The sequence below is a fragment of the Mytilus trossulus genome, chromosome 4 (assembly GCF_036588685.1).
Source record: "Mytilus trossulus isolate FHL-02 chromosome 4, PNRI_Mtr1.1.1.hap1, whole genome shotgun sequence".
NCBI classification, from domain to species: Eukaryota; Metazoa; Mollusca; class Bivalvia; order Mytilida; family Mytilidae; genus Mytilus; species Mytilus trossulus.
The window spans coordinates 47522540-47775573 of NC_086376.1; the positions used below are offsets into that span (position 1 = coordinate 47522540).

Consider the following 253034-nt stretch of genomic DNA (forward strand, 5'->3'; position numbering starts at 1 on the left):
TTGTTAACTTTGTTGAAATAAATATGCAAATCCAGTACGAATGGTTATTCAACGACGAGCAGACAATTTTTAAATTGATCTTTGTGAATTAATGATCAGAAGTTACTGACTGTATCAGCCGTCGTGTAAATCTCTAAAATCACGGATAGATCAGGTTAACAATCCGATTGAACACTTTCAATGCACGGTATTTTTAACGCCATGTAAAATCAGAAACAGAAACAAAGGCAATTTTGCAATGTTGGAACCCCCTTTTTTTTTGGACGATCAATGCATTTGAAAGGGAGCATATAGTTGCCCCCCTTTTTAACATGGCTGCATCCGCCACTGCTAAGGCACATTATCTCTAAGCGTGAACTATTCAAAGAAGGCAAATATATGTATTTATTCGGTAAATTAACTTTCAAATCCTGTTCTAGATACGGAGAGCAAAAGCAAACAAATTTTACAAATACTTTTGACGACAAACAAGTTTGTCGAGATGTATTTCTGTTACTTATAGTATTGGAGAGTCCTGATTAAAATATGTAATTAAACACATCAACAGTAATAAAAATACCAAGAAAATATAAAAAAAAAAATTATAGACCTCCGAATATTACATTTTCATTTGAGGGGATTTCAAATATGGTACAGTATAATATTAAAAAGAAATATGCTAGTCTGCATGGTTTACCACAAACAATCTCTCCTAACAGACATGACTCTGAACCTCAGATTGTGTCATCTTCTTGTTAGTTTAAACATATTTATTTATAGTGGATTGGGAAACAAGTTTTACAACTTATATTAATCCCTTTCCACTTTGCGGGTGCGAGTCCTGCCTTGTAGCGGCATTAGCCTACTCTTTTTCGAAATCTACAAAGGTGTCTTTAACGTGCAAGAGATATGGCTCTCTCTTAACACGGATCAGCCATTTATCGTCCCCTTCCGACGGACTATCATCGTTTCCTCTTCTTGTTAATGAAAACAGTCGGGTTTGGATACATATGTATCAGTATTTCAGACAAATGGAACTGGATATATATATATATATATATATATAAGAAGATGTGATATAAGTGCCAATGAATCAACTCTCCACCTAAATCACAATTTAAAAAAGGAAACCTTATAGATTAAAGTACGGTCTTCAACACGGAGCCTTTGTGAACTATATGTGTCCACTTCACAGAATCCACTTAACATATATGGACAAATGTCTGGTCGGCTTGATGTCCGTACATAATATTCAATAAATTTTAACAAGCATTTATTTTATTTTAGCAGGTCTTTCACAAAATGATTGATTAATCATTCCTGTATCAAGAGTGTGAACAAACAATGGTATCAAAATTTAAATAAAATGTCAGCTTTTGTTATTGCAAAACCTATCTCATCTCAAGTTTCAAATCAACTCATTAATATTTTCATTACTAAACAAGTGTGGATAGTATGTTTGAATGTTTGGCAGTGTCATATGCCAAACGGGAGTTATATGTTTTCCTATATGGTATTAGTATTAAAGTGTGTTGCATGGACCATAACAAACAATCTGAGCGTTAGGAGTGTTATTTATTTAATATTTAGTTTTTATGTTCAAGACGGCCATATGGAATAGTCAGAAATTACATTAGTTACCAAATGATTATGATAGAATATGTTCCACATCTTTGATTTTGGATACATTTTGTATATAGGAGAGCAACACATTATAGGTTCATTTTTACATGTGTTTTTTTCTAAATGGGGGATGATATATAGGTTTGATAACATGATATAAGGAGCCTGTAATTCAGTTGTTGTCGTTTGTTTGTGTGTTACTTATTCACTTTCCGTTTATTTTTTGTACAAAAAAAAAGGCCGTTAGTTTTCTCGTTTGAATTGTTTTACATTGTCATTTCGGGGCCTTTTATGGGTTTTTGGCTTTGCTCATTTTTGATGGCCATATGGTGACCTGTATTTGTTAATTCCTGCGTCATTTTGGTCTCTTGTGGAGAATTGTCTCATTGGCAATCATAACACATCTTTTTATATATGTACGTATTTGCTTACTATTTGTATGGTTCTATTTATATTATTTTATGGTGGATCATCAGTATCATTAGTAAAAATGATTGTTAAAATGTTCCTCAGATTAGAATACATTTATTGGTTTTTAGAAATGACAATGCCTGACATGATGCTTTGTGCTAGATGATCTAGGATGTAAACCTTTATGCTGATTTTTATCAATTCTTTGATAATGTCTCCTCCAAATCTGGTCGAAGCAAAGAAATTTTTGGACCAATATGACAATGATTTCACTAAAAGAACCTTTGTGAGCATGCTTCTCATAACTGCTCCAAGAGTAATCTGATAGAATTTCAAGCATGTCTAGTGGATATTATCTACAGCTACTTACTTAGTAATTAGTCTTAATATGTCTAAATATCTAAAATGTAATAGTATTCAAAAGGTTTTATACGGATACAAATATAAGCGATACATGTACTAGTATAGTATTTTTGTGGTATAAAAGTGTAGTAATTAACATTTACTGTAACAATGTTAATTCACATAAATTAAGAAATAAACAAATGAATTAAAACTGTTGAACATGTACAATGAAATATAGTTTTATAAATCGATTAGACCAAATAGGCCTTATAATTTTCTTTTAAACATAATTGAAGGACCATTTACACTCAGGACCGAGTCATCATGCAGTAGGCAGTACAGATGTATTAAAACAACCTAGCATCATATTGCTAGTGGCGGGAGTAGCATTGTCGGGTAAATTTGGTCTTTTTTTTAATTTGGTCAATGGGCATATAATGTTTGGTTCAAATCGAAATAAAATGGTTTTATCTCCCTATTACTAGTACTTACATTGTACATAGAGGTGATACTTCTTTGACAAATCCTTGACATGAGAGTTGTCTGTCAAATCTTTATTTCACAAAGAATGAATTGCATAACAATGAACTGAGCTCAAAGCACAGTACTATAATAATACACTTAGACAAAGAGCTAAATCCAGTGATATACTTTGTACTACAGGTTCTTCATGAACATCCTTCCACCAAAACCCTATCTCAATAACATTCCATACTACATAGTTGGATCAGAAGTCCTGAAAAAGACATGATTTTTTTATCGTATTTTAAGTATATATGCACAGGTTAAAACTTTCTTGTGGTTTGCTTCATGCACAAATTGATATAGGTTGGGTGTCCCTCTGTTGGAAATAAGAACACACCTCCACCTAATTTTAATCAACTGATGAACAAACATTCAAAACTATAAAATATCATCTAAGACTTGTCAGTGTCTATTTACCATTGCCACTGTATCCGTGATATGTGTACACATAATTATGAACATGTAAGAATAAAATTTTAAAGTACATATATAAGATTAAAACTGACATTCGGTCTTAATGACAACTTCATTCCCCAAGTTATATTCAAATCTGACTTCATGATAAAAAAAGATTCTATATCTACATGTACAACCAATGGAAATCAAATATCCCTCTAATAGACTAGCATTGAAATCCCAGTTTTCTAAAACGGTAGCTAGGTGGAACATAAAACTAAAAAAAAATGAAACAATATATCTTAAATATTTCAAATGCATGTACATGTAATAATATAAATTCTCCAAAATTCGCTATATTTTTCTTTTTCTTTTGTCTTCTTTGAATTTCGAAACTGCATATTGACCTCTAGATGTCTTTCAATTACATTTAGTTTGGTTTGGGTTTATGTTTGATTGTTGTACATATCACAACCAGATGCTCCGCATGGTGCAGCTTTATACGACCGCAGCGGTCGAACACGGAACAGCTGGGGAACCCAAAGAATTCAATATTTGAAGAAATTTAATACAGTTCAGTTTTGAACCCTTTAGACCTTAATGACGTAGACCAATTAAAAAAAGTATCAGGATTCTAAATACACGGTTATATTCAGCATTTCAAGGAACTCAAATAATTCAATGTTTGATGAAATCAAACAAACAAAAAAGTTTAGTTTTGAACAATTCACTTGGAAACTCAACATATACCCTCACGAAACTTACCAAAGAAGAAATCCTGGATAGTCATAGGTCTGTTCTTTGTTCCTTTGGTATTCCAACCAAAGATGAAGAACTGGATCTTCCATCACTGTATTTGATACCTAAACTACATAAGTGTCCTTTCAAACAACGGTATATTGCTGGGTCTTCCAAGTGCTCCACGAAACCCCTTTCTAAATTATTAACATCTATTTTATCAGCAATCAAAGACGGGCTTCAAAGTTATTGTGAAACTGCCTATTTTAGAGATGGCGTGAATCAGATGTGGATACTTAAAAATTCCAAAGATCTTTTAGAGTACATACAATCTAACTCTCTTTCATCTTGTAACAGTATTAAAACATTTGACTTTTCTTCTCTTTACACAAGTATTCCACATTCCAAACTAAAAGACAAATTAAAAGAGTTGGTTTTACTTTGCTTTATAAAAAAGAATGGCCAACGTAGATACAAGTATCTTGTCTTAGGGAGGGATAAATCCTACTTTGTAAAGAATCACTCTAATTCAAACAAAAAATTCTCTGAAACCGATATTATCAAGATGCTTGATTTCTTGATTGACAACATATTTGTTACGTTCGGAGGACGTGTTTTTCAAAAGACTGTCGGCATCCCAATGGGAACAAACTGTGCTCCTCTACTTGCTGACTTTTTTCTTTATTATTATGAGGCTGACTTCATGCAGGAACTTCTTAGGAAGAAAGATAAGAAGTTAGCAATATCCTTAACTCTACTTTCCGCTATATAGATGGCGTTCTTTCACTAAACAATTCAAAATTTGGTGACTATGTGGAACGCATCTATCCCATAGAATTGGAGATAAAGGATACTACAGATACAGTTAAGTCGGCTTCACATCTTGACTTACATTTAGAAATTGACAATGAAGGTCGGTTGAAGACAAAACTTTACGACAAAAGAGATGATTTCAGCTTTCCAATTGTGAACTTTCCATTTCTAAGTAGCAACATTCCAGCAGCACCTACATACGGGGTATATATCTCCCAATTGATGCGATATTCCCGTCCAATTACAATTAACAATTATGATATGGCATTACAGTACACATATGATGGTAATTTTATTTGTATATAGATTTGTATTAACTTTTAAATTCTGATACTGTACCGTGTATTTGAATTTTTGATTGAATTAGGAAAAGCATTCCACACTTTTGGTCAAGTGTACGAGAAACTAGACTTATACAACGATGTATTTAGTTTTGGAATAAAGTTATCTGAGGATGAAAATCTCGTATTATTTTTTTTGGTTTGCATAAGCTGAGACTGGACATATATTCTAGAGCTAATCCATGTTTTGCCTTATACATTAGTGATGATTTGTGATAAAAAGTATTCTTTCTGTGATTGGCACAATGTTACATTCGTGAAATAATTCTCTTGAAGGTTTGGTGTAATCAGAGACATATATACACATGTGTATATATGTCTCTGGTGTAATCATGTTAGTCTCAGTAAAATTATTCTTGCTGCCCTTTTTTCAGTATTAGTAAACTAATACAAAGTTATTACAGTTTTTCCATATTGAACAACAATAATCTAAGTGAGATAAAACGTAAGCGTTACAGTACATTTGTCTAGCTTTGTGATTTAGATATTTCTTTATCCCTTTCAGTAAAGCTAAGGAAGATTTTATAATCGATATGTGGTGTTGGAGAGCAGTATTGAAGGCTATAATGTGTTATAGTAGTCGCGGACCGTGTAGGCCTTTAGTTTTCTCGTTTGAATTGTTCACGTAACCATATTATCGCAGTGCCATAAAAAATACTGTTAGAATTATCCCTTTTTTCCTTTAACAATTACTCAATGGAATTAACTGCTTCCAACTGTGACCTCCTCTCCCCCCTCCCCTCTCTCCTCCCACGTTAATTTCCGCTACACTAAATATTTTAGAGCAAAGTTGGCACCTACAATTATCTACAAATATAGAACAGTAAACATTAAGTATGTAAATAGTTTCAACCATATGTCCTGATAGGATTTATTTATTTTTTGCTGGTATTATTCTTTTTGTGAATATTTTTTTTTATTAATTTTTATCCCACGGTACGCATGCGCAGTAATTAGTAAACACCAACCAATCTGATGGATAACTGGATACCACAAAAAGAAGAAGAACGAAATTTAAGTATATTTAGGGACTTTAACCTGCATTTTGCTAAGCAGACTTTTCATATCCCTTCTTTTTATGGCTAGATTAATGTCTTTTATTGTTACCTTCGATCCACCATATTCATTTCAAGTCCAAATTTCTCATGCCAACAAAAGTTAACAAATTCAAATGAGTCGAATAGACCGGTAAATACTACGATTAAAGTTAACCGATTAATATAAAATTAAAAAAAACGGTACCCTCAATCCACTCTATTGTCAATTTTTTGTTTAATTATTAACATTATTAAAAAGACAGTTTAAGATGTTGCACAATTTTATTTATTAATAAATGAATGACATGAATGAAAAGATCTGAAATATAGGCCTACGAGGCATGTATATGTATCATATGACAAAGCTACATTAAATTTATTTTTTTTGGGGGGAGAGGGGTGGTCTAATTTGAGCACCAAACCATGGTAGTATAATCAGTTGGTTGATAATCGCTATTAACTGACAGAAGCAGAAGAAGCAATAGGAAACAAGGTTCATCTTTCATCAATTATGAGATGACAAAAAGATAGTTAATCACTTAGGCATTTAAATTCAACTAATAGATTGTTTTCAATAGAAGTGAACATAATTCAGTTCTGGTCAGTAAACTTGGAGCATGTAGCTTGATCAATGATTTCTAAATAAAGGATTTGCATTTTTTAGTTCTTCAGTTAATCATGCATTGTTGTTCCTGAAATGCTTCAAGTATTTACAAATACTACTGATATGTAGTTGAAAATGCTCATAGGTAAATTTCATACCATAAATATTAATAGGAAAAGGAAGTCCCTGTATAAATTTTCTTAAGGCGAAGTGTACGTAATTAAACTTCACAATGGATTTTTTTATATTTCACATACGAATTCTGCTTGTAAAATTACACAAGAAAATGAAATAAAGCAAGGGGGTAACCGTTTTCGTTTTTGAGATACGAGCCGTTGAAATTAACTACATGATACACCAAAATTACAAAGGATATATAGGGAAAATCATCAAAATTAGCAGATATTTTTACGTTATCAAGATTTTCTATTTTGTTGGACAATGGATTTTTTTCTAAAATTGATATACGATTTAAAAATGAAAGGCGAATCCATCGGTGCAAATAAAGTCCTTAGCAACCGTATTAGTTTTTACGCTACTCTCTGTTGAAGTTTTTTGGCCGGAACATTGAAAGTATCTGGCGACGTCATTGTCTGTAGTAACGTCGCCACAACTTCTACGTCGAAACGTCCGAACAATGTCATAGCAATGGCGTTCGTGTGTATTACCCATCTTCCTATGTATTACAAATGATCTAATGCTATAATTTGATAAGGAAATAAACTAACTAATTTTAAAGAATATTCTGTCGCAAAAGAAAATGCAAGTTTGTAAATTAATTTACCGCAAATGAAATTTACAGTATACTCTTAATTTCATCTTTTCTATATTAGAGTGATTTCCGAACCTTTTCCAATGATGGCATGGATTGTTTAATTCTTTTATGAATCAAATGTCGAGTTTGAATTTGTCCTGGTTAACACAGCGCTATCAGAATGAATGGATCGGCTTTAATGCTAAGAACTGATATACACCTCGTTTTCAATCTTACTTCTGCATGTTTGTATTTAAAAAAATTAGACCTATTTTCTGCATATTTTCATGTTCGTCATTTCTGCATGTTGTTAATCTGAGGATTTGCACACAATATAGTCTACATCATAAACCTATTTCATTAGTCATGCTAACACACATGCTAAAGACGCATCTCTGCCAAAACATATTTTATTTTACAAAATTTCCAATCTCGATCACTTTCCCTTTTCTTTAACTAACTAAATGACAGAATGATGTAATGTTTGCTGAATGAAGTTTCAGTAACATAAGAAAATATTTGTTTGTTCCTTGCATTATTTGTTAAAAATCCACATTTAAGGATTTAAATTGATTGATTGATTGTTGGTAGCTTAACATCCAGTGGCAAATATGTCATGCATGTTCAGGACGAGAACAAGTTAATAATAAATGCAATAGGAAGTTTTGTTCATAACAGAGGCCATCCGGGATGATGGTCTGGGAAATTTGGAGTGCCACTAGAAAATGAGGTTATATTGGATAGGGACAGAAATGTTGCCGCGTGCAACATTCCACATATTCAACCCTTAAATTATAGTTGTTGCAATGGTTTTTAACGGGCATAGAGTGTGGCACTCTCTTTACACGAGGCATCGGATTTAGCGTTCCCATTTTGACCGGACGTGACTGCGAGCTTAATAAATTCTGCACAGCCAAACGGACGCCCCTCTTCGGCAAATGTTTTACTGCCGGTCAGGAGAAGACCAAGCGACCATATTTTGTTTTCCAAGTCACCCTTGGGGTAACACGGATTTAAACAATAAGCATAATGCATACTATGGTTCTTCAACTATTTTAGTTCTTATACATCCGTGGCTTTAAAATGCTCTGCCTTTAGTGTCCCTTATCTAGGTTAATCCAGAAAAGCGCTTCATTTCATTTTATCTTCAGATTTTTTTTAGACCGCAATGAGGTTAAAAAGAAGGACTCGCTTATACATGTATATACATTTTTTATTTTTTTAGAAAAGATCGGAGTATTTGGTATAACTACCAGTCGCAGATATTTCATACATGCATATTCAAAATGAAAACCTTACACCTCATATGATCCTTTTGAGATCGACGTACCTAGTCAGTGCAATAACGACCGTAACATACCCATGCAGTGTTATGAAATAAAATTTGTGTAGGGGAATGGTTTAAATAGCGATGAATATAGAGTAATGCTTTAAATTAACTGGTGTAAAATTAATTATATAAGATTGGACCTTATGAGAATTATCATGTTCGATGCTTTAAAAATTTACCTAATAAAGTGTTACAAGAATGTACTCAGTGTAATGCACGGAGATTATTCATACTGTATTGATACACGGGTTTACCTAGCAAAGTGCCGTACGACTATAGCCTCTGCATAATGCAAACGCATGGCTTTCCTATATATATTTCATATAAAACAATAAGGAGATGTGGTATGACATCCAATGAGTCAACTACCCGCCACTGGTTAAATGAAGTCGATGTAAGCAATAACTATTAACAACCAAACTCTTTTCAACAATTAAAGGGACAAAAACATAACGTATATGCCACAAAAACACCGATATAAAAAATGCTAAAAAATTCCAACGAAAAAATCAACAGCCTAATTCATGAAAAAAATGGTTACGAAAAACAAATACCATGTTGTGAAGTAAAAGACTTGAACCAAAGTGAATAACAACCAGTAAACTATTAGTCCAATAATACAAATCTTTGGAGTTTGAAATGATTTATATTCAACGATTTTTATCGGATACATTTTTTTATTTGGGGGGGGGGGGGGGGGGGGGGGGGGTCAATGTTGATAATAAAAAAAGTAATATCCTATAAAAAAAACAAAAAAACCCGTTGAATGTAAATGATATGAAACTCCAAATTCTTACACTATTGGACAAGTAATTGGCAGATTCTTACCGGAGTTGGACCCCCTTTTTGGGCCGATCAATGCATTTGAATGGCGACATATAGTTGGAACCCCCCTTTGTCCTGGGTTGAGGTCTCCCTTTTTTAATTGCTGGATCCGCCCCTGCTAGTACACCACGGGCTTCTCAATTCTTGTATTATGATCTATTATCGTGAACTAAGTGAAAGCATAGAGCTGACCGAGTGCGAGATCTTCCTGGGTAATCATTGAGGTCGTTTATATGCATCCCTTGCAGTAGACTTCCGTTAAATTAAAAAAAATTCTTTAAAATGCTAGCGAAATTATTAAAAGTCTGAACTTATTTCACCTCTCATTCCACTAAACATTAAATTACAGTTACAAGTGCCACAAAACTTTCCTGACCTCTTTTCTTTAACCGTAATGATATTTTCTACTCATTCATAATCTTGAATTGAGACCTATTAGGAATAACACGTTACTCAGTCAAAATTACATTTTTTCTCTAATTTGAAATGATGCTCACAGACACAATAAAAGAAAACAAATTTTGCTATCTCTTTGAAATTGGAATTTGAAAAAGAAGAAATGACGTGTTATATTTTAATCATACATGAATCATGTGTATTTGTACTTTCAATTTCAATTTGGTTCTAAATTTAGATTCAGTTTTCCCATAAATTTCGTACGGAATAGAAGACACCTGTTTATTTTCTGCACATGTATAAAAAGTTGAAAACTGGAAGTTGAATGACATAGTTTTTACTTATTCTGAGATAAATGTTTAGAGTGATCACTTTTTAGTTTACTATGAGTATAATTTTTGGGCCTAATTTGTTAACTTTCGTCTTTGTTCTTCCGACTTGTATAAGTGTTGCCTAGACTAGTGGTCAAATTATATTCTCTTGGTATCGTCTTATTTTCTAAATTGATATACATTTGTAAAACATATCCTAGAATTTTCATTTAAACAAAATACGAACATATCAACGTTTTTTTAATCTAATAATTAATTTCACATGTCATTCATCAATTGTTCGGTAACCTAAAACTTTATGTTGAGTACTGTGTGTTTTTGTTCAAAACTATGGCTTTTAAAACAATATTGTTGGGTCAATTCAGGTTTAATTTTAATTAATTTGAAATCAATAGAAGTAGAATCGTCACATGTTTATTTTTTTTATAATTCTGTTGTGAGGCGTTTTTACAATCTGTTGATATCATAAGTTTTTACATGAAATGCCTTAATGTCCAATTCGTCTAAAAAAAAAAATCAACTAGTATTAAAGTCAGGCTGCACGAAACAATAGAATGTTTTGATTTCTAAATGGAGTAATTCAGATAATATCTCATGGTTAGGTTTTTTAAGACAGCACGGGCGTGCTTGTTGGATTTATGATAGACCGCACGAAGTATTTTCTCTTTCGTTTGTCCTTTCTTGGAGTAAGGGAGATAACTTGCGTAACTAACTTCGAACGTTATTAATCCCGTATTCCGCTAGGGGCGTGCAATTACGTACACTTCGCCTTAACACTGGTACACTCTTAAACAGGGAATACCCCACTTTTTATTGGCACGTCAAAATTTGGCATGACATATAATGGTATACAAATGTCTGGTTTCCCTCTGTCTGTCTGTCCATTAACATATGACCTTTTTTGTCTGTCTGGGATCCACATGTTGCACTGTAACTAAACTTGAGAACCGCTTGTCCAATAAAAGTTGAATTCATGGAGTTTTTAGATTTTTTAAAATTTTACCCTTTTTCCAAAATTGTCATATTTATGTGGAACTAATATGCATTTTTTTTATGCAGGTACAGACAGAAGAACTGATGCGGAGGGATTCCAGACATCCAGGGCATTAGCCCCACAGTGCAAGAGTTAAGTATACTTTAATGTTAATGGACCCTTTTTCCAAAATTGTCGTATTAATAAGGAACTAATATGCATTTTTTTTTTTGCAGGTACAGACGGAAGAACTGATGCGGAGGGATTCCAGACATCCAGGGCATTAGCCCCACAGTTCAAGAGTTAAGTATACTTTAATGTTAATGGACCCTTTTTCCAAAATTGTCGTATTAATGTGAAAGTAATGGACACTTTGTTTTCTCTTGCAGGTACACACTCTGAAGACCGGGGATCCAGACAGCGCAGGGGATTACAGCCTCAAAAAAAGTTAAGTTATATCTTTATGTTAATGGACCCTTTTCCAAAATTGTCGTATTAATGTGAAAGTAATAGACACTTTTGTTTTCTCTTGCAGGTACACACTCTGAAGACCGGGGATCCAGACAGCGCAGGGGATTACAGCCTCAAAAAAAGTTAAGTTATATCTTTATGTTAATGGACCCTTTTCCAAAATTGTCGTATTAATGTGAAAGTAATAGACACTTTTGTTTTCTCTTGCAGGTACACACTCTGAAGACCGGGGATCCAGACAGCGCAGGGGATTACAGCCTCAAAAAAGGTTAAGTTATATCTTTATGTTAATGGACCCTTTTCCAAAATTGTCGTATTAATGTGAAAGTAATAGACACTTTTGTTTTCTCTTGCAGGTACACACTCTGAAGACCGGGGATCCAGACAGCGCAGGGGATTACAGCCTCAAAAAAAGTTAAGTTATATCTTTATGTTAATGGACCCTTTTCCAAAATTGTCGTATTAATGTGAAAGTAATAGACACTTTTGTTTTCTCTTGCAGGTACACACTCTGAAGACCGGGGATCCAGACAGCGCAGGGGATTACAGCCTCAAAAAAGGTTAAGTTATATCTTTATGTTAATGGACCCTTTTCCAAAATTGTCGTATTAATGTGAAAGTAATAGACACTTTTGTTTTCTCTTGCAGGTACACACTCTGAAGACCGGGGATCCAGACAGCGCAGGGGATTACAGCCTCAAAAAAAGTTAAGTTATATCTTTATGTTAATGGACCCTTTTCCAAAATTGTCGTATTAATGTGAAAGTAATAGACACTTTTGTTTTCTCTTGCAGGTACACACTCTGAAGACCGGGGATCCAGACAGCGCAGGGGATTACAGCCTCAAAAAAGGTTAAGTTATATCTTTATGTTAATGGACCCTTTTCCAAAATTGTCGTATTAATGTGAAAGTAATAGACACTTTTGTTTTCTCTTGCAGGTACACACTCTGAAGACCGGGGATCCAGACAGCGCAGGGGATTACAGCCTCAAAAAAAGTTAAGTTATATCTTTATGTTAATGGACCCTTTTCCAAAATTGTCGTATTAATGTGAAAGTAATAGACACTTTTGTTTTCTCTTGCAGGTACACACTCTGAAGACCGGGGATCCAGACAGCGCAGGGGATTACAGCCTCAAAAAAAGTTAAGTTATATCTTTATGTTAATGGACCCTTTTCCAAAATTGTCGTATTAATGTGAAAGTAATAGACACTTTTGTTTTCTCTTGCAGGTACACACTCTGAAGACCGGGGATCCAGACAGCGCAGGGGATTACAGCCTCAAAAAAGGTTAAGTTATATCTTTATGTTAATGGACCCTTTTCCAAAATTGTCGTATTAATGTGAAAGTAATAGACACTTTTGTTTTCTCTTGCAGGTACACACTCTGAAGACCGGGGATCCAGACAGCGCAGGGGATTACAGCCTCAAAAAAAGTTAAGTTATATCTTTATGTTAATGGACCCTTTTCCAAAATTGTCGTATTAATGTGAAAGTAATAGACACTTTTGTTTTCTCTTGCAGGTACACACTCTGAAGACCGGGGATCCAGACAGCGCAGGGGATTACAGCCTCAAAAAAAGTTAAGTTATATCTTTATGTTAATGGACCCTTTTCCAAAATTGTCGTATTAATGTGAAAGTAATAGACACTTTTGTTTTCTCTTGCAGGTACACACTCTGAAGACCGGGGATCCAGACAGCGCAGGGGATTACAGCCTCAAAAAAAGTTAAGTTATATCTTTATGTTAATGGACCCTTTTCCAAAATTGTCGTATTAATGTGAAAGTAATAGACACTTTTGTTTTCTCTTGCAGGTACACACTCTGAAGACCGGGGATCCAGACAGCGCAGGGGATTACAGCCTCAAAAAAAGTTAAGTTATATCTTTATGTTAATGGACCCTTTTCCAAAATTGTCGTATTAATGTGAAAGTAATAGACACTTTTGTTTTCTCTTGCAGGTACACACTCTGAAGACCGGGGATCCAGACAGCGCAGGGGATTACAGCCTCAAAAAAAGTTAAGTTATATCTTTATGTTAATGGACCCTTTTCCAAAATTGTCGTATTAATGTGAAAGTAATAGACACTTTTGTTTTCTCTTGCAGGTACACACTCTGAAGACCGGGGATCCAGACAGCGCAGGGGATTACAGCCTCAAAAAAAGTTAAGTTATATCTTTATGTTAATGGACCCTTTTCCAAAATTGTCGTATTAATGTGAAAGTAATAGACACTTTTGTTTTCTCTTGCAGGTACACACTCTGAAGACCGGGGATCCAGACAGCGCAGGGGATTACAGCCTCAAAAAAAGTTAAGTTATATCTTTATGTTAATGGACCCTTTTCCAAAATTGTCGTATTAATGTGAAAGTAATAGACACTTTTGTTTTCTCTTGCAGGTACACACTCTGAAGACCGGGGATCCAGACAGCGCAGGGGATTACAGCCTCAAAAAAAGTTAAGTTATATCTTTATGTTAATGGACCCTTTTCCAAAATTGTCGTATTAATGTGAAAGTAATAGACACTTTTGTTTTCTCTTGCAGGTACACACTCTGAAGACCGGGGATCCAGACAGCGCAGGGGATTACAGCCTCAAAAAAGGTTAAGTTATATCTTTATGTTAATGGACCCTTTTCCAAAATTGTCGTATTAATGTGAAAGTAATAGACACTTTTGTTTTCTCTTGCAGGTACACACTCTGAAGACCGGGGATCCAGACAGCGCAGGGGATTACAGCCTCAAAAAAAGTTAAGTTATATCTTTATGTTAATGGACCCTTTTCCAAAATTGTCGTATTAATGTGAAAGTAATAGACACTTTTGTTTTCTCTTGCAGGTACACACTCTGAAGACCGGGGATCCAGACAGCGCAGGGGATTACAGCCTCAAAAAAAGTTAAGTTATATCTTTATGTTAATGGACCCTTTTCCAAAATTGTCGTATTAATGTGAAAGTAATAGACACTTTTGTTTTCTCTTGCAGGTACACACTCTGAAGACCGGGGATCCAGACAGCGCAGGGGATTACAGCCTCAAAAAAAGTTAAGTTATATCTTTATGTTAATGGACCCTTTTCCAAAATTGTCGTATTAATGTGAAAGTAATAGACACTTTTGTTTTCTCTTGCAGGTACACACTCTGAAGACCGGGGATCCAGACAGCGCAGGGGATTACAGCCTCAAAAAAAGTTAAGTTATATCTTTATGTTAATGGACCCTTTTCCAAAATTGTCGTATTAATGTGAAAGTAATAGACACTTTTGTTTTCTCTTGCAGGTACACACTCTGAAGACCGGGGATCCAGACAGCGCAGGGGATTACAGCCTCAAAAAAAGTTAAGTTATATCTTTATGTTAATGGACCCTTTTCCAAAATTGTCGTATTAATGTGAAAGTAATAGACACTTTTGTTTTCTCTTGCAGGTACACACTCTGAAGACCGGGGATCCAGACAGCGCAGGGGATTACAGCCTCAAAAAAAGTTAAGTTATATCTTTATGTTAATGGACCCTTTTCCAAAATTGTCGTATTAATGTGAAAGTAATAGACACTTTTGTTTTCTCTTGCAGGTACACACTCTGAAGACCGGGGATCCAGACAGCGCAGGGGATTACAGCCTCAAAAAAAGTTAAGTTATATCTTTATGTTAATGGACCCTTTTCCAAAATTGTCGTATTAATGTGAAAGTAATAGACACTTTTGTTTTCTCTTGCAGGTACACACTCTGAAGACCGGGATCCAGACAGCGCAGGGGATTACAGCCTCAAAAAAAGTTAAGTTATATCTTTATGTTAATGGACCCTTTTCCAAAATTGTCGTATTAATGTGAAAGTAATAGACACTTTTGTTTTCTCTTGCAGGTACACACTCTGAAGACCGGGGATCCAGACAGCGCAGGGGATTACAGCCTCAAAAAAAGTTAAGTTATATCTTTATGTTAATGGACCCTTTTCCAAAATTGTCGTATTAATGTGAAAGTAATAGACACTTTTGTTTTCTCTTGCAGGTACACACTCTGAAGACCGGGGATCCAGACAGCGCAGGGGATTACAGCCTCAAAAAAAGTTAAGTTATATCTTTATGTTAATGGACCCTTTTCCAAAATTGTCGTATTAATGTGAAAGTAATAGACACTTTTGTTTTCTCTTGCAGGTACACACTCTGAAGACCGGGGATCCAGACAGCGCAGGGGATTACAGCCTCAAAAAAAGTTAAGTTATATCTTTATGTTAATGGACCCTTTTCCAAAATTGTCGTATTAATGTGAAAGTAATAGACACTTTTGTTTTCTCTTGCAGGTACACACTCTGAAGACCGGGGATCCAGACAGCGCAGGGGATTACAGCCTCAAAAAAAGTTAAGTTATATCTTTATGTTAATGGACCCTTTTCCAAAATTGTCGTATTAATGTGAAAGTAATAGACACTTTTGTTTTCTCTTGCAGGTACACACTCTGAAGACCGGGGATCCAGACAGCGCAGGGGATTACAGCCTCAAAAAAAGTTAAGTTATATCTTTATGTTAATGGACCCTTTTCCAAAATTGTCGTATTAATGTGAAAGTAATAGACACTTTTGTTTTCTCTTGCAGGTACACACTCTGAAGACCGGGGATCCAGACAGCGCAGGGGATTACAGCCTCAAAAAAAGTTAAGTTATATCTTTATGTTAATGGACCCTTTTCCAAAATTGTCGTATTAATGTGAAAGTAATAGACACTTTTGTTTTCTCTTGCAGGTACACACTCTGAAGACCGGGGATCCAGACAGCGCAGGGGATTACAGCCTCAAAAAAAGTTAAGTTATATCTTTATGTTAATGGACCCTTTTCCAAAATTGTCGTATTAATGTGAAAGTAATAGACACTTTTGTTTTCTCTTGCAGGTACACACTCTGAAGACCGGGGATCCAGACAGCGCAGGGGATTACAGCCTCAAAAAAAGTTAAGTTATATCTTTATGTTAATGGACCCTTTTCCAAAATTGTCGTATTAATGTGAAAGTAATAGACACTTTTGTTTTCTCTTGCAGGTACACACTCTGAAGACCGGGGATCCAGACAGCGCAGGGGATTACAGCCTCAAAAAAAGTTAAGTTATATCTTTATGTTAATGGACCCTTTTCCAAAATTGTCGTATTAATGTGAAAGTAATAGACACTTTTGTTTTCTCTTGCAGGTACACACTCTGAAGACCGGGGATCCAGACAGCGCAGGGGATTACAGCCTCAAAAAAAGTTAAGTTATATCTTTATGTTAATGGACCCTTTTCCAAAATTGTCGTATTAATGTGAAAGTAATAGACACTTTTGTTTTCTCTTGCAGGTACACACTCTGAAGACCGGGGATCCAGACAGCGCAGGGGATTACAGCCTCAAAAAAAGTTAAGTTATATCTTTATGTTAATGGACCCTTTTCCAAAATTGTCGTATTAATGTGAAAGTAATAGACACTTTTGTTTTCTCTTGCAGGTACACACTCTGAAGACCGGGGATCCAGACAGCGCAGGGGATTACAGCCTCAAAAAAAGTTAAGTTATATCTTTATGTTAATGGACCCTTTTCCAAAATTGTCGTATTAATGTGAAAGTAATAGACACTTTTGTTTTCTCTTGCAGGTACACACTCTGAAGACCGGGGATCCAGACAGCGCAGGGGATTACAGCCTCAAAAAAAGTTAAGTTATATCTTTATGTTAATGGACCCTTTTCCAAAATTGTCGTATTAATGTGAAAGTAATAGACACTTTTGTTTTCTCTTGCAGGTACACACTCTGAAGACCGGGGATCCAGACAGCGCAGGGGATTACAGCCTCAAAAAAAGTTAAGTTATATCTTTATGTTAATGGACCCTTTTCCAAAATTGTCGTATTAATGTGAAAGTAATAGACACTTTTGTTTTCTCTTGCAGGTACACACTCTGAAGACCGGGGATCCAGACAGCGCAGGGGATTACAGCCTCAAAAAAAGTTAAGTTATATCTTTATGTTAATGGACCCTTTTCCAAAATTGTCGTATTAATGTGAAAGTAATAGACACTTTTGTTTTCTCTTGCAGGTACACACTCTGAAGACCGGGGATCCAGACAGCGCAGGGGATTACAGCCTCAAAAAAAGTTAAGTTATATCTTTATGTTAATGGACCCTTTTCCAAAATTGTCGTATTAATGTGAAAGTAATAGACACTTTTGTTTTCTCTTGCAGGTACACACTCTGAAGACCGGGGATCCAGACAGCGCAGGGGATTACAGCCTCAAAAAAAGTTAAGTTATATCTTTATGTTAATGGACCCTTTTCCAAAATTGTCGTATTAATGTGAAAGTAATAGACACTTTTGTTTTCTCTTGCAGGTACACACTCTGAAGACCGGGGATCCAGACAGCGCAGGGGATTACAGCCTCAAAAAAAGTTAAGTTATATCTTTATGTTAATGGACCCTTTTCCAAAATTGTCGTATTAATGTGAAAGTAATAGACACTTTTGTTTTCTCTTGCAGGTACACACTCTGAAGACCGGGGATCCAGACAGCGCAGGGGATTACAGCCTCAAAAAAAGTTAAGTTATATCTTTATGTTAATGGACCCTTTTCCAAAATTGTCGTATTAATGTGAAAGTAATAGACACTTTTGTTTTCTCTTGCAGGTACACACTCTGAAGACCGGGGATCCAGACAGCGCAGGGGATTACAGCCTCAAAAAAAGTTAAGTTATATCTTTATGTTAATGGACCCTTTTCCAAAATTGTCGTATTAATGTGAAAGTAATAGACACTTTTGTTTTCTCTTGCAGGTACACACTCTGAAGACCGGGGATCCAGACAGCGCAGGGGATTACAGCCTCAAAAAAAGTTAAGTTATATCTTTATGTTAATGGACCCTTTTCCAAAATTGTCGTATTAATGTGAAAGTAATAGACACTTTTGTTTTCTCTTGCAGGTACACACTCTGAAGACCGGGGATCCAGACAGCGCAGGGGATTACAGCCTCAAAAAAAGTTAAGTTATATCTTTATGTTAATGGACCCTTTTCCAAAATTGTCGTATTAATGTGAAAGTAATAGACACTTTTGTTTTCTCTTGCAGGTACACACTCTGAAGACCGGGGATCCAGACAGCGCAGGGGATTACAGCCTCAAAAAAAGTTAAGTTATATCTTTATGTTAATGGACCCTTTTCCAAAATTGTCGTATTAATGTGAAAGTAATAGACACTTTTGTTTTCTCTTGCAGGTACACACTCTGAAGACCGGGGATCCAGACAGCGCAGGGGATTACAGCCTCAAAAAAAGTTAAGTTATATCTTTATGTTAATGGACCCTTTTCCAAAATTGTCGTATTAATGTGAAAGTAATAGACACTTTTGTTTTCTCTTGCAGGTACACACTCTGAAGACCGGGGATCCAGACAGCGCAGGGGATTACAGCCTCAAAAAAAGTTAAGTTATATCTTTATGTTAATGGACCCTTTTCCAAAATTGTCGTATTAATGTGAAAGTAATAGACACTTTTGTTTTCTCTTGCAGGTACACACTCTGAAGACCGGGGATCCAGACAGCGCAGGGGATTACAGCCTCAAAAAAAGTTAAGTTATATCTTTATGTTAATGGACCCTTTTCCAAAATTGTCGTATTAATGTGAAAGTAATAGACACTTTTGTTTTCTCTTGCAGGTACACACTCTGAAGACCGGGGATCCAGACAGCGCAGGGGATTACAGCCTCAAAAAAAGTTAAGTTATATCTTTATGTTAATGGACCCTTTTCCAAAATTGTCGTATTAATGTGAAAGTAATAGACACTTTTGTTTTCTCTTGCAGGTACACACTCTGAAGACCAGGGATCCAGACAGCGCAGGGGATTACAGCCTCAAAAAAAGTTAAGTTATATCTTTATGTTAATGGACCCTTTTCCAAAATTGTCGTATTAATGTGAAAGTAATAGACACTTTTGTTTTCTCTTGCAGGTACACACTCTGAAGACCGGGGATCCAGACAGCGCAGGGGATTACAGCCTCAAAAAAAGTTAAGTTATATCTTTATGTTAATGGACCCTTTTCCAAAATTGTCGTATTAATGTGAAAGTAATAGACACTTTTGTTTTCTCTTGCAGGTACACACTCTGAAGACCGGGGATCCAGACAGCGCAGGGGATTACAGCCTCAAAAAAAGTTAAGTTATATCTTTATGTTAATGGACCCTTTTCCAAAATTGTCGTATTAATGTGAAAGTAATAGACACTTTTGTTTTCTCTTGCAGGTACACACTCTGAAGACCGGGGATCCAGACAGCGCAGGGGATTACAGCCTCAAAAAAAGTTAAGTTATATCTTTATGTTAATGGACCCTTTTCCAAAATTGTCGTATTAATGTGAAAGTAATAGACACTTTTGTTTTCTCTTGCAGGTACACACTCTGAAGACCGGGGATCCAGACAGCGCAGGGGATTACAGCCTCAAAAAAAGTTAAGTTATATCTTTATGTTAATGGACCCTTTTCCAAAATTGTCGTATTAATGTGAAAGTAATAGACACTTTTGTTTTCTCTTGCAGGTACACACTCTGAAGACCGGGGATCCAGACAGCGCAGGGGATTACAGCCTCAAAAAAAGTTAAGTTATATCTTTATGTTAATGGACCCTTTTCCAAAATTGTCGTATTAATGTGAAAGTAATAGACACTTTTGTTTTCTCTTGCAGGTACACACTCTGAAGACCGGGGATCCAGACAGCGCAGGGGATTACAGCCTCAAAAAAAGTTAAGTTATATCTTTATGTTAATGGACCCTTTTCCAAAATTGTCGTATTAATGTGAAAGTAATAGACACTTTTGTTTTCTCTTGCAGGTACACACTCTGAAGACCGGGGATCCAGACAGCGCAGGGGATTACAGCCTCAAAAAAAGTTAAGTTATATCTTTATGTTAATGGACCCTTTTCCAAAATTGTCGTATTAATGTGAAAGTAATAGACACTTTTGTTTTCTCTTGCAGGTACACACTCTGAAGACCGGGGATCCAGACAGCGCAGGGGATTACAGCCTCAAAAAAAGTTAAGTTATATCTTTATGTTAATGGACCCTTTTCCAAAATTGTCGTATTAATGTGAAAGTAATAGACACTTTTGTTTTCTCTTGCAGGTACACACTCTGAAGACCAGGGATCCAGACAGCGCAGGGGATTACAGCCTCAAAAAAAGTTAAGTTATATCTTTATGTTAATGGACCCTTTTCCAAAATTGTCGTATTAATGTGAAAGTAATAGACACTTTTGTTTTCTCTTGCAGGTACACACTCTGAAGACCAGGGATCCAGACAGCGCAGGGGATTACAGCCTCAAAAAAAGTTAAGTTATATCTTTATGTTAATGGACCCTTTTCCAAAATTGTCGTATTAATGTGAAAGTAATAGACACTTTTGTTTTCTCTTGCAGGTACACACTCTGAAGACCGGGGATCCAGACAGCGCAGGGGATTACAGCCTCAAAAAAAGTTAAGTTATATCTTTATGTTAATGGACCCTTTTCCAAAATTGTCGTATTAATGTGAAAGTAATAGACACTTTTGTTTTCTCTTGCAGGTACACACTCTGAAGACCGGGGATCCAGACAGCGCAGGGGATTACAGCCTCAAAAAAAGTTAAGTAATCCAAGCAATTACAGATGAGTTTATTTTATCAACTGTATATCCAAATTATTTAGTAGTATCTTAAAACAAAGAATGATTAAAACTATGGAAAAAAAAATAATGCCCTGTTTGGATTTAGAGTTAATCATAGAACTGCAGACAGTGTATTTATCCTTAAAACTTTGATTAATAAATATATTCATAAAAATAAAAAAGAAAACTTTATGCCTGTTTTGTAGATCTTAAAAAGGCTTTTGATTCCCTTTGGAGAATTGGAATGCTTTATAAATTAGCAAAAATGGGTATAGGGAAACATATGTTTGAAATGATAAAACAACAGTTTATTCATACTGAAGCATCTTTAAAATATAAGGATAAACATTCTAGATCTTTCCCATTGACAGAGGAGTAAAACAAGCGGGCAGTATTATTCCCACACTCTTCAATTTATTTATAAATGACATAGTTGAAAATTTTGACCATAAAGGTTCAAACCCATTGAGAATATTAAATTCTGTTATAGGAAGTCTTTTGTTTACAATGACCTTATAATTTTATCCAAAAGTACAGAAGGTCTTCAAAATAACTTAAATGACTTATCAAATTACTGTGAAAAATGGCAGTTATGTCTAAATACTAAAAAAACAAAAACAAAGATCATTGAACAAAAACCTACAAAACTGGAACCATACATTGTAAGGTTCAATGATGAAAAAAATGATAACATTACTGAGTATAAATTTCTGGGCACTCTGATAAAAAATAATGGAAATCTATAAAATGCAAGTTTAACAGATTAGCCAAAATAGCTAGGAAAGCTCTGTTTACATTAAAAACTCGTGCAGCCTTTTTTGGAAATTTCCCTTTTAATGTATCCTGTAATCTTTTTGATTCTTTTATAAAACCAATTTTAACATATAATGCTGTATCAATCTTATTATAGAGCAAAAGGCAGATTATATAGATAATTTCCAATATTTGGATAAGACTCCCTTCGAAAAGGTTCATGTCAATTTCCTTATAATTGTATGCAAATCAGGTTGCTCAACGTGTGCAGTTTGGTAGTTCATATGTGCCCACAAAAATCTAACATAATGCTCATATGTGCAATTCAAACCTCATGTGAGCTTTTACCATGTTAGTTTTGTACTTTGAAAGTTTGTCCATTCTTCTAATCATTCACCTTGTAAGAAATAAAACTTAAAAGACAAGAAACTAATAGCCGAGGACTGCATTTTAAAATATAATATTTATAAAACTTACCATTATTAGCTGCTATAACAATATCATCTTTGTAATCCACAATGAAATCCAATATATCTGAACACACATTTGATTTTAATCCACAATGAAATAGAATATATCTGAACACACATTTGATTTTAATTCACAATGAAATCGAATATAGCTGAACACACATTTGATTTTAATCCACAATGAAATCTAATATATATCTGAACTCATATTTGATTTTAATCCACAATGAATCGAATATGATAGCTGAACACACATTTGATTTTAATCCACAATGAAATTGATTATAGCTGAACACACATTTGATTTTAATCCACAATGAAATTGAATATATCTGAACACACATTTGATTTTAATCCACAATGAAATAGAATATATCTGAACACACATTTGATTTTAATCCACAATGAATCGAATATAGCTGAACACACATTTGATTTTAATCCACAATGAAATCGAATATATTGGAACACACATTTGATTTTAATCCACAATGAAATCGAATGTAGCTGAACACACATTTGATTTTAATCCACAATGAAATTGAATATATCTGAACACACATTTGATTTTAATCCACAATGAAATAGAATATATCTGAACACACATTTGATTTTAATCCACAATGAATCGAATATAGCTGAACACACATTTGATTTTAATCCACAATGAAATCGAATATATTGGAACACACATTTGATTTTAATCCACAATGAAATCGAATGTAGCTGAACACAAATTTGATTTTAATCCACAATGAAATTGAATATATCGGAACACACATTTGATTTTAATCCACATTAGTTTGAAGCGTTACCCAATCACTAATAACCGCATCACTTTCTTCGTTTCTTTTGGCACAAAGCATATACTTCCATTAATTGTCTTTATCCATTTTGAAACACAAAACGCATGTAAAGGTATTTACTGAAAATATTGAGGAGAATAGTCCGCAGGCTGATATATACATACACAATTAAAAATGGCTGGTAAAAGTAGAAATTTTCTTTAGCAAAACATAATACTAGTATTGGTCAGGTGATCAATTGTGATCAGTCTCGTCTCACTTTGGGCCTGTCGGTCCGGTCGATCTGTCAACTCTTAACCAAGTTAATGGCAGGGCTGGTGTAATGGAGTGTTAAAGTAATTCTAAAGTAAGGCAGTTCAAATTCACATTATTGAAATCATGTACAATTGACTGAGACATATAAGCGATGTGCAAAACAAATTATTTATTTTAATGTGGTGTTCTTGTATTTCTTTATGTCACAACTACCAGTACCATGTCTTTCAAGGTTTTAGTTAAAGGGGTACTAGCTACGAGATATATAAATAATCTAAAGTAAGATTTTTTTGGTACATTAAATCAATAATGAAAGTGAAATAGTGAAATAATAATTCGCTTTTAGCAGCCAAAATAGTTCAATTTTGTCAAATTTAGCAAAGAAACATTGATATTTGCTAATTCACTTGCAAGTGTATCAGTCAACCTCATTAAATCCGTATTCATGTGAACTTCATAGCCTTTATAGCTTGTTGTTCGGTGTGAGCCAAGGCTCCGTGTTGAAGGCCGTACTTTAACCTATAATGGTTTACCTTTTAAATTGTTATTTGGATGAAGAGTTGTCTCATTGGCACTCACACCACATCTTCCTATATCTATTACGTTTTATCCCAAGCTAGAGATTGACAATGCACTTGTCCTGATTATTTTTAAAGAAAAGGAATGTCAACAATGAAAGTGAAACTACGGTAAACCATTTGATTACTTATTCGATCCATATGAAAGCATTCTTATACGGTTGAAAACAATGAGAAACATATTTTGAATCTATAAAATAAAATCTATAAAAATCCAATTGCACATGTTGGTTTAATCTATTCATATCTTTATGTATGTTTACATCGCTTATATGGTCATCTGAGTTCAAATCGATAGTTAATAAGATGGCTCTGTACTAAAATTCACACTAATCAAACCTTCATATTATCTACCCCATGCGCTATAAACTGTTTCTTTTGGACTTTTGGTAGTTTGGATAAATGTTTTACATTGTTATAAATCAAATATGAGAATTTGAGTCAAATCGGTGACCATGAATTTGACAGCTAGTGCCCCTTTAAGTTATTACCTGATATTGTGATACTGATAATTTTACAACAAAAGCTTGTGTCTTGATTGTAGATTGGTTTGCACAGGAACACAGAATCTAAATAAAATGTCTACAAGATCTTCAGCTTCTGTTTGTGGGGCTGCAGCTTTATAAACTCACTCATATATGCAATATGTATCCTTTAGTGCGTAGGTTAGGAGATTGTTGTAGATTTGTAGGAATTCTTGCCATCATAACTCGGGGTTCCCGCAGAACAGGTGTAACATAAAATATTGTCTTCCATGAAATATTGTCTTGTCGAAATTTCTTTTAAATATTTCAGACAATATTTCATTATAAAATAATGTCTGTGGACAATATTTTATATGAAAATTTCATGGAGAAGGACACTATTTCATAATGAAATATTGTCCCAAGACAATTTTACCTCCAATTTTTTGTTTAGCCTTGCCATGCTCGGTGTATATATACTTTGTGCTCCCTGACTAACTATAAGTGATCATATGTACAGCTTTCAACAATGAGCAAAACTGAAACAGCATTATAATTGAGCTATAAAATGTCCTGAAACAGGGTTGGTAATTCAAAAACCTGGGTTTTATAAGTATTGCAATGCCTAGCCCATTGGGAAAGTACTAGTAAAAAAACCTAGGTCTGGGTTTTACTAGATTTAATCACTACAAAATCAACAATTGATCATGTCAGAGTTCGAGCTTAAAATACAATACAGTTTTCTCTGAATTATAAATTTGGTAAATCATTGGAGATTAATTTGATGTAATCTTTTTTGTGTGAACCTTGACTACAGAAACAAACATTACATGTAGATTTTATTATATTACAGGAACTGTAGGAAGTTTTCCAAGAGTCTGATTGCTTAAAGTATGCATTACAGGATTTTATCAATGGAGCAACATCTTAGGAGGACAAACTTGTGCAAATGTATGAAGGAATCCTTGAGTACAAATAGCAATTATATGCAGAAGAGGACTCTTAAACATTATAAACAGACGTGAAGTAATAGTAGTGGTGTATTCAAGAAGTGTAACTAAACCACCTGGAATAAACTTTTGTATATATTTTTATTTTTCAACCACAAATACTTTCAGAATATAATACAATTCAAATTCAGATTATTGTGTCAACAGACAAGTTATGTTAAAAAAAATGAAAATGCATGTTGTTTTAAAATTTGTATATAAAAAAAATTGAATAACATTTTTTTTAGCTTATTGTGCAGCCAAAATTTGAGATCCTTTAATGGTATTATGCTTGTTGTTTTGTCAACATTTTCCCTAAATTTTAAGGTCAGTGTTAAAATGAGAAAAACTATTTTTGCATATATGAAACAAGAAGTAAATGGTTGTAAATTACAGAGATACTTTCAATTTGGTACATTTGTAAATCATCTTATTTCACAGAACTTTCTATTTTAGTGTATTTAAAGTACAATGAGATACGAGGTATACACCAATCAGACAGCAATAAAACACCTGAAAGGCATAATTTTTGATGACGCCAAAGTCCAATTGTTCTTATTTTTATGTCAAATTAGCGTTTTGACCTCAATTTTACGGTCCACTGAACAAAGAAAATGATAGTGCAAGTTATCTATTGTAAATCCCCCCTTTATATAAGCTATCAAGGCTACAATTTCTTTTTTCCATTTTTACAACAGCAAATTAAGGGATATCCCTCATTTAGGGGATGGGGTCCCCCAAGCTGTTATTTATTTGTAAATCAGGCCATTACCTTTCTCGATTGAATTGTTACATACTTTTCATGTCAGCGGGCTGTTTACAGCCAAGAAGGCTTTTCCTCATTTTTGAAGTCTGTATGGTTTCCTAAAATTGCTTCCATCCATATACTTAATTATACCCCCACTTTAAAAAAAGGGGAATACTGTTTTACCTCTGTCTGTCCTTCCGTCAGTCCGTCCGTCCGTTCGTAACACTTTAGTGTCCACTCTATATCGTGAGAACCGTTTTGATTTCAAAGTTTATACTTGACATCCATTTTAACCAACACCAGAGGGTGTGTCATGATGTATGTACAACTTCCTAGGTCAAAGGTCATGGTCAAAAACTTTGGTTTCAGTTGACAACTCTGTGTCCTTTGGCGAAGGTCGTGTCCGCTCCATATCTAGATAACCATTATGATTTTATATTTAATACTTAACAAGATTATTAACCAACACCAGAGGGTGTGTCATGATGTATGTACAACTTCCTAGGTCAAAGGTCAAGGTCAAAAACTTTGGTTTCAGTTGACAACCCTGTGTCCTGTGGTGAAGATCGTGTCCGCTCCATATCTAGATAACCCTTATGATTTCAAAGTTTATACTTGACATCCATTTTAACCACCACCAGAGGGCGTGTCATGATATATGTACAACTTCCTAGGTCAAAGGTCAACGTAAAAAAACTTTGGTTTCAGTTGACAACCCCGTGTCCTGTTGTGAAGATTGTGTCTGCTCTATATCTTGAGAACTGTTATGATTTTAAATATACTTGACATCCATTTTAACCAACACCAGAGGGTGTGTCATGATGTATGTACCACTTCCTAGGTCAAAGGTCTGTCTGTCTGTCTGTCTGTCTGTTGGTCTGTCCATCCCTAACAAATTTGATCCACACTATATTTTGAGAGGACAGCTGTTATTATTTCATACTTTATACCTGACAAACATTTTCAACTTAGCATATATATAAACCAACACCAGAGAATGTGTCATAATGTATGCATCCTAGGTCAAAGATCAGTCCGTCGGTCTGTCCATCTGTTTGTTGTTTTTAACAAATTGTGTCTATGTAATAACTTCAAATAATGCTTCATATCAGATTATCCATACAACTTATTTACCCCACGTTATTGACAGCGGGGCCCACAGAGATGGCTCCCATCTCAATGATATCTAGTTAAATTTTGAGTCCCTTTATAGTTTGCTTCTCAGTGTGAGCCTAGACTGCTTGTTGGAGGCTGTACCTTGACCTTAAATGGTTTACTTTTATTAATTGTGACTTGGATGGAGAGTTGTCTCATTGAAACTCTTATCTCATCTTCCTATATCTTCTAATGTTTTCCTCTCCATGCTATTCAAAATAATAGATGTACATAATTTATCATAATCAATAGACCACTTTCGAGTTCATCCGTCACCGGAAAAAACTCGTCAATTATACGCGCCTTTATCACCGTCATTTGTGCGTTTAGGGGCGTCGTCACTTCCTTCCAATGTTGAGCAAGTGGTTGGAAAACTATAATTCTATATTGTACGAATTATTCGGCAAATTGAATTTTCAAAATTGACAATCAACACTGCTGTCATTAGGGAATTGTCAGTAAGTACCTACAGAGCAACCATTATTTCTAGTTTATCCTGCACAAAGAAGATCACTAAGACGCTTGATGAACGAAAATAGTGCAGGGATACAGGCGAGCCCCTCTATCTGGTAAATGACGTCATAAAGGCGTGCATAATTGACGAGTTTTTGCCTGTGACGGATGAACTCGAAAGGGATTGACTGATTGATGGTTGCTTCCAGTGGCAAATATTTCATGCATGTTCAGGACGAGAACAAATTAACAACACAAAAAATAGGTAGGTCTTGTCATAATAGAGGCCATTCGAGATTATGGTCGGGTAAATTTGGACTGCCACTGGAAAATGAGGGTAAACTGGATAGGGACAGAAATTTTCCCTTGCAACAGGCCGCCTACGGACCTCCCAAAGAGATTTTGCAAGGGTTCTTCACGTGCAAAGAGTGTGACACTCTCTAAAGACGGTTAAATAAAGAACCCTATGGGAAAAACAGAACTCCTTTTGTCAGATTAAATTGACGAACATCAAAATATACTATCCACACTGATCTGTGTCCACACTTGTATTGAAAAAAACAAAAAATCATGCAGAAATGAACCTTGTTTTCCTCCGCATGCTATTCAAAGTCAAAGATGTGGAACATAATTTATCATAATCAAATAATGCAACTATGTCTTCTCTGTGGCAATCTTGAAATAAACTAAATATTGAATAAACAATACTTCTTATGGTTAACGTTTGGTTAAGGTTAGCTGTTAAGAAGCACAGTTTAATATGGAACCCTTTGGGCAAAAACAGAACTTCTTTTGTCAGTAAACACGGTCAAACATACTTCCACATTGATCTGTGTCCGCACTTGTATTGAAAAAACAAAAATCATGCAGAAATTATTTTTTTTTATATAGATTAGACCGTTGTGTTTCCAGTTGAAATGGTTTAACACTATTAATTTTGAGGGCCTTTAAAGTTTGCTGTTCGGTGTGAGTCTAGGCTCCTTGTTGAAAGTCATACTTTGACCTTTAATTGTTTACTTTTATAAATTGTGAATATGATGGAGAGTTGTCTCATTGGCACTCTTAACACATCTTTCCTTTATCTTCTTTATGCTATTCAAAATCAAAGATGTGGTTCATAATTTATCATAATCAATTGATTGATTGATGGTTGCTTAACGTCCAGTGGCAAATATTTCATGCATGTTCAGGACGAGAACAAATTAATAACACAAAAAATAGGTAGGTCTTGTCATAATAGAGGCCATTCGAGATTATGGTCGGGTAAATTTGGACTGCCACTGGAAAATGAGGGTAAACTGGATAGGGACAGAAATTTTCCCTTGCAACAGGCCGCCTACGGACCTATCAAAGAGTTTTTGCAAGGGTTCTTCACGTGCAAAGAGCGTGACACTCTCTAAAGACGGTTAAATAAAGAACCCTATGGGAAAAACAGAACTCCTTTTGTCAGATTAAATTGACGAACATCAAAATATACTATCCACACTGATCTGTGTCCACACTTGTATTGAAAAAAACAAAAAATCATGCAGAAATGAACCTTGTTTTCCTCCGCATGCTATTCAAAGTCAAAGACGTGGAACATAATTTATCATAATCAAATAAATGCAATTATGTCTCCTCTGTGGCAATCTTGAAATAAACTAAATATTTAATAAACAATACTTCTTATGGTTAACGTTTGGTTAAGGTTAGCTGTTAAGAAGCACAGTTTAATATGGAACCCTTTGGGCAAAAACAGAACTTCTTTTGTCAGTAAACACGGTCAAACATACTTCCACATTGATCTGTGTCCGCACTTGTATTGAAAAAAACAAAAATCATGCAGAAATGATTTTTTTATATAGATTAGACCGTTGTGTTTCCAGTTGGAATGGTTTAACACCATTAATTTTGAGGGCCTTTAAAATTTGCTGTTCGGTGTGAGTCTAGGCTCCTTGTTGAAGGTCATACTTTGACCTTTAATTGTTTACTTTTATAAATTGTGAATATGATGGAGAGTTGTCTCATTGGCACTCTTAACACACCTTTCCTTTATCTTCTTTGTGCTATTCAAAATCAAAGATGTGGTACATAATTTATCATAATCAATTGATTGATTGATGGTTGCTTAACGTCCAGTGGCAAATATTTCATGCATGTTCAGGACGAGAACAAATTAACAACACAAAAAAATAGGTAGGTCTTGTCATAATAGAGGCCATTCGAGATTATGGTCGGGTAAATTTGGACTGCCACTGGAAAATGAGGGTAAACTGGATAGGGACAGAAATTTTCCCTTGCAACAGGCCGCCTACGGACCTCTCAAAGAGTTTTTGCATGGGTTCTTCACATGCAAAGAGCGTGACACTCTCTGAAGACGGTTAAATAAAGAACCCTATGGGAAAAACAGAACTCCTTTTGTCAGATTAAATTGACGAACATCAAAATATACTATCCACACTGATCTGTGTCCACACTTGTATTGAAAAAAAAACAAAAAATCATGCAGAAATGAACCTTGTTTTCCTCTGCATGCTATTCAAAGTCAAAGATGTGGAACATTATTTATCATAATCAAATAAATGCAATTATGTCTCCTCTGTGGCAATCTTGAAATAAACTAAATATTGAATAAACAATACTTCTTATGGTTAATGTTTGGTTAAGGTTAGCTAATAAGAAGCACAGTTTAATATGGAACCCTTTGGGCAAAAACAGAACTTCTTTTGTAAGTAAACACGGTCAAACATACTTCCACATTGATCTGTGTCCGCACTTGTATTGAAAAAACAAAAATCATGCAGAAATGATTTTTTTATATAGATTAGACCGTTGTGTTTCCAGTTGAAATGGTTTAACACTATTAATTTCGAGGGCCTCTAAAGTTTGCTGTTCGGTGTGAGTCTAGGCTCCTTGTTGAAGGTCATACTTTGACCTTTAATTGTTTACTTTTATAAATTGTGAATATGATGGAGAGTTGTCTCATTGGCACTCTTAACACATCTTTCCTTTATCTTCTTTATGCTATTCAAAATCAAAGATGTGGTACATAATTTATCATAATCAACTGATTGATTGATGGTTGCTTAACGTCCAGTGGCAAGTATTTCATGCATGTTCAGGACGAGAACAAATTAACAATACAAACAATAGGTAGGTCTTGTCATAATAGAGGCCATTCGGGATTATGGTCGGGGAAATTTGGACTGCCACTGGAAAATGAGGGTATACTGGATAGGGACAGAAATTTTGCCTTGCAACAGGCCGCCTACGAACCCCTCAAAGAGTTTCTGTTTTTGTTTCCCCAGTCGCCCTTGGGGGTTATATTAATCAATAAATGCAATTTATTTATCCTTCATTACACTCTTGAAAAGAAACTAAATATTGAATAAACAATACTGCTATACAGTATCGAGACGTGTATTATACATAATTGAACTAACAATAAAATCATCAGTTTTCCCATAAAAGTAAAGTTTTCTTGTGTTGACATCGAAGATTTATCATGTTTATCTAACTTTTTAAAGTTCTGACAATTGCTAGAAATATGCTGAAAGAGTTCATCCCTCAAATTATTATGTAATAAGAAGTCGATTGAAAAATGACGCTCTTCCTCAACTTTATGAGCTGTACAATACGATTTTTGGAGTATCTGGCATTTTCAATTCCTAATGTAATGGGCGAGCACGCCACCGATACTTTTCTTAAAATCAATGATATCTAAATATTTTTCTTCTTGAAAACAATCTCTAAATTAAAAGTCAAGTTTGCCTCAAAATACATAATCCTAAGTTTTTACAATAAGATGATTTAACAAAGACACAAGCGGGACAAGAATGTCACACATTATCTAAGATTTTGTTACTATAGTATACTGCACTCGTTCTATTTGAGCAGTTAAGTGCGTTCACTGTGTATTTCTATGTCATATACAGTCACTGGCCCGATATCACTTTCCCCCATGAATATTTAAATAGAAGTTGCCGAAATGTTCATGTCCGTCATATTTGTTTTTGGTAAGAGCACATATTTCGTCCTATTAATTTGTCCTCTTATTTTAGGATCTGGGTATGTGTTTGTCTCTTTGTTTTTCTCATTTTGACGCTAAATTAGTCCCTTATTTCTGCGACAAAATCAATTTAAATAAAACTCAGATGAGTGACACAAGGGGTAGAACGTGTTCCGACCAAAGAGGGCGGGTAGTGTTACACAACTCCGATATATTCATATATGTAGTTTATAGTGGCGAAACCTCACAGGACATCCCCCGGATACGCGAAAGGGGGGACCAAAAAATCAAAGTGAAAGAATGTAGATCAAGACACCAACAAATAACGAATTAGAACAGCACAGACTGACATTGGATACACAAACGATGAAATATAAAGACAAATAAAATACCCACACTAAAACGAAAGAGGGACGAGGGAAAGGACTGAGCAGTTGCAATAAGCATGTGTATCAACTCTAATATACTGAGACAAATATATCGCATGGAAAGAATAATTGGAATCAAACCGGACAACCACAAATATTAAAGAGTATGGATTTGGTCTTTTAAGAGAAAATAAGTTGCCAATAAACATAAGATATATGCTTAGCCGGAATAATGTGCTGTCGGAGTAATGGGTTATCGGAATAGTGGGCTGTCCGGAGTAATGGGCTGTCGGGAGTAATGGGCTGTCGGGAGTAATGGGCTGTCGGAGTAATGGGTTGTCGGAGTAATGGGCTGTCGGAGTAATGGGTTGTCGGAGTAGTGGACTGTCGGAGTAATGGGCTGTCGGAGTAATGGGTTGTCGGAATAGTGGGTTGTCGGGAGTAATGGGCTGTCGGAGTAATGGGTTGTCAGAATAGTGGGCTGTCGAAGTAATGGGCTGTCGGAGTAAAGGGCTGTCGGAATAGTGGCCTGTCGGAATAATGGTTGTCGGAATAATGGTTGTCGGACTAATGGTATCACCGTTCATGCAGCATACAGGGTTATATAATGACCAGTGTAAAACAATTCAAAAGAGAAAGACTACGACTTGATATATATAAATGAAACAAACAAGAAAGTAATAGAAACCCAGCTATAAAAGTCATAAAAGAAAACCATTGCCTGAACCATGTATATATATATATATCCGCGTTACGCCATCGGAAGTTAGCGTGTCATATCATCGGACTTGAAAAGTAAAAACCATCGCACTTTCAGGGGCAGATCCAGCCATTTTAAAAAAGGGGATCCTAAGGCAGCAACCATTTGATGATTTTTTTGGGGGGGGGGCTATGGATTTTTTTTCTGGACAAACCTTCTTTTTTTCGGCGAAACACAATCTATTTTTTTGGCGACAAATCGAAAACTATTTTTTTCTTTCAATTTTAGCATTATTACATATAGTGGCAGTTGACGCTGAAACAAACATTTTTTTTTTTCTCAGGGTCAAAAACAAAGTATTTTTTTCTCAAAAAAATGTAAACCAACTTTGTTTTCCAAAAAAGTCCATAGCCCCTCCCCTGAAAATCAAATGGTTGCTGCCTAACACATGATAAAGGGGAGGGGTGTTACAACCACATGTTCTCATTCAAATGCATTGATCGTCCAAAAAAGTGGGTACCAAGCCCCGGACCCCCTTTTTCCTGGATCCGCCAATGCCTTTAGTGTCTGACACCATCGCACTTTAGCGTAGTCGTAGACCATCTTACTAAGCGAACACATCGCACTTTAGAGTACGTTCGCACTTAGAGTCCTACATATATTATTTTGTTTAAAAAAAATGAAAATGTCTTATCTCTCCGAAAGACCTCCGTATGTAATAACTTATATGGTTCTAAAGATTTTTATATTGTATATGATGATGTATTATATATGGTTATGACACTATAATAAACTACCGATTTACTAACTAACCTTTCTGTAAATGCGAAACACATCCAACGATGGCGGTAACTAGAAAGCATGCAGGTAAAACGGTGTGCTCGATTTTGAATAAGGCATGCGTCCGTCATTAGTGTGATATGATGATGAATAATAATATAACATATGAAAAATACGTGTAAAGCATAGAAAAACATGAATCACACATATATGACCAATTTACTATTTTCTTTATAACGTCCAAAGAGTGAGACGTTGTTCTTCAGAAGTTATTTTTATTTTTTTTGCACGGCGGGCTTTGAGCAGAATTGTCTTCCTTTTTTCAAGTCAGTCTCAGTCTATGGAAGGTGCGATACGGTAAAAACTTTTCTTATATCAATGCGCGATATTGTCTTATATTATTAATTCGTATATTTTAACAAATTTGATTCGTTTAGGGATAGTCACATGTTAAACTATATTCTCTAAGGTAGAGAGAAAACGGCGGATAGCAAAATGCATATTGACCGGCAAATAGCATATCGCACGGGTATTTTTTATAATATCTAAAAACCGATATACTTTGTGACGTCATGTAATGAATTTCAGGATATTGTTTAACGTTTTTAAACACATGATATCTGTGATCAATTATTTGACGAAAATAAATCTTCAAATACATAAGATGTTAAAAATACTGGAAAAGTTAATGAAATAACAACTAGCATGTTGTTATTGTCTAGGAGACAATGTAATAGCTATGAAATTCCAACAAACCTAAATGACGATTTTGAAACAAATATGGTCGGAAATTAATAATATAACAAATATAGCCTTTGTATGAGGTCGATACAAGGATATATTGACCTGAAAGAAGTATATTGCATGAGGACGAAGTCCGAGGTCGATATACTTCTTTGGGTTGATATATCCTGTATCGACCTCATACAAAGGCTATATGTAGGTCCGAGACCACAATTGTCGTCCATTGATATAGTCCCTAGTGTTAACAGTGGGTTACTTGCCAATAATTTTTATACCCCTTCCAAATTTATTTCTCCATGTTTAATGCCTCAAATTGTAAGTAGGGGGTAAAATTACACTGTAAAAAATTGGGTCCAGAATTTTACAGGAAAGAAGTGATTTGTTTGGTCCAGCTGAAAAAGGTTAAAAATTAGCACTTCGGAAGTTGTCAAAAGATTTCAAGACACCTAAACACAAAATTGTCCATATTTTGAGTTAGAGGCGATGAAGTTTTCTATAATTTTGATATAATTTGTCCCAAAAGTAGTACAACACACTGTAAAAATTTCATTGAGAAAGCGCAGGTGGGATTTTTTTAATTTTCCTTTTTGTTCTAAAAGAAATTCACTACGAATTAATTGTGTTCTCGGACTAATAAGAAGTTGTATAATATCAACGAGTTGCATTGTGGGAAATCTCAGACGAATGTTTACATTTTTATAAAAGAACGAAGATTTCTTAAAACAGGCTGACATTTAACAAGACTGCTGTATAATTTTCATGAATTATTTTAAGTTATACCAAGCAAGGTGTATTTAAACGAGAAAATTGAATTGTTGAATGAATGAGATAAAAAAAAATATATAAGATATCTTATAAACTATATAAGATATCTGATAAACTATATAAGATATCTGATAAACTATATAATATATCTTATAAACTATATAAGATATCTTATAAACTATATAAGATATCTTATAAACTTTAGGAGATATCTTATAATCTTTATAAGATATCTCGTATAATATATAAGATATCTCCTATAATATATAAGATATCTTATATAATTTCATTTTTATGAGATATCTTATATATTATATAAGATATCTCCTAAAATTTATAAGATATCTTATATACTTTATAAGATATCTTCTAAAGTTTATAAGATATCTTATAAAGTATATGAGATATCTTATAAAGAATTTTTATCTAAGATATCTTATATAGTTTATAAGATATCTGATATAGTTTATAAGATATCTTATATAGTTTATGAGATATCTTATAAAGACAATTATATAAGATATATGATAAATTATATGAGATATCTTATAAACTATATAATATACCTTATAAACTATATAGGATATCTTATACAAACTACAAGCTATAATTTCGGATATTGCTAGTCACAGACTTTTCAAGCCAGTTCGCATTGGAAAAGATGAAAAAGAGAAAAGATCTTTTCTAAATCTTTCCTTTGCCAACAAAGGTCTCGATGGCGTCAACCTAGGCAATATCCTTCATCATAAATTAGTTCAATCGAAAATACCTCCTTATTTCAAAGACCAGTCTGTACCAATAATTTCTTATACCTATACCAAACCTATTGCAACTAAAATTTTCAATTACAAACGCGTTTTGCAGGATCTCGATATTGACGACTTCAAGTCTAAACCTCCTGATTGCACTTGTGCTAGTTCCCAATTCACATATAATCCTGCTGGCCACGTTATTACCGGTGACCTTAACATTGTTAATAACACTTCTCTACGAAACGTGTTATCGAAAGGTCCGAAATATCGTGAGCCTAAAACCATCAATTGGAAACACAACTTTAAAATTTTGATGGATTCAGTCGAGGATTATGCCAGGCAATGGGCTAAGCGCGAGAAGGAAGACGTAGACACTCTATCCGAATGGATTAAGGCAGTGAGGTCGTTAATACAAATCAGAATTAAGAAACTGAATGGGTCCATCAATGCCCATGCTACGTCAATCTTCAAAGATCCAAATGTTGCTAAACACCTATCTGACCTCCATGATGAATATGTTGTTGTCCCCGCAGACAAAGCCCCAAATAACATCGTTTTTATCTGTAAAAGTCAATACATTAATTACTTGATAAACGAATTAGGTATAGACAATTCACTTGGAAACCCAACATATACCCTCACGACACTTACCAAAGAGGAAATCCTGGATAATCATAGGTCTGTTCTTTGTTCCTTTGGTATTTCAACCAAAGATGAAGAACTGGATCTTCCATCACTATATTGGATACCTAAACTACATAAGTGTCCTTACAAACAACGGTATATTGCTGGGTCTTCCAAGTGCTCCACGACACCCCTTTCTAAATTATTAACATCCATTTTATCAGCAATCAAAGACGGGCTTCAAAGTTATTGTGAAACTGCCTATTCTAGAGGTTGGGTGAATCAGATGTGGATACTTAAAAATTCCAAAGATCTTTTAGAGTACATACAATCTAACTCTCTTTCATCTTGTAACAGTATAAAAACATTTGACTTTTCTACTCTTTACACAAGTATTCCACATTCCAAACTAAAAGACAAATTAAAAGAGTTGGTATTACTTTGCTTCATAAAAAAGAATGGCCAACGTAGATACAAGTATCTTGTCTTAGGGAGGGATAAATCATACTTTGTAAAGAATCATTCTGATTCAAACAAAAAATTCTCTGAAACCGATATTATCAAGATGCTTGATTTCTTGATTGACAACATATTTGTTACGTTCGGAGGACGTGTTTTTCAACAGACTGTCGGCATCCCAATGGGAACAAATGTGCCCCTCTACTTGCTGACTTGTTTCTTTATTATTATGAGGCTGAATTCATGCAGGAACTTCTTAGAAAGAAAGATAAGAAGTTAGCAATATCCTTTAACCCTACTTTCCGCTATATAGATGACGTGCTTTCACTAAACAATTCAAAATTTGGTGACTATGTGGATCGCATCTATCCCATCGAATTGGAGATAAAGGATACTACAGATACAGTTAAGTCGGCTTCATATCTTGACTTACATATAGAAATTGACAATGAGGGTCGGTTGAAAACAAAACTTTACGACAAAAGAGATGATTTCAGCTTTCCAATTGTGAACTTTCCATTTCTAAGTAGCAACATTCCAGCAGCACCTGCATACGGGGTATATATCTCCCAATTGATACGATATTCCCGTGCTTGCATTTCCTATCATGATTTTCTTGATAGAGGGTTACTGCTCACAAGGAAGCTATTAAACCAAGAGTTCCAAATGGTGAAGTTGAAATCATCCCTTCGTAAATTTTACGGACGCCATCACGAGTTGGTTGACCGTTATGGAATAACCGTTTCACAAATGATATCGGATATGTTCCTTACGTCGTAACTACAATCCCCTTCCCTTTCATGAATTTGACCTACCGAATTAGACTATTTACCGGATTTGTAATCACATAAGCAACACGACGGGTGCCGCATGTGGAGCAGGATCTGCTTACCCTTCCGGAGCACCTGAGATCACCCCTAGTTTTTGGTGGGGCTCGTGTTGTTTATTCTTTAGTTTTCTATGTTGTGTCATGTGTACTTTTGTTTTTCTGTTTGTCTTTTTCATTTTTAGCCATGGCGTTGTCAGTTTGTTTTAGATTTACGAGTTTGACTGTCCCTTTGGTATCTTTCGTCCCTCTTTTATAAACTATATAAGATATCTTATAAACTATATAAAATATCTTATAAACTATATGAGATATCTTATAAACTATATAAGATATCTTATAAAGTTTATGAGTTATCTTGAAGTAAGAATAAATAGCAAAACGGCTTGCCATAGTTTTCTAACATAAAATTAATACGATGACACGTCACAATGCATAATGTTTGAGGATCAATATCACTAAAATTTCGTATCTGTAACAAAATTAACCAGTCTATGGAAGGTGCGATACGATAAAAACTTTTCTTATATCAATGAGCGATATTGTCTTATATCAACGAGTTGCATTGTGGGAAATCTCAGACGAATGTTTACATTTTTATGAAGGAACGAAGATTTCTCGGTATAAAGTAATGATTCTTTTCTTAAAACAGGCTGACATTTAACAAGACATACGTCTGCTGTATAATTTCCATGAATTATATTAAAGTTATACCAAGCAAGATGTATTTAAACGAGAAAATTGAATTGTTGAATAAATGAGACATAAATGCACGATTTATCATTTGTAGATGTACAAATTCAATTAATGTCATGTAGCAAATTATGTGGAATGCAATCGAGATGAATTAAATTGTTGGATAAGCCAAAATCGCCTATAAGTCAAAAATACTGCTATATTTTAAAATATCAATGCGATGTTTGTCTTATGTCATAGCGATATTTTTTTAATATCAAAAATTTATGAATGCGATACTTTTCTAATATAACTGCTATAGTTTTCTAATATATAATTAATACGATGACACGTCACAATGCATGCCAAAAGAACCGCAAACATAATTCACAAACTTATTTCATGACCGGCTTAATGTTTGATGATCAATACCACTAAAATTTCGTTTCTGTAACAAAATTAACGCTTAAACGATCTTATCATTTTTAAAATGTTGCTTGACCCTATTGATATTTGAAAGTGTTAACAACCTGTTCAGTCTATTGTTTTGCAATCACATACTTTAACCGACAAATTCTATTTGAAGTGATGATGCAATCAAAAATCTTGTGAAACAGAAACTGTATTTATTATCACCATGTACGATTATTTACAAATTTAGCTATATATTTTGGACCTTGGATTATAGCTCTCCCTCTTTTATATAAGCTTTGGATTTCAAATATTTTGGCAACGAGCATCACTTCAAAGACACTGTATTGTCGAAATGCGCATCTAGTGCATGAAAATTGGGACCGTTAATGTTATTACTTCCACTGGGTCGATGTCTTTGCTGTCAAGGGGGTATCACCAGCCTAGTAGCCAGTACCTTGGTACTGGTACTGGCATGTAAATACGGATTTTTTGTGTTATTTAAATTTTCTGTAGAAAATTTTTAGAAATTATTATAAATTATGGAATGTATCTCCCTCATGCAAAGCTCTGATTCCTTTCACGGATTTGGCTATACTTTTTGAACCTTTTGGATTATAGCTCTTCATCTTTTATATAAGCTTTGGATTTCAAATATTTTGGCTACGAGCATCGCTGAAGAGACGTGTATTGTCGAAATGCGCATCTGGTGCAGGAAAATAGGTACCGTTAATGTTTTTACATCGCGACAACCGCGAGGACATTCGCTGTATTGTTACCAGAGATTTGACCTTAGTTTTTGACTAGTAACCGATCGTATAAATACGCTTACATTTCTTAGTGCAAAATAACAATCCGTATCGCTTGTTATAAATTCATTTCTACAATGAATGCTAAAAAAAAATGTTTAGAAAACAAATAGATAAGATGTAAACGCCAAACGCGCGTTTCGTCTACAAAAGACTCATCAGTGACGCTCGAATCCAAATGTGTATACGTATTTTCTATATTTTAGAAATAATTCAGGAAAGCCATAGATTGTTGGAAATTTACACATGGATGGGGCCGTGATTTTCGAATTTTATCATATTGATTTCTCCGAGCTCTTACAAGTAAAATTGAGAATGGAAATGGGGAATGTGTCAAAGAGACAACAACCCGACCATTTAAAAAAAAACAACAGCAGAAGGTCACCAACAGGTCTTCAATGTAGCGAGAAATTCCCGCACCCGGAGGCGTCCTTCAGCTGGCCCCTAAACAAATATACATACTAGTTTAGAGATAATGAACGCCATACTAATTTCCAAATTGTACACAAGAAACTAAAATTAAAATAATACAAGACTAACAAAGGCCAGAGGCTCCTGACTTGGGACAGGCGCAAAAATGCGGCGGGGTTAAACATGTTTGTGAGATCTCAACCCTCCCCCTATACCTCTAACCAATGTAGAAAAGTAAACGCGTAACAATACGCACATTAAAATTCAGTTCAAGAGAAGTCCGAGTCTGCATTACTTCTTTTTATTATGCATTACTTCTTTTTATTATGCATTACTTCTTTTTATTATGCATCCAAATAAGAATAATAGTTAATTTTTTTTTTAATTGCACTTTTTAAAACAATAAAATCGGCAAAGGGTCTGGTCTGCAAATACGTTCCAATGCATGTATATTTACGCGGAAAGTATATTGTACATACCAGCAATTATTATGTATACCTCTGAGTCTGCGCTAAGTTTAGATCTATCGAGAATTTTGTCACAGTGTTGTTCACAAATCGACGTCATACTAGCATTATAAATTTTGATCTTTCAGTGCTGTTTACATTGTATTTGATATTTTTATTGACGTAATCGTTCTTGTACCATCATAACTGTCGTTACCGTTAAAGCTTAAGAAGTGTACTAGTTTATATTGCACTGCACAAAAGATTCAGCACCCAAATGACGTTTTTGGAGGTCTAGAGAGCAGTTATTTATAAAGGGATATTTTAAAGATTTATAGATATAAGAAGATGGTGCATGAGTTCGAATGAGACAACTTTCCACAAAGTATAATGATTTGTTTCAAGTAAACCATTATAGATCAAAGTAGGGCCTTAAACACGGAGCCTTGGCTCACAACAAGCACCACGCTATATAGGAACAAAAAAAAATACTAGTGTTAAACCATTCAAACAGGAAAACCAACGGTCTAATTTGTATAAAAAAGGAGATTCAAAAGTACAGGTCAGATTTTGTCGAATCAATCTGAACGAGAACAGTATGATTCATCTTTATCACAAGTTAGTTTCATTTTTATCAATAAAGAAAGTCTTACATGCATGCATTGCGAGCATATCAGATATATATTATTTCGATCCGTTCATTATAAAATTGCTAAAAAATAATGTTATATCGTATGTGAACAATAATTTGATAGCTATTTGATTACGACATTGTTTATTAAACCACATCGGTACTGGCATTTTTACATTTTGAAAATGGTGGATTGAACCTGGTTTTATAGCGCTTAACCTCTCACGTGTATGACAGTCTCATCAAATTCTGTCATATTTATAACGTTGCGTGAACAAAACAGACATAATGGGTAAAATTGTAAAAATATGGGTACAGCAGTCAAATATTGATACTAATAAGTGCTAATATTGATATAACAAAAACACCGCTATGATATTTTAAAAGTATCGCATTGATATTTTAAAAGTATCGCATTGCTTATTTATGTATATAAGAAAAACACAGCACTTCAAATTTTACACGGACATAAACGTTAGCGTTTAGCTAACTTCTGAATGTATATTTAGACTCAATTGTTGTTTATATTTGAACAATAAGTTTAAAAGTTAGTATTTACTTAATTTTTCGTTGCCAAAAACAACATTTTCCGCATGAAATGTCTGCATGTATAAAATTGATATTAGACAATATCGCTCATTGATATAAGAAAAGTTTTTATCGATACGCTTCTTCCATAGACTGTTAACGCTTACACGATCTTATCATTTTAAAAATGTTGCTTGACCCTATTGATATTTGAAAGTGTAAACAACCTGTTCAGTCTATTGTTTTCAATCACATGGTTTAACCGACTGATTATGTTTGAAGTGATGATGCAATCGAGGATAAATAAAAAAAAAAGGTGGAATTTAAATGCGGTTGCAAATAGACTACCAACCTATTAGATTGTAATATAGGTCCAGTGGCCGATCAACGCATTTGAATTGGGACATATGGTTGGACCCCACCCCCTTGGCTTATCCTAGGTTTGGAACCCCCTTTTGAAAACGACTGGATCTGCCCTTGGGGTCATACTGCTATAGCCTATCCACACTGCTATAGCCTATCGCAACAGACACAAACTAGATGTAGATATGTCAAAGCAACACGAATTGTCCCGTCTTAAAATGTTGAAAAATCTGCAATTTCAATAACAAACTGTGGACACAAACATGATGGTAGTCTCACATGTCAAAAATCAGCTCAAAATCTCGCGTATAGAAAAAGAGTCAGTATAACTGTGATTTTCAACAATTTTCGAAGTTGTTAACCCTGGCCAAAATTAGCAGAGCAAAACAATTCTAAATTTCATCTGCAAATCATCATAATTAGCTCACATACAAAAAAAACAGTCCAATTTCTGAAAGCATTTAGAAAAAAAGTCTCTGTATAACTGAGATTTTCAACAATTTATCAAAGTCCATAGCCCGTAATTTCGGCAAAAATTAGCCAAGCAGAACAAAACTTAAACTTCATCTGTTACTCATCATGGTTAACTCACATAACAAAAATCAGCCCAATATCTGAAGGCCGTTAAAAAAAAACTCGGTATAATTGTTTTGTTACGGAATGACGGAATTTCAGAATGACGGAATTTCGAAAGTACGGATTTTCGGATTTACGGAATTTCGAACACGGGTAAAGCTATATGGCACCGACAACTTCGTTGCGGACCATACATACCATTACTTAAAAAAAAATTCTTTCAAACAGTCCAATCCAATACAGCTCCAAATAACAATAAATATTCAAATGGTAAAATAAATATTCCAAACAAATTAAAATGTACAAATGCTGATGTCCCGAACTTTGAAGATACCAAATGAGTAGCCTCAGACTATAACAACTTCAGATACAACGAAAATCAAAAATCTTGTCAAACAGAAAATGTATTTATTATAAACATAGAAAAAATATTGTGAAGGAAAACAGTTCTTTTTTTATAACAAAGACTTTCCCCGTTGGTAAATCGATATCACTATGAACATAATTAGCTCGCCGCCGGGACGCTCTTTTACATCGCGATGACCGTGATGGCATTCCGTTGCTTAGTTACCACAGAAATTTGACTTGCGTTTTTGACTAGTAATCAATCGATCGTATAAATAACAATCCGTATCGCATGTTCATTTCTTCAATGATACTAAACAAAATGTTTAGAAACAAATGAATAAGATGTAAATGTCTATTGACGTTATATTTATATTTTTTCTATATTTATACATTTAGATCGTTCAGTGCTGTTGGTTTTTTTTTGTATTTTTATTGACGTAATCGTTCTTGTACCATCATAACTGTCGTTTCCTTTAAAAGCTTTAGAAGTGTGTTTGTTCATATTGCACTTAACAAAAGATTCAGCACCCAAATGACGTTTTGAAGGACAGGAAAGCAGTTATTTATAAGGGGTTTATCTGATATAAGATTTATAGATATATTAAGAAGATGGTGCATGAGTTCGAATGAGAGAACTTTCCATCAAAGCAATGGTTTGTTTTAAGTAAACCATTATAGATCAAAGTAGGGCCTTAAACACGGAGCCTTGACTCTCAGCGAACACCACGCTATATAGGAACCAAAAAATTACTAGTGATAAACCACTCACACAGGTAAACCAACAGTCTAATTTGTATAAAAAAAGGAGATTCAAAAATGCACAGGCCAAATTTTGTCGAATCAATCTGAACGAGGACAGTTTGATTCATCTTTGTCAAAAGTAAGTTTTGTTGTTTTCAATAAAGAAAGTCTTCCATGCATGGTTGCGAGCATATCTGATATATATTATTTCGGTGCGTTCATTATAAATTTGCTAAATGTTATATATATGAGAACAATGATTTTGATACTTAGCTATTTGATTACGACATTGTTTAAATTATTAAACCCCATCGGTACTGGCATATTCAATTTGAAAATGGTGGATAGAACCTTGTTATATTGCGCTAAACCTGTCACATGTATGACAGTATCATCAAATTCTGTCATATTTACAACGATGCATGAACAAAACACCCTTAATAGGTAAAATTGTCAAAATATGGATACAGCAGTCAAATATTGATACTAATAATTACTAATATCTATATTACAAAAACACCGCTATGATATTTTAAAAGTATCGCATTGATATTTTAAAAGTATCGCATTGTTTATTTATGTATATACTGAGAAAAACACAGCACTTCAAATTTTACACGAACATAAACGTTAGCTTCTAACAAACTTCTGAAAGTATATTTAGACTCAATTGTTGTTTATATTCGAACAATAAGCTTTAAAGTTAGTATTTCCTTAATTTTTCGTTGCCGAAAACAACATTTTCCGCATGGAATGTCTGCATATTTACAATTGATATTAGACAATATCGCTCATTGATATAAGAAAAGTTTTTATCGATACGCTTCTTCCATAGACTGAGTCTGGTATTTTAAAAGCATTCAAATCATAAACTAGTTATCAGAGGTTTTTTTAATTAAATTTTAGGTTTCGAGCTTCACTTTAGAAACACACACAGGAGACATAACGTCTGGAGTGCTAAATATTGCACGCATTATTTGAATCAAGAATGAATACTGTAGATATGTTACTTGTATCGTACTACGGAAATGATGGATTGGACCTATTTTACGTTTATTAACGGGACTACCACTAGTTGGAGTTTCAATCTAAAAAAAAATAGAGCTCGTAAAGACCGATTTTTTTTATATGACTTCAGTAAGAACTTCTACAATCTCCATTATTTGTTTTATGTAATAGGACCGTTTTAAATAAAAGTCGTTGAAATTTTAAAAATATGTTGCCTTCCGAAATACAATGGCACCATGCAGGGCCGTATTTACATTGAGGCAAATGAGGCAAATACCTCATGTTGGAAATTTAAAAAAAACAACAACCCTCCAACAAAAGATCGTCTTCATATCAAATTGTTTTCACGGAAAGTGTCTTGTGCAAGAAGCAAGTTTTCCTTACTCTCTGATGTTAACGCCTTGCTCGGGAATTAGATTAGCTAACAATGCATGTTTTTCGTTATCCATGTTTCTTTTCTACTTTTGTTTTCCAGAGTTGATGGTTTATTGTTTGTACTTCTGTGTCCCGGGTTTATCTTTTGTTCATTTAATGTCCTACTTTATGACTATAGTCTGAGCATTGATTTTCATTTGTAAACGTGTGCACATGATGTTGCATGTCCACCGATATCCAGACATAATCATTGTGCGGGGAAATATTTGACTGAGAATATACGATGCTGCTAGACACCAGAAGAAATGGTCGTTTGTGCATGGAGATAGAATGGAGATCGAATAGAACTTGATATCAAAGAATATAAAACTATACCTTTTTGTATATTAAACCACAGGCGCTTTGGTATATGATAAAGCTATTTTTGTCGATTAAAATATTCAATTTTCTATATTTATAATACATATCTATCACGCCTGTGTATGTCTCACCTAGTTTCGAGTGATTTAAATGACTCAGAGAAAATACTAATTTTTTCTTAGTATGGATTGTGCCAAGCGCCTGTGGATAAAACTAGATAGCTGACATGGTTCAAATTAAAGTAAGACCACATATTTTCCGGCATCAAATCATTTGAAAAAAAAAGAATGTTGGTTTAACTTGCATTAAGTCGTGTTCAGACCATTTAATAGAAAATAAAGGAATATGGAGTAAACGTGCATGGGACCTAATCGCATTGTGACACACAGAGTCAATGCATATATAGAACAAATACAAATGATAAATGGTCAAAGTATTTATTCCTGTTCTTCATCTTGATAGTTGCATGACGGTCTGCAATAACAAAAGGATCATTAATACCACAAAACAAGGTCAAGATGTTCCCTAGTGTCGATCTAAGCAGTACTAGTACTTAAAGTATAATACTGCACTGTCACTATATTAAAACCTACCGGTAGTCATAAATAATCACCAAAGTCAGTACATGACTTAATGCAAGTTTAACCCTTCAATGTAAAATGCCATATGGCAATACATTTGTTTTTTTTCAATATCAGAAAGAGAGCGAGAACCTTTCAGAATGCACGATTTTGCGTTATGTTTCTCAGAGCTTCTTGTGGCCTTCATCGGCCCCAAGACCCCTCGCCAAAACAGATTTCGCCTCACTATTAACAGAGACTAGTTACGGCCCTGCCATGGAAGAGTGAAATACATGTACTACAAAGGTTTTAATGTGCAGAGAATGGGACATTCTTCCTAAACGAGGTATCTGGTTTAACATCTACAATTTTAATAGCTGAGCTTGACTGCTTACATTAACATCCAGCATAGCCCCAACTTTTAATATTAAAGCTCCTGTATTATAGAAGGGAACGTCCGCCATAATTATTCAATTCTTGATTTGTGAAATGTAAATTCTTGAAGTGTAAACACAATTTTTTAATTTGTTCACGTATATCTTTCATTCGTTGCATGAATTTCTATTTTTTAAATTGTGAAATGTAGTTAATTTGAAAAACTACAAGTTAGAACACCCTCTTTTTTTTAGAAGTGACTGATTGACTCAATCCAGCTTGAAAACTATAATATAAGATTATTGATTGTCCTTGATTATGCTTTTCTTGTTTATTAAAGAGTTTCTTCACTTCAATCAATTTCATGCTAGACATCATGTGGCAAAATTTACAGCTGTACAACCAACCAACCCCCCACCCTTTTGGGGGAAAAAATGGATGATTATATAGGGAATCACTGAATTTTCATCATGACCCCCCTCTAAATGAAAAGTTTGTGATCCGCCACTGGACCGTACTTTTTTCAACTGACATTGCTTATTCTCATTTTTGAAGTCCGTACAGTTTCGACTGATATGGGTCGAGGGATGATACCCATGCAGGCTGATATGGAAAAGTCCATGTATTAATCGCTTTATCATATACTTCCGACAATAATAGTTTTATGTAAGGCAAATAAACAAATGCAATAACTAGAACAGTCAAAAACTTTATAAAGAAGTTAAATTATGACTCAAATATATATAATTGTCCAACAACAGCATTACTACCCTCATATATATTTATGGTAACATTTCCTAAAGACGCATTTTAAAACATTGACAACTTTTGGAAGAGTTTTAGATCATTAATTTACTCCATGTTTGTTGTGCTATAAAATGATTCATAATTGTCAATGGCATTTGTTAGCAAGTACTTATCCTGGCTCCTGGTACTACGCTCCATGTATTACTAGTAGCTAGTAGCCATACTCTCTCACGAGTTTTTGAGCTATAAGCAATTAATCAATTTTTTTATGAATATTCTTCATCATTCTAATATGTTACCTCCTTCTTTCTTTATAGTACAGGCCTCCCTGGGGAGTATTATCGTACTGTTTTATGTGCATGTTCGATGTGAGAACAACAAATGTGCAGTAAGTGCGGATTATCTACAGTGAAAACGGTGATTTTTTTTTAAATTACGATAAAAACAAGGTTGTACATCTATCGAAGCTTGATCACTTGCACACACCTTTTGAATGATTCAAAGGTTGTGCAGCTTACTAAGTATGTGTTGTGGCAGTCCATTCCAGATTCTGATGGTATCTGGGAAAAAAGAGTGACGATATACTTGAGTCCTGGCATAAAGAACGAGGAATCGTTCATTGTGTCCTCTTACTGTTGATATTACTGGCTGTAAATTTGTTGTTGGTACTGCAATCAGTTCATGTACTACTCTGTAGAACATGATGACCTTACACTGAGCTCTTCTTTCCTGTAGTGTCTTCCAGTTTAGTGCCTGTAACATTGATGATACGCTACTTGTTCTTCTGTAGTCATTAAGAACAAATCTAATCAAATACCTATTCTTTAAAATAAAGTTCTAATATAAAAATGATAGCTTGAAAACTACAGCAGGTATAGAATTTGATCGGAAATTATCTGGTCAATTCAGGTAAAAGATTTTAATTGGCAGTGGCTGTTTTGCCGGCTCTGATTAAATTGATTCAAACCGGCAAAATGCCTTATTTCTCAAAAAATGTCTGTCTTTTTCTACCAGCAATATAGTTAATTTGTTATTTTTGTAGGTTCTTTGTAAAGAGTGGAATTTAATGATTGACTTTTGGGACGTACTATGAAAGTGTGCACTGTCAAAATTAAAGAATTAAATAATTTATTGTTTCAAAACATTTATCATATAATCATAAACAAATATGAATTAGTATTAGGATCCGGATTTTTTTTTCTTTTTCGGATTCGGGATGTCGGGATTTACTTTATTTAAATATCGGGACCTCGGGATTTCGTGTTTTAAAGCCTGGGATTTCGGAATCAGGACTCCTCCTTCCCCATCCCCCATACATATACATGATGAGGGGGTCTTTATCCCGAAATCAAGGGCTTAAAAACATGAAATAGCGAAGAAATTTAAATCCCGACATCCCAAAATTCGAAATAGAATGCCAGGATCCCGAAAGGATCAATCCATAAATCCCAAACTGAAAAACATTCGACCCCGAAGTAAATAAAATCTCAGATTTATTAATTGTGTTAAAAAAAAAAAGAGTTAAAAATCTCATTGCATCATAAATTTGATAAATCATTATACAATAGAAGAAAGTCAATCTCATATCTTCAAAAAAAAATTTTAAATTAAACTTTCTTTTGAAATACTAGTCAATTATTGTAAATACTTTTTAGTTGGTCTTCTGCTTACCTCATGCTAACAAAATAAACATATAAATCATTTTCCTTTTTTTCAGAAGCAGAAACACATTTTCTATATATAGCTGCTGCCGATGAAATAGCCATTTCTAGAGATAATTTAATAGACAGAGCCGCGTTAACAGTAACTGACAATATTGTTTGAACATCATTTCTTTTTAAATTATTACTTATATAGAACTTTTTGTTTACTTAGAAAAAAAAATACATTGAAAAATAAATATTGAAGTTTGAATAAGTATAATTAGTTATGATTTTATGATAACACTCTCGAGAGATTGATCTCATAATTCATTATGTGAGGGGCGTCTGCTGGGACGCCAAAATTAAAAAGCTCGCCAATAGACGACGTTTGGTTTAGAAATACCTCCGATTTTGTAAGTTAGTTCAATGTAACGTTCAAGCTCGTCCCGGTCGTTATATTGGCATATGTGTAACATACTTAATATTGCGATTGTGATCCAGTCTAGCAAGTACTTAACTATCCCCACAAAAAAAAATTTTGACCTCTATGGCGCGGAATCAGGGTCATAACTATCGATTTTAGTATATCCTAAAATGATTTCAGTATATACTAAATTACATTTTAGCATACCCTAAATTGATTTTAGGGTATCCTAAAATGATTTTCATATACTAGTATGCCAAAATTATTTAAGGGTATTCTAAAGTCAATTCAGTATATACTTATACTAAAACGATGTTAGTATATAGATATATACTAAAATCATTTTAGTATATACTGAATTGACTTTAGAATACCTTTTAGGATTTACTAAAATTTATAGTTATGATCACATGTGTCGAGGTAAATAAATCACACAACTTGAGGTTTCTTCTAATGACCGTATTTGCTCTTTATTCTAGTTGTTGTCTCTTATGCACATGACATTCTCTTTTGTATTTTATTTTTTATCGCGATTCAATCTCTCTCTCTCTCTCTCTCTCTCTCTCTCTCTCTCTCTCATTATTATAAACGACCTAATATTTCTTATAAGCCTATCCTAGACTGGCTTGTCATGGTAGGACTTGTCCCAAATTCCCATATATATGCATAAATTGATATTTTGTGACTATTTTGACTTTTCTCAAAGTTTATATCGTAAATGCCATTGATTAGCTTATTACTTTATGTAATGTCTTTTTTACATTGATTCGGGAAATTTCACTTCCAATAGTTGCAGCGATAAGTGGAGGAATTCTAATTAGTCGAATCAATATAACTAATAGTAACTGAATGTTCTTCAATTGTTGACATTTCCACATTAAACAAACTATCATACCTGTGTTCATAGTTCGTATCTAGTTATTGATTCAAAGTTCAGTTTAGAAATGCTGTCATCGGAGTAACTTAAAATCAGGATAAAGGTGCTAATTTGTAGCATGGAGAAATGACCACCCCGACGAAAGTACAAATTGAAAATATCAGTTTCACTTAATGTTGGATCCAGAAATTTCAGCAGAGATGAGCAAGAGCAGTTTGGACGATCTTATGATGGACAGAAGAGGGTATCTACCGCCATTGAGAGCACCATACGATACTGATTTCAACTATAACAACAACAGAAGTAGCTTTCAAGCAGTCGGAAACCAGCAATTTTTGGCTACAAATCCACCCGATAGAATAAATAGAAATTCAGGAGAGCGTCTGTCTTCGGAATACGTTCAAACTAGCAACGATAAATTGTTTTTTGAGGAACTTTTGAGAAGACAGCAGAGATGGGTTATGGGAATCATGGAAAGTTCTTTCAGGCGAATAACAGATGACATTATGGTACGTATATCGTTTGAAAATCGACACTTTCCATGAGAAAAAGAAGAGCTCGTGGCTTTAAGTTCATGTGTGTAAACTCTGCAGATTATGATTGATTGATTATAGGCAAAACTAAAAGGTAGTTTGTGCTTGAGGCGAATGTAAAGGACAGTTAATGAATCGGTAAGCAGGGTACTACGACATATACATGTATGTTATTGAGAATTAGTTCAACTTGTTGCTGAAAAAAGGTAGGAAAGCCAAGCCTTTTCTTTTCATAATTTCAGATTAAATTATATATCAATTTTATACATATGATATCAGAAGTCTCACTAGGGCTCTTGTAATGCACTTCTGATAATACATAATAAATAATTGTATAATATATTTCTCTTTCAATTTAGTAAAATAGTGTAGTTTTAAAATGACCTTTGAAAGTTAATATCATTAAGATACTCTATGCATTAACATGTGTGGGTAAACGTTTAAGTGAAGTATTCTTTTATATGCCCCACCTAGGCTACGATAGTAGAGGGGAATTATCAGTGGCGGATCCAGAGGGGGGGTTCCGGGGGTGCGCACCCCCCCTTTATTTTTGCCGATCAATGCATTTGTATCGGGACATATGTTTTGCACCCCCCCCCCTTTTGCCCTGGGTTAGCACCCCCCTTTCGAAAATTCCTGCATCCGCCCCTGATTATCTGGTCCGTTCGTGTCCCGCTTCAGGTTAAAGTTTTCAGTCAAAACGTTTTGCATTTGCGCCGATCTGCACTTCATTTGCGCCGAATTTTTCTTTCATTTGCGCCGATTTTTTACAGGTAAATTACAGGTGAATAGATATAAGAAAGATGTGATATGAGTGATATGATGTGAGAGAACTCTCCATCCAAGTCATGTTATTTTTCATTTAACATTATAGACCTCTTCCATTAGCCACTTGTACAAATTTATGAATTGTCAATCATAGCATGTATATAACTGTTTTCCCCTGCTCACAGTGGGGAGGTGGAAAAAGGCCTACAAGATACATCTCAAGACCTTTTCCCTGACCGTAACCGTAGTTCCTTAGCCTCTGTCTTTCGGACATCTGCCACATATTTATGCTCGATCTGTGTTTTGACAATTAAAATCCGTGGTGACTATGGCTTTACACAGTTTATGGTACATTAATTAGTAAGATATGTTGTTATATTTCAGGACACTTATCTTCCGATATGTATGGCCCTTGATGATTAAGAAATTGTCTCCTCGGCTCGTTTCAGTGGGCAATATGCCCATCATGTTACAATGAAGTTGCAGAAAAATATGAATCAAAATTATCTTAAACATGAATGAAAAACATTTAGAACAAAAGTTTACCAATGGTATAGTACATGTACAAGTATTAATTTACCTGTAAATCTAATTAGGAGCAAATAAAAAATCGGCGCAAATGAAAGAATGAACATTTTCAAAATCGGCGCAAATGTCATACGCCCGATAGTTTAAATCCCAATTTCAAGGTCCACTGAACATAGAAAATGAAAGTGTGAGTGTGGCATCCGTGACTATGGACATATTCTTGTTTTAAAGTCTTAAGAAACCTCAAATTAAAAAAAAATAATCCATATTTTTTTTATAACTCAATGGATAGTTTTCATTATAAAACTTATATAGATATAGGAAGATGTGGTGTGAGTGCCAATGAGACAACTCTCCATCCAAATAACAATTTAAAATACATATATATATATATATACTTTTTTATGAAGAAAATTCTTTAATTTATTCATATTTAGGAGAAGTTTACTTTATTTTAATTGGTTCCTTCCAGGAAGCAATTCCCCTGACATATTTTCCGCATGCAAAGTGACCTCAGTGTGACCTATCTCGTAAAAACCCGGTGGTCGCAATACGCATGGATGTCCTTAAAATAAACTATTATCTGAATTTACATGTTAAACACGTGCTCAATTTCCATGCTTTATCATTGACAATCGTTAAACTTCGGCTTAAAAACACGAACTTCAATTACCTGCCATATCTTCACAACAACACTGACCGATTGAAAAAAAATGATGATTATACGAAATTTACACGAAAAAAATGAAAAAATCGTGCACAGAAGACTAAGTTTATGATGTTTGTATGTATTGGTTCAAGAATTGGAAGAACATTATTTTTCACCGGTCACTCGTTTCTTATGACTTTAACCTGTTTCTAACTATATCATTTGTTGCGTGAATTTAATTTGTATATTTCTTGTGCTAGTAGCTCTCTCCTAAAAACAAGACATGATATCGAAATCTATCCTCAAGAATACCCCATAGTTGGGCACATAATAGGATGACAAATTTTGTCCTGCATTTTTTGTCCTGCCTTTTCATTTTTCACTCTGTTCGGTCCTGCCTTTTTTTTTTTTTTTTTTTAGTTTATCCTGACTTTTTTTTACCTAAATTGTCGTCCTGACTTTTTTTTTAACTCAAAACTCCTGTCCTGCCTATTTTTTTCAAATTTCATCCTAGCCCCCCCCTTCCTAAAAATCAAATGGTAGCTCCCTAAGTATAACATTCAGAGTCCAAATGACGTGGATTTAAGCAACTATCTATAATACTAAAATAACGAGGTCCAATTTGTCAGCTGTCATCACGTAAAAACGATGAATCAAATAATTCAACTTTCATGATATATAACTAATATAGTAAAATGGTGTCGATTAAAATTTACACCACTCCAGTCCCCTTTATTTCCACGTAATTTATATTGCCAATAATTAAGTTCCGGATCGAGTCCGACACCGATACCAATAGGATATACATATACATGTTACCTATTATCTGTACGTTCCGCACCTGACCGGCGCACTACCAAACGAATGTAGGAAAAAAAGTCACCGGAAAAAAAGTCACGGGAAAAAAGTCACGGAAAAAAAGTCACAGGAAAAAGGGTCACAGGAAAAAAAGTCACAGGAAAAAAAGTCACAATATATTTATTGTATGAAATAATCATATGATCTGCACATATATGTACTATTTACAGGAGAAACATTCCCAATTTGTATTTTTTAGGGAAATGGTCATAAGGCCGCACATATATATGGATTATTATTGGGAATATATTGGGAAATATTCCCAATAGATATTTTGTTTGGAAATAGACATTTTCTAATTCATTTTATACGACTAGCTTTGGAAATTTAGATATAAATCGCAAAACATTTAAATTGAACATGTACATGCTGGTGTGTCGGAAAATACGCGAAGTACTAACATTACGTTATTGGTAACGTTGTTACCATAACGCTATACTGTGTGACGTTATATTATATGCATTAGCTATCACAACGATTAAACGTATAGAAAACACAACGCATGATTTACTTAGATTATTCAACATTTAATGGTGCCGTAACCTTTGGATATATATGGATTCAAAACTGAAGTCAGTTCGTGCTGGACACAAAGGAGCCGTCACGAAGCTACTGGTGAAATTCGACGAGTTAAAGTCAAAAACAGACACAGAAGTTGACGAAGTGAAAGCCCTTGATGATGCCGTCACGCAGAAACAGAAAACATTAATTGACCTGAATAACAGACTTTTGGAACAGACATCGGAGGAAAATCTGGAGCAGGAAATCACCGACTCAGATGAGTATATGTACGAACTTGATTGTAAAATTAGACAAATTCGGAAATTTATTAAGTCCCTTGAAACAAGTACTATAATTTCGCATGATATTGTTGGTCCTTCAACGAGCAGACTTAACCCAGACGCATATAATTTCACACCCGAAGCTAGAGTTGATATGAACACATGTGCAATAGATTCTATCAACCAACAGTATTCAATGCACGCCCCTGCAGTTCATACCCGTCCGTCAGAGAATGTCATGTTTCAAGTCCCGTCAGAACCGAGATCTTCAAAATCTAATTACCATAGGCTTCCAAAGTTAGACTTATCCTATTTTAATGGAGATATTATCAAGTGGCAGACATTTTGGGATTGTTTCGAGTCATCGATACACGACAACGACACATTAACGCCAATCCAAAAGTTTAATTATCTGAAAGCCCAGCTGGAGGGAAGCGCCGCGCAAACAGTAGAGGGATTCGCTTTGACAAATGGTAACTACGAAACCGCAGTCAACCTTCTCAGAGATCGGTTCGGACAGCCTAGCAAACTGATACATGCTTACATGAAAGCACTCATGAATTTACCCGCACCGACAAATGATGCTTTTAGTTTGAGGTCTTACGGAGACAGATTAGAATCATACGTACGAGGATTAAAGTCACTTGGTCAAACACCAGAGATGTATGGTTCACTTTTGGTACCTGTAGTTTTGGACAAGTTACCGATTGACATAAGAAAGAATATTGCAAGAGAACACGGAAGAGATAATTTGATATTAGATAATTTACGCAAATCTATAACTAAAGAGATCGACATACTCGAAGCTGGAGAAGGAGTCACAGATTCAGACAGATTGTACGCTACTGCATTTTTCATGGGTACGCAATCACATTCATACAAGAGCAAATTCACAGACACACATCAGAAGACAAATACACGTACATGTATTTTCTGTTCAGGTGAGCACTATCCGACGGAGTGCTCTGAAGTAACAGACGCAAACGCTAGAAATCAAATCGTAAAACAGAAACAGTTATGCTTTAACTGTTTAGGGTCACACCGAGTGGCCGCATGCAAGTCTACTAAACGATGTAAAAAGTGTAACGGAATGCATCATACTAGCATATGTAGAGTCAAAGAGGTAATTCCAGGTACGACACCGGAGCATACAACACAACAGTCATCAGTAAACAAAGTTGAAACACCAAACGAGACTAGAGTAATGTATTCATCACAACAGAATCACAACATTCTCCTGAAAACAGCAATTGCACCAGTTGTATATAACGACCAAGAAGTAGAATGTAACATCTTATTTGACGAGGGAGCACAGTGTTCTTTTATAACTCAGAAACTAGCTGATCAATTAGAAATAAAACCCACAGAAAAAGTAAGCATTCAACTGTCTGCGTTCGGAGATTTATCTCAGAAAGTTCGTAACTTAGACACTGCAACAATACAACTACAGACCGACACAGGAGAAAAGGTGCATATTAATACACTCATTGTTCCAGAAATTGCCGTCCCAATTAAGAACAATATTTCCCTGACTACAAGGAGCTTGCCACACTTAAGAGAACTTAAACTTGCACATTCTATGTAGCTTCTTGACTCCACCAGCAAAGTACAGAACGTTTCGTAATTGACTTTCTCATAGGCGCCGACCACTATTGGGACATTCTCGAGGACAAAGTAATTAGAGGAAACGGACCCACCGCTGTTCAGTCAAAGATCGGATATCTATTATCAGGACCGATCAATAGAAACATCAACCAGCCATCAACAGTTCTTGTAAACGTCATCGCACACAAGAACACAACTATTGATAACGAGAAAGGCAATTCCACAGAAGAGTTGTCTCAGAAACATAACCATCAAGATGATGTACCTTCAGGTATGATCGTTACCAAAAGAAGACCCTTTGAGGAAAACATCCAAGGAAGTGACTATCTACCAAGACCGCCCGAACGAACACACCCTCAACTGAGCCACATAGATACAGGACAGAAACTTATAATGAAAGAAATTTACAACTGAGCCTGAAATTACCGTGTCTGCTAGAAGGAACATCCATGAATGGACTAAAAGATAAACTGTAATTGTGTTCAGTCAAGGTTAAGGAACTAGATTATTTTATTTGAGATGGACATTAATTTTAAATTATTTATCTGTATTGTGAATTTTACATTTGTTTAATTGTCGTTACATATTTCACTTTTGTCGGCCCCCAGAATGTCGGAAAATACGCGAAGTACTAACATTACGTTATTGGTAACGTTGTTACCATAACGCTATACTGTGTGACGTTATATTATATGCATTAGCTATCACAACGATTAAACGTATAGAAAACACAACGCATGATTTACTTAGATTATTCAACATGGTGTACTATTGATACATGCTTTCAAGGATTTGTTGTAATTATTTTTGTTTTATATCTCTAATGAAAGAGAGGTGAGTTTAACAGCACAATTTCCTTCAATTTTAGTACAAGTTAAAAGTTCAGTATATAACTTGACCACATGTTTTTTTGATTTTTATAAAGATAAGTATTTTGTAAGTAGTGTTAAACAAACAACTCATTGCCAATAATAATATTAAAGTATTTATATATATTTATATTATATATATATATATAGAAACTGCTGATATTGATGTGTGGCCTCTTGTGGCACCTTCCCCGGGCGCCCTTCCCCCTTTGTAGACCTTTCATTTCCTGTCTTCGTAGGAAGCCATATCAATGAAATACAACTTATGCTCAAGATCAAATAAAAGGACACAATTAGTTTTCCCTGTTTGTTAAAAAGTCTGCATTATTTATTCCAATACATTTTTATAAGTATATATATAATTCCTTTATAGTTTTACTGTAACATAACTTAAATAAGTACCCTTACAGAATCCAATACAAATATATTATGACTTTTTTCAATGCATTCAAAAACTCCAGTTATTTATTTATTGCATACATTTACATAGTGACCTTTCCCATGCATTCCAACATATTTCTGACAAATTAGTTTACCTAAACAAATTGTGACTTTTTTTCTCGTGACTTTTTTTCCTGTGACTTTTTTTCCTAGGGATATTGTGACTTTTTATCCTATGACTTTTTTCCGTTTACCTACCAAACGGTGTATTTAGAATTTTGCTGTATACTGTTGAGTAAAAAATACTCCATTTCAGACTATTTGTTTTCCAAATTATTAATATTACAAATAATTGATAGGTTCTAGGTCGATGGGTTCAAACAGAAAGATTTTGAAAGCAGAGAAAACTGTGCATCTTATAATCGGCATGACTTTATCAGATGACAATACCAATACTAAAATAAGGCATACGCATAGTTATATACTTTAATTCAGTCACGGACCCGCGATATCACGGGTGTGTTCTATAATATAAGTGACCGACAAAAAATAACATAATTTAAAACCATAGATGTAATACCGGTATTACATCTATGGTAAAACTATACAGATTTTACAACGGTTGTACACAATTATTTATTAGGTCAGTTTACATCTAAGAACTTGGTATGAATATTTGTGAAGTTTAACTGAAAAACCCAGGAATATGCTGAGGTTGGATGAATTGGTTTTCAAACATGCACATTTTTGTGCAACTTAATGTTAGGATGGCAGACCCTGTTATAATGTTTGCTTAGTTTTTACCAAAAACATCATTTGGTGTTAAATCTGGTTTTACAACTTTCACTGCGACCCGTGACATTTGCACAAAAATTCTTAAAAATTAAAACTTTTTCTGATAGAACATTTAATTTTTGAAAAGATGTGCTTTTGCTAAAACTAAGAACACAGATTTATTTAGAACTGATGCAAGAAGAAAAAAATGCCCACTGAAATCATGACTGTGTGAGTACATGCTTCTGTAGATTCACTGGGACTGCTAATCAAAGACACAAACTTTTCCTTTACTGGAGTAAACCTTCTTCTAGTATACCATCTTTACAGAGTTTGAGTGTTTTTTGCACGATATTGTCTTTTTATGTCGTGTGTCTCAATGATATAGTTTTTCTACAAATTACCTAAGTATTACACTGATATGAAATGTTCTTATTTGAATTAGGAAATGGATTAATATTTTCTAGATCCAATTAATTATTCACTTGTATTATTATGTAAATGCCTATTGGTGTGCATTACTTTACCTGAATTTAATGAATAAAATATGTTTACAAACTACCTAAAACTGAACAAGCAATTCGTTGAATTTAGTTAAATTTTTGCAGTCATTTTACAAAAAGACTTATTATTAGTTATTCTATATAATTGCTGTTAGGGTAAGGCATTTTATAATTTGCCCAGGTCTATTGCAATACTTGTACAATTGAGGCATTTTATTTGCCTAATACTACTGCAATCCTTGTACACGACATTTTATTTGCCTAATACCGTATTTCAATCCTTGCACAATACATTGTATTTGCCTAATACTAAGTACTGCAATCCTTGTACAAGACATTGTATTTGCCTAATACTATTTCAATCCTTGCACAATATTTGCCTAATACTACTGCAATCCTTGTATGTTAGACATTTTATCTGCTTAATACCATTGCAATCCTTGTACAAGGCATTGTATTTGCCTAATACTACTGCAATCCTAGTACAAGACATTTTATTTGCCTAATACTACTGCAATCCTTGTACAAGACATTGTATTTGCCTAATACTATTTCAATCCTTGCACAAGACATTGTATTTGCCTAATACTACTGCAATCCTTGTATGTTAGACATTTTATCTGCTTAATACCATTGCAATCCTTGTACAAGGCATTGTATTTGCCTAATACTACTGCAATCCTAGTACAAGACATTTTATTTGCCTAATACTACTGCAATCCTTGTACAAGACATTGTATTTGCCTAATACTATTTCAATCCTTGCACAAGACATTGTATTTGCCTAATACTACTGCAATCCTTGTATGTTAGACATTTTATCTGCTTAATACCATTGCAATCCTTGTACAAGGCATTTTATCTGCTTAATACTACTGTAATCCTAGTACAAGACATTTTATCTGCTTAATACTACTGTAATCCTAGTACAAGACATTTTATCTGCTTAATACTACTGTAATCCTTGTACAAGACATTTTATCTGCTTAATACTACTGTAATCCTTGTACAAGACATTTTATTTGACGAATACTACTGTAATCTACTACTGTAATCCTTGTATGTTAGACATTTTATCTGCTTAATACTACTGCAATCCTTGTACAAGACATTCATTTTTTTACGTAAATAAGGCCGTTAGTTTTCTCGTTTTTATTGTTTTACAAGTTTGTCTTATCGGGGCCTTTTATAGCTGACTATGCGGTATGGGCTTTGCTCATTGTTGAAGGCCGTACGGTTACCTATAATTGTTAATGTTTGTGTCATTTTGGTCTTTTGTGGATAGTTGTCTCATTCGCAATAATACCACATCTTCTTTTTAGTATTGTATTTGCCTAATACTATTGCAATCCTTGTACACACAATATTTTTTGATAAACAATTAATAACGTTGTAGAGTTTGTGCATCCTTTCACGGCTATATTTATGTATATTTTCAGAGAACATCAAACGTCGTCAGGAGACACGATTCAGTTATCCACGACTTGAACTCCTCGTACACAAAATTGGACAAATATTATGGAGCTGTGGTCCAAGATCTTACAACTCGAAGCAACAATTGCGACAAACGTATCAAAGAAATCAACGAAGATATCAAACAAAACAAAGATACAATTGAAAAATTAGTTCAACAAGCAAGCCATGATAAAAAGGAAATAGAAGATCACATACTTAAAAATAATGCAGAGGTAGATATCCATATCATTTATTTATTCGTTTCTAAACAGCCAGGGGATATGTTTGCATACACCCGTGACCAAAACCCTTGAAAACTAATCACATTTTTAATACGCCTCACAGTCAGGATTCTACTTTGTCAAAACTATCTCCCCATTACACCAGTTCATTTTCACAATCGTAGAAATGGAAGCCATTGTAGGGATAACGCGCTACCAATTTTGCTCTTGGAAACCGATAAATGTATCTACATTGCACCATTACGATCCTTATATTGTCGCTGGGCTTCTAAAATGTTGTATACTACAATTTTTCAAGAAAAAAATCTCTCACAAACAGGCTTTGAAAATTTTGGCAAAATGCATGCTTCCAAAATGTCGTACTAGTATGTTAACTTGAACATTTTTGTAAATAGCAGTGAAATAAAAACTTTGACATTTCTGGATTATCCAAGAACTTAAATTATTTTCACAGAAATAAAGAAATGTACAATTATTTTTTTCCCAAAGCCATTCTACAACGATTTTCAAGTTTTCATACAACATTTTGGAAGCAAACTTTACAAATTGGCAAATTTGTAAAACGTCTTATTTCACACACTTTGATTGGTCTAACTGTATGCTATTTTGTAAAACCAAAGATTTTCTCCCGCCCAGACCATTGGTGTCAAAATGTTTTCTTAGCCAAAAAAGTCATATACGACATTTTAGAAGCCCAGCGACGATATGTCAGTTGTATTTTAAAAGACAAATGTATCAACTAGCTAATGAGCATCATTTAATGATCTTGTCTGCAATGATTCAACTTAAAACTATTTTCTGATCAGTTGTCGGGTGGAATTTTCGAAAATTCATAAACATTTAAAAAAATAAATTCAAATTTCGTGGAAGGGCAGACTAGATTTTTTTAGTGTATAAAGACTATAAACCCTTGTTTTCACACACAAAAAAAAAAAAAAATTCAAAGATATGCATTTTCATCATCCAACTTGAAAGATGGTCGTCAAGTATTTTCAGTAAAAAAATAGCTATTCGAACTAACCTTCTCTGTTTTTGTGACTCATTAGATAGGTATTTCACTTGACCCATATATTACATCTTTTAGTACTGTTATTTTTTTTTTGTGTTATAAAGTCAATCTGTAGCTTTGATATATATATAAAAATGATAGAATCTGAAGCGAGACGATGTATGAAATATTCTTACTTTGTACGATATCAAGACAAAATATTCCACTCAAACACGCCCTAACATAAAAAGGTGCACTCGATTTTCTCTTTTCGATACAATTGTTAACCGTTTTTTGGAATTTTTTCTTGAGTCACGTAATGGGAGGGCAGACACGAAATTTTTTGAACTAATAGATTGGTATGTTTTCCGTCCGTGGTAAAAAAAAAAAAAAAAAATCGGAGGCCAAGTTATGCATTTTCTTCATCCAATTTGAAAGATACCCATATCGTCGACTTGAAATCTAATTGTTCTGCTTAACTATGTACTAGATAAATTGAAAACTAATGCAAATGGTGTTTATAAAATAAGCAAAGAGCTTCGATTCTTTTGTTCTATTTCAACCGGGTTTCCGACTGCTCAACAATATGTCATGATCCCTGGTCGCTCAATTTTCGATTTACAATGATATAATCCGTCTGCTCCACCCACCTTTAAGTGTTCACATAATTACTTTATTAAATGATTCTACTGGATAAATGCATGAAATATTAAGCAATCATTAATCAATTTAGCAGGAAGAGTAGGAACATTTACATATTCAAATGTAACCCCTCCCCCTCGAACTTATCTAAGTTTTCGCGTAACGATTTAAACAGCAATGAATGTTATATTAGGAATGCTTAAATTACAATATAAACATTCCGAGAAAAAAATCTATTGTTTAAACACATCGCAAAAAAAAATCTATTGTAAACACATCGCCAAAAAAAATCTATTGTCAACAGATGGCAAATAACGTATTTTTTTTGTATTTACGGTGTGCATTTTTTTTTTTTTTTTATATAGAAACCTAAATATGTATGGCTATGCAGTCATGAACTGTTTCTGCCCTATAAGACAGGTTTCTGTAATTCAGTGGTTGTCATTGTGTTTGTCGCTTTATTTGCTCTCTTTCATTTTTTTAGCGTTAATCAGGATGTTGGAATTCTCTTTTGAATGGTTTTTTTATTTGTCACTATTGTGCCTCTTCAAATTACTTTTATGTTATAAGAAGATTCTGATCTCTTTCTTTTTTTAACCTTGTATGAATTTAAAATTTAGTTTCTTTTATATATTTCGAAGTTTCATATGACGTCCATTATCATTGAACTAGTACACATTTTTGTTTAGGGGCTAACTGAAGCATGCCTCCTGGTGCGGGAATTTTCTCGCTGTGTTGATGATCTTTGGTCGGGTTGTTGTCTCTGTTACATTCCCCATTTCCATTCTCAATTTTATTGCTGATGTTGAAGAAGAAACAGTGCCCTGCAATAATTAGTAGAATACGTCCTCGTCGTCCTTTACTCTTCACGAAGAGACAATCTTAGTGACCTCGTCAACCAAATCATGAGAAATTTTAAATATCATGCAGTGGCTAACTTAACTGTTCATGCACTTCTTGGTCTTTTCCTTTAGAAAACCCAAGCTATTTGATTGTTCTCATTCTTTTCCATTTTTCACTAAGGTTTTTTTTGTGTCTTTTTTTGTTGTTGTTGCAGTGAACAAGAATATAAAGTGTGTTTACACGTTAATTTCTTTGTCAAAACCTCATAGAATTTTGTGAATCTTTGTAAAGCTTTTTAATGTTTAAGAGCTAATTAACTTTTGAAACTTGGACAGCAGCAATTCTGTAAGATCATGAAAAATCATCATGAATTTCTGTTAAAAAATTTTATACTGATAAATGGTCTCAATTTTCACAGTAAACATTACTTTTACACTGAAACCAGCAATCATGAACAGGCGAGATATGTGCAGTATCCGTTACTAATTTATATATATTATTTTCACACACCAGCACTTTTTGAGGCTCGTGTAAGTCTGTAATGTAACTTGTATATATATTCTGTCGAACTTCATCCACTATATATGAATTGGAATAGTATTTTCAATGTCAACGTTTTCTCGAATCTCTAAAAGCAAGTAATTTATTAATAGCAAAGGATTTTTTTTACTTATCCTTCAAATAAATTCATAGTCAATCAAGCTGAATGAGCTTTTGACTACCAGTAGCATGTCTGAGGTATATCTACATTATTATCCTTCATTTTACAGTACATTTTAGAACTGAGTAAAGTTAGGGCTGAAATAGAAGGATTAAGAACCAGTTACAAAAAAGACATCACGGTATCAGATGAACGACGAAGAATTGAAATGGATGATGCTAGGTCCAGAATTTCGGCATTGGATTCGTACACAAAAAATGCATTGCATACATTGAAGAACGCTGTTCAAGAGGCGCTCGGAAGAACAGAAAACAAGATAACAGATGGTATTAAGGAGGAGAGAATGGTTTGGCGTCAAAATATGGTAAACATATATTATAACAAAGGACTGAGCCAGTTTCCCGTGTATTTGTTTCACCCATTAGTAAAACTGATCAGAAAGTTGTCACCAACCCTTCTCAATATAAAGATGTTTGGTATAACATTTTAGATAAATTTCCGTAGTAGCTAAATGATTTACAGTGAGAGATACATATTGCTTTTTGAAGACAATATTGTAAAGTTTTCATGTTTTGGTAAAATTTCGCCTCGAAAGAAATCGTTAAACAAACTGGATTAATTTGTGTCTGAGAGACCTAATATAAAATTACTTTCCCATTTAGTTGTTTGTTGAGACTGCGACATTTAGGTACAGTCTAGTCAAAGTTTAGTTTTTCTCAGACATCAACAACTTTGCAAAACCGTCATAGAACTTTATAAAATTTATACAGAAGCTTTTTATAACTAAAATTCAGTATATCTAAGGCAAAACTTGGAAATTTTCAGTTTTCCGTATTTGAAAAAAAATATTTCACAGTTAACATGTACATGCAGCTGAAGGTAAATTTTCTTCAGTCACTAATAACTTTGTCATACCTTAGTGTAATTTAACGGCCAACAAATAGTATATATTATGATTTGACTCGAAAATATACTTTGCATCTACATTACTGACAGAAGCAACACCATGCGTGACACATGGTTCCGCGGAACCCTTTACATCTTATTTTTATAATTACCAAAATTTTGCATATTTCTAACAAATTGCTGTGCATCCTTATAAGATCTGTGAAAAAGAAATGCAAAAGACATTAACTTTACCTCTAAAAAGATCGTCTGGTAGTTATTCAGATATTGATCTTCATATTATTACTTTTCATTTGCTCCTTCTTTTCATTTACTCAATGTTATTTGTTGGAATTGTTCGATGCATTTTGCCATTTTCCCGCTTACTTTCATACGAAATTTGATTGAAGGATTCTGTGCAAAAGCACTCCAAAGAACAGATGGAGAGACTAGACCAAAGTATAAGTATAATCGAAGACGAGGCTAAACGACTTATCGATGCTGTAGTGAAGAAGTTAGAAAGTGTTCAGGATATTGTAACTACGGAGAAGAGTACAAATGAAGAATTTAGAAAGGTAGACGTATCAATAGCAGTATATACCGACTTGCAATAGTTTTTTAACTATAGGAAAATTTAAAACATCCCATGATATTTCATCGTATCCACTTGCTGATGTTATAACTATAAATTTTATTTCATGTATTGGTGTGTTAACATTCAAAAGATTATTTGACATATACAAGGGGTCTTCCGTATTTGCCTCTAATAAGTTTTTGATTACTTTTGCTCGAAAGTAGGGATTCAAATCAAATTCATCACTCTACATACCCGATTGTATAAATTTCAAAATCAAAACGCCATCTTTCAAAGACTTTTTGTTTAGATCTAGTTTTATTTCCGTTATCATAAACGACTTCCCATGGTATCAATTTTCCCCTAAAATCAGTTGGATTTTTCTACTCCTGGAATACTTGATATACGATTTTTACATGCCCGCATCTTGCTCTAAAGTTTGGTTACAGAAATGTTCCAATAAAGCTCCTGTGTAAATGTTCGAAAACGCTTCTTCGAGTTAATTCACAATATTGTAGGATTTTGTCGGTCATTTCAACGATTACAGCCAATGATTGACGCAGAGGCGGATTTAAGGGATATTCTGTGGGGCCACCTTTTATGTATTCTGTAAGTCATGCACTTTTTATGTATTCTGTGGATCACCTTTTATGTATTCTGTGGGGTCACCTTTTATGTATTATGTGGAGTCACATTTTATCTATTTTGTGGGTCACCACACATGAAAACCTCTGAATCCGCCATTACGATGTAAAGTTTATCGTCTCGACAGCATGATACGGGTTTCTTACTTATGGCGTTATTATACGCCCGTTTTTTAGACGGGACGTATTATGGTATACCGTTGTCCGTCCGTCTGTCCCTCCGTCCGTCGTCCACACTTCGGACAATAACTCAAAAACACTTTCACCAATTTCCATGAAACTTAAGTGAATTGTTTATATCTATTGACGTAAGCTCCCTTTCGTTTTTTTTTTAATTTCAGATTTTAAGTTTTCAGGATTTATGGGGCTTTATTCATAAAAAAGGGGGTCCGTCGTCCACACTTCGGACAACAACTCAAAAAGGCTTTCACCAATGTCCATGAAATTTTGGTGAATTGTTTAATCTATTGATGTAAGCTCCCTTTCAATTTTCATAAATTACAGATTTTAGGTTTTGGATTTATGGGGCTTTATTCATAAAAAAAGGAGGATTTTTAACACTTCGGACAATAACTCAAAAAGGCCTTCACCAATGTCCATGAAACTTTGGTGAATTGTTTATATCTATTGATGTAAGCACCCTTTCAATTTTTATAAATTTCAGATTTTACATTTCCGTGTTATGCATTTTTATGCTTAAAAAAGGGGGGATTTTGCAATTTTGGGACAATAACTAAAACTTTCACAAAATTTTATGCAACTTTGATAAATTGTTTATATCTATTGACATAAGCTCAATTTTATGCAACTTTGATAAATTATTTATATCTATTGACATAAATTAAGACAACAAACTTAGTTAAATGAGGTAGCCTTAATAGTGCCAATTTTTTTGTGCATTTTTATTTATTATTTAGGGGGGGTATTTGACAGGGCTCACACTATTTCTAGTTTATCATATAAATTCATTTAAAGCATAAAAGACAAGTTAAAAGAGCAACGGGCGTATCATGCGCTAAAGCGCAGCCCTTTATTCGTACTTGAGCAAATAGATGTAAATTGACTCTTAATATTTCCAATGTCTTTGTCAGGTAAATTACAGAGTCATTTGATTACATAAGGGACGACATCAAAAGATCAATGTAAGATAAAAAAAAAAAAAAAGACAAACTTAATTCAAATAGTTGGGGGTGGGGTGGGGGTGGGGGTTGAACTGCTGCGAGATGTGGTTATCCGACATTGATTTTTACATATAACTGTATGAGTCATTCAATTTTTCCCAAATTAAGTAAAGAGGGGGTGGGGTGGGGGTCAATGAAAAAACTATGTGAATTAAGTTTCTTTTATCCTTCATTGAACTTTTGATGTCGTCCCTAAGTCATCCAGAATGTTAACCTAAGTTTCTTTGACCTCATTTTCATAGCAAATTAGTCAATGTTAAGTTTTTGTGTTTCGGTCTGTTTTTCAAAACTAATAGCAATAGGGTAGCTATATTTGGTGTATGGAATAACTGAATAACCGTAAGGAGTATATTCCGAACTTTGGAGTTTATTCTGACCTTGACCTCACTTGATTGGTTTTGCCTCATAGGTGTGGTGTTACTTCAGTTTTATTTAGAACCTTCCTTCACGACATGTGACCGTGTGTGACTGTTTATCTGGAAAGTATTTTACATAGTTCATATTTCTATCTGGACAATAGAGATGATACCATTAGTTAGTTACATGTATAGTGTGCTCTCCCCAGTGAACTGTTTTTTTCCCAGTCATGTGTGATTGTAGCAAGATAAGCTAATATGTAGTTCTGGTTACCGGAATAATCACTTTTTTTCAACTTAGAATACAGGATACCACAGCTAATGTTAGAACTGTCTCTAGAATCTGACAATGACTGAGGGTCGATTAAGTACAAATATATAATGGAGAAAAGATGATTTCAGCTTCCAACTTTCCATTTCTATGTAGCAACATCCCATTAGCATCCGTAACGGAAGGGATTGTGCTTGATCTGTCATAATTTTTCATTTCATACTAGTACATTTTATGAAGGTATGATACTAAATCCCTACCGGGAGAGATTGTACTAGATTTTCATATGACATAATCAGTTTAATGCTGGTCTGGATATGTGTAAGGGTTAGTTGAAGCCCGCCTTCGGGTGTGGGTTTTTGTCGCTGTGTTGACCCATTTGTGGCATTTGGCGGTTTTCTGCTCTTTGGTCGTCGAGTTGTTGTCTCTTTTACACTCTGCATTTACACTCTTTACTTTTATTTTCTTCAATTCTATACAGTATCCAGCGCTTGTATTCCCTACAATGAGTTCCTTGAAAAACGGTGCTGGTTTAAATTCGTAAAATTTAAATCGTACCTTTTAAAATTTTAAAGACGCTATCACGAGCTATTTCATTGTTATAAAATATCTGTTTCACAGATGCTTTTTCAAATTATTGTAACCACAATTTAGTCCGCCTTTCATCGATTATGACCTCACCGGATGGAACTTCCCATTGAATTTGTTTTACATAAGGTAGCACTCCACAGTTAGAAAATAAAGTTGTAAATGAGCCACAAAATGTTTTATCATCTCCTATTCCTGGATTTCTAATACATTAACCTAATAGTTTGTGTTGTACATGTGCATATGTATGTAATCAGTATATTCCATAGATTTAATTTTCAAAAGTTAAAAGAGTGAAAATTAATTCCTTTTATGTGTATCCATGGCAACATTCTGCATTTATTTACCATAAAATATTGCAAAAAGGGGGGTGAACATGTCACATATACCCCCAAAATTTGGATCAAACTAGAATTTCAATGCCTTTGAGTGATACCTTTTTAGAAACTGTTTTCATAATCTTCCTAATGATCAAATAAAAAATGGGTGTCTTTCGCCTCATTTTTTCGTAAAATCCAATCACAAAGTTCGTGCGATCAAAAGTTGGAAAAAAACATTACAATAATTGCCGGACCAATGTATGGTAGGGACATGCAAATACGGACTGTCATACAGAAAACAGCCTATATTACATACATTATACAATCTTGATGTTCATATAAACCCAATACAAAGGCTATTTTAATACTCAGCTATCCAAAAATGAATTTTATTGCACACTAGCTCTCATATTTGAAAATTCCAAAGGGGCCAAAATGCGAAACTACACACCTAACTGTGGAGTGCTACCTAAGCAACATGGTGGATGCCGCATGTAGATCAGGATCAGCCTAACTTCCGAAGCTTCAACAACCATTTCCGTATTTCTAGCTCACCTGGCCCGAACTTGGCGTCCGTCGTCGTCTGTCGTTCGCTTTTACAAAAATCTTCTCCTCTGAAACTATCGGGCCAAATTTTACAAAACTTGGCCACAATCATCACTGTGGTATCTAGTTTAAAAATGTGTGGCGTGACCCGGTCAACCAACCAAGATGGTCGCCATTGCTAAACATAGAACATAGGGGTAAAATGTAGATTTTAGCTTATTTTCAACTCTGAAACCAAAGTATTTAGAACAAATCTGACACATGGTAAAAATGCCCATTAGGTCAAGATCTATCTGCCCTGAAATTTTCAGACAATCAGACAACCCATTGTTGGGTTGCTGCCACCAAATTAGTAATTTTAAGGAAAATTTTGCAGTTTTTGGTTATTATCTTGAATATAATTATGGATAGAGATAAACTGTAAACAGCAATAATGTTCAGCAAAGTACGATCTACTGAAAAGTTAACAAGACCAAACTTGTCAGTTGACCCCTTAAGGAGTAATTGCCCTCTAAAGTCAATTTTTAATCATTTAAATAAAAAAAAATAAGTATTCTTTTAAAAAGATCATCTCCTCTGAAACTACTGGGCCAAATTTTACCAAACTTGGCCACAATCATTATTGGGGTATGTAGTCCAAAAAATGTTTGGCGTTACCTAGCCAACCAACCAAGATGGCCACCATGGCTAAAAATAGAACATAGGGGTAAAATGTAGATTTTGGCTTATATCAAGCATTTAGACCAAATCTGACAAGGGATTTAATTGGTTATCAGATGAAGATCTATCTGCCCTGAAATTTCCAGACAAATCAGACAACCACTTGTTGGGTTTCTGCCCCCAAATTAGTAATTTAAATAAAATTTTGCAGTTTTTGGTTATTATCTTGAATATTGTTATAGATAGAGATAAACTGTAAACAGCAATAATGTTCAGTAAAGAAAGATCTTCAATTTAGTCTACATGACAAAAATTTTCAAATGACCCCTTAAGGAGTTATTGCCCTTTATAGTCAATTTTTAACAATTTCCATAAATTTTTGTAAATTTTTAGAAAATATTTTCCACTGTAATTACTGGGCCAAGTTCATTATAGATATAGATAATTGTAGAAACAAGAATGTTCAGTAAAGTAAGATCTACAAACACATCACCATCACAAAAAGCACAATTTGTCATGTATATATCTGTGTCCATTGTTTAATATGCACATAGACAAAGGTGAGCGACACACGCTCTTGATAGCCTCTAGTTTATGGTTCATGTTGCCTAGTTTTTAATTGTGCTTATCAGACTGGTGTTTGTCTTTCTGTCGTTTTTTTCGTTTTTGATATTTTTACTATAAAAACACACTCGTTATACATTTTTTTTCAGGTTGTTAAAAATTATATGGACACTAGCAAAGTCCTGTCTGAACGGCTCACTGTGGAAGTCAACTCGTTAAAGGAAGAGTCGGGCAATAAAGTACAAGGACTAGAAACTAATATTGAATCTCTTAGATCTGTCGTTGAAGGTAGATATAGTATTGTGATGGAACAAGTAAAGAAGGAAAACGAAAGACTCGATAAACAAATACAGCAGCTGTCAAGACAAGTGCAGACATTACAACAGCAAGTTGTTGGTGGTGTGGGGACGTCTGGGACCGGATAGATTGATTTCCTACTAATATACAACATGAAGTTACGTGTTTCAAGGACACATAACGTATAAGAGCATGATTACAATAATTGAACAGTATTAGATTCATGTGTAGTATTAATCGATACTTTTACTTTAAATGTTCATTTGAAAGTATTTTTTGTCTCGCATTGACGGAGTCAAAAAGCGAAACATAGGTATGATGACGTTTCTGGCGGTGGCAACAATGTATTAGTTTGTGACTTGATCAGTTTACGTGGAACTACAAGTGATTGATCAATTATATTTGGTATGGAGTTATATGAGCATTTGCACATCTCATTTCCATAAACTATACCCATACCCCCAAACTATTAACAGTCAATAACACACATCGACGTTATTTTATTTTCCGGAAAAAAATATACTATGGGACATAATCATTATAGCCCATTTGAGCACTAGATAATCACTTCGTCTGTACGTCCAATAGTCAGCAAATCAATTTCCGAGTTGAATATAATGCCATGGCGTATAATTGATGTCCTTTTATGTTTTCACCGGATTGCATTTATACTTGTTTAAAATTGGAATGTTCTGGTCCTCAATGCTCTTCAACTATGGATTCTAATTGGTCTTCTATTTTTTTTTGTATCGAGCATCACTGGTGAGTCTTTTGATGACAAAATGCGCGGTTGGTGTACAAATTTATAAGCCTAGCATCTTCGATGAATTTTTTTGGTAGAATATGCACCTCAGTTCTTATACTTGTCCTTTCTTTAAATTCTTCTTCTTAATTTTTAATTTTAGCGCAAATGTTCTTTTTAAAAAGGGCAAATGTTTCATATAAAAAATACAAATAATACACGATGTGAATTTGATACTGAAAGGTCTTGGTATCTTCCAATGAACTTTTTTTAGAAAAAGGACGCGACGTTCTTTGGCATACCCCTGGTTCATCAACATTCTTCTTAGACACTAAAGACGTATTACAAAGTCTTAAGAGCAGCTGCAATCCTCGTGAATACGGATGATAAGTTGAGAAATAGATATCCTACATGTAGGCGAAGTATGTATATTGCTACTAAGGTCGGGGGTATAATTTCCAAATTAAAATCGTCTAATTGTAGCAGGTACGGGGCGCCGAATGGGACTCTTGTGGTTTTGTACAAAATTCAATTCTGTCATAACAAAATCATTTTTGTCTTACAAAACTATGTGCTACAGAATTGTTTTGTGAGAACTTCAATTTTGTGATGACAAAATTCATTTGTGTAGACAAAATTCATTTTTGTCATGACAAAATTCATTTTTGTAGACAAAATTCATTTTTGTCATGACAAAAGTCAATTTTGTCTTAAAGGTATGCAAATATAAACATATTTGCATACAAAATTGACTTTTGTTACCTGATATGGAAATTAAATCACAAAAGTCAATTGTGTACGGTAAGATTCAATTTTGTTAGACAAAATTGACTTTTGTGAAACAAAATTAACTTTTGTGAGACAAAATTAACTTTTGTGAGACAAAATTGACTTTTGTGAGACAAAAAAACTTTTGTGAGACAAAATTGACTTTTGTGAGACAAAATTCAATTTTGTCATTTTTGTTGAGACAAAATTCAATTTTGTCATTTTTGTTGAGACAAAAGTCAATTTTGTTAATTTTGTTGAGACAAAAGTAAATTTTGTAAATTTTGTTGAGACAAAAGTCAATTTTGTTAATTTTGTTGAGACAAAAGTCAATTTTGTCAATTTTGTTGAGACAAAAGTCAATTTTGTTAATTTTGTTGAGACAAAAGTCAATTTTGTGACGACAAAATTCATTTTTGTGATGACAAAATTCAATTTTGTAACAACAAAATTGACTTTTATGAGACAAAATTGACTTTCGTGAGACAAAATTGACTTTCGTGAGACAAAAATCAATTTTGTTGAGACAAAATTCAATTTTGTTAATTTTGTTGAGACAAAATTCAATTTTGTCAATTTTGTTGAGACAAAATTCAATTTTGTCAATTTTGTTGAGACAAAATTCAATTTTGTTAATTTTGTTGAGACAAAATTCAATTTTGTCAATTTTGTTGAGACAAAATTCAATTTTGTCAATTTTGTTGAGACAAAAGTCAATTTTGTCAATTTTGTTGAGACAAAAGTCAATTTTGTGTAACAAAAGTCAATTTTGTGTAACAAAAGTCAATTTTGTGTAACAAAAGTCAATTTTGTGTAACAAAAGTAATTTTTGTGTAACAAAAGTAATTTTTGTGTAACAATAGTCAATTTTGTGTAACAAAAGTCGATTTTGTATGCAAATTAGTTCACAGAAACCAAACTAAACTAATTTAAATACAAAATTGACTTTTGTCGCTCAATTTTCAAATTAGGTAACAAAAGTCAAGTCTGTGTAACAAAAATGAATTTTGTCATGACAAAAGTGACTTTTGTCCGCTGATAGATAATTTTGTATGACAAAATTTCAAATTTGTAGTATGATACAAATTTTGTTAAACTGAACTCATTTTTGTTGAACAAAAGTCACTTTTGTCCGTACAAAATTGAATTTTGAGTACAAAACCACAAGAGTCCCATTCGGCGCCCCGTAGCAGGTCTATTCAGTACTTACAAGATAACTTAACGTGAAACATTTCTTACCGCAATTGTCATAATATATGAATGTGCATGGTAGAGGGAATCCCAGTATGAGCGATTACTAGAATATAGAATCAAAGATGGAACCGTGACGTATTTGTAATATTTTAGTTCAGTAATGGACAGTTTGAATTAGGTCATTGGTTTTATTAGTCGAGGTTTTCAGACGTTTTGTTTTGCCTTTTCAGAATTTTACATTTATCATTTAACTATTATATGTTGCATATATTAAGTGAAAAGACAATTGATTTCCTTTTGCAAGTATAATGAAATATTGTAATATTCCCAAAATGGATATTAAATCTTGCGCTAAAACGTCAGATTTGATATTCTCACAAACAATTGTAACCACTTTTTATGTTCAACATCCTTTTTCTGTTCGTGTATTATTCTTATGAGTAGTTTGAATTGTTATCAAAGTTGTACATATAAAAGTATTTTTTTACATGAACCCCCTGAGGGGTTCATGCTTATATATAGGTTAGTTTTGGATGTGTCTATGGGCCACTCGGTATCTCTCGGCCGGAAGTCAGAATAAAATTTTCGGAACGTCTCGAAAGTTTTCTGTCATTTAAACAGGTCTAAACAGGTTGTTATCAACGGCTTTGGTATGGTCCCTTGATGGCCCTTGAGTGACGACGCAATTATATCTGTTTTAAAACGACTACTGTATACTGTGTGTATCTGTGTCAATTATAAAGTTGTCTCGATAACATGTAAACTAATTATGTTTGAAGATTTAACCACGGGACACTGACTGTGTATTTCATTTTATACTGCACTCGTTCTGTTTGAGCAGTCAAAATGCGTTGACTGTATATTTCTATGTCATATACAGTCACTGACCCGATATCACTTTTCCTCATGAATATTTAGATAGAAAATGCCGAAATAATATTTAATTATTCATACGACCTCTTCAACCTGTTCTTGTTTCCAATGCATACAACGAAGCGTGGATCGACTCAACCTTGTTTCTTTTGCAATTATTGGAAAAACATATTTCATTTGTTTATACTTTTTGTTTGTAACCTATACAACATTATGCTTCATGCTTATGGTTGATATTTAAGTCCATACTCAAACGCGAGCATGATATGAGGCCTTTGGAAAGGGGATTTTCCCCAATATTTAAATCAAATAAATCAATTAAATAACCTTAACGCATTAAACAACCATTGAAAATGTTGTTTTAGATTGCAGTATAAAGACAATAATAGTGCATTGACCTGACATATCAACGATATAAGGATTCGGCCCGAAACGGGGAAATAGCTCGGCACAGCCTCGCATTCCCCCGTTTCTAAGCCTCATCCTTGTAGTGTTGATATGTCAAGACAATGCACTATTATTGTCTATATAGACTTACGTGGAGAACATACTGGTTAAACTATTAATATTAGATCGGAAAACAGAAAGATAATATTCTTATCAAACGTATTTAATTCAATCGGAATGAAAGAAATATATATATACTTCGGCTTCGGCTCAGTCATTTTAAGGCTATCTTAGTCAATACCACTGTCCCGTGGCCAGTCCATATATCACGATAATGACCATTTTTATAAGAACTATTATGTTTATTTCATTGAGAAACCATGTTTTGGAAAATTCTCATAAATTCAAAACGCCTAAAGCGAACTCTAGTAGTTGTACGATTTCTATAGCAAAGAGTGAAGACCAATCGTATAGTAATACTTTCATTCATTTTAGTGCAACTTTTCAGTATATATATTCTTAATTAAGTTCTCTTTAATTTTACAATTAACGGAAAAATATAATAAACAATTCAACAACTAAAATATTATATCAAAAACAGGAACATGTTATATAAAAGATACATTTTTCTAAGCAGAGAAACCACGCCCCACCGGTCATTATCAAACGGAAACCACGCCCCAACGGTCATTATCAGACGTAAATCACGCCCCACCGGTCCATATCATGTAAAAGTTCATTAACGACCGGTTTTCTGGTCCGTTTTGTTCTGTTAATGACCGATGGAATTTATTACTGAAGATAATGAATGTCATGTGACCCCTTTTTATCCAATAAGAGAATCTTATTCTCAACCGATATGAAATAAATATATAATATAAACTGTATTTATGTTTCTGAAGAAACTAACAACTTTTGACTAATACTTCATTGCACAATGAGTATTTCGAACTTCTATTGGAGGCATAGAAATGGCTGTTAAAATGACTGACATGCTACACTGAACTGATCTATATCAAAATGCAGACCAAATATAAATTCACTGCTTTCCATTGACGCAAAGAAAATTTGAAAGTTGTATATCCCACCCTGATTTTATGGACCTGAAGAAAAAAGTAAAATAACAAAAATAGCGAATTCCGAGGAAAATTCTAAACGGAAGGTCCCTAATCAAAATGACAAACACGTCAAGACAACCAAATGGTTTACAACTGTCATACTTGACTTGGTACATGCATTTTCTTATGTAAAATGTCTTACGGACTGAGTGGTTTCACCGTTGGCGACACACACATGATTATATAACCCAAGATATGCATGTAAGATATACACTAATTTTGGTTTAATGTAAAACACAATACAAACATAATGAGACTTTTGCCAGGTACATTACACACATGGAATGATTTGCACTTTATACCGCATTCCAACAAGGCCACGGTTGTGGTGAGATATTCATGATCGTGATAAGGCAGCAAAATATTTCCACACACAAAATATAGCTGATCTATTGCATATAGTATTACAAAATAAGACCAAAACTCAAAAACTTAACTTTGACCACTGAACCATGAAAATGAGGTCAAGGTCAGATGACACCTGCCAGCATGTGCACCTAACAATTATTCCATACACCAATATAGTAGACCTATTGCATACAGTATAAGCAAAACAGACAAAAACTTTAAACTATAACCACTGAACCATGAAAATGAGGTCAAGGTCAGTTGACACCTGCCAGTTCGACATGTACACCTTACTTCCATTCACCGAATATACAAGACCTATTGCTTATAGTATCTGAGATATAGATTTGACCACCAAAACTTAACCTTGTTCACTGATCCATGAACTGAGGTCGAGGTCAAGTGAAAACTGTCTGACAGACATGAGGCCCTTGCAAGGTACGCACATACCAAATATATTTATCCTATTACTTATAAGAGAGAATTTAACATTACAAACAAACTTTTGAAATTGGTGTCAACACTCTAATTTGGCATTGAAATTAAAAAAGATTATATCATAAGGAGCATAGGTACTAAGTTTCAAGTTGATTTAACTTCAACTTCATAAAAAATTACCTTGACTGAAAAATCGGTGATGTAGTGTATGGAACGCCACACATGTCTTGTTATTACCATTTTCATTATATGGTGTGCATTTACAGGCGGAAACCCGGTGGAAATAGAACAAAAGAATCGAAGGGCAGATAGAAAATTACTGAATTAATAATTGATATGTTATCTGTCCGTGGTAAAAAAAATATTTAAACCGGAGGTTATGCATTTTCTACATCCAACATGATAGATACCCATGTCGTCGACTTGATATCTTTTGTTCTGCTTAACTTTGTAATTATAGATAAATTGAAAACTTATGCAAATAGTGTTTTTAAAATAAAACACTTCGTAATTGAGAAGAAAACTGCCATTTTATTTGTTTCTATTAACTTTTAAATTTTTTGTAACTATAGCAAATGTTACAGTAAGCAATTATCGCTTCTCTTTCACCTATAAAAACAAACTGATAGATTATAAGTCTTTTAGATATGAACAGAACTGACGGACAAAAGGATTAAAAAAATATACGTGCTAACGTTATATTTATTCAAAATTCTCAGAAATGATCCTGAATATGTTTAATTGTCATTTGTTCCCTTTTTGCATTGTATTCTGATTTTTGTAAATATTTTTTAGGGTAAATTTATTTCTGTTTGATGTGATGTATTTATCTTATGATAATTGTCTGTTGTTCATTTTGTATCTTTTCTTTGGTAATCTGTTATGTAATAGGGATATATAATATCATAAGAGAATTGCGACTTTTGTCTGTGAATTTTTGTCTGTGACATTTTGTCCTGTGACTTTCTATCCTACATTCTTCTGTTCTCTCCAGTATAAATAATGCAAAGATCAGACAAGTCAGGAACTACTTCTATTCGATCAAAACTACCTATATGACCGCAGAGTCGAATCCTGAACAGTTGGGGCAAGTATGGACACAACATTCAAGCTTGATATAGCTTTGAATTTGGATAGTGATAAAAAATTTAACATAATAATAGGTTTATGACACAAAAACAAATGTCAACATCTTACAAATCTAAATACTGTGCAATTAAAGATTTCTTCTTGAAACTTATCAAAAATTTGAAATTTGAGAGAAATAAAATTGAACCCTTTTAAAACAAGAGTGCACATGCTGAAATATCTCGCCTTCTTTACTGATTGATAGTCCCTAAATATAAAGCTTTATTACAACGGTCACATAAACTTAACATTATCCAAGAAAACTAATACCGCATCTTCTTTTTTATATAAACATTGACCAATGAACCATGCCAAGGTCAAATGAACCATACCTGACAGACATTTACAGCTAACAATTCTTCCACACAACAAAATAAATATAGTTGACCTATCGCTTCTAGTTTGAGAAAAACAGACCAAAACACAATAAAACTTAATACTGAGCAATGAACGGTGAAAATGAGGTGAAGGTCAATTAAAACCCGTTCAACAGACATATAGATCATAAAATATTTCCACACACAAAATATAGCTGATCTATTGCATATAGTATTACAAAATAAGACCAAAACTCAAAATCTTAACTTTGACCACTGAACCATGAAAATGAGGTCAAGCCCGGTCAGATGACACCTGCCAGTTAAACATGTACACCTTACAATCATACCATACACCGAATATAGTAGACATATTGCATACAGTATGAGAAATACAGACCAAAACACAAAATAAATTAGCTATAGCCACTGAACCATGACAATGAGGTCAAGGTGAGTGCCAGTTAAGATTCAAATTTCCCCCGACATCAAGTTCTCTCCAGGCGGAGGGCCTATATAAAAGACCATACCCGTTGTATTTGTTGTTAATTATATCGCTAGGGGCAAAAGCATTAGGAATTGTAAATACTCGTTGCTTGGGTCTTTGAATTGAAAATGCCTGATACTCGCCTTTTTTACTCTCTGCTCGGATCTTTGAATTGAAAATGCCTGATACTCGTCTTTTTTACTCGTTGCTCGGGTCTTTGAATTGAAAATGTCTGATACTCGTCTTTTTACTCGTTGGTCGGGTTGTTGTCTCTTTGACACATTCCCCATTTCTATTCTCTTTTTTATTACATTTATCTCCAACTTGCCTCTATGATGCCCAGAAATTGAATGTCGAATGAACAGCCCTAAAGCTGAGTTGGTTGATTAAGAAACTACTATCTCGACTTCTGCCACACCTCAAAGGACTTTGATGGACAGTCTTCTGCCACACCTCAAAGGACTTTGATGGACAGTCTTCTGCCACACCTCAAAGGACTTTGATGGACAGTCTTCTTCCACACCTCAAAGGACTTTGATGGACATTCTTCTGCCACACCTCAAAGGACTTTGATGGACAGTCTTCTGCCACACCTCAAAGGACTTTGGTGGACAGTCTTCTGCCACACCTCAAAGGACTTTGATGGACAGTCTGAGATATATCATAAGACAGTCTTAGGGCTGTCCTATAATTCGTCCGAAAATATATCTTTAGACAAATCTTAAAACACTTTCGATGACACGGCACCAGCCCCAATTTCTCAGTCCCAGTTTAACTACATATTATGTTTCAATACTAAATATTGTGATTATTACTGAAATAGTTTTTCCTTCATCAATAGCTAATAGTATGCAAATTTATTAAATCGAGCAAAAGGGTTAAAAATCCACCCCTTCCCAGTACAACATAAGAACGAACTATAACAATCAGCTGAAAAAGGCTTAACTCATCAGATGGAGAAAAATACATGTATTATTCATAATTAACAAATATTTTGAAAATCGCGTATGTTTTCGAATATCATAAATATAGTTGTGAAAATGAATAATCAGTCCCTTACTTTAATGAAAATAAAAAGTCTTGCTTCAAAAGTGCAGAAAATGAATAATCTGTCCTTTGAGTTTACAAAAATAAATAACCGATCAAAAACAAATCCTCCTGCCCCCCCCCCCCCCCAGAATATCAAATGGTCGTCCCCTTATAGAATGTTTGAATGTAAAATTTTAGCATGTTACATTGAATAGCTGCTATGGAAACAAACATACTAGAATGTCAATCTTTTTTTTAAAATTTTTAAATTCAATTCAATTCAAATATTTATTGTCATATAAACTCTGAACAATAAGTTTGTGACAAATGAAATAAACATACACAAAATACATTTAACAAACAACACCATGAAAACAAAAAAACAAACAAAAAAGCAAAACAATCTATCTATATGGTATATAAATATATTTTATAAATAAATCTAGAGTCCCCTGTCCTCAGTTCTTATGCCTGTTTAAAATAGGATCATAAACTTTCTACTTTTTTTTAGGTATATGGACAAAGAAGATATTTTTTTATCATTTTCTTGCCAGGACATAAAATCTGGCATATGTTTAATTGCATTTCCTATAAAGTTATCTCTTAGTTTAGCATTTTTTTTTGCAGTATAAATAAAATGGGCTTCATCCTCCATTGTATTACAGAATGCGCATAGTCTTTTTTCTCTAGATATTTTTAAATGTCTTCCTTTTTCTATCATTAAATTATGATCGCTAATTCTCATTTTTGTTATGTTACTTCTCTTTTCAAAAGATTTACAGCTTAAGTAGTTTTCCATTTCTAAATTTTGCTTTAAACTTTTATATAAATACAATTTACTTTTTTCATCTACTTTTTCAAATTTTTGTTCAAATATATTTTTGTAGAAATTTAAGAATTGATGTTTTAAGGTTTTTTTTAACAACTTTGAGAAATTTTTTCTTTTGTTTCCCTCAAGAATGGATACGTCCATGTTTACCTCTTTCAAAAACATATTTAACATATGTAAACCAGGTATAGCAAACTCAATTGTCTAAAGTTTTAGAAAGTAAAAAGGATTCATACAAAATTGGATTAATTTCAGAATTTAGTAATCTTGATAAGTAAAAGTATACTTTGAGTTTTTATATGCATCTCTATTGGGTATCTCCCTAGCTTTGTTCTCCCAGCTATGTTTGATGAAGATTTTCTTGTTCCGAGGATATATTTACAGAAAGACAAATGTATTTTTTCTAAATTTGATTTATCAGTAAAATCAAGAGGGTCTTTATTTGGTTTGGAGATATTTGCACGTTTTCTGCTCTAAATTTTGAAACAAAAGTATCCATATAAGTAATTTCTGAATTATAAGTGGCTATTGGTTTAACTATAAAATCAAAAAGAATGCAAGCTGCTTTAACTGTCAGATTATTTAAGGAACCAGTATAAGTTGTAATGGCAAACATCACTGTCCTTGCTTTATTTACAAGCTCTTCAGAGCTATGCAATAAGTTTCCATTTGATTTCACAAGAATTCGAAGAAATGAATACTCAGAGACATTTGATAATTTTTTTATATTTTGTAAAAGATTAAAAATTTTGTTTAATTACTGATAGTGAAGTGATTGATTCACTATATATTTTAACTTTTCCTTTTTCAATTTTTAAAGACATGTGATAAATTACTCTCTGCATGATTCTTAAAAGACCAACTAAAATGCATTGGTCAATATTACATGTATATATGCTCTATGGTCGGGTTATTGTAGCTTCGACACATTCCCCCTTTCCTTTCTCAATTTTATTTATAGTTTACAAGAGTTTAATGCAGGTTCTCGGGGCCTCGTGATTGTAGGTTTACGGCTGTCTTACATGTAGATTAAAACTTTTACTTTAGGGGCATGCTTTAATATCCGAACCAAAGTCTGTTACATAATTTAACCAAATTCTGTTACATAATTTGGTGAAATACCTTTGTCAGGTAAAATCGTTTTTGTACACAGTCAGAGTTACTCAAGTGTGAAGTGAGTAAATGTGAGTGAACAGTTTTATTCTGGCGTATAAAATTGTAATCCTGGTACTTTTGATAACTATTTACACCACTGGGTCGATGCCACTGCTGGTGGACGTTTCGTCCCCGAGGGTATCACCAGCCCAGTAGTCAGCACTTCGGTGTTGGCATGAATATCAATTATATGGTCATTTTTATAAATTTTCTGTTTACAAAACTTAAAATTTTTCGAAAAACTAAGGATTTTCTTACCCCAGGAGTAGATTACCTTAGCCGTATTTGGCACAACTTTTTGGAATTTTGGGTCCTCAATGCTCTTCAACTTTGTATTTATTTGGCTTTTTAACTATTTTGATATGAGCGTCACTGATGAGTCTTATGTAGACGAAACGCGCGTCTGGCGTATAAAATTGTAATCCTGGTACTTTTGATAACTATTTACACCACTGGGTCGATGCCACTGCTGGTGGACGTTTCGTCCCCGAGGGTATCACCAGCCCAGTAGTCAGCACTTCGGTGTTGGCATGAATATCAATTATATGGTCATTTTTATAAATTTTCTGTTTACAAAACTTAAAATTTTTCGAAAAACTAAGGATTTTCTTACCCCAGGAGTAGATTACCTTAGCCGTATTTGGCACAACTTTTTGGAATTTTGGGTCCTCAATGCTCTTCAACTTTGTATTTATTTGGCTTTTTAACTATTTTGATATGAGCGTCACTGATGAGTCTTATGTAGACGAAACGCGCGTCTGGCGTATAAAATTGTAATCCTGGTACTTTTGATAACTATTATTACTATTTGATCATGTGATCGAAAGGCTCCATTTTAGTTTGATCTTTACTTGGACAATATCTGAGATATGCATTTCATATTAAGAGTTTTTGGAGAGTTAAAGGTAGTTACAATGTTATATGCTTAATGAATGGCTTCAAGTTAACTGTTAAGAATTTTAAACTGTTTAGTTTGAAAAAAAAATGCTTTTGAAGAAACAAAATATTTCACAGTTTGACTTGCCCCCATTATGAAACTACATTTATGGTTAATGTTAACTTTTTGACAGTTCTACTACAATTTTTCCTTGTTTTGGTAGTGGTTAAGAAAAAAATAGTTTGGCCTTTTTTAATATTGAACACAGTGGCGGATCCAGGGGGAGGGTTCAGGGGGTTGGAACCCCCCTTTTTTGGACGATCAATGCATTTGAATGGGGACATATAGTTCGATCCCCCCTTTGTCCTGGTTGGGAAGCCCCTTCTTAAATATTTCATGGCCGGATCAACCCCTGAAACAATTCTGTAAAGGATATAAGCCTATACCAGTCTTTTCTGTAAAAAAAATGTTTTAAAAAAAAACTTTCTATATCGCATATGTTGGCCCCTTTAAACACAGTAGCTCGTCTCAAACAAATTCAATACACAAAAAAGGTACAGCTGAAAATGAACAACACGAATATTAAGGATAAACGCCTAATGCTATGTTACATATAGGTAGATATCCGAACACACCCTAAGACACAATGTATATTTATATATCTGCGTGCGCATAGGACCTTAATATTTTCAGTGAATACCTTTACTGTTTACATGCGTTTTATGTTTTAGAATGGATATATAGACAATGGAATTATATTCTAAGTGCAAAAAACGAACAAAGTGATGTCGTTATTAGTGATTGTGTTGCTTCAAACTGTGAATTATAATCAAATGTGTGTTCAGAAATATATTCGATTTCATTGTGGATTACAAAACGGATATAGTTCTAGCAGCTAAAAATGGTAAGTTTTATAAATATTATATTTTAAAATGCAGTCCTCTGATAATATTTTCTTGTCTACTCGGGTTTTATTTCTTTCAAGGTATATGAGTGACCAAAAAAAAATGTGCATACATGTTCACGATTAAACCATATCGAGTGCACCGCATTTAAAAAAAAATCAAATTAATTATGAACAAACGAAGAGATAACAAGTTTCAATCTATTTGAATTATTTTGCTGTTCATTGTAATTTTCGACAGAATGTTATTGTTTTCCAAAACAGATGCACCTCAATATACCCCCCTTTTTTTTTTTTAGCTCACCCTCACCTGTCCCGCATCCGTCTGTCGTCCGTAAACTGTAACAAAAATTGACATCATTTTTTTCTAGGTTGTGAGGCCTAGGCTGGGCCGTACCAGGTATATATCTGTGTATGTTATTGTTAAGGTCGTTGTGAATGCTCATGTGTCCCTTTTTTCCCCACATTTTCTTCTAGGTTGTGAGGCCAAGGCGGTGCCTTACCAAAGTGTATATTTATGTTATTGTTAAAGTTGTTCTGTATGCCTTATGTCCTCTTTGCCCCTACCTTTTTCCTTTAGGTTTGCAGCCCAGGACTTGGCCATACAGGTATATATGTTATTGTTAAGGTATTTGTGTATGCTTCATGTCCTCTTTGCCCCCATTTTTTGCCCTTTAGGGTTGTGCGGCCACAGACTTGGCCATATCAGGTACATATGTTATTGTTAAGGTCTCTGTGTATGCCTCATGTCTTTTTTGCCTCTAATTTTTTTCCTTAAGGTTGTGCGGCCCAGGACTTGGCCGTACCAGATATATATGTTATTGTTAAGGTCTTTTTGTATGCCTCATGTCCTCTTTGCCTCCATTTTTTTTCTTTAGGTTATGCACCCAAGACTTGGCATACCAGGTATATATGCTATTGTTTAGGTCTTTCTTTATGCCTCATCTTTTTTTGCCTCTTTTTTCCTTTATGTTGTGTGGCCCAGGACTTGGCCATACCAGGAATATACATGTTATTGCTAAGGTCTATGTGTATGCCCCATGTCCTCTTTGCCTCTATTTTTTTCCTTTAGGTTGTGCGACCCAGGACTTGGCCATACCAGGTATATATGTTATTGTTAAGGTCTTTGTGTATGCCTCATGTCCTCTTTGCCTCTATTTTTTTCCTTTAGGTTGTGCAGCCCAGGACTATACCAGGTATATATGTGATTGTTAAAGTCTTTGTGTGTGCTTCATGTACTCTTTGCCTCCATTTTGTTTTCTTTAGGTTGTGCGGTCCAGGACTTGGCCATACTAGGTATATATGTTATTGATGAGGTCTTGTGTATGCCTCATGTCCTCTTTGCCTCTATTTTTTTTCCTTTAGGTTGTGTGGCCCAGGACTTGGCCATACTAGGTATATATATGTTATTGTTTAGGTCTTTGTGTATGCATCATGTACTCTTTGCCCCCATTTTTTCCCTTTAGGTTACATGGATCAGGACTTGGCCATACCAGGTATATGTGTTATTGTTAAGGTCTTTGTGTATGCCTCATGTCCTCTTTGCCTCATTTTTTTTCGTTTAGGTTGTGCGGCCCATGACTTTGCCATACTAGGTATATATGTTATTGTTAAGGTCTTTGTGTATGCTTCATGTACTCCTTGCCCCCATTTTTTTCCCTTTAGGTGTTGTGGATCAGGACTTGGCCATAACAGGTATATATGTTATTGTTAAGGTCTTTGTATATGCCTCATGTACTCTTTGCCTCTATTCTGTTTTCTTTAGGTTGTGCGGTCCAGGACTTGGCCATACTAGGTATATATGTTATTGATGAGGTCTTGTGTATGCCTCATGTCCTCTTTGCCTCTATTTTTTTTCCTTTAGGTTGTGTGGCCCAGGACTTGGCCATACTAGTTAAATATATATGTTATTGTTTAGGTCTTTGTGTATGCATCATGTACTCTTTGCCCCCATTTTTTCCCTTTAGGTTACGTGGATCAGGACTTGGCCATACCAGGTATATATGTTATTGTTAAGGTTTTTGTGTATGCCTCATGTCCTCTTTGCCTCATTTTTTTTCCTTTAGGTTGTGCGGCCCATGACTTTGCCATACTAGGTATATATGTTATTGTTAAGGTCTTTGTGTATGCCTCATGTCCTTTTTGCTTCTATTTTTTTTCCTTTAGGTTGTGCGGCCCAGGACCTGGCCATACCAGGTATATGTGTTATTGTTAAGGTCTTTGTGTATGCCTCATGTCCTCTTTGCCTCATTTTTTTCCCTTTAGGTTGTATGGTCCAGGACTTGGCCATACTAGGTATATATGTTATTGTTAAGGTCTTTGTGTATGCTTCATGTACTCCTTGCCCCCATTTTTTTCCCTTTAGGTGTTGTGGATCAGGACTTGGCCATAACAGGTATATATGTTATTGTTAAGGTCTTTGTATATGCCTCATGTACTCTTTGCCTCTATTTTGTTTTCTTTAGGTTGTGTGGTCCAGGACTTGGCCATACTAGGTATATATGTTATTGATGAGGTCATGTGTATGCCTCCTGTTCTTTTTGCCTCTATTTTTTTTCCTTTAGGTTGTACGGTCCAGGACTTGGCCATACCAGGTATATATGTTATTGTTAAGGTCTTTGTGTATGCCTCATGTCCTCTTTGCCTCTATTTTTTTCCTTTAGGTTGTGTCTATGACTTGGCCATACTAGGTATATATGTTTTTGTTAAAGTATTTGTGTATGCTTCATGTACTCTTTGCCTCTATTTTTTTTCTTTAGGTTGTGCGGTCCAGGACTTGGCCATACTAGGTATATATGTTATTGATGAGGTCTTGTGTATGCCTCATGTCCTCTTTGCCTTTATTGTATTTCCTTTAGGTTGTGTGGCCCAGGACTTGACCATACTAGGTATATATGTTATTGTTAAGGTCTTTGTGTATGCCTCATGTCCTCTTTGCCTCTATTTTATTTCCTTTAGGTTATGTGGATCAGGACTTGGCCATACTAGGTATATATGTTATTGTTAAGGTCTTTGTGTATACCTCATGTCCTCTTTGCCTCTATTTTATTTCCTTTAGGTTATGTGGATCAGGACTTGGCCATACCAGGTATATATATTATTGTTAAGGTCTTTGTGTATGCCTCATGTCCTTTTTGCCTTTATTTTTTTCCCTTTAGGTTGTGTGGCCCAGGACTTGGCCATACTAGGTATATATGTTATTGTTAAGGTCTTTGTGTATGCCTCATGTCCTCTTTGCCTCTATTTTATTTCCTTTAGGTTATGTGGATCAGAACTTGGCCATACTAGGTATATATATTATTGTTAAGGTCTTTGTGTATGCCTCATGTCCTCTTTGCCTCTATTTTTTCCCCTTAAGGTTGTACATCCCATGACTTGGCCATACAAGGTATATATGTTATTGTTAAGGTCTTTGGGTATGCCTCATGTCCTTTTTGTCTTTTTTGATTTCTTTAGGTTGTGTGGTCCAGGTCTTGGCCATACTAGGTATATATGTTATTGTTAATGTCTTTGTGTATGCCTCATGTCCTCTTTGCCTCTATTTTTTTCCTTCAGGTTGTGCGGCCCAGGACTTGGCCATACTAGGTATATATGTTATTGTTTAGGTCTTTGTGTATGCCTCATGTCCTTTTTGCTTCTATTTTTTTTCCTTTAGGTTGTTTGGCCCAGGACTTGGCCATACCAGGTATATATGTTATTGTTAAGGTCTTTGTGTATGCCTCATGTCCTCTTTGCCTCTATTTTGTTTTCTTTAGTTTGTGCCGTCCAGGACTTTGCCATACCAGGTATATATGTTATTGTTAAGGTTTTTGTGTATACCTCATGTCCTCTTTGCCTCTTTTTTTTTTCCTTTAGGTTGTTTGGCCCAGGACTTGACCATACTAGGTATATATGTTATTGTTAAGGTCTTTGTGTATGCCTCATGTCCTCTTTGCCTCTATTTTATTTCCTTTAGGTTATGTGGATCAGGACTTGGCCATACCAGGTATATATATTATTGTTAAGGTCTTTGTGTATGCCTCATGTCCTCTTTGCCTCTATTTTTTTCCCTTTAGGTTGTACGGCGCAGGACTTGGCCATACCAGGTATATTTGCTATTGTTAAGGTCTTTGTGTGTTTCTCCTGTCCTTTTTGTCTCTTTTGTTTTCTTCAGGTTGTGCAGTCCAGGACTTGGCCATACCAGGTATATATGTTATTGTTAAGGTTTTTGTGTATGCCTCATGTCCTCTTTGCCTTTATTTTTTTCCCTTTAGGTTGTGCGGCCCAGGACTTGGCCCTACCAGGTATATATATAATTGTTAAGGTCTTTGTGTATGCCTCATGTCCTTTTTGTCTCTTTTGTTTCTTTAGTTTGTGTGGTCCAGGTCTTGGCCATACCAGGTATATATGTTATTGTTAAGGTCTTTGTGTATGCCTCATGTACTCTTTGCCTCTATTTTTTTTCCTTTAGGTGTTGTGGATCAGGACTTGGCCATTCCAGGTATATATGTTATTGTTAAGGTCTTTTTGTATGCCTCATGTCCTCTTTGCCTCTATTTTGTTTTCTTTAGGTTGTGCAGTCCATGACTTGGCCATACTAGATATATATGTTATTGTTAAAAGTCTTTGTGTATGCTTCATGTACTCTTTGCCTCTATTTTTTTTCTTTAGGTTGTGCTGTCTAGGACTTTGCCATACTAGGTATATATGTTATTGATGAGGTCTTGTGTATGCCTCATGTCCTCTTTGCCTTTATTTTTTTTCCTTTAGGTTTTGTGGCCCAGGACTTGACCATACTAGGTATATATGTTATTGTTAAGGTCTTTGTGTATGCCTCATGTCCTCTTTGCCTCTATTTTATTTCCTTTAGGTTATGTAAATCAGGACTTGGCCATACCAGGTATATATATTATTGTTAAGGTCTTTGTGTATGCCTCCTGTCCTCTTTGCCTCTATTTTGTTTCCTTTATGTTGTGCGGTCCATGACTTGGCCATACTAGGTATATATGTTATTGTTAAAGTCTTTGTGTATGCTTCATGTACTCTTTGCCTCTATTTTTTTTCTTTAGGTTGTGCGGTCTAGGACTTTGCCATACTAGGTATATATGTTATTGATGAGGTCTTGTGTATGCCTCATGTCCTCTTTGCCTTTATTTTTTTTCCTTTAGGTTTTGTGGCCCAGGACTTGGCCATACCAGGTATATATGTTTTTGTTAAGGTCCATGTGTATGCCTCATGTCCTATTTTCCCCCATTTTTGTTCTTTTAGGTTGTGTGGCCCAAGACTTGGCCATACCAGATATATTTGTTATTGTTAATGTCATTGTGTATGCCTCATGACCTATTTGCCCCCCATTTTTTTCTTTTAGGTTGTGAGGCCAAGGACTTGGCAATACCACGTTTATATGTTATTGTTAAGGTCTTAGTTTATGCCTCATGTCCTCTTTGCCCCCATTTTTTTCCGTTTAGGTTGTGCAGCCTAGGACTTGGGGATAAAATCAGCAACAATTGGGTAGTGTCAAGTCCCATCATCATATATGTTTCTGAATCAACCTAGAGTACTTACCACTGAAGATTTTTAATGTTATAACTGTATATAATTTTAAAGGAGGTATCAAGATAATTAGGATTCATTATCTTTGTTATTTTTATGTAGTCATCTTAATTTGTTCCCTTATATATAGAAATTAGGAGGTATGGTATGATTGCATTTGACATTTATCAAGCAGAGACCAAATGGCAAGGAAGTTAGCAACTAAAGATCACACAGTCTTCTACAGTGGGCAAAATCTATATGGTATAGAAAGCTGGGTAAGTCCCCAACATGACAAAATATGAAACAATTTATGCCAAACTCCAATTGCTTGAGATATGATCAAATGAAAACCATAACAAATATGATAAACACTGACAAACAATGACTTTTTCCAACTTTTTGTGCCAACAAAGACTGGTAGTTTAAAAGATATGTCAACATGTCACTTAAAGCATTTAGTAAAGAAATGTTAAATTGTATATTTACTCAGTTTATTATTCTTTTGCATTAAATATTGTTTCAATTATTTTTCATATAGATTTTCCATGTGGCAACCAGCAAAGCAATTGAAGATTGTTAAAGAAATCTTCAACCAAGTCAGAAATTACTCTACAGCTTTACCTAGAAAATATGAGAGGCAAGTTTATTTAAGCCTTACAATTTCTATACATGTACCAGGTATATCAACAAGAATTACTATTAAAATTATAAAAAGTAAGCCTGCAGATTGGAATATTACATCCAAAGGGAGACAATTTCAACCAAGATTTGTTAATTTAGAATAAGAGATAAATCAGTAAAATATTGAGATTTTTGTGCAGTTGAAATTCAAGTCATGCATTATTCTTTAATTCTTTTTTGAAGCATACATCGTTATATGAATTTTACAAACATCAGTGTTGATATTAGACTGTTCTGATTCAAAACAAAATTTAGTAAACATTATGTTGACAATTGAAATGGATTTGTAAAATATTTTATTTAATTTTTAGGGTCGTTCAGTAAAATGTTTTCATGGTGTTGGCCATAAACTTGGTAGTCTTATACAGCTTATACAAAGGTATGTACCAGTTTGTTATTTTGTTAAAAAAACCAAATATAGAGTTGGTCAGAAGTCTACTCTCATTTATCAGTTCCATTGTATGAGTAAATAAAAGGATATCTTCTACATGTTCTAATTGCATAGATAATTTCTGTTTTGCTGGATAGCTGTCTTATCCATATATTCTCACCATTTATATACTCAAAATCAATTTTTGATGATGAAGCATTTAATTTATATTTTAGGTTAGCACTACAGCACGTTCATAAGGATTGAGGTTGGCAAAAGCAGTTGGAGCTGACCAGAAGTTTATGGTGAGAATCGGTAGACAAATTATAAACTGTTTATCTAATAGCACGTCAATGTTGATTTTACCACTTTTTTACAATAAAATTAAGAGATGCAGTGTGATTGCCGATGCAATGAGTCAATTGACACATATGACAAGGGTTTTAGCAACTACTATCACTTTACCACCTTCAACAATGAAAAAAACCTCTACTGTATAGTTTTAAAACTATAAAAGTCCAAAACATGAAAAAATGTGAAGCATTCAAGAGTAAAACTAATGGCCTGATGAATGATAAATCAATTATAAAAAAAAACATTACATTTAATGTCAGACATCAAATGACTTGTTGTTCATCCTAATTTGCTAATAAAGACTGGTGTTTTTAAAGATAATACTGCTACCAAATCATTTAAAAAGAAAGTAAATGATGTGAAGTTATGTGTAAATATATTATTTTTATTGTTATGTCCAGATAATTATTCTCTTTAATTAGTGTTTCAATTATATAGTTTTGTCAGAGTTATGTTTAAGATTCTATATTTCTTTTTCAGGTTACTTCTACTGTGGCTGCATGAAATGTTTGTGTCGGATAACTATAACAAAATACAATGTAAATCAGACAATTTTTGTGTATGCACAACCTCAACAGACTTCATGGAGAAAACGACAACTCTGACCCATAGCCAAAGCAGAACTAATAGGTAAATTGATTCCACCGGTAGAATCCCGCACTTAACAGGAAATTTAGAATTGTAGCAGCACCATCTAAATACCCAGCCTCAACTCCAGTTAACACACAAAAGACACCAGAAAAATCAACCAAAGATGTACTGACAGAGAATACTTACACCTCAGCAATCCTGAAGATTAAGATGACAATGTAATATGTGTTAAAACCACTGATCAGGATCACAGAAATACAGTACAAACCACTACTGCTATTTAGTGGAAGAAGAACAAAAATACCAGACTACCAATAGTTATAAAACATACAAGGGACCAGTTCAAAGCTCAAGCCAGCAACAATATGCAGAGATAACTCTCAGAGGATAATCGAATGACACAAGTAACAGTATGAGGAATATATAACATCTTCACCAGTGGAAAACAGTGGACAATAACATTTTAATTTCTAAATTATTTTATTTTGAAAACTTTGCAACTTTATTAACATATTCTTTTAACTGAATACATTCATTCCATAAGTAACCCATAATAACAGAGGCAATAGATAGAACATTATGATGTAAAAAACTTTATACCATTTTTATAGCTTTAGATTTTATAATAGACATTTTTACATTTTGTTTTTTATGCATAATATGTTTGTCATTTTATTACACATGTTACTGTACATATGTTTATTTCATATCTTTTTTTCAATTCGTCCCTTTATTTGTAAGTAAACAAACTAGCATCTTTTCTTATATTAATTTAATATAATTTCATCAAATTATTTCTCACAATATCTTTTTTTTTGCTTTAAATCAAGCACCAATTGCTTTAATTCGTTTTAAATTATTCCACATTTAGTAACTGTTCCGCAAAAAAGTAATAGTTTGCAAAAAAATTGTTTTTGATAAAAATGAACATATACCATCAAGCTTCAGTTTCCACAGAACTTCCTTAAAATTTTATCTCTGTACCATTTATTACATCTCTATTTTTGGCATCATGTCAGCATCAATTAAAATCACTTCCCCTAAAAAATAACTTACTGTCCATCATGCCGTATAAACTGACTACCAACAATCTAACACATAGGGCAATCCTATCAATTAATAATTAGAAATACATTGCACTAGGAACAACCTTATTTTATCAAACATTACAAACTATAACCATACAAAATCAGAACCTTTATCATATTTATAGAGTCTATTATCTTTTGATCAGTTAGCAGTATTATTCCTTCAAAGAAAATTTTAAATATTCTAATCATATAATTCATTCATTTTGTTTCACATAAACTCTTATTAAATCATCCACAAGCACAGCTACAATCCACTATTCAACCATATTTTATGTAAAAAAAACATGATTTAGTTAAACTAAAAACGTAACTAAATGAGCCATCAATACATGTCTTATCTATAAAAATATTCAAATGTAACTTGAAAAGATGTACTAAAGGGACGAAACTCACAAGGCCATACCGACACATTAAATTGATTTTTTCATTTGAATATTATGTTCATTATAAATGAAATTTGTGTTTATCAAATATTCAAAATTATCACTAAAACAACTTTTCACAGTTTAGACTTAGTCAACCTGGCCTTGGGGGTATAGGCAGTACTAACTTTTCGAAGTTTGCGATCAAATTTTTATTTGAGCAGTCACCAGAAACTCATTCTCTGGATTGCAACCAATTGAGTTTCATTTTGTTGTTAATAATATTGATGTGTGAAACACCTACTGATGAGTCCTATTCACACATCCATATAACTATATAAATAACACATAGCTGAGAGGGTGATAGAGAAAACATTGTCAACCGTGGCAAAGCCAAGGTTGACAATGCCTTTTCGAGGGGTAACAGTTTGCTCTATCACCCTCTCAGCTATGCGTTATTTAATTTATTATACTGAATGTTCTGTTATAACTGTCGATTTAAATTTTAAATTCAAAGTAATAAACTACAATGTGACGTAATATATATCGTATTAGGTCACTAGCACACTATGTATTACTAATCTTATTATTTTAATAATTGTATTTTCGTGGTTCCATTCATAAAGTAAAGCATGAAATATTGTATTGTTGTAACATTTTCATAAATATTCATATATTAAAGGCATGACAAAATTGACCAATCAGGTTGTCGAATTTTGTGTTATCATATATTGGTGTTTTTAAATTACTTCACTTTCTAGTCAAAGTCCAACATATAGTCATCATATATAAGGGCCTTTTTATAACTGCTGATTGCAATAAAAGTTGTTTTTCTAATTATATATTTATATGCCTTTTTCTCATTAAAGATGTGGTCCAACACTTATATCCTGGGAGAGATCTGTTTGCGCCAAAAAATGTGTCTCTTTGCACCACAACTATTTTTGTCCAATGATAAGTTTGTGCCAACTTTTTGAAATTACATGGTATCATTTGTGCCAAAAATTTAACATACGATTGCATGTGCTATCTAGAAGAAAAATTACTTCCCTCCTGCTTTATTCGGACTTGGAACCGGCATTTTACACAACAAATATTCACTTTTCTGAAACATACTTTATTCTTACTGCTACTGCATGGGTACTTCCTAATTTAATGTATGTAGTAGCTTATAACTTCATTTTATTGTTCAAAAAGACCCCAAAAATATGAAGGATGAAATGCACTTGTAAGACAGTTCATAATAATTCTCCATGGAATGCTCCATTTCTTGTACATCTTGCGATAGATAGAGTTTTAGTCCATACGGATGGTGAGAACAAAGCACAGTGTCATCAACAAATGTTGCTAAAACATGATCAGCAAAAGCTTTTGTTTTTCTTCTCTTTTGGCATATCTTGTAGTAAATATTCAGCAAAGCAATAAGTTTTAGTCTATCTCTGTACATGGACTGTCTACTGCATTTCAATTAATTTCTCTCAAGATGCTCATCTTCATGGTGAAATATCTCCGATGTGATACTTTTTAAGCCAAAAATATGAATAAAAAGTAATCATTAATATTTATGATAGATATGACTGGTCAGATGACACCTGCCAGTTGGACATGGACACCTTAGTCCTTCAATACACTGAATATACTAGACCTATTGCTTATAGTATCTGAGATATAGACTTGACCACCAAAACTTAACCTTGTTTACTGATCCATAAAAAGAAAACTTGCAAGGTACCCACATACCAAATATAGTAATCTTATTACTTATAATAAGAGAGAATTTAACATCACAAAAAATCTTAACCTTTTTTCAAGTAGTCACTGAACCATGAAAATGAGGTCAAGGACATTGAACATGTGACTGACAGAAACTTTGTAACATGAGGCATCTATATACAAAGTATTTTTGTTTGTTTTCTTTGGCAGGTTTCTTCTGACATCAGACTCAGACTTCTCTTGAACTTAATGTGTGTATTGTTATGCGTTTACTTTTCAGCATTGGCTAGAGGTATAGGGGGAGGGTTCAGATCTCATAAACATGTTTAACCCCGTGCATTTTTGCGCCTGTCCCAAGTCAGGGGCCTCTGGCCATTGTTAGTCTGGTATTATTTTAATGTTTAGTTTCTTGTGTACAATTTGGAGTTTAGTATGGCGTTCTTTATCACTGAACTAGTATATATATTTAGGGGCCAGCTGAAGGACAACTCTGGGTGAGGGAATTTCTCTCCGCATTGAAGACCCATTGGTGACCTTCTGCTGTTGTCTGCTCTATGGTCGGGTTGTTGTCTCTTTGACACATTCCCCATTTCCATTCTCAATTTTAGACCTATTGCCTATAGATATTAAATAGTATCCCAGAGATGGACTTGACCATGAAAACGTAACCATGTTAACTGATCTATGAAAAAGGTTGAAGTAAAGTGTCAACTATCTGACAAACATGAGTACCACATAAGGTACACACACACCAAATGTAGTTATCCTTCTACTCATAAAAGAGAAATAAACATAAAAAAATAATTTGCAAGTTGTCTTTTAAACATGAAAATGAGTTCAAAAACAATGGACATGACAGACAGAATCTTCATATTAAATGGCTTTCAAAAACATTGCTTTCATATGATAACTGCACTTGAATACAAGAGTGCACACACTGAAATATCTCGCCTTCTTTACTAATCATTGATATTATGTTGATAGCCCTATAAGTATATCGCTTTATTACAACTGTTAGATAAATGTTACATTAACCAAGATAACTAAACAGAGACCAATGAACCATGAAAATGGGGTCAAGGTCAGATGAACCATGCCAGGCTGACATCTACAGCTAACAATGCTTCCATAATACAAATATAGTTGACCCGAATACTTATAGTTTAAAAAAAAAAGACCATAACAAAAAAACTTAACACTGAGCAATGAACTGTGAAAATGAGGTCAAGGTCAAATAAAACCTGCGCGACTAATATATAGATCATAAAATATTTCCATACACTTAATATAGTTGACCTATGGTGTATAGTATTTGATAAAAAGACCAAAACTGAAAAAATTAACTTTTACCACTGAACCATGAAAATGAGGTCAAGGTCAGATGACATCTGTCCGCTAGACATGTTCACCTTACAATCATTCCATACAACAAATATAGTAGACCTATTGCTTAAAGTATGAGAAAAACAGACCAAAACACAAAAACTTAACTATAACCACGTGCACTGAACCATGCAAATGAGGTCAAGGCCAGATGACAACTGCCAGTTGGACATGTACACCTTCCAGTCCTTCCATACACCGAATATACTAGCCCTATTGCTTATAGTATCTGAGATATGGACTTGACCACCAAAACTTAACCTTGTTCACTGAGCCATGAAATGAGGTCAAGGTCAAGTAAATACTGTCTGACGGGAATGAGGACCTTGCAAGGTACGCACATACCAAATAGAGTTTTCCTATTACTTATAATTAGAGAGAATTCAACATTACAAAAAATCTTAACTTTTTTTTCAAGTGGTCACTGAACCATGAAAATGAGGTCAAGGACATTGGACATGTGACTGACGGAAACTTCGTAACATGAGGCATCTATATTCAAAGTATGAAGCATTCAAGTTTTCCACCTTCTAAAATATAAAGCTTTTATGAAGTGAGCTGACACCGCTGCCGCCGCCGGATCACTATCTTTATGTCGAGCTTTCTGCAACAAAAGTTGCAGGCTCGACAAAAATTGGAATTGCCCAAATTTTTTGAATCCCCCCTTAGAGCAATTACCCCAAAACTTAATCCCAGCCTTTCCATCGTTGTATATGGGACCTTGCAGTACTCTTTCAGAGAAATCCAAACATGTACAGTATTTGTCTTTTGTTTATGTACTTAATATGTGTTTCTAATTTCTTGTTTTTGATATAGATTAGACTGTTGGTTTTCCTGTTTGAATGGTTTTACACTAGTAATTTTGGGGCTCTTAATAGCTTGTTGTTTTATGTGAGCCAAGGCTCCGTGTTGAAGACTGTTCATTGACCTATAATGGTTTACTTTTATTAATTGTTATTTGGATGGAGAGTTGTCTCATTGGAACTCACGCCACATCTTCCTATATCTACTTAAACACAAGTTATTGTTCGGAAACTAGAAAATGCTTGTTTTAAGCCCTTTTTTTTTGCCCCTTATTCCTGCATGAATGTGGTAGTAACCCCTTAACTCAATCCAAGCCTTCGTTTTATGATTTGGAACTTTGTGGTACAATGTCAGAGAAATCCATACACTAAAAACACAAGTTATTGTACAGAAACTACAGATTGAAATGCTTGTTTTTGGCACCTTTTGGACCCTTAATTTCTAAACTGTTGGCACTATAACCCCAAAAATGAATCCAATCCATCTGCTTTTGGTAATAAACATTGTGGCACAAATTTAGAGCGATTGATATACTTACACACAAGTAATTATTCTGAAAGTAGAAAAAAAATGCTTGTTCTGGCCCCTTTGGGCCTCTAACTCCTAAACAGTAGGGACCATCATCCGCAAAATCAATTCCGACCTTCCTTTAGGGAAAATTAACCTTTTAATAAATTTCAAAGATATTCGTTCACGTAAACTAAAGTTATTGTCCAGACACCAAATGCATCTTCATACGACGCAGACGACGACAGCATACGACCCAATAAATTTTTTGCTGTCATATAAAAAGGCAATCATGCCTGATGACATCACACATAAAGAACACGACTTTCTACAAATCTTTGAACAGGAAGGATAAAAATCATAAAAAAACATATTCCACCACTATAACTTATGTATTACAATATTTCTCCACTGGCGACAGTTAAATTTTAATTATTCAAAAAGTTTATTTAAATTTAACTTTTTTGAGCTTAGAAATATTGTAATGCACTTTTTTGCAGTGGTGAATTCTTTATACCTCTATCTTGTATTCAAATTTTATGCATTTGATGCATGGCTATGAGTATTTAGATTTAACTATATCATACCAATAAATATAAATAATTACGATTTCTTCATGTTCTTTATTAAACCAATATAGCATTAATGCGCTTGTAACATTTTATCAATTGTTTTGATTTTGGACATAAAATCTACTACATAAAATGAATTTGAAAAACAATGAGCAATGCATACCTTCTCTTATATATATTTATTAATGGGGATGTCTGATCATACAAATAAAAACCATTTATTTTCAGTTTTTTTTTAAGAACCAACAAAGCTGAATGACTATCTGTGTGTGATAAATTAAAAACAATGAAAGAAGTAGATTCATTTTTTTTTTAGCCCCAAAATAAAGCAGTTTTACAAAATTGTTAAAATGTTAACTTTTAGTTATTTGTTGGAAAGAAGAATGCTTCTGCTATATATTAAATATGGGCTTTTTTTGACAATACAATACATATATATCGGGTACTAACTGAATTCTTAGCATTTTAGTAAAATTTTAGACAGTTTCCCTCTCAAATGAAAGACGCATTTGTGTTCATTCACAATTTTGAAATGTAAGTTGTATTTGGTGATAATGCATAACATATATAAAGGTTAAGGATGAACACGGATGCGACAACTTTCGTTTTTGACAAAAAATAACCACCAAAACTGGAAAAAAAAACACATTAAAAGATATTATTTCAAGTTAAAATCAGTTTGTCAAATTTCAGAGTATATATATAGTGATCATCATCATGATCAGGTTCTACAATTTTCACAAAAAAAGCCCATAACTGCAAAAAATGGAAAAATTGGGAAAAAAATACAAAATGAGAAAACAGGTTGATGGATTTTAATTTTTTTTAATGCAGAAACATCTTGTTGTGCTGATCATTACAGCAATTTTACTCTATTGACATAGCGCTTATAATCATGAAGATATTAGAAGCTGTAAAAATGGTTTGTGCAAATTTTATTAATGATGCTATTCCGTTTGAAGGCAGTTATTCATCATGTTTATAGGCATAACCAAATCGAAAAGCCTGAAATTTGAATTCACCTGTGCACAATTCAGCAATAAACAATTAAATCTGATTTTTGGTAAATTTATGCAATTGCCATAAACACTTTTTTGAAATGTGTACTTTAGTTGTAGTCATTTCTTAAAAACAAAATACAGTTATAATCTCTTTTGCCTTAAATATGTAACTTTTCATATTTTTGGTATGTGTTTTGCAGTACAACTGCACACTTATTCAGAAAATATACAAAGATTATTGTTTTTCACCTGAATTTTATAATGCTTTCATAAATTAATGATATTAACACAAGTATTAAAAACAAAACAATGGAAGACATAAACTCTTTATTATTTCTGAGACAAACATGTCATAATAATATCTATCACAAAAGTTTTACTATTTCAAGTTATACAAGCTTTTCACTTGTTCCTTGCATGATCATAAGTGAATTTTTTCAGTAGTATTTAAGCACTTGTAATAAGAAAAAAATAGACTTCCACTTTAGACATCATTATAGATAAAACATTTGACTATATGAAAGCTATTCTGTTCTTTCATCTTATTTTTTGGGGGTTTAAAGAAAACTTAAAAAAGTAAATTGGGAAATCCAAAGTCGTTCAATATTATTCTAAATAATTTTCAAAAGCGTTTGTCTGACAATAGTAACAAATTGAGTAGAAAAATCCTAAATTGTTTATAAATTCAGATTATATTTTATCACATATTAGCTGCAGCAGATAAAAATTTACTATATGCAAGTGCATGAACATAAATTTTAATTCGTTTTGGGACGTTTAAAGGATACAACAGATACAGTTAAGTCGCCCCCATATTTTGACTTACATTTAGATATTGAAAATGAGAGTCAGTTGAAAACAAAACTTTACGAAAAAAGAGATGATTTCAGCTTTCCAATTGTGAACTTTCCATTTCTAAGTAGCAACATTCCAGCAGCACCTGCATATGGGGTATATATCCCCCAATTGATACAATATTCCCTTGCTTGCATTTCCTATCATGATTTTCTTGATAGAGGGTTGCTGCTCACAGGGAAGCTATCAAACCAAGAGTCATATCACAATTTAAAAAAAAAAATTTAATGGTTATCATATATCCACAAAATCCACGAAAAATGGTATCCAAGGATAATTATTGAATCCACATTATATAAAAGTATTACCCTATTATATTTACAATGATCATACATGACATACAAGTTATTACATTCTTGTAACAGCAACCTGATCACTTGTCCACAACTAACATTTGGCACATAACAAATAGGTTTAAACACAGCCATTCATTAAATAACAAATAAATATATTTATAGAAACAAATTCATGAGATTATATATTATGAGATTATTTTATATATTGAGACAAGGTAGATGTATAAAAACTACTTCTTCTGATATATATAAGTATTAAAATCCGTTTCATCAAATCATAATATATGTCATAAAAGACAACAATAAATATGCAAAAATAGTGAGTTAAACATAACTGTACAAAAAACAATACATACGATAATATTAAAACTAATACAAACAAGGCAGAGAGATTTAGTAATACTCATATGATAGATGACAGTGCAAGACCCTGATAAGAAGTCAAGGTAGCTAAAAGCCCACCCTCATGTCGTATAAAATTACATAGATCTGGATTTGTGTCACAGGGCGTCTATATGAAGGTATATACATATGTGCTGTTGGAATTGGTCCCTTTTTATATTTATCAAATATATAATATATAATAATAGTGTGTAATTTAACCAAGGAAAAATATCAATGGGTCAAAAAAAAAATCAGTTTGTTGTGCAACAATCCTCACCCAATTTCCCAATTTCTTTGTCATATAAATTGCTACATCTGCTGAAACTTATTGACACAAGTTTTGTTATTAATCAAATTTTATTACACTGTTACAATAAATAATCTTTACCCACTAGACTAATAGTTAAAAAAAAGGTCGCATATCGAACCTTTTGCACTTATCATGTAACAAATCGATCATATAGGAATGGGTAATGATTTTGCTGTCAACTACGAGGTTATTCTGACGTCCAACGGCTGTTTTCCCAGATGTCAGAGTAATCTCTGACTAACAATATATGAATATGGCTGTTTTTTAAATCCAAGTCATACAACTGTAAAATCTCCTGTTGTGACCCTCTCTGTGACTTGTGTGCTAGCTATGGAAGCCCAATAGATGCTACAATACTAACACACTCAGTTTAAATCTGAAGACAAACTGGTGTGTGATATACTGATCCAAATGGGTAAGAACCGTTTTTTAAAAACAATGTATTAAAGTGGTTAAAAAATATATAAAAAACAAAAATTTATTTTTAAAGTTTACTGTAATGCATAAAGTAAATTTGACCTTGAAATGTAATCAGGTGAAACTCAGCAAAGTATAATGATACCGGTAATTAGAATGTAAGGTAGACAATGAGATTCAAATGTCATTAATTGATGATTCATAATGTTAATGGTTGTGTTGAACTATCGCTGTTTAACTTTTTTCTAAAATATATGCTTCACAGAAATCAACAAAAAAAGACAGATGTAAAAATACTAGATGAGAAGTGGAAATCTATTAGACTTATGACCTAATTTTATTTGTTCTAGAGCATATAATTTGCTCCTTCAATAAATTCAAATGAAGCTGGACAAGTCATTTGTAAATATATGAACAAACAGGGACAGGGCTGTTGATAGGTTTGTGTAGAGAGTGCTTCAAACAGTGATACTATGATCTTTGATGAGGCTTAAACCAAAACCACCATTTTTCTGATCTGACTTATTTCTTTACGAAGCTGATCCTCCAGTATTTTTCTTTTTCCTTCCATAACTGTTTTCATATTACTTATACTCTCATGCACTGTAGCAAACCCTTCACGAACTTCACGTTTTAATTTTGAAAATTCTTCTTGTTGATTACGTATACTGAAGTCCAATTTAGCCATCAACTTATTTTCAATATCCTGAAATGAAAGAAAAAAGTTATTAATCATGAAATTATATTGCCTTTGTATTTATCAAAATTAGGTTTGCCTGATTAACCTAGCTTACTGTAAAATTAAAAATGAAAGCATTTTTTATCAAAAGCTGGCTGAAATGCAAAAGTCTTAGATTTGTCATCTAAACCTTACGCTCATAAAATTCTGTATATCTGGACTTTTCACAGATTCTTGAAAATGTATCTCCTGTGTATTACAATGTGATATGAAAATACATGTTTTCGTAAAGACAGAAAAGACATTCATAAATAGGGAGAGGGGGTTAGCTTGTTTTTGTGAGTATTTTAAAACTACAAAGTTTTCAAAATACAAGATAAAACAATAAATAGTTGAAGATGTTGACCAACCATTTTAACCCTGCACATGTGCTTATCATATTCTTGCAATTGTGAAAGAAATATAATTATATACATAAATATCTAGAAATTGGTTGCTGTGTGTACATGGGAGAAAAATACCCTTATATCTAATCAGTTGGGGCTGCATTTCCTTTTTATGCAGCTGAAAACACCATATCTGTTTAAAGGGGAATAATCCTTACAGAAATTGATTGTCTCCCATTTAACTTTCTCTTCCATGTGCATGCAATAACTGTTCAGTGTTCTATTGTCATGTATTTCATTTTATCATTTCATTGTTATAACACAAATCATTGTAATCACTGCATGAAATTTAAAACCGGCAAGGGTCCATAATTGGATTAATAAAGTATTCTCATTCTTATAGCAAACAGCTTTAACTACTACAATAACCGATAAGAATCCACAACTATAACACCCTTATAAAAGAACACTGAGACTATTGTTGGATAATACAAGTATATTATAACATCAGTGCACACACTGAAATGCTAGCCTGCTTTTACTATTCATGATTTATTTTATTTTGGTAGTCCTAAAAATAAAATTTTACTACCAGTACCACATAAACTTTACATTATCAATGATTCATTGAATAGAGGCTAAGGTCATATAAACTTAGCCAGACAGACATGAACATCTAACAATTATTGCATACACCAAATATAGTTGACCCATTGCTTTGATTATACAAGACACAACCAAACCATGGCATATGCATGAAAGCTTATATTAACCATGAAAATAAGGTCAGATGATACCTGCCAGACCTACAATTATTCACTAAATCCAATATATTTGTTGCTAGTATCTCATTCTGTGAAATAAACTTTACCAGGTAAACTTAAATTAGACTTAAAATACCAGGTAAACTTAAATTAGACCTTTTAAGCATGAGAATGAGGTCATGGGACAGAATCGACAGATGGTACTGGCCAGACAGTACAGACAGACAGTTACAGTTGAAAATCATTTCATAAATCAAATATCATTGACCTGTTGCTAAAAGTATTTGAAAAACAGACCAAAACACAAAAACTTATCATTTATCAATAAATGACAATAATTCCAAACACCACGTATAGCTTACCTATTGCTTATAGTATTTCAGAAACAGACCTCATTACGTAACTTTAACCTTGATCACCGATCAATGAAATGAGGTTCAGGGGTCAGGTGAACTTTGCTACCTGATAGAAATGTAGATGTTATAGGCAACCCATAAACCAATTTAATATAAAAAAGAAGATGTGGTATGATTGCCAATAACACAACTCTCCACAAGAGATCAAAATAACTTGGAAATTAACAATTATATTTACTGTATGGCCTTCAACAATGAGCAATGCCCATACGACATAGTCAGCCATAAAAGGCCCTGAAATGACAATGTTAAACATTTCAGTCGAGAAAACAAATGACCTTTAAATATTTTTTTTATCTGATTACTCATTATAAGCAAGAAATTCACAAGTCAAAAAAACTATACTTTTTTCCAGCAGTCGATTAACCATGAAAATAACATCAAGCACAATGAACAGAGATAGACAGAAACTTTGTGACAAAAGACATCTGTATACAAAGTATGAAGCCTTTGGCTTTTATAAACATCTGAAATGTAAAGTTTTACAAATAATAAATGTTGCTGCAGTGGGACTGAGATCCTTATGTCTCACATTCTGTGACTTTTGTTGAATGCCAGACAAGAATGAGTTTTTTACTCACATGTTGTAATTCACTAATTCTTGCTCTTTCTTCCATGATAGCTTCTTCAACTTTCTGTAGTCTAGCATCTGTCACATAGTGATTCTCATCCATTTTTCTCTCCAATTTTTCCTACAAAAGCAAATACACAAATCAGGTCAATAAATATACAAAGGATCCAAGATCCATTAAGCTTATATCTGATTATAACATTTACAATAATCTTTGGGGCTGACATATACTTGTGCTTGTGGTAAGAGAAAATGGACTAATATATAATATGTTTTCACTGTCAAAAATGATTGTCACTTATTTTAAATTTTAACACGTTGGCAAAAATTATCATAATGACTAATTTCAAATATGATTTTTTGAATTGCCAAAAAAAAAAAAAATATACAAAAAGTCATATTTTCTTATAAAAGCTAGATCAGTACAAGTTTTAATCTGTTTTTGTAATTATCATACTTTTTTCGATAACCATATGTACCGGGTACATACGTTATAGATTAAAAGACTTGTATTAGAATAGCCAACATTATATCTTAAACCCTAAATAAAATTGGAGTTGCATGCTAAATGCAATCTTATTTTTTATCACTTAATAAAATACAAAAAATTGATAAAAAAAAGATAAAAAATTTAAGACAAAAATCCTCCCTTCTTTGTCTACAAAGGAATGATGATATAAACACTATGGCAAAATGAAATACTTCATGAAGTTCATTCTAATTATCAACAATTTTAAACAGCTAGAAACACTCGACTATTAGTTTATTACATATATGGGTTGCATTGCTGATCTTTTTTGTCCTACATTTTCTACCTCTCAATAAGGGCACAGGATTTGCGCTTTTTCACCTGTAAAGAGATAGGACATTTGCAATTCAGATCCTATGGACATTTGTGCTTTCGGTTTTAATTCACCTGTATTAAAGGGATTGAACATTTGCACTTTTTACCTATGTATAAGTGAATCTATTTATTCCAAATTTGCAGACTACCTGGCAGAAAATTATTTGACAATTGAATCACAATTTCCATCCATCACACAAGTAAGCGTACCACAACTTCCATGCCCACTATAATGAAGTTTTACTTGACTCATCCTGCTTTTTTTCTTTTTTCTTTTTGGAGAGTACCATTGAACAAAATTCGGTGAATTACATTAAGATTCATTATATTGATAAACAGACACCAAGCAGATATCAAGCGAAAACTTACCATTGATGACTGTATGTGTTTTATGTCTTTAGAATGATTCCTTTTAGCTGTATGTTAACTTTTAAACATATCAATGTGCTACGATGACCTGAATGTGCTATGAAATGTACTATGAACAGATTTAAAACATTTAACCATATAGAAAAATATGACTTTTACTCTGCCAGGTCCAACCTGCCGGTCCCAAAAGTAAAAAGGAGGAGGGAAGTCATAAAAACCAAATATAGCAAAAGCGCAAATGTCCTATGTAAAAAGTGCAAATGTCCTTTTTAAAAAGCGCAAATGTCCTATGATTTGAAGGGCAAGTTTCCAAAATAAAAAGTGCAAATGTCCTCTGAAAAAGCGCAAACGTCCCGCGCCGCTCAATTAAAAGTTTCAATAGGATGGCAAAACTCCAAACTAGTCAAAAATCTTTGTTTAAGGAGTCATATGATAATGTAAATGGCAATAGGAATAAAGTAATCTTAACACTTTCTATCCTTTTTTTGCTCTTTTTAAATTTTTATTATCTTCTATGGTTTTCAAGATATAACATATTTAATACATTTTATCCTTAAGTGCCATTTCTAGCCATATAGATAATGTAAAATTAAATAAATGAAAAACACAAGCTGTATGTATACTTAATAGTATATATCCTAGGATCATTTATCCTGAGTGGAATTAAAACATGGTTCAGTAGTTCAAGGAGGCACCCAACACTTTGGCGAAATAGATTTGGCTCATTTAATTTTCATAAAATTCAGAAATTATTGCAAGGTGGTTATTATAGCCAAAAATGTGAAAGAGTTGTAAATGCAATAATTTAAACCCACATTTTGAAATTAAAACAGGATTTTGCTCAAAATTGTAAATAAAAATCACATTCAAGTCTAACATGACAAAATCGCAATTATAAATACACGCAATAAGTTCTGAATTTACAGTACTGGGAAACACTAGTTTTGTTCATTAAAAAGCTTGATTTCTCCTTACTAATAGTATGTAATTAAAATGCTCAGCTGATTTTTAAGAGTTAATACTCCCATAGGTATTCTGTAACCCCTTAAGAGGAAAAAATTAATGAAAAACAACATATGCATGCCAAGTGACAACAATAGCTCTCATGCCAAATGAGTTATAAGTGAGGGTAGGTGCACAAAGCTATCTATAGTGCTTTGAAAACTTACGTGCATATTATGTTTGCACCTGTCCTAAGTCAGGAATCTGATGTACAGTACTTGTCGTTTGTTTATGTGATTTATATGAGTTTCTTGTTTCTTGTTTTTTTTTAAAGATTAGACTTGTTTTTCCCGTTTGAATGGTTTTACACTTATAATTTTTGGGGCCCTTTATAGCTTGTTGTTCAGTGTGAGCTAAGGCTCTGTGTTGAAGGCTGTACCTTGACCTATCATGGTTTATTTTAATAAATTGTTATTTGGATAGAGAGTTGTCTCATTGGCATTCATACAACATCTTCCAATATCTATATAATACAGTTACAGGGGAGTTAATGACATTACTGTCTTTTTATTTCAGCTGTTTTAGATATAACAGAGAGGTTTTCAATGATTGATACAGAACAAAAGAATTTGGTGGCCTAAAAAATGTTTTGTATTAATAAATAAATAGAGAATGTGTTCACAAAAGAATGACTCACTTGCATATAACTTTATAAAGGGACATAACTCAAGAATGATAAAAGTGATGCAACCCAAATTAAAACTAATTTTGAATGTATTGATTGACAGGAGGATGTATGGACTGATGGACAAGGATAACACTTAATGCCCACGACAGGGGTTTAAAAGAAATTTTAGGTAAATTGACATTATTTTTTAAAGAAATATCTGTAGACAAGGTAATTTAATTTAGGCTAATGATTATTTTTTTTTGCAATAAACATGTGCATCCTAAAATTATATACATTGGCACTTCTTTCTAATGAAAATTCACTTCATTTTATCTTAAAAAATAAAATGCTCAGCCTAACTGAAATTGAGCACTATACTACAAATAAGCTAAAACATGAACAGTCATTTATGAATTTCAATTACCTATATCACAATGGTGACATTTAAAAAATAATACAACATTGAAAAAGGATTATAAGAAAATAATATAAAACAGTTGGGTTTTTTTTCAGGATAAATATAAAAGACAAAATGCACACCTATATACTATTAAAGTCACAACATGTAAAAGATGAGATCATACCTGAGATGGACACACACATAAAAGTTACCTGGCCATGCTGATTATGTGTGCTAACTGGAAAGGTGGGCATCAAGGTGGGCTACATGCATGTAAAAATTACAACTCAATAGTAAGGATGGTTAAATGTGTTGATGGTGAGTACATAAGAGACAGGAGTGACAGCGACATCCACAAAAAATATATTTTGAAGCCAACTTTGTTCTAATTGTCATTTATATCAATTATCAATTTAAAATATTCTGATGGTAAGTATATAATTCTAATATGACATGCTTCTTTTGCTTTGTAAATAATCCTATGCTCTCAATCAATCCAATAAAATTTGTTTGCTCATGTGTATATTGACTACTGCAGAATATTCTGATATTCAGGGAGGCTGTTTTGTACAAACCTGTATGGCATTCCATTTGTTTAATCTATTCGCCAATATGGGCCTTTATTCATTTTGTTTAACTTGCTAAATTGCACAATCTTAGATTAGCACCAATTTTTTTTTTTTTACAAATGACAGGTAGACTTTTGATCTAATATCTTACAATTAATGTGTCTTTAGCTGCTGACATTTTCTCAATATGTCCAAACAGTCGAGATTCCAATTTTTCCCTCTCTCCTTCCTGGTGGGCTTGAAACTGGTTTATCATATTCTTCATATCATCTGTTACACTTCGTGTCTTACTGTCTAATATGGACATCTGCTGACCAGTGTCCCCCTCCAGATGCTGTAACTTCATCTTCTGCTCACTTGTGTTACGATCTAACAAGTTGTTTACTTGTACAATCTATAATATTCAATCACTTAAATACAGATGCACCTCAATAAGCAGGATTAAATAACAAAATGGTTCATATATAAAGAAATTACACTTAATATAAAGCATGTAAACATGGTCTATCAATAGCATTTGAGATATTAATAGTTTTGTTGCTTATAATAAATTTTAATAATTTAAGTCTTGAACTTATTTCTATTACAGTACAGAATTTTCTCAATACTCTTTGAATGGTTTTTTTTTGCTATGTTTAAAAGGTTTTAGGAAGGTCTTCATGAACTTGATGTAAAGTGGAAGAATGTTCTCAATACTGATAACATTACTGTAATTTTAAATGCAGAACTCAGAATCTCATAAATTGCAACAACACAGTACCAGTAAATAAAAATACACCAAGAGTCAAATATAGCAATTTACCAAAAATCATTAGTTCTTAATTGCAAACTCATTTCAACAGAAAATGGACAAGAATGTATTAACAGTACACAGATTCCTCACTCACACTTTCATTTTCTGTAATCAGTGGATCTTGAAATTGGGGTAAAAACTACTGTGAAAGTACTTTGATTCGTGGGTATCAATTTTCGTGGTTTGAGCAATTTTTACATGCTCGTGGGTTTTTAAATTCGTGCATTGACCTTGTAAATCGCAGTGAAAAAAACACTAATAAACCCAAGATAAAGTGATCAATAGATTAAGGTCAACACCTCTGATGGTCCTAAGGACAAACAGATGCAGAGATACAAAAACCCATAAAGCCCATAATTGGGGTATGAAAAACTTAAAAGTTAAATTATAAGATTATGTGTTACCTTTGATTCTAAGTTATGTATTCTATCCAATAATCTGTTTTGATTATCCTGTTGTGTGCCACCTATTTGCTTTAAAGAATCTGTGCAGTTGCGTAGTTCTGAAGAAAGTTTAGAAATTGATGTGTCACATCTGACAATCCTTCCACGTAAATCTGTTAAAGATGCCACATGATGAACTTCCAGGTTCTTTACTGCAGAATTTGTGCCGACTGCTGCATTATCTCTTACTCTTAACTGATCATCAAGTGACTGAAAAGAAAGGCTATATTTTAGAATCATTTCATTATTCAAAACTTTTTTTTATCATATACTGAAAAAATAATATAAACAGCAAACTTGAACAAATCTCCAAAATATCTTCATATGATGTGGATTCATTTATTTTCATGGGTACCAATTTTCGTGGATTATAGAAATTTTACATATTCGTGGATATTTAATTTCTTGGTTTTGCAAAAATCTGCATACAATCTATAGACAATTTGTGATTGGTTAAATGTTAAGTTTAGTGGTTCACCTTTACCCATGAAATCCACTAAAATTGGTATCCAACGAAAAATACTGAATCCACAGTAAATGATTTTGGGAGTTGTCATTGATAAGATAATTTCTGTATCATTGCTAAAATTTATATTTCTGTCATGGCTGCTGTTCCTATTAGGTTTTCTTTATGGCTGCTGGTTTATTTGTCATAGCGGTTGTTCTCAATTAAAAAAAAATGCTTTAAATTAAGATGAATGTAACATTTGTCAAAGATGACTGCATGACTCAAACCAATTGAAATTTTCTGAAAAATAAAAAATAAATGAAAATGGATCAGAGCCTGTTGTTGTGAGAAATTTACCTGAAAGTTTGGGGAATCAACCATGATTATAACATTGACTACAATTTCTATCATTATCATACAACATATATCTGCATACAAGGGGGTTGGGGAGGGGAGTACCTTTATCAGGCCTCACAGTCATAAAACTTTCGAGCATGATTTTTGTACTCAGACTTGAAAATCAACCAATCAATTTGCTGGATTTCATGTTTCGAGCATGATTTTTGTGCTCTGAGCACTGAGCAAAGTTTAATGGCTTCAGGATTGGGTGTTTCTAAACTCAGGATTTCAGGATTGGTCGTCTTGGGATCCAGGAATTCTTTTTTGCAATTTTGGGATGTCAGGATTTAAATTTCTTTAAATTCGGGACCTCAGGATTTCATGTTTTTAAGCCCAGGATTTTGGATCAGAACCTCTCCTACCTCCCCTCATACAACATGTCTGAATTTTGAATATGCTATAAATGTCTCCAACCTGTCCTACCTATGCTTAAGGTCATATACTATACAGTTACAGGGGAAGTAATGACGTTGCTTACGTAAAATATTATTTTTGCGACCTCAAACAGTGATATATCAGGAAAAGATGCATTTTTTGACTGATTTTTATCATTCAAGCTTATTAAACTTGAAAACAAGTTTATGGACCCCTTTTTTTAAAATGTCATTTGGTTTGATTATGTATGAAGATTATTTGTACCAAACTTAATGAAAAAGTCAACAATGCAAGTTTTTTTTCAAATTTGATAAATATACAGCAAAAAATAATGGTTTTTTTTCTAAATTTATGAAGGTTTGATGAATATGAGTTACTTTAAAAAAAAAAGATACATAAATTTGTAGGATGCTTATAATATAGAATAGAAATTACAAATAATTTTACCCAAAAAAAAAATATTTGTGTTTATCTTTTAAAACTAAAAAGTTATGTATTTCTGTCAAAAGGAAAAATATGTTCACAAATAAAAATAGCTGACTATGTGGTATGGGCTTTGCTCATTGTTGAAGGCCATACAGTGACCTATAGTTGTTAATGTCTGTGTCATTTTGGTCTTTTGTGGATAGTTGTCTCATTGGCAATCATACCACATCTTCTTTTTTATATAGTCTTAAACTCTTAGAACAAAAATTATATTCAAATGTAAAACTTACTGCTATATCATTGTTTAGTTTATTAACTATAGCAGTAATTGTACGTATATGTTCTTGTAACATAGATCTTGCATGTTTCTCATCTTGCCAAGTTCCATGTGTGAAATTCAAACTGTCAATCACATCTTCCTTGATTTTAAAAGCTCTATCCATAACTGTTGCTGTATTTCTCTCTTGCTGACCTAATCTCTCTTCCAAAAGGTCCAACCTTGATGGACCACGACTGTGATAGTCCCGTTGAGTTTGACCACCATTATTCTGTTGAAAAGAAACTATCTGATTTTGCTCTTGGCTTTGGGGACTTCTTCGGAAACGATTATTTGCATATTCTGGTTCCTCTGATGTGTCATATGGTGCTCGTAAAGCTGGTAATGTTCCTCTGTGAGTCATTCTGCTCTGGGCAAATTATATCTTATTCTGAAAAAAAATGGATATCATTAGGTTTCACGATATATTTAATAAAGCAATCAAATATAGTCATTGGGTACAAATCAAATATAGTCATTGGGTACAAATCAAATATAGTCATTGGGTACAAATCAAATATAGTCATTGGGTACAAATCAAAATTTGAAATTTTTTTAAAACAAGAGTTACTGAAATGCCTTCAATGGTCAGGTAAACAGGTTCTTATGTAAAAGTAAGGAGATATGGTATGATTACCAATGCAACAAATATCCACTGAAGTTTTAAAGAAAGTGGATGTAAGCAATTATAGGTAACTGTACAGCATTCAACAATGAAAAATACCTGTATCATATAGTCAGCTATGAAAGGCTCATCAATAAAAAAAAAATATGAAACAACTCAATTGAGAAAAATTTCCAGCCAAATGACTAACAAAACATAAAGATAAACAAATATGACAGACATGAACCAACAACAACCACTGAATTACAGGATCCTGACTTGGCACAAGAAGGAACCAGTGGGGTTAAACATGTATGGAAGTGCTCAACCTTCTGATAACCTGTTCATATGAATTGGCAAACAGTTCAATTCAACTATCATCAAATTATCAATGATGTAACCAGGTTTTAGTTTGTAGCTCATGAACATGTGCATTTGCATCATGTCTACATTTTAAAATATGTGTTCATTTCATGATAAAAACAGATTACTGTGGATTAATTTTTATTCGTTGGCTACCAATTTTTGTGGATTTCGTGGGTACAATTGCATAACAAAATTAACTGATCAACTTATTGAAAATTTTCAATTAGGATTTATGCAGACTTTGGCAAAACCCTGAATCAAATATCAATGAAAATGCTAATTTTCCTCTGTCCACAAAAAAATGGTACCCACAAATATAAATTAAAATATTTTACAAAGAATTGATGTCTGTCAGCTACAGCTTTCTTTATATCATTAACATATAATATTATTTGTCATGCACTTTATTGAGCAGGAAAAACTACTACATTTTACCCCCCTTAATTACATATTGTGTTCTCTTTACAAAAAGATTTCTTGTTACTAAGATATTTTGAGAGCTTCAAATGCCCTTGTAAAATATGAAACATTTATACATTTTGTATTACAAAAGACCCACAAAATGTTATGATGAAGAATATAAATATACCAATGATCATATTTTCTCAGGCCTACAGAATTTTATAAATAAGTGTTATTTCTTTTTAATCAATTATTTCTATCTATTTACTTGATTACAAAATCTGAAATAAACTTACAATTTCTTTTCTAAACTATTCATAGCCTTTGCATATAAAAATTATGACTTACGGTAAACTTAATTCTTTGAATATGAAATTTTAAAAAGAAGAAACATTAAGATTTCCAATAATAAATTTCAGTGCATCAGGGGTTCGTGATTAGAGGCTGAAATGGGTATTGTCAAGTGTCTGCTTACTCCTTGAATGTTTAAATAAATGTATACAATTAGCAATGTACTAGAATTTTAGTTAAATATGCTTTGCTTTAAGCATCTGGAAGATAAAAAAGAATTATTCTGTACACAAACACATTTGTTGATATCTTTGATAAAATATCTATGAAGAAATTAATATTTGGTGGTATGTTTTACATAAATTTTTATATATTGAATGACAAAAAAAATATTGAATTTCTCAAAAATACATGAAAACTCAAGTATTTAGTATATATTTACAAAGAAAATTAAAATCCATTGTCAAAAGGAAAGTAATTACAATAATTTAATTGCACTCCAATATACAATTTAAAATTAAACTCCATGTAGCCCCCATCTATAGTATCTTTGATTTCTATGACATTAAACTTTTCTATGGACTTTTGTTAGCTGTATATAAACATATACAACTGAATATACCATAGTGTATTCAAATGATCATTTCATTATTTGCCTCATTTCAATGCTATTATTGAAAGTCATATACTACCAAACAGTATTTAATACCAACTCCTATTCATCCTGTTCTTTACATCTTTTAATGATTTTCTTCATTAAGGAGATTTGTTTGAAAATTTTATGTTTTTACTATGGATGGACATTTCTAAAATTGATTAATTATAAAAATATGATGAAAAGATAATATAAAAAGGAACTGTAAATCTCAAATCAGTTGGTAAAATATTTCCCTTTTAGCATGTTTAGTTAATTCCGTAACCCTTGAAGTTCCTCAATTTTTACCAATGAGAAATATTCCTATATTATGGGTACTGCCTTGATCTGCATAATATATGTAGTACAGTAGAAAAAAATAGTTTCTAAGGATGTCACTACTTATACTTTAGATAATACCAACTCTTAATATGACATATGGAGCTTTCAATGTAAAGTGAAAAAGTAAGTTCTGATTTCTTTTTCATAATCTTATATGAAATTATTTCAATTATATACTTCTTTTCTAGAAAATGTATGTTTATTAGAAAATTTTAATTTACCTTAATGTCTCTCAAGAGATAAGAAAATAACTTTTCTGACTTTTGTTATTTTCTTTTTCCAAGGAAATGTATACATATTTTATTTCTTTGAATAAAAATTCAAGTTTTGATGACTTCTGATCTACACAGCTACTTTTGCATAGGTACTATTTCTGTGGTACTGGAAATCTACTTTTAATATTCAGTACTATTTTGTTACTTTAAATTATTGTAATATTTAGGTACCTGTATTTTACAGTACTTTTAAATATGTACTTGAAATTAAGGTACTACAGTTTTTTGGTTACTACTGTTACATTTTCAGCATTTTGAAAGTTTTTCTATTTCCAATCTCTTAAAATCCTGAATTTTAAAAATGGAATATTGTATTATTCCTGTACCAAAATATTTAGTACAAATCAAGTACTGTAAAATAAAAGTACCTAAATATTACAATAGTTTTAAAGTAAAGAAATAGTACTAAATATCAAAAGTAAATTTCCAGTACTACATATTTTAAGTACAGAAATAGTACCTATGCAAAAGTAGCTGTGTAGTCCTATACATATGTTGAGTAAAACTTATAAAATGAATGAAATAGAACCACATTTTCTTTATTTACAGTACTACTGCTCATTTAATCATTTAACTGAAATCATTGTCATGGTGTTGCTTTGTTTCATTGCTTAACATTGTATTCACTCAATCTTTTCGAGTCAAAATTTAAAGAATAAAAAAATACCCCCAAATATAAAAGTTTGACCAGGAAGAGGCTAAGATAATAATTTACATCTCTTCCTTCCCTTAACTTTTCATGTGATATTGAACTACCATATCCATCTGATTCTCAATGAATGGTGCATAGCTAGGGAACATGTTGCAAAGTAAAATTTCTTTCTTGATCCGAAATACTTATCTTTATTTCAATGTCATTTCAATGAAACCACATCTTTCACCCTCTATCCTGGTCAACCCACTTAATCAAAACTCTTCAAACTGGTTAACTAGACGCTGCCTTAAACTTGCATTGAGGTGAGAGTTTTGTTGCTCTGTGTTGTGTTGAAGGCCTTACTGTGATGAAAAAAGCAATTCCTTTGCTTTTTGGGTGTTTTTTTTTGCTGTACATACATGTACTGATTTGGTGTCATGAATGGATACCCCATATCCTTTGTTTTTCTATCAAAACATTAAAATTGTCCTCTCAATACATGACTTATTTGCCAAAATAGATTTTTGGACTGGTGAGTGATCAGGCAATAATACTAGCAATTTCTTTTAATACTATTTAAAGATTTCTGGTCTTCGGACATTTTTAAACAGATTTTTGTCATCAAGGGTAAATTAAATAATACAGGGTCAGATCCAGCCATTTTAAAAGGGGGTTCCAAAGATATGTCCCTATTCAAATGTATTGATTGTGAAAAAAACCACCCTTGATCCACCACTGTAATATACCTGTATATATGCACTTGACTTAATATTAAAAATTGTAAAAAAAATACTTCTAAAATTCCAAAATCATGCTCACTCTTATGAGATATAAAGACTTCATTCTGAGATGAAGAACTAGAGGCTCAAAGCCTGTGTCACTGACCTGATATTATAATTGATGCATGAAATAATTCAACCTATATACTTTTGCTCAAGTTTCAGTGATTAAAGCCAAAATCTACATTTGACCCCTATGTTCTTTTCTTATCCATGTTTGCCATGGTGGTTGGCAGATAGGGTCGTTGGACACATTTTTAAACTAGATACCCTAATGATGATTGTGAATAAATTGGTTAAATTTGTCTTGGTAGTTATAATAATATTCAAGATAAAAACCAAAACTACAAAATTAAGTTATAATTACCAATTTCAGGGGCAGCAACTCAACAACAGATTGTCTGATTTGTCTAATATTTTTGGGCAGATTTTTAGGGTCACCGAAACTATGATGATTGTGGCCAAGTTTGGTTAAGTTTTGCCTAAAGTTCCAGAGGATTTTTTGTAAAAGTTAACAGACAATGGCGGACGCCAACTGATATAAAAGCTTACTTGGCTTTTTGGGCCAGGTTTGGGCTAGAATTACTTATTCATCTAATTACTTTAATGAAATCAATGTCATAGAATATACCATAAAAGATTTAAATTACACCTTTTTCTGATTGTAGATATGATCAGGTATAATTAAAGGAATGTATTCAAATGAAATTATCATATTTCTGAATGCAAATAGCAAATGGAAAGGAAAGTTTAATTTTTCAATAATATTAATTTTAAAGGCTTCATTGATTTTTAATTACCAATCATAGAGTATATATTCTATCTTCATTGCATGTCTAAACTTGCCAACAGAGATAACTCATTATAATTCAACTATAACATTAAAAATGAAAATTCTTGGGTGCTTAGATATGGATTATTTGGATCTGATTTTTTTTCTCTCAGAGTTTATAAAATATTGATCCTAAGACATTGTTAGAAGGAGAACATTTTGTTCTCCCCTATTTTTTTTCTTTATCTTTATTCCCAATATAGTCCCTTCTCTATCAGAACATTATTGCTGGTTTCAGCAATCATCTTACACAAGTCAGAATATCTTCTTGTTTCAATAACCATTTGAGATCAGTCAGAATAAAAAAAAACTATCTATTGTAAAACATATTGCAATGTCATTTATGTTATGATATATGGCTTTGTGACGTTAAATAAATAAATCACATTATTTATAATGTTCAACTGCTCACAATACAGCAAAGAATCTTTAAAATGTATTTTTAAATGACTTCATTAGAATCATGATTACCTGAACAAATGGTAAATCATGTAAGTAAAGTGGTGTATACACCAATGACATAGCAAAAAATAACACAAAATATTTCTAGCACTATAGTGACATTAAAATTTTGTTTTCGGTTATCAAAATCGTTAATTGCTGCAGCGTCTGAACTATTTATATCAGTGTTTGGACTGAAACCTAAAATTTTAATCTACATACAAAAATCTATGATATAAATTGTGTTTTCAGTATAATGAGCATAATCTGTAGATCTACATATCTGTTTATGAATTCTTTTTATAAACCAAAATTCTTAAATATTGATCTAATTTTTTTTTTTTAATTCAAAATCTTCAAAACTTTGCATAGGACAAAATTTTGTGATACAATGTAGTAATTTTGTTGTGCTTCATACATCTTCCTATATCTACATGTATGTAGCTTTACATACATTTTTATAGCCCCTGCTTGACAGAGGAGGGATTTATAAGATTCTTCCTGTTTGACCACTCAAAATCCAAATTTTGTGGTTTCTAGCTATGATAAATAGAATACCCCTTATTGAAATCAAATGCAATTTACAATGAATGTTTTTGACAGTTTATTTTTTTTTCTTTTTTTGTTCCAGAGTTATGGTAAAAGTATGTTGGAAAAAAAATCAAAATGTTGTGGTTTCCAGATGATAAATAAAGATGTTTTTGAGCATAAAAGACAGATTAAATTAAACTTTGGTCTTTTTTCACTCTAACCCTTTTAGAGTGATGGTTGTCAGAAAAATAAAAAAAAAACTTATTCTCCAAATCATAAATGGAGAACTATGCTAACATATAATCAGAGTTGTCTATTTCCATTTTAGAAAAAATTATATGACATGGCCAAAACAAATGTTGTCCTACCTAGAATTCGTGGTGCTAGACCACATGAAAGATCTTTCGACTTGGTTGAACAAGAATATAATGCCATACAAGTGGGTCCAGCTCGTAGAATTACAGTAGAGGACAATGATCGCTTAATTGTAAATCAAGGAGATGACAGCGTACATCCACGACTCCATGCTTTGGAAGACAAAGTTACACAAGCCATAATTGCCCAAAATGTTGTTTTGAAAGAACAACAGAAGGTAACTGAAGCTATCAACCATCAGCAGCAAATGACACAAGCATTAATTGACAAGGCTTTCCAAAATCGTGAGGAGTTTCTTCATAATCTTAGTGAAATTCAAGGGGAGAGACTGGAAGATAGTACAAGACATTTACTCCAAGACCACATACGTTACATCACATCTATCGTCAAACGTTTGAATCAGGATATCGAGGTAGAGTACACATGACTATAACAAATTTGTACTTTGTAGTTAACATATACCTACAAAATTTAATGAAATTGTTTCCCTTCAAATAATAATGAATAAAAAAAAAATCAGTTATCAAGGGATACAAAGGTAGTTTAATCAAATCCTTAACCTAGCTACTATGATTGTGATCTCAAGATACTTTTAAAATAATCTGTTTGTAAACCATTCCTTTATAAAAATGACAGACAACAACACTTGGGTCTATCACAGCTTTAAATGTATCAAATGCTGGAGCTCAGTTATTATGTAACAAAACTTATGAATGGAAAGATGAACAAACAGACAAATGACAGACAGACAAAAGGACAAATGACAGACAGACAAAAGGACAAATGACAGACAGACAAAAGGACAAATGACAGACAGACAAAAGGACAAATGACAGACAGACAAACACAAAAGGTTGTTGCTGTAAACAATTTAAAGTCTGAATTTAATAATAATCTATGTTTTACCATTTTTAGCCAGTTTGGGGAGAATTTGACAAATAACTTCAAATGATTACATGTGAAGACCCTTTCCTTATTGCAATATTGCCTTAACCTTAAAAAGTTTTCTTTTTAGTGGTATTTCCATCTTGGCACATTCACACTTGATGCTTAGTTCTAAAACTGTCTAATATTTCTTCAAATTTATTTATATGGTTAGTGTTTCTAACAATTGAGCATGGAGGTAAAAAAGTACAGTCTTTAGATATAGCATCAAGTTGAAATCAGAAATATATATATATCAATCTGAATGTGCATGTTACCTCTCCCTAACTATTTTCAGGGTCTTGAAGCAGAGATAAGAGCAAGAGATCATGGAATCTTAGGAACTAATGCTGCTGTTGGAAAATTAGAAGTTCATAACGTTACATCATTACAAGACTTACGGGGTCGTATTGTCAGATGTGATGCTAGTATTGCCAAGCATTCATCAGATATCAGGACATGTTTTGGTGACATTCAGCGTGTGATAAATGATCAATACAAGGCACACACTGCAGTTCAAGAAGTCGTACATAAAATGGAATCACAAGTAAGTAACCCAAATCTAACAGAGGGGAAAACTTTCATTTGGCAGCAATAGCCGCAGCATACAATTTTCTAAGTTTTCATTTTATAAGCATAACATTTATAACTTGTCTTTTTGTCTTATAAAGAATTGAACTAAAAATTTACTTCTAGTTTTACAGAATATTTATAATTGCAGAGCAAAGAAATCTTATCTATATATTTAAATGAATGCCATTAATACAAATTGTACAATAAACTGCATAGGCGGATCCAGGGTGCCAGAGACCACTTTCTTAGGGAAAATTTGGTTGATTATATAGGAAATCACTGAAGCGAGACTGAGATGTGCCAATTTATGGCTCATACAACTACATTCTCAATAACATTGACCTAGCGCTAGTGTTTCCTCATAAACTGGCCTTTTAACAAATTGATATATCATTGGTTGCAGCTGCTGTCGCTGCTGGAATGCCAGTGCTTTTTGTCTAAGGAGTTGCATTCAAGGACATCAACTCTTGTAACAAAAATGAAAAATCGATAATGATTTAAAAAAAAATATAATACTGTAAATTTAGATAATATTGTTTGCATTTATCATTGGTTTATTATTGGTTGCAGCTACATGTACTACCATCCATATAACCATATTCCCTTCCATTCCCATGGGCAACAAACTTTCAGGATAAAATTATCAGTACCATATTAAGATACATCTAAAAATTTGGATAGTGTTTAGAATTGAGCATTTTGTCCTAAACTTAAGAAGGGTTCTGGGAAGAATGATGCAACTTTCATTTTTTTCTTTTGTCAAATAGCTAATTTAATTTTTTTAAAAGTAGTCTTTTACATAATATTTTTTTCCTCAGATTTTAGCACTAGGTGGTGAACTAGAGAAATTGGCAGGTATAAGTTCATCAGATTTATTATATATGAAAAAAGATGCTAGACGTGACCTAGATTTATCAACAGAGAGAAATGAAAATTCTCTTCGAGATATAAAAAACGCCTTGACTCTGTACAAATCTAGTATGAGTGGAGATATAGACAGAATAGAAAGTAGATTGGCTTCCATGGTGGAAAAGGCAACAAGTACTTGGACACAAATGTTGGTAAGAGTAAACTAGTATGTAAAAGTTTAATAGAATTGCAAAAGAAAGCCTAAAGTAAAAGTTCACAGAGGTAAAACCTTAAGAAATGATAAATATAATAACCATATACTTAACATCAAACTTAAGTGTAATTTTGGAGAAAAATTTATCCAAGGAAAGCTTTATATTTTCAACTCTTAGCTTTTAAATGGGTATAGACAGGAACATCTATATTCAATTGATCAGCATTTAAATCAGCACAGTATTTAATTATCTCAATGTCTACTTTCATTCCATACACAATAAAACTATATACTGGAGTGGTATATTGCAGACATGCAGCAAAAAGTAGCCATTCAGATCTCTATTCAAGTTTAAAATAACAAGTACCTGTCTGAACAGATATATACAGTGTATGACCATAGTGCATGTAGTGGATGATACAATTTAATTTACAGTATAGTGTGCATGTATATATTGAATAATAGGTAGTTTCGTTTTTGATACTGACTATTTCATGTGGAATATCTAGATGAGCCCATTTATAGTGCCAGTTATGACATTCCACATGATATAGTCAGTATCAAAAACAAAACTACCTATTATTCTGTTTATCAGTAATTATGACGTCACACAATGTATTGCCTAATATTTTCAGTGATACAGCCAGTAGATTGATACTCAAAAATATTAGGCAGTAACATCAAAGGGAAAATATATGAATTATCGATAAATACATGTACCAACTATTATTGATTCAATTATTCATTTATACATCGATTCATATTGATAATACAAATGTACCACCATCAATTATTCATAAATTAATCTATGAAAATCCAAAGTTTATAATTCCACAATACAATAATTCTTTAAGAAAACTGGACAATATACATGATACATATGAAAATTAATAAATACAAAGCTATTTGATTTGCTTATTGAAGACATTGTCATCTAACATTAAAAGTGGTTAAGATTGTAAACATTTTAAGCTCTGTAAAAACAATGGATTACAATGGTATCGATTTATTTATCCTAGAATGTCCTGACAAACATAACAGAATCTATTTAATGTAATTTTTACTGGGGAGCTAAAATCAAAATGAAACTTCTAGAAATGTATTTTTGGCATAAGAAATCAACAGAAATCAAAAGTGCTTTTGTCTAGCAACCAGGAAATACAAGACAAAATAAAAAGATAAACTAAAGCTCACAAAGATCTATCACTGTGTATTTTCAACAAATAAAATTTCAGATAAACAAATATAAATTATAAGGCAGGCATGTTTTCATACCTTCTAGATCATAACCATTGGCGGATCCAGAGGGTTCCAGGGGTTGAAACCCCCCTTTTTTTTTGGCCAATCAATGTATCTGAATGGGGACATATAGTTGGAACCTCCCTTTTTAAAATGGTTGGATCCGCCCCTGATGACAAGGACATGTTTGTCATATGATTTTAATTATACTCTTTATTTTTTTAATTTCTTATAGACTTACATAATGAGCCAATGTGCGTGGGCTAGCTCATGAAAAAGGAATTTCCACAGAAAGAGATACTACTATTACTCCTATAAGTTGGGTTCCTAAAAGTAGCTGCATTAACTACCAATAATGAAGTCCTTCATTTGAAACAGAGAGAATAAAACCATGTTATTTTAGCAAATCTAAGAGAATGCAATAATTTAAAAGGAATACATTTTATTTCAAAATTGGCTTTTACAAATCCTTCATTGTCTACATTTACCAGTATATAATAATTTTACAATGATACATACTTTTTTTTCAAAGGGAAAATTAGAAAGTCGGTTGGAAGACAATGTTTTCTCCATACAGGGTAGACTAAGCAGGGTAGAATCAGCTGTAGCAAGAGACAGACAAATTATCAATAATTTACATGCGGTAAGTACATGACAATAATAATTTCCTATATTTAACACCATTTACATGTATATACAAAAATAAAGAATTTGATATGGGGTAGATGGTCATAAGAAAACATCAAATAAAATACTCATGAATAAATGGGGAATGTGTCCCAGATGATGCCTCAGTTTGTATATCATACATTGTACATGTATAAAGTTATATATATTATATAAATGGACAAAACTGAAGAACATTAATCAAAGTGCTTGTAAGCACCAAAGGGTAACGATTGTTTAAATTTTTCAGTGAACATTGCATTATTATTTGATTTTGCCATGTGATTATGGAATTTCTCAATTGATTTTTTTATGGAAAAAGAAAGATAACTCCAATTTCAAAAATTACTTTTAACAATTACATCATTGATATTTTTTTAACAGATATTAGATTTCTATTTTTCCATTTATAAAGGACCATTGATAACTCTAGAACGGACGAAGTGACACCACCAAAATTCAAATGATCTGTTTTTTTTTATAGTAAAAAGCATTGAGTATAAGTTTAATAACATTTTGTTGATGCAAGCTAAAGTTACAGAATGGAAACAAACAAAAAAAACAGCATTTTTTTGTTTGTTTATAAAGTGGCATTTAACTCTAGAAGAAAAAAAGTGACGCAACTAAATTTCAATTTGGATCAGTGTTTTGTGGTTATTGGCATTGTGTACAAGTATCATAACGTTTGGTTGAAGCAAACTTAAGTTAGAGAACAGGAACCAACTTTGAAACCTAGTTACGGACGTACAGGCAGACTAGGGTAAAACTAAATGCTCCCTCCCCTATGACAGGGGTATACAAATTATTTGTATTTAACAGGCTATTATTTGAACTTGGAATTATTTTAAATTATAGAATTTGCATAATTTCTTGTGCTTGAAATCTTAAATAAATTTCATGTTTATTTGATAACACTTTCCATAAAATGTATTTTTTATAGATAGTGTTGTGCGCGGGACAGTGCATTCAATAGAAAATGTGCTATCTTATTTGTAATTGAAAGTGTTGTGCGCAGCACAGAACATTAAAGTACAGAATAAACATGGAATTTATTAAAAAATCTCAAGTACAAGAAATTATGCAAATTTCATAATGAAAAATTATTCCATGTTCAAATAATAGCCTGTTATTTATAGATCCAATTTTATCCCAAATCAAACACTCTACTTAATTTGGGTTATCTATAGACTTTTCACCGTCTATGAAATAGATAACTATATTTTAAATATACTGTCTTTCTATGTGTCCAGATATATGTAAGTTTGTTACTGATTGTTTTTCGCTTCATATATTAAAGGTTATTGAGAACACTGTTTTATCTAAATTAGAGGACTACAGCAGATATCATCAGGCAGAACTACAGACAGCTAAGAATGAGTTCCGAGAGGGATTTACATCAGTACATGACAGTATCAGTAATGCTAAACGGGTTGTTGAAGGCAAACTTAAACTGCAAGAGGATAAACTCAAAAAGGATGTGAACCAAGTTAGAAAACTAGTTGTACTCCACTGATGACTGTTTAGAAAAATTCTCAATTTAGGACAGAAGAAAATCGTTGGAATTGTGAAAGCTTTCAGAAACTTTTTTTTCATTTCCTGAATAAACACAACATTCAAATGTTAGAAAATGTTATGCATTGTCAATATTGGATAACTAACAGTGTAAAATATATATTTATTTTTATTTTTTTATACATGTACATGTATGTTTTTTAGTGTTTATTTGAATTACAGTACTGATTTTGTTTGGGGTGATTGAGTTATCATGCATGAAAAATTCAAGTTAAACGGAATTTTTTTCATTTTTTATTTGAATTGATGATCTTAAATTTACTCCATTATTGACCATTTATTGTTTATAAATGATGTATTTCTTAGTATATCTCAGGAAGCATTATTGTATATCATGTATTGTTATTTGGATGGAGAGTTGTCTCATTGGCACTCACACCACATCTTCCTATATCTATATACATTTATCGTCCTTCCCTATGCCAATATCACCCTGCTTTGTTGCTTCGTAATTCTCGTATCAAGACTTCAAAACAAGACCAGGCATTAGGGGCTTACAAGTCAAAGAAATGTCAAACTTAAGTTGCATAGGAATATTTATAGAGGCAATATTTAAAATATACATGTAGCTGTCTAACAAAATATATAAATTCATCACATTGATGGCTTTTTGGCAATTTGAGTCTTAAAATGTAAAGTTCACACATTGACATTTCGCGAATTGTTACAACCTTAAACTACCTTAAACATTTACTGTTTGTAGTCTTAGACTCTTGATATGGTTATTTTCTACTAAAATACCTTTCAAAGATGGATAGAATAAGATATGGTGCTAAGATGGAATACAATGCCCTTAATTAGTTTAAAATCTTTTGGTAAAAAGTCCTGCACCCAAAAAAAGAGAGTGGGTATTTTGGTCATGTTGCCTTATTTGTAGATCTTACTTTGCTGAACTTTATTGCTGTTTACAGTTTATCTCTATCTATAATAATATTTAAGATACATGTGCATTGTAATAGCAAAAACGGCAAAATTTCCAAGGCAGGATCCCAACCCTCCCCCTAACCTAGGACAGTGGTTTAACAGTACCAGATATGAATGCACTATAAAAATCAGTTGAAAAAGGCTTATAACTCATCAGATGGATAAACATAAAAATACAAATGTACTCCAAAAACAAGTGGACATGGCCATGTACATGTACTTGTACATCACAACAACAACAAAAACAACACTAGGTACAGTTACTGACAGCTGGGAACAGTATATCTAACGGGAAATGAATCTGATAGGCTTTTGAGTATAAAATTGATGAAATCTCGTACTCCCCGAGACTTATAGATTTTGGTAGCGTCGGACTGAAAAAATATCGGAACTTCTCAGTAAATTAACCACATAACTCTAATCATAAATAAAAACAAGTTTTATCACAAAGTAAATATATTTTGTCATATAAAATTACCAAAATAAGTTTGATTTATTTAATGTTAATTGACTTATAATTGTTTGGAAATTTGAGAATCATCGTGGCAATCGCCGTCATTTTTTCATTATCCTGTTTACATTCTGTATCATTCTGTGCTGAAATGAATGCAATTTTAACAAATTTGAAGTGACGGAATAAAGATTTATACTCTTGCATCACTATAAAACTAGTTTGAATGACATTTTATTGATATTATCAGAAATTATTAGGATAATAGCAAGTCCGTATTTTTACACATGTCCGTTTCCGTATCGAATCTTTATTACCTATGACCCGACGATAAAATCAACTACAATTAGTTAGTGTCAAGTCCCGTCAATATATATGTTCCTGCTGACAGCTAGTTCAAAGCCACTAACAATTAATAAAATAATCATGACTAAATGCCTATTTCCATTCTATCAGGACCAGAACTTCTGAATGGCAAAATTGAAATCATTGATATCAAAACTTGACCACCATTTTGTCATCAGTTAAACAAAAAAATTTAAGAATATGTACCCTTCTGTTGATTCAATGCTATTAGTACATCTAGTCAAGTTGTACAATGTACAATGACTGTGATCTTGTTACAGTGAGGGAGTTGCATTTTTTTTTAGGAATTACATGCCGCAAATTTGTTCCCATTTGGCTAGGCAGTTTGCAGTCATTTAGTATGATACATTCTTGCTGATTTTTGGTTGTTCGGAAAAATAAAGTCATCTTTTTTGCCTTTTTTTTATAGAAAGGAATAACATTTGTCTGTCTCCAGTCTGCTTTGAAAATAGATGTTTTAAAAAAGAAATTGAGTTGTGGTGCAAATTCTGATGGGGATTGTTTTAGTATGCATGATTGTTTTTTTTTTATCTATCAGTAGCTTTAGATGGATCAAGATTATTTTTTAAGAGTTTTTCTATACTATTTGATGTAAGTCACATGTATTTCTCACATAGTATAAAATTGGGAATGGAAATGGGAAATGTGTCAAAGAGACAACAAGTTTGAACAATCTGACAGGGTGAAAGAGTAGATTACAGCCAAAGGCCACCAAATGGCAGTGCCCAAATTACTGTTTTTCAGGGGTATCATTTGTGCCAAATTTATATGTTTTCCAAATGTATCAATTGCGCCAATATTTGGAATTAATTTGTACCAATTTACCTGTACATATATCTATTATAAATATTATTGATTAATATTTATTCAAATTTTTGGCTTAAAAAGTATCAAATATTGGAAGATATTTCACCAAGAAGATGAGCATCTGGAGAGAAATGACTTGAAATGCATTAGATTTAATGCAAATTTAAAAGTTATGGCGCAAAAGGACGCATTTTTGGCGCAAACAGATCTCTCCCCACCAATTGGTCTTCAATGCATGCCTCAGCTGGCCCCTAAAATCTTTTTTGTATCATCTATCAACATGTCCTCAGATCATGATGATCCTTACCAAATCAGGTTCCATTTGCCCAAAAAAATTTTCACCTCTTTTCCTTTCGCACCTTTTTTTATTGTTTTTAATAATTCTATAATCATATTTTGGTAAGTGTACGTATTGCTAAAAATGTTTGTTTAGTTATTGTTTCAAAATAACTTTTAATAAGATTTAAAAATTCAACATTAAATCAATTTAATAAATTGAGAGTATCGTCAGTGCTAAACTAGAGTTAGCTTTTCTTCAATTTTGATGGACTAAATAAAGCGTCTTTTGTTAACTTGCATTTTCCATAAGTGGTTTTCCCGCTTTTATTTGGTATAAAATTGCATGCTTTCTGTGATTTGTTTATTGCATGATTTGAACTCTGAAGGAACACAAAAACCCACCCAATCTCACCCTTTAGAATATTTTTCTGCTGTTTGTTGTATATTTTAAGATATTGTCAATTTTTAGGAAGCGTCATGAATTGGACAGAATGTTACCTGAATACATAGTTTTACTGAAGGGCTGAATTTATCACAGTTGGCGTCTGGTAGCCCAGTTGCCATTTGGAGAAAACATATGATGGTTGCCCTTCAATGTTTTTTTCTTGGACATTAATGAGAAATTGTCGATGAATGCAAATTCGTTGGCCGGTTGATACATAGTTGAACTGTCCTAATAAATCCATGACAAAAAATTGCCAAAATTCAAACTTGTTTTTTATTATGATCATATATTAGTTCGTCTTACAATTTGTTTACATTTGTATAACGAAGGTAATCTGGAGTCGTTGGAAATATTACGGGGGATTTCAACGAATTTTGGTTATCTTTTATCTGGTATATCGTATTCCTAAATTGACTTTTGTTGGTTTCTTTCGAATATTTAATAAAGTGACATTCTGAAAATGTTTGTTTTTTTAGTTGAATAAATATCTAATCATATTAAGTTCGTGAATTGCTATAAATATTTCCTCCAACTGTTTCAAAATAAAGTGAAATTCCCACAACATTGTTGTTGTTAAATAAAGGCACTGTCTGTGCATAGCCCCATGCTGGTACGAATAATCAAATTGCCATTTGTTTAAAACATGTATCCACATCAGGTTTTATAATAAAATGCCATTGGATCGTGAAATGTACACAGAAATTATCAATAATATGGGGGTTTTTAATTAGTGTAGAAAGAATGAAAAGTGAAAATAATATTTTCAAATTGTATTTATTAGATAACAAATTAACAATACATAATAAACATTGAAAATCTAATGTACACTGATGGAAAATTAAACTGTACTGAAAAAGAAACTTGATAAAAATGAATACTATTATAAAATGTAAATTTTGCAAATTTAAAGAATTAAATTTTACTGAATTTGAAAAATACCTATATGAGATTTTGAAAAATGATCTTTTTTTAGAAAAATGTAAAACAGAAACTGAAATTCTAAAATATCTTTTGATGTGCTAAAGTTAAGTTACATTTTTGTCAAATATTCTGTTATTTATCAGTGTTTCAGCTAGGATTTCAAAAGGGCAGGGTGCCAATCCTGAAAAAGGGCATTTAACGCGTGATATGATAAAATGAAAAGGGCATGTTTTAATAAAGATATTAATCAAACATTATGTTTATTCGTTGAATCACAGGTTATACAAGAACAACATCATCTTTTTAGGCTGAAAAACTTGTCAAGCAGCTTGTCACACAAGTTTTTAGATCATTGCTTGGCACAGTTGAGCTTTATATGCAGTATCATGAGTATGTTTTGAAAGGTGACCTGTTTCATTCTGTTTCTATGGTCTGGCACATTTTACCAGCTTCACCTTTCTACCCCTGCTGTGCTTAATGGCAATACAGCACAAAACAGCTGTGCTCAGTAAATGCACAATGTTAGGATATATAGCAACAGTGAAAAATTGTGACCAAGGCACCCTACCAACACTGCTACTAAGACCCTCTTTAACTTTTCCCATAACTCAAAATACCTAAACATATATATTCTAAAGCAAGAAGTATGTAGGTCTACACATTTTAGAATATGTAAATGGGTGCATCAATGCTAGGAAAAACCCAGATTGGGTTATCTTTCTTTATTCGGGTGTGCTCCTTCTTTGGAGGATTATTAACAGTACATAAATATGATGTAAATAGGATCATAATAGGGAGGCCGATTTTGTTATTTTCGTATCAAAAATGAGAACAGTCAATGATGAATATGTCTGAATTTTCTGTTTATTTCACAGAAAACAAGTATAACAATGTCTTCAACAAGTTTATTATGGTTTTGAACTTTCTGTCATTACATTTCCTCCATGAAACTACGGTAAACATTGTGCCCAAGTTGTCGTATGCACATTTCTCCAAAAATAATAATTGCCGACTGACCAATTCTATTTGAATGAATTAATGTTGATGATCATTAATGACCCATCCGATAAACAGATTACCTATAACAACAGATTATGACACCAGTTGTAACTGTTGATTAGCTTGGGATCGTAAACATAGTCATAAACTTTTCCCCAGGTAAAATTTAGTAATAAGCGTATCATATCAATACGAACAAATTCCTCAAAAAAAGGCAGGGCGCCCTGGAAACTGTAAAAAGGGCACAGGGCGGCACCTGGGAAAGGGTAGGCGCAGAGCCCTCTGAAAATGGCCTAGCTCAGGCTCAGGAACACTGTTTATTGTATCAAGTGTGCCATTTTCATCCCTCAGAATCCATGATAGATTCACTGAAAAAAAGTACATTTTCACTGTCTTTGGGGGTTATAATATAACTGCAAATTGAATCAGGGAATTAAAAATAACAGTAGAATAAATTAATAGACTCTGTGTTTCTTTTATAATACAGTTGAGTTAAATGAATCCACTGATAATTTTGTCCTCCCAACATGTATATTGCACTCTTCCATTTTAAGAATACTTGTGAAAAAATGTAAACTAATTATAGTAATACCTACATGACCTATATATAAATATTAATGAAACTTCTGAGTAGTTTTAATCAATTTATTAACTAATGCGACAGTTACGTATATATTTTCCGCTTCATTCCCGATCTGATAGCATTTTATTATAAAACAATATGTGGGTACGCATTACTAGCCTATGAACAGCACTTATGTATATGAATAAACAACTAACATGAGAGGTGTAAACTCTACGGCGCAAAGTTTATTGTGAGCCAAAAAGAACCATGCAGATATAATCCTAATTACATTACAAGACATTTTTATTTTACCAGTAATATTTAGGGATAGTAGATCTTTACATAGATAGAAAACAAGTGCCTGTTACGAGTAATATATATATAGGAATAGTAGATCTTTCCCTGGATAGAAAACAAGTGCCTGTTATACAGGGAGTAGTAGATCTTGCCATGGATAGAAAACAAGTGCCTGTGATAAATTTCTTTTACTTTTTAGTTTTACTTGGCAACGCACCAACCAGTGCTTTATTTTACACTTTAGAGATCTATAAATTAATTGATGTGTGAATGTAATTTCTTGTTGTTAATTAATGTTTCTGAGATCAACATTTGTCTTGTCTTTAACAATGCCAACGATGTTATTTACCTGTTGCAAATACTTAAGAATCAATACACAGTCGCCATGTGTAAACAAATCGAAACTGCTGCCACCTGTTGTGAAATTCCTACAACTAGGTCAAATGAGGTCAAGAATCACCCATAATTCCCGCGAAAATTTACGTCCCGCCTTCATTTAACTACAGGAACAGGAAAACGTTATTAAATGTTCTTTCATTTTCTAATTATAATGGATATGTATATGTGATTTAATGCCTTGTAGTGAAATTATATTGGAATACGTTCGAAAAACTATTCGCGTGGAAATTTAATGAGATTTTACAGGGAAATAGCATTTATAAATATTGATCGCATTGTGAATTTTGTTGTTTACAAATTTTACACGACTTGAAAAGTTACAGGAAGTTCGAAAATATATACAATAACTTTATGACAAATTAAAATATGTCAGCAGAAGCGGAAGATGGGGGACCTGCGTCCCCCCGTGCTAAATATGGATGTAAGTCAAGTACTAATCGTACTAAACATTAAATTTTGAACTATTTGATTAATGAAATTTGCAAAATTTAAATATTCTGTCTTTTCACAAGTGTATATCACTCCATATAAAATTGTGTATTGTCAACACCAAATAATAGGGTCATAATATTTTCAGTCAAATATGAAATACAAACAGAATATACCTTCACATGAAACATGTACATGTATATTGCCACTGGTTTTATTTAGTTACTTTTTTAGTTACTTTTTGTTTGTGAATGTGAAGTTATTATCCCAGGAGAGCTCCCCAGGACAGGTTTTGATTTTCTAGGCGTCCCAGAAAAAAATTAAAATAGCCTTGCCAGACGTCATAATTATTTGGACTAGCAATATACATGATATATATAGACTTCAACAAAATTGAATTATAAATAATATTATACATGTTTAAGAGAAAAATCAAATCAAATCATTTGAGTGGTGGTTCCAATTTGGTGGTGTGGGGGGGGGGGGGGGGTGGTAGGGGGTTGGAACCCCTTTGGATGATTGACAATTGTTTTCTTGTTTTGGAATCCCTCCCTTTTAAAATACAAAATGTAGTGTGGATCTGCCCTGGATGAATTTCATGTTTACATGTATATTGTACAAAATGTAATCTGACTATGTACAATGTAGTATGATTGCACATTTCTGAAGGCTGTATAGGCACACCCTTGGGTCATGAATAATCTGTATTTGTTTGAATTTAGTTTTGGATTTTTTTTTAACTTTTTACAAATTATTATATCTTCATAATCATGATAATCATTGAAAAAATGAATAAAATATAAATTGAATGCAAAATTATATTTATATATGAATTTAACCTCAAAACTTTCTTTGAACATACAATGAACATAAAAGGTATATATATTCCTAATTATTTTTAAAAATTATACTATTATTAATGCACTGACACATTATGATATTGATAAGAACTCCCTACAATAACATGCATAGAAGAATACTTCAATTTCTATATATGGCAGTGGTGTCAAATTCAATTATAACCTCAGTATACATGTACTTGTCAAGGTCATTGCAGACAAATTTAATGTCGGGAGTAAGATTAGTTAAATAATTCACTATTAATGCATGGTTACATGTATCTCATTACAGTCAAAACTGCACCATACAGCAGGATCACATTGTTCACTTGGTTTTGAAATTCAATTGAACTGTTTATATGATGACACTACAATGTCAATGATTTAATTTTAGCTATAACATCTTATCAATGATTGAATGTAAAGTCAGCCATGTAGTTGAGAGGAAAAATAAAGAACTGAAGAAGGCCATTGGCCGAAACGTCTTAAAAAATTGGTTTATTTAAACAATTAAAAAAATGATTTAATTTTAGTTCCAAAGAATTGAGTTTAAGGCTATGAACTAATTTTAATTTTGATTTGACAAATGTTAAAGTTCTGCATTAACATTTTATCTAAGTTAAAAGGAACAAGAAGAAGTAATGGTATAAATAGTAAAACTATCATGAAAAAGTTGATAAAAATGTCTATAAAAATCTCCAGTACTGAGGTCCAAATTATAATGGTATAAATAGTAAAACAATCATGAAAAAGTTGATAAAAATGTCTATAAAAATCTCCAGTACTGAGGCCCAAATTATAATGGTATAAATAGTAAAACAATCATGAAAAAGTTGATAAAAATGTCTATAAAAATCTCCAGTACTGATCAGACCCAAATTACAGCTGAATATTGTTAGCAAAATTGTTAATTTTTGTCCATCCACAACCGGGATTTGAATTGATGCAACTGAGATATTGTAGTATCAAATTGTGTTGCACTGTGCCTGACACGCTAGACCACTTGACCACCTAGGCAATTTACATGAACATGTTGTTAAGAATAACTTTTCAATAACTTTCAATTACATGTACATGTTTATCATGTTTATTGTACATTGGAATATTATTGCTGGTAATAAATTTAATACATTTCCTGTTTAATTTATCACTATTAAAGTTCAAATTTCATGTACATGTTCATTGATATTGTACATTTGTACATTAATGTATATGTACATGTACATTGATAAACAAAGGCAAATATTAATTATGTTGAAGCTTAAAAAACTACAAAAAATGCACATATGTAATACACATAGTATTATTGGCAAACAATGAACATTGTTTACATGTATACCCCTTCATTTACCATTTAATTCATTTATTTAATTTTTATTACCTTTCAAAACAATAAAAATTAAGTTTGTGAATAGCCTTTTTTTAACCTTTCATAATAATATTAACATATATATAAAGCCATATCCTTTCAAATCTAAAGAAAAAACGAAAAACTATGTAATATATACATGTACATGTATAAATATCATAACAAGAACATCAATGTCCAATATGTCAACTATATTTGTGTATGGAAAGATAGTAGGATACACTTGTCTGACTTGCAGGTTTCATTTGGCATTGGCCTTTTAAATACTTTATAGGACATATATACAATGTACATTTATTTTTGTAGCTTATGTTCTGTGTGAGCCAAAGCTCCGTGTTGAAGGCTGTACCTTGACCAATAATGGGTTACTTTTAAATATTGTTATTTGGATGGAAAGTTGTCTAATTGGTATTCATGATCATACCACATCTTCCTATATCTATATATTAACTTTTTGTGATTAAGTCTATTTTTTTTCAAAATATTGTATAAAAATGTACATGAACAAATGTAGCAGCAATTTGGTCACCATATTTGTTTCATGGAATGATTGTAAGGTTGCATTGGTGTCCATTTCTTGTCTAGGAGATTTGATACATGTATGATCTTGACATCAATGTCATGATTCATTGGTCAATGTTGAGTTTTCATGATTATTTATGTATCTCAGATACTGTATGCAATTGGTAAACTGTTTTTGGTGTATATGGAATGCAGGGTTCAACATGAAAGATGTCTGATGTTTAAAAACATTGAAAAATCACTGAATCTAGTCTTATTGATTTAAATCATATCAATTAGCCCTGACAGTATAGACAAATTATAATTTTTCCTATTATGAAAGGGTTTTTTTTTTGTTTTTTGTTTTTTAAAGTTTACAATATTTTTCAGCAATTGATACTGGGGGAGCTCACATGTCAGCTGATGAAATGGACGAGCTTAGAAAAAAGAATGTAGCATATGAATATTTATGCCATTTAGAAGAAGCAAAAGTGTAAGTACACCATGCAGTATTACAATTTGTAAGATACTTCAAAATATGTTAAATAGTCAGATGTCCTATTGACAATATTGTATATCAGTGTGCAGACACAATGCCAAACTTACATGTACCATTAAGCCAATAAGCTTTAGATAATGAATAAAATTGATAATGGAAATGGAGAATATGTCAACCATGATAACAATAATGAAGCATTCATTGTGCACATTCAAGTTTGATAGAACTTTTGAAGATAGATGTTGGAATTACACATATTGAAAAAAACATGTACATGTACTTATACAGCTTAAAAAAAGTAAAATCAAAAAAATATTGAACTCTGAGGAAAATTACATGTAATAGTATTAGTATTACTTTTACAGCTTAATTACATACATTTAGACAATATACCTATAGTGTCTTGAAATATGAAATTTATTTGTATGAGGCTTAGAAACGGGAAAATGCGAGGTTCTACCGAGCATTTTCCTGTTTCGTGCCGAATACAAATAAATTTCATATTTCAAGACACTATAAGTATATTGTCTTTATACTGAAATCGAAAACAAATATTTAAAAATGAAAAAAGTATGTAACATTAATTGTTAAAAAAAAGTGTTTGGAATTTCCCTCTTCGGGTACCATTTTGGGGTATTTCCCTATGAGCGTAGTCCAGGCGGTAAAACATTGACGTATTAAGGAATTAGAAAGGGAAAATGAACTAGCTTTATCTGTATAGTAAAATAGCTGATTGCAGTATAATTGTACATATACTGTTTACAGCTTAATTATATACATTTGTACATATGGACCATAATTTGCTATTGGGCTCCGTTTCCTATAACTATAGAAAAGTGATAAAATGTGAATTACTGTAAGAAAAGTTGCAACTACATCTAAAGATACCGTTATTTTTATCAACATACAAGTGTATGCTACTCTTCCCTAGAAAAAAAATTAAAATATACGAATTTCAAAGATTCTACAACCGTATTTATGTGTCGTTTCTCGCGTTACTTATTGCTTCCGAAGAGCATAACGCTGACTGATTTATAGATAATCGCCACCGGCAAATTCGTAACTTTTGCTTTCAAATAACAAAGAACATCGACCAATAAGAATAGTGAGAAGAAAACGCCGAGAACTATAAGTATTTATGTAGCAGATGTAAGAACAGTGGCGTGATTTTTGAGTCCGATTTCGTAACGCAATTTTTATACGACCGCAAATTTTGAAAAAATTTTCGTCGTATATTGCTATCACGTTGGCGTCGTCGTCGTCGTCGTCGTCCGAATACTTTTAGTTTTCGCACTCTAACTTTAGTAAAAGTGAATAGAAATCTATGAAATTTTAACACAAGGTTTATGACCATAAAAGGAAGGCTGGTATTGACTTTAGTAAAAGTGAATAGAAATCTATGAAATTTTAACACAAGGTTTATGACCATAAAAGGAAGGCTGGTATTGACTTTAGTAAAAGTGAATAGAAATCTATGAAATTTTAACACAAGGTTTATGACCATAAAAGGAAGGCTGGTATTGATTTTGGGAGTTTTGGTCCCAACATTTTAGGAATTAGGGGCCAAAAAGGGCCCAAATAAGCATTTTCTTGGTTTTCGCACTATAACTTTAGTTTAAGTTAATAGAAATCTATGAAATTTTTACACAAGGTTTATAACCACAAAATAAAGGTTGAGATTGATTTTGGGAGTTTTATTTTCAACAGTTTAGGAATTAGGGGCCAAAAAAGGGCCCAAATAAGCATTATTCTTGGTTTTCGCACAATAACTTTAGTTAAAGTAAAAAGAAATCAATGAAATTTAAACACAATGTTTATGACCACAAAAGGAAAGTTGGTATTGATTTTGGGAGTTTCGGTCCCAACAGTTTGGGAATTAGGGGCCAAAAAGGGACCCAAATAAGCATTTTACTTGGTTTTCGCACCATAGCGTTAGTAGAAGTAAATAGAAATCTATGAAATTTAAACACAAGGTTTATGACTATAAAAGGAAGGTTGGTATTGATTTTGGAAGTTTTGGTCCCAACAGTTAAGGAAAAAGGGGCCCAAAGGGTCCAAAATTAAACTTTGTTTGATTTCATCAAAATTGAATAATTGGGGTTCTTTAATATGCTGAATCTAACTGTGTATGTAGATTCTTAATTTTTGGTCCCGTTTTCAAATTGGTCTACATTAAGGTCCAAAGGGTCCAAAATTAAACTTAGTTTGATTTTAACAAAAATTGAAACCTTGGGGTTCTTTGATATGCTGAATCTAAAAATGTACTTAGATTTTTGATTATTGGCCCAGTTTTCATCAAAATTGAATAATTGGGGTTCTTTAATATGCTGAATCTAACTGTGTATGTAGATTCTTAATTTTTGGTCCCGTTTTCAAATTGGTCTACATTAAGGTCCAAAGGGTCCAAAATTAAACTTAGTTTGATTTCATCAAAAATTGAATAATTGGGGTTCTTTGATATGCCAAATCTAACTGTGTATGTAGATTCTTAATTTTTGGTCCAGTTTTAAAATTGGTCTAAATTAAAGTGTAAAGGGTCCAAAATTAAACTAAGTTTGATTTTAACAAAAATTAAATTCTTGGGCCTCTTTGATATGCTGAATCTAAACATGTACTTAGATTTTTGATTATGGGCCCAGTTTTCAAGTTGGTCCAAATCAGGATCTAAAATTATTATATTAAGTATTGTGCAATAGCAAGTCTTTTCAATTGCACTGTATTGTGCAATGGCAAGAAATATCTAATTTCACAATATTGTGAAATAGCAAATTTTTTTTTAATTAAGAGTTATCTTTCTTTGTCCAGTATAATAAGCAAGAAATATCTGCAAGAATTTTTTTAATTGGAGTTATCTTTCTTTGTCCAGAATCAACTTAAATCTTTGTTATATACAATATACAATGTATATTCACTTTTTACTACCAACTGATAAATTTAAATAATCTTTACCATTCATTAATAACAAGCAGTTTTTTTACATCATGTATTTAAATGAGTAGTAATTGTTGCAAACTCCATTAGAATATTTTAATTGAAATTAGTTTTGGAATAAGGGAAAGGGGGATGTGAATAAAAAATTTGATTAAATTTTTCTCATTTGAAATTTCATAAATAAAAAGAAAATTTCTTCAAACATTTTTTTGAGAGGATTAATATTCAACAGCATAGTGAATTGCTCTAAGAGAAAACAAAAATTTTAAGTTCATTTGAATACATTCATTCTGTGTCAGAAACCTATGCTGTGTCAACTATTTAATCACAATCCAAATTTAGAGCGGAATCCAGCTTGAATGTTGTGTCCATACTTGCCCCAACCGTTCAGGGTTCAACCTCTGCGGTCGTATAAAGCTACGCCCTGCGGAGCATCTGGTTAGATGATGTAATCTGCTTTGTTGTAATAGAATTCTTAAAAACAATATGCAAATATGAACTCTCGCGAGATGTTCAAACAGGTAAATCCGAGATGATTTACATTCTTGTTTTGATCTTCGTAATAATTAAGTAAGAAAATTACGTTGTCGTTATGCGTTACATTTCACACGAAACAGAAGTCCAGTTATTTATTAAAATTGTTTTTGTCCTCAAGTTCTAACCATTTCCGGTCATACGTGAAACATGTGACTAACAAATGATAACGCCATTACGGCCGGATGTACGAAATACTAGGTCTAAACATTGTTTTTGTTTCCAACGGTATGTTAGCAAACATAATCTGTAGACTTGTTTCGTCTTGTTTAAAAGAGGAAAATACAATTGTCAAAGAGATGGCGCCGGTGGTCTGTTATTTTTCCTATGTGCATAATGTTACATACGATCCTGTGTGAAAATAAATGCCCAATGACTTGACAAAATCGATTTCATATTTGACAGACGTTAGAACACACTTCGTTTCCCGATAATGACGTGAAGAGTCCTTGGAAAAATCAATCGAAATTACGTCTCTTATCATTGTACCAATGCTCGTTGGATTGATTTAACTTCAGCAGTAAATATTACTGGATATTTTAGGTGAATAAATATAATTTAATAACAAATACATGTTAATATACCGTTACACTTAGAATGTACAAAGTTGGAATCCTGTCACAGTTTTTAATTAATATTTTTTATTCATGTTCTGCAAACACTTATCAGAAACGCAATAAACTTGTCAAAGGAGAAGTAAACTTTCACCATGCATGACTTGAAAGGAAGTACTTTATTGATTTTAGCCCACTAAAGTAGGTTAAAATGTGGAAACCATGTAGATGGTGTACAGGTCACAAGTATCACATTGTGCCTATTTTAAAGATTTTAATTCCAAGTTAAAAGTTTTTTTCTTTACTGGATTTGAAGAATGTTACATTGCCAATGATTTGGAATAAATTGTATATAACTGGAATATCAAAACCAAATATAAATACATTTTTTTTGCTTAAACATCAAGATACAACGATTATGGTATCCTGTATCAATGGAGAAAATATGGAAAATTCTGAATAAATTGTACTAATTGTTTTCAAAACAAGCACATATTTAGGAGTTTTATAATACTGTTACATTTAAGATGGATTTTAAGAAAAAGTATACTGTTCAGATTATTATAAGCAGATTTTGCAATAAAATAAAACTAAAAAAATGCTTTTGGTTTCTTATGGTTTCCTGTCAGGTTTAAAAAAAACTTTGAATATAACATTGAAAATAGATTTTAAATATTAACATGAAGCAAGTAACACTAGTAATGGTGTTTATTTATGCCTTTTGAATTATATTGTGCAAAATAAAGAAAATAAAGATTGGTTTCCTGTTTGGTTTCATGTCACGTAAACGGTGAATCAAAATGTATTAATTTTTTCTCGAAAAACTCAATTGTTCCATTCATACTATTCTAACACCAACACAACCAACAAAATAAAAGTTAAAATTTTAGAACTTATAAAAAAGGATACAAAAAGAAACCAAAGGCCGAATACCAAATTATGGTCCATATACTGTTTACAGCTTTACATATTTGTGTTACAACAGGATTTGATTTGCCTAGACACAAGTTACTATCTGTATAAGTTGTAATTGTAAGCAAAGGTACTTTTGATTTCATTGTCAGGTAGCAAAAATCTTACATATAAATACTTGTACTTAAATTTGTGTAATACATGTATTAGTGACCTTTGCAAAATATTTTTTGTTTGTATGATTTATAAGAAGCTTTAGCTTTTTGTGTAAAGATCTGATATTGCTCCTTTTCATAGTTTATCTGGCCAAAAGGCCAAAGTGAGCTATTCTCATTACTAAAGCATTCAGAGTCCCTTATTGTTGTGTTGATTTGAGAAAAGTTTTTACATTTTAAAAAGTTCAGATATATCATGATGGGACGTGGGAAATCTATTTATTGTTTACTGGATTTCATGGAAGTTTCTCAGTTGTGAATTGCATACAATGTATATGCATATGTTCATTTAAAAGAAATTGGGAAACAAAAAAAATAGTGTGAGGATTTAAGTGTTGATACTGTTTTTGTTGCAAGTTTCCTCTCTTCAATAGCTTTCTTCCTGTAGTGACTAAATTTAATAATGTAATATTAAAGTAAAAACTTAAAGGAAGTTGGCCAGCCTTTTATAAAATTATGTTGTTGTAATCTTGTCAGCTTGCATGATAATTAGATATTTATGTTTTATCTTTACTCTGGGATATTGTTTAAAGATTTTTGCTCAAGTCATTTAGTTGATCATGATCCAGAAATTTAGATATAGAAATATACATTGTATATACAGTTATATAATCACATCAAAACAGGATTGTAGATTTTAGGAGAATTTAGGATTAAATTTGTATGGACACATTTTATAATTGGGAGAGATCCGTTTGCACCAACAATGCATCCTTTTGTGCCACAACTTTTTTTCTCCAATGCTGCGTTTTTGGACACCTGCTTTAAAATTACTTGGTATCATTTGCGCCAAAAATAAATCGTACAATTGCGCCAGTAAGAAGAAATATGACTTCCCTTCTCCTTTATTCGGACTTGAAACCAGTAGTTTACAAGGAAAATGTTGCTGCATGGGTACAATGTACATTTTGTACTTCCTAATTTAATCTTTGTTGTTGCTTGTAACTTCACTTTATTGTAAAAAAAAAAACAATATTGAAGGATGAACTGCATAAAACAGTTCAGAATAATTCCTGTAGAAGTGCTTCTGCTTCATTACTGGTACGTCTTGTGGTAGATAGAGTTTCAGCCCATACGGATGGTGGGAGCAAAGCATGGTGTCATGACAACATATGTGGCTAAAACATGATCAGCAAAAGCTTCTGTTTTCTTCACTTTTGGCATATTTTGTATTAAATATTCAGCAAAGCAATAAGTTTTCTACTCTCTCTCTCATGCATTTCAAGTCATTTCTCTCCAGATGCTCATCTTCATGTTGAAATTTTTCCAAACATAATAATGATACTTTTCAGCCCAAAAAATAAAAATAAATATTGTATATGTGTACAGGTAAATTGAGTTCCAAATGTTGGCTCAATTGATACATTTTGAAAACAAAAGTTGGTGCAAATGATACCCGTGAAAAACAGTAATTGGCGCAAAGGGACTGCTGCCTTACATAATCAAATACTTAACTTGTAAATGAAAAAGAACCAATAAACAATAGTAACCAATTTATTAATTACAAAAATGAAAATTTATAGTGTGAATTAAAACTGAAAATATTGCAACAGATGTAGTTGATTCAGGAGATCTGTAGGTTTTACTGTTTATGTTCATTTAAGAAATAAGGAAATATTGAAAAAAAAATCAAACATGATTGAACTCAGTGTATGTATCTCTATGAAATAATACATTTGGATTGATATCACAGGTTATTGTCCTAGGGGTTAAAACAAGTAGTTTTCTTGTTTTCGAACAACGGATAGTGTATAAGTGTATAGATCTCCAGTACTTCAGTGGAAGGTCAGGATTGATTTTAGGGGTTATTTTTTGGGACCAGTTATTAAAATTGGTTTGCATTAAGGTCCAAATGGTCCAAAATTAAACTGTGTTTGATGTCAACAAAAATATTTGGTTTATTTATATGCTGAACTAACTGTTTAAAAGTCTTATGTTGGACCAAAATCCCAATTTCACGGTCCACTGAACATAGAAAATGATAGTGTGTGGGGCATCAGTGCACTTGTACTTAGTTCTACATATATTGTATGATTTTTGTATCATCCGCTTATGATGGATCATACCATTTGAGTAAAGATAAGGCCAATGGAGAAGACATTTTGATGTTAGTTTATTAAGAACTCATCCCATCTCAATCAGCAAAGACTCACCACTGCTAAAAGTGATGAGCCTCTATGACAATACCGGAAAAATATCCCAGCAAAATTCTAATATACATATATACATTTGTAAGTGTCATTTTGAGTTACCATATCCTTCTATTCTACATGTTCTAACAATTGCAATTTTTTCTCACACTTTCACCGATAGACATGTTTTTTATTGACAGCTCTGATATTTTTCTCACATAATTATAATTCACTCTGAGTCATAACCTGTATATAAGTCAAAGAAAGTTAAGTGAAATTATATTTTGCATTGGAAAAAAAGGTTGTTTTCAACAAGTTGATCCTCATATTGTTGTATAATATAGTTGTTAAATAAGCTGTATCAAATCTCAGATCATTGAATGAATGTTTTATGTAGTAAAAGTTTTTTCTAATGTATAAATTTTGTTTTCCTCGAATGTATAATTAGTATTTACATGTACATTTAACATACACATCCATCAGTAAAACAAAGTTGACATTTTATTGCATCATCGTCTGTAGATTATTCATTGACTCCCTGAAATTACATTAAATGATATAAACAGGGAAATCTTTTCACATTCTTAAATCTATGTGAAAGGGCAAGCCAGGTAGTGGTTATTTTTGTCAACATTTGAGTCATCAAATCGGTGAAGTGTTCTGTAGTATCATTAAAGTCTGACAGATAAAGTCGCATAAAATAACTTTATTTCAATTACACGTATATCTCACATATTTAAAAAGAAGATTGATTGATGATTTGTTGTTTTCATTAAAGTTTTTTTTTATTACTTTTTCAATAATCTATTAAAAATGTACACATTTAAGAAATGTTATTCCTACTGTTTGTTCTAATTAGCTATATTGATACTTTGTGATATTTTTGTCCCACTAAGCAACACATTGTCGTTAGGGCTCTCACATTTACAACTTTTGCCAATATTTATTATTAACTTATATTATAGTTTTATTTCAGCAATGTCTATGACAAGTTTAAAAATCAGTACTGCTTCAAAATCTTTTTGATTTTGGACCCCATAATTAATTTGTTCCTCATTGAGGTCTAAGGGGTTCAAATGATTGAGAACTACAGATTGATCATTGGTGTTGGAGCCTAATTCTTTGTAAAGGGACACATAGAGGGGAAACATTGCTCTTCAAGTGAAACAGATTGCTTCAATTGACTTGATGTTTGATTCCACTTGACCAAGCTTTGGTTTCAGTAACTGGTATTGTTTGAAACAGTTCCTAATGAAATGAAAATAAATTTGACCTTTTGGAAAATAATTAATTATCACCTATATGAATTCATTTGTAAATAAGTAATATGTATATATATAATTTTAGATGGATCCAAGCATGCATTAATGAAGAGTTACCTCCTACAACAGAACTAGAAGAAGGTTTGAGAAATGGTGTTTATCTTGCCAAACTTGGTCATTTCTTGGCTCCCAAGTTTGTACCAGTCAAAAGGATTTATGACAGAGAACAAACTAGATTTCAGGTACATATTTGTTAGGTTTTTTTCTATTTATGAAAATGTTGTGACTTGTATGTATTTCCTAGCTAATCTGCCATTATAGTCAATGGCACATGATATACCACTTGTATTTAACGGTTGAGAAATCTTCCTAAATATGATATAGAAGATGTGGGTGATCGTCAATATGAAATTAACAGCTATAGGTCACTGTTATTGCATAGTCAGTTATAAACGGCCAAATAATTACAAATGTAAAACAATTCAAACAAGAAAACTAATGCCGTAATTAATGTATCAAAAAATGAATCAAAAACAAATAAGTAACTCATCATTAAATGACAACCACTGAATTACAGGCTCCTTACTTGGGACAGGCACATACATTCATAATGTGGTGGGGTTAAACATATGCATATTAGCAGGATCCCAACCCTCCCATAACTTTGGTGGTGTTGGAGTACACTATAACTTTAAGAATCAGTTGAAAAAGGCTTGCAACTCATCAGATGGATACAAAAATTAAATACATAAAACAAAAACACAGAGAAGACGTGACTGGATACTTGTACATCCCCACAACAAAAAGACACTGATGACATTAATTTCAAAGCCAATTACAACTAATAATTACATCTAATACTAAATTATCAATCAGTACACATCCAACATCCAATGGATTTAGTTTTAAAAAGTAACAAACAGTCAGAGAAAAACATGACCTTTGTGCAATGTCAAGATACAGGAGTCGAAAGGTTTGAGATCCATGAAATTGCATGTGTATACAATAATATTAAGTTTGCTTTTAATTTAATGATAACACAATCAATATTAATACCAATAAAAACAATATTCAAATATCTTATGACAGTGTTGAATTGGTAACCTTTCAAAATAAGTTTATTTAAGAGAATAAGTTCACCAGTATTGTTTCTAAATTTTCGGGCACAGTAAACAACGTCTGTAAAAATGAGGTCGTGCTATCCTGTTTGAAGTAAGTTTTCTACAGGTACAATTGAACTTCAAAATCAAATCTTTATATCCAAGTAAGAATGAAGTAAAAGAATTAAGTAATTTATGGTAATGAAATTCCCGACTCAATAGTATGTTGGTTGTGAAATAAAAAGATTTTAAATTAAAGGGTTGCATAACTTTCAGTTTAAAGTAAGCCACTAAGGAGATGTGGTATGATAACCAATGTGTCAACTACAAACTATAAAGAATAAGGCAAGGATGTGAGAAAAAACAGGCTTCGGGAATGAGCAAAAATTTTATTACCTACAACACATGTCCTAACTATAAAAGACAGGGATAACAAAAATTGAAACTAAAAAAGACAACATGAATCACCAAAACTATTAAACAGAACCACCTACAAACACCCAACTCTTGTGACTTGGTAAAGGCACACCCTATTGCATGTATTTTGTGATCATTCAGTTAATGTATACAACCTTGCACACAATTTGGAAAACAAAGTAAAAATATGCTTGTGACTACAGAAACAAACTTAAAGAGATTAGAAAGGTACCAAGTGAACATTCAAAACTTATGATTCAAAAAGAATCTGACAACACCAAGGCAAACAAAACCCCAAAAAATCAAAAGAAGGCGTAAAAGACAATTGTGTACAAAAACTTCATAACAATTTTTAAAATACTAATTAAGCAACATGAATATTACCAAAAGTTATGGTAGTCATAGCTGTTGTTCATGTTGTTTAATTAATGCTTCGTCAGGAAATAAAACAATCAGAAAAATCACTCTTAATATGTAATATGTTTCTCAATGAGAGGTGTTGACACTTGAAATCTCAATTCAAAACTTGATACCTCAAAAAAGGCATTCATAGAAGTTATAAATACTTTAAACACATATTTACTCATTCAAAACCAGAGAATATTAGATTAAAACATTTAGATCATTGGTTTCCTCTTGTCCTTCAATTCTTACATGAAGATTTTGAAAAGTTGCATGTCTGCAAAATGTTTTGATGATTATTCTTATGTTTTGTATTGTCAAACTAGTGTTATATATTCTATGTTATAGTTCATTGGGTAGGAAATAGATGTTTTTGTACCTGCTGTTTTACAGTTTATGAGGACCAAAATGGATGTTTAAAACTATTTTAACATTTACCATATATGATGATATCCATACAGGTTCTTTGGTGTGTTCAGTATCAACAGAAATAATCCTCAAATAGGTTTTTAACAAATTAGTTATACTTGCTTAAAAGTCTTAACAGATTTTAAGTTTATCATACATTTTTTCTTTTATAGGCTCGAGGATTACATTTCAGACACACAGACAACATCAACCATTTCTTTATTGCAATGGAAAAAGTTGGTCTTCCTAAGGTATGAAAATGACTCTTTTTCTATAGTTGCCAGTATGTGTATTTGATGTCTGTATTCTGTATTTTAGTATCAGTTTCTTTAGTAGCATTACTTCAATACAATATTTGTCTCTTCACTGCACTTAGCTGAGATATTTCCATTATCAAGTACCGGTATAGTGAAATAGAAAAAAAACTAATGTGAGTAGAAAAATACTCAAATAAAAAAAACTTGGATCTTTCATTATCAAATAAATCAATTAAATTAGAAATTTTCAAAATTGAATAGTACCCAGCCATGTCCACACTGTGTAGTATTTCTATTTGTATCCATCTGATGAGTTGAGCCTTTTTCAACTGATTTATTTATATAGTTTTTTCTTATGTTGTTCTGTTACACCTTTGTCCCTGGTAAGGGGGAGGGTCGGGATCATGCTAACATGTAAACCCAGTCACATTTTGTATGTGTGTGCCAGTCTCAAGTCAGGAGCCTGTAATTCAGTGGTTGTGGTTTGTTGATGTGGTACAAAAATTAGACTGTTAGTTGTCTCATTTGAATTTTTTTACTTTTGTCATTTTGGGGCCTTTAAAAGCCTTTAAAGCTGACTATGCGGTATGGGCTTTGCTCATTGTTGATGGCCTTACATTGTCCTATAGTTGTTAATTTCTGTGTCATTTAGTCTCTTGATGAGAGTTGTCTCATTGGCAATTATACCACTTATTAGTATGAACCAACTAACCACCCTGTTTGCTCCTAAATTGGGTTAGTTTCACCATTCATTTTTCATCATTTTCTAGAATCCAAAATAAATCCAGATTCAAATAATTCTTTTTTTACATGACAAGGGTTATCAAATATGTATTAGCTTAAAGACAGAAGTTTACTTATATAGCTAATAGAACACTGACATGTTATAAAACACTACACCTATATGTTAATTATTCATGTTAGTGTGGTAAACTGTCAATAAATATTCATTGACCAAAAATGTAAAAATATAACTTCATTGATTAATTAATATAAAGCAATGCTACTGTCTATCAGATTGTCTTTTTCTGAATTTAATGCTGACAGGCTAGATATTTCTCTGTGTCAACAATTTATTCATATATATGCAGATAAAAGGTCAATGAGTTGAGTACTGCAGATAAAAGGTCAATGAGTTGAGTACTGTAAATAAGATTTTACCACACTGTTAAGGGAAATGTCCAGTAAAGGAATATATGACATAACAGAATTGTTAGTGAAGTTGTATAATTCTTGCATTAATCGTTTAACTTTACACACCATACATTTTATTATTGACATAAAGAAAGATAGACCTAGAGCTATATGTTAATGGTTCACGGAGAGATAAATAGTTTTGACAAATACCTGATGCATAAATTTACAACACATCTTAATTAATTTCTAACAGCTGATAAGATTTAGATATCATGCTGGTTTAATAAAAACACCTAATTTAATCTAAATTTCTTTTTATTATCTTATTTTTAATGAAACTTTATGACAGACAACAGGACTATAAACGAACAGAACATACTATAGATTGCTCATAAGGGAACATGTTATTAATAAACATTTCTTACCCAAAACTAGTAGGGTTTTCTTTTCAGGGGCATAATTATTTTAAAACCTTGCCCTTGATTACCTAACATTTCAGATCCTTCTAATTGATGTATTGTTAGGTACATTCCCGAAAATTGGATTCATTTAGTTGTCATTAGTTGCTATACGTAGAACATATTTGTTTTCCTTTCATTATTTTGTAGATGAATTAGGCTTGTTAGTTTTCTTGTTTAAATTGTTTTTCATTTGTCATTTTGAAGTCTTTTATAGATGACTATGCTGTATGGGCTTTACTCGTTGTTGAAGGCCATATGGTGACCTATAATTGTTAATTTCAGTGGCATTTGGTCTCTTTCGAAGAGTTGTCTTATTGGCAATCATGCCATATTTTCTTATTTTTTTATGCCCCACCTACGATAGTAGAGGGGCATTATGTTTTCTGGTCTGTGCCTCCGTTCGTCTGTTCGTCCATTCGTCCGTTTGTTCGTCCTGCTTCAGGTTAAAATTTTTGGTCAAGGTAGTTTTTGATGAAGTTGAAGTCCAATCAACTGAAAACTTATTACACATGTTCCCCATGATATGATCTTTCTAATTTTAATGCCAAATTATAGTTTTGACCCCAATTTCATGGTCCACTGAACATAGAAAATAATAGTGCAAAAGTGCAGGTTAAAGTTTTTGGTCAAGGTAGTTTTTGATGAAGTTGAAGTCCAATCAACTTGAAACTTATTACACATGTTCCTCATGATATTATCTTTCTAATTTTAATGCCAAATTATAGTTTTGACCCCAATTTCATGGTCCACTGAACATAGAAAAAAATAGTGCAAAAGTTCAGGTTAAAGTTTTTGGTCAAGGTAGTTTTTGATGAAGTTAAAGTCACATCAACTTGAAACTTAGTACACATGTTCCCTATGATATGATCTTTCTACTTATAATTCCACATCAAAGTTTTGACCCCAATTTCACGGTCCACTGAACATGGAAAGTTATAGTGCGAGTGGGGCATCCGTGTACTATGGACACATTCTTGTTTTATAAACAATTGCCCCTTGATCAGATTATGCAAATCAAAAATAATAAATTAATCATGGAATTTTACACCTAAATGTGATTAAACTTCCTGCCAAATTTGAATTTTTACCCAGATTTTATAGTTACCTCAACATTGAAATGTTTTGATACAACAGTCTGCACGGTTAGCCACTAGTCCGATGCCCCAGACTAGTAAAATTTGATTCGGACTAGTGAGTTTTTGCAAAATTTTGTTTGGACCAATAAGAAAAATGTCAGAATATTTGTCTTCGGACTAGTAGTTGAAAAAGGTTTTGGTGCAGACTGTACAAGCTTGGGGAATATGGTATCTTTTTTTGTGGTGAGATTGTAAAAGTGTGTATCAACCTTATCAAAATTAAAAGATTTGGTGAAGGAATTTTAAACAGAGGTTATTGAATGCACCAAGATTTAAAATAATGCTATTAAATTTTCTAAACAGTCATTTTGAAGTTTTATCATTCTTCATTGTAAACAAGCTATAAGTATGTACAATATACTATTTTATATGTAGATGTAAAATATATAATCAATTAATGCTCTTTATTGTATGGTGAATAATTCTATGAATAGTTACCAAAAATCTGGTTGTATATGTATGAAATGTTTATAGTTAAGTTCACTTTATAATTTGCCATCTATATCTCAAGTTTGACCTCTTTTATAAAGCTTAGATTGACAAATTACATTAAATAATTGACAGTTAATAACCGTTACTTGTCAAACATGTAACTTGGCTTCAAATAGGACTTTCCTTATTAAATATATCAATAATAGGATTATTATTAGGTTTACATTTATATTTTGTTATTGATAAAATCTGTATGTACAATTAGTGAATGATCAGATTATTGGACATTTTTGATAATAATAGAAATCGTTTGAATGTCAATATATATATATATATCTTTATTCTCAATAAACCATATACATAGGTATAGAAATATTGATTGAAATGACAGATATTGTAGACAATTAAATAAAGTAACTGACTTACTAAGGGTGTATTGAAATTATCTAAACTAAAATGGTTACTTTTTTTGTATGTCATGTATGTGAGCTTTTCTTATCTTTTCATACATCTTTCTTCTGATATCCATGATAAGATTTTAAAAAAAAAGTAATCTTCTTAAACCAATCAAAAAGATTTTTTTATGAAAATGTAATGCATCTGCTCTAATTTGTTGTGGAAATTCATGCACAAAGAAATTGAGGCTAAAAATATATTTCTCATTCAGAAAATTTTCATTCTTGTAAAGTTTGCTTGTTTTGGTAAATAGCAACATTATTAGTAATATTGTATGTCAGAGTAGGGTTACTTTTACATATGTCCTAAATGTAAGTGGCTGAATTGTTGGTGTGACCTAAATAGCTATCACAGTTTACTAGTTCTAAAAAAGCTATCACAGTTTACTAGTTCTTGAATAGCTATCACAGTTTACTAGTTCTAAAATAGCTATCACAGTTTACTAGTTCTAAAATAGCTATCTCAGTTTACTAGTTCTTAAATAGCTATCACAGTTTACTAGAATTTCTAAAATAGCTATCACAGTTTACTAGAATTTCTAAAATAGCTATCACAGTTTACTAGTTCTAAAATAGCTATCACTGTTAACTAGTTCTAAGTTGTGTTTTGCTTTAATTTTTCTTCTTAATCAATGTGTTATAAGTAAATCATATGTGCATTTCATTAATAGATATTTATTATTTTTTTTATAGATATTTTACCCAGAAACAACAGATATTTATGACAGGAAGAACATGCCGAGAAGTATCTACTGTATACATGCCCTCAGGTAATCTTTTCCTTCCTCACCTTACCAAACTTGCACCGACATGTGTGTAATTTTATTTCATGGTGTTTTTTGTTGGTTTATCCTTCTGTAACCATCTCTCATCAATATTTCATCATTTACTGAAGAAAATGGTAGTTAAAATATTGTTTATAGATGTTGTAATAGCTGTTATGCCCCCACTGCTTCTTATACCCCCACCTAGCCAAAGGGGCATTAAGTTTTATCCTTGTTTGTATGTCTGTATGTCTGTGAATCTCAAAATTGAGTTACAGATGAAATCTCACCACAAAGAAAACAGTGTTCGGGGAGAAAACTCTTACAATAAAAAGTCCTCGACTAGACAGGTGCAGTCTCAAAAGCGCCATAACTGTTCAATATGGAATGCAAAAATCTAAGCGAAATCTTGTGAAACCACAAATCAGGGCACGTAACAAATTTGGCAGAAGAACAATAAAAATAATTAGAACAAATACAATAGGTCTTTCCACAGAATAATGGATGGAAAGACCTTATTAAAATTAGCATCAAAGCAATATAGAAATATTGAAGCCAAGTTAATGGATTTTGTGTAAACTATAGCCCAGTAATAAAAACTCTACAAGGGGACAATCTGTTATGACTCCTTCAGGAGTTACACTTTTCAGAACATACATTTTCTTCCACTGCAACCAGGTAAACGTGTCGTCCCACTTGGAAATGTAAATTATTGTAAAAATTACTTTCTGCTGGATAAGTCTTATATTGATATAAAGTTATCTTTGATGATATATTGTGTTGCAGGCTATAGTCATTCTTTTTACTTTTTCAGTTTGTTCTGCTTCAAATTAGGAATTGCTCCACAGATACAAGATCTTTATGGAAAAGTACAGTTTACAGGTGAGGAAAACATTTGGTTTACACTATTTTTTTAATATCCGTAGAATAAAGCTCTTTGGAATTCTTCATTGAAGCCTTATCTTGATTTACCAGCTATTTAGTTAAATACATATTTTCAAACCCTTTCAAATCAATCTGATACTAAGTCTAATATCAAGATACCCTAGGCCTACATCTACTATTTCTTTGTATAGACATTTGAAAGGAATACTAATACTTGTACAGCTGAAATTTATTGTATATTTTTTTTTTTTTTTTCAAAAGCATCTTGATAGAATTTATTACTATGTATGAATTTTGATGAACATCAAGTGTTATTAGATGTTGGAAACAATAATAGAGAACCGGTTAACAACAAACGTGACTAACAAATTATAATTTAAATATGATATAATTACTTAGAGGGTCAATTTGTTTTCCCGGGAGTGATTGTTTATTTATTATAAAACTTTTTAGAGTAAATACTTATCTGGCCTATTTTTGCTTGATGAGCAATTTACAGATTTTTAATGAAATTAAGACAATAAACTGTAATAGTGTTTAGCATTAGCATCAGAGTCCCCGAAAATCAGACTGATTTAGTTTATAATTTTACATTTTAAAACTTTCAGAAGAGGAAATAAGTGCCATGAGATCAGAGTTGGAAAAATATGGAATTCAAATGCCGGCTTTTAGCAAAATTGGTGGAATACTTGCAAATGAGGTAAAAATCATTTTCTATTTATAGCGAACCCAATTGAACCTTTCTATAGATTTACCTGCAAGTTACCTGTCCATTTAAACTTTTGGCAGTTCTATTGTCCCATTGAACAAATACAACAGGTATTGTGCTCTGTATAGTTTATTCACCAGGACCTTTAAATTTCTTCTAAGAGAAATCTATCACTCATTGATTAATCTACCAGAGTAAAAAGTTTATCTGCTAAATTGATAGAAATTACATGTTTCACATAAAAAAAAATGCCTGTGATTTCGTGTTTATTAAACATTTATAATACTTTTTTCAATCTGTTCAAAAGACTTAATAATTTAATCATAAAAAGTTTGTTTTTAAAAAAAAAAGTATTGTTCTTATGAAAATTTGCATCTTTCAGTTTTTGTTAAGTTATAGAATACTTTTAAGAAGGCCTTAATATATAAACATCAACATTTTTAGGGGTTTTATATCAATTTTTTTTTTAGAAATAGGAATAATGTTGATTTTTTTCAGAAATCAACTTTTATTAATGTTTGAATTAGTGTTTACATTCAACAGATTGTTAATATAATACATTCAAAATCATACACAGATTTTTATGCATAGTAAAAGTGTTATTTCTATCAATTTAGCAGATACATTTTTTACTCAGGTAGATTAATCAATGAGTGATAGATTTCTCTTAGAAGAAATTTAAAGGTCTGAGTGAATAAACTAAACAGAGAACAATACCTGTTGTATTTGTTAGATGGGACAATAGAACTTACAAAAGTTTAAATGGACAGGTAACTTGCAGGTGAATCTATAGAAAGGTTCAATTGGGTTCGCAATAAAAAACAAAATAAATTTTAATGAGGCACTTGTCTTTTTTGGCTTACAATATATCTGCTTTATTGTAAAGTATATAATGTTACATTGGCACTTCATATATATATACAACTCTTCTAAACATCAACCCAACAATGTTAGATCTGTAAATTTGCTTTCGCAAATTTTTTGTTCTTCCACACAGGGATTTGAACAGATGCTACTGAGATATCGTGACACCAAATCGCCTGCACTGTAACTGTCCCGTTAGACCACACGACCACCTAGGCTTCATAAAAATTAAGCTTTCGGTGGCCGGGTGTTACCTTTCCACATCACTTTTAATATAGCGTCGTACTACAGTACATAATATGTATATATATGTATGCCTCATTAAAAAGATGATTATGATGGGTGACAAACTATATGTGTATACATTGCATGCAGTGACATAGGTCCAGACCTGGTATTGGTCTTGTCATTGGCAGAAAAACTATTAGGTCAACAATTTGAACATTAGTATAAACATCACAAACATTTCTGAATATTTTTTTTCAGATGACAGTTGACGATGCTGCATGTAAGTTTATCTTTTTTTATACTCCCGCTTTAAAAAAGGGGGGTATACTGTTTTACCTCTGTCTGTCAGTCTGTCCGTCAGTCCGTCCCATGAAACTTTCGTCAGAGCTCCAGATAAGAATTCACAAATTGGGGTTTTTACCCACCATTTTCTTATATAATTGGGTGATAAAGTTTTGTAATTGCATTATCAATTTCAATTCACCCGTCAGGTTAATATCAAATTGGGTTTTTCACCACCGAGCTCCTTAATGTATTGGGTTTTTTCATCGACACAATATTGAAATATTTAGGCAATATCAACCCCTTTTTTCCCCATCTATATGTTTCTTTCTTTTTTTAACTGTTTTATTTGGTTTAGAGTTATGGTGAGGGTTATTTGCTAGCTGTTTTATTTGGTTTATTCACTGAGGAGCAATTGTAAGTTTAAATTGTGTCCCGTTTCAAACCTTTTGCCAGTTTTGTATTTTCTCACAAAAACAGATATGTGTATTCACAGGCACTCGTCTTATACCTTAAAGTTTATATAATAAATTCTGAGACCAGTGCCTGTGTGCATGGTTTGTATATTCATCAATTCTAACCGTAAAATGAATAAAAAATAGTATATAAACTCTTACACTTGCATGATTTTGTTTTATTCAATTTACATAAATCTGGGTTTAGTTGACTTGTATTTAGAACTTTTGGTTTCTGATGCTTTATCATTTCGTAATTGATTTGGCCTTTCACTTTTTCCAACTGATTTCGTTTTTGATGAAACTCTGTGTTTATTAGCGATGTTCTCGTTTTGGTACGCACACATGCCCGTGCGTTCCATGGAAAAGAAGCCGAAAACATGCTTCTATTCAATATTTTTTCCGGACATTCACTTTCGTTTTATTTCAATGTATGTTATGATAAATCCCGAGCAATGCGAAAATAATATGACACACGCTAATTGGATGAACGCCGAGAAGATCGAAATGTTTTCAAAAACACGTGTACCTATTGAGCAACGGAAAACTCAAACAGGGACCCATTTCAGTTACTTGATGCAGGGATCTATTTTTAGAACGACAGGAAATTTCCAATTATAAATATAAAAATAGTTTACGCGACGACTGTAAGCAGATAAGGGTAAATAACGCAAATGGTAGCCAATAAAAGGGTTGAGAACTCATGGTTTTGGCATATTATTGGGTTTTCCGTTGAATTAATTGGGTTGTTGAACCCTTCAATGGACAATTGCATTGGGTTTTCTATTATTTGTATTGCGTGATCACGCAAATACGCAGCTTATCTGGAGCTCTGTTTCGTCACATTTTTCTCAGGAACTGAACATCCACCCTTTCTGTTATTTGGTATCAACATTTCTATATGTCAGCCATACCGTGTGATGCGTTTTTAGATTCATCACTTGACAACTTCCTGTTTACCGAACACTTGTATGATTTTTCACATGATAGCCAAGTTGAAAATTTTCATCACGTTTTTCTCAGGAACTACAATACAAGGATTTCTGAAATTTGGTTTTAGGATTTATATAAGTCAGCTTTACCGTGTGATGCATTTTCAGATTCATCACACGACAACTTCCTGTTTACCGAACACTTGTATGATTTTACACATGATGGCCAAGTTGAAAATTTTTGTCACATATTTCTCAGGAACAGCAATACAAGGATTTCTGAAATTTGGTTTCAGGATTTATATAAGTCAGCTATACCGTGTGATGTGTTTTCAGATTCATCACTCGACAGCTTCCTGTTTACCGAACACTTGCAAATTTTTACACTATTAATATTATCGACTTGTGGCAGGGGTATCATCAGTGAGCAGTAGCTCGCAGTTTCACTTGTTTTACCTTTTTGGATTGTTGTTTTGCAGTTAACTCTTTATTTTATTCAATTTTATTCAATTCAATATTTTATTGGAACGAGCACAATAAAGGCGTGATCAAAATACAGACAATTAAGATATTAAAACAACACATAAATGAAACAAAGATGGATGTAACAACAAGTCATAAGTAAATTCTATGGATACCATAACATTCTAATAATAAGATAGAGAATGGAAATGGGGAATGTGTCAAAGAGACAACACCCCGACCATAGAACAGACAACAGCAGAAGGTCACAATATCTGCATGTTTCATTGAAATATAACATTCAATGTAACAGTAAGTATATTCTATGAATACCATTACATTCTAAACTCATATTGATACCATAAACTTATACATCAGTATTATTCTAAATTTTCATAATTTTACTTAAAGCACACAATCACCTATATAAGATATATGTGTATATGCAGGAACTACTATAAAAGATTATTATCTGACGAAACAATATGGTGGTCTTTGAAATCAAGAGCATCTTCATTACACATACAAATAGATTTTAGTTCTTTTCAGACATAAAAAGTAATGAACTTTTATTCCTTTAAAAGATTTTAGGAAAAGATTTTAATAGTCATAGCCAGAGCAATGAGGGTTATCCTACAATCATTGTACAAATATTGTACAAAAACATGAACACAAATAAATTTTTGCTTTATTTGTATTTTTCCAAGTGATAAAATCTTCTGTTACTCAGCTTCCATGTTGAACAAACAGTTTGATTTTAAATTGAAGGATACTTATATCGTTTTTGGTCTTTGCAGACCTGTAGCATTCCTTTAATAATATGTAAATTAGTTAGTATAATAACATTATTGAAGTTCCATTTATGGAAAAACGTTTTGTACACATACCCATTCTTGTACCAGAATATATATTGACGTCAATGAGTGGTTGTCTCAACTTGACACCTTTGTTATTTGCAATATGGTATTCTTTTCTACATTGGTTATCACTGTAAATAATTATCCATTGTGAGCTATTTTTAAAATGTTCCCAAAAATATATAAAAATTTCATAGTCATTAGTGGCCAGATTTCAATGAAACTTGATATTTTTGTGCACTAAACATATTCTAAATTAATTCCTGTTTGCGAATTTTTTTGTTTCTCTACATCGCATAGAAATGGGCAAAATGCCAAACAGGACTCAGTTTTCTATACTGTAAACCTACCTATTTTCGCCAATACTTTATTTCCGGTTCAGTTCTTTTTAGGGCATGTCGTTGTGATTTAATTTTGCAATTCTCAAATAAACTTGATGTAGATATATAGCCAGATATAGTAGAGAAGAAAAATAAATTACATATTCATAACAATATAGGTTCTTGTTATTTTTTATTCACAAAGTAGCGAAAATAAATAGCTTGTAAAAGTTAATTGGCTTTCAGTATATCGAGGATCTTATGGTTGTTTTATATTTCATTGATGTTTCCCCAACATGTCTCTTCATTAATATTGTTCTTTTCAGTGCATGCTGCCATTATTGCAATAAATGAGGCAATAGACAACGACAATGCAGAGGAAACCATGACAGCGCTTCAGAACCCCTCAGCGTTGTTAAATCAATTACATGGTGAAAGTGCAGAAAAATATCAAACTTTATTGTTTGCAGCAAAGGAAACTAAAGCAGAAGCAGCAAGGAACAGGGTTTGTAGACAATATAGATAATCTAGCATGGTTGAGGATAAATATCTTATTCTATATATGGTCGAATTGTTGTGAATATGGTCATTGGGCTTCATGATTTTTATACCATAAAAAATATTTTGTATTCGTATAATGCTATGATGTTGTCATCATTGTGTGTTGTTGTTATCGTCTGAAGACAAATTTGGTTTCCAGACAATCACTTTAGTTTAAGTTAATGGATCTCTTTATAATTTTACAAGAAGGTTCAATACAACAAAAGTGTGATAGTACCATCAGGTTAGGAGTTACAGGTAGTGGGGGGATGCCCAATTGTAAAGGGGTTTATATATTTATGGACATTATGTTTCTGGTGTGTGCGTCCATTTGTCAATCAGGACGTTCATCTGTCTGTCCCACTTCAGGTTAAAGTTTTTGGTCAAGGTAGTTTTTGATGAATTTGAAGTACAATCAACTTGATACTTAGTAAACATGTTCCCTATGATATGATCTTTCTAATTTTAATGCCAAATTAGAGTTTTTTCTCCATTTTCACAGTCCATTGAACATAGAAAATGATAGTGTGGATAGGCCATCCGTGTACTAGGTACACATTCTTGTTTGCAAAGTTTAAAGAAGAACTCTTGAATTGCACAGCATTGTGCAAAAGATTTTTAAGATCTTTGACCACATTTATTTTGTGTCAGAAACCTATATTATGTAAATATTTTATCACAATCCAAATTCAGACAATGTATAGCTTGAATTATTTCGTCAAAATTTGCCCCAACTTTACAGGGTTTGAGCTGTGTGGTCGTATAAGGCTACACTTTACAAAAAAATTTATTTGTAGCTTATTCCCCTTTGGCTGAAAAGTTCCCCTTACCTTTCACAGTGATTGTGTCAGACTGGTTCAGTCATTTCCAATTTATTAAAAACATTTGGGAGGATCTGAAAGTGACCATCAGAAGCAGGTGATAACTAAAATAAAATGACTTTTAAGGCAGGTTTGACTTATTTGAATGGTTTATGTAATTTTGAATTTTATTTTTTTACAGAGTTTGGACAAGAATTTAGAGCATGATGTTTATGATGAGTATTTAACCCAAGCTGAAATTCAAGGAAATGTTAACAAAATTAACAGTAAGGAACAATTAATAATTATGCATTATTTAAAATCTTTAAGCACATATGCAAAGCTTTATAGAAAGAACTGAAAATCAAATGTCTAAGTTGGCAGTTTTATATTTATTGTCAATTTCTGCTAAATTAAAATACTTTGCAGTTTTATATTTATTGACAATGGCTGCTATTAAATAAAAAAGTCTTTGATTGTGCACCTGCTGGTACACAAAAAAAGTTATATAATATTTGTTTTGTCGAACTTATTTTGTTATTATGATTATTTCTTTTAGCTGTTGAGGCTTTAGTGAGAGTTGATGATGCTTTATCCAGAAAAGACAAAGATTTATTACTACAGCTGCTAAAATCACATGATCTTGGTATTCATAATGTCAAAGATGAAAATATAGACTTTTATATCATACATCTGGATGAGGCTAGGGATAATAAAATGGTAAATAATTTTTAAAAAATCACATTAAAATACTAATCTATTAAACCAAAAAGAGACACCAAGAGCATATACATATAGTAAGATAGCAAAATGTCAGCAAGATTTTTTTTTATAATTTTAAAAGACTTCAACCTAACCGCTAACTAAGTTCATAAGTACTTGAAGTCTCCCAAACAGTGTTTGAGCAATTACCTGAAAATAATATGATGAAATCTTTTTAAATTTAGTTATGTTATATCCTGTGAAAAAATGAAAGTCCAGTCCGATTTTCCCTATTTCCACATATATCATTAGGACCAGTGGGGAGAATATAATTCATTTTTTACATAAATAAGGCCGTTAGTTTTCTGGCTTGAATTGTTTTACATTGTCTTATCGAGGCATTTTATAGCTGACTATATGCGGTATGGGTTTTGCTCATTGTTGAAGGCCGAACGGTGACCTATAATTGTTAATGTTTGTGTCATTTTGGTCTTTTGTGGATAGTTGTCTCATTGGCAATCATACCACATCTTTTTTTTTATATTAACATATAAAAAAAGAAGTAATATTGTTGAAATTAAATTTTTATATTTCCATTGCTTATTAAGAAATAATTCCTTCATGTTATGCTCTATGCTCATTTCAACATGGGTAGGCATTATATTTGTCGATATTTTACACTGAGCATTAGAGAGGTGTAAAATATGGTACAAAATAATGCACAGATTTGTAAGATCATGACATTAAATTTGTGTCAGAAACCTATACTTTGTCAAAATTTTTATCACAATCCAAATTCAGACAGAATCAGGCTTGAATATTGTGTCCAAATTTGCCACAACTGTTCAGGGTTCAACCTCTGCCGTCGTATCAGGCTGCACATTGATTTTAATTTATACATTTATCATATTTTTACAATGATTTAATTTACACATTTACTTTATTTTTACAATGATTTGAAATTATAATTAACAGAATAATAACACTGATAAAGATTCTGTTTTGGGAAAAGAAGAAATCCAGGAGGCAGTCAATCAAGGCAACTTAGATGCTGATGTAGAATATCAAAGTGAGTATTTTGGACTTGGTGCATTGAAATATTAAGCTGGAGTATGCTTAAAACAACAGTGTTGCATTTTCTTGTTCTTCTCGTTACTGTGAAAGTACTTCGTGGGTATCAATTTTCGTGGTTTGAGCAATATTTACAAGTTCATGGTTTTCATATAAAAAATAAATAAAAATTAAAGCCTTTAGAAACAAAGGTTACAAATAGTCTTGATTGAAGGAAATTGCAAAGTAAACATTGACCCGCGTAAATCGTAGTGATAACACTAATTAACCAATGATAAAGTGATCAACAGATTAAAGACCATCAAAGGTGTTAATTAGGCCATAAACATGTCACCTTAAGAAAACAGTAACATAAACAAATGTTATAAACATATTTTGAATTGTCAAATAATTGTTATCATCAAAATCAGGAACATATACTGTTCCCAGTCAATATCAAGCCCAGCATGAAATAATAAACTATGAGTTATAAAATGAACACTTTATCATACTAGTATATCAATACCGGAAATATGACTTTCATCCATCAAAAATATTTGATATGAGAATTAAATGATCAAAAGTTGGATATAATTCTGTAAGCGGTTGTAGTTCTGTGACTTCTAATAAGTATTCTATGATTTGGCGTTATTCAATATATTCTCTAGATCATATAAGAGTCAAACCTACCGATGGGGATCTTTCCATGTCTTGATTTGGACAATGGTTGTTTTATTTCGTTGGACACTTAAATTCGTGGATAACCATCCACGAAAACCACGAAAATTGGTACCCCGCGAATAAAAGTACTTTCACAGTAGTTTGGCAAAAACATTTGTGAATTATGTGTGGTTGATTAATCTGATCCAAATTATATTATTATACTCTATTCTAGGAGTGGGGCCATATTGCAGTCACCTTGTTCATGTGTCATTCTGTTTGTTCTTTAAACTAAAATGTCTGTCAATTTTTAATCTGAAGTTACTGGACACAATTACTTTATATTTAAATAGCAGTTAGCAAGTGTTCAAGTTCGTGCATGGGGTAATTATAAGCAGTAGTCAAAGTCAGCTGTTATTGATTACATTTTGCAGTGTAAACATATACAGTCAAACCTCATTGTGTCGAAGTCAAAGGGATGGACAAAAGTATTTGACACATCCTAGGTTCGACTCATCTGATGTTGAGTGTGTTGTCATAAATTTGGAATGCATGAAATGGGTATAAGATTTGTGTAAACTAGATTATCTCCATTTTTGGTCCTTCATAATAATTACACACAAGTACAGATACAAATCATCATACTTTATGATTAGGGTACATAAGAAGTACATTCAATTTGAATTTTACCATTAGGTCTGCATCTTTGAAAAATTCCCTCTTTCGGAACTTCAAGTCATTGGGGTCAATTTACATCAACCCAGTTCGACTCATCAGAGGTAATTATGCATGGATCAAACAGGAATTTTTACTGGGACCGAGAAATCACTTTTACTGATCTGAGTTTTCCACACAATGAGATTTGACTGTATTGTAACAGAGTACAATGCAAAAAACAGGTTTTAATCATGATTACTTTTAGATTATGTTCAAATAATAACTCGCTCGATTGTTGAGCCATCAACATTTATGTTGATAAAGTGAGATATAATGAAACTGATTCTGTAAGAGTCTCTGTGCCAACAATCTTATGTGTCCAATTCTATGAACTTTGAATGAAAAGTATTTTCATCACACTTATTTTTAGGAATTACTTAAAGGAATGACTTCATAATTTATTATGAAAAGGGGATTGGGTATTTCAAGCACCACAATGCATGCAACTTATTGTTGCTTCAGAACAACTTATTATGAAAGAAACTGAAAATAAGACTGCTATATTTTGTAGGAGCTTTAGCAGTAACAAATATAAATTTAGCAATAGCAAATGATGAAGTAGATCATTTGGTGAAAGTTCTACAGAGCCCATCGTCTCAACTTCCTCCAGTGTTTGATACAGCTGGTTCATTATATATGGAAGAATTCAAAAATATGAAAGATGAAAAACAGGTAAAATAGAATGATCAGTTGAATGATTTTATAATGTAAACAATTAACTATTACTTACATTTGAGTAGTATACCCAGCTTTATACATCCTTTCTGCATATTTCTGTTGTACTTGACTTTATTTTTATTAAAGGTTGGGAAAACATCAATTTAAAGGTAACAACTGATTTTAAATCAATATTCATGAAATTTGGTATGCAGTTCTTTGTATAAGCACTGGTACATATCATTTTGACACATACTTCATACTTCATCTGTCTGTCCTGTCTTGTGAACAGAACTATACCTACCAAGTTGTTATGGAGTTTATATCAAAGGATAATATTAGCTTTTTCTTGGACAAATTCCAAAATCAGTTTCAAACAACTATTTTTTAAGGAGTTTTGCCCCTTGAAAATTTAGATTATAGGAACAATTACATTGTATGTGATCTAAAGGCTACATTTCTCAAGCTGAAAATTGCAAAAATTGCATTCAAAGCTTTCTCACACCTACCATATTTGACTACTGCACACAATGCCACAGTTTGACACAATTTAATTCCACATTTATGCAGCCTTGGATACAGTGCAGCAGTCTTGCAAAAGTTGGTGTGTCACCACATGGTTTTAATAATGATATTTAAATGGCTTAGTAGTCAAATTCATATTTCTTTAACAATTACTTTATTAATTAAACTTAGAAAATCCTGTTATGTTATTAACTTCAGAATTTCATTCTGTCAAACGAAAAAAATTGATATGACAAAAATATTATTTGTTTAAGAAATAGAATTACTAATATTTTATGTTCCTGAGTAAATATTTCCCATTTTGATCTAAGGATATACAGTCTAAAATTGTTTAGCACTTTGTGATATGTTATTTTCTGCTTTATGCTCATCTAGGTTTAACTCTTTAAATTTTATCTTCTAGGATGATTTAGATTACGATGAAATTTATGCAGCTGTAAAAGGTAGGAATATTAGACTCTCCTTATTTATAACATAAAAGAATGAAACTTGTAGTGCCATTACATTATACTTACAATTATAGGTCACCTGGTCTTTGAAATGATGCTTTGCAGCAAGGTAAAGGTCTTAGAAAACATGAAATATTATAGAATTGTGGATAAATTGTACTTAACGTCTTGATAATATTTAATTCTAAATCCATGTTTCTATTCCTGTAAACTGATAACTTAATGCTTTCTACATCTGTTCTTGATGTATTTTTAACAGTAGGATGATATGGGTGATTGAGCACATGAAAATTACAACCAATGATATTCAGAAAATTTTCAATTCAATTCTTTATTTACACTCAGAAACAAAATATGTGTTACATATAGAATAATAGGTAGTTTTGATACTGACTCTATCATGTGGAATATCTAGACGAGCCTGTTAGGGCGAGTTAAGATAATCCACATGATATAGTCAGTATCAAAAACAAAACTACCTATTATTCTGTTTATCGGTAATTATGATGTCACACAATGTATTGCCTAATATTTTCAGTGATACAATCAGTACGTTAATACTCGAAAATATTAGGCAATAAGGTCAAAGGGAAAATATATGAATAACCGATAAATGAGGATCCTGGTAAATGAAACAACTGATAATAGATTGTTGTAAGAAAATTTGTGTTCAATATGCTTCAATATGCTTTGTGAGATCTCAACCCTCCTCTATACCTCTATAGCTAGCTATTGTAGATTAAACAAACACACAGCAATACGCAAAGCAAAACTCTGCTTAATTGTTATACCTGTTTAAATTAATAAACTAATCAATATAGTACTGTATTTGTGAGAAATTCTTACTGGTAGTAAACATTAATATATCATAATTATTTATATCTATATAATGAAATACATGTATATCAAATACAATCAGAGACTGGAACATTTAAAATCTTAACCTCTTGATAAAAGGACAATAGTTTAAATGTCATTTTAAAAACCTGAGATTTAGTACACAAGTTTCCTATGATATAACCTTCTAATTTAATGCCAAATTAGAGATTTTACCCCAATTTGATGGGTTATTCAGTGTGCATCACACGATTTAATTTTTAATTCGATTTTAAACAGTAGAAAACCATTAAAAAACGTTGATGACAAAGTTATGTCTATTAGCTGATAAACAAAACATTGTCAGCCAATCAGAAGACGTGTTTCATCCAAAATTGAATTATTGATATATGACAGCTTCTTTTTGATACATCACATCATTAATTACGAAGTAAAGATCTCTAAATAATGCATTATTTATTTATTTTGTGATGTCATGTTATGGTCCTACTTTTCTGTAAACACATCAGTTTTTTTTTGCATAAATTACTTTCATTCAAAGCAATTAAGTGTAAAATTATATTAATTAAGTATTGGGTAATCTAGGCTTTCTAAGATTTGTAGTCGAGCTCCATTGGAGCATGCTTTAATGTTTGATATGTGTTCACATCCATTGCTCATCCTTTGAGCGTATCATTTGTGGTCAGTAGTTCATTGTTCAATTTGTTTTCTTTACCATTTGGTATTTAGAAAGTGTTTTATAATTGAATTAAATGTTCTTCTATCATCTAGATGTTATACAGGCATCAATCAAATCCAACATTTGTCTTTAAGTTTGTTACATTTTCAGTGTTGTCAGCAGTAGCAGCCATTAACCAAGCTTTAGATGTAGGTGACCCTGAGAGGACATTTAAAGCTTTGTGTAATGAGGACGCCTGTGTTCCTGATCTGGATGAACACAATATGGAAAAATACCAAAAACAATTAGTGTCTCAGAAGGCAACTAAATCTGAGGTTAGTTCTAAATACTATTATGTTATTAGCACATGATAATAAATGTTAGACTCAACTTAATGTTGTATTCTATTTTATATCATGGTTGCAAAGTTGGTTGAAAGATAGTGTTAATCATGAAGAAAAATATACCCAAATTGAGGATATTATTATTAATTTTGTACAAAAAGGCAATCAGGTTAAGATTTTCTTGAACTGCACCACAAAATGATATTCTTTGAAATATCTGGTGATATTTATTAGGTTGCTTTTGAATGATGAGCAAAATTTACCTGACCAACTTGGATTCTAATGGAATTATCTGGCATCACCTTTTTGAGAATTTGTTTGTCTGTACATCCAGACATGCCTCTGAACATCTGTACATCCTGAAATTGGTTTCCATTCTCTAATCAGTTTCCCTCAACCAAATGCTGAATTCTCATTTCCTTTTTTTATTTTAAATTTGCCTAAACCAAATGTTATGAAACTTAAACACAATGCTCATAATCACAAAACACAAATCAAGTTTTGATTTTGGTGGAGTCACCTTTACCATTCTAGAGTTATGGCCCTTTACAATGGATCAGTCCTTGAAATAAACTTTTATCTTATTTTGTACCTGTTATACACTTGCTAATCAATTGTAAGATATTAAAAGTTTCTCATTTACAGTTTTGTTGCTGTGTCTGTTTATTGAATAGAAAGTTGAGTAAAACTTTTCTCCTAAAAAAGTTATAATTATAGAAATAAAATGCTGGTTTGTTTCCTGTAGACCAACTGTAGAGAAATATTTCTAAACATTTGACATTAGATATAAATATGATGGGTTTTTTTCATTACAGGCTTCATGTGAGTTACTGACCCATTATGAAATCTGTACCTGTATTGAAGAAATCAATCAACAAGTAACAGAGGAACATGAGCGTAAGTGAACAATTGGAGTGGGGATGTAAAGTTGATGTCTGTGCCAAAAACAAGTTATTGTAAGAGCTCTCTTATAGTTTTAATTTTAATATACAAATATTAAAGGACCCACAGTCATCAACTCACATCTAAGTTCATGTCATCTACTAAAAAAGTGCTTTTATTTTTATGTTCCATTTATGAGCATTAATTTTTGGTCTGTTCTAGAGTTGTGCCCCTATACAAATGGAAAAAGTGCTAAATTTTTCGTTTCCTTTCTCTAACTTAAATTTGCCTCAATCAAATGTTATGAAACTTATGCTTATTACTATAATTCACAGATCAAGTTTGAATTTTGTTGCCATTACTTTTACTGTTCTAGAGTAATGTCGATTTTTGTTTTTTTTTTCTTCTCTAAAAATATCAATTAAGTAATAATTCAAATTGAAGTTATCTTCCTTTGTCCATGATGATAGTGAATCAACTTTATACAATGCAATGTTCAATATTGCCTTCCACTGATGAATTAACGCAATTTTTACCCTTCACCCATTTATATTTTTTACATTCAAGCAAATAGCACAAACATAAAAATTTGATGGAAAAGTACTTATATTTAAGAATGCATTGGTATTGAAGATAAATTTGTTTGTAGGAGTGTTGGCGATAGGAGAAATCAACAAAGCCTTGGGAAAAGGAGATCCAACTGTAACATTTCAAGCTTTGGAGCAGCCCTCTGCAAAACTTAACTCAATTGATGAGAAGCAGTCATATCGCTATCATGTGTTATTGGTTCGACAGAAACAAGAAAAAGAGAAAGTGAGCTTATGCCTTGTTAATTGAACCTTTTAAAAATGAGAAGATATATTATAAGAACAGATATTTGATTCAGAGATTAATGTTTAATATTTGTATAGACTTGAGTTTATTCTTTTTTCTAGACCCTGAGTGCTTTAGTAATGGAAGTGTTGTAAATACATTTAGATTCAGTCACAACTAAGTTTCTGATCACATTAATGAAGAGTATAGCACAAATGTAGTATTATAATGTTACTCACTTTAGATGATGTACTGTCAATTAACAGAACTATGAATGTAAGAGTTCATGGAATCCATATCAAAAGTCTGAGTTATCATTTTAATGACAGTCCGTACTGTCCTGGTTTTCCCAATTATTATCTTGATTGCCTCTTGTGGTAGTTAAAAAGTCTTTAAAGATTAAAATTGGTTTGAAAAAGAAATGTCTGGTAAGGTCAAATTGTTTTGAGGAAAGCTTACTCTTTATTCCTATATATATTTTTAACAAAGGTTTATTATTTTTCTTGACAGGAAACTGGAGATGAGGATGCAGAACTATGGATTGAAGAAATTCAGACCTCTATAGAATCTGGCAATAAAGATGCTGAAACTGGTCTCAAAAGTAAGGGGGCAATAATTGTATGGTATATTTTCATCACAAAAGAAAAGGCATGGGAAGAAATTTTTTTGAGGGGGCATTAAGTTTTACCTTTGTCCTTCTGTACGTAGGTATGTATGTCATTACATACGTCCATATTTTTCATTTCCTTTCTCTTACTTTCTTTTTCTTCAAACAAAAGTTATGAAACTTATATGCAATGCTTATTACCACAAAACACAGATCAAGTTTGAATTTACGTAGCGTCTCTTTTACCATTCTAGAGTTATGCCCCTTTACAGATGAAAAAAATGCTAAGTGTGTCTGTTCTGTCCCGCTTCAGATTAAAGTTTTTGGTCGAGATAGTTTTTGATGAAGTTGAAGTCCAATCAACTTGAACATAGTACACATGTTCCCTATGATATGATCTTTATAATTTAAATGTCAAATTTAGAGATTTTCTCCCATTTTCACGGTCCACTGACATAGAAAATGTGGATGGGGCATCTGTGCACTTGGGACAAATCCCCGTTTTTGGTGATTTACATATAAATGGACTTAGTGTTTTGGTTTTCAACATTACACTTTTTCACAGATAGAAGATATCCAAGGCTAGATATAGAAAAGTTCTCATCACACTTATACTTGTGTTCACTTTTACAAATCTGTTTCTCTGTTACCATAGGGTAAACATCTCCTTATTTTTTATATTTTCTGTTGGTTGGATTTTCAGTTTAAATTATATATTCCTACAGACCTACAAAGGAAAGGATGTAGAAACTATAAACAGATTTATAAGAAATACTTTTTGTGATTTTTACCAATATATCCATGGAATATAATAATTAAAGTGCTGTATAAACATTTCACAACCAAATTTCTTATTAGCTATAATTGCATTTATGAAAAGTAAATGCTTTATCTTTTTTACCTACTGGGCATTTTATAAAATGAAATTGAAGATACCAATTTGGATTTCTAGTTGCACCTGAAATAGTGCAAATCATGAAGTTTTAAACTAAATTTAGTTATATGCTTAAACAATTTACAATAACATACTTAGGCAAGTTCGGATGAAGGTAAATGATTACTATAATTTTATTTGAGAAAATTTGCTTTCAACATATTTTTATGTTCTTTGTTTGTTTCTGGATTTAACAAGGTTTCACATGGGTGCATTTTCCTATAGAATGCCTTATCCTTATGTCATTGTTCAATGGTGTCTTTAACACTGATAGATCCTTGGGGAACTCATTCACAAAAAGCATACAATGTGGGAAAATGATGGGAACAGCCCAAACAAATCATGATGTTGCAATCAGCTGACATACACTATATTCATAATTAACACAGGTGTGTACTCAAAGTGTTTGAAGACACAGCAATTTTACCAGGGGAACAACCAGTGCTATAAGATCTCTGATGTATTATTTTTTATATTTACACAGTGTCTAAAGGTCTGTTTGACATAAACAGTGCTATAGATGGCTTAGAAGAAAATCTTGGAGATAGTTTGCAGAATCAAGATCTTGGACTACACAGTATAATACCTGAATGTATGGACCAATACAAGGATGGACTACAAAAGTGCCGGGAAAATAAGCTTAAGTCAGGTATAATTTCTATTTATAGTGTGAAAAGCATTGCTCTTATTAAGGCTAAAAAATTGAATAGAAAACATGAATTATCACACCCCATTTTAGCTCCTTACCAATGAATTTGAAGGGGTCTTCAGGTTTGCACTCTGTCTTTCTATCCATTCCTTAATCTGGCAAATCAGTTTTCCACACTTTTTTCTGCTGTGTTCAAATCAAAGTTGGTATTTTGATGAAATCTAGGTATACTGATATCACAGGACTATCACAGTTTGGAATTGCATTTTGAATATGGCTCTTCACGGTTAGTTCGGCCATATTGGATAGGGGCAGATTTTCAAAATGGAGGTAAAAAAGGTGTGAAAAATACAGGAAAACATCAGTAAAACAAGGCAGTTGCTTGGAAACACACATAGGATTTCCCATTCTTTCATACTATTTCCACCTCTTTCTAAAATATCTGCCCCTATCCAATTTGGCCGAACTAACCTTGAAGAGCCCTATTGATATCTTTCCAATAAAGTTTACCTCTGTTGTATAATCTGATGATCTTTGTTTTGAATGATAAAATTAATACTTAAAAATGGCATTGATAAGAACCAACTGGAACACTTATAGATCTATTTCCTTTGTTTATACATTGTTGATCTGCAATCTTGTTATGTATTTGACCTATCACTGTAGGAAGTGAAGGCAGTGGGTGGATTATGAACAGACTAGACCATTTATAGATATAAGAAGATTTGGTGTGAGTGCCAATGAGACAACTCTGCATCCAAATAACAATTTTTAAAAAAGTAAACCATTATAGGTCAATGTACAGCCTTCAATGCAGAGCCTTGGCTCACACCAAACAACAAGCTACAAAGGGCCCCAAAATTAGTTCTATTTCCTTTGTTTATGCATTGTTGATCTGCCATCTTGTTATGTATTTGACCTATCACTGTAGGAAGTGGAGGCAGTGGATGGATGATGAACAGACTAAAGGATGGATCAAAGTTTTATTACAATAAACACCAGGATACCTTTGCCTGGGCTAGACCTGATGATGTTGTCAAAGATCATTCTTTATTAACAAAAGAAGAAATACAGGTATAATTTTCACTTATTATGTTATGTATTTATTTCTAAAGTAAAAGACACATTCAGTAAATTGGTAAATGTATATAAGAAATTTCTTTTCATCGTCCTTAAGGACACTGATATCACCCTTCTCAGTCGCGCTGTTATTCTGTGATTCTCATGTCACTGCTTTGAGACAAGAGCAGCCATTATAAACGATGTCACAATGTATGAGGAGACATAATCAAGCTTACTTCACTCAAGCATAGTCTTAGGGAGGGTGAAAAGACCAGTAGTAGAACCATAAACAGATAATCAGGTTTTCCTTGTATAGATATCACAAAATATCAGCTGCTCAATACAATGTGAAGTTTTTTTAACTCTTTAGCAGTGTTCAATTACCAAAAAGGTTCACATTGTGGCCCTTTACTGGTATGATATCAATGTGTAAATAAGGCTATAATCTATACTGTGTAATATCGAAGTAGGTATAAAGGAAAAAGTTTGCCCAAATTTAGTTTGTATCTGACATGCAATAACTTAATATAATAAACGAGACTTGCTGTCTTGCGAAGAACATGATTAGCTAATAGAAGTACTAAAATTGATTCTGAAGAAAAAACGAATTAGAAGATGTGCAATAGAACTATATGGTGAAGATTATCAAGCCACACAACATTACACTTAAAACTAATAGCTTGTTATAAGACTCTCTACAATTCCATTTACAGTCTTTAATTATAATTTGATGTTGGTGTTTTTTTATTCCCTTTATCTTTTCTAAAATGTACCATAAAGAAATCTTATTCTTTTTTTTGTAAATTATATAGAAAGTGATAACAGATATTACTTCAGCTCATGACAGAGGACAGTTTTTGAAAGCCAATGAATCATTTGTGGTAAAGATACAATCTCATACAAGGGGTTACTTAGCAAGGAAGCAGTACAAACAAAGACTTCATTTCATGCAAACACAAATTCCTGCTGTTGTGAAAATACAGGTACAGTCATATTTGTTAAAAACTTGAATAACGCAGATGTGGAATAAAGAGAATCGTCTGTGACAGAACAGTTTTTTCATCCATTATCATGTTTTCTTGGTGTCCATATTTGTGAGAAATGGGCATCGTTTCTTGTCATAAGTACAACCAAGTGAAAAGCATTAATTTATGATACTCCTGTGAATTTTTGTTTACAGTTTTTTTGTAGTTTAGACCCATCTGAAAAAGAGATACTGAGGCAAGATGGTTTAGTTGAAACAGCATCAACAATTAGTTAGTTTGTGGTTAGGTCAATTAAAGAGTAATTGAAGGTCATGGTATTTGGAATGCAGTTGTATTAGCAGTGACTTGTCTCCGTTCCATGGATAAAATTTAGTTTTAACTTTTCAGTCATGGTCTTTCTTCTTTAAATGCTTTGCTTAGGGCTGTCCCAAAAATAAATATATGGGGGGGGGGGGGGGGGGGGGGGAGGAAGGCATTTTTTATTTGACCCCACCATGTATACATTTAAAATTGGATATTTCATTTAAGTATTCAAGCAATCTTTCTTAAATAACCACCACCCATCAAATTTTAATAAAAGTGCCTCCCCCTCCCCCTTCCAAACATTTATTCTGGAAAAGCCGTTAATTTATAAAATTTGGTATGTAGATGATTAGCATTGGCACATCTGGTTTCCATGGATATTATTAATCTCCTTCTCTTCCTCAGTTATGGTCTATTGTCTTTGGATAATTTGCATAGTTTCCATGTTAAATGTTTGTGATTATATCAGGTTAAGAGTTCCAAATGGTGAAGTTGAAATCATTACTTCTTAAATTTTACAGACGACATCACGATTTGGTTGACCATTATGGAATATCCAATTCACAGATGATATCGGATATGTTCCTTATGTCGTAACTACAATCCTGTTCCCTTTTCAAGAATGTGACCTACCGAAATAGACTATTTACCCCTATTTGTGACATTTTTACCTGAATTGTTTGTTATGTTCACACATCGTTGTCAATATAATGATATTTTATACGACTGTCATACAAGTGAGAGGTTTAGCTAGCTTTAAAACCAGGTTCAATCCACCATTTTCTACATAAGAAAATGCCTGTACCAAGTCAGGAATATGACAGTTGTTATCCATTCGTTTGATGTGTTTGGTCTTTTGATTTTGCCATTTGATTTTGGACTTTCCTTTTTGAATTTTCCTCGGAGTTCAGTATTTTTGTGTTTTTACTTTAGACCACCAATTATTTCAGGAATGCAGTGGTATAAGAATTTCAAGTCTCATTTTCAAGGAGATTATTATGAAGCTTCATTGATTTTAACACTTTTGCTTATTTTACAAGTTAAAGTTTGTGTTAAGGTATGTTTAATTTGAACATTTGCATTTTACAATAAAAATTTCAAAAAAAATGCATTTCTATGTGTCAACCATAAATAACAATGAGTTTGAAGATACTGTAAATTCAGAAATTATTGCGTGCATTTATTATTGCGATTTTGTCATTTTAGACTTAAATTCGATTTTAATTTTTACGATTTTGAGAAAAATCCTGTTAAATTCATATGAAATATTTTAAAATGTGAGTTAAAATTATTGCTTTTACAACTCAGTCGCATTTTTCGCAATAATAAAAACCTCGCATTAATTTCTGAATTTACAGTAGTTAGGAATAATGATGTATTTTCTATATAATTTATATTGTAGGCTGCATGGAAAGGAGCTAAACAGAAAAGAAAATATCAAGAAAGATTGCAGTACCTACAGGATAAAGGAGACACAGCTATTAAGGTAGTTTTATTAGATTAGTCAGATATTGACAGTCTACGGTGCCAATAGACTGAAACAATTAAATTCTTAAAGGGCTTGTTACCATTTGATGACAATTTTGACTTATTTTCTACATGTTGTTGTTTATATCTAAAAATATATAGAAGACAGAGAGAAACTTTAAATAGCAATTATAAATGCAGCAAGATATTGATTTCAATTTCACAATGTCTGCTTAAACAATGGGCGAGTTCACTTGAAACTCTACAATCGACTTCAGAGTTAATAGATTATCTGGTGAACACACCAGAGTTGATATTTGGACACAACTCTAAGTAACTTTAGTAACCCTCAGTGAGGGTTGGAACTAGGGTACGCGGAGTTAACTCGAGTGGTTCAAGTAAAATTGTATTGTTTAAACCCAAGTAAGTAAAGTTAACTAGAAAGTTTCAAGTGAACTTGGCCAATGGAAATTCTGTAGTGAAGAATTTGAAAGTGGGACTAAGAAATAGAAAAAAAAAGAACATTTTTGCCTTTCGTAATATTGAGAATGTTGGACAGAAAGCTCTCATACAATCCATGTGTAATTAATTGACCAACTATTGGTATGATAATTTTTACAGGAGTTATGAATTTTTATGTCCTGGCTAATCTATAACAGTGTTACCCTTGTCTTGTCTGTATGTCTGGTACGTCTTTGAAATTGGCGTCTGATTTAGTTTGCCCCAACCAAATGTTGTAAAAATATACAATACTTATTATCACAAAACAGATCAATTTTGAAATTAAGAATATATGATTTTCATGCAATCCATAAAAAATATTCATATACAAGTTTATCATTTATTTTGTCTGATATAATACAAATTTTTGTTTTGTTTATTTTTGATTACAGATTCAGTCATTTGTCAGAATGTGGAAAGCTATGAGGGATTTCAAGAAGAGATTACAATACTTTAAAGATAATGTATGCAATACTGTACCATTATATTTTACTTATAATTTTATTGAGCAACTTATAAACTAATTGTAGTCTTATATGGAGGCTAATTAAAACAGAATTATGGAGGTTTAAAACAACTCAATCCCTGGCTTTAAGACTTTAAAATTGGTATTTGCTACTTCTCTGCTAAGTTTGCTGCATAAAGAAGATAGAGCAAGCACTGATTGAATCAACGTTAGAATAATGTATCCTTGTAGTATGACATTTCTCCCTATGGACTGTTACCTATTAACTAGCATGTTAAAAAATCTGGTCCAGTACAAAGCAGGGTTAATATTCATATTACATAACATGTTCATGTCCTGAATATACACTTAATTTGCTGCTGGACATTATTCAGCCATCCATTATCATCAAAATATACAAGAGCTGGATACTCCTTATCTTCAAGAAAGTTGCCTTCATTGATTTGAGTTACAAGAACATTTATATTTGGTATAAAGAATCATTGTAAGGTTTAACTATCAATTGAACAAGTTTTCTTGCCTTCATTTCTTTTAATAGGTCAACTATTTAATGTAGTGTATTTTTCTAACTAATCAATATAACATTGTTACGATATGTCATTTAATGATATTTATAGGAAGCTGCAGTAGTCAAAATCCAGGCATTCGTCAGATCCAACAAAGCTAGGCATGATTACAGAGCATTAAGTATGTAATAGTTATGTAATGACGTTTAGTCTGTAGTATTAGACAACTTTAATGAGAAAATATAAAGCATGCAAAAAAATGTAGATTCTACATCTGCATCACATGTGATATATAAAAAAGCTGCTTGAAACAAGAGGCTTGCCAATCATTTTTAAATATTTTGAAATAAGTTGTACTTTCAGATTTTTATATGGCCGCAAAAAGTTTTGTTTGCATATTTTGGTATCGCGTCGTTGTCGTCAGCATGGTCAGAAGACATTTGCTTTCGGGACAATCACTTTTGTATAAGTGAATGGAAATCTTTGAGAAAGTAAACTCAATGTTTGGTACCACAAAGAAAGGTTGGGATTCATTTGGGGGGTTATGGTCCTTATAATTCAGGAATTAGGGGCCAAAAGGAGCCCAAATAAGCATGTTTCTAATTTCCAGACAATAACTGGTGGAACAGTGTAAGGATCTCTCTTAAATTGTACCACAAGTTTACATACTTCAAAGAGATGGTTAGAATTGGCCTTGGGGGGTTACAGGTACAAAGGTACAATTACTTAAGTAACTTTTGAACTTAATAGAATAGATATTGGACCATGAAGCATTATATAAGGGATAGCATTTGATTGATTCATGATAGTTACAGTATATAGAAGAGACCAATATTTAAGGAATAACAGTACTGTAGTTGAAGAGTTGCCACCGTCAATTGTAGATTTGACGGTCGCAAATGCAGTTTTACTGGCGACGCGTAGCGGAGACAGTAAAACAGAGATTTGCGACTGTCAAATCAAAATTGACGGTGGCAACTCTTCAACTACAGTACTGTTATTCCATTTCTAATGCATTACAAAAAGAAAAATACGATAAAAAATAGAAAAAATGTCTAAATTTGTCAAATAAAAAAAAATCTGCGAAACTTCATGAATGATTTTGGCACAAAGACGTCATGGCTACACGTGACGTGATAAAAATGAAAACTTACAAACTGGAGGTTATTACGTTACCTGTACGCTTCAAATTCGTATAACATTACATTTAATCAGCGAATTCGAGGTAGGTGTTGCTTTATTTTCGATTATATAGTAGTAATCGAACATTTGTTGATCCATCAATTCAAAATGGCGGGTCCCTCCTTAGTTACGCCTGGTCAACTGTGGATTTGACGGCAACTTTTAGCCAATGAAAAAATTTGTTACATCCAAATTGCATTAGAATTTTGAATTACTGCTCTTTATTGATTTTGAGAAAGCTTTGATTCTTTATTTTGGACCTCTGTGGTTGGATCCAGCTGCGTTCAGCGTAGAAATTTATTATAAACTGTGTAGGCAAATTTGCATTACTTTAAATTCTATATTAGCATAAGCTTTTGAAAAAGCAAACTTATTATGTTGTATGAACAATTACAAGAATGAAATAAAAGTTTAAATTACGGATATTATGTTTAATTGTATATTTAAATATTAATTGTCTGTTTACAGTGATGGAAGAAAACCCACCTTTAAATGTTGTACAGAGATTTGTTCATTTATTGGATGCTAGTGATGTCGATTACTCAGAGGAAATAGGTATGAAGTTAGCATTCATAAAACATCAGCTATTAGGCAATTAGGTTTCATTTAACCAGATGTCTATTACTTCTACTTTTCTGTCTAGTGAACTCTTTGTTATTAAACACATTTATCCTTTATGCTATGTTGGAGATAAATGATTTTTTTGTATAACCAATATAAGTTTCTGTCTGTCTGTTAGTCTCTCATCAACATGCCTGACAATAGCTAAAAAAACACTATTACAAATTTCCATGAAACTTTTGTGAATTGTCTATATCTATTGTAGAAAGCTCCCTTCAAATTTTTATGAATTTAGATTTTACGTTTCCCATTTTACTTTTATTTTATTCATGATATTCAATAAGATTGGTGGATTTTTCCAGATGTCTGACTAGTTATAAGTTATAAATGCTTTGAACAACTGCTGAAACTGTTTTTTAGCAGTATTTCTTGTTGATCTTATGAATTCAATTAAAGCATATAAAAAAGCTAAAAGGGTGAGGGGTCTATATCAGGTGTTCATAGGGCAGCTCTTTACTTGAGCTGTTTTACTAAATCTACTGGTGGGGTGACCTAAATCTAAGATAGCTATAGAGATAGCGGTAATGGAAGTTTTTATGTTTTAGAATTACAGAAGTTACGTCAGAAGGTGGTTTCAGAAATTCGATCAACGAAACAACTAGAAACTGATTTAGATCAAATGGATATCAAAATAGGTTTACTTATTAAAAACAGAATATCTTTACAGGTAAATAGGTCTACTTATTAAAAACAGAATATCTTTACAGGTAAATGTCTAATCTAATGTTTCAAGTTTTGTTTCTTCATATTGGCTTTGAATATTTGAATATGATTAATGTAGCATTATTTAGTTGCGTCTTGGTGGTACATATTACTAGTACAGAGGACTCCACTGAAGTGGATATTGGCTAAACAAATATACCTGCTATAAAACATAAGCTATAAAAAAAAAAAGGAAGATTGGTTATGATTGTAAAGGAGACAACTCTCCACCAGAAACTGAATGACTTATAATTTAACAAGTTTAGGTTTAATACTGTTCGGCCTTCAACAATGAACTAAATTTATACCGCATAGTCTGCTATAAACATGATAAAGGCCCTGAAATGACAAGTTTAAAATAATTCGAGAATTTTTAAAGCCTGATAAAATTACAAAACAGGGAACAAAAAACAAATAGGTTTAATGGAAATGTAATGATGTCTTGGTTTCTATATAACGGGAAGGATTGTGCCTGAGGTTCATATGATGAAATCATAATCTTTCAGTCAGTTTAATTGAAGTCTGGAGCTGGCATGTCAGTTAACTGCTAGTAGTCTGTTGTTATTTATGTATTATTGTCATTTTGTTTATTTTCTTTGGTTACATCTTCAGACATCAGACTCGGACTTCTCTTGAACTGAATTTTAATGTGCGTATTGTTATTCGTTTATTTTTCTACATTGGTTAGAGGTATAGGGGGAGGGTTGAGATCTCACAAACATGTTTAACCCCGCCCCATTTTTGCGCCTGTCCCAAGTCAGGAGCCTCTGGCCTTTGTTAGTCTTGTATTATTTTTATATTAGTTTCTTGTGTACAATTTGGAAATTAGTATGGCGTTCATTATCACTGAACTAGTATATATTTGTTTAGGGGCCAGCTGAAGGACGCCTCCGGGTGCGGGAATTTCTCGCTACATTGAAGACCTGTTGGTGACCTTCTGCTGTTGTTTTTTATTTGGTCGGGTTGTTGTCTCTTTGACACATTCCCCATTTCCATTCTCAATTTTATCATAATTTATATTAGGTCTGCAGCTTGATAATGTTGACAATTTTTACATTTACTGTCCAGCAACTCCTATTTGCCAGTAATTAGAGATTTTACAACAAATATTGTAAGAAGAGAATGTTTGTCTAATTTTCTTAGCTTCAATGAATGATACTTCAGTATACATTTGACAGTTCAAGCTCATCTCCAGTGATAATCAAATGAGAGATAGGTATATGGTGTTGCCTGTTGTAAAGACGAAGAGTACAGATTAAGATTGTGCTATAAACATAATAAAACAAATTACATGAATTATTTGTGTATGCATTTAATGAATGGCTATTATTTATTTTGAATTTATTGAACCGTAAAATTAATTTTTGACTCTTTACATTGAATAATCCGCAAAGCGGATTATGTAAAATGTGAAGAGTCAAAAATTAGTTTTATGGTTCAATAAAATCAAAATAAATTATTGCCATTCATTATAAATAAATTTCTATCAAAAATAAGGCTAAAAAACGTTTTCTATTATTTATATTAACAATAACAATGTACACACATGTTGGCGTATGAATACATAAAGTCAGAGTGGGCGTGTCGCCATCAAAATTGACAACATTTAAAATAAAACTAATAGTTTTAACCAATCAGAAGACAGTAAAATCACCAAATTTATTTATATTAATCTATTTATTTGATAGGATGTAGTTAGTCAAGACAAGAAACTATCTAAATACAAAGAAGACAGAAGTATCCCCAAAGGTCTGAAGGCCCTGAATAAAGACTGTCATGACCGTTTAGAAGCTTACCAACATCTGTTTTACTTATTACAAACTAATCCTACTTATCTTGCCAAGCTCATTTTTGAAATGCCACAAAGTAAAACAACAAAATTCATGGAATCAGTTATTTATTCTTTGTTTAATTATGGATCTAACCAACGTGAAGAATATCTCCTTATTCGACTCTTCAAAAAAGCATTAGAAGAAGAAATTGCGTAAGTAATTTTAGATTAGAAAGTACACTAGTTTTGTAATTTTTGTATATATATATTCTTAGTATGCAAACCATTTTTTCACTAAATAATATGCATTTGTAATTATAAAAATATAATTTTACAACCTACCAACTTTCCACAATTTATGGGGTATTTCCCACATTTGAGGTGCTAACCTGAATTAGATTTTTGTTTACTATATAATGTAAATGCCTCAAAACAGTCATGAGTTAGGTATTCAAGCACATACAAGTAAACATACTCATTCAAACAATATTAAGAGAAGCATAAGGTATGAAGAAAGATTTTGAAAAGTTGGTATTTTTTTTGCCTGCATTAAATCTAGATGTTTATTGCAGTATTAATATTTATGACTTCATTGTAGCCAGCATAATTGGGTAATTTTCCTTCTTATCTAAACAGTTTGTCTTGTCTTCATGATAAAAACTATAACATTACATAGATCAGATTTTTTGTGGACTGTTAACCATGAGAGTGAAACATTTACAATTAAGTTTGATAAATGAATTGTTTAAGAATCTGTTGAGAGTTAAAACTTTAATTGTAGATTTTTGACCAGATTAAAAAAATCAGTTTTTGATATGGGGATGTAGGGCAGGCAGGTGGTCATCAGCCAAATATTGTCCTTGCATTTACTCATGAACTGTTCAACCAAAGCTTTCAAAACTTTATTATGTTATTACTGACAATAAAATGAAGGTCAAGTTCTATAATGGCAATTTTTCACTTTTCCTGTTCAGGAGTTATGGTTCTTGAAAGATTGAAAAATGGTGTTTCCAGTCATGTCATAGCATTTTCTCATGAACCATTCAACCAAAGCTTTTCAAATCTTAAAATGTTGTTACTGTTGACAAAATGAGGGTCAAGTTTGATATTGATGATTGAAAGAAACTTTTACTGTTTAGGAGTTTTGGTCCTTTTGATAATGATAAATGCCAGGACACAAATGAATGTTAAGATATCAGGTTTTGTCATTCTGACAGCTCTTGTTTGTTTTTTGAAAATTAGAAATGTATCTTATTAAAAGAAAAAGTTCAGAGCGAATATATAAATATGAATTATTACTTTAAAAAAATGATAGAAAGTGAAATACTTTTTAATTTGTTATTATTAAAGGATGTTATTGAGTAAAATCTCTGGAAAAAAGCATATTTCCTGATATGTTGCAGACTGACATCATGAAAAATAACACTTTACGTTAGCAACGTCATTATCTCCTGTTACTGTATCTCATGCCCTTAATTGAAGTAAAAACTAATTATTCACTCAATTAAAAAAAAAAAAGCATTTAGAAGCAGCACTTTATACATTTATACATCTTTATGCCCTATTTATGGGCATTATGTTTTCTGGTCTGTGAGTCTGTTTGTTCGTTCGTTCATCCGTACGTTCATTCATCCAGCTTCAGGTTAAAGTTTTTGGTTGAGGTAGTTTTTGATGAAGTTGAAGTCCAATCAATTTAAAACTTAAAATACATGTTCCTTATGATATGATCTTTCTAATTTTAATGCCAAATTAGAGTTTTTACCCCATTTTCACGACCCACAGGCTATGTACTTGGGACACATTCTTGTTTTAGAAATTTTGTTTGTAAGGAAATGGATTTAATCAAATTAACGGTACCAATTTTCTTGCACCAGATGCGCATTTCGACAATACATGTCGTATTAAGTATTAATTAAGTTATTTGGTTTACAGAAAAAAACTGTTAAAGAGTTTCATTTGCAGTCAAACATCATTTTTTAATATTTAGAATAAACAAAAATCAAACATACTCATCAGCTTTGCTATTAGTGCTTTATTTATTTGTCTATCTTTGTATTAATTGTCATATTACAACACTGATTATTGCATGTTTATAATTGTGAAGACTTCTGTATCATATCATATTTATTTGCAACTCATCAAAATGTTTTATAAATTGTTATCCGATGTTTATGTTAATTGTCATAGGAACATCTTTACATATCTGATACCTTAGTTTACTTAAAGAGAGGGTACAGTTTTGGGACAATTAGGCTCGAAAGCTGAAATAGTTATGTATCTTCAATTATCTTCTTTTTATACTCTCCTTTCAAATTCAGAGGGGGTTGACTTAACCACTGTCTTTCCGTCAGTCCTTTGAAATTTCGGTCATAATTTTATCAGGAACTACACATGCTACAATCATATATGAGCATGCTTTATTGTGTGATGCCTTTTCAGATTCATATTTCCTCATCTTCCTGTTTACCAAATACTTAAATATTCTAGACACAGAATGGACATGCAGTATTCTATAATTGCTTACATCCACTTCATTTGAACTTAAGCATGTTTAGTGGATAGTTGTCTCATTGGCAATAATACCACATCTCCTTAGTAGATAGTTGTCTCATTGGCAATAATACCACATCTCCTTAGTAGATAGTTGTCTCATTGGCAATAATACCACATCTCCTTAGTAGATAGTTGTCTCATTGGCAATAATACCACATCTCCTTAGTAGATAGTTGTCTCATTGGCAATAATACCACATCTCCTTAGTGGAAAGTTGTCTCATTGGCAATAATACCACATCTCCTTAGTAGATAGTTGTCTCATTGGCAATAATACCACATCTCCTTAGTAGATAGTTGTCTCATTGGCAATAATACCACATCTCCTTAGTAGATAGTTGTCTCATTGGCAATAATACCACATCTCCTTAGTAGATAGTTGTCTCATTGGCAATAATACCACATCTCCTTAGTAGGTAGTTGTCTCATTGGCAATAATACCACATCTCCTTAGTAGATAGTTGTCTCATTGGCAATAATACCACATCTCCTTAGTAGATAGTTGTCTCATTGGCAATAATACCACATCTCCTTAGTACTAGTAGATAGTTGTCTCATTGGCAATAATACCACATCTCCTTAGTAGATAGTTGTCTCATTGGCAATAATACCACATCTCCTTATTTTGATATGTATGGAATTTTTCTCACATTTTCATAGAGAACTACAGATAAGAGCTTATTGAAATTTGTTATCAGGCTTCATGTTAACTTGTTTTACCTTTGTGTTGTATTTTTACACCTATTGCTCTTAAACTTCCTGTTTATGTAATACTTTTAAGCTGGAATATCATTAGTGAGCACACAGTTCTACTTGTTGGAATCAAATATTGAATCTGTCACTTAAATACATGGCAGTTATGGTTTAAATTATACCCTTTTCGTTGATTAAACAGCAATGAAATGACAGTAGAATGTCCACTTTACACGAAGTTCTTGCAGGCTTACAAATAATATAGAACACAACATATATTATATTTCAACTTAAATTTAATCAGCTGATTGTAACAAACAAACTGAAAGTAGATGTTCATGACACCTGATATATTTATTTTTAAAAGGGAAATTCTAAAACTTTCTGCTTGCTTTGAAGAAGAAGAGGAGTAAACATATAATTGCTTTTAACATTGTATAGTTTAACTTTTTTTGTTGAAAAAAAAAACCCTTACAGTTAAGCTTCACAAATGAAATCCATTTAATTATCACATGTTAAGTGATTCTGGGTGTAAATTAATCTCTAGTCCTATTTTATTAATAGTATGACCAATTCTCTCAGTTTAATCTTGCTTCATGCTGCATGTTAGTATCTGCTTGTCATACATACCACATGAAACATGTTTTCTCATCTGTTTCTTCCACCATTAAAAGTTTTCTTGTCAATGATATTAAACTTAGACATTTGTATAGTAAGCTGTATGAACCTCCAACACTTGAACAGATATACAACCTGATATTAAAACTCTCTGCATTTGATAGTATGATATAAACTTCTTATGTACGATATAATTTTGGAACACTCTTGACTTCTTCAGTAACTATTGTTTGTTTCTTGTATTGCTTGCAGAAGACTGTAAGTATATATGTCTTGCTGTGTAGTACTGTTCTATTTTAATCACTTTCTGTGGCATGATATACTTCAGAATACAACCAGAGCATGAAAACAGAACCATTTTTTCAGTGATAAAATGGTCACACTTCAATTGACATAATAGTAGTTTATGTCAGAAAATTATACTCTGTCTTTTAAAGATGTCAAAAAGTATGTGTTGACATTTGTTTATAATTCTAACATATGTAACAAGTGATTAGTCTGTGTTGACATTTGTTTATAATTCTAACATATGTAACAAGTGATTAGTCTGTGTTGACATTTGTTTATAATTCTAACATATGTAACAAGTGATTAGTCCAGTGAAAAAATAGTGACTATCATAAATTAAGGTGTTGATAGTAATAGTAGTATAATCAGTTTTTGTGTTTACACATCAGAATTAAACGGGGAGATTTCCATGTTATTTCCAGTCTTAATGATAAACTTTTGAATATACAGACCTAAAGCCACAAACAGGGCTTTATATTGTTAGAGACTGTACAAAGCCACTGTTTTTGATATGAAGTTTTTTTAAACCAAATCTTTTAGTTTTTTCCTATTATTTAAATGTTATAATGATACATTTCAAAGCAAAACAATATTTTGTCATTTGTCCTTATAGGAATAATTTCCCTAAAATGATGACTTTAATCCTGTTTACTTTTGGCAAACAATGCAGAAGATAAAGCCACATCAATTTTATAACTTAGTTCTTTGTTTTTTTCTCTGCTCCAGTTTTGGAGAAATTGACTTTTCAATTAAAAAGAATACTGCTCTTGGAAATTTGAGGTCTGCATGTGTCTTCAAAACTAGATTTTTTTCTCACAAAGACACTTTTATGAAACCTCATATCCCCCTGTTTGTTTCATTTGCATGCAAGAAGAATTCCTCTTTTGTTTAGAGGGGGTAAAAAGATTAATTGGTTCAACAACTTCTAGTCAAGTTAAAGAGTTTTAAATGCAATACTGGTTTTAGGATCCAAATGAAAGAGCTTTTTTTCACAGTCAGATTTGGATGACAGGCATTTTAATATAACATTTTAATACCTTGGAGTTTAGATGCATAGCAATATAATTATCTTGATCAGGATGTTGTTTTAGTACAAAGCTCCTTAATATCGTGAATATGGATGAAAATTCCAACAGGCATCTTTACAAACATAATTATTGTATGCTTATGCCGTCAGAAGTTTATACCTTAGTATAAGATTGAATGAGGTATGTTTTATACCTTAGTTTAAGATTGTATGAGGTACGTTTTATACCTTAGTATAAGATTGTATGAGGTATGTTTTATACCTTAGTATAAGATTGTATGAGGTACGTTTTTTTCTGACTGACCATTTGTTTTGTTCCCAGCTAAATTTTATTTCAATTTTTTCCCTAGCTAGTTTTAATTAATGCTTTTTAATGTATTAGAGTAGTTACAATTCTTCACCTATTTTTTGTGACGCTTTTGATACTTATTTTAATCAGACACCAGACAGCTAGTTTTAGTCTATTCATTACAGTTGGTACCCATTTTAATTAAGGAAGTTCGTTTAATTTTAAGATTAATTAAGAATAGAATGTTTTTTTAGGTAATTTATTGGTTTGTTAAAAAGATGACCTAAGCACATTTTATATGAAGTGCAAAAACTCAATGCTTTGACAACCCTATATAAAAATACAGCCATGAAATAAAGAGCTTAAACAAGCCTTTCATATGTTGTTTTTTTGGGAGTTTTTTGGCATTCTTTTAATCTTTTCACAGATAGCCTGTGTAGTCAAAGACATTGCACTTTATACAGAAATAAAATTGAACATCTGGAATGCCTTAGCCAATCAAAATTTTAAATTATATGAAACTTATACATTGTTTTATACTGCAACTAATGTGTTTATTTCCTAAATGCACAGCTAAATTTTGTGCAATGTCAATTTCATCGTGGATCATTTTTTCCACTTCATTAAGGAATGAAAATAAGTTTGAAATTTATGTTATAATTTAGCTGGCTATGAATTTATTTATTTAAATTGCAGTATAAAAATAATATTAGGTCAATGTCAGAAAAATATCAACTTTTTTTGTACTCGGCTCAAAACTGGGAAAGGGCTCAGAAGAACCTTGCCCTTCACCAGTTTCTTAGACTCATACTAAAAGTGATATTTTTCTGATATTGATCTAATATTGTATATGTACATAATGTTAAATTATTGTATGATAAAGACATATCCATATATTTGTATTCAGTTTGGAAAAGGGATTTGTATAGCATATTCCAGGAAAAATGCATGTAAAAAAACAACCATTATTTGGAGAACTTGGTGCTTTTACGAAGATTTTTCGTAGTGTCTGTTCAATTAATTTACTTCTTTCATAGATTCATGAGAACATAGAGCTTAACATATTGAAAAAGTCACTTGTATTTTTATTTTGTCTTTTTGTTATTTGTTTTGTTAGGTTTCTGATTCATCAACATAAAACCTTTATGCTTATTTATACCCATTATTTGTTTTAAGAATTGAATGCTTCTATTTGTAAACTTATTGGTGTGAAAAGGGTTGACTGAATTACATTTCTATAGACGACTTTCATGTTTTATACCTTGTATTCAGATGGCTTATGTTATGAAGTTTCTGTCCATTGCCCTTGATTTTATTTTCATTATGATACATCTGCTTAAACTGTAAATTTCTCACATATTATTACTAAAGATATTTAGTATATTGGAATCTTACAAGGTCTACATGTCTGTCAGATAAGGTTCACCTGTCATTAATCTCATTTCATGGGTCAGTGATCAAGGTTATATTTTTCATTGTGATATCTGTTTCTTAGATACCATAAGCAGTAGGCCAACTTTACCTGATGCTATGCATTGTTGTAGGATGTTGTTCTTGTAGTAATTTGACTTTGACCTCAGGCCACACTTTAAAATATATTGGTTTGCCCAAACCCTACCCAAAGGTTGAGACAGTGGGTAGGAAGGTAGGCATTTTCTTTTTTTTTTTTCAAAAAAAGAAATTGAAGTATCAGATGTTTATTAGTCTTCATGCCTATTTGATTAAAAAAAAACTTCTTCAAATCAAGACAATAAAAGAATTTTTGAGTAGGCAGCTTTTTTCTGGGTAGGTAGCGTTTGGGCAAACAAACCTATTATATATTATGGCCTCATTTACATGGTTCCTTGGTCAATGTTAAGTTTCATGGTTAGGTAGTCAACTATATGTGGTGTACGAAATGATTGCATTGTTCATGTACATAAATAGTCTATTTCTATAAGACTATAAGCAATTTGTTACCTACATGTTGTGTATTTAATAATTGCAAGGTATACATGTTTATCTGGCAGAGTTCATCTTACATTCACGTCATTTTCATGGTTCATTGGTCAAAGTTTGTTTTTCTTTGGTTAGGTTTGTTTCTAAGATATAATAGCAATACGTTAATTATATTTTGTGTATTGGGTGATTGTAAGGTGCAAATGTCAATCTGACAGGGTTCATCTGACCTTTAACTTATCTTAAAGATTCTTTTATTTTTATGTAATATTTGTAAAACCTTTTTTCTTACTAGACTCAACATAATTCAATCATGATCAGAGACATTTAAGCAGATGCACTTGAGTGTATATATGTCATGTGACAGTCAAGATTTTATTCATAACCTCAGATTCATATAGAACAGGACATTAAATAATACATAGCAAGTATAGGACAAACAAAACACAAATGCATAGTATGTAATAAAAGACTTTTAATGTAGGTTAGTAAAGTATTATAATTATCTTTACAAAAATTGATAACCTATTTTGCGTTTTTACATTACATATAGACAGCAGACCGGTAAATTTGTCCATGCTTGGACTGCTTGTTTTTAAAGCTTTCTTTATTGTCTTACAAATCAACACTTTTCTGACAATAAATTGAAAAACCTATCATTGTACAATGTTATTTATTTGAAATTTAATGGTAGAATACATTAAATAACAGAACTCAGTAGTATTATGATAATCTTCTTACAGCTTTCTACAAGGAATAAATGATTGAGATATTAACTATACTATTTCTTACAGATCCAAGGTAGATAAGATGTCAGACTTCGTCACAGGAAACCCGTTGGTAGTGAAGATGATTGTTGGTTTCAACAGGTAAACTTTGTAAAACTGATTAAAAATTTTAGATCTGTCTTTAGAACAAATAATTGTTATTTATGTATTATTGTCATTTTGTTTATTTTCTTTTGTTTCATATTCTGACATTGGACTCTGACTTCTTATAAACTGAGTTTTACTATGCATATTGTTGTGCGTTTGTTTTTTAGCTCACCGGGCCCGAAGGGCCAAGTGAGCTTTTCTCATCACTTGGCGTCCGGCGTCTGTCGTCCGTCGTCTGTCGTCCTTCGTCTGTCGTTAACTTTTACAAAAATCTTCTCCTCTGAAACTACTGGGCCAAATTAAACCAAACTTGGCCAGAATCATCATTGATGTATCTAGTTTAAAATTTGTGTTTTGTTACCCGGCCAACCAACCAAGATGGCCGCCATGGCTAAAAATAGAACATAGGGTAAAATGCAGTTTTTGGCTTATGACTCAAAAACCAAAGCATTTAGAGCAAATCTGACAAGGGGTAAAATTGTTTATCTGGTCAAGATCTATCTGCCCTGAAATTTTTAGATGAATCAGACAACCCATTATTGGGTTGCTGCCCCTAAATTGGTAATTTTAAGGAAATTTTACTGTTTTTGGTTATTATCTTGAATATTATTAAAGATGGAGATAAACTGTAAACAGCAATAATGTTCAGCAAAGTAAGATTTACAAAAAAGTCAACATGACCAAAATGGTCAGTTGACCCCTTTAGGAGTTATTGTCCTTTATAGTCAATTTTCAAACTTTTTTTCGTAAATCTCCATGATCTTTTACCAAAATCTTCTCCTCTGAAACTACCGGGCCAAATTAATCCAAACTTGGCCACAATCATCATTGATGTATCTTGTTTAAAAATTGTGTTTTTTTACCCAACCAACCAACCAAGATGGCCGCCACGGCTAAAAATAGAGCATGGAGGTTAAATGCGGTTTTTGGTTATTACTCAAAAACCAAAGCATTTAGAGCAAATCTGACAATGGGTAAAATTGTTTATCTGGTCAAGATCTCTCTGCCCTGAAATTTTTAGATGAATTGCTGCCCCTAAATTGGTAATTTTAAGGAAATTTTGCTGTTTTGGGTTATTATCCTGAATATTTCTAGATAGAGATAAACTGTAAACAGCAATAATGTACAGCAATTTAAGACTAAAAAATAAGTCAAAATGACTAAAATGGTCAATTGACCCCCTAAGAAGTTATTGTCCTTTATAATCAATTTTTAACAATTTTCATAAAATTTGTAAATTTTTACTAACATTTTCCACTGAAACTACACGGACAAGTTCATTATAGATAGAGATATTTGTAAGCAGCAAGAATGTTCAGTAAAGTAAGATGTACAAACACATCACAATCACCAAACACAATTTTGTCATGAACTGTCTGCTTCCTTTGTTTAATTCACATATATCAAGGTGAGCAACACAGGCTCTTTAGAGCCTCTAGTTCTACATTGGCTAGAGGTATTGGGGAGGGTTAGGATCTCAAAAACATGTTTAACCCCGCCGCAATTTTGCGCCTGACCCAAGTCAGGACTCTCTGGCCTTTGTTAGTCTTGTATGATTTTTTATTTTAGTTTCTTGTGTATATTTCTGACTTTAGTATGACATCCATTATCACTGAACTAGTATACATATTCGTTTAGGGGCCTGCTGATGGATGCCTCGGGTGCAGGAGTTTTTTTGCTACATTGATCCATTGGTGGCCTTCAGCTGCTGTTTGTTCTATGGTTGGGTTGTTGTCGCTTTGACACATTCCCCATTTCCATTCTCAATTTTATTGCTCATTTTAATTGGATTTGCAATGGAAAAATCAGTTATAAATTTGGTGATGTACAGCAGCCAAATGTTGTCTGTGCATTTACTCATGAACCGTTAAACCAAAGCTTTTTAAATTTAAATATGGTGTTACTGATGACAATATGGAGGTCAAGTTCAATAATGGTGATTTTCACATTTCCTGTTCATGATGTTTGGTTCAAGAAAGATTGAAAAATGACATTTCCAGTCATCTGGATGCATTTACTCATGAACCTTTCAACCAAATCTTTTCAAATTTTAAAATGCTGTTACTGATGACAAAATGGAGGTCAAGTAAGATAATGACGATTTGCCACTACAAAATAGCCTGAAAGTGGCTCTATAAAATGTCATTAAAAAACCAACAATATATCAATCTGACATTTATGTCAAGAAAGGGAGACATAGCTATCCTACATTCTGTTGTCAATGGCATCATTATTTAGGTTCAGTTTGTGGTTTAAACTTTTTTTAAGGCATCAATAACTTTGTCAAACCATTTTGAGCATCTATGCTTAAAGTCATAAGAAACCTCAAATAAAAAAAAAATAATGCATATGTTTTTTATAACTCAATGGATAGTTTTCATTGTAAAACTTATGTACATATACTTTTTTCTGAAGAAAATTCTTTAATTTATTCATATTTAGAAGAAGTTTACTTTATTTGAATTGCTTCCTTCCAGCAAGCAATTCCCCCGACATATTTTCCGTATGCAAGGTGACCTCAGTGTGACCCATCTCGTAAAAATCCGTTGACCACAATACGCATGGATGTCCTTAAAATAAACTATTATCTGAATTTACATGTTAAACACGTGCTCAATTTCCATGCTTTTCTGTTTATTTTTCGTCAATTGTTGACAAACAGGTGACAATCGTTAAACTTCGGCTTCAAAACACGAACTTTAATTACCTGCCATATTTTCACAACAACACTGACCGATTGAAAAATAAATTGACGATTATACGAAATTTACACGAAAAAAATGATAAATTTGAGCACAGAAGACTAAGTTTATGATGTTTGTATGCATTGGTTGAAGAATTGGAAGAACATTATTTTTCACCGGTCACTCGTTTCTTATGACTTTAATGAATATTTTTGTTTTTTGTTTTCATGCCTTCTTTCTACTTATTTTCAGAAATCAGAGAGGTCAGAATGCTCTAAGAGATATGTTGAGTCCTTTAGTCAACAGTGTAATAGAAGATAAAACTTTGAAAATCAACACTAACCCTATTGAAGTATACAAAGTTTGGGTAAATACCACAGAGTCTACAACTGGTGTAACAAGGTTGGTCTTACAATTCAGTGTGTTAGTTCGAAGAATGATTAAACTGCCATATTAATGGCCAACAAATTGGAAATAAATAATCATAATATGAAATATTGCTATATTTATGTCACCCTGCAAGTATTAAGCTGATTCTCATTTGACCCCTTTTATAGGCATTCTGGTTTCTGTATGCCCTTTATTTCCTACTGCATTTATTCCCTGAATTACAAATCATGAAATTTAACAAACTTCATGTGAGCATGATTCTCAGATTCATTGCTCATCTAAAACATGGTTACTTTGAACTTTGAATGCTTTTGTTAACTTTGACACCGTAAATTTAGTTGGACTCACCCGAAATTTCATCACATCCATTTTCGACTCATCAGGAGTCCATTTATATGGAAGAAAGTTCGGGACCACGTGAAAACTTTGACTCATCCAAAATTTCTAGTCAACTGAGTTCGGGACAACGAGAGATAACTGTAGTTAAAAATATCATCTTTGAAAATTTTATAAAATCTTTTTTATTTTTTCATCTTTTTTGAAAGAAAATAGGGGCCAATGTAAAGTGTATGAAAAATTAAGAAAGAATTATTGCTTGTAAAATTTTCGAAGACTTGTATCTCCAAAACAAGCACATTGACCCTTCATTTTTTCTGCTATTTAGTTTCTTTATTTATATACATTGTGTACTATCAATTAATTACATTGTTTTAAAAAGCTTGTTATTTTTAAAAACAGAGTAGCGAACATCCTTAAATTAGTTTCATAGGATCTTCTTGTGATAGTTCATTTATATTTAATATAAATTACTATCAGTACATATCAGTGTGTCCACTATGTCAGTGACCTGCCTCATTGTCATGATTGTCAGCTGTCTGAAGCTTCAAACCCTTTCTTTTTCTTAAAAATCATCAACTTCCTGTTAATTGAATATTCATAGTGGTGGTATAAGGGTGCATAAACTCCCAGTTCAACTTGTTTGATTTTTTATAACAGTGGCTTACCGTATGATGTTACAACAGAACAAGCCTTGAAACATGAGGAAGTGCAGGTATTGATACAGGAGTCGGTAGAGAGATTACAAGGAGTATCTGATTTCTTTCTGACAACTATAGCTAAATCACTGGATAAGATACCGTAAGTACACATCATGATTAATGGAATCTCAGAATAAGCATGTTAAACAAATACTTCTTGTTGTAAAACTGAAGTACTAAAACTGTTGAAATTTATTTAAAAACAACAAATATTTCCCGGTATTCTACTCACCATCATAAAATGTATGCTTTTGAGATTAATTCAGTGCTCTTTGTTTTGCCTTGATTGTTATTTGCTGTTGGAAGAAGAAGAAGTTAATGAAATTATTTTTTTGTTTACAGTTAATATATGATCTTATTTTTTTTTAATAAAAGATATAACATGCATACAGTTCTTGTCAATTTGGTCAAATGCCAGTTTATGAACATTTTTTTCCTTTACCCTCAATGGCATAAAATTTCTATTTGTTAAGGGTAAAGAATGCTTACAATTGTAGTGGTAGAATGTTTAGAACAATATATACTATAATTGGTACAGTGATGATTGGGTTTTATTGTCCAGTTATCCTTTAGGATATTGCAAACTATTGTACATATTGATAAGGTCCAATAGAAATCTATTTAGATACAATAATTGGTACAGTCCAATAGAACTGTAGTTATTTGCTATATGTGCTACAATCTAATACATTATTTAGTGATATGTTAGATATTACTATTGTTAATAGAAGCTAAGGCAAACATTATTTACTCATAGAATGATTTTTGTTATAGGTATGGAATGAGATATATGGCAAAAATACTGAAGACCTCCCTTATTGCAAGGTTTCCAGAAGCTGCTGAAAAGGATATACTCAAGGTTTTTATTATAATTATACAAAGAGAATTTATAACAACATTCAGATTATAATATGTATCATATCAAGATAAAATTAAAAATAAAAAGCTAAAGGATTAAATTCAACTGTTATATATTGATTCCATGGTTTCAAGACGAAGAAAAATTGTTCCAAGGTGATGACAAGACACTCAAGAATGTGAAATAGAAGTCTTTTGTTGAGATTTTCTTATAAAGTGTTAAAATTTAGAACCCAAATAAGTTAAAAGTAGAGAAAGTTATACTGTTGTGGTGTGTTTGTATATTTATCAAGATATGTATTTACCTGACAATATACTTCAATGTTTTGAACAGATTGTTGGTAACCTGTTGTACTATAGGTACATCAACTCAGCTATTGTAGCACCAGATGGATTTGGTATCATTGATGTAGGAGCAGAAATAAAACTGTCAAATGATCAGAGGAGGAATTTGGGATCTGTGGCAAAGATACTACAATTTGCAGCTTCTAATAAAGGAGTAAGATTGTTTGTAAAGATATAACATCATCAGATTTTCTGTTAAAGTTTGCTTGTATATTTTTGCAAGTTTCCTGTGAGCCATTGTCATTGATATTTAGTCACATGTCTTTTTGTGTTGTGCACTACATATTATATGGGACCTAGAAATACCAGGCGTTTGTTTGTTTGTCTGTTGTTATGTCATGCCTTCCCTCTGGTCTTATAATTCTTTCATATGATCAATTCTTGCTGGAAAGCTTGTATCATAGATTTATATTAGTAATATCTTGAAATTATTTCTAAAATCAGTGCCCATCATTTTTGTCAAGTCTCAAAACTCAATATAGGGATAGTGATCTGGTGGTGGCGGCAGGGGTGTAAGCTAACTTCTTAGAAAAGCTTTATATTTTAGAAGGCGGAAGACCTGGATGCTTCATACTTTGTATATAGATGCCTCATGTTACGAAGTTTCCGTCTGTCACATGTCCAATGTCCTTGACCTCATTTTCATGGTTAAGTGACTACTTGAAAAAAAAGTTTGTTTGTAATGTTTAATTGTTAGCTGTACATGTCTGCCTGTCATGGTTCATCTGACCTTGATCTCATTTTCATGGTTCATTGGTCAATATTTTGCAGATTTTTATGAAACCTTTATTGTAGTTTTATATCAGCAAAATCTTGAACCAGTCAAATATTTTCCCCCTTTTTATGCCCCACCTACGATAGAAGAGGGGCATTATGTTTTCTGGTCTGTGCCTCCTTTCGTCCGTCTGTGCCTCCGTTCGCTTCAGGTTAAAGTTTTTGGTCAAGGTAGTTTTTAAAGAAGTTGAAGTCCAATCAACTTGAAACTTAGTACACATGTTCCCCATGATATGATCTCTCTAATTTTAATGCCAAATTATAGTTTTGACCCCAATTTTATGGTCCACTGAACATAGAAAATGATAGTGTGAAGTTCAGGTTAAAGTTTTTGGTCAAGGTAGTTTTTGATGAAGTTAAAGTCTAATCAACTTGAAACTTAGTGCACATGTTTCCTATGATATGATCTTTCTAATTTTAATTCGAAATTAAAGTTTTGACCCCAATTTCACAGTCTACTGAACATAGAAAATGATAGTGCGAGTGGGGCATCTGTGTACTATGGACACATTCTTGTTTGCCCCTAATTCCTAAACAGATTGACATAACAATCCTTTGTGGGGTGGTAACCTGTGATACAATTTTAGACAATTCTACACACTGTTCCACAAGTTATTGTATGGACACTAGAAACATGCTAATTTGGGCCCCTTTTTGACGCCTTATTCCTAAACCATAGGGACCATAACCCCCAAAATCAATCATAATCTTCCTTTTGATATTTCAAACCTTGTTTTAAAATGTCATAGATTTATATTCACTTATACTAAAGTTATTGGCAAATTTCCAATTATGCTAAAGTTATTAGCAAATTTCCAATCATGCTAAAGTTATTGGCAAATTTCCAATTATACTAAATTATTGGCAAATTTCCTATGGAGTTTATTATACTAAAAATATTGGCAATTTTCTAATGGAGTTTATTTATACTGAAGTTATTAGCAAATTTCCAATACACATATTTAAAAGCAGTGTGAGGTAATTCAAAGATTACTTTTGGATAACCTCCCTAACACTGCTTTCAAATTGACTTTACTGTCCTTTAATCAGAAAAAAACCTTGTTTTTGCACTTTTTTGGCCCTTATTCCTACATGGTTTGAGCCAGAACCCCCAAGTCACTCCTAACCATCCCTTTGTAGTATGGAAACTTGAGGTATAATTTCAGAGAGATTCATGCACTTTAACACTAGTTATTGCCTTGCAACTACAAAAATGCATAGTTGAGTCTCTTCTTTGGCCTCTAATTACTAAACAATTGGGACCATAATCCACCCAATTCAATCCCAACCTCCCTTTAGTGGTTTTATAAAAATCAGTGCTTGTCATTTTTATGCCCCACCTACCATAGTAGAGGGGCATTATGTTTTCTGGTCTGTGGGTCCATCCGTCCGTGTGTTTATTTGTTTGTCTGTCCCGCTTCAGGTTAAAAATTTTGGTCAAGGTAGTTTTTGTTGAAGTTAAAGTCAATCAACTTTAAACTTTGTACACATGTTCACTACGATATGATCTTTCTAGTTGTAATGTAAAATTAGCTTTTAAAGCCCAATTTCATGGTCTATGGAACATTGAAAATGATATTGTGAGTGGGGCATCTGTGTACTTAGGACACATTCTGGTTTTTATAAGAGTTATGCCCCTTAGGAATATGAACTATATGGAAATTTGCATTGAAAGTTCTCTGACATGTAAAAATTTTTATCATATCATATCAAAGGTTTATTTGTCCTTCTTAAATTTTTAGTTAGAGTGTCACTGATAAGTCTTTTGTAGACAAAATTTTAAGGGAGCTGGCTTCTCAGTTTCAAAGTAATAAACTTTTCAAAACACTAGCATATATTGATAGGGGATTAATAAAGGAATCAAAAGAGCCAAAAAAATATATAGGTCACCGTGCTTGTTTTCGAGATATTAGCCATTGAAATTTTGGCGGGAAAATGTTCTCTCTTGACTTTTCATAGCTTTATCATTAACAAGTTTAAGTCTTCAAAAACTATTAAAAAGTAATTAAAATTTTATAAGACTTTAACAGGCAGCTTATCATTATACATGTAAAAGAATTATAAAAAGAAAAATGGGGGTCACCGGGGAAATTTTGTTAAGGCATTCAAATGGATAAAACCAGAGGATTCCGAAAATCTGACCAAAATTCCAAAACATGACAAGCGAGCTTCCTTAAGCCTAGTATCTTTAATGTTGTGAAGGGTAGATATAAATTGAACATATGCAAATAACTGTATCCTGACCTTTTATTGTTATATTACCTGAACCTTTTTCATGAGATTGTTTGGTCCAAATACATGAGGTCTTCTTATTTAAAAAGAAATCCTTAGAGTTTCTTGAGAGCTATCACAAGAAAATGATATCATTGTATATTAATTGATATCTGTAATTTTCTTTAGTTTGGTGGTGACAGCTCTTATTTAGCAAGTATGAACAACTACATCAGAGAGGCTCATGAAAAATTCAAGTAAGTGGATTTATAATGAAATAGACTTTTTATAAGGGGCCAGTTGAAGGATGCCTACGGGTGCTGGAGTTTTTCACTACATTGAAGACCCATTGTTGGCCTTTGGCTGTTGTTTGCTCTATGGTAGGGTTGTTGTCGCTTTGACGCATTTCCCATTTCCTTTCTCAATTTTATTTTTGTTAGAGCATTGCTAGAGAGAGGTTTGGTCTTTTTGCATTCAAAATTAAAAAAAAAGAATTATTTCAATGGCATTTGCATGCGTTTGTCTTCATTGATTTAAGGGTTAGTGACTTCAATTTTTGTCTTGTCTCAATGAATGTTTTTGTGACAGAATTAATGAAATAGATGGTGCTTTTCTTGCCATGATGGCTGCTTTGACAACAGTGATGGATTCAACAATTGTTAGGTTTTCTGATTAAGTCAGTTTTATAGGAACTGCTTATGATAGATTAATAATATATTCTTTCAAGTTGTACATATCAGGTTGATGACTATTTCGAAGCCCTGCACATTAGTTTGTGGCCCAGCAACTTTAGATTGATTTGTATATTTGTTATGTTTTTTGCTCAAGTTTGATAGGAACTACATGTGATAGATCAATAATATATTATTGATAAGAATGAGTGTTCATGGTGTTATTGGGTAGGAAATTTGAATGTTTTCACAAAATAAGAAGATGTGGTGGTTGCATTTGAGACAAAGATTTCAACAGTTGTCCAAACCTTTTCTGTATAATAAGCTATACAAGCAAATTAAAATAAAAATTATTTAAAATAACAATGTAAAACAATATAAAATAACAATGTAAAACAATGCACCACTTTTAAGTTCATCCGTCACTAGAAAAAACTCATCAATTATGCATGCCTTTGTGACGTCATTTACCAGATAGAGGGGGTAGCCTGTATCCCTGCGCTATTAACGTTCATCAAGCGTCTAAGTGATCGTCATTGTTCAGGATAAACTAGAAATAATAGGTGTTTTGTAGGTACTTAATCACAATTCCCTACAATATAGATATATAGTTTTCCACCCACTCGCTCAACATTGGAACAGAAGTGACGACGCACCTAAATGATGAATGATGTTCACTAAAACCAGAGTTTTTGACGGAAATGCATCAAACTTGAAAGTTGTCTATTCAAACAAGGAAAATTAACAGCAAGGTTTATATACAAAACAATCAAACAAACAAACAAACAAATAGGAAATACAACAACAAATGACAACCACTGAGTTACAAATATTAAAAACTAAGCCTGATTTATGTTCAAAATAATTAACAAACAAAAAAGAATATCCAATACTGCCTCTGACTTTGAATAGGCAAATACAACCCCCCTAACACTGGACAATGGGGTAACAGTACATCATAAGTACACAATTATGAAAATCAAATTGAAACTGGCTTTAATCATCAGATCCATTCAGCCATATATTTTAGTATTGTGTTTTAGGAAGTTTTGTATGGAAGCTTGTGAGGTACCTGAACCAGATGTATGGTTTAATGTAGACCAGTACACAGATCTAGTCACCATTACCAAACCAGTCATATATATATCAGCACAGGAAGTCTGTGATACTCATCAGGTACATTAAATGTCATCATTCAATTTAAATATTACCAGGCATATATTGGTATATGAAATTATTATGAAGACATGAAAAAATTCCACACCAGAGGAGGCAGGCTTGAGCTGACCCCTTAACAAAAACATGTACTAGTTCAGAGAAAATGGACATCAAAATGAACGTTCTATTTTTCATACAATGAATAAAAATTAATGTAAAATATTTTTAATTTAAATTATAGAGTAGATATTATTCTTTACACATAAAATTGATTTCAAAAGTCAATTGTAAGAAAATATTATAAGATAATTGTAAGATCAAAATATTGATTTTAATATCTGATGGCAAAATCTAATCTTTATATTTCTGTAAATCTTCTGAAAAAAAATGATATATTTCCTAATCTGAACATTTTTATAATTGACAGCTACTACTACAACATCAAGATCAGATTGCTCCGGATTCCCAGGACTCCTTACATGAGTTATTGGAGGATTTAAGTGATGTTCCCACTGTCATAGAATTATTAGGTACATTCTGTCAACATAAGTTAATTGTGACATTGAAATATGAAATACAAATATTGTTTGACATTTTTCACCTAATCTTTCGATAATTTCAGTCACTTTGACCAGCCCAGTAGTCAACTCTTCAGTGTTGACATGAATATAAATAATGTAGTCATTTTTACAAATTTCCTGTTAACAAAACTTTGAATTTTTCGAAAAACTAAGGATCTTCTTATCCCAGGCATAGATTACCTTAGCTATATTTGGCACAACTCTTTTAGAATTTTGGATCCTTAACTTTTTACTTGTTTGGCTTAATAAATATTAAGATATGAGCGTCACTGATGAGTCTTATGTAGACGAAACGCGCTTCTGGCGTACTAAATTATAATCCTGGTATCTTTGATAACTATTTACTGGCCTTAAGAATTAGCTCATGTGAGTTTTCCCCTTCATAGGCTTTCAGCTCCCTGGCAAAAGCCTGTCAAATGTTCCAGTCATTAAAATACACTTGAAATTAGTGAAAATTTTGGAATTTTTTTGTCAGAAACCTTTCCTGTGTCAAATGTTTAAACACAGTCCAAATTCAGAGCTATATCAAGCTTAGATATACATTTTATTTAGCTTTGTCTTCTGATGATAAGTTCAAATTTTCTTGAATGTCCAGCCTTCTCTTGACAGCCATTTCAATTGTTGTTATCCATCCGTTAATAATTTCTATAAATCTGCTCTAATAAACAGGTAAATAAAAACCAAACTTGCTTATCTGTAGTAGTCCTTTAAATTTTCTCCTTGTAAAAATCACTATCTTGAACACATTGTAGTTTGTTATTAATTGTAAGGTTCTAGAAAAAATATAATTGAATCAAGAAAACATATTTTTTGAAAACAAGTTTCACAAGTTCATGAAAATAAATGTTTTTCGTCGATTGGAAACATTTACAGAAATGGAAAACTAAAATTGAGAATGGAAATGGGGAATGTATCAAAGAGACAACAACCCGACCATAGAAAAAACAACAGCGGAAGGTCACTAACAGGTCTTCAATGTAACGAGAAATTCCTGCACCCAGAGGCGTCCTTCAGCTGGCCCCTAAACAAATATATACTAGTTCAGTGATAATTAAGGCCATACTAATTTCCAAATTGTACACAAGAAACTAAAATTAAAATAATACCAGACTAGTTTGATTTGAAGAAAGTCAAGTTTAAATACATAAACAAAATATTTTGACATTTTAATCTTTTTGTTTATATAGAGCAGTCCCTTATTTATATTTAATTTTAAAGGTGGAGAAATCCCTGAGGATGAAAAGATACAAGAAATGTTGATTGCACAGCTGGGTAAAACTGAAATTTCACTCACTTTGACAAACAAATTTGAAGTTCCACAAGATGATCAAGCTGATGTCAAACAATTGCTGATCAGGTATTTATATATTATTATTATAACTATATAGTAATTGACTGAAACAAAGACTCATTATACATGTTATTGATACACATTAATGGCATGCTTATGAGCAACACAAACAAATCAAAATAGAAGTTAAGGTGGTACCCAACACATTCACTGAAATTTATTTGGCTCGTTTAATTTTCATAAAATTTTGACAAAATTTTCTTAAATTTTGAACCAACCATAATTATCAGAAAAATTACACTGGTTACATAGCAGTTTGACAAACACTAATTTTGATCATTTAGAAGCTTAGTATTCCTTTAACAACACAAAGTAATTAAAAAGTTTAGCTGATTTTACAGTGTTATCTCCCTGTAGTGTTAGGTACCACCTTAATATACTGCCTTTGATGGCAAATGTCATCTCAGCACATCCAGTGATAAGTATTCTGAGTCAGTTAAATATATAAAAACATTGCAAAACTATGACAAGGTTCAACTACCCAATAGTCTGCCTTTATCGGTAGTCCCACTGTCTATATCACTTGGTTCAGCTCTTAATATTATTCCGTATCATGTCTCTGTGACGTCAAATACGTTGAACCGGCCTTAATAACTTTGACCCGGCCATATTAGCGACGTCATAATGTTTGAACCAACGTTAATAACTTTGACCCGAACTTATCAAGTCATCTTTTGTGTTCTGGTGAAACAAAGAAAACACTTCTGAAACACGCAAATATAGCCAGATAAATTGATTATCAGATGATCTGCACATTGATATTGTAAAATATCAGCTGCTTGACATTATATGAAGGCTTTTTGATCTCGTTCGCTACGCTCACTCGACAAAAAGCTTCATATTATGTCTCGCAGCTGATATTTTACGATATCAACATGCAGATAACCTGATAATCGGTACGTATGTGATCTTCCATCTCTTTGCATTTATTAACTGTACATACACCATCCAATGGCTGTAGATTTTTCTTAAAAATATTCTCTGAAATTTTTTAGAAGATGAAAAGCATGTTCTTTTAAATTGTTCATTATATGAGGATCTAAGACATTCTATGTTTATTGATACATTTTATTATAATGATGAGTTTTCTAAATTCATAAAGGAAAAATTATTTATATATTTAGAAATGTTGATATTTGTTTTTAGCTCACCTTCCCCAGTGAAGTGTGCTTTTCTCATCACTTGGCATCATTACCTGTCTTCCATCATTAACTTTTACAAAAATCTTCTCTGAAACTACTTGACAAATTTAACCAAACTTGACCACAATCATCATATTAGTATCAAGTCGTTGTCAGCTTCATCTGAAGATACTTAGTTTCCAGACAATAACTTTATTTTAATTGAATGAATATCTATCAAATTTATTTTGAATAAGGTTTGACACCACTAAAGGAAGGTTGGGATTGATTTTGGGGGTTATGGCCCAAACTGTTTAGGAATTAGGAACCAAAAAGGAGCAAAAAGCAATACTTTTCTAATACTTTGTTTAAATTGCTTATTTTTTTACCAATTTCAATGGGGTTTTATTATTGAATTCTTGGGATTCTTTTTGCTGACTTTTAACAGTGTTTTCTAATATGATGTGCTTCTTTCACTTTGTGAATAAACCTATGCTCTAAATCCAATAAAATTTGTTTGCACACGTGTAAATTGACTACTGCAGCATAATGAATTTCATCAAATTGGCATGCAATTAATATATTTAATTAACTTAAAACAATTCCAAACTCTTAGATGATGCACATGTTGTTGCTAATTCATTTATAATGACTGTAATGTGTTGCAATTGGAAATTGACATATTTGACCTTGTATCAAGTTACAAAATTGTGTCCAATGACCTGGCCTGCCAACTAACAATGGCTGACTTGCCTAAAAATAGAACATAGGGGTTAAATGCAGATTTTTGCTTAAAGCAAAAGTATAATGGTTGAATTATTTCATGCATCAATTGTAAACAAAAATATCAGGTGAGCAAAGACACCAAATGACACAGAAATTAATAGCTGTAAGTCACTGTATGGGCCCGTTAAGGAGCTGAGGCAACTTTTAAAAGAATGATCACATATTTTCACTACTGAAGAGAAAGCTTTCATATTTGATTATCAGCTTTATAATGATGAATTTTGAGTTCCATTATGCTTAGAAATAAAATGCACACATTCTGATTTCTTATCTCAATGTCATGAAATAAATGCCATCTGGGTTCAGTGTTCAAGCAGATACTTCCTTAAAAGGGTTTGTGCTTCTTTGTTTTATTAATTACAACAAGGTCTATTTCAGGACAAAGAGAATGGTTGTTGATGTTATAGCCTGTCAACCAGCAGAAAATGTAAAGCAAATGTTAGAAAATCCCTCTACAGATGAACAGGTATTATTTGATTATGACTATCGCATATCATAAGTCGGTCTTTCATAGGAAATGTCTTTTGTAAGTAAATAACTAAGATGTGTTGATTGTTAGGTGTTGATGATTTCTACACCCAGAGAAATATAATTCTCTCAATTGAACTTCCATATCATGATATCAAATTCATTCAAAGGGTAGTCTTTGAAGTAATACTGTAAATTCAGAAGTTATTGCAATTTTTTTATTATTGTGAAAAAAGCTACAGGGTTATAATTGCAATAATTTAAACTCGCATTTTGATATTTTTACATGAACGTGCTCACTAATGTTCTTTAATTGTTGATAAATTTATCCTTCCAATGGAATTTAGACATCTTTACTGCTTTTGTTAAGCCTGCAACTTTTGTTGCAGAAAGCTGAACATAGGGATAGTGACCCAATGGCAGCATTAGTTAATTTCTTAATAGATTTTTATTTAAGAAGGTGGGAGACCTTGAAGACTCATACTTTGTATTTAAAGGCCTCTTGTAACAAAGTGTCCATCTGTCACATGACCATTGTCCTTGACCTCATTTTCATGGTTCAGTGACTTCTTGAAAAAAAGTTCATTTCTCTCTTATTATTAGTAATAGGATAACTATATTTGGTATTTGCATATCTTGAAAGGACATCATATGTTTGTTAGTCAGACAGTTTTCACTTGACATTGATGGTGACGGTGACCTCATTTTATGGATTGGTAAACAATGTTAAGTTTTAGTGCTCAAATCCATATCTCAGATACTATTAGCAATAGGTCTTTTATTTGGTTATACATGTATATGGAAGGATTGTAAGGTGTCCAACTGGTCCGAGTACACAGTTATTGTCCTTTGATTTTCGTTGTTCACGAATATAGTCCTTAATGTGGACAGTGTGTAACTTGCCAATTTTTGTTATACCCTTTCCAAATTTAATTCTCCATGTTTTATGCCTCATATAGCAAGTTGGGGGGTGAAATGACACTGTAAAAAAATTTGGGTCATAAATATTTAGGTAAAGTAGTGATTAGGTCCAGCTGAAAAAGGTCAAAAATAAGCACTTCGGAAGCTGTCAAAAGATTTCAAGACCCCCTTAACACAAAATTGTCCATAGTTTGAGTTAAAGCTGATGAAGTTTTCTATAATTTTGATATAATTTGTCCCAAAAGTAGTATAACACACTGTAAAAATGTTATTGAGAAAGCGCAGGTGGGATTTTTTTTATTTACATTTATTGTCTAAAAGAAATGCACTACGAAATAACTGTGTACTCGGACCTAAGAGGTGAAATCAGGAAATATAGCATCTGTACTTTGGCAACTTCCCTGAATGATTTGATGGTGTCAATTTGTCAAATAGCATAAAACGAAAGGATTTAAACTTTTATTTGATAGAATTTCTGCAAAAATGACCAATTTTGGCATTATATGGTCAAAATAAGCATTTCATAGCTTTTTCAATTTTGATGCATAAGTGGCATTTTGACTTTCTATCTGACATGTTTTCATGTGTCAATTTTTGTGTTTCTATGATTTAATCCAGTTGTATTACTCATTTGTGAACTCTGAATTTACAGAAAAGAAGATTGTCTCAGACAATATGAGCAAAGTGTGTTGTATAAATGACCCTCATCTAACGCCCTGTTTGGATCAAGTTAAATGTGAGGAGCATGGTACATAAAAGTTGAAGTCCATAATAAAGACCTCACTAAATTTGTATAAAAAGCACTTAACAATGTATTTTGTACCTGTTTCATTTCACATAATATCTTTCTTTACCTCTGTAGGATACCACGTGGTTCAAATATAAGCCTGTTGAGACTAAAATTGCATGCAAGTATTTCACTACAAAGTGAAAAATCTTTGTATCAGACCATACTGTCTGCTCAAAAAGTTGAATGTAAGAGGCTTTTTGTGCTCAGATTTATTGTATCATGTCACCTGAGTATAGAAATGATAGAAAAGACACAATTTTTTATTTCCTATAGCTTCAATATGCATTTTTAAATGTAAATATGTGCTACGGCCTAAATTGACCCTAAATTATTTTTAGTCATACTTGGCCTAAGACCCTTTTAAACTAATATGATATGTTATTTGTAAGTTTTCTTTCCATTTAAAGTACATTAAGTACATATGTAAGGATCATTTATAATCAAAAAGCTTCACAAATTTAAAATTGCTGGAAAATATTACATCTTCATGTAAGGCTCCCCTTCATTGGAAAACCTCCATTTTTAGGCACAGGCTCATATAAATTTGACTTTTGAAAAATTATGCTAAGTCTGATATATAAAATGAGTACTCTATTGCTTTAAATACATGATGTATTATATATTAAGGCATTGTAAAAGTATTTTTTTGCAATATTTTAATTTTAAAAGCCCCAAATGTTGATAGTTGAAATTTCTCAATTTTAACGTCCAAATTTAACACGTAAAGTTGAATATAGAATTAATCATAGTGTCTATAATATATATCCTATTGCTATGAAACTTTGTAAGCAGTCTTATAATATATTAGGCTTGTGTCATACCAAGTTTTATAAAGATTGGTCAACTTTTTCTATCCTATTAGGTCCGAGTACACAGTTATCGTCCTTTGATTTTCGTTGTTCACGAATATAGTCCTTAATGTGGACAGTGTGTAACTTGCCAATTTTTGTTCTACCCCTTCCAAATTTAATTCTCCATGTTTTATGCCTCATATAGCAAGTTGGGGGGTGAAATGACACTGTAAAAAAATTTGGGTCATAAATATTTAGGTAAAGTAGTGGTTAGGTCCAGCTGAAAAAGGTCAAAAATTAGCACTTCGGAAGCTGTCAAAAGATTTCAAGACCCCCTTAACACAAAATTGTCCATATTTTGAGTTAGAGCTGATGAAGTTTTCTATAATTTTGATATAATTTGTCCCAAAAGTAGTACAACACACTGTAAAAATGTTATTGAGAAAGCGCAGGTGGGATTTTTTTTATTTACATTTATTGTCTTAAAGAAATGCACTACGAAATAACTGTGTACTCGGACCAACTGGTAGGTGTATTCTGACAGTGACCTTATTTTATGGTTCAGTGGTTAAAGTTAAGTTTTTGTGTTTTGGTCTGCTTTTCTTATACTGTTTACAATAGGTCTACTATATTTGGTATATGGAATGATGGTAAGGTGTACATGTCCAGGCAGGTGTCATCTGACCTTAGTTTCATTTTCATGGTTCAGTGGGTGGAAGTTGAGTTTTTGACTTTTTTTTTAATACTAAATTCAATAGGTCTACTATATTTTGTGTATAGAAATATTTTATGATGAACATGTCAGTCTCACAGGTTTTATTTGACCTTGACCTCATTTTTAGCTCACCTGGCCCGAAGGGCCAAGTGAGCTTTTCTCATCACTTGGCGTCCGTCGTCCGTCGTCGTCGTCTGTCGTCGTCCTCCGTCGTCGTCGTCGTCCGTCGTCGTTAACTTTTACAAAAATCTTCTCCTCTGAAACTACTGGGCCAAATCAAACCAAACTTGGCCACAATCATCATTGGGGTATCTAGTTTAAAAAATGTGTGGCGTGACCCGGTCAACCAACCAAGATGGCTGCCACGGCTAAAAATAGAACATAGGGGTAAAATGCAGTTTTTGGCTTATATCTCAAAAACCAAAGCATTTAGAGCAAATCTGACATGGAATAAAAATGTTTATCAGGTCAAGATCTATCTGCTCTGAAATTTTCAGATGAATCGGTCAATCGGTTGTTGGGTTGCTGCCCCTGAATTGGTAATTTTGAAGAAATTTTGCTGTTTTTGGTTATTATCTTGAATATTATTATAGTTAGAGATAAACTGTAAACAGCAATAATGTTCAGCAAAGTAAGATCTACAAATAAGTCAACATGACCAAAATGGTCAGTTGACCCCTTAAGGAGTTATTGCCCTTTATATAGATATAGGAAGATGTGGTGTGAGTGCCAATGAGACAACTCTCCATCCAAATAACAATTTAAAAATTAAACCATTATAGGTTAAAGTACGGCCTTCAATAGTCAATTTTTAACAATTTTCATTAATTTGGTAAATTTATGTAAATTTTTACCAAATATAGTTCTCTGTTACTAATTGGCAAAGTTCATGATAGATATAATTGTAAGAAGCAAAATCGTTCAGTAAAGTAAGAACTTCAAACACATCACCATCACCAAAATACAATTTTGTCATGAATCCATTTGTGTCCTTTGTTTAATATGCACATAGACCAAGGTGAGCGACACAGGCTCTTTAGAGCCTCTAGTTACAGTTCATTACCCAGTGTTAAGTTTTTGTGTTGTAGTAAAGCTTTATATTTAGGACTATCAACAAAATATGAATTGTTAGTAATGCAGTCGAGACATTCCAGTGTGTGCATATTTTTTTACCAATAATTGTAACTCATAACAATACAGAATGACATGATGTAAACCCCAAAATGTGAAACCCTTTTGTCTATTTGAAAGATATGTAAACAGTCATCAATAATGCAGCCATTGCAGGTAATTGTAGTTGAATGTCATATTAGCTGGTGTTTATCATTTCTCTATTTGGACACTTGTGTTTTAATGGAAATTATTGGATGCTTGAGGTATTGTAATTCATATTTTTAAGATTAATTCCAAAAGAAAACTTTTATTTGATTTTTACTTTGTTGCCTGTCTAGAAGTTATTGTTATATTAAACTTCCAGTTATAATTTTTTTCATGGTATTGACTGAATTTTTATTAGATTTAGTTTTCCTTAATGAGTTTTTCTGTTTTCTGTTTTAAGAGACCTTAAATGGCTTACTTTATGGTATGGGTTTTGACCTCTTGTAGAACTCTGTACAGTCATCTGTTTATGTGTTGGTATTAAATCCTTTTTCCTTTGTTCTTTGGTCTTTGGTTGTCTCATCAACAGTAGATATCATTTGTTATCATGGATGACCAACTGTATACTGGAACACCATATTTCACATATTTCATTTTGTGATGTTACCAAGCAAATTGATTGGCAAAATTAAACATTTTTCAGAATGGGATTTTCACTAGAAGGGAATGAAGGGCCAACTCCTTTCTAGTTTTTGAAAAGTATGCATTTGTGGTATTTTTTTTAAATCTTGTTTGTTTACACTTTATGCTGTTAAATATGAATGCTGTTGTTCCAAGAAATATTGAAAATATCAATAAATGTAGACATGTCAAAAGGGAAATGTAAATGAAATCTTTTTAGGGCTAAATGATTTTGAACTTTTGGGATTAGAAAAATTATAAAAATAGTTTATATCATTCATAAATATGATGTTGACAGGATATGGTCAACATGGCAATGACAATGATGTTAATAATGTAAACAGAAAGGTATAGACTATTATATAAATAACACATAGCTGAGAGGGTGATAGAGCAGATTGTTACCCCCAGAAAACATTGTCAACCACGGCAAAGCCAAGGTTGACAAAGCTTTTTCAAGGGGTACCAGTCTGCTCTATCACCCTCTCAGCTATGTGTTATTTAATTTATTATACTGAATGTCCTATCATTATTGTCTTTTACAGATTGATTTTATTTTAAAAGTATTTTTTATGACATCACGTACATAACATTACAAGTATTAGAAAAAAACACAAAAGTTAAGCAAGATGTTTTATTTTTTCATTTTGACAGTCATCTGAGCCAGAAAGTAGATCTTAAGTATTTTATTTGATTACTTGATGTTAATTCATTGTCCTTGAAATTTTCGATATTTGATTGGTCTAGACGAGAGGGTAACATTCAAAAAAATTGTAACCTACTCAGCCATGTGATAGAGTAAATTAACACCCTCATATTAGCCAATAAAAATATGTTATTTTAAAGTGAATTATAATATTATACAATATTAACACAATGTTGACTAGCTATTGTCAACATAATGATGTTTTTGATGCAAACCTGAAGGTATAGATCAAGCATAAAATATGAAAACAATGTTGACTCGCTATTGTCTATCAATAAAATTTTAACACAAGGTTTATAATCACTAAAGGAAGATTGGGATTGATTTTGAGGGTTATGGTCCCAACTGTTTAGAAATTTGGGGCAAAAAAGGGGCCCAAATAATCATTTTTGTAGTTTCCAGACAATAACTTGTGTTAGTGTATGAATCTCTCTGAAATTATACCACAAGTTTTCATACTCCAAAGGGATGGTTGGGATTGGCTTTGGGGGGTTATGGCTCAAACCATTCAGTAATTAGGGGCAAAAAAGTTTTTCTGGTTAAATGACAATTGAGACAATTTAAAAGCAGTGTAAGGGAGGTATTCCAAATCAATTTAAAGAACACTGTTTGAATACCTCCCTTACACTGTTTGTATATTATGTATTAAGAAATGAAGATTGTCTTGAGGTGATTAGTTGTCAATTTATTTTTAGCAGTTACTATTAATTAATATTAATTTTAGCCATGACTATGTATGTCATGTTGTATTTTAAAACTTTTATAATGTATAACTATGATTGCAAACTTCATTAGAAATTTGAATTGAGATACTGACCATATCTTGAGGGAAAGATTTTTTTTTTTGGAATAAGGTAAAGGGAGAGGTGAAAAAAATTGAAAGGAGGGGGGGCAATTTTTCTCATTTCAGATTTCAGAAATTAAAAGAAAATTTCTTTAAATATTTTTTTGGGAGGTTAATATTTAACAGCATAGTGTATTACACAAAAGCTATTCTAAGTCAGAAACCTATTATGTGTCAAAAATTTAGTTAAAATCCAAATTCAGACCTGTATCAAGCGTGAATTTTTGTCTATTTTGACCCCAACTTTTTAGGGTTGGACATCTGCAGTTGTATCCAGCTGCGCTCAGTGAAACAATTTATTTTTAAAAGACGTAGAGTGGGGTGCTCATTTTCGCCGGGGACACAATTTCGCCGTTTTAGGATTTTGAGGTGTAAAAACTTCAAAGGATGGCTGAAATGAAAGAAATGTACCGGTAAATTATATTTTTATAACAAATATGACATTTTTTAAAACTGAGAAAAAATTGCGGCTCCTACCGAAAATGACCGAAAAATTTCCTAAATAAAAAACACGATTTCAAAGAAGTATTTCTAAGTAAATATTTGACTGTATGCCCTAATATTGAATTCTTTGCACCTTTGAAATGTCTGCTTTTCATCTATAATGCAATTAATTTGATAAAAATTGTTAAAAGCTGCAGTTATTTGGTTTTAAATAGATGTGTAAAAACGGCGAATATGTGTCCCCCATTGACAAAACATCCGGACATTTCATACACCCTTTTATCTAACTTTTCAGATGATTTTTTTCAAACACACCCGTTTTAAAGCTTAAGAATATTTTGCATTTGAAGTTATCTTCATATAGAAATATCAGTATACTTCAAAAACATTTAGACCTGCCCATAAACTGTAGAAAACATGGAAAGATGTGGCGAAAATGAGCACCACACTCTATTCCCTTGGAAATATTATGTATAGCAAAATTTGGATTTCATTTGCTTTTAAGCCTTCATATCTCTAAGATATTTATCAAAATTTTAAAACCAATAATTTTGATAGATAGAATATGTCACTGGAGACATAGGAACTGTTCTTTTAAAAAGTTTGAAGTTCTTGGACTATTTGAATGTTTTACAAAAGTGATGAGAGCAAGTAAGTCCAGATATAATCCTAGAATATTAATTCACTCATAATATTGTTTTATTATTTTGGTAATAGGAAGATATACATCAAGCTATTGTGAAGAAAAGGGATGTTAGAGACAAGAAAATGACAGAATCTCAAGGCACTGGAGTAGTACGTCAACATTCAATTCTAAGTGATGCAAGGTAGGCTAGTGATTTTATGTCATGTATTTTTCTGAGGTCCCATTTTATAGGTGGATACTATTTATAAATTTCCTAAACTACTTTCAATGTTAGTTTGACTTTAAGATTGATATAACTCTTTTGTTAGGTCATTTTTGCATTTGGAAGGGTTTACCCTGTAAATTAAAGATAATTTGGGGTTGAAACTAATGAGGCAGAAATTCTTTAGTATTTGGATGCCTAAAAATCTTGTGAACAACTTGATTTAGGCAAGTCCTGTGTATTATTTCTGTAACAGTAGGACATTATTTCTAAATTTCTACTGTATTCAAAATTTATGTGATTGAACCAGGGACCCCTTGCAATGAAGCTGCTTCCCTAGCTACTGAGCTTAAGGAGTGCTCAACTTGTCCAGCTTATAGAGAGTGGTTATATATCTACTTGACCAAGGGAAGCACTGTTATATTTGGATGAAAATCAGGCAATGCATAAACTTATCAACACTTTAATATTTTGTTCAAGGAGAGGACCACATTCTAAAGCATGAGTTCCAAAAAATTAGAATCTATCCATTTATGTCCTCAAAATTCATTTAGTGTCTGGCTTGTGCACAATTGAAACGGACAACAATTGAGGTTTTTTTCTCTCATAGTTCAGAATAAAAAACAATTGATCTGTACCAGATTTTTATAAGACAATTTCCCTAGCACACTAAGCACAGTTTCTGGTCATAATAAGGATGTGGGGTAATTACTTTTAAGGCAAGCAATAATCCAAGTTTAATTAGTTGTCTGCAGGTGAGATTTAACTGTCAACCTCACAGGTAAGACCATACATAAATCACATCACAAAAAAAAGTATAAAAGATATATTTGAAATTATCAAATGATAAAATCAGAAAGGTTTTTGAGCGATAATTGATGAACAATGTTGTATACACAAGTACAAGTGTATACATGTACACAGGTGTGAAATTTGATTATGCCTGAAAAAAATAATTAAAAATGATAAAAAATATTATTCATATTTTTCATCTTAATAGATATAGGAAGATTTGGTGTGAGTGCCAATGAGACAACTCTCCATCCAAATAACAATTTATAAAAGTAAACCATTATCATGATTATAGGTCAATGTACGGCCTTCAACACGGAGCCTTGGCTTACACAGAACAGCAAGCTATAAAGGGCCCCAAGATTACTAGTGTAAAACCATTCAAACGGGGAAAACCAACGGTCTAATCTATCTAAAAAACGAGAAACATGTATAAATAACACTCGAGAAATTAAAAAAAATGTGAATGTCAAAATTTTTATGTTGTACACTTCAAAATATACACTGTAATGGAATGGGATATTTTTAATGAACACATAAATGAAATTCATTTTGTCTTTTCAGAATGCCATTAAGCATTATGAAAACAAAGATTACCAAGAATTTACAGACTTTAGAATTAGAGCAAGTAGTTACAAGAAAAAACAACTATCAGGATATAATCAATATGATTGCTCAGGTATGTATACCTATATAGACATGGTTTTGGTTCTCATAGTTCATTTTATATTTATCATAGTCATAATCATAATCCTTGCATCTTTAATTCATGGGAATAAGAAAAGTGAACATTAAAAAAAAGGAAATTAAAAAACCCACTTGTTTTTAAACTCCCAAAGCCTTTGTCAGTCTGAACTTTAAGTATGAAATCTTAATAAAGCATATACAATCTGTATTGATGTATTATTTGCATAACCTATTTTATCATGAGAATTCAGGAATGACACTTTTTTTCTCATTTTGCATACCTGCCAACTTTCACGATTTAGGCGTGTACTACACGATTTTGACCCTTTGTCACGATTGCATGATCGTGTTCCTGAAAAACCCTCTAAAACACGATTTGGTGAAAATCTACACGAAAAATTTTGTTGTTCCCGATTTTGAACTGTGTTCAATGGAGGACAATCGTGTTCAACCAATCAAATTGCATGTTTCTCATGATCAAATTAATCAGCCAATCAAAAACGTTTTCTCTCAAGATTATTTTAACATGCTAGATATTGAACTTGTGTTGTATTCCTCTGTTTGTTGGTCAGAAATGTAAAATCGTGAACATGGCAAATGATTTTTTAACTGCAAAGAGGTTCTTACACAGAATAAGAATAAAATCATGTCTGATTGACAAACTTCAATGATGCAGTACTACCATGAAGATAATAAATAGTAGTTTATTCACTAATTTATTGACATTACACTTGCTGTAACAGAATTTTATTTATGAATTCAATTAAATTACCAAATCATTTAAAGTATAATGTACTATTCATTATATTTCACATGGAACCACCCCCCCCCCCCCCCCCCCTTCCCAACATCAAGGGGTCATTTTACTCTTGTAAAAAATACAATAGAAAAATGTAGATTTAGTAACTTAAAAATGGAAATTCTGACATTATATTTGGAACAGCTTTTCTAAATGAAGGGTCCAATTATTTTAAATTATTAAGAATATATAAGGCCAAGAACATATCAAACTTCTTGGACATGTGTTGACCATATAATACCAGATAGATCATAAGATGTACATGTATAGTCCTTTGGGAGAAGTTTCTTCAAATAATATGAATGTGTGCTCATTTGTACTTAAATAGTGGTTTTTAATGTTCTAACATTGAGGGGGTATCCCTAGGTGTTGTTCCCAACATGATAAAGGTCCTTCTTTGTGTATAATTTTAAATTTGAAAAGTAAACAACTATTTAGTATCCTTACACATGAAAATAATTCCTGGTCTTACAGCCACATGTTCATATTTTCTGCTGATATAATAAATAGAATCATGCAAATAAACTTAAGAAAAAGACATGTAAGCTCATCTTACAAATATGACACTTTTTCTAGACCACAAAACAGCACACGCAAAATGGTCGTCGCAAAGAATTGTAACCTTTGAAATTGTTGTCGCGCGCTAAAACCCCCATGGGCATTTTCAAAAGTTGGCAGGTATGATTTTGTTAAGTTTCAAGATATAGCAAAAGCTGTGCCACTTTTACTATGAAGTTTGTTAAAAAGTTGTATCTTAGAATGTATGATTATATATTACAATTTTATTCAATGGTAAAAAAATAGAGCTGTACAGCATATTTTCAATTTTACATGCCTCAAACTACTAAGATTTAAACTTATACTACAATTCTGTAATCCCCTTCCCTTCACTTTCGGTCTTTCACAGATTTAAATTTGGCAACATTTCATGTGTATTTATACTGGTAACACTTCAAATTTATGTCTTTATGAGATGAAACATAGAGATCATATCTGGGCACCAGTTGTCAAACAAAACAAAATTATCTATGAATATTATTATATACATGTTTCCTTCCATAAGAGACTTGGTTTGTGAAACAGCTGAAATTTGAATCTAAAAATCTTGAAAAACAATTTGTTTTTCTCACAAGAATAGTTATTTTTCAGAATCATATTCTAAAAGAAATCACAGAATATGCTCTAACTTTTCTTAAACAGGATATTTGATAACCCCACCCCTTTTAATTTTTTTTTTTATTTGAAAGGAAGACTTTAGTTATTGTCTGCTTACCAAGTGTGTATGTTTTCTGGCATTTAATGCCTGGAACCTGTATAAAACATCTCTAATAAAATGTTGAAAGCATTTCATATATAAATCTTGTAATCAGGACATTGAATTGTATGTCAAGCTTGAATGTCTCTTACTTTATGGGGTACAATTAACAACATTATAAGCAAGTTCAAACAGGAAAACCAACAGTGTAATCTATATAAAAAAGCAAGAAACATGAACCATGTCAGCAAAAACATAATATGTTTGGATTTTTTTTATTATTAAAATTGAATAACAAATTGATAGCAAATACTTTAGATGTGAAGATCATCTGAATTTACACAAAACTCACCACTTGATCAAAATAAAAAAATAAATCTAAAAAATGTACTTTTTGCTGTTTCACTACTTGCTTTAGTCTTACTGTGACAATTGAATAAAATAACTTACTAATTACTTAGTTTGGTTGAATAGTAGCAATTTGGTTAAGTTTGTTTTTCTGATTGGTTAAAGTCAAAGTACGGTGAAATTGTTTATATTGTCTAACATTTGATCATACTTCATTGCCTTTTGGTTTTAGGATATCAGGAATCAAAGACGATATAGGAACCAACGTAAACAAGAACTAATGAAGATCAAACAAACCTTAAAAGGTTTACAAGAAAAGAGGAAATTTTATGAATCACAGATTGACTATTACAATAGATATGTCAAGACATGTATAGATAATTTACAAAAGAAAAGCAAGTAAGTATCAGGAAAGTCAATTTAAAAGTGTTTCTAAGCTGTTTACTTTGCCAACTGGTATTTATATGGCCCCCCGCAACTAGGCTAAGAGGACATAGATGTATAGGGGACACAGCCACGTTAACTTTTATTTCTATAGAAGTCGCTCTTCACTATACTACTACCTGTCGATACATTTATTTTTGGCATTGCACAAGTCATGTCTTCTTTGACTATTAATGACGTTAAAATACTAAATCCCTGTGATGTGTTTTAGTCGATTTTAGTCTCTGATGCATGATTTTTTACTATTAATTGGTTTTGGCTTTTAACTAGCTGTCAGTAACTGCGAGTACTCTCAAATCGTATTTTCTTGTTAATTTGACCTGTTGATACTGTTTATAATGCTTTTTTGTCATTTTTTATTTATATGGATCTTGTCTGTATACCAGCTTGGATTATTTGTAATATCTTCAATTTTTCACTTATTCTTACAACATTTGTATAAACTTCAAGATTATAAAAAAACGTTTTTTTTCTAAAGTGAACATTGATTGGTTAAATATTTCTCAGTGTGTTTGAATTTGTTTGTTAGCCTTTTGGTCATGAATGTTTGTCTCTAATATTTAATTAACTGTGCATTTGTATTCAGATATCGCAGATCAAATTTATTCGTTCATTGTGTAATCATACGTTTTTTGATTGAGTTAAGTCTGCCAATTGATATTTTATCGTATGTTTTTCTATGTTGTGATGTTATGCTATTGTTTCAGAAAAAGGGAGAAGGTTTGGGCCCATTAAAACATTTAATCCCGCTGCAAATCTTTGCACCTGTCCTAAGTCAGGAATCTGATGTACAGTAGTTGTCGTTTGTTTATGTAATATATATTTGTCTCGTTTTGTTTATATAGATTAGACCGTTGGTTTTCCCGTTTGAATGGTTTTACACTAGTAATTTTGGGGCCCTTTATAGCTTGTTGTTCGGTGTGAGCCAAGGCTCCGTGTTGAAGGCCGTACTTTAACCTATAATGGTTTAATTTTAAAATTGTTATTTGGATGGAGAGTTGTCTCATTGGCACTCACACCACATCTTCCTATATCTATGAAGTTTTATCTTTGTTCGAATGTGTCCCAAAATTAGTTTCTTTTCTCTACAGTTCTCTAGTGATGTCCCTTTATAATGATTTATTCAAGATGGGGCATCATCTGTGTCCCATAGACACACACTCCTGTTATTTATTTTTTAGTATAATTTTTTTATTAAGGTGGTACCCAACACTTTCACTAGAATTATTTTGAATCGTTTAATTTTCATAAAATTTTGACGATGTATTTACTTTGACCCTCTAACAAAAATATCAAAATTTCAAAAATTTTGAACCAACCGTTTTGTCAGAAAAATTACACTGGTTATTTAGCAGTTTGACAAACTCCAATTTTGATCATTGAGAAGCTTTATATTCCCTACAACACAGCGTAATTAAAACGTTTAGCTGACATTACAGAGTTATCTCCCTGTAGTGTTAGGTACCACCTTAAATAGCTTTCATTGGCACTCACACCACATCTTCCTATATCTATTCAATTTTTCAAAACAAATGGGATGCTAATGGCTGGTAAAATTGATAAGGAACTTTTAGAATAGTTTACTGAATTTCTTGTCTTGTATAGTTTCTTTCCAAGTACACCATTAAATTTACTTGAAGTGACATCACAGGTAAAAATTGTGAACATTTCTCCAGAGAGGATTAAACTGGAAATAAAAATTTCATCTGAATGCTATTGATAAAAAAGAACATATTATTGACAGAACTGTTTCTTTTTTTTTTAGTTGGGGTGTTTCATAATGTTTTGATTGTCCTTTAGTTTTTCTATTCATTTAAATATTTCTTGTCATATTGGATAATAAATGTGAGGCAGTTGTATTGTGTTCACTCTTCCATGTCACTTAAAAAAAATCTAAAAAAAAACAGTGTGAATAAAGTACGATAATGAACAAACAAAATACAGTAGACAGCAGCTACATGCTCAGGACAGACATTTGTGAATGCACAACCCTCTCTTACTAATCTGTGAGAGTGATATAACAGCTTAACATCAGAACAAACTATAAAAATCTGTTAGAAAAAACTAGACTCATCAGATTGGTACTAAGTACAACAAGGAATAATAAAAGGGCCAAATACATTAAAGTTCCAATAAAATAGGATTTGCATGTACTATACTCTAGTACAAAGTCTAGTCTATAATTTTGGAGAAGGGATATTTTCGAAGTTGCATATAGACTAAGGTGAGTGACACAGCTAATTTCAATTCTTAGTTGCTAAGTATGGCTATATCATCTACATAATGAACATTGATTATTAGAATATATTTAAAAGTAAAGGTTTTATATTTCAGTTACAGAAAGTCTAGAGGACTATTTAAACGTGGAGATGCTGATGATAAAGAACATCATGAGAAGTTAAAGTATAGTGGTGCTAAATTGTATGAAAAGGGAATAGTCCTTGAGATAGAAGGTCTCCCTACAAATCAGTAAGTATTTAGAATTGTGGGCCTTTTATGAAGTCAGTAGGTATTTGGAATGGTGGGCCTTTTATGAAATCAGTAGGTATTTGGGATGGTGGGCCTTGTACGAAATCAGTAAGTATTTGAGATGGTGGGCCTTTTTTGAATCAGTAGGTATTTTAGATGGTGGGCCTTTAATTGAATCAGTAGGTATTTGTGATGGTGGGCCTTTAATTGAATCAGTAGGTATTTGAGATGTTGACCTATTATGAAATCAGTAAGTATTTGAGATGGTGGGCCTTTAATGAAATCACTAAGTATTTGGGATGGTGGTCTTTTATGAAATCACTAAGTATTTAGTGGTCTTTTATGAAATCACTAAGTATTTGGGATGGTGGTCTTTTATAAAATCCGTAAGTGTTTGAGCTTGTAGGCATTTTATGAAATCCGTAAGTATACACCTTATTGCTAATCCCGGCTGACCTGATGACTTGAACTTTTGATGCAATACAACAATCACTTTTCCTTTGTGGCGTCAGATATTTTGTTTTATGACGTCAAAATTTTACGGGAACCTGTGTGATATCCAGTAATGGCAGGCAAATAGCGATAAGGTGGTGGTGGGCCTTTAATGAAATCAGTAAGTTCATATTGTACAAGTGCATAAAAAAAAATCCAGAATTGAGATCAGATATATATTCTTACCACCAAAAAAAATGGAAGAAAAATGCATTTGTAACTTTGTCTTTGAAACAAAACTAGTCCAAAGGTGTGCCTATATAGAAACAAGTACACTTTCTCTTTTAGCTATTTTTTCATAATACTACTTTAAACCCCTTAAACAATTTCTTATACTTCTCCCTCTATTCATTCATCAATTATTGCTAATTTTGAAAGAATTTAGAGATCTTACAATAATTTTAAAATCTGACAGATTTTATTATACTGGCTCACTGTCCTAACTTTAAATATTATTTCACTACTCCAATAATGAATAAACTAAAACAATTTGCTGTGACCCCAGCTACAAAGGATTTCAGAATCTGAATGATTTAGAAACTTTTTTAAAAGGTCACACTGAGTTTGCTGTAATGTCTTCTGCATGAAAATGCTACTTAAAATGTTTCCCATAGAGTTCAATATAATACTATTCCTAAGTTTACATGGTAATGGTGACTATTTTGGAAGTTCTTAATACTGGATTCCCATATAAGCATAACAGGCAACATTTCCACAGTCTTATTAGCTGAGGTATAAGACTGAAAGATTTAGAATTTTCCAAAAAAAAAAAGATGTTTTTGCTGTTTCCATGGAAACTGTGGCTGTCTTACACATTCTAAAGTCAGGTGCACAACAATGAGTGGTTATTGACAGTCCAACAAGTTTTGTCCAGAAATCATTACCAGAAAAAGTGAATCCTGCCTAGATGCATATATAAGGGCTACCTACAAATCCTTTTATGAATAATATATAATCCCTTTACAAAAATGGAGTCCCTGTCCATTCAAAATATGGTATAATTTTATGAGAATTGTTTCAATCACGAGCTAAATTACTCCTTTGAGAGCAAATTAAAAAGTTCTGAAATATTGCACTTGTTCTGTATTCTTAACATCTTACTTTCAGATTTAAAAATGTTCAGTTTGAAATTACTGGTACAAAAGATCCTGGAGTGTTTGATGTCAATGCTAAATTCATGGGCGTAGAAATGGATAAAGTGGAATTAATTTTTCAGGTAATTATTATGGAATATGTAAAAACTGATGGTTTCATGCTTCCTCAAATTGTCATTCCTTTTTCTCAATTCTTTTTAGCAAATTTAAGGACTTTTTTCAATAATGGTCTGCTGCTCACTATCATGACTATGGGAACCTATATTATGTTTAGAAGCAATGTATGACCTGCAGGTGTAATACACTTAATTGAGAGATTTTAAAAGAAAAAAAGCAATTGATTGTTCTCCAAGATTGGTTCTTGTATATAAGGGTTTTAAATCTTTCATCTTGTCTGAACTCATTTCAATTTAGCATGGTTTATATATAGTGATTAGATTTTTTGTAGATTAAAAAATAAAAAGCCCAAAGGAAAATTTAATTCCATAGATATAGGAAGATGTGGTGTGAGTGCCAATGAGACAACTCTCCATCCAAATAAAAATTTATAAAAGTAAATCATTGTAGGTCAATGTATGGCCTTCAACATGGAGCCTTGGCTCACACCAAAATCAGTTGCAGTATGATGTTTTGATATATTTATGTATGATTATTACAATGTTTCAGGATTTACTTCAGTTGCAGTATGAAGGTGTTGCTGTAATAGAAATGTTCAACAGAGCCAAGATCAATGTGAACCTGCTGATTTTTCTGGTAAACAGAAAGTTTTACGGCAGACAAGGAAAGTAACCTGGTTGTAACTTATGTCTAACACCATGACAAGCTCTAAACCTTGAAAAAGTTTAACTGTAAACAATTTTGAACTTTTACGGCAGTTTAACCTATGTGCTATATATGTAACTTTGTTACACAATGATATCTCTACCAAGGTTTATATCTGTGTATTTATTTACTTACATTATTATTCATTATTTCAAAGAGGGAAAAAGTCTCTCTTCCATTTTTTATATGGATTCAAAATTTTGCATTTGTATAATCATGCTGTCGTTGTCTGAAAACATTTGGTTTCTGACCATAACTTGAGTATAGTTGTTGGGATCGCTATGAAATTTTACCACAAGTTCCATACCACTACAGTTAGGTTTGGAATGATTTTAGGGGTGTCCTACTCAATAGGTATTTGGGGCCAAAAATAAGCATTATCTTGTTTAGGACAATGACTTGTGTATTAGTGTATGGATTTCAATGAAATTGCACCATAAGGTTTCATACCTCAAAAGGAAGATTGGGATCTATTTAACGGGTTAAGTCCCAAACCATTTAGGAAATGGGGGCCTTAGAAGCTAGGATTTTCAGGTTTCCAAACAATGAATAAAGTATAATTCTATAGATCAGTATGAAATTTCACACACGGTTCCATATCTTAAAAGGAAGGTTGGGAATGATTTTGGGTGATTTGTCCCTAACCATTTGGGAGAAGGGGCAAAAAATAATACTTTTTTAATTCATTGTATAGATTAACTATTTTTTGAACCATTAAGAAATAAATAAATCTAATTCTTGTTTTATTTGGATTTATGGTCTGTTAATAAGTTAATGTATTACACTCTCTGTGTACTTGGATATGCTGAATCTAACTGTGTCCTTTAGATTTTGGATATTTGACCATAACAGGTAAATCCAATTTTCAAATTTTTCAGTTCTTTAACCACATTCATTATGTGAGAGAAAGCTATAATGTGTCAAATCTTTAATCACAATTTATATACAGAGCTGTATCGTGCTTGAATGTAGTGTTCATACTTGCCCCAACTGTTCAGGGTTACTCTGCTGTCGTATCTAGCTGTTTTAGACGGAGCATTTTATTTTTAATGCTTAAGAAATTATATAAATATGTTATAAATTTAATATTGGATTCTGTTATAAAGGTATTTTATACATTATATTAAAATGTCCATGTATATGCTATATTTTGCTCAATTGAACATTTACATTTGACTGCTAAAACAGTCGAAGACACTGCTGGTCCAGTAGTTTCTGTTAATTAGAATAAAATCTGCTTCAAATAGGGGATTTCTAGTTTACTTTATAGCAGTATGATGGCAGAAATATTTTATTTCATTTTGAGCAATTTATATTTTTAGAATTTTGTCAATGTAATGTTAAATATATAAATGAAATTCAGTCTGGTAGATCTGACCTTCTAAAGCTTTTTGCTTAACATTTGTATTTTATATATAGTGCTTTGTCAAATAAATAAATAAATAGAAGTAACATACTGTGGATTCATTTATATTCGTTGGATATCAATTTTCGTGGGTACAAGTAAACCACAAATTCAAATGTTTAACGAATAACAACTTTTTCAATAGACTTTAAATACAGAGTTTGGCAAAACTGTGAATTCAAATATCCACAAAAATGCAAGTTTTTTGCAATCCACGAAAATTGATACCCACAAAAATAAATGAATCCACAGTATGCTTGATTTAAAGACTAAATTCTGTGAAAATTTTTACAGTCTGTCTTAAACAACCCTAAACAGAAAGTGTGTGTGCTTACCATGGTTTGCATTGGCAACATTCATAGCCAGTAAATATGTTCATAATTGAATATTGCTTTTTAAACAACAATTTTTGGGATATTTTTATTTACGAATTTTCTCAACAAATTTTTTTTTTTAAAGTTATATTTTCAGTAATGTGCATGGTATTTTGAAAGTTTCATTGGCGTGAAGCTAGAATGTGACAGTTGTATGTACACCATAACAGAAAGTTTTCCTGCTGAAGGTCAATGGTTCTTTCTTGGCACTCTTGTCCACAATGTCACAATAATGCTGTATGTCTGAGTATAACACCAATTAATCAATAAATTTTAATTTTCAAACAATCAAATACTGTTGATTCATTTTTATTCGTTGGATACCAATTTTCTTGGATTTCGTGGGCACAGTTAAACCACGAAATTTAATGTTCAACAAATGATAAATTTTTTATAGGTTTGTATGCAGACTTCAGCAAAACCACGAAATTAAATATCTACGAATATGCAAGTTTTTCTTAATCCACGAAAAAATTGGTACCCACCAAAATAAATGAATCCACAGTACAGTAAATGTCATTATTTGAGCAGCAGAATAATAGCTTTAATTTTCAGTAGTTAATCCTTAATATGAAAGATTTAATATAATGCAATAATTACATTACATGTATGATTCATTAGAAATTTTGATTGGCTGAAAACGATTGCATGTCACAATAAATCATATTTTATAACCATACAAAATACAACTGTCGCAATTTTAAAATTAAGCATTAAAAAACAAATAAAACACTTGATATAACTCTCACTTTCATGGTTGTAGCATAAAAATATATTTGTCAGAATTGAATGCTTCTTTTTATAATTTTATAGGATAGTAAAAGCGTTGATCGTATACACATTTTTTAATATGGAGCGTTCAATTCTCAAAGCACTTATACAAAAATGACGTGACCATTTCTTTTTTTTATTATTTTAAGTAATTTATTGTATATATCAGATACATTTTGTTTCTGAAAATTGGTGTCATTTTAAACTACAACAGGTAATGGGATATAAACAGAAGTATTTTGAAGATTGATGGATGATGGGCAGATTAACCAGACTTCAGTGTATTTTAAAATGTTATCAGTCTGTCTGCAATTTGTTTTGTTAATTTAAATATAATTTACTTCAAATATATGTGTACATTTTCAATTTGCAGTTAGATGTCTAGAAAAAAATAGCTTGAGCATTTTTCTTTTTTTGTTGTTGTCATTTTGCTTGTCTTTTGCACTTATACGCTAATTGGAACAAGTTTAAAACCAGGAATAAAATAATAATCCTCTCAATCAACCATGATTTAATACTGGATAAAGAAAACAGAATGTCAAGATATTTAATCAGAATTTGTACTTGCATGCATGACGCTTGCCATATGTGTTTAAATAGTTTTTGGTATCTTCCTCCCTTTTTCTAGAAATTGAAAGTACACAAAAATTGACAGGAATTATCAAAACAGTGCCATGGCAGTTGGTAAAAAAAGACTTATCAATAATGTGCTAAAAAGACAGTTTTCATATCTTTTCTACAACGTTCCCTAGTTTATAAATAAGGGATAATAATTGATTGTATATCCTGTCTATGTTACAGAGCTACCAATTGATATTTAGGGGGGGCTAGGATGAGATATAAAGGGGGATAAACTAAAAAAAAAATCTTCCAACAGCCTCTCCCCCCCTCCCCTAAAAATCAAATATCAAATGGTAGATCCTTTGTACTTCCATTGTCAAAAAAATTGTGTTTCCTTGTTATCATGAATCTCCATTGAATTTGAATAAAAATTCCAGTCTAATGTTCTTGATATTGTTTATTTTATATTAGTGTTGTCAAATTATATCATTCTGTATGATTTATACCAACATCTTACTGTAACAACCATTATTCACTCAATTTTTATTTTACAATATTTGAATAAGTATTCCATTTGAAATATGACCAAGCCTTTAATTGTTGGATGGTTAGCATTTTTACATTAACGTCCAGTCAATACTTAGTTAAATTGAAATAACTATATAAATTGTAACTGGTATAATCTTACAACATATTTTTATTGTACACACCTATACATGTATTGCATATATTATGTTTACTTAAGATTTTTGCCTAAGCTGATAGGAAAGATGTATTTATGCTAATAAGTTGTGTTAAATGGGAATGTTTTCTTTCTTGATCAAGTTCTAAAACAACACAACATCATTAAAACGTTTAGCTGATTTTACAGAGTTATCTCCCTGGAGTGTTAGGTACCACCTTAAAGTACCACTTCAATGTATTTTAGAATTGCTGAGATATCATTAAATGACAAAGGTCTGATTATACCTGTTCCACATTTTTTATTGAATTTTCTGTCCAGATGGTTTATCATTTAACTGTTGACAAAACTACTTTATATGGATATTTTTTTAATATTGGGAAAAGTTTGGATCAACTGATATTAGTTGTAAGAAGAAAGCCAGAATCTTATATAAAATGAAAAATCACCAGAAAAACAAAAACTGCCTCAACCTTTTTAGAGGAATTTTGAATTATCAATTCAAGATTCTTTAAGAGATTCTTCAATAAGAGTTTCCCATTGTTGACATGAATCTCAGTTTTGATATACAAAGATTATTTTAAAAGTGTATTCCAAATAGTTTTATTTATGAAAAGTAAAAGCACCAGAATAGCTGTCTTTCGAGGGAACAACTTTTCACACTTCATTATGCAATACTTTCTGTCGCCTTAATCAAAACTCGTATGATATATTCACTTGGTAAATTTCAATGGTATTATCAACACAATCTGCATAACTAATTTTTACATTTTTGATCAAAATTTTAACCTTAAATTTAGAAGAAGAAAAATATCATACTCATACTCATTCTCATTTCTTGTAACAGTAAGGAACAATAATATATAACAATCGAACTGTTGCAAAGAAAGATAAGAAGATCTGTGGAGATAAGATCATTACCAATTTACATTTTTAATCTTTAAAGTCCCTTTATGGAAAATATTTTTAGGATTCAGTCTCTCAACTGGACTATTTTAAGTGTAAAAACTTTTTAAAAATAATAAGTACCCTTTAGCTAAATAATTTTAGGCAAACATATTAAGCTAAATATTAACATAGATCAAAATTTTGAAATTTTCCAAAAAACATCGACACTAACAGTTTTATACAATTACCAGTATGTTTTTTCCAAGGTATGAAACTCAACTTGAAAAATTTGAAGTTAATCTAGTCATCTGTTTATTATTTTCTTTTTTATTTATATGCTGTATATTTATGATGAGTGTTCTCTTTTATACATTTGGAAGTTCACAGAGTGTTCTTCCATCAGTGGAGGCAAAAATATTGCTCAGCAGTGCTTGATATATTTTTTAATTGTACAATATATTAGTGATTTCTGACAGATATTACTATGCTTTCTAAGTTTTTTGAAGATGTTAAAACCTTTTGGAATTTAAGTCTTACTAGATGTTTTTGATTTCACATTTATATATAACAAGTTCAATACATACCTTTTTAAATATGCTTTTTAATAATGTAGAAGATTATTATAAATTTTGTGATTCAACATTGTATGTTACATGCTAAGGGACCAAGAAATTCTCTCTTGTATTAAAATTTTTTTATGTGTAGTTCAGAGATCGATTGAGGTAGGGGGCCCTTGTGATGCTTCATATAGGGTTCATGCTAAGACTATTAGCATGTTACACTTTTAATTTGTCTCATTTATGGGCCCCGTTTCCAATATCCTTGATCCATATCTGTAAATTGTTTTATCATTAATATTCCTGCAAATTTTGTGAAAAAATCATTCCAATAAAAAATGTTTTAAATTTTTTTTTTTTATAAATGAAAAAATCCTCCAAATGTTACTAATACTGACTAAGCATGCACAAGATTTTTTTATTAGGTTAAATAAACATTGATATACATGTACCATTATCAAATTTTCCTTTTGCATAAAACTGATTTGTTGGCAAGCTCATACCCTTACAAGAATACATTATGCTTTTATTAATTTTTTTCTATGTGAATGAAACAGTGCAACTGTTTTCTTCAAATATGCAATATTTTCCCTTTATATTTCTCACATTAGGTGCTACAGTTGTATTTTTAAGCTTTTTGCAATTTATATTTAGTATAAATAAACAGTCTTGCTGTTATTTTTGTTGTTTTCTAATATTTTTGAAGTAGAAGCCTTTTTCAGAAAACATAATTTAATATATCACTCCTTAAATGAAGTTGATTAATATACTATGATACTTAGAGACACATGAGTTCTTCAAATTCAGTTCCAACCAAATATGACTGAACAGTTTCTGACTTACTATAGTGCTCATCACTTTTTTTTTTTATCACATATTTGTCAAAGACAAGACAATATTTCTGTCAACCACTTAAGTAATTACACAAGTTATTAGTGATGACAATGAGGCACACCTCCCCTTCTTGTGTAGTGACGACAGACCAAAATAAAATTGAAATCAATGTTACAAAATATATATCAGACATTACAGCTTACCTTAAAAAAAAAATGGAGAATGTGTCCATGGGACACAGATGATGCTTCTGCTTGCATATCATATAAAGGGGCATAACTCAAGAGGGAGCGGTTAAAATGACACCACCAATGTTCAATCTTGATTTGTATTTTATGGGAAAAAGCATTGTGTACACTACTGTTAAACCAAAAGTTTGTTCTAACACAAGACTTGAAAGCAACGGGTCGGAAGTACTAATTTACACTGGATAACTGCCTATATGTGTGGTCCTAAAAAGCTACAAAATCATTTCCTCTATATAAAAATAAGGATACATGGTATGATTGTCAATGATGAGCTATCAAGGTCAAATGAAGAGGATTAAAGCCACCATAGAAAACCGTATGTCCTTAAATCCATTCTTTGTAGTCTGCTATAAATGACCCAAGCATGAAAAATGTCAAACAATACAAATTAAATTTTTTAAAAAACTAACGGAATCCGTTTTACTAACTCATAATTGGCCATTTTTAAACATGTGAACACTATATAATTTTAAACCTAAGTGACTCAGTTTTATATGTTACTTATAAGTATGAATATATAAATTACCCAATACCCAGGAGGAATACTTAAAAAAACCTTATTTACGATGTAGCAATAAACTTTTAAAACTTTCCAATTAAATCTTATCTATAAATTGGTGCTCTTATCTTAGTATCTTTGACAGCTTCATGTATATGCTTGAAGAATTAAAAACAGAGAATGAGTCACAGAGACAGCAACCCAACCGAAAGTATGCAAATCAAACAAAGGCCTTTGGGTCTTCAACACAGCAATAAATCATACACCTGGTTGGATCCCCGAACATGCCCCGATACACAATGTTCATTAGATCAAGAATATGGAGGACATTCTATGCTCCTTAATTGTAAAGATGAACCAATTTGAAAATTAAAAAACATACTAGAGAAACAAAGGCTAAAGGTTCCTGACTAAGGTCAGACACAAAAATGCGGAAGGTTTAAACTTGTTTTATGCACACCTATCATTTCCCCTTCAGCCAATGTAGACACATATAATTAAGCCAATGTAGACATATATAATTTTGATGTCCAGAATGTTGAGTGTCACTGCCAAGGAATAAATTTTGCAGTCCCTAACAAATATTGCCACAAAAAACCCACTCTAAACGAAATCTACAGCAGAGGTCTTTTACATATATGTACTGTAGTTTAGTTGCTATTTTCCTTTACATTTAATATGACAGTGCTAGCTATGAAATTTAATAATAATTAAACTGCAAGCGATCCACTATTTCAAAAGGCTATCCACATCTTCAGAAAATACTATACGTTGTGATTATGTAAGCAATTCATTTTACTTTTACAAGAGACTTGGATGAAGTCCAAACAACAAAACAAATTAACAATACTGTATACAATTCTATAAGCAATCACCATTCCAAAATGTTAAACAGTTACACCAAAAACTAAAATAGTTTCGTTTCCACATTTTTACGCAATTCGACTATTGAAACTCGCAACTCGACTTTCTTAACTCACAACTCTACTTTCATAACTAGCAACTCGAATTTTGTACCCCTCAACTCGATACTTGACAACAAGTGAATATCGTAAATTTCAGGGCAGATAGATAATGACCTAATAAACAACTTTACCCCTTATCAGATTTGCTCTAAATGCTTTGGTTTCAGAAATATAAGCCAAAATCTACATTTTACCCCTATGTCCTATTTTTAGCCATGTTGGCCATCTTAGTTAGTTGGCTGGGTCACTGTTCACATTTTTTATATGACTGCCAAAAAAAATTTGGGATTGTATAATGGTATGATGTTGTCGTCACGAGTGTTGTCTACGTCATCTTATCCGTCGTCCAAAGCAAATTAGTTTCTGGACAATAACTTAACTTTAAGTGAATAGATCTTTATGAAATTTTTTCAGAAGGTTCAATACTACACTTCTTCTTTTGCATAGGTACTATTTCTGTACAAAAAATCTGTAGTACTGGAGTACTGGAGTAATACCTTTAATATTTCGTACTATTCCTTTACGTTAAAATAATTGTAATTTTTAGGTACCTGTATTTTAAAGTACTTGATTTGTACTAAAAATTTGGTATAGTAATAAAACCAACAATGATCGCAATATTCCATGTTTGAAAATCAAATTTTTAGACATTTGAAATAGACAAACTGCTGAAAATGTAATGGTGTAACCAAAATTCTGTAGAACTAAGATTTCAAGTACAAATCAAGTACTGAAAAATACATGTACCTAAATATTACAATAATTTTAAGGTAACAAAACTGTACTGAATATTAAAAGTAAATTTTAAGTCATACAAATTTTTGGTACAGAAAAAGTACCTATGCAAAAGTAGATGTGTACAAAAGGTGTGTACAAAAGGAAGTTTGGAATCGATTTTGGGGATGATGTTCCAACAGTTTAGGAATTAGTATTTTTCAAGTTTCAGGTGGATGTCCAAGGTGCACTAGTCGTTCTATGTATGAGAAATTTATTAAAAGATGCATACTAAAACTTAAAATCGACCCTTCCAAACTTATACACTGAAATTGTATGGTAGTTTTTCAGATGACAAAAATAAAACCAATTGTATCTAGATTATTTTTGCAAAAATATTATTTACTCAATTTCCAAAGTACATTTTAACTACTAACCTGTATTATAATATTTTAAACTTATATCTATCTGCTTCATAAAATATTCCTATTTCCACTCTACTTTGTTTAAGATAAGGGACAAAAGATACAAGACAGACATTTAAACTCATAAATCGAAAATAAACTGACAACGCCATGGCTAAAAATGAAAAAAAAACAGACCACAATAGTACACATGACACATAATAGAAAACTAAAGAATAAGCAACACGAACCCCACCAAAAATTTGGAGTGATCACAGGTGCTCCGGAAGGGTAAGCAGATCCTGCTTCATATGTGGCACCTGTTATGTTGCTCATGTTATAACAAATCCAGTAAATAGTCTAATTCTGGAGGTCATATTCAAGGGAAGGGAATTGTAGTTATGACGAAAGGAACATATCCAATATCATCTGTGAAACGGTTATTCAATAGGTCAACCAACTTGTGAAAGAGTCCGTAAAATATTTATTTGCAAGATCCTGTTTAAAAATTAATTGCAAATGAACTATAAAAATAAAATTGAGAATGGAAATGGGGAACGTGTCAAAGAGACAACAACCCGACCTAATAAAAAAACAACAGCAGAAGGTCACCAACAGGTCTTCAATGTAGAGAGAAATTCCCGCACCCGGAGGCGTCCTTCAGCTGGCCGCTAAACAAATATATACTAGTTCAATGATAATGAACGCCATACTAATTTCCAAATTGTACACAAGAAACTAAAATTAAAATAATACAAAAATAACAAAGGCCAGAGGCCCCTGACTTGGGACAGGCGCAAAAATGCGGCGTGGTTAAACATTTTTGTGAGATCTCAACCCTCCCCTTATATCTCTAACCAATGTAGAAAAGTAAACGCATAACAATACGCACATTAAAATGTATATATATGCACTATACCTTTTATTTTTGAATTGACAAAGGCTCTTTTTACATCAAAATCTCTAACAGAAAATCAACCATTTTCATCAGCTGCACATGATCCCCTTGTTAAACCATGTAAGTATAGCTCTAACATAGATGCTGGATTTCCTGCATAAAATTAGTGTTTAAGTAGGGGGGCAAGGGGTTTAACTGTTATGCTGTTAGGGGCAATTTAATTCTTTGTTATCTGTTATTTTGAAAACATATTTGCTGTTAGTTGTTATTGTCTTATTCTTTGTTAGCTGTTATTGGGCTTTTAGTTTTTTTGTTATCTGTTATTGTGATAATATATTTGCTGTTTACTGTTATTGAAAAGTTGGAATGTTAGCATATATTTTTTTACAGTCAATATTCGGTATAAATTGAAGATCATTGGACATTGGGGTCTACCACTACTATTATGTTTATGTTTGTCCCATATTCAGAGAAGGATTCCATTAACATATATACCCATCACAGAAGTGAGGTCCAGGACAATTCAAGTATATCTTATGGTTATCCTTTGTAATTAATTCTATTTTTTTTATGAATGTGTATTTAGAATTATCTTAATTTTTTGTATGAGAATAATGTTCCTTGTTTCCGGTACGAGCATTTCTTAATATGACAGAAAAGAAAACATATGGCCAGGAATATCTGACAAGGATCTAAATTAAGGACTAGGTCCTAACAACCACTTAACCTTTTATATAATATGGTACATAGACTCAGCTCTGTGATGTTTTTCAAAGTAGAACCAAATGCATTGTACAATGAAAGTTCCAACCATGTACTTGGGTCCAAAGCTGCACATAACTCATTACAAACAAAGATTTATTTCGTTTCAAGTCATTGTTTCTATACTAAACTATGTATTCTACTTACTAGTACACTTGGTACAATAAAAAAACTCAGCTGATAAAAAATTGTTCAAATAAGGCCTTTGAAAATAGTGGAATAAATTGCTTTTGGAGTGTCAAAATTCGTTCCAAGTACTTGATAAAGTGCATGCTTATAATTGGTGCTTTTGATTTTTCTACCCTATATACCACTTTGCCTCACAGTCTCATTAAAGAAAAATTCACACACTTCATTAAATGGTAATTTAGAAAAAGTCCGAATATTCAAACTCTTTTAGGTCATTTTTTTATTAGCAACAAAGGGAGCTTCAGTCCATATATATATAAACAATACACCAACGTTTCATGAGAACTGCTGAAAGCATTTTTGAGTTATTTTTGAAAACTAAATACCACCTTTTTCTAATGAATAAAATCCCTTAACTCAATAACATAAAATCTAAAATTAATAAAAATTGAAAGGGACTTACAACAATAGATATAAACATTTCAGCAAAGTTTCATGAGAACTGCTGAAAACATTTTTGTGCTAATATCTGAAAATAAAAAAATCCTCCCTGTTTAATATATAAAATCCATTAACTTGGAGGGAAAGATCCGTTTGCGCCAAAAATGCGTCCTTTTGCGCCACAACTTTTTTTCTCCAATGCTACGTTTGCGCCACCTGTTTAAAAAATTACATGGTATCATTTGCGCCAAAAATAAAATATACAATTGCGCCAATTTAAAGAAAAATGACTTCTATTTTGAAGTTTTTAATTCTTGTCTTTTGACATATCCCGTATTAAATCTTCAGCAAAGCAATCACCTACTTCATCTGGGTTCAGAAAAGCTAATAAAAAAATATGGTGTAACCACTTGCTAACATCACTGCCAACTTTTTTTTATACTCTTTTGCTAGTCCAATATTTTGTTTTTTCTAACCCCATGTCTGGCCAAGGTGAAAACGACATGCCTCAAGTGATGATAATTCCTGGAAAAAACTCTTTAACGACAAGTGCATTCTCTCCTCAAAATCTACATGCATAGATGTAAAATTCATTTAAAGATTAAATCTTTCACAACATTCCTTAAGCAAAGAAACACTTTTCTATAACAGTCTCCTGATTTGGAAGACAAAAGGCAATATTAAAGTGGAATATAATGTCCATTCCTGAATCCATGTATTGTATACAATTGCTGGAAATCACCTTCCACCACCAACAGTAACAATTATTTAATGAATAAAAATTTATAAGACAAAAATGATACTAAATATATATAAGTACGATCAATATGTGTTCAGGTAAATTGGCGCAAATGAGTTCCGAAAACTGGCGCAATTGATATATTTGAGAGGAAAAATATTGGCGCAAATGATACCCCTGAAAAACAGTAATTGGCGCAAAAGGAGTGCTGCCAAACTGGAAACGTAAAATCTAAATTTATAAAAATTGAAAGTGACCTCATGTTAATAGATATAAACAATTCACCAAAATTCCTTGCTTTGTGAAAGCATTTTTGAGATATTATCAGAAAACTGAAAAAAAAACAATTTTATTGAATAAAAACCCATTACCAAGAAATTGCAAATTTAAAATTTAAAAAAAAAAATCAATAGATATAAACAATTTCCCAAATATTAATGCAAATTGATTAAAGAGTTTTTGGGTTAATGTCCGACATGTTGACAACGGGCAACAGTATTCCACACAACGTTCCGTAAACGAGCATATAAAAAATATTATAATTTATTGAGTAGTAATTTAAACACATTCTAGATACATAAATTAATACTAAAAAAAGTCATAGAAAATGAAATGCATTGCAAAAGATTATATCCGTAATAAGAAATACTGATTTGTCAAAGCCCGATTTATTTTAATATTTCATTTACTGTTATCTGTTTTTGTCCATTTTAATTCCTCGTTATCTGTTAGGAGCCAAATCAATTTGCTCTTTTGCTGTTATTGGGACCCCCTTGCCCCCAACAAATTAAGAAATAAACAAATGAATGAAAAATGTTCAACATGTACAATAAAATATAGTTTAATTAATCGATTAGGCCAGATAGGCCTTATAAATTTTCTTTTAAACATAATTGAAGGACCATTTACACTCAGGACCAAATCATCAGTAGGCAGTACACATGTATTAAAACAACCTGGCATCATATTGCAAGTAGCAGGAGTAGCATTGTCAGGTAAATTTAGTCTTTTTTTTAAATTTGGTCAATGAACAATCGAAATAGAATGCTTTTATCTCCCTATTACTTACATTGCACATAGAGGTGATGCTTCTTTGACAAATCCTTGTACATGAGAGTTGTCTGTCAAATCTTTATTTCACAAAGAATGAATTGCATAACAATGAACTGAGCTCAAAGCAAAGTACTTTAATATACACTTAGACAAAGAGCTAAATCCAGTGATATACTATGTACTACAGGTCCTTCATGAACATCCATCGACCAAAACCATATCTCAATAACATGCCATACTACATGGTTAGATCAGAAGTCCTGAAAAAGACATGATTTGTTTTTTTTTATCGTATTTAAAGTATATATGCACAGATCTGCACAGGTTAAAACTTTCTTGTGGTATATAATCATTCAGTATCTAGCAATTATCAATTTGCTTCATGCACAAATTGATATAGGTTGAGTGCCCCTCTGTTGGAAATAAGAACACACCTCCACCTAATTTTAGTCAACTGATGAACAAACATTTAAAACTATAAAATGTTATCTAAGACTTGTCAGTGTCGTTTTACCATTGCCACTAAATCAGTGATATATGTACACATAATTATATACATGTAAGACTAAAAATTTTAAGTACATATATGAGACTAAAACTGACATTCGGTCTTTACTGACAACTTCATTCCCCAAGTTATTTAATTTTTAAAATTAACAAATTTATAAAAGATCGTTGGTTTATCATGATTGTATCTAGAAACAAAAAAAATACAAGTTTAAACGTGTCTTCATTTTCATGTTAAATTCTAATTCGTAAACTCAAACGAACATAAAATATTTATCTAATAACCACAAACTCTTACATGGGAGACGCCACTTGCAGAGACCCCCCCCCCCAGTCTTTTTTTTTGGGGGGGGATTGGTTGCTTATATAGGGAATCACTGAGGCGTGACTGGAACGGCCCCCCTCTTAGGTCAGTCAGTGGGCCCCTACTGATGAAAATTTCTAGATCCGCCACTGGCTTGTACTGGTTTCCCCATACTTGTGGTCCACAAATCTGAAAAGAAATAATATGATTAATAATATTATTTATTTTGCAAAATGCTACTTTATACTATGACTGCAATGGCTCGAATGACTTTAAACCACCTGAGTTCACTCGTGCATGAACTCAATATCCAAATCGAACCGACCTTACTATAATTAACCAAAAACGTGTTAACTATAAACAACATTGTGACATGTTCGATTTTGTACAACTTTGATAAATACATTTGTGTACGCTTCGTTGTCATAACACCTTTTTATACTGTACGCTTCGTTGCGACTATTTTGCGTTTGTTAATGAATTTTGCGTGTATTAAATTATGCTTTAATATGATTTTAACCAATATACATGTTTTAAAAATAATAATTTACCACCATAACATGCAGACAGCAACCCATAATATCCGTTGTATTGTCGAAAAAAAAATCCTTATTTATACAAAACTGTAAATTGGTAGGTTAACAAAATTACTCGAGATGCAAATCTCACTGTCTGAGCATACAGATACACAGGTCCGATTTCTAATTTGATATCGTTTTTGAAAGTGTTTACCATACGACATTCAATGTACGGTTACACCAATGTCCAAAATAAGGGGTGGGTTGGGTGCCCGCTAACATGATAATCTCGCCATGTTCTGTATAAATAAGCCTGTCCGAAGACAGAAGCGTGTAATTCAGTGGTTATATTATTTTGTTCACTATTTTATGCATTACTTAGACCCTTAGTTTTCTCGTTTGAAGTGTTTTACATTTGTCATTTCGGCGTGTTTTTTAGCTGACTATGCGGTATGCGCTTTGCTCATTGTTAAAGGCCGTATGTTGACTCATAGTTGTTCATTTTTTGTGTCGTTTTGGTATCTTGTGAAGAGTTGTCTCAAAAACAAATCTTTTTGATATAGACAGCAATCAAAACCAATCAATGGATTATAGGCTTTGGCCTGATTAGCATGCAGATGCGAGTCCAAGGGGGTCAATAGGGACAATATTTATATTCCACTGTTACCTTTGGCGTTATCGGTAACTTGTGTGGTTAAGCAAAGCATCAATCATCTACCTTACTTTATACATTTGCTTTGTTGCATCTTGCATGTCTTTATAGTTATCAATAAAAAAGAAACGTTTCAAAAGTTGGTACTGAACAATTTATGGACCTCTTTATTTGTTAATGACACGCGTACGTAATGGCTGATTGTTGGTTGCTTAACGTTCACTTGCAAATATTTCATGCATGTTCAGGATAAGCACAAAGCAGCAACACATACTGCAAGTAGTTCCAGGAAGAAGACCCTCTGAAATTACATCAGGGAAGTTTGGACTGCCATCTAAGGCGCTCGGCAAACTAATTTCAACGAGCTCCTATGGCTGCTTTTGTTTAGGCGAATTTTGACCAACATCGGCATTTGAAAGAGCCTCAAATTGTAAAAAGTAAGAATCATTATAAAGGTTTTTCTTGGCTGTACTATACTTTTTGAAACTTTTATTTCCTCTTGAATATATTCATTAACAGTTTATTTCATCTTGAATAACGCTGATATGTCATGTTCAACTACTTCGACTAAGTTAACAGATAACAAATAACAATAAAAAACAGAAAAAGGGTCACCGATGCCATCTTGAATACATTAATAAGAAAGTTATTTGTGACGGTTTTTTGTCAACGAACTGTACAGTGATTTATATTCAAAAACGCACAACGAACTCGACACATTAGGTGAGACGAACGATACAGTAAGAGAAAGCTTATGAAGTATGATATTGCGTTTATTCTGATTTCTTGTGAACATTTGAAGGCACGTAGTAATTCAACATATAGTTATTTATTATTGCTTACGGCATTAATACGCAAAAGTGTATGCACGAAAAAATATTCTGCATTATTTATCTCATAAAACGTATGAAATTGCACCATGTCTGTGCGTTTTGCATCTAGCAGTTTTATCAAACGTTCTAAGCAATATCTAAAACTTACATCAACTGTACAATTGAATAAATAAACTAACTTGCACATTGACATATTTATAGATACTCAAATTAGTTCTAGAGAGGCATTCGAAATTGTTGTCATCCTAAATGTTGTCCTGATTATCGCTTCGAACGCGTCAACGTCCGGATTCATTTGCATCGGGGTTATACGCCATGAAAATTCGCATTATTTTTCTTTTTTTTTGTCTTCTGTTGGAGGAGACTGTATATTGATCTCTAGATGTATTTCAATTACATTCAGTTTGGTGTGGGTTGATGTTTGATTGTTGTACATATTACAACCAGATGCTCCATAGGGTACAGCTTTATACAACCCCAAAACCAATCCCAACCTTCCTTTAGTGGTATTGAACCTTTTTTTTAAATTAATAAAAATCAATTCACTAAAACTAAAGTTATTGTCTGGAAACTAAATGTATCTTCGGACGAAGAGACGACGACAACATCATACCATTTTACAACGCAAAAATTTTGTTTGCTGTCGTATAAAAATTGTCACTTGACCAACAGAAAAACCTTACATTTTTATGTAATTGGAACTGATTTAAGCAAACGACTCTTAGATTCAAGTAACCTAATATCACTCACTATTGTCGGCTGACCAGATAATCTGTCCCACTTTAACTATTGATGGCATACAAGAATCCCGTTTCCATTGTGGCATCAGTTATTTTGTATTGTGAAGTCAAAATTTTACTGACAGGAACCTGGGTAATGTCCAGTCATGGCAGACAAATAGCAATAAGATATTTAGGAAAACATGACATAAAACCTCCTTCATATAAGACACAAATACATGGAAACCGAATCAAAATCACAAAACAGCTGTTACTGTAAATGGACCAAAAAGTATATATGACTTTTAAACAAATGTAGAGGAAAATGACGGGGAAGGGGCAAAAAAGAGTTCAAGGGGAGCAAATAAGAGGGACATTTTAAAGTTGAGTCATCTTTTAGACGTAAGTTACATGAGAGGGGCAAGACCTTTTTCGGGACGTCAGGATCGGGTGTTTTTAAGATCGGGATTTCGGGATTGACACTTTCGGGGTCAAGGATAACATTTTTCGAATTTCAGGATGTCAGGATTTGATATTTTATTCTAAATCATGAAGTGTTTTTTTATTCGGTGCGAACTCATATTCACATCCCTTGAAACACATGTCTAGAACAGGATGTTTAAAAATGCGCTGAATATGATATTCCATATGCTATGAAAAATTATATGAGCTAATACGTCTCACAGTTTTGAACAATTCACTTAGAGTAACCTTTATGATAATGATACTATTACACTGCATGCATCATAAGGATTCCAAAATTTCGATTAACATATAAAAATAACTTGGTGATTCAAAGTGTTGGTTGTTTTCCATGTGTATTGGCACTCCCCCCCCCCCAAATTAGATGGAGGTTGAGGGCTCACAAACATGTTTTACCATGCCAACTCTTCATGTGGTTGTCGAAGATGGTCAATGTCGTTTTATTTGCTGTCTTATTGCAACTGTTTTCCACTTTGTCATTGATTGGATATATGCATATGTGGTATGAGTGTCAATGCAATGAGACGACTCTCAGTCCGAGTCACAATTTATAAAAGGAAACAATTATAGGTAAATGTACGGTCTTCAACATGGAGCCTTTACTCCCACAGAGCAGCTAGCTTTAAAATGCCCCTTTTCTCCTGGATTGATATGTTTCACATAAAGTAATGTCAGGAATTTGTATAACACAGTTTGATGTTTCTCATTATTAAAGGCCGTTATATGACCTATGGCTGCTTGAATACGCCGTCTTAATACTACGGTTGATAGTTTTCTTATTGACATTACATGCCGTATAAGAACATTAAGAAGTAATGAGTTTCACTGATATATATATGACTGCATGTCTTCAGTATTAAATGCATGCCAGTGGCGGATTAAAAAATTTCCGTAAGGGCTGGCCTACTGAATGCTTAAGGGGTCCAATCATGCTTTGACAGTGATTCTCTGAATAATCAACCATTCTTTCCCATTAAAAAAACGGGACGGACAACATGAACCCCCTCCCTTTAATCCTCATCTGCAAACTTTTTTTTATCAAGTATCTGTATCACATGTACACTTCGATCTCAAAATTTGAATGTCCGAGGACCGTTTTCCAAATCCTTGACCGTTACCCGTCTTACGGAAGCCGCGTGTAATTCCCCCCTCTTATTTGAATATACTGAGTCGACCTACACTATTGACAAACTAATTTGCCTTCAGTAATCAAGCTACGTTACTAAATATTTGTTTTATATACATACATGTATATACTTAAATGCATGCCAGTGGCGGATCCAGAAATTTTCTTAAGGGGTAGCCTACTGACTGCTTAAAAGGAGGCCCAGTCCAGTCATGCTTTGACAGTGATTGCCTGAATAATCAATCATTTCCCCCCACAATTAAAACGGGACGGGCGATATGACCCCCCCCCCCCCCTAATCTGCATCTGTTAACTTTTTTAATTAGTATCTGTATCACATGTATACTTCAATCTCAAAATTTGATTGTCCGAGGACCGTTTTCCAAATCCTTGACCGTTACCGGTCTTACGGAATGTCTTGAACAGCGTTTATTGCGCGATTTATTCTCAAAACGACTTATAGTGAAATGGTGATGACCAACAATACATGCAGTTTTTACATCGACATCCCTGCTTCCCTTATGCTGATAATCTGCCATCTGGATGCAGTTAAGAGTTGGCAAGGACCCATTACAAGGTGTCAATCACATAACTTTAAAACTTTGTTATTTAAAGTGTTGAAAGCAAAGAGGATAAAAACAACTGTTTTGCTGTTTACGGGTACAGTAGCTGCATGTGCAGATAAAAAAATATCGAGCCGATATTTATTGATTAAACTCAGGTGATACTTAAATAATGTTTAACTAGTTCTATTTTACCAAATTATATCCCCAAAAAATGAAAAGTGTTTTTTTAGTTTCAATTTCAATTTGGTGTCGCAATACTTTTTTCCATGTGTATATATTAAAGTCATGATTGGAACTTCCTTATATTATCAATCGTCTTATTTTTTACGCACTAGTCAACTCCACCATTACAGCGAATCACATGACTTGGACATAATCCGTAAATACCAGCGAAAAATATCTCTATAAGTAAAGAATTGTCGCATAAAAATTAAATACATGGAGACTGGCAAAGTTCACGAAGTCTAGTCTGGTTAATCATTTAACAACAAAAAAGTCCGAGCAAAGGGGTACGCCCTCTACGCCCCCTCTGGACCCGCCACTGAAGTCAGGACTTAAAACTTAAATTCTAACAATAAACTTGGTGTTTGAAAATAAACCCCTTTTTAATAACTAGACTATGTGGTTGGAAATTTCTTATATTATCAATCATCTTATTTTTTCTTCACCGACGCCATAAAATGACACTGTTTTGCGGCACACTCATACCACTGAATATAGAGAAAGTACCCCCCCCCCCCAAAAAAAAAAAATGATAATCAAATAATTTTATTGATCTCTTCGTCACATTTTAATTTTACCCTTCAATCTGATTTTAAATGGGCTCAGGCCCGATCACCACACACACACTATTATTGCAAATAAAAGCGTGATTAGGAAATATCGAAACCTCTATAACAAACATTAAGGAGGTCATTAAGTCTCGAGCATACCTAAAGTATTGTAAATACTCTTAATGTTCATTTTTCATCCGTAGCTGAAAAACTTATTGGAAATAATACTTCAGATATGGATTTTTCTATGCTACAAAATTTTACTAGTGAAAAATTAAAGAAAACTGAAAATTTTCATTAAAACTCATTTCCGTTGGAGAGGTGTGTTCTCAACTAAAACATCTTAATATTAATAAATCCGCAGGTTTAGATGGAATTGGTCCCAAATTTTTAAAGCTAAGTGCAGAAATAATAACCCCATCATTAACTTTTTTAATAAACAAAAGTATAACTTCAAATCGTTTTCCGCAAAAATTAAAACTTGCAAGAGTAACTGCTATACATAAAGGAGGACCAAGAGATATTCCCTCAAATTATCGTCCAATTTCTATTTTGAATACCATATCTAAAATTTTCGAAAGACATGTATGTACACAGTTATATGAATTCCTAAACAATACTAAATTGTTACATATCGCCCAGTCAGGTTTCAGACAAGGTCATTCCTGCCAAACAGCGCTAACTAAACTAATTGACGAATGGTTAAAATATTTAGATAATGGAGAAATAGTTGGTACAGTGTTTTTAGATTTCAGTAAGGCTTTTGACCTTATTAACCATGCCATACTTTTAGAAAAGTTAAAATTTTATCATATCGGAAAACATATAATAGATTGGATAAAATCATATTTGTCTGACAGACAACAAGAAGTCCAATACGCTAACATTAAATCTGATAAATCGTTTGTAAAGTATGGAGTGCCTCAAGGTTCTATTTTAGGTCCGCTGTTATTTTTAATATATATAAATGATTTTTACATTGTAAATGGGCTAACACCTGGCAATTCTAAATATTGATGATGTGCAACGCCACAACTTACGATCTGTCTCTAATAATGATCTTTTTGTTCCAAGACCAAATACAAATTTTTATAAAAAATCTTTTCATTACTCTGCAACCAAAGTATGGAATAATTTACCACTCGAAATAAAAAAAATGTCCTAATGTGGAATTATTCAAGAAACATAGTTATAATCATTTTCTTGAAAATTATATGCAAGTCAAATAATTTGTTTTTCTCTAACAAAACTATATCAAATATTGTCATTTATTACCCTTTGCATATTTTAGTGATTGAATTGTTGTATATACTAGTAATATATATTGTAATTTAATGTATCAATGTTAACTGTATACGTGTATTTTGTTTGAGGGCCTCAATGAAAATTATACTATTTCTAATTGAGTCACCCTCTTTAAATAAAGAATTTATTATTATTATTATTATTATAACGTTGCGCACGATGTTCCTACAACCCGACGTTACACCACCACATCGTCAAAGAGAGTTTTCTGAAACTTTTGACGTTCATTTATTCAATTTGCAAGTTTCATTTGCTTTTTTTATGTTCTGCTACTTTGTGTCTTTTATGTAGTTGGTTGATTCTAAATATGTCTCCATTAATTTTGTGTTGTCTATTTACCATGAATTTATTTACCTCAAGTTGTGGAAATATTCGATTACTTGAATAATTTTTACCCTTAATTTACCGTAAAATGTTGAATTGTCGTAAGTAATGAAATTGAAGGAAGGAAAATGGGACAGAAGTATACGGTTTTCAATAAATGAATTATAACAAAACTTAAATCGTAGGCTGCTAAAATTACATGGTGCATATCATCTGTCATTGTAAATTTTTCATATCTTTAGTCAACTCTAATACAAATATATCCAAGACCGTGCAAGTAAATAAAAACATATTTACTATTGATTAATTTCAATTGAATTGTATTAAAAATTTGCTTGACACATAACTTGTCGAAATACAACCATTAAATAAAATTATTATAGCCCGATCTTGAAAATTATTTCTCCAGTCATTTGAATTTGCTTTCTTTAAAAATGTTCTTAATATCTTCTCCTGAATCGTCCGTATAATACGGGGTTGCATTAATTCAATGAAACTGTTTTGGTCGCTGTTTCCGATAAGTCTTTCAGTAATCTCCGTTTCATGCACAACATGCACCGTGTGGTTTTTTTTTCGACAACCAGCTATTTTCTTTTTTAAATTTAAACACGCGATTCGTTTTAAGTAATAGGAATATACAATGAAACAAAGCACATGTAACGTTGAAAAAAAGCGTTTGTTTGGATTTTTCGGCGTTTTCGACGTTTGGACAAAATGTTTTGTAATGTTTCGTAGCATTTTATTACAGTAAGACCCAAACATGCAGTTAATAAAAAAAGAATCTAGATCTTATGTTCTTTTCGTGTATCTAACTTTTGTTTTTGTAAATTATAAATTACTTATTGAAATTTCAGTTTAAAAAAACGCGTTAATTGCGTGGACAAATGAAATATCAACTTGAACAAAATGGTTACCGCTTGAAAAACGACTGTGTAGAGATGATTTCTGAACTCACGAACAATGAGGCAAGTGTTTGTTCTTTCGGTAGATGTTGTAATTATCTCACATTTTTTAGACACTTTTATTGGACATTTTTCTTATTCCAGCTTAATATGCAGCCACCGAGTCAAACGAAATTTGACAAAATCACGGCTTTGATTTAACCATGGACGTATACCTATATAAGTCATTGATTTAACCAAGAACTGACACACTTCGTTACTTCTGTAAAGTTTTGGGAAGATCAGAGAATAAGAAATAGGATCACTATACATAAGAGATAAAACAGTTGTTCAAAAATGTAACGTTGGACATCCGGTTTTTCACATAGCTTTGTTGTTTTAATCCTCAAATATACTAGATATTACTAAGCATATATGACCAAGAGCTATAGGAACATATGGGAAACCATATACTGAAAAAGTTTTTATAGTGGTTAGTGTTTGTTAACATTTTATTTTGTTTTGCGGAGGAAAATTCGAAGATTCTGTTTTAAATCATAGGGGTTGTAGGAACAGCGTGCGTGACGTTACCTACGTACGACACTTGTACGTGTTCGACCAAAACTAGAGTATGCGGCTTGCTTGCATGGTTTGGAACTCTCATACTGGTGAACCTGAATACAATACACTTTAGATGATCCGGTGTGCGACTAGCCTATCGGACTGTAATCGTTATACCATATATGCATGCTAATTTGGTAAAAACTCCTTTGTTTTAACAACGCAGACTTAAAAAAAGTTAAATAAACTCATTATGTACTTAAATTGAGATGTATAGTAGTTTCAGACATAAATAAGCGGGCCGTTCGTTTCTCGTTTAAATTGTTCAGTTTATACACCCCTACTGAAATCATACCACATCTTTTTTTTATAATCATTATTGTTCTATAAAATTGTTCACGTGTCGGTGACCATAGTGTCGCCTCGGGGTAGGGGAGGGGCACTTGCTACATAATTAGTGGTAGGGATGAGCTGTTGGAATAGGTCACTTTTTCATGCTCTATGATATATGAAAAGGGTGAGAAATTCAGATTAAATACATGTATATCAATAGGTTGATATTATCACTTGCTTGATTATATCATAAGTATCTGAAACTAATCAGATGTCCGTATTTATTCTTGATGCGATGCGGTTAAACCACAGTCGTAAATGCATCAGTTATTTGTCAAAACAATTAAACTCTATTTATTCTGATGTGGTATTTCCACTGATGCCAGTGATAGATGCAATAAATCCAACTATTTTGACATTTGCACCTAATTAACATTTAAGGGTTTGTATTCTCAAAACATGATATATCAATTATTTATAGAAATTCCATTGTGACAGCGTCCTTTACGAGGGAATGGTAATGAAACTTTTTATCAGTTTTTAATTAATATTCAAACATGTTAAAATTAGTGAAGGTGTTACACTCTGGGGTGATATTACATTTATCTGACCATAAGATGTAATACAATCTTTGATCTGACCAAACGTCTTTTAAATGTATTGTATTTTGGGAAATGTCTTAATAATGAAAGATGTAAAATGGGCAGTAAGAAAAAAGTGTTAAAATTGAGGAATTTATTGGAAAAGAAGGTGATATTATTGCGACTATTTTGCTTCTTAACAAGAACGTGATGATGAGCGGGAAAAATATTGAAATATATCTATAGGTCTGTTTTTTGTTAATTAATATATGACAAGGTACATATTTTTGATTAACAAAATATATGAAAAGGGTGGGGTACTTGATGTCTCCGCTGCTCACCCCTACCAGAAAAAAATTGTATATTTTTATTCTAGTACGCATGCGCAGTAGTTAGTAAACACAAAAATATGATGGATAACTGAATACCATAAAAAGAAGAAGATTAGAACACAGTTTAAGTATAGTGAAGGACTTTAGTTTGTATTTTGCCAACATACTTTTCATATCCCTCCTGTTTATGGATAGATGAATGTCTTTTATTGTTACCAGTCCACGTTATTCATTTCAAGTCCAAATTTATCATGCCAATAGAAGGTGACAAATTCATACGAATCGAGTAGACCGGTAAATGCTATGATTAAAGTAAGACGATAAGTGTAAATAAACATCAAAGACCATATGATATAGGAAGTACCCCAAATCCACTCTGTTGTCAAATATTTTTTTTAATTATTAATATTAAAGACAGTTTATGATGTTGCAATATTTTGTATATATATATATATCAATAATGATTGAAAAAAATGAAAAAAATCTGAGGCATGTATTTGTACCATATCCCTTATGAAATTGAAAATGTTGCTGCAGCATTGCCGCAGCGTTGCGGCTTTATAGCTGCAACCTAATCAGGTTGCCAGAGGATTGTTGCCGGAGTAGTGCAGGATGATGCTGCTAGCGGCATTGTTCTGGCATCATTGCGACACTAATTTCTTTCAAAATTAATGAGCACCACAATATAACCAGAAAATTTGATGATGTCAATTCCTGCGTTTTTAGATATTCCCTGTACTAGTGTGTTAGAAATCCACCATGTTGCTTGTGATTATAACTGTATTGAAGAATTTTGTGTTCTTGCTGGGTTTTTTTTTGGAAGATTTGAAGACTTGTAAGTAAACACATATCAAGTAATTGCATGTATAGAAAAGATCAATCTTGCATTGTGTATTTCAATAACATGGCCTCATCTGAGTTCACTATACATGTATCGGTGAAGTTTGTGGTTTTTTTTTGCAGCAGTTCAATTGCATACTTGTAGTTTGGTAAATAACACAATATTATATGCTAAACTTAGGGCACATTAAAAATTTTCATTATTTTTTATGCAGATACCGCTGACATTTATTTTATGTGCCTGTGCATAAAAATTTATAATGCATGAATGCATGTCATATATATATGCATTGACAACTTGTTTTTGCTGGCACAATACATTTTATACAAAGCATGGCCTATTTGCATGTTTTGTCACTAAAATGATGCAAGAATATAGCCGTATTAGCGCCGCAACAGCGTCACAATCATAATGCCAGAAAACTAATTTGCATACCAAATACGCTATAGCCGCATTATGATGCCAGAATATTGCCGCAACGGTGCCAGAATATAGCCGCAATTATGGTGCCAGAAAACTAATTTGCAAACGAAATATGCTATCGCTGCATCGAAGCCGCAACAGTTTGCAGCAACAAAGCCGCAGCATAGCCATACTGCTGCCGCAACTATGTGCCAGAGGGCTTATATTTCTATAAGGAATAACAAAGCTGAATTAAATTTCTAAATTTTGGGGTAGGTCTTATATGCACACCAAACTATGGCAGTAAAAAATCAGTTTATTGGTTGTGGCTATATTATTATCTGACAGAAGCAGAGGAAGCAATAGGAAAGAAGGTTGATCTTTCATCAATTATGAGATGACAAAAATATAGTTAATCACTTAGGCATTAGATTCAATGAATAGATTTTTTCAATAGAAGTGAACATAATTCAGTTATGGTTAGTAACACCTGGAGCATGTAGCTTGATCAATTGGTTTCTAAAAAAAAATATGTATTTTTTGAGTTCTAGAAAAAACAAGGCTTTAGTTTTTCATTTGTTGTTGTTCCTGAAATACTTCAAGTATTTACAAATGCTACTGATATGTTGCTAAAAATGCTCAGGTAGTTTCATATCATAAATTTTAATAGGAAAAGGAAGTCTCTGTATATCTTTTCTAAACGCTGGTACACAGGGAATACTTCACTTTTTACATGCCTGTCAAAATTTTGAAGGGACATATAATGGTATACAAATATCCGACTGTCCGTCTGTCTGTATGACTTTTTTGTCTGTCCGGCATCCACATGTTGCATCGTTACTTGTGAACCTCTTATCCAAATTTCATGAAACTTGAAATAGTTGTTTCTTATGATGGTCAAGCGATCTGTATACTTTTTGGTGAAAAAAGGATTTAAACTTTGAGAAGCGGGACTTAATAACTAAAACAGGGTTGTGTTTTTTTCACATGTGTTGTATTTTTAAAAATGATTTTTGATTATTGCCTTAAACTTCACACACTTCTTGATTATATTAATCCAAAGATCTGTATACTTTTTGGTGATGATTCAAAATTTTAGTTTAGAGTTATTGAGTTTTTTGTAAAAAAGGGGGTGAGTTTTCGCATGTCACGCCATATCTCTAAAATAATTTATGATTATTGCTTAAAAGTAGACACACTTCTTAGTTTTATTAGTCTAAAGATCTGTCAACCTTTTTGTTGATGATTCAAAATTTTACTTTGTGGGGTTATTAAGTTTTTTGTAAGAAAAGAGGGGGTAATTCTCATGTTGCATCATGTTGCGTCATATCTTAAAAACCATTAATGACTATCGCTTAAAACTATACCCACTTCTTAATTATATTAATCCAATTATAAAAGATCTGTATATTTTTTGGTGATGATTCAAAATTTTATTTTAGAGTTATGAGTTTCTTTTTTTTTTACATATTGCGCTGTATCTCAAACTATTGCATAAAACTTCTCACACAAGACCAAGGGCATATCTTGTGATCATGGTGCAGCTGTTTATTCTGATTTGAGCTCAACTTGTTACATCTAAACAAAAGTTAGGGTACATTGTAGATAGGTAGGGATTTTTTTATTTTACATTGAGTCTATGGGAGCAATAAAATTAACGGTACCAATTTTCTTGTACCAGATGCGCATTTCGACAATACATGTCTCTTCAGTGATGCTCGTGGCCAAAATGTTTGAAATCCAAAGCTTATATAAAAGATGAAGAGCTATAATCCAAAAGGTTCAAAAAGTAAAGCCAAATCCATGAAGGAATCAGAGCTTTGCATGAGGGAGATACATTCCTTAATTTATAATCATTTCTAATATTTTGTAACAGCAAATTTTAATAACACAAAAAAATCTGTATTTCATGGCAAATTATTCTAACTTAATGAAAAATCCCCATATATATTCAAACTTTAAGATAGGCTCTTTTTAGACTAAAATGTAAGATAGGTAGGGTAACTGGAACCACACATATTTTAATCTGGCCTCAGTTATATGTTTCATTCTTAAACATCATTCTTACTTAATTTTCAACTTCACTGACTTTTATGATTTACATTTCACTTCAGTTTTTGAATTTTATTTATGAAGTTTATGAGACTTGCTGTTCCCTTATATAAGAGGATAGAAATGTTCTTTAACTCAGTTATCAAGCATTCCTTTTCTGCTACTACACACTACTGAGTAAGTGTCAAGTTGGTTAAAATTTGACCGTGATTTGTCAAAATATTCTTATCACAAATCATCAGAGATCTCAAATAACTAGGGTTACTGTTATTTTCTATAATGGTGGCCAATCAACTTTTTTCAAAAAGAGTTATACCCCTTGAAAATAACAAATTTATGGAAAATGGCCTGGTTAGCCCTCTTACAGGAACAAGTTTTGACAGTTGGTTAAATGACTGCAAACAAATTTAGGTATCACATTGTCGCCGGCTGATTTCCAAAGACACTTAGTTTCCAGACAATAACTTTAGTTTAAGTGAATTAATCTCTATGAAGTTAAGTTATATATTTATGTTTATATAATACAAAATTGTCGTATTAATGTGATGGAATAGACACTTTGTTTTCTCTTGCAGGTACACACTCTGAAGACCTGGGATCCAGACAGCGCAGGGGATTACAGCCTCAAAAAAAGTTAAGTTATATCTTTATGTTAATGGACCCTTTTCCAAAATTGTCGTATTAATGTGAAAGTAATAGACACTGTTTTCTCTTGCAGGTACACACTCTGAAGACCTGGGATCCAGACAGCGCAGGGGATTACAGCCTCAAAAAAAGTTAAGTTATATCTTTATGTTAATGGACCCTTTTCCAAAATTGTCGTATTAATGTGAAAGTAATAGACACTTTGATTTCTCTTGCAGGTACACATTCAGAAGACCTGGGATCCAGACAGCGCAGGGGAGTACAGCCTCAAAAAAAGTTAAGTTATATCTTTATGTTAATGGACCCTTTTCCAAAATTGTCGTATTAATGTGAAAGTAATAGACACTGTTTTCTCTTGCAGGTACACACTCTGAAGACCTGGGATCCAGACAGCGCAGGGGATTACAGCCTAAAAAAAAGTTAAGTTATATCTTTATGTTAATGGACCCTTTTCCAAAATTGTCGTATTAATGTGAAAGTAATAGACACTTTGATTTCTCTTGCAGGTACACATTCAGAAGACCTGGGATCCAGACAGCGCAGGGGATTACAGCCTCAAAAAAAGTTAAGTTATATCTTTATGTTAATGGACCCTTTTCCAAAATTGTCATATTAATGTGAAAGTAATAGACACTGTTTTCTCTTGCAGGTACACACTCTGAAGACCTGGGATCCAGACAGCGCAGGGGATTACAGCCTCAAAAAAAGTTAAGTTATATCTTTATGTTAATGGACCCTTTTCCAAAATTGTCATATTAATGTGAAAGTAATAGACACTTTTGTTTTCTCTTGCAGGTACACACTCTGAAGACCGGGGATCCAGACAGCGCAGGGGAGTACAGCCTCAAAAAAAGTTAAGTTATATCTTTATGTTAACGGACCCTTTTCCAAAATTGTCGTATTAATGTGAAAGTAATAGACACTTTTGTTTTCTCTTGCAGGTACACACTCTGAAGACCGGGGATCCAGACAGCGCAGGGGATTACAGCCTCAAAAAATGTTAAGTTATATCTTTATGTTAATGGACCCTTTTCCAAAATTGTCGTATTAATGTGAAAGTAATAGACACTTTTGTTTTCTCTTGCAGGTACACACTCTGAAGACCGGGGATCCAGACAGCGCAGGGGATTACAGCCTCAAAAAAAGTTAAGTTATATCTTTATGTTAATGGACCCTTTTCCAAAATTGTCGTATTAATGTGAAAGTAATAGACACTTTTGTTTTCTCTTGCAGGTACACACTCTGAAGACCGGGGATCCAGACAGCGCAGGGGAGTACAGCCTCAAAAAAAGTTAAGTTATATCTTTATGTTAATGGACCCTTTTCCAAAATTGTCGTATTAATGTGAAAGTAATAGACACTTTTGTTTTCTCTTGCAGGTACACACTCTGAAGACCGGGGATCCAGACAGCGCAGGGGATTACAGCCTCAAAAAAAGTTAAGTTATATCTTTATGTTAATGGACCCTTTTCCAAAATTGTCGTATTAATGTGAAAGTAATAGACACTTTTGTTTTCTCTTGCAGGTACACACTCTGAAGACCGGGGATCCAGACAGCGCAGGGGATTACAGCCTCAAAAAAAGTTAAGTTATATCTTTATGTTAATGGACCCTTTTCCAAAATTGTCGTATTAATGTGAAAGTAATAGACACTTTTGTTTTCTCTTGCAGGTACACACTCTGAAGACCGGGGATCCAGACAGCGCAGGGGATTACAGCCTAAAAAAAAGTTAAGTTATATCTTTATGTTAATGGACCCTTTTCCAAAATTGTCGTATTAATGTGAAAGTAATAGACACTTTTGTTTTCTCTTGCAGGTACACACTCTGAAGACCGGGGATCCAGACAGCGCAGGGGATTACAGCCTCAAAAAAAGTTAAGTTATATCTTTATGTTAATGGACCCTTTTCCAAAATTGTCGTATTAATGTGAAAGTAATAGACACTTTTGTTTTCTCTTGCAGGTACACACTCTGAAGACCGGGGATCCAGACAGCGCAGGGGATTACAGCCTCAAAAAAAGTTAAGTTATATCTTTATGTTAATGGACCCTTTTCCAAAATTGTCGTATTAATGTGAAAGTAATAGACACTTTTGTTTTCTCTTGCAGGTACACACTCTGAAGACCGGGGATCCAGACAGCGCAGGGGATTACAGCCTCAAAAAAAGTTAAGTTATATCTTTATGTTAATGGACCCTTTTCCAAAATTGTCGTATTAATGTGAAAGTAATAGACACTTTTGTTTTCTCTTGCAGGTACACACTCTGAAGACCGGGGATCCAGACAGCGCAGGGGATTACAGCCTCAAAAAAAGTTAAGTTATATCTTTATGTTAATGGACCCTTTTCCAAAATTGTCGTATTAATGTGAAAGTAATAGACACTTTTGTTTTCTCTTGCAGGTACACACTCTGAAGACCGGGGATCCAGACAGCGCAGGGGATTACAGCCTCAAAAAAAGTTAAGTTATATCTTTATGTTAATGGACCCTTTTCCAAAATTGTCGTATTAATGTGAAAGTAATAGACACTTTTGTTTTCTCTTGCAGGTACACACTCTGAAGACCGGGGATCCAGACAGCGCAGGGGATTACAGCCTCAAAAAAAGTTAAGTTATATCTTTATGTTAATGGACCCTTTTCCAAAATTGTCGTATTAATGTGAAAGTAATAGACACTTTTGTTTTCTCTTGCAGGTACACACTCTGAAGACCGGGGATCCAGACAGCGCAGGGGATTACAGCCTCAAAAAAAGTTAAGTTATATCTTTATGTTAATGGACCCTTTTCCAAAATTGTCGTATTAATGTGAAAGTAATAGACACTTTTGTTTTCTCTTGCAGGTACACACTCTGAAGACCGGGGATCCAGACAGCGCAGGGGATTACAGCCTCAAAAAAAGTTAAGTTATATCTTTATGTTAATGGACCCTTTTCCAAAATTGTCGTATTAATGTGAAAGTAATAGACACTTTTGTTTTCTCTTGCAGGTACACACTCTGAAGACCGGGGATCCAGACAGCGCAGGGGATTACAGCCTCAAAAAAAGTTAAGTTATATCTTTATGTTAATGGACCCTTTTCCAAAATTGTCGTATTAATGTGAAAGTAATAGACACTTTTGTTTTCTCTTGCAGGTACACACTCTGAAGACCGGGGATCCAGACAGCGCAGGGGATTACAGCCTCAAAAAAAGTTAAGTTATATCTTTATGTTAATGGACCCTTTTCCAAAATTGTCGTATTAATGTGAAAGTAATAGACACTTTTGTTTTCTCTTGCAGGTACACACTCTGAAGACCGGGGATCCAGACAGCGCAGGGGATTACAGCCTCAAAAAAAGTTAAGTTATATCTTTATGTTAATGGACCCTTTTCCAAAATTGTCGTATTAATGTGAAAGTAATAGACACTTTTGTTTTCTCTTGCAGGTACACACTCTGAAGACCGGGGATCCAGACAGCGCAGGGGATTACAGCCTCAAAAAAAGTTAAGTTATATCTTTATGTTAATGGACCCTTTTCCAAAATTGTCGTATTAATGTGAAAGTAATAGACACTTTTGTTTTCTCTTGCAGGTACACACTCTGAAGACCGGGGATCCAGACAGCGCAGGGGATTACAGCCTCAAAAAAAGTTAAGTTATATCTTTATGTTAATGGACCCTTTTCCAAAATTGTCGTATTAATGTGAAAGTAATAGACACTTTTGTTTTCTCTTGCAGGTACACACTCTGAAGACCGGGGATCCAGACAGCGCAGGGGATTACAGCCTCAAAAAAAGTTAAGTTATATCTTTATGTTAATGGACCCTTTTCCAAAATTGTCGTATTAATGTGAAAGTAATAGACACTTTTGTTTTCTCTTGCAGGTACACACTCTGAAGACCGGGGATCCAGACAGCGCAGGGGATTACAGCCTCAAAAAAAGTTAAGTTATATCTTTATGTTAATGGACCCTTTTCCAAAATTGTCGTATTAATGTGAAAGTAATAGACACTTTTGTTTTCTCTTGCAGGTACACACTCTGAAGACCGGGGATCCAGACAGCGCAGGGGATTACAGCCTCAAAAAAAGTTAAGTTATATCTTTATGTTAATGGACCCTTTTCCAAAATTGTCGTATTAATGTGAAAGTAATAGACACTTTTGTTTTCTCTTGCAGGTACACACTCTGAAGACCGGGGATCCAGACAGCGCAGGGGATTACAGCCTCAAAAAAAGTTAAGTTATATCTTTATGTTAATGGACCCTTTTCCAAAATTGTCGTATTAATGTGAAAGTAATAGACACTTTTGTTTTCTCTTGCAGGTACACACTCTGAAGACCGGGGATCCAGACAGCGCAGGGGATTACAGCCTCAAAAAAAGTTAAGTTATATCTTTATGTTAATGGACCCTTTTCCAAAATTGTCGTATTAATGTGAAAGTAATAGACACTTTTGTTTTCTCTTGCAGGTACACACTCTGAAGACCGGGGATCCAGACAGCGCAGGGGATTACAGCCTCAAAAAAAGTTAAGTTATATCTTTATGTTAATGGACCCTTTTCCAAAATTGTCGTATTAATGTGAAAGTAATAGACACTTTTGTTTTCTCTTGCAGGTACACACTCTGAAGACCGGGGATCCAGACAGCGCAGGGGATTACAGCCTCAAAAAAAGTTAAGTTATATCTTTATGTTAATGGACCCTTTTCCAAAATTGTCGTATTAATGTGAAAGTAATAGACACTTTTGTTTTCTCTTGCAGGTACACACTCTGAAGACCGGGGATCCAGACAGCGCAGGGGATTACAGCCTCAAAAAAAGTTAAGTTATATCTTTATGTTAATGGACCCTTTTCCAAAATTGTCGTATTAATGTGAAAGTAATAGACACTTTTGTTTTCTCTTGCAGGTACACACTCTGAAGACCGGGGATCCAGACAGCGCAGGGGATTACAGCCTCAAAAAAAGTTAAGTTATATCTTTATGTTAATGGACCCTTTTCCAAAATTGTCGTATTAATGTGAAAGTAATAGACACTTTTGTTTTCTCTTGCAGGTACACACTCTGAAGACCGGGGATCCAGACAGCGCAGGGGATTACAGCCTCAAAAAAAGTTAAGTTATATCTTTATGTTAATGGACCCTTTTCCAAAATTGTCGTATTAATGTGAAAGTAATAGACACTTTTGTTTTCTCTTGCAGGTACACACTCTGAAGACCGGGGATCCAGACAGCGCAGGGGATTACAGCCTCAAAAAAAGTTAAGTTATATCTTTATGTTAATGGACCCTTTTCCAAAATTGTCGTATTAATGTGAAAGTAATAGACACTTTTGTTTTCTCTTGCAGGTACACACTCTGAAGACCGGGGATCCAGACAGCGCAGGGGATTACAGCCTCAAAAAAAGTTAAGTTATATCTTTATGTTAATGGACCCTTTTCCAAAATTGTCGTATTAATGTGAAAGTAATAGACACTTTTGTTTTCTCTTGCAGGTACACACTCTGAAGACCGGGGATCCAGACAGCGCAGGGGATTACAGCCTCAAAAAAAGTTAAGTTATATCTTTATGTTAATGGACCCTTTTCCAAAATTGTCGTATTAATGTGAAAGTAATAGACACTTTTGTTTTCTCTTGCAGGTACACACTCTGAAGACCGGGGATCCAGACAGCGCAGGGGATTACAGCCTCAAAAAAAGTTAAGTTATATCTTTATGTTAATGGACCCTTTTCCAAAATTGTCGTATTAATGTGAAAGTAATAGACACTTTTGTTTTCTCTTGCAGGTACACACTCTGAAGACCGGGGATCCAGACAGCGCAGGGGATTACAGCCTCAAAAAAAGTTAAGTTATATCTTTATGTTAATGGACCCTTTTCCAAAATTGTCGTATTAATGTGAAAGTAATAGACACTTTTGTTTTCTCTTGCAGGTACACACTCTGAAGACCGGGGATCCAGACAGCGCAGGGGATTACAGCCTCAAAAAAAGTTAAGTTATATCTTTATGTTAATGGACCCTTTTCCAAAATTGTCGTATTAATGTGAAAGTAATAGACACTTTTGTTTTCTCTTGCAGGTACACACTCTGAAGACCGGGGATCCAGACAGCGCAGGGGATTACAGCCTCAAAAAAAGTTAAGTTATATCTTTATGTTAATGGACCCTTTTCCAAAATTGTCGTATTAATGTGAAAGTAATAGACACTTTTGTTTTCTCTTGCAGGTACACACTCTGAAGACCGGGGATCCAGACAGCGCAGGGGATTACAGCCTCAAAAAAAGTTAAGTTATATCTTTATGTTAATGGACCCTTTTCCAAAATTGTCGTATTAATGTGAAAGTAATAGACACTTTTGTTTTCTCTTGCAGGTACACACTCTGAAGACCGGGGATCCAGACAGCGCAGGGGATTACAGCCTCAAAAAAAGTTAAGTTATATCTTTATGTTAATGGACCCTTTTCCAAAATTGTCGTATTAATGTGAAAGTAATAGACACTTTTGTTTTCTCTTGCAGGTACACACTCTGAAGACCGGGGATCCAGACAGCGCAGGGGATTACAGCCTCAAAAAAAGTTAAGTTATATCTTTATGTTAATGGACCCTTTTCCAAAATTGTCGTATTAATGTGAAAGTAATAGACACTTTTGTTTTCTCTTGCAGGTACACACTCTGAAGACCGGGGATCCAGACAGCGCAGGGGATTACAGCCTCAAAAAAAGTTAAGTTATATCTTTATGTTAATGGACCCTTTTCCAAAATTGTCGTATTAATGTGAAAGTAATAGACACTTTTGTTTTCTCTTGCAGGTACACACTCTGAAGACCGGGGATCCAGACAGCGCAGGGGATTACAGCCTCAAAAAAAGTTAAGTTATATCTTTATGTTAATGGACCCTTTTCCAAAATTGTCGTATTAATGTGAAAGTAATAGACACTTTTGTTTTCTCTTGCAGGTACACACTCTGAAGACCGGGGATCCAGACAGCGCAGGGGATTACAGCCTCAAAAAAAGTTAAGTTATATCTTTATGTTAATGGACCCTTTTCCAAAATTGTCGTATTAATGTGAAAGTAATAGACACTTTTGTTTTCTCTTGCAGGTACACACTCTGAAGACCGGGGATCCAGACAGCGCAGGGGATTACAGCCTCAAAAAAAGTTAAGTTATATCTTTATGTTAATGGACCCTTTTCCAAAATTGTCGTATTAATGTGAAAGTAATAGACACTTTTGTTTTCTCTTGCAGGTACACACTCTGAAGACCGGGGATCCAGACAGCGCAGGGGATTACAGCCTCAAAAAAAGTTAAGTTATATCTTTATGTTAATGGACCCTTTTCCAAAATTGTCGTATTAATGTGAAAGTAATAGACACTTTTGTTTTCTCTTGCAGGTACACACTCTGAAGACCGGGGATCCAGACAGCGCAGGGGATTACAGCCTCAAAAAAAGTTAAGTTATATCTTTATGTTAATGGACCCTTTTCCAAAATTGTCGTATTAATGTGAAAGTAATAGACACTTTTGTTTTCTCTTGCAGGTACACACTCTGAAGACCGGGGATCCAGACAGCGCAGGGGATTACAGCCTCAAAAAAAGTTAAGTTATATCTTTATGTTAATGGACCCTTTTCCAAAATTGTCGTATTAATGTGAAAGTAATAGACACTTTTGTTTTCTCTTGCAGGTACACACTCTGAAGACCGGGGATCCAGACAGCGCAGGGGATTACAGCCTCAAAAAAAGTTAAGTTATATCTTTATGTTAATGGACCCTTTTCCAAAATTGTCGTATTAATGTGAAAGTAATAGACACTTTTGTTTTCTCTTGCAGGTACACACTCTGAAGACCGGGGATCCAGACAGCGCAGGGGATTACAGCCTCAAAAAAAGTTAAGTTATATCTTTATGTTAATGGACCCTTTTCCAAAATTGTCGTATTAATGTGAAAGTAATAGACACTTTTGTTTTCTCTTGCAGGTACACACTCTGAAGACCGGGGATCCAGACAGCGCAGGGGATTACAGCCTCAAAAAAAGTTAAGTTATATCTTTATGTTAATGGACCCTTTTCCAAAATTGTCGTATTAATGTGAAAGTAATAGACACTTTTGTTTTCTCTTGCAGGTACACACTCTGAAGACCGGGGATCCAGACAGCGCAGGGGATTACAGCCTCAAAAAAAGTTAAGTTATATCTTTATGTTAATGGACCCTTTTCCAAAATTGTCGTATTAATGTGAAAGTAATAGACACTTTTGTTTTCTCTTGCAGGTACACACTCTGAAGACCGGGGATCCAGACAGCGCAGGGGATTACAGCCTCAAAAAAAGTTAAGTTATATCTTTATGTTAATGGACCCTTTTCCAAAATTGTCGTATTAATGTGAAAGTAATAGACACTTTTGTTTTCTCTTGCAGGTACACACTCTGAAGACCGGGGATCCAGACAGCGCAGGGGATTACAGCCTCAAAAAAAGTTAAGTTATATCTTTATGTTAATGGACCCTTTTCCAAAATTGTCGTATTAATGTGAAAGTAATAGACACTTTTCGTTTTCTCTTGCAGGTACACACTCTGAAGACCGGGGATCCAGACAGCGCAGGGGATTACAGCCTCAAAAAAAGTTAAGTTATATCTTTATGTTAATGGACCCTTTTCCAAAATTGTCGTATTAATGTGAAAGTAATAGACACTTTTGTTTTCTCTTGCAGGTACACACTCTGAAGACCGGGGATCCAGACAGCGCAGGGGATTACAGCCTCAAAAAAAGTTAAGTTATATCTTTATGTTAATGGACCCTTTTCCAAAATTGTCGTATTAATGTGAAAGTAATAGACACTTTTGTTTTCTCTTGCAGGTACACACTCTGAAGACCGGGGATCCAGACAGCGCAGGGGATTACAGCCTCAAAAAAAGTTAAGTTATATCTTTATGTTAATGGACCCTTTTCCAAAATTGTCGTATTAATGTGAAAGTAATAGACACTTTTGTTTTCTCTTGCAGGTACACACTCTGAAGACCGGGGATCCAGACAGCGCAGGGGATTACAGCCTCAAAAAAAGTTAAGTTATATCTTTATGTTAATGGACCCTTTTCCAAAATTGTCGTATTAATGTGAAAGTAATAGACACTTTTGTTTTCTCTTGCAGGTACACACTCTGAAGACCGGGGATCCAGACAGCGCAGGGGATTACAGCCTCAAAAAAAGTTAAGTTATATCTTTATGTTAATGGACCCTTTTCCAAAATTGTCGTATTAATGTGAAAGTAATAGACACTTTTGTTTTCTCTTGCAGGTACACACTCTGAAGACCGGGGATCCAGACAGCGCAGGGGATTACAGCCTCAAAAAAAGTTAAGTTATATCTTTATGTTAATGGACCCTTTTCCAAAATTGTCGTATTAATGTGAAAGTAATAGACACTTTTGTTTTCTCTTGCAGGTACACACTCTGAAGACCGGGGATCCAGACAGCGCAGGGGATTACAGCCTCAAAAAAAGTTAAGTTATATCTTTATGTTAATGGACCCTTTTCCAAAATTGTCGTATTAATGTGAAAGTAATAGACACTTTTGTTTTCTCTTGCAGGTACACACTCTGAAGACCGGGGATCCAGACAGCGCAGGGGATTACAGCCTCAAAAAAAGTTAAGTTATATCTTTATGTTAATGGACCCTTTTCCAAAATTGTCGTATTAATGTGAAAGTAATAGACACTTTTGTTTTCTCTTGCAGGTACACACTCTGAAGACCGGGGATCCAGACAGCGCAGGGGATTACAGCCTCAAAAAAAGTTAAGTTATATCTTTATGTTAATGGACCCTTTTCCAAAATTGTCGTATTAATGTGAAAGTAATAGACACTTTTGTTTTCTCTTGCAGGTACACACTCTGAAGACCGGGGATCCAGACAGCGCAGGGGATTACAGCCTCAAAAAAAGTTAAGTTATATCTTTATGTTAATGGACCCTTTTCCAAAATTGTCGTATTAATGTGAAAGTAATAGACACTTTTGTTTTCTCTTGCAGGTACAC

At 32.6% G+C, this 253034-nt stretch overlaps 4 protein-coding genes and 1 long non-coding RNA gene across 7 annotated transcripts; 4 read left to right on the top strand and 1 right to left on the bottom strand.

Annotated features, from left to right (window-relative positions):
- Positions 1 to 50458: 50458 nt before the first annotated feature.
- On the top strand, positions 50459 to 75538 carry LOC134715411 (serine/threonine-protein kinase mrck-1-like). The gene is made up of 6 exons (XM_063577571.1): positions 50459 to 51023; positions 60204 to 60452; positions 63705 to 63959; positions 64891 to 65055; positions 70334 to 71709; positions 73185 to 75538. Exons 1-5 carry the CDS (start codon positions 50688 to 50690, stop codon positions 70607 to 70609), a joined length of 1281 nt encoding a protein of 426 aa, XP_063433641.1. The 5' UTR covers positions 50459 to 50687; the 3' UTR covers positions 70610 to 71709; positions 73185 to 75538.
- A 6606-nt stretch (positions 75539 to 82144) lies between these two features.
- On the top strand, positions 82145 to 89222 carry LOC134713983 (uncharacterized). The gene is made up of 4 exons (XR_010106453.1): positions 82145 to 82199; positions 82903 to 83075; positions 88738 to 88864; positions 89128 to 89222. It is a non-coding gene; the product is annotated as an uncharacterized LOC134713983 (long non-coding RNA).
- Positions 89223 to 97048: 7826 nt separating this feature from the next.
- Positions 97049 to 129164, bottom strand: LOC134715415 (protein FAM81A-like). Of its 2 annotated transcripts, none has more exons than XM_063577576.1 (6): positions 129037 to 129164; positions 110065 to 110481; positions 108088 to 108336; positions 107042 to 107284; positions 103107 to 103217; positions 97049 to 100986 (listed from the first exon to the last, which is right to left on the bottom strand). In XM_063577576.1, exons 2-6 carry the CDS (start codon positions 110452 to 110454, stop codon positions 100771 to 100773), a joined length of 1209 nt encoding a protein of 402 aa, XP_063433646.1. In that variant the 5' UTR covers positions 110455 to 110481; positions 129037 to 129164; the 3' UTR covers positions 97049 to 100770. The 2 variants fall into 2 exon arrangements, with proteins under 2 accessions (XP_063433646.1, XP_063433647.1); XM_063577577.1 differs by lacking the exon at positions 129037 to 129164 and adding an exon at positions 111759 to 111843.
- Positions 106530 to 122808, top strand: LOC134715414 (protein FAM81A-like). 2 transcript variants are annotated; one of them, XM_063577573.1, is made up of 6 exons: positions 106530 to 106639; positions 116550 to 117008; positions 117819 to 118067; positions 118912 to 119154; positions 120928 to 121038; positions 122359 to 122808. In XM_063577573.1, the coding sequence occupies exons 1-6, from the start codon at positions 106637 to 106639 to the stop codon at positions 122572 to 122574; spliced, it is 1281 nt and encodes a 426-aa protein (XP_063433643.1). In that variant the 5' UTR covers positions 106530 to 106636; the 3' UTR covers positions 122575 to 122808. The 2 variants fall into 2 exon arrangements, with proteins under 2 accessions (XP_063433643.1, XP_063433644.1); XM_063577574.1 differs by lacking the exon at positions 106530 to 106639 and adding an exon at positions 112722 to 112852.
- On the top strand, positions 129149 to 221288 carry LOC134715413 (ras GTPase-activating-like protein IQGAP1). The gene is made up of 43 exons (XM_063577572.1): positions 129149 to 129507; positions 132615 to 132717; positions 141349 to 141505; positions 143764 to 143841; positions 148162 to 148238; positions 149047 to 149114; positions 149726 to 149817; positions 151177 to 151198; positions 154553 to 154731; positions 155769 to 155853; positions 156126 to 156286; positions 157244 to 157337; positions 159207 to 159367; positions 160281 to 160320; positions 161993 to 162156; positions 162981 to 163062; positions 163697 to 163860; positions 164371 to 164461; positions 165886 to 166050; positions 166982 to 167124; positions 167925 to 168095; positions 169804 to 169887; positions 170762 to 170833; positions 171453 to 171522; positions 172992 to 173078; positions 173690 to 173811; positions 175535 to 175830; positions 183817 to 183891; positions 186834 to 186983; positions 187968 to 188108; positions 188783 to 188867; positions 189201 to 189365; positions 192386 to 192453; positions 193911 to 194043; positions 194453 to 194555; positions 195825 to 195963; positions 198243 to 198330; positions 206040 to 206149; positions 207527 to 207641; positions 210284 to 210450; positions 212830 to 212964; positions 214564 to 214672; positions 215217 to 221288. The coding sequence occupies exons 1-43, from the start codon at positions 129453 to 129455 to the stop codon at positions 215337 to 215339; spliced, it is 4989 nt and encodes a 1662-aa protein (XP_063433642.1). The 5' UTR covers positions 129149 to 129452; the 3' UTR covers positions 215340 to 221288.
- The last annotated feature ends 31746 nt before the right edge of the window (positions 221289 to 253034 follow it).

Coding starts and splice junctions, on each gene's coding strand:
- LOC134715411 (XM_063577571.1), top strand. CDS start 50,688: ATGTTGGATCCAGAAATTTCAGCAGAGATGAGCAAGAGCAGTTTGGAC. Junction 60,453..63,704: donor TACTTAAAAATAATGCAGAG/GTAGATATCCAT, acceptor TTCATTTTACAG/TACATTTTAGAACTGAGTAA. Junction 65,056..70,333: donor CAAATGAAGAATTTAGAAAG/GTAGACGTATCA, acceptor ATTTTTTTTCAG/GTTGTTAAAAATTATATGGA.
- LOC134715414 (XM_063577573.1), top strand. Junction 118,068..118,911: donor TACATAAAATGGAATCACAA/GTAAGTAACCCA, acceptor TTTTTTCCTCAG/ATTTTAGCACTAGGTGGTGA. Junction 119,155..120,927: donor GTACTTGGACACAAATGTTG/GTAAGAGTAAAC, acceptor TTTTTTTCAAAG/GGAAAATTAGAAAGTCGGTT.
- LOC134715413 (XM_063577572.1), top strand. CDS start 129,453: ATGTCAGCAGAAGCGGAAGATGGGGGACCTGCGTCCCCCCGTGCTAAA. Junction 155,854..156,125: donor AAATGTTAACAAAATTAACA/GTAAGGAACAAT, acceptor TATTTCTTTTAG/CTGTTGAGGCTTTAGTGAGA. Junction 186,984..187,967: donor TCTACAACTGGTGTAACAAG/GTTGGTCTTACA, acceptor TTTTTATAACAG/TGGCTTACCGTATGATGTTA.
- LOC134715415 (XM_063577576.1), bottom strand. CDS start 110,454: ATGACTCACAGAGGAACATTACCAGCTTTACGAGCACCATATGACACA. Junction 108,337..110,064: donor AACTAAACAATGATATAGCA/GTAAGTTTTACA, acceptor CTTTCTTTTCAG/TCACTTGATGATCAGTTAAG. Junction 100,987..103,106: donor GAATTAGTGAATTACAACAT/GTGAGTAAAAAA, acceptor CTTTCATTTCAG/GATATTGAAAATAAGTTGAT.